General features: G+C 38.4%; 1 protein-coding gene across 3 annotated transcripts; it reads right to left on the bottom strand.

The window, feature by feature from the left end:
* Positions 1–78,972: 78,972 nt before the first annotated feature.
* LOC105222720 (fatty acyl-CoA reductase wat) lies at positions 78,973–208,699 on the bottom strand. 3 transcript variants are annotated; one of them, XM_011200156.4, is made up of 12 exons: positions 208,549–208,699; positions 207,734–207,816; positions 141,715–141,740; positions 99,168–99,301; positions 88,193–88,267; positions 86,418–86,530; positions 85,900–86,148; positions 85,203–85,458; positions 82,504–82,696; positions 82,198–82,437; positions 81,866–82,123; positions 78,973–79,177 (listed from the first exon to the last, which is right to left on the bottom strand). In XM_011200156.4, the coding sequence occupies exons 4-12, from the start codon at positions 99,226–99,228 to the stop codon at positions 79,087–79,089; spliced, it is 1,536 nt and encodes a 511-aa protein (XP_011198458.1). In that variant the 5' UTR covers positions 99,229–99,301; positions 141,715–141,740; positions 207,734–207,816; positions 208,549–208,699; the 3' UTR covers positions 78,973–79,086. The 3 variants fall into 3 exon arrangements, with proteins under 3 accessions (XP_011198458.1, XP_029404715.1, XP_029404716.1); XM_029548855.2 differs by having other exon boundaries at positions 208,603–208,629; XM_029548856.2 differs by lacking the exon at positions 141,715–141,740.
* Positions 208,700–225,203: the final 16,504 nt, after the last annotated feature.

Genomic DNA, 225,203 nt, shown 5'->3' with positions numbered 1-225,203 from the left:
CAACGGCAGCTTCACTTGAAGCGGAACTTCTTACTATTATTATGTGTCGTGATAATACTTGCACAGCACAGTGGTTCATTTTTGAAAAATATTCTGCAAATATTTCTGTGGTATCAAGAAGTAGTCTAAAAAATTTAATAAAATATGGCGAATCTGCCGCAGAAACTTCGAACACAGGGTGCAATTTTGGAGCATTAGCACTGGCTAATCAAAAATATGTGAACTATAAGACTCACTACATAAACGTACTACATAAACGGAAATACTCAAACTTCACATTTCGAATTCATTCCAAAACACTTGGATTACCAGGCCTGCTCACATAAGTACCTTCGAGAAATGAATGGGAGAAAACTACTCGCAGAAGGAAGGAGGATCTGACTTTTTTTGCGGATGGATCATAGCTTACGGAGGATTGGTGGAGGAGTACACTGTCGTGTACTATCCGCCATCTCCAGTTTTAGGCTTACTGACCACTACAGCGTCTTCTAAACGGCGGTGAGTGCCATAAAGATAGCAATAGGTCTACGTATCCTAAGCGCAGACTCTTTCCGAATGGGGTCTATGCACTGCGATAGTAGGGCAGCGATATTCTAGTTCGTTGACTGTGCACTAAAAATTAGTGAAAGGATAGTTAGACTCTTTTTTCTAGCATCACGTTATTTTATGATTAGACTGGTTTGCGTGCCTTGTCCCATCGTTATTGTAGTAAACTATAAGGTAGTTGAGCTTTCTAGTGTAGGTATCAATAACTTCGAAATGACAACGGGTAGGAGCTCGCATGGATCCTTTTGGTTCATTATTGGAGGTTGAGTCTCATACTAAACCAACAAGCGCTAGTCGACTACCAAAAGCAAAGGTCGTTCTGACCCTGGGATGAATCGTACAAAGGCTAGTGTACTCTTCGCTCTCAGCAAGGTCCACCTTGCAGTGGTTGTAGGTGTTCTGACTGGAAGTTGTCCGGAATTTATGCAGTAAGATTTAATATCCAACCAGATGCCAGCTGTATCGGCTCCGATATAATCGTTTTTGCCAATATCAAACCAGAGGTTTTTTTCGTTTATTGTCACATAGGATATATAACAGTCTAAGTGTGCTTCGCCACGCAATGCTCTGCCATCTAACCTAACTAGATTTATATATCAGGTCTGTAAAGTATTTTATTGATTCCGTTCCGGTAAGATGTTTACAAGACACCACGCTCTGAAAAAACCAATTGTCGAAGGTATCGATAAAATAATCGAAATCGTCGAGTCCCACCGGCTATCTGTTGCACAAAACACCGACTGTAACCATTTAAAAAGGCTGGATACAGAAGGAAGGTCGATATATGTTTGTCGCCTGAGATATCTCAAAAAACGTATTGGACCGAATTTCTGCGAATCGCTACTGAATCGTTACTGAATCGCAACAAACTTGATCCATTTCTAAAGCGGTTGGATCCTGATGATGAAAAGAGGTCACTTACGTTAAGCACGGTGGTTGTCTAATTGCTATGAGCCGGGCAAACGGTGGTCAGAAAGGTTGTGCAATGTGTTTGATGGAATTAGAAGGGAACTGTAAGCCTCTCTGTCAACAGTTGGGCCATCTAAAGGAAGCAATACCCCAGAAGCGGCCAGCAACCGGTCTCATAAGAAATGCAACATATTATTTAATGGGAAGGCGGAAACCCGAGGTACAAATTGATTGTTGATTTGTTGAAATCACGATTTTCTGATTTCTTCATTCAAAATTGTGAACTAATCTCCACTTTATCGAAAGTGTGCGAGGAGGATAAAATAGTAAAGGCTGGAAAGCTGGTGGTTCACCGTAATTGAAACGCTTCAACGAGGCATTTCTTTTTACAAAAGAGCGGTTCAGTCCACAGTGCATAACTGTAGTTGCGGGTTGTTGTAGAGCAACGAGTAAGCAATTGTTGCGTTATGGTCACATGCAGCTCGTTCGCTATGTGATTCTGCTCGCATGACACACAACAGCATATAATACATTTAAAGTTTTTATAACGGCAACGTGTCGCAGGACACAAGCAGCGGCAACACACCCACACACACATGCAATTGTAGACACTAGCGTCCGTGTTGCTGCATCACAACGGTCAAAAATTGCTGAAAATTCATTTCAACTTCGGATTGTTGGAAATTTGTCACGTCGCCTTTTATTCTTGGCCGTCTTCCCGAAGGAGGTACACACAGGCGGAAGTAGTAAATTGCCAATCGTCTTCGCGCATAGCCAAGAATGATGTTTTTTTGTTCTTGTTTTATTTTTGCATTTATCTTCCGTATCAAAATTTGCACGCTCGCGCTGAGAAGGGTGAGTGTGTAGGTATAATATATATTTTTATTTGTATATATTTATATATATAGATATACCTATTTATATATATATACATATTTATATATATGTGTCGTGTCTTTTGCTGATGTTCAAGTGTCGCCATTGTCGCGGCGGAAATTGTCTTTACTCTGCAACACCATTAATCAGCACCTCTCTTTGTTTGGCTATGCGTATATGTGTTTGTGCGTGGGTGTGCGGGCAAAACACGCGGTCGCCCGGCTCGTTGCTTTAACAATAATTTATTATACAAAGCAGTTTAAGTGTAAGAATTTATGACATAATTTTATACTGAATTAGCTGCATGAATTATAAATATGATGAGAGTGAAATCAACAGCGGCTAACGGTATTCGACCGCATTGTTGATGCTAACATGCAAATTCAATTGTCCATGCTATCGCTCTTGAGATTTGTTTCCTGAAATGAACATGTATGTATGTAATGAAGAAACTTGCAAGTTTTTCGTGGAAGTTAAGGGGTTACCAATAGGAACGGAAAGTCCCTTAAGTTATTACGACTGATATTCATTCGCATTCACGTCATGAAGTGTCCAGACGCTGAACGCAATTTTCGACGGTTTTCAAGCATAAATGGGCCGATACTGCTGCAACTTCAAGTTCATAGACCATAGACCTGACATAGTCCCACAGGAAATAGTATAACGGCGTTAAATCACACGACCGAGGTGGCCAATGGACTGGGGCATTTCGTGAGATAACACGTTCACCAATCTTGGTTTTCAATAAATCGATTGTGACACTCGCTGTGTAGCTTGAGTCGCCATCCTGTTGGAACCACATGTTGTCCAAGTCCATATCATCCAATTCGAGCCAAAAATATTCGGCTATCATTGAGCGGAAGCGATTCCCATTCACAGTAACGTGCGTGTCTTGTTTATCGCGGCAGCGTACGGCCCAATGACGTCGCCAGCCCCTAAATCGCACTAAACCGTAATTTTTTCGAGACACAATGGTAACTGATGTCATCATATGGTTTGATGCCTGATCAATAAAGTATATTTTGCTTATTGACGAAGCCATACAGCCAGATGAGCCTCATCGGTGAAGATGATTTTTCGAAATCCGGATCACTTTTAAGTTGTGGGGGATTCTGGCGGCCAAGCGGCTTCAGTTCTTGCGTCAATTTGATCTTGTAAGGATGTAGGTCAAGATGTTTTCGCAAAATTCGCTATGGCGACGTCACAGAGATCCCCAAAGCTTGAAACGACGTGTGAGAGACTGATTTGGGCCTTCTTTGATGCGTTAACGGCAGCAATTTCTCGACACTACGGGCATTTCTTTGTCTCAGTAACATGGGAACATTTTGTACTATGCCTGTGATTAAAATTTTTCCACTAGAGGCTGAATTGCTCTTAAAGTTGAGGCCACTAACTCCGAATTTCTGTAGTAAAGTTAAATAATTTCGACTCGTTGTTGGATCGTATATCTTTCCATGATTAAATGGCAAACCTTACTGAAGACAAATGTCAAAAGAGCTGTAAATATAGTGTCGTTCGCTGTCCTTATCGGTCTACTTTTGCAGCATTCATGTTGAAAAGCCCGTTATCAAAACGAACAAATACCAGTCGTGGTCTCTTCTGATGCTTCAAATCTCAGTAGTCCAACTTTAAGTGACCGGATAGCACAGATCCAGTAGAATTCGATGGAGAAATATGTATTTGTTCGATGAGTTGTTTCCCTTATCTTTAGCAACTTTTCAATTTAGAAACTTCCCAAACTCCGAATCTCGGAATTCTCTTTCCACCGGTGAAAGAAAAAGAAAGAAGAAAATTTACCGACCATCAAATTCAACCGTTCTGAATTCAGATTGTGATACACTCACAGACTCCCAGAGCGACAGCTATTCTGATCACATTTTCTGGGACACATCCGAGTCCGGGAGGTACATTTAAAGAAGATTTGAATCTTTTAAACCGCATCCCTGCTGTTGACGAAATGCGGATTTATGAGTATTAAGTCGAAACTGTCCAACAATATAACGGCTGTCATGCCAAAAAACTAGCTGAAACCGAAAAAACCAAAATTCGTTGCAGTCACTGAAAGCCAGCGCAGCCTAGACTTACTTGTATAAGAAGTGTATGGATATGGGATTAAGCGTTGATATGCATTGGCTCAAGAGCGCATTTTGAAGGCGATAAGAAGAATTTATATTAAAATATAATAATTTTTATTTTTATGTTCCGTTTATAAAGGCCCAATTAACACCCAATCTCATATGAGCTGTAACATTTTACTTAACGACAAACTGCGATGAGGTGACTCTTGAGTCACTCCTGATACGGAGCTCCCACAGCGCTACATCAACCTTCATATAATCGACATCACCTAAATGAGCTCTGTATTCAAAATAGATCAAAGCAAATTTTCCCTGGATTTGTTCCTACCGCGCGCAAAGTGAGTGTCTATACAATTGTGATAGTATATACTTGTATGTATGTATATATCAAATAACAATAGCTCCCAATAAGTATATAACTAATCAATATTTATGCGCTGAAATTGCGCCGCATGCCTCCCATTTCATTAACGAATTTCCTAAGGCATCGCTGAAAGAGTATACCGCCAATAGAGAACTTCATTACTTACATTTAGGCAAATTAGTTTTGAATATACATAAGTATATGCGCGTTTACTTTTTATCGATTTACGAAGAAACCCCGCAAGAAACTCTTTGCCAACCACTCGGAGATATTTTGGCGACACTTTCTATGAAGTTATTCGATAATGAAAAAAGTAGAAAATATGAGTTTAAGTACAGCTTTGGGAAGAATATCAAGGAAAATAATAAGGTCTTCATTAAAAAAACATACAAATCATTTATACTATTGGACAGTGGATCAAATGCTTGGTAAATATGCTTTAATGTTGTCTCTGGGTTAGTGCGCAGTTTGTTATGCAAATTTGGGTATTGAGACTTTGCGCGTGCTCGGGTCTCGGTTTCGGGCCTTCTCATTTATGAATATAACTTTTTGTTCTTCTAATGAAGTTTATTAATTTAAAAAGCTTTATCTGTGCAACCTGCCCACGTTCGATAGTTTGGATTATTTTCTTATACAAAGCCCTGCATTCGCAAAGAAGATGCGCTATAGCCTCCTCTTGTTGTATCACTTGACAGCTTCCACAATTCATTCCTCATTGTACGGTATTCCCAGTCTGCTGGGATGTCTGTCAATTAGACAGGGGCCTGTTAGCACTCTTACTAGAGTTCTTATGCCAGTCCTTTTTAATTTTAATAGTCGACACGTTCGATCCATATTCCATTCTTACCACGTTTTTCTGCTTTTTGAGCAAATCAGGGACTGACTCCACCGAGACTCAGCTAAATGTATAGCATATTCGTCAATTAAATATCAGCAAGTGGATAGAGGCATGTTAATTCGCTCTTTGTGGTTCGGTAGGCGGAAGGCAATTCTGGTAACTAATTTTGCTCCTCCTACTCGATTATCTCGTTTGGACCCTTCTATATAGAAGTTTATCTCTGTGTTCCTGACCACCGCATCACGTTACCACACTTCTTTCAAAGTAAAGTCAATATTGCGGACCGAACTTTAATTCTAGACGATTCATGGTATTAGCTAAAAATGGAAACTTACTAAGCAATATATAATGTCCCTTATTACAAAAAATTAATGTGGAGGATTCCGCAGTCTAAGAGATGACCACGCTGCCAGCTGTTTACAGAACAAGTCCTAAGTATTAAATTCTTGTAAAAACAGAACTATGGAAAGTTTGAAGTGACTCGGTGAGATTTGAAATTTGTAAGAACTTACTGTCACTAATCCTCTTCCACTGCAAGATTTCTCAAAAATATTTCAACTTGAAAAAAATCTGTTTTTTTCTTTACTCGAACCAGTTCGTGAACTACTTGTAATAACGATTACCAGAGGTCAATTCTTCACAGGATAGAACGAATGTCTGAGTTCTTACAAGAGTTTGGTTCCAAATTTTAAGTGTTATACATACTTACATATCGTAATCTAAGGTTGAGCTTAAATATTGGATTAAAATTTTTGCTGTCAAAAATGTATAAAAATGTCAGTTTCGCTTATTATGTTTTGATTGGCAAAGAATATCTATCTATAACCGTGTCTAGATGCTTTCCGATGTCAATATTCATTGTACCGCTGGTATGCATCTCGGCTTAGTCGGAATGTAAAGCTATTTCAAACAATAATCAGTTTTGATTGGTCGATTATATTTCTAACAAGAAATGTTAAAATCTATAACTAAATCACATAACCAAAGGTGACTCGAAATTCTTACTAATAGTAGCTAATTGCTGGCTAAAGAGAGTAGTCTCACCACAAATAGTCAGGGTAGTGACAAGCAATAATTTTTGTATTTGAAGACTCAGAATATCAGATGTTAGTTTTTAAGAGTGTCTGATAATGCTAATTTCTGACCAAACATCTAGAAGGAGGACCTGGCTATACTTGGAATCTCCAATTGGCGCCAAACAGCGAAAAGAAAGAACGACTGGTTTGTCTTTTATACTCGGCTATAAGACCTTAAGCCGTGTCTAAGCCGATAAAGAAGATGAAGAAGATAATGCTAATATAGGGTGATTTTTTAAGAGCTTGATAACTTTTTTAAAAAAAAAAACGCATAAAATTTGCAAAATCTCATCGGTTCTTTATTTGAAACGTTAGATTGGTTCATGACATTTACTTTTTGAAGATAATTTCATTTAAATGTTGACCGCGGCTGCGTCTTAGGTGGTCCATTCGGAAAGTCCAATTTTGGGCAACTTTTTCGAGCATTTCGGCCGGAATAGCCCGAATTTCTTCGGAAATGTTGTCTTCCAAAGCTGGAATAGTTGCTGGCTTATTTCTGTAGACTTTAGACTTGACGTAGCCCCACAAAAAATAGTCTAAAGGCGTTAAATCGCATGATCTTGGTGGCCAACTTACGGGTCCATTTCTTGAGATGAATTGTTGTCCGAAGTTTTCCCTCAAAATGGCCATAGAATCGCGAGCTGTGTGGCATGTAGCGCCATCTTGTTGAAACCACATGTCAACCAAGTTCAGTTCTTCCATTTTTGGCAACAAAAAGTTTGTTAGCATCGAACGATAGCGATCGCCATTCACCGTAACGTTGCGTCCAACAGCATCTTTGAAAAAATACGGTCCAATGATTCCACCAGCGTACAAACCACACCAAACAGTGCATTTTTCGGGATGCATGGGCAGTTCTTGAACGGCTTCTGGTTGCTCTTCACCCCAAATGCGGCAATTTTGCTTATTTACGTAGCCATTCAACCAGAAATGAGCCTCATCGCTGAACAAAATTTGTCGATAAACACATTTCGAACCGAACACTGATTTTGGTAATAAAATTCAATGATTTGCAAGCGTTGCTCGTTAGTAAGTCTATTCATGATGAAATGTCAAAGCATACTGAGCATCTTTCTCTTTGACACCATGTCTGAAATCCCACGTGATCTGTCAAATACTAATGCATGAAAATCCTAACCTCAAAAAAATCACCCGTTATAATAAATTTTAAAATCGTATGATAGGGTCTGAATACATTTTAAATCATCTTCAATAAATTTGGGAGTTGAAAATATTTAAATATTGTATATGTCTTATTTCGGATCTCTAGTAACAATATTTTCATAATTTTTAGCCATTAACTCGAATCCTCCTGGTACTTTTATTGTCTGGGATTTCTGAAATATTTAAAGGGATGACTTTTATAGGTCCAATGATCACTTACGTACCATCCTTATTTTAAGGCATCATTCCTAAACCGACTTTTGAGGTGTGACCATATGGTCACACTGGGCATGATATAGGGTAATTTTTCTCATGTTTTTATTTGAAGTAAAGCAAAGATTTATCCCACATATTTCAACTAAACAAGTGTAAATTAAAAGAAAATGATTTAAACAGTTATTTAAGTATATATTGAAAACTATTTTTTATAAAAATAATATACATAAATTTTTTATAAAAACATTTTATACCGTATCGTATTTAATAATTAAAATGGCATATGATATTTCTCAAAACATTTTACGCAAATCCCAACGTTACATTTCGAGCACTCGGTTCTACCAACAGAAACGCACAAATCGGCAGCACAACGTCTTCTTTTTTCGCATGGACGAACGAAATGATTGAGCCCATCATGTCTCAATGTCTCCTCTGCTGTTCCTTCCAAAGACCTTTTTCGAGGACCCTTTGATTTGGGGCGGTCACCAAAGTGTTTACAATAGTAAATGGCTATTTGTCGCCGAAACTCGAGCTGAGGTATTTCTGGGTAGACTGATCTGTGTAGCAGCCAGCTATTTTGTACCGAAACGTCAACTAGCCACGTAAAGATACTATTCCACCATTTCTTTCCTCTTATACCTATTCGATACAAGCCCACATTCTGATCCATACGATCTACGCCGCTCATATATTTATTGTACTCCCTGATAACTAATGGCCGTGGAACATCAATAAATTTTTTTTGCTTCTGTGAGTATCGAACTGCATTTGTTACCGGGTTTGCGCCATACGTAGTCGAAGCGATGCTAACAACTGCGTTATCATTCCATTTTGTGAGAAAAATATTAGCTTCTTTCAATTTTGTAGACTCAATATGACCACGCTCCTTATTTTTTAATATTTTTTTATGTTCAATCGGGCAACTTTTTGGCAGCCGATTTTCCCGGATCGTACCTGTTGCGGTATATCCTCGAGCTTTCAAGTAAACTAACAGAGGAACACTGGTGAAAAGATTGTCAAAATAGAAGGAAAATGGTAGATTCTGAACCGCTGGTGTAAAATCGTCTATCATATTCAGCAGTGGAGCTGCGCATTTTCCAAATGTTTGCTCGTAGGTACTATTGGCACGAGGATTATTTCCTTGATAAATTTCAAAATTAACTAAATATCCCGATATCGTACACAAGGACCAAACTTTATAACCGAACCGTAATGGTTTTCCTTTGATGAACTGCTTGCATCCGTGACGCCCAAAATATGATATCATGCTCTCGTCAAATGAAAGCTGTTGTTCCGGATGGAAATGCTTCAGCATATTTGATTTTAAGTGGTCGGTTAAGGACCGCAGTTTCCACATCTTATCTCCGTCAGTTATTTTTTTACAACTATCCTCAAAGTGTAAGAATCTCAAAATTTCCTCGAATCGATTTCTACGCATAGCTAAGTATACCATTTCATTGCGCATGTCATTGTCAACGCTCCAAAATGACTTGAACGTACTTCGACCATTGTATCCACTGACCAACAAGATGGCTATGAAAACTTTAAGCTCCGCACTGGTAATTTGAGGATTTGGTTTACCAAGAAAAATTTCATATCTTCGCGATTCGTTTATAATGTGCTCTATGAGTTCATCGTCAAAAAACTTTTCAAGTTGCTCATGAGGCTTCACCTTACAGTCTTCAAAATTTCGTGAAGGGAAAATGGGGATCAATCCGTCCGAGTTATCTTCTACCCACGTAAAATGTGATTCCTTACGTAACAGTGGCGGTGGCACTGACGACGGTGTAGGTTTCACTTTTCGTAAGCCGCTAACATACGTTTCAGGTTGTGATGAGGACGGTTCTATTGACATTTCGCCCTGTTCCTCTAACAAATTAGTTTGCAAGTTCTGAGTAGAGTTTTCTAATATGTCGATCAACACAGAATCAGCAACTTCCAAGTCATCCTCCTCATCATCATTATCAATCGTTAAAACCCTTTTACCACTGCTCATCACGAAGGTGCCTTCAATTGACCAACACATATATCCTCTGGCTTACCTACGTCGTCTTCATCACCATCATCTTCTCCACTGATTGCATTTCCATTTTCCATTTCCGGAGGTAAAATATATAGAGCAGCGGGCGAATCTTCTTCATCGCTATCACAAAAGTCATTTAGATAGTCAATAACCTCTTGTGTGTTTAAACGTCTGAAAATTTAGAAAGAATTCACCACGAATTATAAAGTTTTCAATTCATTTGAACAAAAATTACGTTACATAAAATGAGCTTTTAATCTAGCCCAGCGTGACCATATGGTCACACCAGGAAAAGATACCGTTAATGGTCAACAAGAACATTTTATTTTTTTACAAAATATAGTTGTCATATATTTTCACTTTATTATTATTCAAATTGAAACTTAACTTTTTTTAAAAACTACACACTTCAAAAAATATTACGGTACTTACCTATTGTTTCTATCAAAATTCGCATTTTTTGTCATCTTTTTTTCTTTCAACTTTTTACGACTGCTCACTTCGAAACAAAGACACTTTATGAAAAATTTTAAACGCAGTTCGCTTCGCGCATGTGTATTTACATGGAAAAAGCTAGTTCAAAGGAAATTATTCGGGTGAGCTCTGATTTTTTTTTTAATTCAACTACTACTTCTAGCGTGACCATATGGTCACGCTGGGGTTAACTGAGTTAAGCGATCATATAAGTAATTAGTGCAACTCGTCTTCCAAGAGCTAGCCACAATTCCTGCAGGGGTGAAATACATACGTGTATTAGGGTGTTCGTTATTTTCTAAGTTAATTGGCCACTGAACAGGTTCTATTAAGTTTACCATAAAGTTTGTTACACCCAAAAGGAAACAACAGAGGATACACTTGTATATGGTATATATAGAAATTGTCATTCTTGCACCCGTCATTTTCGCAAAAAGAAGCTGTTAATACAGGCTGAACGATCGGAATCGAATGCTTGTACGGAAATCTTTTTCCACTGATGCCATATCTTCACGAAATTTGGCATGTATTATTATCTTAGACAATAATACAAGCTCCGAAGAAATTGTTCAGATCGGATAAATACGGCATATAGCTGACCTACAGACTGAACGATCGGAATCGAATGCTTGTATGAAAAACGTTTTCATTTAATGAGATATCTTCACGAAATTTGACTGGAGTTGTTGCCTAAGGCAGCTATGCAATCTCCTAAAAAACTTTTCAGATCGAGTCACTATAGCATATAGCTGCCATATAAACTGAAAGATAACAATCAAATGCGTGTATGAAAATTTTTGTATTTGTGAAGTCTGCGGTGCCACCGAAGTTAGAGTTGTTTTTTGTTTTTTTTTTTTATAAAAACATTCATTTAAATATTATTATCCGCAGTTAAACTTATACATCAAATGTACTGAGCATTCGTACAAGTGATTTCTGCGCTTTGTGTTACTCATACGACATGGTGTACTATATGCATACAGTACATTTGAGGCATAACTTAAACTGCGTATAACTTTTAAAGCAATGTTTTTATGAAAAAACTGTCTGAATATTTTTTGTAGAGGAAAATATTTTGAATTAGAATATAAGCCCTTGAAAAATGTAGGTGTATTTGTTTTGGAGATAAAAAACTTATTGTAAAAGATATAAAAATTCCGAGTAAAATATATCTAAGAAAAAATAAAATGAATTAAGCAAGGTTTAAACTGAAAATGAAGCGTTTGCTTACGTTGAATCCTTTTGTTTGGCTAAAAATTTAAAGAATCTGCCACTGTTCGCAAAAAAAAATTTACTTTTCGAATAACGAACACCCTAATGTATGTATATGCAACGCGCGTCATACTACTAACTATTATATTATCAATTTATTTTCGAAGTCAGTTCCGGTCCGAGCTATAAAATTTCAATACTCAATTTAGTTGTAAACGCATGTATGTATATATGTGTGTATGCAAGTACGCCGGCATGCCCATGAAGTGACGAGGCTGAACTGTGTTACTCCTGTTGTTGTTTCTGCCGTTCTTACTTTTGTTGTTGTTACTCTTATTGTTCTTGTTGTTGTTGTAGCAACTATTGAATTTGCATTATGCAGTAAAATATTTACATATCTCCGCAGCATTTGCGGGCGGCAGCAGCGCTTGCACTGGCAGTGAGCAAATACTGCAAGCGCTATGCCCCAGGGGGCGTGGCAAGGGTGCAAATTTGTTAGTTTGCATGAGTTAGTGTGGCGAGCACGTATGTATGTGTGTGTGTGTTGGTTACATAAGTACACATGTAGCCATGTTTTACTATTTTCTGATTTCAATTTCCATTTCTATGCTGCTTCCGTTTCGCACACACGCACGCACACACACACACGAACTGACTGAACGTGTTCTTCACGGCGTACGTCCTTACTTGCCACACGTTTTTTCGGTTTTGCCCCAAATGCACTCATAACACTTTATGCCATTTGTCTCACAATGCTCCAATGCCACACATGCACTCACACACACACACATGCAGCCACATACATATACATGTTTGTAGTCGTCTCGCGGGCTATTTTTTATGCCCCTACTGCCGTTATGTGTGGCAGGCGGCGAGCGTACGTCTGTTGAGGCCATAATTCACTGCTTGCTGCCCGCAACTTCGTTTGTGGTGTGAAAGACGACGACATATAAATGGGTGTATACAGTTATTTATGCGCCTAACTGTGCATTTGTGAGCATATATGTGAGTGTGTGTATATGTGTACATCTAACACCGTTTGTATTGCGCTGTATTGCTCACTGGGCAGCTAGAAAAAGTATTAGTACTCTTTTGTTGTTGTTGTGGTTGTTGTTATTGTAGGCACATCGGCAATAAGTAGTAGTCCAAGGTACGTTTGCAGGAATTGGAAAAAAGTAGCAGCAATAGCAGTAGTAGTAGTGGTAGTAGCAACCATCAAAGCAATATATAGTAGAAGTGCAGAAAGTTTTCTGAAGAGTTGTTCACGGTTGTTGCCGTTGGTTGCCACAAGCTTGTTACACCCAACAGTACAGCTACTACTACGCACTGCGCTCACTGTAGTGGTACTACTACTTGTACAGGGTGGTTCATTTATTGGGTCTCTCCAAAACAAAAAATCTGAAAAAGGCTTGCTCATCGCTTAGCTTTGTAGAGTTCGAAGTTCTTCAAAACCTGGTACATCTTAAAGATCAGAATATCAAATTTTACTTTCTTGGGGTATTTCGTAATAATAATATAATCTACTTCAACAATCATGCGATACTAAAAAAGGACCTGAAGGCATTCTAAAGGTTCCTCAAAAGATTTGGATGCAGAAAATTTCAAAATATCAGGTGAAGACACCATGACAGCTACTGCTGCACACAGCGCTCACTGCAGTGGCGCCACTAGCTGTACAGGGTAACCCGATTACTAAACTCCACTTGGATGGATTCTGTGGAACCTGTGGCCATTTATTTCCCATATATTTCCTTCAATTTCGTTCTTCAAAAAGTCATCCTTATGGCCACAGGCCTTATGGCTGCCTCTCACTTTTCTTTTTTTATTTACTTGCTTATCGAAGCCCACATCATCTTTTATGGAGTTCTATCCATTTTTACATAACAGAAAAACATGTTATGTTAATATTTCTCCTGCATAACTATTGTCCTTCTTTAACTGCTTCAAGCTTCGATGATACTTGAAGCCTTAATAGCTGAGATTCTTGGATACATGGAAAAACCATTTTTAATTATGGATTCTGAACAGTCCACTGTCATGAACTGTGCGGCTTAGGTAACTGACTTGATTTTTTTGTATGGCCACTAACAGTGCCACCTGGACAACAAGGGACACTTATAGCCTTGACAGACGGCAGCCTTAATCCGAATTAACTGCGCACTTAATCAGATCCAAACTTATAGGTGACAGTCGGCAGCTATGCGAGTTTTAAACTCTTGTAAGCAGGTGATTGTCATTTTTATAATATTTTCAATGAAAATGGATAGAAGATAGATATTTATGCGGTTGTTAGCAGACTAATCTTTATAAAACCATTTTTTATTATAATACAAAAACATATCAAAACTTTATTTCTAAAACTGCATCATAACATAAAACTTCCTGTTTTATTATTGAAAATTTTAAAAACAGCTATCGATGTAGCTTTTTTTCACTCACAATAGACTAAAATTGGCCATTTTCAATAATGTTGCCAACGAAAATGTAGCTAACTTTCTAAAATCTTGAGGATTAAGTTAGCAACGGAGTTATCTTCACTAATTCCTGAATTAATCCGGATTAACAGCATGGCTGCCGTCTGTCAATACTATCAGATATGTATCTAAAAAATCGTCATATTTCTACAAAGCACCTAGAGTCATCCACAAATTTAGTGACCATGATATTTCAACCTTAGTCTGGCGAAAGCTGGACGGTGCAAGAGAAGATGTCGAAGTGTTTCAAAATCTGCGTGCTTCAGAATCTATAGCCTCAACTTGTGAGTGCCATTGAGACAGTATAAAGTTAGGCCTTGTAAGCTTTGTTATGAGCTAGTATTTCATTAACTTTTTATATTTTACTATAAGCCAAAAGAATATCAGCATCTAATACAAGCTGGTTGTCGATCAACGCTTACTGAGTTCGCTCGGGCCCCATATATCCAGCATCCATGCACCCGAAAACATCGGTTATTTTTCATCTTAATAGGATTTCAGTAAGGCAGGCATCAGCTTTACAGTTTCCGACGATTCCGCTGTAGCCAGGTACCCAGACAAGTTTGATATCAGAGCAGCTTGATGATGCAGCTATTGAGGTCAAACACTCCTTGGCTAGCTTTGAGCTCACTGTCAGCGACACATTTAAGATTTAAATAATAGTTAAAGCAGATGTCTTGGTGAGAATCAATACTTGTTTTCACAAATCTCAAAAGAACTTTCGTAATAGCGACCGCATTTCAGGTGGTAGCAGCACACCGCTTCTTATAAAGTCTAAAACCTCGTCGATAAGAAGAAAAGAAGCTTATTCCGGTACAATGCATGTTTGTTTCTTTCTGTTTCCAGCTTCATTGAATGTTTGTGGGTGAATACTGGAAGTCGGAGATTATGGTCTTTACCAGCGAACTCTGCGAGTTAATTTTGTTGAAACACCGAGTTCATGAAATCGTTTACGAATCAATACCGCAGTACTAAGTCGAAAAGTATTGGCTTCGTCAGGCATTTGTTCTCTGATTGCCGGTTATAGGAAGGCTTTGCATAAATTTGTGCTAAAAACCAAATATTACTCGTAAAGGTAATTAGGATCTGAATCCGATAATGCAGTAAGCACGGTAGTCACACCCTAATATCACTTGGTTAAGGCTTACCACCATTCAAGAAGATGACTGGAATAAGAAAAATCAGACGAACCACCCTTTATACCAGATCTCCTGCCATGACAGCTACTACTATTATTATATTTATTGTTATTGTTGCCACAGTTGTTACTTGTGATTTGTTTTTGCGACTGACGAATGCTGCGCTGCTGCTGCTGTTGCCGCAGTGATACTGTCGTTGGTGGTGGCATTGGTGTTGGTGGTTTTGGCGGATTTAGTTGCCAAAGGATAAATAAGGATTGAGATTGCAGCTGCTACCATTACCGACTACAGGTCGTAGTTTGCAAGTTTCTAGTTAGGCGTCTGCCACATGCAACATCTACACGCCACACACACGCACATACCGCTCTACACACACTTTTACAGTGGTGGCTAGGGAACTTTGGTATTACAACTGCCATTCGTTTCAATTCGTACGACATCATTTCACTTTAAGCACTTGAAATATTCTTTTCTCGGTTTGCGACAGCCAGTGCGTCTTTGTCGCCAATGTTTTCACTCTTACGCCGTAAACTTCGGAATGTACGCTGTGTAGCGGTGCTTTGTCTCCATTCCAATGTATGGAACTGAGTACATCCGGCCACCTTCAGCTGGCGCTGCCGCTGTTTATCAACATCTTCGACTTCACGGCCACGCTGCTTGCACCTTTCCTACTTCATGAGCTCTCACACATACATACTAACATCCCTACATACACTCCCACATATATACATATTTATAAATCCCATTTTTTATAACGCTATTACATTTCTTCCTCACACCACCAACTGTATTAACTTCACCTTCGAACGCCGCCCTCGCCGTTGGCGTTGCGACAGTCTCAACTTCTTCTGTTTACAGCAGCAGCTCAATGTGTTGTCGCCGTTCTTTTGTGCTGTGCATGGGTCTGGGTGTACTATATACATACACCGCACCTCCAGTGGACGCTCCCATATATTTTCCATTTTTTGCTTCGCTGCTTTGCTTTTCGTTCCGTTTGTTTGTCTCGCCAGCTCAGCTTCTGTCTTGCACGCACCCTCTTTTGCTGCTGCTTCTTGGTCACCTTAACTTTTTTTCTCGCACAGCTATTCGCTCAATCGAACTCCTTGCCTTACTTGACCTCTGCATTAATGGTGTGTGTATATGTATGTCTGGAATTGTTTATTTGTTATTTGCTTGCGGATTGTACAGTGGCGGACTGGGAAGTAGGAACAAAGGCGTAGGTTTTCTGAAGGCGAGTGAGTAAGAGTGAGATTGGCTGGAACTTATTCCCTTTATTTATAATGTGATCCAACGAATGAAAGCTTATTAAAGTTTAGACTTAAGAATATCGTAAGTGTAGAGGAATCCGAGTTATTAGGATTATAGAGGAACTGCCCGAAAGATTGGTTATGGAGTTTTGTGCTTATTGGAGTAATTGATGAGATGAACTGAAGCTGGATCTTAATCACGTGTTTAGAGATTCATTTATTTCTGGTTATTTCTCCAACGGCTATAAATATTTACCGCCATGAAAAATACTCTCATAAAATCCATTAACCCTTCCAAAACGTCTTTAAATCTTTTGATCCGTCTATTCGTGGGACTAGAGTAAGCCACACATCTCAGATTGGGTGCCAAAAGGAGGGATCTAAGAGTCAATTGCTAATAACTTTAGCAGAGTGAACAAGAGTTATCTTACTACGTCCAAAGCTATCGGACTTTACATTTTATTTTCCTCGAGTGGTACATGCCAAATCACGAATATAGGAAGTAACGGGTTTTTCAATAAAAGCGCTACGATTTGGCGATTTGGGATGCCATTGAAGTTCTTTGTTCCTGTGGAAGTACATTCGATACCAGTATGTATGAAACGCATATTTTGCTTATTGACCAAGCCATTCAGCCAGAAATAGGCCTTATCGCTGAAGATGATTTTTCGATGAAAATCCGGATCATTTTCAAGTTGTTTCTCAGCACAATTTACGAATGTAAGAAAATTCTTGTCAAGCTCAAGCGGCTTCAGTTCTTGCGTCAGTTTGATCTTGTAAGGATGTAGGCCAAGATATTTTCACAAAAGTCCACAAAATGGCATCACAGAGATGCCCAACGCTTGAGAATAATGTGTAAGAGCCTGATGTGGATCTTCCACATTTGATGCGCTATCGGCAGTAATATTCTCGAAACTATGGGCACTTCTTTGTCTCACTGGCACGAGAATATTTTGTACTGTGCCTGTCATTCAAATTTTTCCACTAGACGCTCAATTGTTGATCTAACAAGACGACTATGGCGACCATAAATTGGACGTGGCGCTCTTAAAGTTGAGGCCCTGACTCCGAATTTCGGTAGCAAATTTTAATAATTTCGATTCGTTGTTGGATCGTACATCTTTCCGTGATAAAATGGCAAACCTTACTGAAGAGAAATATGGCTTCATTTGCTAACCCTATCGGTCTATTTTTGTGGCGTTGAAAACCCCTTTAGGATATATTGAACACATCTTATAGTCTTCAAAACCTTTGGATCTCCACTCCAGACTCTCAAAAAACTAATGAGTTTCCAAAAACAATTGATATTTCAAAAGGTTCTTAAAGTATACTTATTTCGTTGGCCACCACCTCTTATTTGAATTCAAGTACATTTGTGTCTGTAAGTCTCTTAGTGTAAGTGGGCGAGAGTGTGTGTGATGGACTTGATTCCTTTGCATTCCTCTTTGTTCGATACTTGTGTATTTCTCGTGTTTTTTACGGATTTCTAAGATTTTGGGCTGATTTTGTTATTTTTTCTCCCCCCTGGCTGTTGATACAACAGCCTGCCAATTCACTGGCAGCATGTTGTTGTTGTTGTTTTGGGATTTTTTGTAGTCGAACGCTTTTCGCAGTTGCTTGAGAAAACGGAATTTTTTACGTTTATGGGCTATCGCAATGGCGTATCGAATAATAACAATAGAGAAAAAACAACAACAACACCGACAATACTACATCGGGAAAGGCGTATTAGAAGTAAGCTAAAGCAAACGCCTAAGCCAAAAGCAATAATAATAACAACAACAACTGCAAAACCAATGACTTCAATAACAGTGAAGAGCGCAACCGAAAGTAAGCAATAGCAAACATGTAAGCCAATAGTAGCAATAGGAACAACAACGGTAACAACAAGAACAATAATAACGACAACAACAGCAATTGCCACAGTTACAACTACAAAGACAACAACTTAACAATTACAACAACAACAAACACAAGAACAACAACAACTGTTGCAGATTACAAGAACAAATACAACAAGAGCTTAACAATAACAACAGCAAATATAACAAAAACAACACCAGCAACAACAACAACATCGCACTAGACATTTGCCTCTGTGGACGAACAACGAAAAATCCACATTTGAATTTGTAACAAACAAGCCAAGGGGACCAGTGCCAGCGGACAGGCAAACCCGAAACATGCTTCTCGCGAAAGGGATGAGGGTGGTGGCATGATGGGCCGACTTGAAGTCCATACGGTTGAAGAAGCACACTGGTGCGTTTTTCGGTTAACAATTATATGAGAGTTCGCTTGTATGTGTGTGTATACGAAAAAATTTGTGTGTATATGTGTGTGTGCGTGTATGTAGATACTCTCAATGCGTTCGCACTCAACTGAGCTAAGAGATAAGTATTATATAAATCTTGTGGAAGCGAGTCTGTGTGGCCTCCGCGCGATCTTCTGTGTGTCTGCGCGTGTGTGAGCGACTGTGTACGTGTGTCTTTGAATGTGGCTACAGCAGCGCGCCTGGCCGAGCGAATATGGATGACTGGCTCAGGATTTGCGTATTTATATTTCGTAGATATGTCAGCTCCATTATATTTGGACTCGCCTTCAGCTGTCTTCCGCCACACGCACACACACATATATATATGGGTACGCTTATATGCGAGTTGGCGAGTGCGTATGTGCGAAGGAGTCCACTTGGCATTCGTTGAATGATATAATAAAGCGAAATGAAGACAAGCAAGGGCTTGAGCCAAGTGGGCGGTGGCCGGCAATCGAATATACGAATGACTAAAGGCCATGCGTGTGTGTGTGTCGCTGTGTCTAAGTGAATTGAAAATATCCGCTTGCTGGGGGGTCGGTAATCCCCAGAGTAAAGCAGCATATCCGCTGTGTCCGCTCGCTGCACTGGCGGGCACGTCTCACAAGTCGTGCCCATTTGCATCCACTGCCCCCCGCTCTTCTGCCGCTGCTTCTTTGCGCTATTTTTACGAGCTCCCTCAAGCTGCCACCGTTTCATTGTTGTTGCATATAAATTTGAGGTATTAAAGAAATTCGGGTTTAATTGAAAATAAAAATAAAAACAAATAAATATAAAAAATACAAACACACTCGTACACACATGCATGCACGCATATTAATAAAGGCGTAAGGTACTTTGGTAGTGTGTGTGTGTGTGGTGAGAATTTATGATCTTTAACACAGTAAGGCTTTCAATTCAATTCTTCTCGGGCACTTAACTTCTTCTATACACACATACACACACTTATAAAAACCACACAACATATATAAAAACATACTTCAGCACGCCCCCTTTTGTAATGCAAATCCTTGGCCAAACAAAGCATAAAGATTTATATGCCTGCATCACACATATGAAGGTGTGTGTGTGTGTATTTACCACTAGAGCGTAATCTTCAAAGCGAAAAAATATTTATTTCAATTCACACACACATACACAACAATACATGCAAATGCCATAATCTCTATGCCATAATGAGAATGTATACGTGAATTGATATATTGTTACTGACGTGGCTTCGTTTAAGCAAAGAAAGCTGTTGAGCAGCACTGAGACCGTTATTCGCGGAGGAATATTTGAATTCGAGCAGAGTGTTACTTTCGTAAATCTAACTGGTTTACTGTTCGCAATACAGTAGTGAAGCAGCTGAGGACCAATAGTTCAAGCTTTGGCATATTTATGCGCCATTAAGCTTCCACTTTTTTGACATCGAGGTCTTCCAAATATTAGCAAATGTCTCCAGGTCCTTCTCCAGCTGGTCTTTCTAACCGAGTGAAGGCCTTCCTCTACTTCCCCTTACAGAGCTGGAGGGTTTCATTAATTCTGACGACATTCTACCCAACGTTGCCGCTGTCTCTTAATTCGCTGAACTATGTCAATATCGTCTTATATCTAATACAACTCATCCTTACATCGACTGCGATATTCATCGTTGCCAAAGCGCAAAGAACCATAAATCTTCCGCAGAACCTTTTTCTCGAAAACTCGTAACGTCGTCTCATCAGATGTTGTCATCGTCCATGCTTCCGAGTGTGACCGAATGAGTGACTTATAGAGTTTGCTTCGCTTCCTTATCCATTTTGAAGAAAGCAGACCTAACGGCGCAGATGTCAGCGTAACAATTGATTTCCATAATACAGAAGAATATATCTATCTCTAATCGGCAATCAAACTTTCAGGGATGGGGTTATTTGCATGTCAATTTTGTTGAATATCGTTGACCAGAATGCAAAGCCACGAATCGACACTCAACATCCGTCAATTTAACTCTCGAATACTTCAACAACTGTTTCACGTAGTATTGTCATTCTCCTTTATCCCCTTGTCTTGTCGAAAGGCGCAATAAAGTCCAGCGCTGTTAAATTACACAATCTTGGAGGCCACGCCATTGGCTCACTACGCGGGATAAGGCGCTTACTAAAAGATTCCTTTAATGAATTGATTGTGTCATTTTCTTTATGGCATTCAACGTCATCTTATTTGAACCATGGGAGTATTTTTTAAAGAAAAATGGACCAATGATTCCCTATGCACGAAAAGTACACCTCTTTGAGGATATAACGACGTTTCAACAATGGTTTACTGACTATCGTTACACCAAATGCACCAGTTTGGTTTACTAACGTGAGTTTTATCGCTGATACAATTTCTTGTAAAAATTAGGTTCCACTACTATCTCATTTTCTGCTCATTCACCGAATATGCGACGCTTTATGTTCATTCGGCTTCAATTCTTTCACGAGTTGTGGTTTGGAAGCCCGCAAAACAATATCCATCCGCAAAGTTTTCACCGCTCCAATTGTTGCGTTTGACGGCGGCTGAAACCATTGTGGTCGTCTCTGATACTCTGCTCCACAGTAGCAACAGCATCATTAATCGCGAATTTTCAACTATAGAAAACTTGGTGCGAAATCGATCTAAGGTTTCTAGAATTACCGACTCAGCTGGGCGATGGACCGGGCCGAATATTGGACATAGCGCATAATGCGTCGCACGAACTGGACTCTTAATTTGGTAATAAATTTTAATTCGTTATAGTCGAGCTTACAACAGCGCGTCAGTCGTCTCTTCTTTTCGCAATTTGGCACCAATTCGAGATACCAAGTGTAGCCAAGTCCTTCTCCACCTGATCTCTCCAACGGAGTGGAGGTCTTCCTCTTCCTCTGCAAACTCATCATCATGACTCATCGATCGATTGACCATGCCTCTGCACCATATTGCAGAACGGGAATAGTAAGTGACTTTGTGAGTTTGGTTTTTGTTCGTCGCGAAAGAATTTACTTCTCAATTGCCTACTTAGTCCAAAGTAGCACCTATTGGCAAAAGTCATTCTGCGTTGGATTTCGAGGCTGACATTATGATTGGTGTTAATAGTGGTTCCAAGGCAAACAAAATTATATACGACTTCGAGGTTATGAGTACCAAAAGTGACTTGGGAGCCAAGAAAACAGAAGTAACGTAGCGGGTGTTGACTAATAAACTTTATCAATATCATCGGCATATGCTAGCAGCTGTACACTCTTATAAAAGATTGTAACTGCTCGATTAAATTCTAGAACTCGAATTATTTTCTCCAGCAGCAGATTGAAGAAGTCGCAAGATCGCACCTCGTTTGGTAGTGAACTAGTCGGAGAGGTCCGTCCCGATCCTTACGGAGCTTTTCGTATTACTCAACGTCAGTTTAATTAACCGTATTAGTTTTGCGGGCATACCAAATTCAAACATTGCGGCATAAAGGCAGTTCTTAGATTTCCAGGTCTAAAGCCAACTATTTGTTGTTCTTCAGCTGCGTAGTTGCTATTCCAACTCCTTCATGGTCGGGCAATGGAACGTCTACTCCATCATCATCAATTAGGGAATTGGGTTCGCCTTCTCCTAGCGTTATGCTTTCACTGTGTTCCTTCCATAATTTTAGCATGCTGTGGACATCAGACACTTAATGACTTCTGAGGTGATGTTCCGGTCTTGAAATCATTCGTTAGATCCTGTCGGCGAGCTTTTCAAGCTCTCCATATTCACGCATTTCGACATCCCTCTTTATACCCTAAATAGAGTATATTAAGTTTGTCATGAAGTTTATAACACTCATATAACATATAACTGCCATACAAACTGAACGATCGGAATCAAGTTCTTATATGAAAAACTTTCACATTTGACAATGTATCTTCACAAAAGTTAGCACAGGTAATTTTGTAAGATAACAATGTAGTCTCCGAAGAAATTGTTCAGATCAGTAAACTATAGTATAACCTTGAATATAGCTGCCATACAAACTGAACGATCGGAATCAAGGGCTTGTATGGAAAACTTTCGCATTTGACGTGGTATCTTCACGAGATTTGACATGGATTACTCCAAAAAAATTGTTCAGATCGGATTACTATAGCATATAGCTTTCATATAAACTGAACAGATAGTTACTAAAAGAAATCTGTTTATAGCAACGTTTCAACATTTAGATATCATTTTTGCAGTACGATTTGTGCTTTGCTTTCAAAATAGGCCTCAGTTTCGGCGATCATCTTTTCATTCGACGAGAATTTCTTCCCAATGAGCATTTTTTGTGATCTGAGACAGAACCATCGCTAGGGGTCAAAAGATCAAAAGAACACGGTGTATGTGAAAACAATTCGAAGTGGAATTTGTGGAGTTTTGCCATCGTTTTCACCAGCTTGTGAATGAACGCATTGTCTTTGTGAAACAGCACAGCGGGTTCATTGTATGCTGTCCACTCGACTGACTGTCGATTGGACTTCAAAGTGAAATGATGGAGCCATGTTTCATCCACTGTCACACAAAACCTCGGCCTTATTACGCTTTAACACTTGCAAACACTGCTCCGAATTATCAAATCCTCATTATTCTTGGCCAAAATAAGCTCGCGCGGCACCCACTGTGCACAGTGCTTACTCATACTCAAATATTCGCGAAGGATATGATGTATACGTTCAGGTTTGTATTTACAGTTCCTGTTATCCGGAAAGAATTCATTTTACCGTCATCTAAAATTAGTTTGTGGACTTTTTTGATGTTTTCGTCGATTAGAACCTCTTCAGAGCGTCCACTGCGTTCACTGTCATTAGATATAGACTTAGCACAGCAATCCTTGATGTATGATTTTTCAGGGGCAGTGTCCGGGGACTCGTCATCTAGCCAGGTTTTTGCTGTATTTTTTCACTTCAAAAAGCAATATTTTACTTCTACCGGAAACTTATTTTTATCATTTTTTTCTCATTAACAAAAATTGCTTTACTCAAAATGATGTAATTCACAACCTAATGATCCGACAACTGTCAAATTTATATACGCGCGGTTTGAAGGTAAGGGTTAAGTAAAAATCAGATCGACGTAATTATAGTGGTGCCATCTATGTGTCAGACTGGAGACGTTTCAATTGACCTGTTGAAGTGTAAAAAACAATTTCGAAGAAAAATACACAACGTTGCCGTTAAGGATTAAAAAGGATAATCGTTTTGTGTTCGCGACATCTACTCATTATTATTATAATCGTATCAATGAGGTAACGGTTATTCCCCGAACGCTCCATTTGCTGCAAATATTGTATACAAAATCATGCGAGAGCCTCACACATACACACACAACCACAAGAAACGCAAACAAAGTCTTTTCGAGGCGAAAGTCCCAAAAATATATTGACTCTATAGCACACACTTTTTCATTGACTGACTTCACTTGCAGCACAGCACACTCGAACCAGGAAAATATTAAATTAAATGCAAAGCAAAACCCAAAAAAAGAAAATCAAATAAAGCAAAGCCAAAAGCCTTTGCAGCCGCGAACAAAGTATCCTTTCGGCCGAATGTGTTGTAGCGGCAAATAGCGGTCGAAATTGCCAACGGCTGGGCTTGTTGCCTTATTGCAAACAACAAAACCCACTCAGTAACACACGCACACACACACACAGAGGCACTGGCACACGCGCGTGTCTTTGTATTTGGGCAGCCCAGCCGCCGGCTTCAGCTGTTTGTTAGTGAGCCGCAGGCAATTTCACGCTGCAACTGTGCGGCAATTGCGATTTTATCAGCATCAACAGCAGGCCAGCAGCACGCTGCCACCTCCTGCCCCGCACCGGGCGCACAGCTTCTTCGCTGCAGAAAGCGCTCCACGCCGTCACAAAGCGTTTGTGCTGCTGCCTGCGACACGCTGTGCGCTTCAATTATTTGCTATTTCGGCTGCTTGTGCGTCTTTCTTGTTGTTGTTTTTACTATTGCTGTTGTTGATGTTGTCGCTTTTGTTGTTGGTGTAATTGCTTAAGTGCTTTTGCAGTAAATTGTGTCGCTTATGGTGTCTTTCTTCCAGCCAACTACACAAACGTCGGCTCAACCCGCCACTCTTCAGTGCCGCTCTCTCACTCTCACTCTATCTCTTTCTTGCCTGCCTGTCTGCCTGCTCAGCCACTAATCTTTTCAGCCGCTTAGCCGCTTAATAGCACAAAAGTTTTTGGCACAAGCGACTGACTTTCCAGATTGCACGAATATTGCTGGCGTCCCTGCTGCCACTCGCTGAGCATTGCCGATGTCAGAGGTTGAACCCATGAAGGGTTGCCTGCGGGAATACCGCTTGCACATACACACACATCCACAACAAACTCTATTTGCAAGTTGTAATGAAGGCGACTCAGCAAGTGACTCATATTTGCCAACTTACACCGGCTTCGGCAAACCCAATTGCAGTCGTCGTGTTGCGTTCTTCGCCTCAGCGCCCTTTTTGCCCACTGCAGTGCTTTAAAAGCTCATTTAACCTTTTGCCTTACCCAACGTCGCCCCATTCTCACCCTTCCTTTTGCGGCAAACTTTGCTCAGCTCCCCGCCGGAATCGCTTAATGACGTCGTCGTTGACCCTTTTTCATTTGGCTCCATGTTCTTCGCCCCAAATGTTTTCCGTTAAGTGAATAAAATGTTATAAGTTTTTAACTAATTTTATGTTGATCCTCTCGAGATAAATACCTCCTCGGCTCGTGCTCATCCCAGCTTGTCGTGCTGTGGTAGCTGCTCTCGGAGAGGCGGCAAGCCGTGGCATGTGGCAAGTGGCAAGTGGCGGCGTGTTGCCAAGTGCCGGCGTACTTAGTTAATAAGAGTGGCGACATTTTGAGTCATGGCGGTTTACATGATTTCATTTACCTTTTATGCCGTGATTTTGTACACGTTGTTGTTGTTACCGTTGGCCGATTCGACCTTTTTCGTGTCGCGTTGGGCTTTTAAATGCTTGTTTCGCATTTCGCCTTCATTTGACTTTCATTTTCTTGGCGCTTTGGCTTTTCTAATTTTTTCGATTTGTTGTTGTAATTTAAGTTTGTTGTATTTGTTTTTAATTTCTTGATTTCGTTTATTCGAATTTTTTGTAATTTATTTATTTCTTTATACCTTGGCTTTTATTTGCATGTTTGTTGTTGTAATTCACGTTTTTGTTGTAATTTTTATTATTTTCAGTTTTCGCCGCTTTTGCTGTTGCTGGTCGCTTAGTTTTTTATATTTTTTATGTGTTTTATTATAAATTTTTGTTGTTATAATTTTTATTTCTATTTTTAATTTTGCTTTATATTTCATTTTTACTTTTTCCCCATTTTCATTTTCTTTCGCATTTTATTTCCTTTAATTCAACACTTTTGTCGCAGTCATAATTCTTGCGCCTGTTCGAAGTCAATTTTATTATTTACCGTTCTCGCTGGCCCGACACCGGCCGAGTACTTAAGTTTTTGGCATCCTTCCGTTTCCTGTTTGTAGGTTAAAGCTCTGGTTGCTGTTTTCGTAAGTTGTTTTGAATTTTTAATTTTACGACTGGAGCACGTGGCACACCGCTCACGATGGCACTAAATGAAGTGGGAAATTTAATGAATGTTTGCTGTTGGAATTTGTGACCTCTAAAGTCAAATGCTAAAATTAATTTATTTTACCGTTAGGTAGGGGTTCGAGTATGTGCTGGTATTTGAGTGGTATTTTAAATAACCAAGGAAGAGTGGTCGTAAATGATTCTGTAATGAAGAAATAGGCAACTTAGATGCGGACTGCTTGAGTATGACTCTTGAACGATATATGTGCATATTATAGATCTCTCCATTAGTCAATAGTTCTGATAGAAACTTGAGCGTTTAAATCCTTATAAATCTCACACTTATTCAAGCCACTCAAACAACTTAGTACAGATCTCTCAATTCTTCCCGGAAGTTTAAGGTGTGAATGTATTACATGTATATTATATTTTTTCAGAGTTTGAACATTTATTAAAGATATGGAATATTGATATTCCAAGTAGCGCATTTCTGAAGGTACAACATTTTCCCATTTTGCTGGTAATTTAGGAACTCCATTCTAAAACAATTGATCTGGCTTCTTCTTCTTTATGGGTATAGACACCGCTTACGAAGTTCACAACAGCACACCAGTCGTCTTTCTTTTCACTGTTTGGTGCCAATTGGAGATTCGGATTGCAGCCAGATGTTTCTCCACCTGGTCTTCCTAACGGAGTGGAGGTCTTCCTCTTCCTCTGCTTCCCACTGCGGGTATTGCCTCGAATACTCTCAGAGCTGGAGTGTTTTCATACATTCGGGCGACATACCTAGTCAGTTCCCCGTTCAAAGTGCGCACAGAACCATAAATTTTCCGCAGAACCCTACTCTCGAAAACTCATAACGTCGGCTCATCAGATATTGTAATCGTCCAGGCCTATGCACCATATAACGAACGACTCGAGAGAGGGCTCTATTAATCAATTCTCTACTCAGTTCGAAGTAGCACGAATTAGCGTACCCGAAACTCTATCTCACTCTTTCTTCTGCAAACCATTGAGCTAAGAATAATTAATAATATCTATAATTTCAAAATATGGACCTACTTATAAAAAAATCTGAGTTTTTCTATTTCCAAGTTTAACTACTTGATCTACATTACTACTTGTAAATCTCACACAATCAGTCCACGAAGCATTTTTGATAAGCACTTTTAGGGATTGCCTTCTGCTTCTTCAGCGAATTTTGTTTTATCTCTTCGATCGACTGAAAATGGGTTCCACGGAGCGGCAATTTCAGTTTGGGAACAATAAAAAATCACACGGAACCAAATGTGGTAAATACGGTGGTTGATCAATGGTATTCATTAGGTTTTTGATTTCAAATTCGGTCACAATCGTGACTCGATGAGATGATGCATTGTCGTCGTGTAAAATCCATGAATTGTGCTTCCACAAACCCGGCCATTTTCGACAGATGTTTTCAAGCAATCGCGTCAATAGGGCTAAATAGAACTCTTTATTGACCGTTTGTCCATCCAAAGCAAATGCATGATACACCAAACCACGAATATCGGAAAAACAACGAGCATCAATTTGATTATTGAGTGGCTTTGGCGTGGTTTTTAGTTTCAGTTGGTTTTTTCTATTTATTTTGATGTTGACTCATTTGGATGTCAAACTAATATACCCATGTCTCATCGGAGTTATAATGTTCCCTATGAATATGGAATCGGAATACGCACAATCAAGCATTTACAAAGAGACTCTTTTTGACAAAAATTCAGCTTTATTGCGGCGAGCCGATCAAGAACGTGTTTCATACCCTAAATATCGACCAAAATCATTCGAAAGGACTAGCGAGGGATTTCTCTTGCCAACTCTCCAACACCTGCCTGACGATTTCCAAGCATTATATCCCTCATTTTCTTACTATTTTCATTAGTTGAAGAGGTCGTCTAGAACGAGGCATGTCTTCAACGACGACTTTACTGTCTTTGAAGGCTTTGTAACACTCGTAGGCTTGTTCATTCATTCACAACGATTCCGCAAACGGAATTCGGTTAGAAATACAAAATTTGAGACAAATTCTCTCTTCGCTATTTTTATCCGTTGTAAAAATTGCAACACACTACTGAGATGTACCGACCTAAGCAGCTGCTGTAAAGAAACTGATTGACAGATCGCGCTCATATCTGGTATAGCAATTAAGGACAGTCCTACAAATTCAGCAAAATACAATTTTTGGAATATCACTTACCCGGGGAATTTAATTATGACATCCGGGTGCCTTTTTTACAATCTATGTAAGTAAACAGGACCATAAGATGGACTGAAATCATTATGTCTCGCATGTACAAGGTGTGCCTTCTTTAAGTCTGCAACTCTTTGCAACAAAAAATGCACTCGTTAGCAAAAATAATTATTCCAAATGTATATTTGGATATGAGTATATTGTAGATTAAAAATGTCCTATTCATTATTGCAATTAATTCAATATCCTCAGTACTTTAATTGCTAAAGAATTGAAATCAATTAATTTAAACTACTTAGTAATTGATATTTTTGACTCCAAAGATGCTAAACAAGCATGTGAGCAATTCTGTGCATTTCCTGCATCTTTGCGAAAGACATAAACCTAGATATATCCTCTATATGATGAATACAATCGGTAAAATACCCAGTAAGGAAAACCACAATCTAGACGGAAGACCTAACACAATTTATTCTCAGCAAAGTTGTGTGATGCAGTTTTAGTGGTTTGTGGAATACGCTCTTAGAACTGATGAGCAGGCTTAGCCACGCCCATTTTAACAAGGTCTTAAGCTACTGATACTCCTCCGTATTTCATTGCATTGTACCAAATAATAATATGGCAATTATAATTTTTCGGTTGACAGATTTTTGAGAAGTCATCTGAAGTGTTGGTATTGAACCTTAGTCTGCCAATGAATGCGCATACCAAGTTTTGTCGTGAAATCTCAATTTATGCTCAAGTCATCGCTTGCACAAATGGGCGGAAGTATGAACAGACAGTCACTTGGAATTCAACTCGCGTTCTTGAGCATATATATATATGTACATATGATTCTAATTTATCTCGATTGGTGAACAACATAAAGGATGATCCATTTCGATGTTCCCTGCTTTTTTCTAAAAAAAAACACAGAAATTTCAAGTTTAAGGGGCATGTATATTATCATTCGAAAAAACATTTTTCGTGATCTATCTATCTTTTTATCGATAACTATTTCTTTCAAATGTTGGCCGCGGCTACGTCTCAGATGGTCCATCCATTTTACGTGATTTATTTCCAATTTTCGGGGACTCGTTCGAACATTTCGACTGGTAACTGGCGAATCAAACGCGTGTGTTTTGCTCCAAGGTCTGAATCTAAGCGAGATTGTACGCATAAAGACTTTACTTATTTAGACTTTACTTATTTCCGCAGAAAAGAGTCTAACGATCTTGGTGGCCAAAATTGATAGATGCGATGTGTGAGAATTGGCGCCGTCTTCTTGATGTCAAATATCGCCGAGATCACGAGCTTCTATTGAAGCATCAAATAACCGGTTATCGTGCCTCGTGCCGGTCGCCATTGACGGTTACGTTCTTATCGGCATCATTTTAAAAGAAATATGAACCGATAATTCCACCGCACACCCCACATTCCGCAAACCGCACCAAACGTTGCTTTTTTAGGGTGAAATGGCAACTCTCAAATTTTTTTAGATTGCTTTTCAATGCGAATGCGGCAATTTGGCTTGTTTACATACCCATTGAGCTAGAATTAGGCCTCATCGCTGAAAAAAATTCGGTTCGAAAACATTGAATCTTCTTCGAACTTTTTAAGATCCTATAGGACGAAGCGATATCTCTTGGGAAGGTCGAGTGGCTTCAGTTCTTGTTCGACTTAAAATGTCCCAAGTCGTTCCATACATCAGTCCGAGTTGTTGCGAACGGCGTCGAACCGACTCTAAACGGTCTTCGTGTACACTCTCAACTACGGCTACTATATTTTCTTTACTGTATACTGGACGTGGTCTATTCGCTCGAATATTATCTAATAATGAATGCTAGGGCTCAAGATGGCTGTTGGTGTTGCGCATAGTACGCTGAGGAGACCTATTATGTTGACCATAAGTTGACCAAAACGCGGGAAACACATTCTTTACTGAACATGAATTTCCGGAATAAAGTTGAACGATATGTAAACGTTATTCAGGCGTAAGTCTTTCCATAAAAAAAATTCCAAGCAATACTGACAAGAATCACGTGTGATCTGTCAAAAAAGGCTATCTAAAAAAGTACATCTATTTGGATCACCCGTTATATACTGTGGCATTGATTCGACAATATAAAAACCATGTGACGCCCAGCGAACGGATCTGACGTTAATCAAATGTTTGTGTTTCATAAATACGATGCATAAGTATTATGGTTCTACCAGCGTTTCAAGATCTCACTCAAAATCGATAGATCCTTTCTTAGAAATCACTTAGAAAAAACATGCTATCTCTCTCCCTTTAAGATTCAACATTTGGATAATGCTGTCAGAAAGTAGAAATAAGCTTCAGTCGAATCTGTTGTCTTGCTCCTCAATGTTCTTTGTTCTACGAAGAGAGTAGGTTGTTCCAAAAGTAGAATATGGATTGGATTTTTTTACTAATATCTTTATGAAAGCGCTTTCAAGAAATAAACGATTTTCATATTGATTATAATCGGGGACTAGTTATGTTAGGAAGTTGTTTTACGAATATCGTTGATGTCGAGTCAGCAAGACCTTGTTCCATCTCATTTCCATATCGGTACAGTGGAGGCAGGTACAGGTACCTGCTAGCCCACTATCGAGCATTTTGTTCCAAGTCACCGACATTCTAGGTCCTATGATATCAGCTAGCGTAGAGTCTCAAACCCAAAACGGTTGTAGTTCTAGGGCCTCTCTGGTCATCTTCAAAACTAAAGTGGGTTTGATTTCCTTAAAAGCTTACTTAGAAGTGAAAAGTGAAATGCGAATTTATCATTCCTTTACAACTTTCTTAGAGGTATTTCGTAGCATTGTACACGAATCCATAGAATCATTCGTGAATACGTACAGCTAAGCACGAACTCTTCCTGCTTGCCAAAAACTTGAAACTGTTATTAGGTTCTAATGGAGCAATTGCCAAATGGAGCCTAATTTAAATATCAACTATTTGCCGCTAATGAAATCATCGCTGCCAAAATATGTCCAACAACAGATAGAAAAGCAGTCAAGCACATACATATGTGTGCGTGTGTGTCTGTGAATGTAGATGGGGGTATTAAAAGTGGAAACTCATAATACTTAAATGCATGTATGTACATATGTACGCACTAATAAGCTTATTTCCAATAAGTGTAAATACGACTGCGAGTAAGTGGAGATTTTGGAAAATATATGCATGCGTGTGTATGTGCGGGTTTAAATTTATACCAGCAGGAAAATGTTGTGGTTTCGAAAACTTTAGCAATAGACGATTTTGGCTTCACTTACTTTCTATTGCTGAGACATTAATCTCACATCACATTACGCCAGGCGATGTCAGTAGAAGCAGAGAAACAGTAGCTGTAGTACACTGTGTTCCAGGTCACAAAGGCACTTCCTGAAACGAAAAAGCCGAATCAGAACGGCAATCAAATCGTACGATATACAATGAAACTTATGAAAGGGCTGACAAACGGATCAGGGCGAAATGGAATGCTTGCAGGATTACTAAGATCAGGTATAGGAACCCCGAAGGAAAATATGTATGTTACGAAAGGGCGTAAACTGCAGCACGGTTTTTGGCCTGATGTTGGGCAGCATAGGCGAACAGGATGGACATAAGCAACGACGATACTTCCAGAAAGTGCAGCGAAGTAGGCATGAAAGCGACGCTGGAACACCTGATATACAGCATTATTTAGAAGTCGTCTAAGATATTTAGGAGCTTCGTAGTTCAAGAGATTGAAACAAGTATGAAAATTAGGTATCAATCTCCATTTAAAGTTCACAAAACGCGTTGGCGTCCTGTATGACGAATACTTGTACTCATATTAAACTACACCTCCATCTGTCATTACCTACTTAAGACCAGTAGGTCAATGTATGGCGTGCCAGCCGGCCATTATAACCTAACCTAAACTACTGATACAATAAGGTTCGTCTTCCAAAATTATGAACTCTTAAATTTCTGACCTCGAAGTGGTGAAATTAAGCTTCTCTCTGAGTATGGTTACGTACTCTCCAGGTTTCCTTGTTACTTTACTAGCACATAGCGCTTCATAACTGACCTTCGCGGTGAGTGAGATATGAATTCTTCAAACAAAATTCATTATAGATTATTATAGTTATTCTTCAAAATTAAGTTTCGGATGTCAGTTGAAAGTAAAACCTATAATTTAACTACCAGAATATAATATTGGGTGATCCAAGAAGTTTTTGAAAACCCTTATTATTTTTACTGTGAAAAATCTTTCCACCTGAAGACCTTAACAAATTTTTCGTGTAGCGAACCGAAGAAACAACTGGTATAAATGCAATAAACTGACATAGAAATATATATCATTGAATGGGTACACCATTTTAGAGCGCAGAGTACATAGCAAATAAAAAGTGGCGAGGCGAAGAGAGCTTGTAAGTCTTTAATTCAAGATTATTGTGAAAAATTCTGGTTCTTTCTTTTAGATTCAATTAAAGATTTAAAGACAAAATCCAAGAAGGATCTGCAATAACTAGTAATAATTAGTTTTAACTTTCTTTAGTATCTTTATTATTTCATGTTATGACATATTGGCCACAGCGAAGGTCTTTAAAGTTTATTTATAACCTCTCAACTAATTTAGTTCCTTTTTCTAGAGTCGCATAACAATTTTTGACAAAAACAAATTATTGCTTTTCTTCTTAAAACAGGTTAAAAACCAATAAAGGTTATCTCTATTTTAGGATATGCTTCAGAGTCAGCGTATTTGATAAATAACATCACTAATATTTCAATACAAATGTGTTCCTATGATGGGAGATACAAATTACTCTGAAGTAACTGAATTTTTAGAGGTCTGCTCTGGGTAGTTCTTCGAACCAGATATACTACATAATTATGCGATGAAGAACAAGTATGTAAGGGTACTTTTTCAAATATCAAAATGAGTTTATAAGCTAAACAAGAAACCAAAAAACCTCGCAAGTTACTGAGAATTTTGTAAAATAGATTTAATAAACATTTTCACTAAGATAAGTGATAAGAATAGTGTTTCTTTTCTAACGAAAATACATACATTTTTTGCTCCAAATATCGTCTCAGGTTCGGCGCGATTCCACAAAGACTGCTTCCTTCGAATACAAATATGTGATCACTTGATCACTTTGAAAGAGTACGAGAGGGCAAGAAAGAAAAAAAAGAACTGAGGGAGATTCTAAGGGGAAAGTACTCGAAGATATCGAAAAACACTTTTTAATAAAGTATTTTTGAGCAATTGCTTGGTATTTTGTCATGGAAAGACTTATCCCTGAACAGTGTTTACAAATTATTCAACATTATTAAGAAAATTCACGTTCTTAACAGAATGTGTTTCGCGCGCTTCGCTCACCTTATGATCAACACGATCGGCCTACTGAGCGTACTAATCGCAGTAATGCTCTCGTACTGAATTCAAGCAAGCAATTTCCTCCAAGTCAGTTACAGCGTTTTCCAACTGGGCATACAATTATTGACAACTATTTTATATAGATGTGTTTGTGTGTGTATTCGCCCGATGTTAACATACAAAAACGGACGGCAGTTAGAATTTAAATTTGTCAAGATTTCCATAAGCGCATTAATAGCATAATTACAAATTGCGGGCAATTTTATCTACGAAACACATTTGGGCTGACGTTATTTGGTGATAGTAAACAGCACGCAGCCGGCACGTTCATACGCGTATGTGTGTATATGTGGGGTTTTGTGTAGGTGTGCGTGCCCGTTATTTGGTAAATTTATGTATTTACATACAAACATTTGTATCTGCCGATGGCTAATAGCCAAACGGCATACACACAAACAATGATATTGGCGTAAGAAAATTAGAAACACACCCATGCACACACACATATACGCACATACATGTACATATAGGTTTAGTTGCGGTTATTTGAAATTTTCGAAAATTTTGGGGATTACTAAATTGTAATGCCCGAAAAAGCAGTATTTTGATACTAATATTAAAATTAGAAATAATTAGTAAGTACGCACACACACACACACGCACACACAAGCGCTTCTATAGCTTTGCACATTTACATGTATATATATGTGTATGAATTTGTGTAATGCGTGGAATGTGCAATGACAAAGTGCTGGCAAACAATGCTATTCGGCATTCATGCATGTGTTGTGGATTGTGGAGTATTTGGCGCCGCACACAGCAATTGCAACGCCCCCAAATGCAACAACAATACATTGTTGGGTGTGTATGTGTGTGTGCGTTCGTCGCATAATTGAAACCGAAACTCGATTGTTGGTTAACGCTTGCATATCACTATCGGACTGATGCGATTACGCTGAAAACCCACTAGAGCGGCGGCTCAAATGATAACTCATGCTTGTGTTTGTTTGTATGTATGAGTGACTGTATATACGCATAGGTGCATAAATTAAAGCTTAACGCGCTATTAAGGCTCTTTTAGCCTTCGAGTGCTGCATTTATTTTTGTTTTTACGTTGAAATGCTTCGAGCAGGTTGACTTCTGTTCGCGGAATAGAACAAATTCTTAGAAATTGTGTGGGCAGAACTATCGGAAACACTGTCGAAACTTTCATGCGCAATTGCAAGCAATTAAAAGAGGCAAATATATACATATGATAAATTAGTGCAGTTTCAGAGAAATCAATACTGACTCGTTTAAAATTTTACATAAAAAAATATTTATTGGAAATTTATGTATAATGACTGAAGTAAAGTATAGTTTTGGTAAATAAAGCTATTCCAAGGTAAAAAAAGTATTTCTCAAATACTTCTCAATTATTATTATTTTTCTGTTTTTTTTTTAATACTTTAAATTATTTGTTTTTAAATAGGTGGCAACACTTTTTACCACTTTTCAAATATAAAATAGTTTTTATGTTTTTTGTATTAATACTTTAAATAAATTTTTTTAATAGGTGGCAACACCTTTTATTACTTTTCAAAAATAAAACTAGTTTACAGCTGTCTAGTATGATCATCACAGTGCCATATTTAAGTAATTTATTTAAAATTTTCACTACAAATTAATAACAAATTTTCGATAAAGAAATAATATTTGGCAACGCTTTTAAATTTATTTTAAGCTGTGTATTTTTATAAAATTTCGGCTTGGATGATATGTTGTAATAGTAAGTTAATTTGATCAATTTTATTGAATGAAGATGTTCATACAAGTGGCAACCACTTTGAAAGTATTTAATCAAAAGCTTAAGCCTTTCTAAACAATATTTTTGCTAACTTTCAATCTAATTATTATAATTTCATATTCATAAAAATTCTTATAGTTAGCTAGCAACTCTCAAGCAATATATTTTCAGTTTAATACTTTTCTAAATACAAATTCTAAAGATTACGCAAAACCCATTTTCCATTTAATTTTTCGTCTTAGCAAACTTTTTAAATTTAATTTTTAAACAAGTGGCAAGCCCTGACAAAAAAGTCTCTCAAGCTATAAACGTTCTGGAATATTTTCAATTTAATGCTTTTTTAATTACAATTATATAATTTTTTTTTTTAATTTTAAAACTATTTGATTGATTTAAAAAGTATATTAGCTGGCAACTCCTCATTAATATGTATACTATACATTTACAAAATTTAAATATTTCTCAAATAAATTATTTCTCACTTAATACCATAACTACGTTTTAGGAATGGATTATTGGTTAAACATTTTTGAAATAAGTGGCAACACTTTTCAAAAAATCTTGAAAATAAATCTGGCTTGTAGTTGCTTAATTTGCATATCATTCTATATACTATATATATTTTTTTTTTAATTTTCAGCAGTAATTGATAATATTTTCGGCATTTCTTATTGAAAAAAAAATAAAATTAACAGCTGGCAACACTTTAACACTTCTGAAATATATTTTCCGCTGAATGGCTTCCTAAATATCCACTAATAGTGTGAAACACTCATTTCCAAAAAAAAATATTTATTTTTAAATACAATTTTGAGACAAGTGGCAACCCAAAGCCGACAAGTTTCTACAATTTCAATACGTCTTGATTATTTTCCATTTAATAGTGATATATTTTTAAACGAAGTAAATTAAAATTATTACGTGGCAACTCTTCTGAAATATATTTGCCACTGAAAAATACCCCCACAAAAGAAAATTTATGCCGTCCATTTTTAACACAATTTTGAGACAAATGGCAACCCTAAACAGAAAAGTTGCTCAAGCCATGAGATTATTTATTTCATGTAATTAAAAATTGTAAATAAGTGGCAACACTCTTCTGAAAATGTCTTGCATTATCCTTGTTAACCTTCTTAATAAAATAAGTTCAATTATTCTGTAATTTTCATTCGTTTTTTAAATCATAAAATTTTCTGTCACTCATACGCAACGCTGAACTTTTGCTGGGTTGTACTTTAAAATGTATGCATAAATTATATTGCAATTACAATTACAGTGGATTTTAGAACTCTTATATACACTATTCATACATTATCATAATATATTATATATCTAATATAAAGAATAACAACTAGTGATTAAACACATTTGGATGATGCGCAGCAGCAGATTTTACCACGTTACTCATACGCAGCGGAGTTTTTGCAGCCAACTAAATGTAATTAAAAGCTTTATTTTCTATTATTCAATCTAAGCAAAATCGGCGATTTATGACTTCTAAATTATAATACTTCTATTCTTCATATGCTTATATAATATATAAATCTCATAATTGACTAATTCTTTTTAATTACTGACAGCCAAAAAATATCTTGAATGACTTTAAGTTGCTTAATTATTCCTAATGGCAGTTCTTCACATTAATTCAAATTCATAAAATAGCTACTATAACAAAGCAAATAATAGGTGAAGATTTTCACAGCGGGATAAAAGGCTTACCTGCACTTAATTGCGGGTTACTTATACGCACCGTGGTTCCCAAAAAAAAAGGAAAACGAAGCTACTAGATATCTAAACCGAGTTCTATATAAAACCGACCATTAGAGCGGGTCGTTTTAAAAGAAAAAAAACGGAAAAATTGCGTTTGTGGTGAATGTTCTACGAATGATACTAAAAAACTTTGCCTTAGAGCCAGCGAATTTTAAGGCAAAGTTGTTTAAGGATTATAAAAATTTAATCCTCGGTTCTTGAAATATTCGAGTGAACTTTAATACATAGTTGCAAGCGTCGATCGATGACATGTCGCATTATCTTGCAAAAAACGCCAACTTTCATCTTCGCGACAATACCCTTGGAATCATAAAAACATATCTGCATTGTCTTCACTTTTGACTTCTCCATGCATGATTATTTGGGTTTCGGCTCGTCCGGTGACTTCCATTTAGCACTCTGGCATTTCGTTTCGGAATCATATTGGAACCACCACGTTTCATCACCAGTCACAATATTGTAAAGGAAATTTTTGTCCTTTTTGACCTCTTTAATGATGTCCTTCGAATGTTGGATTCTGAGCAATTTTTGGTTGTCATTCAATTTGAACAAACCGTGCACAATGCGATGCGATGTTTTGGAGATGTTCAATTCCATATCAATGAATACGTATATAAGTGATGATTTCGGCTGATTTTTGATGAATTCACGCACAGTTTCGATGGGATTTCATTTATGTCCTCACGACCACTTTGAAAACGTTGAAACCACTCGTGCACTCTGCTTCGGGATAGGCAACAATCGCCGTAAACTTGTTTCATGAATTGAAACGTTTCGGTAAAATTTTTACTAATTTTGAAACAAAATTTAATGTTGGCTCTTTGTTCAAAGGTCATTTTCGCACCGATAACATAAACATACTGACACTTAAACCGCAATTACTTCACTTCCAATCAATGAAATGCCTCGAAATTACCATATAAATCATCAGCATGACGTGCCAAGTCGATTTGGTCAAGACCATCTGTCTGTCCGTCTAACCATCTGTACAAGTTACAATGGTGCAGAATGTTCTGGAGATGCAGTAAGCTGAATCATTTTTCTGGAAGGAACTAGCAAGTATCCAAATTGGTTAGATATTTGGCCGTTAGAAAAAGTACACGCCTGAACTACTTTTACCTGTATAGAAGTAGTAATGTACTGAAGGTAAGTCCTGCCAGGCAGTTAAAGAGCTAATAGAAGAACCGACATATTCAATATTAATCTGCTGTGCAATAAAGTCATATTTATGTAAGGTGGAACCTCACCAAATTAACTGAATTTCAATATACTGCGCACCAACACCCGCAAATGCTTCGCAAATATTTGCACATAACGCACGTGTAGACACGCACACGCGCACACATACATACAAACAAACAGCCTGAAGTGCGATATGTGATATGCCGCACGCAAATCCGCTCATATTTGCCCACCAGATACAGAAGCGGCAAGGCAAAACACAACCGCATGACGGTGACGCATTTTGGCGAGCGACGTCGAGGTGTTAGCGCCAATGCTGTCTGTACACACATACAAATAAGTGTAGGTGTGTGTGTGCGGATGAGAAGGCCTGCATTCGCGGGGTGTTTGCTCAATTAATAAGAAGATTAAAATTTGCATACCGACCAAATTACGCGGCATCACATGCGGAAGCGGTACGGCACGCGCGGCAGCCAGCCACCGACGCAGCAGCTGAATGCCGCTGACTTGCCACAGCGCTTAGCGCTGGACAGCCGGTAGGTGGCTGGTAGGCAGCGCTTGAAGCTTTCTGCCCGCTTGTTGGTATTTGATTGCGGTCGCACGTTGATGTGGATAGTGTTGCTTTTGTTGTTGTTAGGCACTTTTGTTGTTGCTGCAAGCGGGCAGCGCCGTTTTAAGACAATCATGTGCGGCTTACAAATTATATACATACATATACGAGTATACACACATATATGAGTGTCTACTTGCATTTGCGTTGCTTTTGCTCCGCACTGCGCTCTCCATTAATGCCATAATCCGCAATTGCAATGCTCCGCCACACAACCGCCGCCTCTCAGCCCCGGGCCAAAGCAGTACATTATCTTCGAGAAAAAAAACGAAAATCCTTTACTCTCTTATCACCGGTGGCTTTATACATTAGCATAAAGCTGCAAAAAGTCTATACTTTGGCTTACACTTTACTCGATCTCTTTTTCATTTCATTTTCATTCATTTTACTTGAGTCCTTGTCGGCGCTGCACAGCGTTCCAAAGAGTTGCGGCTGAAGTGAGCTGCGCTGAGCCGTTACCATGCCACTAAAGTGTCGGGATTGCTGCGAGTCTCGCAAATTATTTTCATTTCAAGCGAAGGTGGCGCAAAGGACGACTGCCGGCTGCATAGCCAATAACGAACGTTGAAAGTGAATACTTGCCACATATCTATGCACGCCGCTGAGGTGGATGCGTGCTAAAGGGTTTGCCGTTGGGCACAATTACGTGTTTACAAGGAATACAACGAAAAGCTTGCAAATTATTGGTTAAATGCTTCGAGAGATCCTCATTCATCGTTGTGGCAAAGAGCTTAATGGATTGCGTGGTTTTATCACAAACTCCTTGAGGTGGCAGGCTTTGAATGAGTCTTAAAGATTGAGACTATATTATATATATCAAATACTCATTGCTTTCGATAATTCAGTATTTTCAGAACAAGAAGTGATTGGCCGAGGCTTCCTAGTTCCTTGGCAGTGCTGCTACAGTGGCTTACGAATCTGCTATTAAATTATACACGCTTAACACGTGAGCCGCTTGCTTCAAAACAGACACCCGCTTCAGACATTACTATGAGGTGACGATATACCATGTTCTCCTCGCAGGAGAATTTAGTGTCGTGGTATATTTTAGCTTCGACCTTACCCTTCGACCTTACCAATTTGGGAAAATCTGCTAATAGCTAAGCTTCTGCCGTCGACGCTGTCAGATTCAATGTACTTACTGAGCTTCCTCATCCTGGTGGAGGCTGCGTGATATGAAACTTGAACATGAAGGTGAAATTAGTTTTAACGACTGTGATCTGCGGCTAACGGAAAAAGCTTAAGAAGATATGGAATCTAGCAATCAGAAACACTTTTATACCAATACGAAGGGATTAGAAAAGACTTCGATCTTTGTATTTGTAGTGTATTTAAAGCAAATTACAAAAGGTGCTGAAGGTCCCAGCTTATTTCAAAACTAACAGCTGCTACCGAACGAATACGAGAGTTATAAACTAATTACAGAAAAGGTCTTCCAAAGATCTTTTCGATCATGTCAATACAGATACCCTAAAAGATAGAGCTGAATTTCAGAGAGTTACATCCATCCTTGAAATAAGTCCAACTTTTAGAGAAAACGGTCAGGAAGGAAGAAAGGAAACGATGTAGGATTCCTCACCTTGTTTACAGCGTTAGTGCTGCTGTTTAAGTTCTTTGACACCCGCCGAGAGTTTCTCAATTGAACTCAAAAGGAATGGAGTTTACTCTACGTCCTGCAAAAAACCAGACAAATAGATTTATTTTTCCGACAGTTGCAGGCTTAATATGGTATTAACTCTTACGTTTTAGCCTTTTTAGTAGCAATTAGTCGATTTAAGAGAGCGGTTACTTCACTTACCGGAACGAAATTTTTATGCGTCCTAGGATTTTCAAATCGGTAACATTCTTCCAAACTACTTCAGGGATGACTTCAGCCGCTACAACAAGAACACAACAAGAATAAATGACAAAATTCACATACAATAGTTCGGAAGTAATTTTCAAGAACCCGGACTTGGACCCACACCGACCAAGGGATGTCGGCAACTTTTACGAAGATTATTTGATGCAAAACAACAAGACAAAACTTAGGTTCCCCAAATCTGTTGACATATACTAATTCCTCAAAATAAATCGATCCAATTGAAGCACCCTTTATAAGTGCCATTAACACTCTTCTCTTCGCTGAGATCCAGTTACAAATATGGCTGGGTGGCTGTGTGTTTGCATTTGAAATGAATGCACGCCGCTGAATGAGTCCGTGTGCGAGTATTTGCGGTTTAATGATGAGGCGAAATGGCGTGCAATCGTGTGCATAGAGTCCCAAAACGAAAAGAATAACAAAGACAACCAACGCCACATATCAAATGTATAGAACGTAAGCTTCACAGCGCTGGCCAGTCATCAGTGTGTGGCAGGCGTAGCGCCGGTTGCCATTCGTGGTGAAAACGCATGGAAACGCCGCTTACAATGGCTTAACACATTTTCGCTATTAACGACGCAGCGACGACAATGAGCGAGCGACTTTATACAACAAATGTGTGTTAAGCAACTGAAAAGTTTATGAAAAGTATCTGAATGCAACGCTGGTTGAGCGAATATTCTTTATGGTCTTCGATATAAGACAAATTGATGTTTGAATGCGGTTCAAAGAGGCTGCAAACAGAGGGGAATGAAGTTACATTATGCTTCGGTTAACAGTAAATTTGTGTGGTTTTCAGAAGATTCTTTAAATTGTAGACAGTGGGGATTTTTCTTGACATCAATCAGTGCTTACGAGTGTGTCTTGATAAGTCGGAAGAAGGAATGAGGCATTTGTACCTTTTTGAGCTCATTTGGATGTCACCAGTTGGCTGCATGTCTTTATCTCTCTCTTGGAGCTTGTTTTATTTAAAGTCATGCTTTAATACTTCAGCTTTCGAAATAATGTATAACTTTCCATATGGACTTTTAGACAACGAACTAACGATGGTTTTTATGGAAATTATATCCACAAACTGCTAATTAAAAGTTTTACTTTTTGGTCACCAAATTATAGAGCATTTCTGAATTGAACTTTGTCATTATTGTTTAAAGCTCAAAAAGACTTTTTATAACTTTTGTAGTAAATATTTCTTAACTAGAGTCTGTAATGTAGATCTTCAAAGAGTTTATAGCTATGTTCGAGAGTTCTTCTACTATTCACCAAAATATTTCGCTAGACTATTTGTATCACTACCAATAATCCGTCTAAGCTTTAAGCTTTAAAATCTCTTTTAACCATTTTTCAACTAGAGACCAAAACTGCTCTTGGATTGATTGCTGAAGGGGTCTGCCAAATCACTGGTATCATCATCGGAAAAAATTATACATGCAAGAGTAGAATAATTTTACAATTCTCCTACACAAAGGATAATTTACTTATATAAAAATCACTGAAAAATCAGGCCTTGATTGGAAAACGTTAAAAGTGGAAAAATATTATTTACATTAATGAGTTAATTTCATTGGATACTCGAAGTAAATCAACCCACCATAGGCCAAGTAGTAAACTAAAATCGGTATGTACCTTTCAAGCTGAGCTATACAAGAGAAAGGGTAATGAGACCTTGAGCGGTCATGACTGTTCGATATTGTAACGTTAGACAGATCTAGAACTTTGTTAATACAGAAGAACAAAAAATTCTTTAATCTTCAAAACGCCCGAGCAAATTGTCTAGCTACGGGTAAACTAAATATTTCAACAATTTTTGATATTTTGGCAAACCAAAATAATATTTTTCAACACACTGACTTAGCAAGCCATCCCTCTGATACTAGCAATAAAGTAGTCCAAGTAAAACGCTATGCAAATAAAACTAATTACAAATCATTTAAATTAAAAAATTTTTTAAAGTGAAAAGCGGCATTTGAATGAAGCGAGTTCAGGTCATTAGACTTGCTTATATAATACTTTATTTGTTAACGATCAACCTCGGATGTTAACGGGTACAATGTGTCACATAGAAAACACCATTTCAGTACAAAAAAAAATCTATTTAATATTGATATAAAGCTGAGATTTTGCCTTCTAATACTTAAATCATGAAGCCTGTTTTTTGGTACATATTTTGAAATCCCAACAGGTTGCTGGTAGTTCTCAGACCTTTAACGAGCCCAATGCAAACGTTCGTACTGAAATGTTCGCTGTAACCTTTTAAGGGGTTATATACACTTGTGTTGGTTGGAAAAATCGATATTTTTTTTATTGCATTTTCTTAAAGTATATCCCTTTAAGATTATTTCTTGTAAATTTCATAGAGATCTGAGCACTAGAACCAAAGTTACAGCTGTCAACAGCGCGCTCCTCCCATATGCCCCCAAGTACGTGCCAAAACTTTAAACGCGATTATCTCGAAATGATGTTTTTTAAAAAGTACCGTTGCGGTGAGCAAGGTTTCTAAAGAACCATGCGACCTATCGGTCTAATTTTTTGCTAGCTACTTGAAAACTACAATATCTCGTACTTGAACGAAGGATTTTTTATTTGAAACAAGAGTTTTTTTTTGGGAATGAAAAAAATGAATTTTTAGACACACAAAAATCGATCTTTTCAGTAAAATCATCACCACTTGCGTAAAAATGTTTATTTCGCCAAATCCTTCGTTCAAGTACGGCGTTATAATATAAGCTAAAGAAAACTCTTCTTTTATTTGATTGCAGATGAACCATTACCTACTTATCATGCTCACCGCAAAGCGTCACAGAAAAAAAGTGTATCGACACAACAGCTGTAGTGCCAACAAATGGGCACATTTTTAACTGAAAAATTAAATTAAACAACTTTAAACATATATAAACATATCAACAGTGTTCAATTATTATTAAAAAATCCCGCCTTTGCAAAAAAAAATCTTAGAAAAACCGATTTTTTTTAGAAAATAGGTGTATATAACCCCTTAATTGAAGATGACATGAAGATAAAGATGTAGATGACGATGACAATGGAAATGGAAATTAAAATGAAAATAAAGATCAAGATGGATGATATACGAGAATGCGGATGGGGATGAGGACGAGGATGACAATGACAATGAGGATGAGGATGAAGATGAAGATGAAGATGAAGATGAAGATGAAGATGAAGATGAAGATGAAGATGAAGATGAAGATGAAGATGAGAATGAGAATGAGGATGAGGATTAAGACGATAATGAAAATGAAGATGAAAATGAATATGAAAATTAAGATTAAGATAAAAATAAAGATAAAGATGAATATGGAGTTAAGATAAAGATGAAGATGAAAAAGGAGATAAAGATGAAGATGAAGATGAAGATGAAAATGAAGATGAAGATGTTTAAGTTAAAGTTAAAAATGAAGATGGAGAAGAAAATTAAAACAAAAATACAATAATAAAGATAAAGTTAGAGCGAAACAAATTTTTGTTCGGATCTTTTTTCGTATATCGTATATTTCGTAGAATATTATAACTCCAGTGCTCCAAAGGGAACGTTTTTTCATAATTTTCTTATCTTTTTTTTTGTTTTTATTTTTTAATTTTGCTTTCCTTTCTTTCGTTTGTTTAGCCTTCTCTGTTGGTTTCATTTGCTGTTATTATACGCAGAGTCGGCTTTGTTGGTGTGGTTATTGCATGTTTTTGTTATTGTAACGCCGCTTCCAGCTGTCATATTATGGCATTAACGCCGACTCTACTCATCATAGCCTGCTTTTAGGCGTACGCCGCGACCGGGCCATTTAATAAGCGCACAAAGCGCACTTGCGGCCTTCAGCACATGCAGCCTTATAAACGAGCACACACAAACACGTACACCAACAACGACGATTTCAAATTTCCATGGAACCGCCGCTTCAGTGTCACACACTATATACACTGCCGCTCAACTGAATAGGTTCATGATCCCAGAGGTGGGAATTTATCTATAATTCCTAAACCAGTTTTCGAATTTACATAATTTTTTTTTCTTTAATTCTTAAATCATATTAAAATAAAACGCTGAAGAAGGTTTTTCAAAAATATATCATTTATTCCTTATTTATTTTTTTTTTCTAAAAGCTTATCAAAATCAATGATTTTTTTCGTTCATCTGAATAGGTTCAACCTAAAAAAATTAAAATTATATAAGTAACTTAAGATAATTTTCATATTTTTGGAATTTAGCTTATAATTAAGTACATTTAAAGTAATTTTTAATAAGTTTAATAATGAGTGGAACCACCGATTTTCTATATATCTTCATATAAACGATCGGGAAGTGAGCTATACAAATTTGCAGCGAAATTGTTGTCCAGGCCATTTTAATTGCCGCAACTAAAGTTGTTTTGTACTAAAATTGCCTGCCTCCTTCGTATACCTTGCGCGATAGCAAACCCCATTCGTTTTCCATTACATTAAGGTTAGGTGAATTTTTTTTTTAAGTTTCATTCGTTTTAGGTGATCAGCCGACGAAATCACACGTTTAACTGCAGACACACTGGCTGCAACACCGCAAATTTCTTTAATTTTGGATGCTGAGAGATGCGAATTGCACGCAGCTCGCACAATATGCCTCCTGACTGCCGCAGAGGTGGCGTGTTTGACTCCGCCTTTCATGTTTTTGCTGTATTCTGCTTTGTTCCTCAAAAAATTACTCACAACATTTTGGCTTTTTCCAATTTTTTGAGCGATTTTGCGATGGCTGAGACCACTTTCACGATAGGCTTCGGTTTGGCCTCTTTCATAGCTCCATATCGGTCGGAGTATTTGTTTATAGATAAGTAACTTATTTTCGATGGATAACACTGATTTGTTACCGATTAACCAATTGTAATTTTTGAGTCGCATGTCCAGCTCCTTACGTTTGTTTTTTACGTGAACTTTCCACCGTAGCTTAGTGTCAAGCGTCATTCCTAAGTATTTTGCGGAATTAAAGTACGGTATTCGAGCACCGTCTATGAAAATTAGTAAGTACTGTATCTTGTTGTATGTGAAAACAATGTGTACAGACTTAGCTTCATTTAGCTTTATCTGCCATTTCTTTGCCCATTGTACGACTTTATTTACAGCTTTTTGGAGATTTTTAGTGGACTCGTGTTCACTAATACCAACAGCAAGCAACGCGGTATCATCTGCAAATGTGGCTGTTGTATAATTGCAGTCTATTGGCAGGTCGTGCGTGAATATAATATAAAGAAGAGGACCCAACACACTACCTTGTGGAACTCCAGCTTTTATGTCCCTAAGATCAGAATATTTGTCTCCTTGTTTAACGCGAAAGTAGCGATCAGATAAATACGATTTTATGATGTCATAATACTGTTTCGGTAAAATTAGTTTCAGTTTCGAAAGCAGTCCTTTGTGACAAACTTTATCGAACGCTTTTGCAATATCCAAAAATACGGCAGAACAGAATTTTTTTTCCTCAAAGACTCTCTCAATAATGTGTGTTATCCTGTGGATTTGATCAATCGTAGAATGGTTGGCTCGAAACCCAAATTGGTGCGCTGGAATGATGCTTTTCCGTTCAATGATTTTATTGATACGTTTTATGAGAATTTTCTCAAATAGCTTCGATATTATCGGTAGAAGTGATATGGGCCTGTAAGAAGATACATCATATCCTGGTTTTCCTGGCTTTGGAATCATGATAATTTCAGCAACTTTCCAATAAGTTGGCACGTATTTAAGATGAAAAGCTGCGTTAATAATGTTGGTAATTTTTACTATACTTATTTGAGGAAGCTGTTTTAGGACCTCGGCAGTAATCAGGTCGTAACCTGGGGATTTTTGTTTTTAAGATTTTTGATTTCCTCACTTAGCTCACTACTTGTGCAACATGGGATTTTTTCGTTTTCTTGACTGGAAGCAGTAGGATAATCAACGTGTGTTTCATATGGGGAGAATATTTTGGCTAAATAATCCGAAAATACTTCTGCTTTTTTTGAATCGTCTCTGGCCCAGCTATCAGCACTTATTTTAATGGGACATACTTGAGTTTCTGGTGCTTGTAGTCTTTTACAGCTTTTCCAAAGAGAGTAGTCAGAATTTTTTCTATTGCTTAGGGAACGAAGATATTTTGTGAAACTTTCATTTTTAAACCTCTTCAGTTGAGCCAAAAATTGCACAGCAATTAGCGAAAGAAATAGCAAAACAGAATATGCAAAGTAACGGTTCTTAGCTAATGGTTCTTTACTAGCGCACACTGATTGACACAAATATAAAGTTGAAACGTTTTTAAAAAAAACATGCGTGCGATCAATACGTAATGAAAAAATCATGGAAATGCAAGCGAATTTATGGGAACCTATTCAGTTGATCGGCAGTGTGTATATATAAATGTATATGAATTTATATGTGTGTAGATGAGTGAGCAAACCCGTTGCAACATTGACAAGAGTTTCTGCATACAATAACAAAAACAGTTTTAGAAACACACAAACTCACATAGTCACACACACAAACACATGCGCCAGCTAACGGTACAAACGAAGCTTGTATCTTTGTGCCGCATACCTATTCATATGCTGTGTTGTTGTAATTAATTTAAAATATTATTACGGCGCGACAAAAAATGTGACAACTCGACACACACACTCACGCATACATATGTACATGCAATATGGCATAGAAGTGTAGAAACTGTTATAAGGCACAGGCCGCACAAACACAAATTTCTTGTAATAAAAGTAAAGTGGAAAATGAAAAGGTAAGAACAGACTTATGTTAAAGAGACCAGCTTACGTCGACAGATAGCGCTGGTGAATGGAAGGTAACGGGTGATTTTTTTGAGGTTAGGATTTTCATGCATTAGTATTTGACAGATCACGTGGGATTTCAGACATGGTGTCAAAGAGAAAGATGCTCAGTATGCTTTGACATTTCATCATGAATAGACTTACTAACGAGCAACGCTTGCAAATCATTGAATTTTATTACCAAAATCAGTGTTCGGTTCGAAATGTGTTTCGCGCGCGTGTTTTGTTCAGCGATGAGGCTCATTTCTGGTTGAATGGCTACGTAAATAAGCAAAATTGCCGCATTTGGGGTGAAGAGCAACCAGAAGCCGTTCAAGAACTGCCCATGCATCCCGAAAAATGCACTGTTTGGTGTGGTTTGTACGCTGGTGGAATCATTGGACCGTATTTTTTCAAAGATGCTGTTGGACGCAACGTTACGGTGAATGGCGATCGCTATCGTTCGATGCTAACAAACTTTTTGTTGCCAAAAATGGAAGAACTGAACTTGGTTGACATGTGGTTTCAACAAGATGGCGCTACATGCCACACAGCTCGCGATTCTATGGCCATTTTGAGGGAAAACTTCGGACAACAATTCATCTCAAGAAATGGACCCGTAAGTTGGCCACCAAGATCATGCGATTTAACGCCTTTAGACTATTTTTTGTGGGGCTACGTCAAGTCTAAAGTCTACAGAAATAAGCCAGCAACTATTCCAGCTTTGGAAGACAACATTTCCGAAGAAATTCGGGCTATTCCGGCCGAAATGCTCGAAAAAGTTGCCCAAAATTGGACTTTCCGAATGGACCACCTAAGACGCAGCCGCGGTCAACATTTAAATGAAATTATCTTCAAAAAGTAAATGTCATGAACCAATCTAACGTTTCAAATAAAGAACCGATGAGATTTTGCAAATTTTATGCATTTTTTTTTAAAAAAAAGTTATCAAGCTCTTAAAAAATCACCCTATACAGTGCTGCCAGGTGGATGAAAGTATGTGTGAAAAAATAAGGCCAAAACCAGCGGAGGTAAGGTGAATAGGTCCACTGGTTATGTTATTGATCCACTTATGCCATGGGCGCCCTTGATTCATTAGCCGATCTCCAGGAGCATCTGCGAAAAAAGGTCTCTGGTGGTGAGCAAGAATTTTATTCTTTGTAACCCTAGTATTAAATCACAATTCTCACAATCTTCACAACCTCACGTGATTATTTCTGACAACTATTGGCTTGGATTACCTCAGGATGAACTTAATTGATTCTTTGGCGATGCAGCTAAATCAAGGATCAATTTTTACCCAGTTGCCTTTCAAGAAATCAGAAGAACCAAACGCTGAAGACGGATCACTCTACACCAGGACAATGCGAGCTCTCACAGATAGACTGAAATACATAAATGCATGTACAGAATCGATTTGGTGAGTTATACACAGCGTAGTCCTGACTTGGCATCGAAAGACATATTTTTATTCCCGTGCGAAAAAAAAACTAAAAGTTCAACGTTTTTCGAAAACTTAAGAGACGGTTGATGCGTTCAGAAGCATGTTTTGAAGATACCTTAATCAGAGTGGCAAAAGTGCTTCGACAATTGTTTCAAACGCATGCAAAAGTATACACAGATCTTAATGGAAAATATTTTGAAAAACAGTAAAGCGAATTTCGATGATTTTTATACTCTAATAAACAAATATAAAAAACAACCCTCGTATGGGTAGATGATAGCAGGTAGGGATCGAAAGACTAGTCAAAATATTTATTTGTGACAAAATGGCGGCTTCTTAAAAAAAATCACACCAAAACAAAAATTTAATTGAAAAATAAAACTTTGAAGGCCGTATGAAAATTTCGCGTCGAACGGTTCAGTCCTTTCAAAGAAATTTTCCCTCACCGTCTTTCAACATATCGTAACGAGAAAAAGTTGTCTCAATGCGTAAGAGTTTTTGGCATTAAGTTATTATAAAAAATTCTGAGAATTCAACATATCTTGCGAATCAACTTTAAATTTTTGGAGAATATTCTGAAGTATACAAGTATGTTTATTCAAACTACTCATATTAAGCATTGCGATCTTAACCTACCAGACGTTGAGAGCGCAGATTTGTAAATCATACATTCTTAGGTTAGTATGCTTCAGTTCTCTTATTTTCCGTCTGATCTTATGGTATTCGGCAGTATGCCACAGTGAACACCTTTGAAGAAGACAAAGAACGAAATATAAAATTCTTGCAATTTCAAACCGCCGGAAGCTAAAATTATCAGCTGAGTCGAAAGAGATAAGAGTAATAAAACGTTTTCCAATAATAATTCCTAATATAGCATCATTCAAACGATTTCTTTTGGCGGAACAAATTCGATAAACCCATTTTTCGAGTACTTTTTCCGCTAAATCAAGTCGTTTGTCTTGAATGGCATGTTCAATATTGGCTTCTAAAGCTTGAATACTGTGTAGTTTGTTGTTAAAGACCAATGACTTCAAATAACTCAAAAGCAGTCTACCTTCGTTAAATCACAACTTCTTGGAGGCCATTCAATGTAACAAGTTCTTGAAATAATCGATCTTTCAAATTTTTTAGCAGTAATTCGGTTGTTGCACGTGCTGTATGGCTCGTAGCCTCGTCTTGTCGGAACTATTTAGATATTGTCAAGATCAACTTCTTCCAATTGCAGCCAAAAGAAGTTGGTTATAATCGATCTGTACCGCTCTCCATTGACAGCTTCATTTTTAAAGAAGTACCAATCGATGATTCCACCAGACCAAAAATCACAACAAACTGTCAGTTTAGGTGAATGTAATGGTTGTTGAGGAATAATTTGTGGATTCTCTTCGCACCACTCAGATGAAAGTGAGCCTCATCGAAAAAGATGATTTTTATGAATAATATTTATTGCTGCCCAGTTGTTCCAAGACAAAATCAGCAAATTCACGACGTTTACGGCGGTCCAATGGCTTCAGTTCTTGAGTGAAAACAATTTTCGTAAATGGATATAAGCCCAAATCCTTTCTCAAAATCAGCCAGGTTGTGGTTTGAGACAGTCCCAATTCTTGAGAACGTTTTGGAATCGACAAATTGCGATCTTCAGCAACACTAACCTAGGGATGGCAAACTCGATTCCGATTCTACTCGAGAATCGAGTTTTCTCGTAAAATAATCGAGTTTTCGGAATCGATCTTCAGTAGTCGAAGTCGATTAAGAATCGATTCTTGACATTCGACTTTACTATTAATTAAGTGACCAGTTTCAAGTTATAAGCTTAGTATCCAGCTCTCAAGAAATGTAAAAACTTCATATAAAGAAACGCTTAAGAAACGGTCAAGAAACTTTCCTGCGATAAATTTACTTGTGCTAGTATGCAGCTCTAAAGAAATCTAGTACTAATTTTTAATACTTTTTTTCGATAAAATGCGAATATGGCAAACCTAGTTTTGCGAAGAAACATGAAATCAACAATTGTTTCTTGAAGGAAATTCAAAGTAATCGTGTAAGAAGAAGAAGAGTGTACATACATACATATTACGAACAAAGTTTATTTTCTTTGTTTATTCTCCCTTGCTCTTTTAATGTGATTTAATAAATAAATTTTTGTCCTTTTAATTTAAAATCGATTAGAATCAAAAAAATCGGTTTTTGCCCCCGGATAATCGATTCTTAGAATCGAAAATTATAGAAAAATAGTCAGAATCGAGAATCGATTCTGTAACCAATCTTGCCATCCCTACACTAACCTGAATGGCAGCAATACTGTTATAAGAAGACATAGTAAGACTTTGTTGATAATTGTAAAGTTTTTAATTTATTCTTTAAAATCTATGTCTACCCCTCCAAAATAATTTCCCTGGACAGTTATTACAATAAATTTCCCGATTCAGCTTAGAGATTCCTTTTTTATGTTTTCAATTGATTCAAAACGGTTTTCCCTGAGCGGTCACTCCGAGTTAAATGAGGCGAATACGGTAGTTGCTGTACGATATTAGTTGAAAATTTGTAATCAAGTGTTGTTGCCCCATAATTCCGGCTTCTTTTTACGCACAGCTTCGCGGAAACGACGTATAACACTCAAAGAGTATTCTTTGTTCACAGTTTGGAATTTGGAATGCTCCACACCTCAATAATCAAAGAAATCTGTCACATAACCTCGATTTTTAACCTGCTTTTGATCGGGCATGATCTTTCAAAATGGTTTTCACTGATATTTCCGATTGTATTTTTCATTATTCGTTCTATTACGCTCTTATTTTTTATTTTGGGATGTTTTCTGTAGCACCTTCTGGGCCTCATAGGGCGTTGATAGTCATCGACTCTAGGAGCTTTCTCTTTTCCTGCCTGAGCCTCCTATGTTGGTCTGTGGTCCAGTATTACGACTAGGTAGTTTACTGCTTATTATCCTAAGAATATCCGTAGTCGTTTGTTTACTTATTTCCACGGTTATGTGTTTATTTGTTAGCAGTAGTAGCTCTGTTTTTTCCGCAGCAAGCTGGAGGTTATGTGAGTCGAGCTTGCTATTTGCCTGCGTCCGTATGTCAGCTTTCTTCGCGCTTCCTCTGATGTTCCACAAGTTTGAGCCTAAAATATATCATTGTGCTGCTCCTGACGTGACCATTATCTGTAGCTCCGCAAAACAGCTCTGAAGTAGTCGGAGATTTTAAAGTTTTTTTCGAGGGCATCGGTCATATTCATCCATTTAGCGACGTTGAAGGCGTTACCCTGTGCCGCTTCTACACTTTCAATTACGCTCCTGCGTTGTCTAAAGGAGAGTTCTAATAAAGATAGCTAAGCGATGGTAAAGATGGAATTACAAGATGGCTAAACATATGGAGAGAATAATTGAAAACAAAACTAATAATACCGAGACAAAGGTGAAGGTGAATATAAATATAAGGTTGTCAAATAGTTCCCTTCCGCTTTTTTGCTCTTTATTCAATGGTGTATATATGCGCCGTTTCGTTCGATAATCGGTTTCCATCTAGACGGCAACTTCATAATACCCCTCCTCATAGAAGCCTCCCTCCTCATTTGCGAAGAACTCGGGCAGCCACTTTTCACAAGCCTCTTTTGAGTTCAGCTCTACACCAACAAGGTCGTTCGCCATGGACAGGAACAGATGGTAATGACTTGGTGCTATTCCGGGCTATATGGTGGATGCGATAAAACCTCCCATCCGAGCTCCCGTAGCTTCTGACGAGTCATCAACGAAGTGTGTGGTCTGGCGTTGTCCTGGTGGAACACTACACCCTTCCTGTTGGCCAATTCTGGACGCTTCTGGCCGATTGCCTACTTCAAGCGGTCCAGTCGTTCGCAGTAGATGGTAGAATTAAGTGTCTGGCCATATGGGGGCAGCTCATAGTGGATGATTCCCTTCCAATTCCACCAAACACACAGCCAAACATTCCCACTGTTTGGGACGATTCACCGGCCTTCGATCACTACCGTTTTCACTTAATATTATCGTATGTGATCTATTTTTCGTCGCCAGTCACCATCCGCTTCAAAAATGGGTCGAGTTCGTTCCGTTTCAGCAGCATATCGCAGGCGTTGATTCGGCCCAGAAGGTTTTTTTCGTTAAATCATGCCGCACCCAAACAAGCTTTTTTGTGTATCCAGCCTTCTGCAGATGGTTTAAAATGGTTTGGTAACTAACTCCTATCTTCTGGTCGATGTCACGAGATGCCACATGTCGGTCTAACTCGATATTTTCCATGATTTGATCGGTATTCGTCGTCACAAGTCTTCTGCCGGCTGGCTAATCCATGGTGTTGTTTTCATCCGCTCTAAATCGTCGAAACCATTCCTTCGCTGTTCGAAGTGATAGAGTACCATCCCTCAAAACACCATTAATCTAACGGAACGTTTCTCTAGGGGTTTTGCCTTTAACGACGGAAAACTTTAAAATAGCGCGCATTTCAGCGTTAGTGAACTCCATGTTAACACGTCTATAACTGTAGAACGCAATATCCAAACTAATTGTGCATAGCGTCATTTTGTAGGTTATGTCAAGACCTTTCAAAGATGTATAGTATTGCCAGATACGAGCTCTGTAGCGCTTTTGACAATCTAATATACAGTAAAGACCAACGCTGAAGGAAAAATAGCAAAAACGTGGAAATACTCGTAGATACTAAGTAAGATACTAAATAAAATACAGATATAGAGAAGAACAAATGCTGAACTGAAAATTAATACAGTTAAGGAGATGTGGATGAAGTTATCTAGGAGTACATATTTAATATAGATATGCACAGCGGCCAATAGGATTTGAGTACTAGATGGATAAGTTATAGGTACGGAATCTGATATGAAAATGAATATGTGTACCGAAGTGATTGTGATGAAGCTGATGCAGACTTATAAAGATGTATGCGAATATGGTTTATCATTGACGGACAAAATGGGAAACAATTTTGGCGAAATGCTTAGTAAAATACCAAAACTTATGTCTACTCTCAGAACTAGGTTTGAATGCCTTCTCACCTGGCCATTAATGCCAGCAGCCAAAATTAAAGTCATCAATATTTGCTTAATAGGCTTTAGTCCCTTCAACAAGCGCAGCTAAACTCCAATCCAAACACTGCTGTGACTAATCTTGAGTGCAAATCTGCCACCAAACAACTTCCGTTGGTCTTTAATTTAATTTATTGGAATATTAGGATGAATAATGTTGACTAATACTAAAGACAGCGTACACTGTCGCCCCCCAAACCCAGTGCTCCCTTCGACTGCTTAATCCCAAACAGTTCTATTCGAGGACAATTTTTCATCGACCATTGCGAGCAACACTGTGCGTACACCGTCGGCAACAAATGTACACAAATTGACAACGACACCGACATCGGCCCAAGAGACAACCGGCAATCGACCCGCCAGACGGCTCAGTCACTAGAAATAGCGCACGCATACAAACAACAGCAACAGCGAAATTACACCGTCATCGACACCGAGACACTGTGACAGCGAGATACCGAGATGCCGAGACACCGGTGGCATCTTCATCAGCGGCCACAAGGCAACCTTATCGCTGGCATCTCTATCGTCAGACTGCCAGCTGTTCGGAGGCGAAGGAGCAAGCACATCAAAAACAACAACAACATCAATAACATACAAACGGCGATAATAATAATGGCAACAACAACAATACCAACAGTAAGTTAAAACAAGTCTATCGGCAGTAAGAAGATACCCATACGAGTGTGTGTGTATGAGTATGCATGCGTGTGTTTGGGTCTTTGTGTTTGTAGTGGTGTGGGTATATGTCTGAGGTGGGAGCATAGCAACAGGAAACGGTGCAAACCGCAACAGCATCGTCATCATTAGCAGAAATGTAAATAATTATCTCGTGAAATCCCAACAACAGCAGCAACAGCAACAGGGCGCTCAGTATGTGTGTGCGGCGGGCGTGTGTATGTGAGTGTAATGAAAAAATGAAAAATCAACTATCAAACACACACAGGGGAGGCTCCAGCCCAACAGATCGCATAACCAACAAAGACACCGCTCAACAACAACAACAAAACAACTAAAAACCAACAAGCAGAGCAGGGGTAACAACTGTCGAGTCGCGGCGTAGGCAGCAAGTGGCTTTGAAAAGAACGAAAGAAAGGCGGACAACGTAACGGTAAATAACAAAAACATCTATATATAAATATACATGTATGTTCGAGCATATCTGAAAAGCGATTGTGAAGAAGGAAATTTTTAATTGACGCTACACGGACGGATGCACACGCGACCAAGGAAGAAAATCGTAAGCGAGTGAGGGTCGGCGACGAAAACAAACAGACATACAAGCGTGGAGCAGGCCAGTAAGATGAATGAAAAGTTAAAGGAGGCGGCACGCAGCCGTCGAGCGAACGAGCGCGTGGCCAAGAAAGTAAGTGCGTGCTGCTGGGGGCGTCAAAATACACACAAATGAGCAGATAGTCAAGTGAACTTATCGAAATGGTATACGGCGGTTGGCTAGGCGACTTGGGCGGAGGGTCCGCGACCCTGTTCTTCTGACAGTTAGTCAGTATGACGGTAGGTCGGTCAAACGGTCATCTGGTTCGGTATGTCCGCCTGGCTAACATTTGTTTGGTCGTTTAATCGGCGTCACCGGAGGGTGTGACAGTAGGCCAAATGGGCTTAAAGTAAGGTTGTTTGGTATGGGCTTAAAGTCGGGTCACTCAGCATGACATAAGAACGGTGACGGAGCCACACATTTAGTTACTTCGTCGTTGTTTGCGCGTAAAGTAAGGCTTTGATTGTGTGTAGGCTACAACAGGGTCATTAGCAAAGAGGAGTTTCGCCGGGTGAGTGGCCGGTGTGAGCCGCAACAATGCCACATCTAAGCTCCAACTACAAACTGCCAACTCCACCTTTATTCCTTCTATTTATTATTCACCATCTCCTGTTTTGTTGTGCGTCTGCTGACTTGTTGTTGCTAATATTTGCGTAGCCGATAGCCACAGCTGTGGTTGTTGGCAATACTTAGTCTATTGTTTGCGTTATTTATTGTTATTTTTGTTGCAGTTGCTATCTCTATCAAGGCAGGGAGGAAAGCGTGAAACAAAAGGGAAATCAAAATGAAAAATGAACGGAATGTAGGCGGGGAGTAAGCGAACATTAGAACTCACGCTCGTGTGGCAAGCCATCCGGACAAGCAGTCAGTTCGTCAGTCAGCCAGTGCGTCAGGTGTGTGCAAGAACTGAAGAAAATTGAAAGAATCAAACGAAATGCCAACTAAGACGGCAACAACAACAGTAAATAATAATAAGAAGAAAAGCTACGACTGGACGTCAACAATAAATGATGGAGCGCACGAATAAACCTATGAGTCATTGCGAGTACGTGGAGGGGAAAAGTGTTTGTGACAACGTGACAGAAACTCAGTCGAAATGGTCACAGAGACCACAAGAAAACACAGAAAGACTATAGTTTTAAGAAAACAGTATATTTGAAAAACAGCTGAGTTCCAAATAAACGCTTCAATTAGCTTTCTAACAGAGAGACGTGATAAAAAGCTTTAAAAATTCTTCATTTGAAATAAAATTTAAAATTCCTGGCTACTGAATGAGCTTAAATGTAATTGATGAGGATCCGTTAACTTCGATCCTTTAGGAACACATACTAAATCTACAGCATAGCCTAGCGCATACGAGAGCTTCCAAACAGTTACAAGAGTTACCGATAAATGCCTAAATTCGCCCGCCTTGACTCTTTGGCTAGAGATAAATTCTAAAGCTGTAAGTTTAACTCCTAAATGAAATTTAGACTTTTTGGGTTTTCTAAAAACTGAATTAACAATAGGTTCAAGTCTCAAATCTTACTGCAGAGAAGCCAAATATTTAAGAATTATTATCCCTTGTGATGAGTCCCCTTGTTTTCCCTCAACTTTATTTTCTTTCTCAGAAATGGGAGCTATAACATACCTTAATCGCGGAAAGAAAGTTTTTACCTCAAATGGCACTATCTTCTGCTAAAAGTTAAAACGAGGGACCACACTTCAATTCAGTGCTTTGTGAAGACAGACGAAAAACTGAAATAGTATGATAATAGCTATCGGCAATGCGCCATGAACTTTTCAAAAATACTTAAATTTTACTTCTATTTTCGCTATTTCACGTGGATATCTGAAAGTAAGAGATCCGAAGTGTTTTTGTCTTGTTCTGACAAAAGCGGGTTGTATTGTCATGATTCTCTCATCTTCTTCCAAACAGCTAATACAGCTGGCATCCAGTAATATGTTCAATCATACTGCATAAATTTCGATCGGATAGTGTTCAGTCTGAACTCCTCTCTGGACCTCCTCCGATTTTCCCTTTGTCGGAAGGACCTTGCGACTGCAAAGCTGCTGGTAATTGAGCAACGCTTGCTGCGCTGCTTTGAGGCCCAACAGTCCAGTGGTAAACCAGAAGAAGCTCCTACCCGTTCCCATTCTGCATTTATGGAGACTGAAGTACCTGTTCGAGCAAGCTCAGCAGTCTTATAGTTTCCTGCAATACCACTGTGACCAGGCTGCCAAACCAGTCGAATCATAAAATAGCTCGACTCTGGAGATAAAGATTATAGACATTCCTTCACTAGTCCTTAGCGGACATTCTGCGAACTCAAGGCTGATATCACTGCTCTACTATTGGAGTCTATAGACACCACTCTGAAGGATACTGCGCTCCAGAGCATTACATCTGTTGCGGTACAGTGGCCAACCAATCCTCTCCGTAAACTTTGATCCAACCGTAAAAAAAACTCACCGCCCTTCTTCCTCCTGAAAGTTATGAGCGCAGAAAAACGACAGCTAGAACTAGGCTCGGTGTACTGATAATCCAACTATTTTGGAAATAAGACTGTGTGCGAATATTTCAGAACGCCCAGACTCGCAGTCACCTTAGTTCCCAGATTCAATAAGTTCATCGGAATAGAGAATACTTTTTGTATATATATAAACTTCTAATCTGAGGCCTTTCATTAAACTCGAGCCCACAAAAACTGCGGCAGTCTTCCATTACAGATTGGAAATTGATAGCCGTATCGAACCCGAGTTTAAAACCGGACGACGACCGACCATCGGATATAACCGCTTCCTTCCGGTAACAAGTTTATTAGATATGTGGATATAACCCTTATAATAATAAACGAAAACGTAAGATCAGTTAAGTTCTGCTTCCAATAGGGTTTTAAGAAAATATATTATATTAGTCGCCTTGCAATATAAGGCTATGCTATTTTCTTCATTATTTATTGTTATTGTGAAAGCAGTCGCATTTTCGTGTCACCGTTCCGCAAGTCTTGTCGTCATCTGTTGACATTAATTTCATTACTAATATAATAACGGGTGATTTTTTTGAGGTTAGGATTTTCATGCATTAGTATTTGACAGATCACGTGGGATTTCAGACATGGTGTCAAAGAGAAAGATGCTCAGTATGCTTTGACATTTCATCATGAATAGACTTACTAACGAGCAACGCTTGCAAATCATTGAATTTTATTACCAAAATCAGTGTTCGGTTCGAAATGTGTTTATCGACAAATTTTGTTCAGCGATGAGGCTCATTTCTGGTTGAATGGCTACGTAAATAAGCAAAATTGCCGCATTTGGGGTGAAGAGCAACCAGAAGCCGTTCAAGAACTGCCCATGCATCCCGAAAAATGCACTGTTTGGTGTGGTTTGTACGCTGGTGGAATCATTGGACCGTATTTTTTCAAAGATGCTGTTGGACGCAACGTTACGGTGAATGGCGATCGCTATCGTTCGATGCTAACAAACTTTTTGTTGCCAAAAATGGAAGAACTGAACTTGGTTGACATGTGGTTTCAACAAGATGGCGCTACATGCCACACAGCTCGCGATTCTATGGCCATTTTGAGGGAAAACTTCGGACAACAATTCATCTCAAGAAATGGACCCGTAAGTTGGCCACCAAGATCATGCGATTTAACGCCTTTAGACTATTTTTTGTGGGGCTACGTCAAGTCTAAAGTCTACAGAAATAAGCCAGCAACTATTCCAGCTTTGGAAGACAACATTTCCGAAGAAATTCGGGCTATTCCGGCCGAAATGCTCGAAAAAGTTGCCCAAAATTGGACTTTCCGAATGGACCACCTAAGACGCAGCCGCGGTCAACATTTAAATGAAATTATCTTCAAAAAGTAAATGTCATGAACCAATCTAACGTTTCAAATAAAGAACCGATGAGATTTTGCAAATTTTATGCGTTTTTTTTTTTAAAAAAGTTATCAAGCTCTTAAAAAATCACCCTTTATTTGAAATTCAATATGCTAAAGAGCTAATCTGGGATTGGTATGAGACTTGGTGTAGAACCAAAAGCAAAACTGTTTTAGTCCCCTACGCTTTCCGAGCTTCTAAATTCAAAATATTCCAAGTAAATCCAGTTAGCCTCAACAGTATGTCATAAATAGGCTGAATAAACCGTGGTTTGGCCCGGGGTTCATCAGAAGCTCAGTCCACAAATGCTTCACGAACTAAGCATCGATGATGTGAAGGCTTCAGTGTTCAAGCAGTACAAATACTGCTATGTAACCACGTCCCTTAAGTAATTTAGTCAGCCGTGTCTACAGCTGCCTCCGCAGTTACTCACTTAGCACTCAGTATCTGTTGGTGAATAGTTAGGTGGCTGATTGGCTTGACAGGCCGTGCGGTTTTCAAAATCCACTCCTCCTGCTGTTGCCGTTAGATGTGTGGCAATAAACGTAAAGTTTTATACCAGCTGATAATGTTAGAAGGTGCACGAAGATTCGCAACAAATATGTATGTATGTGCCATTATAAATGTGCTTCATTTGTCTGTGAACTTCGATAAGACGCACTACTGTCCGCTCAAAGGCTTCAACCGCATTAACATTTACGTCGCTTACAGCATTTACTTACGTTGACTGAAGACCTGACTAGCCAGAAGGCACTGCGAGATACGGTGACCAACGAAGCAAACTGTTTGCTGCAAACTACATTGGCTGGCACTGCCATGAAGCGGACCCAGGAGTGTGAAAAACCACAATGCAGTAACTTTGTAGCAAAGAAAGAGAGTGAGAGAGGGAGTTGTTTACGAAATCGGCTTCAATGAGAGAGTGTTGTTCGTGTATGTTACCGCACCACGTGAGTTTAACGCTTTGCCTCCTGATGAAGTGACAGTTAATTGAGCGCTCAAAGTAGCAAAGTCACGGAAAATGAGATAGTGAGAGCGTGAGCGTAAGGCTAGTATGTTTACATTGTATTTGTAATAGCTGCTTAAAACTGTTGGCCTTCACATTGTCGTATGCTGCATTTGCAGTCAAGTGAATTAAAATGAAATTAATTAATTAATTTAACAACATAAAACACCTGCAGCGTAGGTGGCTCGGTTGGAAACTTTTCCTAGGGCGGTTCATTGTAATTTTGAATCACAAAATGGAGGCATGTCTTATAACAATAGGTTATGATAATATTATTTTATGCAATAAATTCAATTAGAAATAAAATATAATTACTTAATAACGGCACTTAAATTGGGTTATGTTAATGAAAATTACCAAGTAAACGCTCTCACTTGGGCATTCCTTTATCCGAAAGCGCTAAGATATTGTATTGTAGAATAGAATATCAAAGAAGACCCAAGCAAATTCATAACGACTTTTGTATGCCTGAGTTGTAGGATATTGATGTTGATGACTCTTGATTCCAACAAGACAACGGTACATGTCATACAGCCAACGAAACAATCAATTTATTGATGTAAACTTTTGACTTCTTTTTGTGAGGTTATGTGAAGTCGCTTGTCTACGCAAAAAAACCCGAGATGATTGACGCCCTGAAGAGAATTTTTGGCGCGTTATTTCTAACATATGGAGCCAATTTCGTTAATTGTGGAAATCAAAGCTTGGAATGAATATGAAGGTTTGCTTTGAGTCTAAAAAAGTTTTCTGCATAATGAGTTCTTGCAAAAGAGTCGCACGACCAATAAAAAATTATGCACGGATATTTGACCAAAAACTATACACCAATGGTAGCGTAGCCATCGCATTTCCCGGATCTGGCCCACTGTGACTTTTTTGTTTCCAAAACTGAAAAGACACATGAAACAACAACGTCACGCCAGGAGGAGATAAAAACTGCACAGAAGGAGAAGATGAACTAGATCACAACGACGACTCATAAAGAGGGGTCTCATTTTTATGGATTGGTTAGAGCACACTTAGATCCTAATCGTATTCTACAAAGAAGCTGCTGCATGCTCCTTATGAGTTCTTCGCCGCCGTATTTGAATACCTCGGCCGGTAATCTATCGGGTTCTCGACCAATCAGACGGGTAATTGCTATTCGAACTTCTTCATAGTCGGGCAATAGAACGTCTGCTCCATCGTCATCGATTGGAGAATCTGGTTCCCCAACTCCCAGTGTTTTGCTTTCACTGTCATTCAGCAGGCTGAAGAAGTTTTCCTTCCACAATTTCAGTCGCCTGAGGCTTTTGTGACCTATTCATTGTTGCCCATATTTTTCGGGAATTTAGCAAATTTATTGAAAATGCAAGAAAACCATTATTCTTTGTGAAGGAACTGAAACATGTACGTGCGCTCCAAACACATTCCAATAATAAAACTGTGTTTCAGGTTTCGCTAAAAATTGTTTTTCTTAAGGAAAATTGAAAGCCGGAAATAATACCTAGGTACACGCAAACACACACACACACACAAATCAAATTCGAAGGCGCCATCTTTGCTTTCTCCGCCTCCAATTACATGCTTTTCACATCTTCTAGATGCGCCGCCCCTCAACCACTCCGCCGCAGCTGCGCCACTCAATTAGTCGACGGCGCCGGCACTTGCTACTGTGACAGTTCGCTGCTTCGCATTTGCTTTTGCACTCAATTCCATGGCATTTGTTGTTGGTATTCCCGCAGGAGCTGCACGAGTATATGTACACATGTTCCTGTAGCTGTGTGTGTGTGTATTTTTTGCGTTTCGCAGCACTTTTTCCTACACATCACACCATAATAAATTTACAAGTATTTATTTATAACATAAAAACCTTTTCATGTTGCCAATTGTTGCAAATTATGCAGCTGGTGCTGTTGGCAACACAATGCTTACGCCTGTGTATACATATACATATGTATATGTGTGTGTAAATGTTTTTCCACAATAATTTCCTTTCCTTTTCGTTGTCAATGTCGATGACTATTGTTGTATTGTAAATAATGTTGTTGTTGTTGTTACTATTGTTGCCGCTATTCTTGTTGTTAATGCCATCGCTATTGTTGCTGTTGTTGTTGCTGCATTGCATTGCTATTCCACCTTGTATTGTTTTTATGGCATTTTTTGTTGTTGCACACAGTTGTTACACTGCTGCTGGTATTTTTTAATTACCGTTGTTGCCGACATGGTGCAACAAAAACAACAAACTCCGTGTTTTGCTCCAGCGATTTTTGGCTTTGACTCGCTGAGCCATTGCTAGGCGTTGTGGTTGTTTTTGTTGCGTCGCCGTTTTGTTGCTGATTTTCGCAAATGCACTTTTGTTGCCATTAGTTGTTGGTGGGATTTTTTGCTGCTATGTTAATGTTGTTATTGTTGTTGTTAGAAGTATTATAATTACTGTGACAGGATTGGAGTGCGAAATTCATTTTAACTCGCTTTCTTCTGGCTTCGTCGCATGCGGAGGCTTGTGCTTTCTACACAGTTGTTGTTTTTCTTTTTGTTTCTCATTGTTGTTGTTGGTGTTTTGCTTGCCATACCGTGGTTGTCGTTGCTTAATTTTATGAATATTACTGTGGTTTCTCAAATAGGTTTCTTTCCAGCATGTTGTTGTTGGTGTTTTAATAGTTGTTGTAGAACTTCTGACTTTCACTAGCGCTAAACTCATTGCCTTGACAACTGCTAATAGCAGAAATATGTTTCAGGTATGTGTTGTTGTTGCAACTAATGTTGTAATTGTTGTTGTTTTTGGTGGGATTATTTTGTTGTAGTCGTTTCGCTACTTGCTTTGTTTTTACTTTTAAGTGTGTTGTAATAAATATATTTATTATAATAACCAAGCGGGCTGCAAAGCTCAAGGGTTGTAGAACGGTTCTAACCGGTACCAGTCTGCACGGTACATCGATTCGCGACACATCTAGATACAACTATTTATATGAATTAGGATGATCAGAAAGTCAATAGAAAATCTTAACTGTATTATCCTGCTTACCCAATTCTTCCATTCAAATTAGAATTCTTCGAAGAAAGAAACACAATGAACACGACAATCTCTCTCTTAACTCCAAGGAAATTGGTATTTCACCGATTTTAGATTATCGGCAGCATTCTTCCTCTTAAGCTCTATATTTTCATAGATACTTTGAGGGAAGATTATTTCCACTGCATACTTAGTATACCGACTATGTCTACAAGCTTGTCAACAATTAATCAAATTTTCCTTACAATTGTAATAAGTATCAGCTGAAATGGCATTCAGTGCCGTCAGCGAATGGCTTTCAATGGCTTCGCGTTCCCGGAAGCGAATTGTTCACTGTTAGAAACAGAAACAAGTCACAGAAAGCCAAGTCTGGCGCCTACGGTGGCTGAGTATTAAGTTACGTTTCGTATTTGATAAAAAAAAGTCAGTCACTATTATCTTGGAATGTGACGTCTCACTAGAATGATGAAAAATCTATAAACTCCCACAAAAGCGGTCGTTTATGACAAATTGCTTCATGTAGACACTTCAAACGAGCCAAATAAAAAGTATTCCGTATTGAACGTTTGACTTTGTGAACTGAGTTCGTGGTGAAGCGCACAATCGTAACCAAAGAACACGATGAGCATCACAATGACTTTTGACCGATTCTTACGTCATTTTATTCGTTTCGACTAATATTTGGAGCGCCATTCATTGGATTTTCAGACAGTTTCGACGACATATTCATAAGCCCGTTAGTAATTAAGCGTTCGATGAATACAGTCTTCAGCCCCATTGTCAAGTATCACTTTTGTGATCTCTACACGATGTCATTTTCTGCAAATAATGGAGGATTATTGATACGAGCATTTACAGGCTTCACATCCAAAACATTAACCGCTATATGTTGAGTCATTCCGTAAGTGCTGTTGAGATCTTCTGCTATCTCGCTGATGCCCACAGGATGATGTTTAAACACTGTTATGGTTATTAACAGAGGTGGATCCATAGCTTGCATGAGACAAGTTTCGATGACTTCGCGACTCTCATTTAATGATCCATATCACTGAAATAATTATACGCCTGAGAAATTCGAAGCCACAAAACTTTTATGTAACATTTTTTAAGGCTCCGTAAACGTGAAACAAAAAATAACAATCAAACTCTTTGTAAAATGTTTTCGAGGTAAAAATTGCCAGACAAACTGTTCGCTTCGTAAATAAAGAGCTGTGAAGCATACTAATTGACATATTGAGATCAAACTTAGTGGGATTTAGTTAGAACGGCGCTTTTTTAAGCTAGTCCGTGACGAATTTGATCATTTGTATTAGTTATTCAGAATTTGGACTATGAAATCAGACCACTCATTTCGTCTAAAGCTCTGCAAGGTGATAAGTTATTGGAACGGTGTCTTTTCTACTCAACACATACTCGTATACGTACCCAGAAGGAGAATTCATGCTATTTACATTCATTACAGGGCGATGTAAAAATGTATTTTTTAATAGCTTGTGTATTCTTCCACAAATAATCCGAACTGCTATAATACATTCCAGGAGCTACCCGCGCCTGCTCGGAGCTTTTTAACTACAAAATACTTAAACTACGACTTCGAAGTTGTGCCGCAAGCAAGTAAAAATATTAAATACGCCAAAACCGCTTGCTGCTTATGACCCGAGCATCCTGCCACATTTTACTATGCAGCGCACCAGGGTAGGAGTGCATGGAGGTGTGGACGAAGTGAAGCGAAAGCGAATATAAAGTAATAATGTTAACGACAGCAAAAAATTTACAATATGAAAATAACAACAAAAACTAACAACAACAACAACAAGACCACATGTATGCGGCATGAGCTATGAACAATAAAGGCGATAACTGTAAACACTGTTGCAACGGCTGGCGTCGAACGCGTTGAAGGACACAATGCGCTGTGGGGCGACGGGGACGGGCAAGGGTGCGAATGAAGTAGAGGATCAGGAAAAACAGCCTGAAATTACACGGACGAAAGCTGCACACCACAAACAACAAAAACAACATGTTGCAAGCATAAAAGCAGCCATAGGAGTATATGAAATAGTTAGAGCGGCTAAAGTAGCCGGCAACTAGCAAGAAAATGGTGGCTACTAAAATTACAACAACAATGAAGCACATCAAAATCGAAGGCAACAACAACAAATAAAACCCATGACAGCAAATTACTGGAATAGTAACAGCGGCCAGCGTAATAAGTTTGCGGCATAACGACAACAACAATAACGATAGAGGCATCAGGGAGCATGAGTAACACAACAAAAACAGGGGGCAGAACGGGAATAAAAAATTTAGCAAAATTCCGAAAGCAAAAGCAATCAAGTATAATAAGCCAAAATAGAAGCAAAACGCAGGGTGAGAGCGGCTATGGACGCAAGGGCGCTGATGAGGGGGGTAACGAGCCGAGGAGCATGCACACGGCGAGGCGAAGAGGAAGCGCTGTGAGTTGATTGTGCTGGCGTTGGCGCAACGGTCAACAATAGCAACAATAACAACAAAAGCGGCTTAAATCGAAATAGCTAGGAAATAAATTTTATAGCAACAACAATAATAACAATTCAATAACAACAAAAAAATTGCAGAACAACAACAATGAGACAGTAACGGCGCAGCAGCTGCAATACTAATAATAATAACGCCGCTGGCGTATAACAACAGCATAATAAGCAACAACAAAAAGTCTGCCAACAACAACAACAACACCAACAAACCCAAAATAATACAAACCGAAATAAGAGCGGGGAAAACAACAGCAACAACAGCAACATGCTGTAAAGCTAATGCTATGTGAAAGCAATGATTGCGCACACTACACGGCAACAAAAACAATAATAACAACATAACAACAAGGCAGGAAATACAATAGAATGAGCGCACACTCCAACGCCAAAGGCATACAGCCTGTCAATATGTGTCTGTCAAATTTTGGCCGTCTGTACGGTCAGTCATTCATATTTGTTGAAGTAACAATGCTTTGAGGTATACATTTAGGCGCTTACACTTTATGCTCATCAAAATGCCGTCGAAATATTAATTTCACGAGTGAACAAACAGAGAGAACGATTTAAGCATAAGCACAGAAACAACAACTACAAAAACAACAACAACAAAATCGCCAACTGCACAGTTGTATTGTAACAATGGGCAAAGTTTGTTAGAGCGAGAGTCGCGAGTGGCAACATTTAAGAGGTGCTTCAATATGAACGTACAGCTCCAAACACACACACATAAAAACTCATACACACACACACACAAATGCTTATAGCACGTAAATCGCAATAGTGAATGGAGTTAGTGGTAATAAGAAAGTCAGGAGCAATGTAGGTGCTTGGCGGCTGAGAAAGAAAGTGAGAGAGCGCCAGCGAGGAAAGAGAGTAGGGAGAAATGGGCATTTTGAAGTTTTGGAGTTGTCCAAACTGTGCCAAGATACAGTGGCTAAATGCCACTGCGCAACTCTTGTATACAAGCGAGAGCCCAAAGCGTCTTATGTTGCGAGAGCGCGACTAAATTACCTGAGAGCGCAATTCATGCATATCAATTGCGATAAGTGAATAAATTTTGACGAAAACTTTATAAGAAACTTGACTTAAATTGCACAAACGAGAGAGACGCTCTCTCTCCCAGAGAGATAGATTTGAGAGCGCGTCGTTAATACCGTTAATAAACGAAGTACAAAAATCGAATGTTCGTCACTTTTCGTAACAAAAAAGAAAGAGCATGACAGGTGTCAACTTCGGCGCTCTCCCTCGCCGCAAAAAGAAACTCACTGTGGCAAGTAAGTGTCGAGAATTTGTAGCTGACTTCCGGCAGTAACAGCGCGCCAACTGACGACTGATTGGAGAGCTCAACTTGCGCTCCTATCGTGTATTCAATTACTCAGTCACTAACACACACAAATATACACATAGATTTATATACATATACTTACCACCAACAACAACACAACTGCAGCAGTTAACATTATTGTGCAGCATCAGCAACACCGCAATAGCAACCATAACAACAACAACAACAATAACAATATTATGTGTTAAGTTCGTCAACAATTTCGTACACTCGCCGCTGGCATTGTGTGGCAAGCAAGCAACCGGCTACTGTGTGGCATGTTGCATTGCCAGCAAAGTCACACACATACACAGATACACATGAATTTTTTCACATACATTCGCACGTGTCTTTATATTAAATGCCGTTGTTGTTGGTGTTGTTGTTGTTGGAAATACTTTGATGTTTTTCATTAAGCGCTGTCATCTGTCTGTGCGTATGTGTGGGTGTGTTTGTATTTGTGTCATTCATAATATGATTTCTGTGGTATTTTTGCTCTGCATTTCCCAGAGGTATTTTTACACTATTTTAGTGAAAATCTAATTTGAATTATTTTTTCGTCTACATTCTACATATCTATTCACACACACATACATACATATGTATATACATACATGGATATGAATGCAAACAGATTAAAGCAAGAAAGGAAGGTTTAAGTATGATTTGTTACCGAGTATTGTACTTTTGGTTAAATGTGGTCCAAAAGGCCCTGAAATAGTGAATTTCACTTAGTGATAGACGGTACCACGCTCATTGTCCATTATCGTAATCGGTTCCTGTGAATTAATCTTTGTCATTTTTGAAGTAAATTTTACTGCTTCTAACCTATCTTCTGTCGAGAGCTATCCATCAACGCTAGTTTCAGGCTTTCAGAACTCTATAGCATCCTTTAAGGTGAGATGGTTGCCAACAAAGCAGCTCCAAAAGCGCAGCCTACTTCAGAGAGGAGTGCATTCACTCCGATAGCCGTTCAGACGGCTGGCTTTGTGCTCGCTGCATGTGTGCTTAAAACTAGTTTTGCCAGACTGCGTTTATAATGTAGCGAGACATACGCCTTCAAAGAACATAGAGAAGTGGGCGAATGTGGATCTTAAGAGCTTTTGTGTAACACAAGGCATTAATATCTGTCCAAATGAGATTATGTAAATTATTTGGTTAGTGAGTTATTGTACTTACAGTAATTCGTACTCTTCGAAGATATCATCCGTTTTCACACTGCCTCAGGAGGTGTCAAAAAGATGTGTCCTGACTAGGTTTAGATAATATAATATAATTTTCGAACAAATACCAAGATCGACAAATCACTCATCATCCCCGCCCTGCTATATATTGCAGAGGCATGGACGATGACAACCTAGACACCTCTAAGAAAGCCTCTCCAAAATCCTATGAGTTTCATCATTCATAATGATTTTTTTCATTGAGTTATAAAATTCATAAGAAATAAAAAATGTTCCCAAAAATAATCAAACTTTAACTGTTAATATTTTTTAAACAGTTGGGCTTACGAAAAAATCATAGGAGACCTTTTTGTAGAGCATTCAATCTCCTATAAAATCTAAGGAACAAGATATTTTTTCAAGTAGTTAGAAGCGAGATATAAATTTGTCTATCTGATAATAAGAAAAAAAAGAAAACTGTATGTAGGAGGACCTTCCCGTTACAATTAAGAACTCATATTTGGAGAGGCTTTCTGAGAGGTGTATAGGAACCTTTTTTTTCCGAGTAACAAACGAAAAAAATAAATTTTTTTTTTAATCACCCTAATATATATACTCGACATAAGATTTGTTAGAAAAACGAAAGTCATTATACAAAATCAGCCGGATGTTCGAAAACCCTGGTATTGCTTGTATGGGTGCTAGGTCAAGTTTTCGCCCAATTGTATTCATTTTAGGCACAATAATATACTGTTACCAGTAAAATACGTTCTGAAATTTTCATTGACATAACTCAAATACACTAACGGCAATATTCGTGCAAAGTTTAAACCCGTTATATTAATTGCTTCTTGATTTGCTTATTGGAAACTAAAAACTATGGGATTTCGCCATCGTCAAATTTTTAAACCAGCCCCTATAAAGCCTTGTCATACCAACCCGACAGAACATTTTTCCGTTTCTGGCGCATTTAATTATTGATTTATCGCGATTTTAGTAGTTTTAATTAGTACCGTTATATGGGGAGTGGTCGGAGTTTCATCGGTAGGAGTTCTTGTAATATTTGCGCCAGGCGAATTTGGTTGTTGTGTGAGATATGCACATTAAACATATTAGAGGGCGGGGCCACACACACTTTTTCAAAAAATTTTCCCACAGGCCCCTGACTACTGCAATCTCCTGTGCCAAATATATTATGAACTTTGTATCTGAATTTAGTACTTTGTTATTGCAATTTAGAGGTTTTCGGTTAATGGCGACTTGTGGGCGTGGCAGTGGTCCTAGATTCAAAAAGTCCAGTAAATTTTGGAAAGCACTAGGAGGAGCAGCATTATTAAAATGTATTTTGCTAAGTTAATTGCTATACCAAATATGAGCGCGATCTCCCAACCAGAATTTTGTCACAAATTTTGTATTTCTTACCACTTTTCTTTTACGTTTACGGCGACTCAGTTTTATCAAAAACACAAGCCCTCGAGTTGTATAAAGCCTTCAAAGACAGTCAATAGATCGTTAAAGACATGCCTCGTTCTAAGCGACCTTTGGCCTCTTTAACTGATGAAAATATTAAAAAAGTGAAGGATATGGTGCTTGAAAAAAAGAAGTGTTAGAGAGAGGCCAAGAAAACTCGACATCTCTGACGAGTCCGTGCAAACGATTTTGGTAAATATCTTGGGTATAAATTCCGTTCTTGCTCGACTCGTCCCGATAAAGCTGAATTTTTTTCAAACAGACTACCGTAAACAGGTCTCTTTGGACATGCTTAATCGTGCTAATTCCGATCCCACATTCATGGAGAGATTATAACTGCGGATGAGACATAGGTTTATGAGTTTGGCATGTAAAGAAGTGAACAACCATCGGAATGGTGGGTAAAAAACGAGTCGAAACCATAAAAAACACGCCAAAGCCGCATAAATATCAAAATAGTGCCAATTGTGTTTTTCGATATTCGTGGTTTGGTACCATGAATTTGATACGGAGGAACAGACGGTCAATAAAGAGTTCTACTTGGCCGTATTGAGGCGTTTGAATGGGAACATCCCTCGAAAACGGTCGGTATTGAGGAAGAACAATTCTTTTATTATACACAATGATAATGCAATACCGCATCGATTCACCATTGTGATCGAATTCATAGCCAACAACGCAATGAATACCATCGAGCAACAACCTTATTTACCAGATTTGGATCCGTTTAAATTTTTCTTGTTCCCAAACTGAAATTGCCGCTCCATGGAACCCGTTTTCAGTCGATCGCAGAGATTCGCTGAAGCAGCTGAAGGCCAACATAAAAAGAACTTATTTTGGGATTACTTTGAAGACAACGAAATAAGTATTGGTGAATAATTAAATACTTTGCATTTTATATACAATTTTCGGATACTTATTTGCCGCAATATATTTCAGAAATTTTGACAATTACAAAAAACCTCTTACATCCTGCCCTGCTAGGCAACTCTTTTATGCTTAAAATCTGCATTTCGCTGACTGTTTACTTGGACAAAGTTTTTTAACTGTGGCACGAATGTTAATCACACATTTCGCCGATACTCTGCTATTGAGTTGATCGCATCATTTTATAATATTGAAGGTGCAAAATACATATGCACATTTATTTGGTTACCTTGATGGCAATATTTATCTTTAACTACCATATATGTATATATATGTATGTATGTGTTAAGTGTAAATGTACGAACATATCTGGTGCTCGAGCAGCTCATTTTAGTTGCTCTTCAGTGCACCAAATCCTTAATCCCAGCAAAAAATCATAAGCTGCTAGGTGCATGCAATTACATTTACACTAATACATGTGCATACACGCCCTTGCATATTGGCCTGCTTCTAGACCAACAAACACACACATAAAACGCATACACACCTAAACGCACACATCCAAAAGCTAATCTCATATCAAAGTTTAGTTGCCTACCACACTCTCAGCACGGCGCAAGTACTTTAATTGAGAACATTTTGATGTCATAATTTTGAAGTATACTTTTAGGATGCTTAAATTACTTCAATCAACAATGGTCCGGCCACATGACCAGGACTCAGGACTGGCTGGGGCTAAAGCTGATGACGTGGGTGATTGTGATGGTGAGCGTGCGGGTGCGGGTGAGGGTGGCGCTGTTAAGCTTGTATGCCACAACACTGCAACTTTGCCAGCCAAAACATAACTCAGTCGTCTGTGATGCAACGTCGGGCACAGCAAACAAAGTTTTATGCAGAATTCCCTGCAATTTGGTGCAAGTTTTCTAGGTTAGCGGCAGTGATGCCCAACGAGAGTCGTTTGTTGGGGAGGCAAGAGGCTGCTCCCTCAAACGAAGGGTTGACAAAACAGGCATTAGGGGACGTTTAAGTATTTAAATGCTGAAATATGTTGCAAATATTAAGTGTACAACACACACTAACACATAAGCGCTTACACTACACACTCACATACACCCACACACACATCCACAAGTGCGGCTGAAGTTACTTTGCTGTATTTACACTGTAACCGAGTGGATAATTGCATTCTCGATGTCTCGGTCGCATGCGTGAACTTCATTGTGTGCGCGTGTGTGTGTGTGGGTGCGTGGGTGTAGATTTAATAACCGTTATGTGATAGCATTCTCACACACAAAGCGCTCGAATGCATGCCTACGGGGTACGCACAGGCAAACTAGTGCAGCGATTTTCAATTCGAATTTGCAGTGGCTCCGTTATGTGGAATCCAATTTCGAAGTTGTTTGATTGGAACCAAATTTATTCAAAGCAAAATAAACTGGCAGCCAAACAAATTTTGAAGGTAAACTGTTTCGATTTACTGCTGAATGTGGTTAGAAGTCGATGATATGTATGTCGAAGAGATAAAGCAGTTTTAGACGAACTTTTTGTGGATTTTCAATGATATTCGTATTCGTGTATTTTAAGAGTTTTTTATGTTAGCTTTGGTTTCCATGTTCTAACTACAATATGAGGACCGCACTTCGACTGCTGTACACAATGCTTTGTGCAGCTAAAAAAACAAATCTGTTTGCTTATAAGCCCTTCAGGTAACTAAGATGTTAGACGCTTTCAGAACCGCGGTGTTTTATCCTTATTTTAGTTCGAAAAAAGAGACAATCAAGAGGGCAGGGTTCAGATGTTTCCTTCGTCTCCTCGTACGAACAGCTTCTAGAATTCGCTTCCGGCAAGATTCTTAGGAGGATGGAGTCATGTGTAGAAGTTCACGTAAGTGAGAAAAGTTCTCTGATCGCCAATCACTTGGGAGTGACCAGAAATGATTATTTTACATATGGTTCAAGCAGCCCAAGACTTCTGGTATTTGACCCAGTATCCTCTGTGTAGGCTAAGAACGTCCGTTTGAAGGCGAGCTAAAGTGAGAAGACGACCTCCGCAGGGTTATGCGCTGGGTTTGGGACCCGCCACGTAAAAAGACGCACCAAATGAAAAATAACAACCAACCTCGAATGACAGGCCCCCGTTTTGATGACGACCATGGCAAACGAATTAAGGATTACGATTTGAGGGCATGCACCTGGAAAGTCCGGTCCCTTTATTGGGAAGATGCCGCTGCCCAGCTGGTTGATGTCCTCGTGAAAATAAAGATTGACAACACCACCGTCCAAGAAATGCGATGGACGGTACAAGGACTGAGGAAAGTAGGTCTTTGTGATATTTACTACACTGACCATATAAAGGAGCGCAAATTTGGTGTGGGATTCGTGATGGGAAAGAGACTCCGTCGGCGAGTACTATCATTTACCCCGGTGGATAAACATCTAGCCACAATCCGCATCAACGACGAAAGAGAAGGACGATGTGACCAAAGATGCCTTGATACCTATGAGAACGATGTCAAAATCGGGCTTGGCGACTTTAACACCAGGGTAAACAAGAAAAGTATCTTTGGTCCAACAGTTGGTAAATTCAACCTCCATGAGGAAACATCTCCAAATGGGTTGAGCCTGATCGTCTTCGCCGGATTCCGAAATATGTTTATCTGTAGTACTACAGTCCCTGGCCAAATTATTAGACGCACTATTGATTTTTATGCAAATATCAGCTATCAGTTATCTCTTTTCGGACTCAAATCTTCACATGATTCAACTTTTTTCTTAATACGTCACACACTAGCTTCAGACAGCTTCAATCTTCGTGAAATTTCACGGTTTGAAAACAGTTTTGTATTAATGAGAGCCTTGACTTCGGCTTTTTTGCGTGGTGAAATGTCCCCCACTTTACCCATCTTAAAAGATAAGAAAACGAAAAAAATCACGTTAATAACTTTTCTAAACAAAATAAACACCCGAGAAGTCAAAAGTCATGTTGCAAATACAAAAACGATACTGAAATACATCCACACTGTTAGTAATCACGCACGCAACCGGATCATGTTCAAACATGAATGCGACTTCTCGCTGTCATAACCCTACCTACCTACTATTGTTTATTATTGTTACGTCTTTTTTTGAAAATAAGTAAAGAATACTATTAGTCAAAAAGGTTTGGCTATAAAAATTAAGGTTTGTCTCATTATTTTACACTAAAAAGGCTATTAAAATAGGTAACTACGAAAAATCAGTGATGCGTCTAATAATTTGGCCAGGGACTGTATGTAGATTCCAGCATAGTAAAATCATGATAATGATAATGATAATGATAATGATAATGATAATGATAATGATAATGATAATGATAATGATAATGATAATGATAATGATAATGATAATGATAATGATAATGATAATGATAATGATAATGATAATGATAATGATAATGATAATGATAATGATAATGATAATGATAATGATAATGATAATGATAATGATAATGATAATGATAATGATAATGATAATGATAATGATAATGATAATGATAATGATAATGATAATGATAATGATAATGATAATGATAATGATAATGATAATGATAATGATAATGATAATGATAATGATAATGATAATGATAATGATAATGATAATGATAATGATAATGATAATGATAATGATAATAATAATGATAATGATAATGATAATGATAATGATAATGATAATGATAATGATAATGATATTGATAATGATAATGTACATAAATAAATTAAACAACATTGTTGTTGCTCGAAAGGATCCTTGGAATTATTTTCCAATTAAAAACAAATATTTCAACTTTGCTTTAACCGAAAACATATGTAGGTACACTTTACTGCAACAACAAATATATATATATATATGTATATGTGTACGCATATTATTTTACTTATGTATGTATGTATATGTACACGTCTACTTAAAGTTTATTTATTCATTGGCGTATTGTATTGCATAAACAAGTAAAAGTTTTCAAAGTCTATGTTATTCGTGTCAACTCTTAAATCTCACCTGCCACTTGGCAGCCCCGAAGGGATTTATTGTGCTCGCACCGACGCTTACCATTTACTTGCGCCCGCCGACAAAAGGTCGCCTTTAAAACTTTCTATGTCTTTTTATGTGGCATTTACAAGCATATTTATGCTGGTGTGCCTTTGTATGTGTGTGGTGGGTCACACATGTGTGTTGTTGCGTGTGGCATCTTGCGCGCAGCCCACAGCGCCTTTAGGCATTTTCAACTTGCGTGCTTTCGCACTCAAATGAACCTGCTCGGCCGCCGCCACATACACACACACACAAACGCACTTGTCATAAGATTCCGTTTGTCTTTTAGGAAAAGTGAGCTTTAGGCTATATTCTGTCATAAGTAAGTTTATTCGAGTTCAGGTGACGAAGGATTTGCACATTCCCGATGTGTGTGTGAAAGCTTGTGCATTATGGAATGTGTAAAGAATATTTCTCCGGTAATTCGTTGCGAGTGATGCTTGCCACTTGCGCAATATGCTGATGAAGTGTACAGTGTTGAAATAAGCAAGTATCAGATCGCTGGTGATGAAACTCGGAGGCATTTTTATTTTATGATTTTGAGAATATCGAGAGAGTTCTTTACTTCGCCATCAAGTATTTTTTTTTTATTTTCAACAGCCGCCAAAATTCCAACTCCTCCAAAAGATTATATGGAAAACAAAAAGCATAGCTTAACTAATAGGGAAATTGAAATACTAAGTAGTATTACAAAAACGATGCCTACGAAGGGAGTGCCAGGTTCATAGATCACCAGCCTCAATACAACTGTTGAAAGCGGCCACACATGCACTGACGAGAGCCCTCAGAAGGAACAGCGTGCGCTGTACCAGTATATTTAAAAGCATGGAACGATCGAGCAAGTATATAGGATCACATCCGAAATTCGAACAGCTTTTGAAAAACCGAATATTGCTCTGCAATATTTCTTGATGTCGCGCAGGCTTTTGATCGAGTATGGTTAGATGGCCTTATGTACAAAATTAAAACGCTACTCCCGCAAAACACCCACGAAGTGTTTAAGTCCTACCTTTGTGATCGAAATTTTGTAGTTCGATGTAACACCACTACAACTGAAGCCAAAACGATTGAAGCTAGTTTACCACAAGACAGTGTTCTTGGCCCAATGTTATATGTTTTATACACTACAGATATCCCAGTAAGCGACTGCTTGACTATGTCTACTCTTGCCGATGACACTGCAATAATCAGCCGCTCCAAGTGCTCAATTCATTCAAATGCGCTCCTAGGAAATCATATTGAAGGTGTGGCCAACTGGCTCGCAAACTAGAGGATAAAGATTAACAAGCAAAAATGTAAGCACATTACATTAAAGCAATCATGTTACTTACCTAGGGGTCCATCTGGATAGGCGACTTACTTGGCGAAACCACATAGAGGCTAAAAGGACTTACCTTTTTTTATTTTGCTCTGGCTTATTAAATCTCGCTCAGCCCCGAATCTGGAGTATAAAGTCATTATATACAACACTGTTTTAAAACCCATCTGGACCCATGGGTCTGAGCTGTGGGGCAACGCGAGTAGCAGCAACATTGAAATTCTTTGTCGTGCGCAATGAAAAATTCTTCGTACAATTACCGGAGCACCGTGGTATATCCGAAATGAGAACATCCAACGCGACTTAAGAATGCCAGACGTACGAACTGAAGTTGAGCAATGAAGCGCGAAATATGCATTGACTTTCGGTTCACCCAAACCAACCAGCAAGATCGCTATTGCGTGTGAACAGGAGCTCAAGATTACATAGAAACGACATACCAGCCCAGGCGTAATATATTTTAGGCCCAGTTTAAAAAATAATCACCCATGTAGGGTGTAAATTAAGTGAGTAGTATAAGATTCGCAAACTTATTGTTAGGCTCTTAAATAGGGTACATTCTATAAATAATAGTATAGTTAATAAAAAAAAAATTTCAACATATTTTTATTTCTATCAAATTTTATTATATATATCCAACTACCACTATAAAAGAAAAAGTTTGTAAGTGTTTATGTTTGTTACTTCTTCATGTCTAAATGGCTATGGTGGTTTTAATAATTCCACCCTCACTGCAGTGGTAGAAGTGTCAAGGTATTACAAGTGGAATGCGTCACGAAAATATTGGAAATATCGCCAGCAGGGTAGAATTTATACCATACAAATAACATACTCTGAGTGTACACAACAGTTGCTTCTTACTAGAATCCAAAATTCTACGAGTTTTCAAGCTGTAGATGTACAGGAAAAGGCCACTTTACGACAAGCATGTGGAGCCTCTTGGATGAAACGACGTACCACGTCAATTTGTGCCGCTCAATGACTACGCGGGACAACTCCTTGTGATTATGATAAACACCTGTGTTCCTCAAAGACAAAGTTCTCCGGAATAACCGCAACTATGTCAAGTGGTGGCAGAGCCGCACCAATTCCAAGATCAGTATTAGTCGGTCACGTTGCTCTATTGTAATGGTGGAAATTGATCGCGTGGGACGAATACATAATGTCGTACAAGTGTGCGCTTAAAGCACTGGCTTTTTAACTTGCAAGACATTCGGAACAATCGAATTTTGACGCATGCCTCAAAGCATTTCCTTTGAGGGCTAAGGTAATTCCCCCGACAGCCGGTTCTATGCACCGGAATTGAATCAGATCTTATCCGACCAAGGGTTATTTTTCGGCGATCTAACCCCGTTTGTGTTTGTCGTCATTGAAGCAATGCCTTGAAGCAGGGTTGCTCCGTATCCTCCTGACTCGCAAAACGGCCCCATCCAAACTCCACCTCGGTCAGATGCAACACATGAAATGGATGGAGCCATCTTAAGACCTGTTCTGTCCTTAAGACACATAGGGAGTGGATGCCTGCGCAATACTGCAACACAAGCCTCTACGGCTGTGCAATCTGCATATAATTCGCGTGCCGCGCCGCCACTCAACCCGAATGGCCAACAGAGTACCTCCACGGTCCCCAGGAGCTCAATCAGGCAACAACCTGAATAGAAAGAAAAGCTGGCTAACGTGGTTGTGCGAAAGACCTATCATGGCGCCCAAAAACGAATTGGTTGAAAAAATAAATAAAATGCTTCGATGAACTAAAATCTTTGTATGGCTATGAAGCACCATCCTATAGCACTGTGAAAAACTGGTACAACGAATTCAATCGTGGCCGACGCTCGCTCAAAGACGAATTCCGTGAAGGTCGTCCAAAAACAGCCGTGGTGCCAGAAAACATCGATGCCGTACGTGAACTGATAATGCAAGACCGTCATGTAACATACCTTCAGATAGAGGCATGCCTATGCATTTCTCCCACCAGCATACATTCGATATTGCATGAACACCTGGCCTTAAAAAAGGTTTGTTCTCGTTGGATCCCGCACAATTTGACAATCGCTCAAAAAAAGGCTCGTGCGGATTGGTGTAAAGAAATGCTGAAAAATACAATCGTGGTGCTTCAAAAGACGTTTATAAGATGGTCACAGGTGACGAATCATGGATCCATGCGTATGAGCCAGAAACAAAACAGCAATCGACCGTGTGCGTCTTCCAAGACGAGCCAAATCCAACGAAAAAAAAAATAGAAAAAAAAACATTTTCGTTGATAAATATGCCTATTTACATTATTAGGCCAGAAATATATATAGCAACCCTCGTATTTTCCCATAAGTTGACTCACAGTAAGTATGCCTGTCATACTGATGCGTAACCTGGACGCGCCCAGACTGTGCAACGGCACTAAGTTTCGGATTACAGAGCTAAGTCGGCACATCGATCAGGCCACCTTTCTTACCAGAGGGGCCAAAGGAGATTTATGATCATGGCCAAATAGTTATAAGATCTATCTCGTATATTATATCCGGATCGTTGAATATCTCAGGACTTGTTAGATAAGTATTCTATGTTCTACGAAATTGTTCAGCCGATAAAGTTTTGTATATCATAATCATATCTCTTGTGTTCCGCATTCATTCAAAATATCTTCATCATTTAAAGTGTGATTTATCAATTTATATTTATTTTTCTCATTTTGTACATATGTATTTAGAAAACAAATTTTAGAAAACACTCGTTATTAAAAAGGAAATAAGCTAAATGAACTGCTAGAAAAAAAAGAAATTAGTAATCTTATATAATAACGCTAACACCAGTGAGTAAACAATAAAGAGCGTCGTGTAGTGCAGCACTTTTAGTCTGAAAGAGACAAGAACAAAAAAAAAATAATAAAAATTTAATATTTAAAATATCATGTATCTAAAGCTCAAATTAATTACTAGAAAAGCTTCAAGTAATCTTCAAGAGAAAACAATTGTTGTCAAAATCGATTATTTCAAAAACGATAGCAAACAAAAATTTTTTTTTTATTTATTTCGGTATTTATTTAGCCGTCTATAATTAACACAATTCTTCCCAATTTCTCAAAACAATAAATATTAAGATTCAAACGAGGACCGAGACCTAGGTCGACATATAATAATTTCCAAGAAACTATTTGAAGAATATTTCATTACTTGTAAAATCGTATAAAAATCAGTTATTGCGATAAACATATGGGAAAATATATCTTTATCGAGGGAATTTATCGATAAACTATTGTCTAAAACTATATATCCCAAGACGGCCTATTATTTCGTACACAGTAAATATGAGATGAATGATAGATAATACCATTGAAAGAACCTTTTCAGTAACCTCTTAGAAATAAGTAGATTGCCCTTTATATTTCGATATTTGGCAAACCTGGTGCAATCTGGCAAATAACTACTCTATAGTAAAGTTTATACATACTCAGAAAATGTTGTGTTATTTGCAGTAACTAAAAAAAAACAACACGGTCAGAAATCCTCACTCATTTTCACAGGATCACTTAGATCATGGAGTCACCAAACCTAACTCTCAAACATATACCGGCGAAGGAGTTGTGGGTGGGAAGAAGTCGTTGGAGGAGAGGGGCGGTGCACTTCTTCACGGATCCGTCAAAGCTTGGCGGGAAAGTAGGTGGAGGGGTCTACTGTGAAGAGCTCTCTGTCAACTGCTGTCTCAGACTTCCTGACTATTGCAGTGTTGCAGCCATTAAAACAGCAGTAAATTTATTGCTCCAGCGTGCAGCCTCCTTCAAACAAGTGACCATCCACTCAGATAGCAGAGCAGCGATAATAAGCTTGAACTTATTAACATTGGGATCAGGATTGATCAAAGAGTGCATAACCAACCTCGCTATCAATAGCACCGAGTGTCTTTATAATAAGAATGTTATGGGTGCCAGACCACAGCGGAATCGCAGGAAATTGTAAAGCTGAAGAGCTAATAAGAAAGGCACTCTAAAACCGCTATCGGAAGTTTGGAAGCGGATCGGTGTTCCTTTGTCCTCTTACATATGTTCTACTACTAAATAGCTGAGCTTCGCGAGAGCTTAGTCAGCGCTGGGCCACCATCGATACATGCGCTGTTCCAAAAGCCTTTTGACCCGAGATCAATCGCAAGAGATCTAGTGATTTACTTTCCCTCAATAAGGCGAACCATTGACCTATTGATGCCCACCCAGTAAGGCTGGGAATTCTACCAGACGTCATCTGTAGAAGCTGTATGACAGAATATGAGGTAGAAAAAACTTAACACTTTCTTCTTGACTATCCCGCGTTTGGAAGGTCAAAAATGGTTAGGCACTTGGGGGCATATAACGTCAGACATCTCTCCGAGATGGCGGGAATGAAAATGAAACGACTATGCAAATATGTATTGGCTACTAAGCGTTTTGCTAATTTATAGTTCGAACACAGGAGTTCTTTTCTATATGACTTCTCATAGCACTACATATAGTAGTCCACGTGCGATCTTTGATCAGCCATCTAACCTAACAGTAACTAAAAATGTTCATCACGGCAAAAAAAAACGGAAATAAATCGCGAACATTTTAGCGCTATTATTTTCTACACATTTCGACGTGGATTATTACAGTAACAGTGTATCGTTGAACTCAATTCAATTTTCGGCGATAAAGCTCGATCAAGCACCAGTATTTGTCGATAGTACCTATGGTGAATCCAATCGAGGACCTATGTAGATCACTCCAAGACGATTTTCGTGGAGTTCGTAAGGAATCGGCTGTTATTCCGGAATCTGTTGGTGCTGTGTGCAAACTGATATTGCAAGATCGTCATGTGGTCAATCGTGAGATTGAGATTACTATTGCATTAACATTTGATTGTAGAAAAATATGTTTCCCGTCTGATCCCACACAATTTGTCGTTCGCACAAAAAGGCTCGTGGCGATTGGCCGAAAGAAATGTTAATGAAATACGACGTCTATCGCAACGTAATAGATGATGAATCTTGGATTTATGCTAATGAACCCGAAAATAAACAGCAACCGACTGTATGGTTGTTTCAAATTGAGCCGAATCCATCGAAAGTGCTTCGACAATTCATTCAAACGCATGTTAAAGTATATAGATCTTAATGGAGAATATTTTGAAAAACACTAAAGTGATTTTCGACGATTAATATTTGTTGTTGTTCCCTAATACCGAAGTATAAAAGGCAACCTACGTATTGAGGCATTCTCAATGAACTGATATACAAATTTTTTGACTCAGTTCATGGATGGAGCCAAAGCTAAATACCATATAAGTAACAACAGATATATTTAATTTCATAATGAAAGCAATTTAAATTAAGGATATCATGAAAAATTATCGATTTGCTAATAATAATATATCGATTGCGAAATTTTCCGATGAAATCGACCAAATTTTCGCTGTTATATTCTCTTTCACTCCCATTCTTCAAATCTTACGGGACAACTTTCCCAAACCGTGTTATATTTATTACGCCCTTCCCCCCTTTTCCAGTATTGTTTTCTACAGCGCACTCAAAACTTACCGCGCATGACGTTTTATCGATTCCGGCACACTTCTAGGATCATCCTTAACCACATATAAACGTAACCCCACCAAACTAACTCGAAATAGTTCCTTCCAATCGAGATGACGCATATCGAAACCGAACATTTGCTTATCGGCACCTTCCAGTTTCGCTGATAAGGCACGCACATTATCGTTATCGAATTTGAAATCATTAGAACTGAAGTATTCCATCACAGAGCAGAATTTGTGTATTTTACGGTAGATTTTTAACATACTGAAATGATATCGAAAGTTATCGAATAATCGATTGTTGTTATTTTTAGCTTTAATCAAATATATATAACAAACCGTGGCTTCTTTCCAACGACAACCATTGATAAATCCATAAACATCGCTGGCACTGTGTGATACAAGAAGGATAAGATCACAAATTGCCAGCGCCAGGGTACGATTGTGAAGCGTGGATACCAAATCGATTTACGCATCGGTATATTGCAGCCATATTCGAAACCGTATTCCATATACTCCTTCCAGGTCACCATATTGTCGGCATCTGGCACATAGTTGTAGATGGGTGGTGTGTCGTAACTGTGCGAAAAGGTAAACAATATTTCTCGATAAATTTTGAGAATTTTTCTCCTCACTGTCACTTACGTATTGCGCGCAATATCCCAGGCGCTAGCTAATAGCGCATTCACCGATAAGTCCACTGGCACTATGTTCGCTTTGTTGTCCACCTTCCCGCTGAAGACACGCAACACACCGGAACCGATGCCGACGATTATGCCACACGGTCCATACATGTTATCGATCCAACCGGAAATGGGTTCCTTGTAGGTGGTGATAACTGTAGCGAAGAGAAAATTTAAATAGAAGAGAAGTTATTAATGATAGTGGGAAAACATAACGAGGACCACACGTCTATTTATTATAGTATTTACTTCGAAGACTATAGCTTCAAGAATACTACAGAACCGAGCGTTCAGATACACTTTTCAACTCCAAAATTTGTCCATGATCTCAGCCGTTTTTGTAATTTATTTTACTTAACGTGCCACTTTGTTCAGGTTTTTTAGGAGGCCGAAGCAATAATAGAGGTTTCATATCCTTCCACATCTTTTAACCGACTAAATCTTCATTCACTTCAAAATAGCAGGTCAGTTTTAATTAAGAGATATTAGATCCTCTTAATGAACTAAAACTACAGCACCTTCTTATTGAGTGAGCGTTCTCGGAGCCACTCAGGGAAAACAATGTAGACGGAAACATCTAGATCATCCTCCTTAATTCTTTGATCGTTCTACGCAACCTATTCATTTCTTTGGCTTATTAGTGGTCTCCAGAAAAAAGAAATGAATTCACTTGAACAATAACGAAAGGACAACAAATATCATTCGGACTTTGGTTGGATATTGTCAGGAACATTCACATTTCTTTTTTATGAGCTTAAAACCTCTTTCTAATGACTCGAATACTCAGTTTCAGCAAGAACTTTTAAACCACAAGAGACTTCAGTAAAAGCCAATATACAATATGTATTGAAAATGGAGTCCATAATCAAAGTCTCAAGCTAAGTCAAGTTAAGTTAAGTTTAAGAACTACCCGACTCTTTTTTATTTGCTTCAGCAAGCACATACTTCTTTCAGAGTTATGATCGAAAGACAGCCAAGCAGCAATCAAGGCAGTAACCTCGATTCGAATCATGGCCAGAAGTGGCTTGAGAACAGGACACTGGTGGAAAATGTCGCCAGAAACAAGCGACTTCACTTATAGTGAGTATCAAGTCGCGTCGATGGCATTGAGAGTACCGAAGAAGTTGACTACAATGGTGACAGCAGTTAGAAGCTCTATCTCGAATGTAAAATATTGCTATCGTTTAGAAGATTCTGGAAAGAGGTTTTCGAACTTGTTCAGTTGATTAGTGTCTGATCATCTGTCGGCTGATTTACGTACCATTTTCGGCTGATACTAAAGGAAAGAAGGAAAGCGTAAATAATTTCTATCTTCCATTACTATATACATGACATGCTTTTCGAATCAGTTTGGACCAGCTGTCTAATTCATCGGATTAGTAAACCTCTTTGTACTTTTTAAGCTCAGAACCCTTTGGTGCTGACTCTGAGGAAAGAAGATGTACTTCCATTTATACGATTTGAGGTTTTTCAATAAATGCTAGGTATATGGATTGGTCCACCTGATTCACGGCTGGAGTTACAAACCCCTCTGAGTTGTTTGCTGTTGCTTAGGGCAATAGTAAAGGATTTGCGGAATTCGGCACGAAGATTTTGAATCAACTTTTGATTTAACGATCCAACCAATCAACACTTGGTCTTAGACATTCAGTTTATAGATATTTGTAGCTCCTTTAAGCTAAGAAACATGATTGCTGATACTAATAGAAAGAGTAAAGGTTTTCCTCAATCCCAATCCTCTTTTATGATGATTCTGTGCTCAATCTGCGGTCTTATGTTTGACTGTCTGTGAATTTGATTTATACATCATTTTCATCTCTTAAGGCGAGAAAAAGGGGATGGAATCGATGGACTTCTCGTTAGCCAAACCAATTGAGTGCAGGTCGATGGCTTGCAGTAACCAACAAATACCAAATTTGTTAAAAAAATGGATTCATGTCTGACGATCTTCAGCGTACAACTTGATATCACCAAGTATGTCTTAAACATGCCAAAGCTTCTAACAATAATCCATCTGTAATTAACATTCCAGGTCAAAAAATTAAAACTGCTTAGGCAAATTTGTTATTTCATTGACGGCACAAATTCCCACTCTCTTCTCCAAAGCCAACCGCACTGGAGCCAGCAAATATCGCTTGTGAAATAGATTACTTTGGCAGGACTTGCTGCCGACTCGTGTCATTCACAAATCCTTTGGTAAAATCGTCCGGCGTTATTACAATGAATTGGCCGCTTTGACATGGTACAAGGATTACCACTTGTTGTATTACTGTTTGTCAACTAAGACGCCGCAATTGCCTGAAATTGGAGTGTGTGGCACCTGAGCAATCGGCTTTTTGTAATTTGTACCTGATATCAAACGCTTATGACAGTGCTGGCTGCTAGATTTGGTTTTAAGCAACAACAACAATGAAAGCAACAAAATACAGCAACAACAAGAAATAGAAAAATAACAACCAGAAATGGAACAACAACAACAAAAACAGGTTAGACTACAGCAACCACAACAGCAAGCATACCCGCATTCCTAAGCACAGCACACAAAAGCAATTTCCTAGCTTTGCTGCCGTCCCCACTTTATTGCTGTTGTTGTTCTCTATACCAATCGTTGTTGTTGTTGTTGTTGTCGGAGAAATCACAATTTCATTAAATAAATCTTACCAATGCCTGGCCGAAATATCGTCACTGGCAATTTCTCCGCATAGTTTTGCACAATATCCTCCGCCAGGACCTTGGTGTATGTGTACGTGTTCGGATATCCTTTGATTATGGTCGCTGTCAGCTCGTTGAGTGTATGCTCATCGAGACACTCGCCCAGCTTGCAGGCATTCTCACCGGTAATGGCGCTGTGATAGAAACGCTCTTGTATATAACGATGATTGCAATGGGCGAAGGCGGTCGAGACGTGTACGAAGGCCTGTATGCAAGAGGGAGGGAGGGAAGAAAAAGCAAAAAAAAAGTAAATGAAATGAAAGTGAGATACTTGCGACAAAAAGCGATAAATAGAAACATAAATTGCTTGACGCACACAAACACACACACATGCGTGTATATTCACATAAACAATTGTAAGCTGGCAGGTGTATTTTTATAGGTATGTATGTGTGTTTACAGCGGGCAAATTGAAATCGCTTCCTAATAACAAATCCACACGCACATACATACAAACACAAGCACAGTGGACGCTTTCGAGTTTGCGGACAAAATTACCGAACCACCAACATTTTACACAAACTTTCAGCTGGATACCTCTGCATCGCTAAGCATGCCTGTATGTATGTGCGAGTGTGTGTTTATGTGTGTGCGTTCACGTGTCCTTTTAGCCGAGTATCGTTCGGCGATTACGCTGCGAGCTTACCTTCAAGTGGACAATCTCCTTGGCCAGCTGCAATATCTCCTTGGTGCCGTTCACATTTATGGCAATGGCCATTTTCAATTTCTCATCGAAACGCACCGTCGCCGCCCCATGAATGACAATGTTTACATTCTCCTTGATTAGCTCACGTTCGGTTTGCGTGATGCCCAGCGCGGGCAGCGAGCAATCACCGCTGATGATGGTGATTTTCTGCCGATACTTGGGATTGCATTTTTTCAATTTCTCAAACACCTGCACGGCAAGCACGTCATGAAAAGTGTGGCAAAAGAAAGGAAACCGTTGAAAAACAATAACAAGTAAAACAACAACAAATACTAATAATAATCAAAGCTGGGAGATATTGAAAGAAACAAAAAAACGGAAAAGGTAAAAATATTGACTAATAAAAGGAAAAAAGGTTGCCTTAAAGGCAAGCAAATGAAGTGTTTAGGTTGCATTTAGGGCTATAACGCGATATAACTATATAGATACATATACAGGTATGTGTGGGTAACACTTACAGGATCATTGAACAGATCGTCGATGCGTGAGTAGACGTCTTTGCCCTTCTTGGTGCGTATGAGCAGATAGATTTGAGCCACTTCGGTGATGCGCAACAATTTTTCGATTATGACTGCAAAAAAATGAACAACAACAACAGAAAAGGTGTTAAATAACGGAATGGAGCAAAATAAAGCTGACAGAAATGTGCGTAGCTAATATTTATTAGTGGTTTCTCTACCAAAATCATAAAAAACAAACGGTGCATAAAAATTCCACAGTCACTGCGGCTTGGGTTTAATAATTTTATGCTAAACTGATTTTCCATAAAGCAAAATATTCGCTTTTAGTACTGGATACATTTTTAATAAAAATTCACTAAACAAAAGAGTGAGCGGAACACACTCACGTGCTGAAAGTGTGTGCATTTGCTGCAAGAGACAGCGAATATGGTGTGTGTCTTAGCTAAAGTTTCGCTAAAGTGAACATGTGAAACACTTATTACACTCTTTCAACAATGACTGACTCTCACTATATTGTGAGAATAAATATATACAACTGTGAAGTAAGTTGGATTTGTTTATAAAGTGTAAATTCTTCATTAATTTCTCCAAATCAATTTTATACACTTCAAAATAATTTTCTTTCGATAAAACACAATTTTACCAACAATTTTTTAGTCCTCTAAGTAGTCGGAATAGTCTCTTTCTAAAGGCCGTCTACCATTCTGTTTTTACCATCTCAGTCGTGTCAAAAAGTTTTTCAACGTGTCCGCACAAGAGTATTTGTTCCGCACACGAAATTTTATACAAGTAGTTTCCACAACAAAAGCAATTGTTGTAAATTTCGAAAAATCGGGTTGTGTTGTAAATTTCGAAAAATCGGGTTGTTTACAAAAACACGTATAACTCGAAGATAATTATACCATTTGACAGACAGAAACTTGGCAATTGAACGATATCAGCCGACGCGGCTGAAGTTCTAGCTTGTATACCGCCCATTGATATCCAAGGAGACGAATTCGCGCGATAGGACCAGCTAGTAGAGCCGTCTGTAGGCGTAAAAAAAGAGGAGAGAACCAAAATCACCACAATGTGGCAGCAACGGTGTCAAACCTCAATCAAAGGACGGTGGACCTACGGACTAATCACAGATGTGTGTGATGGATAGACAGCATGGGGGAATCATTTACCATAAATGATAGATATACAGTTTTAGAACATTTCATACGTCATTTAGCCAATGCACTGAAGTTGTTCAATGTTGGAAAGGAGAAACTCGGTCAACCTACAAAGAAAAATCTTAAAGAAATGTTAGTTTAACTCAAAATATAAGTACTTCAAAAATAGCTCTTTCGCCAGTGCGGCAGTTGAGGCTAAACCGAGCCGCACTCTTTACTAACCCGGCATACTATGTTATTTTCGCAAAGTCATATGACTGTTCGTCGGAATATTTCTTTTCTCGGTTGGTATGACTATCAATTGGATCTGTACCAAATGTTAATTAAAAACATTTGAAGTATATAAAGTCTGATTGAGTTGAGCTGAATAAGTGCTGAAGGTCTAAAAACCTGATAAGAGTTTATCTCTGATTAGCAGCCGAGTTAGGTTAGTTAAAAAATATGGTTATTCACTCCAAGAAGGAGTCCTGGTTAAGGTTATCAGAACTTATTTGATGGATGACTGCTAATCAGACATTGAGAACACGGTCCTTAGACTTTCAAAATTCCGTTTGTCTTTTTAAGACTTTAAAATTTCGTCTGCTTAGAGACGAATCACAAACGTAAAATACTTACTTTTGCCAAAGAAACCGGTGCCGCCGGTGAGAAATACGCCCTTATCTTTGTAAAATTTCTGTATTGGCGACTCATCTGCAAGAGAGAAAAACAAAATCCAGAGTATAAATATGTATAATAAACGAGGTATTTTGTACAGTCAGCATTTAATATTAAAGAATAAATTGGTTGGCAAGCGAAAATAAATTCATGCTTCTGTCGGTGCTCACACATACACACATGCACACACCGTTATATTTGATAGTCATATGTTACATTCTCATATAGATGACTGCGACAAAAAATGCGCAGCAACTTAATGACACTTTCGAGGTACTCGTAAAATTATGCAAGTGCCTAGCTATCGCCACGTCAGCCGTCAAGCGTCACCCGCCTTCCACCATCCACCCTCCGTCGCTGATTCATTATGAATGCGCATTTTGGACGACGCAAATAAGTAATCAAATGGCAAAAGCGCTGAGCTGTGCTTGAATTTTACTCGAATGCGTCCATTGCGTCTGCGCGTAATTACATGACACGATGATACATAAGCACGCACACAAACATACGTGGTTAGGAATCGACTGCAATCTAGTCAGTTAGAACAGTCTTCGACTAGTCGCAAGTGATCCAGTTTCTAATTGTCCTGAAACTATATAAAAATGGGTGACAACGAGATGCGCAGAACTCAGGCTTGGGTTACCGAAAGTTCACAAAGAGCACTACGAAAACTAGAACAGATTCAGGGCTCTGGAATGTGGTTATTGTTCTTAGCCAAGCCATCAATCAGCTCTAAAGCGAACCTCTTGCTTTTATCACCTAGAGAAGTTCCAAAGCTGTTCCATACTCATTCCCTGTATGAACTCCTGACCTCGTTTTATTCTTGTTGTTGTGACTTTATTACTAAGCAAAGTCCGTTAAATATAAATTTATATTATTTCATTTATCAGCTCTATGAAACTAAAGATCTTTCCGTCTTTTACTGCATAGCTAACGAAACGGATAAAAAATCTCTTTCATTTCGGTTCAGCTCAAATCGGAACAGGGCTCAATATACATATGAGTCTAAATAATGTAGCTTCCTTCAGGGAGGTGTGCATTCACTTCGATAGCCGAGCAGCTATACTGGCTTGGAACTCGCTGACTGTGCGTTCAAAACTAGTCACAGAGAAGGACCTCACTGACAATAGCTTCAAGCCTTCTCCATATTAGAATAGTATATATGTCCGGGCACAACGGTATCGCCCGATTGGAGTCGCCATCTAAATTTTGGACATTCAAGGAGCTCAGCAAGCGCTGGTAAACGAACGGAATTGCATCCGCCTCGCCCAAGATGAACCGTAAGAGGTTCTTCGGACTTCTGACTCTTAACATAGTCAATATAAGTATAGAGGAAGGCGAGATGGAAACATATTGGTACTTCCTCCTCTATTTCCGGGCTTTTGTCAGACTGAGGTTGAAGTATCTCCTAGACGCGTCTTTGCTGAACCTCACGTAGTTGCTGGAATTGATTTAAAATGCAAAACAAAACGCTGAGCCGATCTATGTATGAGGATCTGGATCCACTTTTTAGAGTTTACGGGTAACCAAGTGAAATCCATTGATCTTGAATCAACTCTACAACCAAACCTAACCTATCCTGTTCCACATGAACCCTTTGAAATGCGCCTTATCTGGAATGGACCGCAGTAGTCTACACTCCTCGAAGCCAATAACTGTACGCTCCAGCCACTTTCCAAGCAAGGATAAATTCCAATTCACTGCTGGGTTCATGAACGCATAATAGATGCGGCATTAAATCTATCCGCTGATTGACTGCTTGAATGAGCAAAACTGACAAACTTGACATCGAAAGTGCGACTTTTTTTGTAGACGCTTACACTGCTCACATGCTCACACAAGTTCACACACGTGCGCACCGTCACCCGCGCGTCAACTGCTCATGTGTGCTATAATTTCGTCTGGTCTGGTCGCTTGCTTTGTTCATTATTGTCATCGTGATGACACCATAAATTATAAGTGGCCAAAGCGTTTGTTGACAAATATTTACAACAAATATTGACGCGTTTGTTGCTGTCGTTACTGTTGATATTGCTTTAACTGTACGCAAATACAAGCAACGCCCAGGCATTGTTGCTGTGCATATAACGACCCTTGGATCGCGAGTTCATACTCAGGCTTTGGGTGTCTCTGCAACTCCCCGCGTGGCAATTATCTGTGGCAGCTTGCGGTTTTTGAGCGTTGCACGAAGCTGCAATTTGGCAAGGGTTTGGTTGCGATTCTACAGAGTTTTGGGGTTAATATGTGTTCCCCTATGAGAGCATAGAGGGTACTTTTATGAATGTCTTTTTTTTATTAAAGTTTTCATAATCCGTTCCTAATAGAGATATCTGTTACAAAAGCCGACCTCTTTATTCGTAGCTGAGAGCTTTGGATTCTCAAGTACATTTTAAAAAATTAAATTTTGTTCCGATTTAGACTTTGAATTACCCCTTAAGCGGTAGATATTAACGGACGAATCATTTTTTTAGTAGGTGGTAGTACCGGTAACCACCTTTAGAGGATATCAAACTTCGGTGACCTTTTCAAACATAACAAAAATCTCTTATTGGTACAGTGATTTCAGTTATCCTCAGGTGGATCCATATCCAAACCCGCTATAGAACGATAGATTCAAAGTTTCCAGTATATTCCAAGAAAATTTTAGTCATATCTAAATCTCAAGACCTGTTGAGCTTTTACTCCAATTCTAATTCCGCTCGGTATATATGGTTATCATAATTAAATACATACGTGATATGGCTTTGGAGAATTTGTCAGACAAATAAAGATCTTATGTGTAAGAAACCCATAATTTGACTAGGTTCTACTGGGTAAGCGGAAAACTTAGTTTCCAACAGGAATATAAGAAAAATCTATAGCTAAAGCCGGGACCTTATAAGTGAACCACAACCCAATTAATTAATTATAAATTTTATAAGCAATGCAGAGCTTCTACCGCCGACCGTAGATCGATAGGAATTGAGTTAGAAACTCTAAGATGATTTTCAATCTAATCGAAGCAGCATCCACTTGGGTTCCAGTTTTGAAGAAACATGTGGTTTTAAGCAAATTGTATAATGATGCTCAGCAGCTTAGGAATCCATACTAAACATTTGATTAGAAACCCTGAACAACTTTAAACTCGGAGCCAATCATAGTCCAGTCATTATAGTAAGTTCAGACATATAAATGGGTATATCGAATTCCGAGATTCTTACCTAATTTAAGCTTAAATGACTGGACTATCAAGAATATATAGCTCAGATGGATCGCAAAGAAAGCAGAGCCCATAATCAGAATTTACAGAAACACTTTTTCAACCGTGACCAAATGGGTTTCGAGTTAATTTTATAATTATGTCGTTTTAGGTGATTTCGTGGCGTACGAGTACCCACCGTAAACCGATGCTTATAGATAGATATACATACATATATGCTTATGAAGAATCTCATAAACTGGTCGAGGAATTTGAATGGGAATGCGTTGTACATAATGCCATTTGGGTCTCGCTATCCAAGGTCAAAAGTGTGCTGGAAGCCGCTAGCGGCACTGCCAAGTTCTTCAAAGATATAAAATACTAAGAAGTTGCTTTCTGATATTCGTAGACGTAGAACTCGTCCATTTCCTAAGGTTCTCTCCTTTCACTGTCAAGAGTTTACAAAAATTAGTCAAAATTTTTCAATTTTTACTTTTCCTCTCGAAAATTAGGCCAAGCTTGTGCCTTACTACCAAACGTATGTTATCTGTACAATGGACTTTATCGACTGAGTGTCTGATGGACACCGAACTTTCCCAAATCCATTCATCAACACCAGAATTTGTGTGAAGAATGTGGACGGTGATGGTCTCTGAGCCGTGAAGTGGAAAACCCAATTTTGTCAATCAACAACTGTCGGGGACGGTCTGTGTTGGCGTCCGCGCCGCGTATACCCCGATTACTGCTGTTCTTTGCAGTGTTATTGTCACCGCTAAGCTCCGCCTAATGCAGGTTACTGCGCACCATCGATACCGTTAATCACAAACACATGCGCGCCAGCTCGAGCACAAACGCGTTTGGCTATATGTCTGTCCAACAACAATAATAACAACAACAACGAAGCATTTGGCAGTTTCGCGTTGCCATCAACACTTGCCACCAGGCCGTGGCACATGTGCTGCATGCAGACTCTTGAAATTAGCATTATAACGCGGCACAGCTGCTTAGCTGGCAAATTACACTAACAACAAGAACAACAACAACAACAATATCAGCAATGACAATGTAACAAACGTTTGGCGCGTCGAGTGCCTCATACACACGAATTTCCGCATTTGTTTGCAAACATCAGCGAAATTACAAGTAGCTACAACAACAACAACAACAACAGCGACAACGGCAACAAGGAAAAACCCCACACCAGCAATAACCAGGCAAAGCTGCAGTCAATCAGCAATCACATTGAGCGCATCAGCGATGACAATGGCGTACACATGTTAACGGTGCAATTGCAGCCGGCAACCAAGAGTGGCCTTGTCTAACCGACAACAAAGCGCATGCAGACAGTCTGCAGTTGGCGGGCAGCCGCTATCGGCCAGATAAGCAGCGTTAGCTACGTTAAATGCGGGCGCCATGCACAGCAGGCCACGCCGACAATAACAACAACAAGCGCGCTGCCACATACAGGCACCGTATAACCACATACATATGTGTATGTATGAAGGAGTATAAGCTGGCAATTGTTGGTGTTGCATTTTGGTTATCATAAATGTTGCGGTTCTCGCTGGTAACATTGTTGCTATCGTTATTGTCGGTTGTTATTGTTGTTGTCCGACGCTTGCTTGAAGTGCTTTTGTGTTTGCCTATGCTAATTGGCTTAATGCATTTCGAGCACTCTCCAAGTCGTCCACTCGACGTTGCCAGCTGAGAGGTTAGCTTGGAGTGGGTAAAGCTTCTCAGTCGCTGCGGCGACACACTCGAGCGCCGAGGATGTGCCCAACAATGCTGCAGCAATTCAGCTGAGTGCGACTTTTTTTCTGTTTTTTACTGCTGTTTGTTGTGCATACATTATGTCCTCAGGGTTGCACCCGCTAACGCTTCTGTGGTTTTATTAGTTTTGCGACGCGTTGAAGCGTCGATTTTTATTAATGGAAAATTTAGCGCATTCAAAATGAATTTTATTTCCTTTTTATTGCAGCGTTGGCTTAACTCTGCTAATTAAATTTAAGAGTTTGATACTAGAATACTTCCCACAATTAAAAAAGTTTCCCCACAAGTATTTCATTATCATCGGTAAATTTGTATGGCCGTTGTATGCTATAGTCGTCCGAACTAAAAAATTATTCAGATATACTTGCAATACTAATCCATCCGAAATTTCATTAGAATATCTCGTCAAAAGAAAAAAAATTCTTACAAGCACTTGATCCTAATCGCTCAGTTTGTATGGCAGATACATATATGCTGTAGTGAACCGATATCAGCGGTTTCAACAAATGAGCAGCTACTTGCAGAGAAAAGGTAGTGTGCAATATTTCAAATCGATATCTCAAAAACTTCGGGTTCGGTTCGCGTATATACAGACAAACAGTCGGGCTAAATCGACTCTGATGGTCACGCTTACCACTTACATATGTATATATATATATACTATTTGATAAGGTTTTCGTCATATCCTTCTGTTTGTAAAAAAATCGTCTAAAGCTGAGGCATATTGTTCAAAGTATAAACAACTCATAAATGCACTCAAACTTATGTCAATTGAAATTTATAGTAATTAAGTTCAATTTGTAAACACCTTTATCAAAGTTCGACACATTTTTAAATTTGCACTCAATGCCAACTCAAAATAAAATACTCACTCAAACCTAACAACATCCTTACTTCCAAGCTTCGAAAATACAATTAAGGTTTATACATATCTTCAAACTCGAGGTCAAACTGAGACTTAATAAAATTTCAAATCAAAACATCAAAGTTTAAACAAACTCAAAGCAAACATAAACTCAAATTTTGATTTCCACTAAAGCCGGAATTAACACTAAAATACTTAGACCAACCAAAAATAAAATAACAATTTAATTTAATCTCATTTTTAACTCTTATTCAAACATTCACTCAAGCTTACCAGCAACTGAACTTTGAAACTTCAAAAAATGCTCAAAACTACCCTTTCCATTTATTTTCACACGCACACTGGAGCTCTTTTTGGGATAAAATAAAATCTTAATAACAAGCTTTATATTCAAGCAAAACGCACACTTTAATTGGGACTCCCCTCAAACCGGAATTCATACTTAAATGCTTAGGCAAACTAAGCTCAGTTTACCACTTGTAATTTTAAACAAATATTAAGCATGACATAACTGAAAATACAAATACTCACCTTTATTAAACTCTATCTATTTTTATGCTCAAATATTTACTTAAATTCGAATCATATTAACACTCAGAAGCGAACTCAATGATATACATATAGTACTTCACTATGAAATTTAAAATCCATAAATTTACTCTAACAAAAAGTAAAGTCAATATCGTACTCACTCTATTGTGGACTACGACAGCTGAAATTACTCAGTCTCTATGCTAAATAAAACCGAAATAAAATTTATTTATACTCTAATATGGCACCATAATTCTAATTGGAATTTATACTTAAAATAAAATTTATATTCTCTTCATAATCGAAAGCAGTTTATCTTTAGCATCATGCCTGTTTTAATTGAACATGCACTCAAATCCAAATTTACTCCAACTATCATTCAAAATGAAAACTCATATTGAAATTTCTACTCAAAACAAAATTACTTGTATCAAAATTTAAAATCCAAATGAAATAATTAGTGCTCGATAATTGTTTAACTCATTGCACTCAAAAAGTTAAAAATATAAAATAAATCCGGGTGACTGTTTGTCTATTCGTCCGTCCGTGCAAGATGTAACTTGAGTAAAAACTCAGATATGCTATGAAAATGGGCGAAACCGGACCCTTATAACGCAATTTAAATTCGTCTTATACTTTCCATTCAAGAAACAGTTAATATATCAGGATAAAACAGAAAAAGCTTTAAAATTCCCTACCACCTCAGAGGTGTGGTGCGGAACTGCCTTAGTAACAGGAAACTCCTGTACCAAACAAAAGAGGGATCACGTCAGAAACAACACAAGGATACATTTTAGGCCCAGACATGTGGAACATCAGTTACGACGCTATACTGAATCTCGAAATGCCAGACGAATCGTACTTAATTGACTATGCGGATGGCATTGCAGTAGCTTAATCAGCTCATTATATGGACGCAAGCATGATTCGACCCAGCTCGCTACAGAAAAAACAGAGCCACTACTACTAACAAATAAGCACATACCCCTCGAAATAAATTCGAAAATGACTCCGGATATTCTTAGGAAAAAAAAGCAGTAAACTACCCCAATCAAACCTAGACTAACCGTCTGGGTACAAATCCAGCACGCCGCAGGAAAGGCGGCGAAAATCGCCTCCCAACTTAGCAGACTAATTGCCAACATTGGAGGCCCTAGCCGAGGAAATGCCCAATTATACGGAGCTGATGTTCTCTAGAAGAAAAACCAGCGTAAGGCAGTGGGAAGAGTGCACCGCACCGCAACCCTCAGAGTTGCATCTGCCCCAATTCTGGCATACGAAAAGAAAAAGCTGTGGGAGCTAAAGACCGGAGCTTTTGCCGAAAAAAAGACACGATACTCGAATGGCAATGAAGATAAGAAAATGAGAGTCGCGGTAGATGGACGGCCAGACTAAGAAAGAGTTAAACTTACGGATAAGTCGAAGAGGCGTCATGCCTTTATAACGACTGATAATGCGGAAGACAAAAAAAAAACAAAAAGGCTAAAAATTTTCAAAATCCAACTAAAGCTGTTTGTGCCCTTAGCCACCAAATATTTGGACCGCAGCAATTATAGTTGACTTCTTACCAAAATATTGGTCAATGTGTCATATTTTTAATTAAAAAGCAGAAAAAAGTCATCTTTATGGTAATATGTCTATGTCCTACAAATAGCTTGATTCGGATTAATAGTTCCTTTATCCTTTAGTTTAAAGATTTTCGAACTTATAGGTTACTTTATACTGCTTAAATCGGGCAAAATGTGAGTTATCTTAATTATGTTTTTCTTATAACGGTGCATCTTCGTGCTTAGCATGAATAAAATCGGGTGCAAACTGACCCTAGGCTCCATTTAAACAACAAGTCTTATGTACGAAGGTATGAATGGTATTACCTCTGTAATCCTTGCAAGTTGCAAGAGTATGGTATGTTCGGTTATACCCGAACCTGGCTCTTCCTTATCTATTATATTGAGCCTTGGCTCAAATGAAGCTTTAGACACAGCTAAATTTAAATATATCCTTAATCTTCTTCGAATATTAATAAGCTCAAATACATAATTTGCCTAAAAGAAATTTTTTTGATCTTTTCAATGCAATGGAGGTCTTCCTCTTCCTCTGCTTAAACATTTTTTTGGAGGATGGAGAAATGTGTAGAACTTCACGCAAGTTAGGAAAGTTCTCTGATTTCCATTCACTTAGGAGTGGACAGAAACGCTTCTTTTACATATGACCCAAGCATTTCACCACTACCAGTCTTAGACCAAGTATCATGTGGGAAGCAAAAGAAGATCCGTTTGAAGGAAATGAGAAGACGAACCATCTAAGCTTAAACTACCATTCAAACTAATAGTAATATGTTTGCAGATAAAATTCATATAATATTTAGTAAAAATATTTTCGCTCAAACTCAGAATTACTTGTACTCAAATCAAATATTGGGTAGTCGAAAAAGACTTTCCGTACTTTGTCAATAAATGTCGTTCCAGTCGGATACATATCTCCAATGAAACCAATCAGATTGTGTCATATCATACAGTGTTGGAAAGGTGCGATTTTAAGCTTCATTAAAAAAAAATTAAATTCGGGGAAGTTGAAAAAAAGTTATAGCTGTTCAAAAATGAATGAAGATAATGATGAAATTCGCTAAATTTTCAAATTTTTTTATAAAAGAGGGAAGGTTGCCACCCAAACCACCATGAAATGTGTGAAGTTTACTGATACGATGTCGTATCAGTTTGTGTAGCACAACAATGGTTCGTTCGCTTCCGTTCTGGAAATTTCGATGTGAAAAATACACCTCGCTCTGATCGACCTATCGTTGAAAAAGTCGATGAAATTATTTAAAACACTGACCAGGACCGTCACATAAGCAGCCATAACATCGCTAAGAAATTTAACATTCATCATCAAATGGTTTTGAACCATTTAAAAAGCTCGATGTTTGAGTACCACATGAATTGTCTGTGAAAAATTTAATGGACCGAATTAACATCTGCGATTCTTTGCTGAAACGAAATGAAATCGAACCATTTCTGAAGCGAATGGTAACAGGAGACGAAAATTGGATCAACTGCGATCATAATGTTCGAAAAAGATCATGGTCCAAGCGTGGTGAAACTCAACAAATGGTCGCAAAGCCAATATTGACGTCTAAAAAGGCTATGCTGAGTGTTTGGTGGGATTGGAAATTAATCATATATGAGCTGATCCAGCCTGGTCGAACGATTGATTCTACATTTTACTGTCAACAACTGTTAAGATTGAAGCAGGCAATCGAAAAAGACGACCAGAATTGATCAACAGAAAGGGCTTCGTCTTCCATCAGGACAACGCTAGACCACATAAACCTTTGATGACTCGGCAAAAAGTGGGAGAGCTTGGCTGGGAAGTTTTGATGCAACCGCCGTATAGCCCTGACCTTGCATCATCGGTCAATGCAGAATTCCCTTAATGGAGTAAAGTCAAAAGAAGCCTGTGAAAATTACTTGTCGCAGTTTTACGCCGAGAAACCAGAAAAGTTTTGCACTGATTATATAATATTATATTGTCTCTAGCGGAAAAATGGCAAAATGTTCATTAAAAAATACGCTGAAGTTTAATTAGAAACACGAAAAGACTTTTTCGACTACGCTATATTTAAAGTAATAAGCTTCTTCTTCTTTACTGACGTAGAAACCGAAAGCAATAAGCCTTAACTTAAATTTGTGCATACTCATACCAACGAACACTACAACTTAAAAAAAATTTAAATCAAAACTCCATCTCTCACTTTCCACAACTCACTCATTGATCAGCTCAACTACCATCAGCACCGATTCATCACATTCATCGTACATTTCATGCAATAAACTTATAAACAAACTCCGTTGGCTTTCAGCAGCCTGTCAAGCGTCAGCGAAAATATGAGCGCAACGTCAGTCGGAAAATCTGAATATTTAGTAAATTTTTTGAGCACATTTAGTCAGACATTTCACTTCATATTTTTCGACAGCTTGAAAGTTCAGACAGATTTTACGCCAACTACAACATGTTTATTATTTTGCCGAACTTTTTATGTGCGCTTTTGTTGTTTTCTCACCCATTGTCGCTGTGCTGTCTCATCATTTATCACTCAAACGCGCGCGCGCTATACAAAAACACTCAGCGTTGAGGTTGAGTGGTTTGGGAGGAGGAGGGAGAACGCCGACGAAACGCGGAGCAAAAGCTAAGCGCACTTTTTCGCTGAAAACAGCCATCAGCGTCGTTGAAGTTATTGTCACCAGCCATTAGCACTGTTGTTATTATTGTTATTACTAGTGTGCTTGTTGTTGTTGTGACAGTTTTATACTATATACTAAAATTTTTACACAATAGACAACATATCTTCACTTGTTATGCCACAAACAGTGGTACTTTGTTGGCGTTGTTGCTGTTATTGTTGCATGCAGTTGTTTTTTACAAGAAATTGTCAACAATGTCACAGTGTTGTTGTTGTAGGTTTAGTGGCGCTCATATTAACCCGCACCCAATTCGCCGGAGTCTATTAAATTTACATTTCGCTTGCGCACACTTTGTTTGTTGTTGTTGGTGTTTTTTTTTTCGAATAAATATTTTGGTGTTGTTGTACTTACCTAAGACGGGCGTAATAAACTGATTCTCTATACTGGAGAATTCCTTTATGTTGTTGTTCATTTCTACTTGAGTTGATTACGGCTCCTTATCTGGAAGTTCGGACTGATTTTCGGAATCAAATATTTGCAAAGATCTGGAAAATATATAAAAATGCAACATATTGTATAGTTATAAACCTTTATTCAAAACACTATCTGTCTGATCTATATTTCTTTTTAATTATTCTAAAAAACAAGATACAAAAGTAAACCTTCATTTCAAAAGAAGGTCTCTGGAAAATGAGTATTGAAAAACGAATCAAAAATGCTTGCATGACGTTTCATACGAGCCAGATAATACTCGGCAGGAACTGAGCCTAAAACCGGATATATCATCATAAAACCAATTCTTCTGATAGACGTTTTCATAAGGAAAACAATAAGAATTAAGTAGGTTGGGGGTTGAAACCGGTGGTAACAGGATATTCTAAATCAGCTCAAAACCAGGCTATGTAAATGAAAGTACACACCCCCAAAGGTCGGATTTCAGTAGTTAATTCCAAGTGGGAACATCCTGTAGACATGAATGGAGGAATGTTTAGTAGTGCAGAAGGATACTAGATCAACCTATATATCGACGGGTCCCAAATAAACTGCGGAGCTAGGACGGCGTATATTCCGTTGACATTAATATAAATCTCCCTCTATCTGTCTATCAAACTTAGCTAGCATCTTTCAAGCGGAAGTACTAGGCATAGAGAAGGCCTGTGGAGTTCTGCTGACTAATTACGAAATGATATAGAAACATGGAGTCATGTGTAGAAGTTCGCGCAAGTGAGGAAAGTTCTCTGATCGCCATTCACTTGGGATTGGCGAGTGGTCAGAACCGATTATTTTACATATGGCTCAAGCAGCTCACGACTTCTGGTCTTTGACCAAATATTTTCTGGGTAGCCTAAGAACATCCGTTTGAAGGCGAGCTAAAGTGAGAAGGAGAAGCATCCCCTGCACAGCATTGTGCGCTGGGTTTGGGAGCCGCCACGTAAAAAAACACCCCCAATGAAAAATTACACACAGCCTCGAAAGAGAAACCCCCCTTTTGATGACGACCGTGGCAAACGAAATAAGGACTACGAAATGAGGGCATGCTCCTGGAATGTCCGGTCCCTTAATTGGGAAAGTGCCACTGCCCAGCTGGTTGATGTCCTCACGAAAATAAAGGCTGACATCACCGCCATCCAAGAGATGCTATGGACGGGACAAGGACTGAGACACGGCAAGACAAAAAGGTCCATGTGGCATTTACTACAGTGGCCACATAAAGGAGCGCAAGTTTGATGTGGGATTCGTGATGGGAGAGAGACAGAATGAACGTCTAGCCACAATTCGCATCAAAACGAGGTTCTTCAACATATCGCTAACTTGCGCTCACGCCCCGACGGAAGAGAAGGACGATGAGACCAAAGATGCCTTCTATGAGCGCTTGGAGAGCGCCTACGAAAGCTGCCCCCGCCACGATGTCAAAATCGTCCTTGGCGACTTTAACGCCAGGGTGGGTAAAAAAGGTATCTTTGGCACAACAGTCGGTAAATGCAGCCTCCACGATGAAACATCCCCAAATGGATTGAGGCTGATCGACTTCGCCGGGGCCCGAAATATGGTTATCTGTGGTACTAGATTCCAGCACAAGAAAATACATCAAGCTACCTGGCCGTCTCCGGATCGAAAATCCACCAACCAGATCGATCATGTTGTGATAGACGGAAGACACGTCTCCAGTGTTTTAGATGTGCGTGCGCTCCGAGGTCCTAACATCGACTCGAACCACTATATTGTTGCAGCCAAGATTCGCACCCGCCTCTGTGCAGCAAAAACCGCACGCCAACAAACACAACGAAGGTTCGACGTCGAGAAGCTTCAATCGCAATTGACAGCCGAACGATTTTCTACTCGGCTTGCATTCCTGCACTCTGAGAGCACTCGTCAACAACTCGGTATAAGAGAACTGGGGGACGGCATTTCAAACTCCTTACGTACAGCTGCAACCGATTGGTTTTCGGAAAGTGTAAAAGAACAGCAGGTACGACGAAGAGTGCAGTGTCGCAGAGGAGAGAAAAGAGACTGCCTACCTCGCAACGTTACGATCGACCACAACACGTGCGAGATGGGATAGATACCAAGAGTTGAAAAGGGAAGCGAGACGCATTTGCAGACAGAAAAAGAAAGAGGCCGAAATGCGTGAGTATGAAGAGCTTGATAAGAGCATACTCTTGTAGAACCCCCAAAGGTGATCTAGTCACCGATGCCCAGAGCATACTTAAATTATGGAGGGAACACTTCTCCAGTCTGCTGAATGGCAGTGAACGCACAACGCCAGGAGAAGGCGAACCCGATTCCCCAATCGATGATGATGGAGCAGATGTTCCATTGTCCGACCATAAAGAAGTTCGAATAGCAATTGCCGCCTGAAAAACAACAAAGCGGCGGGTGCCGATGGATTGCCGGACGAGCTATTCAAACACGGCGGAGAAGCATACATCAGCTTCTTTGTAAAATTTGGTCGGACGGAAGAACGATTGGAATTTAAGTGTGCTATGCCCAATCCATAAAAAGGGAGACCCCACAATCTGCGCCAACTACCGTGGGATAAGCCTCCTCAACGTCGCGTATAAGGTTCTATCGAGCGTATTGTGTTGTGATTAAAGCTCACCGTCAACAAACTCATTGGACCTTATCAGTGTGGCTTTAGACCTGCCAAATCAACAACCGACCAGATATTCACCATGCGCCAAATGTTGGAAAAGACTGGTGAAAGAAGAGTCGACACACACCACCTCTTCGTCAATTTCAAAGCTGCATTCAATAGCACGAAAAGGAGCTGCCTTCATGCCGCGATGTCTGAATTTGGTATCCCCGCAAAACTAATACGGCTGTGTAAACTGACGTTGAGCAGCACCAAAAGCCCCGTCAGGATATCATCAGCCTCAACACTCGCGCCGTTAGTTCTGCTTTCTCCAGACTGGACAAGGAGCAATGGGTCTGGCAGTGGACGAGGGCAAGACGAAATATCTCCTGCCATCAAGCAAAACAGTCGTCGCACTCGCGACTTGGCTCTCACGTCACTGTTGACAGTCATAACTTTGAAGTCGTAAATAATTTCCTCTATAGTGAAACCAGCGTAAACGCCACCAGCAATGTCAGCCTGGAAATCCAACGCAGGATAACTCTTGCCAACAGGTGCTACTTTGGACTGAGTAGGCAATTGGGAAATAAAGTCCTCTCTCGACGAACAAAAACCCAATACTATAAGTCACTCATAATTCCCGTCCTACTATATGGCGCAGAGGCCTGGAGGATGATAACAACTGATGAGTCGACGTTGCGAGTTTTCGAGAGAAAAGTTCTGCGAAAGATTTATGGTCCTTTGCGTCCACTCCAGCTCGGAAAGTATTCGACGCAGTACCCGCCGGGGAAAGTAGAGGAAGAGGAAGATCTCCACTCCGTTGGAAGGACCAAGTGGAGAAGGACCTGGCTTCGTTTGGAATATCCAATTGGCGCCATGTAGCGAAAAGAAGAAACGACTGACGCGCTGTTGTTAACTCGCGTAAACGGCGTCTACGCCAGTAAAGAAGAAGAAGAAGATTATAGCGTCGTTGCAACCGAAGTTAACGTTTCTCGTGGTTGAAATTTATTTTGTTTTTTTATGCAAAAACAACAAATACAATAACACTGAACATTTCTAAAGCTACAAAATCTAATATAAATAAATTACAAATGTTCTTAACTCCTTGATTGCCTATTTATTAGCCTTTAATTTTGACTGCAAAGCGTGATAGGAACATTAGGCACACACACAAATGCTCACATGAACTTTTTCACAGCATTAACTAGCAGTATTAATATTTGATACCAATAATTCATAAATAATTAATAACCCCGATTTGCATAGAATATCGCATATCTTTATTGAACCTGTTTTTATGTGTCTCGTGTATGTGTGTGTGCTACACCTGCGCTTGTACTTACATGATTAGCAATTATGTTCGAATTTCGATAAGCTACTTATTACTTATTATGCGGACATACATTCGATTTAATAATAACACAAACAACAAATAACACAAACACATATAAGTAAACACATACATACATATATGCCAGACATACACACATGCATATAAAAACTTAATTGTGTGCATCTATGTAATTAGAGATTTATTGCACTTCACCACACTCACACATGCACACATACACAGTCACGTGACACCATGACTGCATTTGCTGACATCGCCCGGCTCATCACAGCGCCTCCCTACGCTGAGCAATTAGACAAGGCAATTCTTGAATAAGTACCATAAGTGATTGCAGATCTAGTACACTTGCTCGTCTGGCTTGCTTTCGAGGCGCTGAGCGATTGTTTGTTTGGCACTTTGGCCATTTGTTGTGTAAACCAGTTGGCATCTAAATAATATAATATGCAGGTGCTTGTGTGTGTGTATGTGTGTGTTTGCATGTGTGTGAGTTTAAAGCATGAAATGACCGCATGACAAATAAAACTAATTAATTAGCTACCATAAAAGGCTCCTGCAGGCAAAGCTGCCAGAGCACTCACACACACATACATACATGCATATAAGCTGAAATTTCACACATAGATGTGTGTGTGTGTGTGTGTGTGTGGTTGTGCGGCTAAGGCAAATACAAAATGCTCTAATGAATTCAAGTGCACTTTAACTTTGCCTTGAGGCGTGGCCATTAAGCAGCTGAACTCTACCGAAAACAACAACAATAGCAACCAAATAATTAGTAATGGACGCATTTGACAATGATCTCGCCGACTGCTCTGTAATACTCGTATTTGCAAATGTGCTGCGGCAAATGTAGTATATGCATATTAGGGTGGTCTCTAAATATGTAAAAAAAAATTTCAAGGCAAATTCCGTAGTCCATAGATTCATATCATTATATATACATCATTTCTAAATTTTGCTGACAAAAAAATTATTTCGTATTTCTAATCAAACTTCAGCTTATTTTTTTTTATATTTATGCTAATAAATAAATAAAGAAATATGTACCATTTTGGTCGACCACTTTTTGCCTTTTTCCGCTAAAGACATTATTCCATCAGTGTAAGAATTTCATCAGAGTAAATAAAATTTGCGAAATTTTCAGAATGGAATCCAGCGAACCGTTGTTGTGCTATACGAGCTGATGCAGCATCGTCTCCGTAAACTTCACAAATTTCATTGGTGGCTTGCGTGGCATTCTTCCCTTTTTTATACAAAAATTTCAAAATATAGCGAATTTCTTCATTATTTTCACTCATTTTTGAACAGCTGTAACTTTTTTTCAACTTCCACGAATTTAATTTTTTGGTTGAATGAAGTTTAAAATCTCACCTTGCTCATATCATCTCATATAGTATGTCACAATGTGATTGGTAGTACTGGAGATATACGACTGCAACGACATGTATTGGCAAAATACGAAAAGACTTTTTCGACTATTCAATATTTTGTAGCTTATACTCAATATTTGTAACTACTATCATCAAAGAAATTTTGTCGAAATTTGTATATCGTTCAATCTTCCATATAGAAAATTGTCTTATTTATTTACGGACTACCTTAACGTAATTGCATGAGGCTGAAATAAGCCGTTGTGGTGCCACCCGAATGCAAAGTTCAATTTGTATACCTCATACATACTTATACATCACATATTTGAGAAATAAGTTCTATTTGGGTTATAAGTAGTATCGTCTTAAGGTATATTATAATTCAATTTTAGGTTAAATTCAAGAATTGTTTGAACTAAGTTGAGTGATTACTAAATAGTGTCGAAAGTCAAGTGCAACCCTGAAGGTTATGTTGAGAGTTTTCTTCGATTATCAAGGTTTGATGCACTCCGAATTTCTTCCGACCGGCCAAACTGTCAACAAGGAAGACTACTTGAGTGCTATGTGTCTTTTGGGCGAAGCTAGTCGTAACAAGAGTCATGAATTATGGGTCGATAGCTCTTCACCACGATAATGCACCGTCACACACTGCATTGATTCTTCGAGAGTTTTTCGACAAATTTTCAATTGATTTAGCTCCGCAAAACGCAAATGATCTCTCCAAGGAAACAGAAAACATATTAGTGCCTATAAATGTCACTCGCACGACCGAAATAGTCAAATTTATTTTAACATTCAATCGGCCCATTTTTTTGGTATAATGGTGTAAGCGAAAGAGGCCGGTATTATGGTGAACGAGGGACAAGGCAAAGTACGGGGAGGTCATTTAAAAATATTCCTCGCGCCTTGATAACTACGTCAACGAAGGCAACTATAAACTTAAGTAAAGGACTTTGTATAATTCAGAACCTGCATAAATCCACCAATAATTAAAGCCTGGAGATGAAGCGCAGAACAACTCTTGCCAACAGGTGCTATTTTGGCATCAATTTGCAAGTGAGAAGCCAATTCCACTCCAGACGAACAAAAATTACGCTTTTCACTTATTCCCGTTTTATTATACGGTGCAGAACAGGAACGCTGACGAACCGTGATGGGAAAGCACATGGAGCATTCGAGAGAACTATTCTCCTCAATATCTTTGGAACCATCCACGTGAGCAATGAATATCGAATAAGATGGAACCACGAACTCTTTATTAGATCCACAATGACATAACTGCATAAAAATGCAACGAAAGCGCTCACTGGGTGCTTTTCATTTGTATGATTGTGTTCCAGTGAAAACCTCCGTCGACTCGAGACCCATGGGTGGACAACGGAAACTAGACCAAACACGCATTGATTGGAAGGACCAAGTGCATAGCGAACTCTCTGCACTTAGGATGTACAACTGACGTGAATTCGCAAAGGATAGAGGCAACTGACGAAGTTTTGTGTTCCTGGCACAGGGTGACACACGGTTGTAGTGCCAAAAAGAATGGATTGTTTATGTCGAGTTGTATCTATTTAAACCTATTTGGAATCAGTCGTAGACATACCGTGCTACCTAGATTAAAATATGATATTTTCCTTTTACTTTTCACTTACTTACTCTCTGAACAGAATACTTGTATATTTCAATTGACACGAACGCCTGGAACGAAACATCGCAGATACTATAAGGTATATAGTACAAGATCAAACTAAGCAGAAGAAAAATGTTTATTTAAGAGTCATAAATGGACCACTTGAAGACGTCAACACAAAACTCAGTGAAATGGTTTCTACTGTCCTTCGTTGAATTGGACCACCCTTAGTCACTTCGGCACTTAAATTCTGCTGAGATCTCTTAAATCCTGCAGAGGCTGAACGCTTTTGTAGCGGCTGTTTGTTAATGTGAAGCTTTTCGCTGACGAATCATTAAATGACAGCACAATTTAAGTATCAGTCTGTACATACACAAGTATATATGTGTGTAGATGTATCGCTCATGTACTTATTTACTCGGCAATTAAATCCTACAAAACCAATGGCAACACGAATTACCGAGCCGTGAAACATGGTTTGTGTTCGATGCCCGACGAAATGAGTTAAGTTTTCTCAACTGTATTTATTTGCACAGTGTAGTAAATTGAGACAAATTTGCTTAAAAACCTATACTGAGATATTAATGAAAGTATAACTAATTCCACTACATGATATGGAATTAATATATATTACACAGAAGCTGTTTAGTTAAGCTTTAAAGCTCGTATCCAAAAAGAAACTTTTCAAAATGTGTCTCCAATAAAAGACGTTTGTTCAGTATTACAGAAATATAAGTTGCTTTTCATTCTTATTGTTTTAATAATCCAACAAGATTGTTAGAAAAGAGGACCGACTTTTCTCTACTTCATTGTATCCTGAAAAGAAGTTTCTTTGTCCATCCATTTGTCCGTATTTACACGAATAGTTCCACAGTTTTTCAGTTATCGATCTAAAATTCTACACAAATTCTTATCTCACTAAGAAACTTCTTATGTGTAGGATCCGCAGATTTCGTTTCAGTATAGCATATAGCTGTCATACAAGCTGAACTATCAAGCTCAAGTTCTTGTCAGAAATATTTTGTATATGTGAAAGGAATTAGGACGATGGAGCCATATGTAGTCATACAAGTGAGGAAAGTTCTTTGAGCGCTATTCACTTGGAAATAGCCAGAAACGATTATTTTACATATGGCTCAAGCAGCTCACAACTTCCGGCCATAGACTAAATATACTCTGCGTAGCCAAAGAACATCCGTTTGATGGCGAGCTAAAGTAAGAAGGCGAACCATCCTTCCCTGAGGTTGTGCGCTGGGTTTGGGACCCGCCACTAAAACAAAAAGCCTCCAATGAAAAGAAAACAACAGCCTCGGATGAGAGACCACCCTCGGATAACAACAACATAACAATCGACCACAATGCATGCCGGATGGGAAAGATACCGAGAGTTGAAGAGAAAAGCGAGACGCATTTGCAGATTTAAAAGGAAGAGAGGCCGTGAGTACGAAGTGCTTGAAAAGCTGGCTGACACGAGTAATGCTCGAAAATTGTACGAAAAGAAGGGGCGTGTAACAGAAAGGGCCAAGACCGGAACATACTCTTGTAGAACTCCCAGAGGTGATCTACTGATTGATGCCCAGAGCACACTGAAAGTATTGAGGGCACACTCCCCCAGCCTGCTTAATGATGCGATGGAATAGACGTTCCATTGACCGACCTTGGAGAAGTTCAAATAGAAGTTTTCCCTCTAAAGAATAACAAAGCGGCAGTGCCCAATGGATTGCCGATCGAGCTAGTCAAATACGGCTTCTTTGTGTAATATGATCGGACGAAAAAATGACCGACGATTGTAGTTTAAGCGTGTTCTATCCAACTCACAAAAAGATAAACTCTACAATCTGCGCAAATTACTGTGTTATAAGCCTGCTCAATATCGCATATAAGGTATTATCAAGCATACTATTTGGAAGATTAAAGCCCATCATCAACAAACTGATTCGAGCTTATCACTGTGCCTTTGGGCCACATCGAGGAGTCAAAATGACATATCTCCTTTTATCACAGAGTCGTGGCAGTCGCGACTAGGCTCCCACGTCACTGTTGACAGTCATAACTTCGAAATTGTAGATCATTTCGTCTATTTTGGAACCAACATTAACAGCAACAAAAAGGTCAGCCTCGAAATCGTACGCAGAATATATCTTGCTAACAGGTACTACGTCGAACTGAATAGGCAATTGAGAAGTAAAGTCCTCTCTCGACGAACAAAAACCAAACTCTATAAGTCACTCATTATTCCTGTTCAGCTATTGGTGCAGAGGGATGGACGATGACAATGTCTAATGAGACGACGTTACGAGTTTTCGAAAGAAAGGTTCTGCGAAAGATTTTTGGCCATTTGCGCGTTGACCACAACAAATGCCGCATTCGAAGGAACGATGAGCTTTACGAGGAAATTGACATAGTTCCGCGAATTAAAAGACAGCGGATGCGTTGGCTAAATCATGTCGTACGTACAACGAAAATACTTCAGCTCTGAAAGTATTTGACGCAGTACCCGCCGTGGGAAGCAGAGGAAGAGGAAGACTTTTAGAAATACCAGGTGGAGAAAGACCTAGCCACACTTGGAATCTCCAATTTGCACTAAACATCAAAAAGGAAGAACTATGATGCGCTGTTGTAAACTCGGTTATAACCGCGTAAGCGGTGCGCCAAGAAGGAAGAAGATATTTAAGAAACCGGTGCCCTGACTTTAAGAACTCTAGTTCTTGATGAGAAGACACAGAAATCATTGACATTACTTATTTCAATGAGAGAAATATGGATTAGTCTGATAAGTACCAACAGAATGCATGTATTTTGTAAAAACTTCTTCAAACAACTGTCAAATTTGAGTCGAATCTCTTTACTCTTAAAACACTGTGTGCTCATTCACAAAAGATAAACCGTTAAAACACAAATGAACGCGAGAATACTATTGACAGGCAAATGAGCAATGCTCCGACTCTATGTAATTGCTGTCAACTAATTAAGTAAATAAACAATGCGATAATTATTAAAGCACAAAAAGTGTCATCAAATTTAATGGCAAATCAAGAAGCAAATGCTCACTCGTTTGCCTAATTAAACTTATGCTCAAGCGCAGCTATTACCGATGAAACCAAAATGTCAATGCATCCATATAAAACTGCCTGTGTGTTAAAGGGAGCAAATCTAGTGTAAATAACAAAGACGATATCAACAACAACAAACAAATAAATGCGGAAAATGTTAATTGAGATTTTTACCAAAATCTGTTGCCAAAAGCGTTGCGGATTTAAATGAGCGCGAAGAGAGAAGAGATAAACACCGATTAAGGGAAGTTAAGCGAAGTCAAAGGAAGAATGTAAAGGAGAAAAGCAGGAAGTGTACTCATAACTCTATGCGGAACTCGACTGGTAATGCCTTGAGCTTTCGAAATGATCGTAATTAAATACCGAGACACTGGATACAATGTGCGCTAACAGAAGAATCAGTCGAATGTTGGATGTAGGATTTATTTATATAATTAGCATTTTAGTCAATTAAACATACAGCTGGTGCTCTATTCGACATAAGATTTGTTAGAAAAACGAAAATCATATTTAAATGGGGTAGTATTGACGCGATTTTATCTATTTTTGCCAATACTACGTACTAGGAGTATCACATACTAAAAACCATGCTCCGTAAGATTTAAGACCCCTCACATACATTCGCCAATTATATAGAGTAAAGATAGCCGGCTGTTATATGTATATTTGTTATATTGGGTGTCCAGTTTTCGCCCAATTGAATATCTTTGAGACACAAAGTTACAATATTATTAGTAAAACACTCTCTTTCATTTTCATTGGGATAACTCACATATTAGCCGATATACGCGGTATAAAGTCACCCGGAAGTCCGAAAATCATTGTATTAGGTATAAGAGAGCTAAAATAAGTATAAAGTCACCCGGAAGTCCGAAAATATTTGTATTAGGTATAAGGGAGCTAAAATAAGGATTGACCCGATTCAACCCAATTTTGCTACCTAGAGATGCTATTATCAGGAAAAGATTCTCCATGAATTTCAATTGTATATACCACACATTGACCGATATTTTCGGTTCAAAGCCAACCTTAGATACTAGGGTCCACATATTCGGTACCTAGGTGCTTAAAAACATTTTTTTGAACTTGAAAAATTTTTTGCAAGCTCTGAAGGCATTATTCGTGCAAAGTTTTATCCCGTTATATTAATTTCTTTTTGATTTGTGTACTGGAAAGTAAAAGAATCAAGTAGAAATTAAAATGACTTCTGGCTATTCAACAAACTCAATTTGAAGGCTATTCCGGAAATCGAGAAAAGGATTGAAAACAATGTTTGTTCAAGTAGAGAGGAGACGACATAGATTTTGAAGAACAAAGAGTTTTAAAATTATGAACAGAGTCTTACTATTTTGTTTTTTTTTGGTCACAGTAGTACTATATACATATATATACTTAAGTACATAATCAAATAGCCACACATGCTTACACATATGTATGTACATATATAATTAACTATTTGAAGGATTTACATGTAATTAAAATGTACAATCATTTTGCGATTTATTATGCGGAAAATGTGGCGGCGAATGCGGTTGCGAACGTTTGGTGGTGTGCGGTTTTTGTTTGCGGTTGCGTTTAACCAACAAAAGCGGTTACTTCATTATTTGCGCACAATTGGCTGTCGCTTGCCACATGTTTTCATAGCAGATACTTATTGCTATAACTTTGTATATACCTTTACATATACATACATATATACATATGTATATGAAATATGTATATACATACATACATATGATTTTTAATTACGAAATTCCAGCAAAAACACCGAAAAAATTGGTTCACCTGATATATGTATATATGCACATACACATATGTGTAGTTATATAAACACATATCATACTTATGTGTCTGTATGTCGGTCCGTTTGAAAACGTAGAAGAAGAAGTGCAATTGCCAATTAACATAATTGTTGGCAATTGTTATTGCTCAAATATTATCATAATGCAACCGTCAATTAAAAACGCAAATATGCTCTTTGAATGAATACATGCAGACATCCACACATATACATACATACATATATGCCTCCTTCTGTAGCATTCATAACTATTTTAGTGAATCTGGACAAAAAATTATTAATTAATTGTGACATAACTCAATTTATATAACAAATCAATTGAAAAGTCCTGACGCATAGATGGCGCTGCTCAAAATAAACTTATATGATTTTTAAAGAATTATCCATTTCGAGGTTTCCTACTCTTTTAAAGAAAAAAACAAGAACTTCATTTTAAGGGAGAATGTTTATTATCATTCGAAAGAACATTCTTCTACATTTATTTTTTGAAGATTTTCTCTTTCAAATGTCGTCCATTTGTTGAGTCCAATTTTCGATGACTCGTTCCAGCATTTCGACTAATAGCTGGCGAATGACGCGCGTAATGTTTTGCTTTACATTTCCCCACAGGAAAAAGGTTTAACGGTGGGATATAACACGCTCCGAGGTGTTCTTTCACCGATGTTTGAAATATATAAATTATCAGTCGCCATTACGGTTACATTCTAACCGGCATCATTTTTAAAGAAATAGGGACCGATGATTCCTCCGGCTATCAAACCACACCAAACCGTTGTTTTTTACTAGATAAAAAGGAACATCTTGAATCTCTTCAGGTTGCTTGTCGTCCCAAGTGCGACAACTTTTCTTATATAAATACATATTGAGCCAGAAATGGATCTCATCGGTGAACAAAATTTGCCTTGAAAACGTCGGATCTTCTTGGAACTTTCTAAGAGTCCATAGAGCTAAGCGATGTTGCTTGGGAAGGTCGAGCGGCTTCAGTTCTTGACAAACTATATCTTGTACGCTTTCATTTTAAGATCTCGACGTAAATTACCTATTGTAGTTCCATACGTCAGTCCGAGTTGCTGCAAACGGCGCCGAATCGAATCTTCAAGGAGTTCGTGTACACTCTCCGCTACAGCTGCTATTTTTTCTTCACTGCGTGCTGGACGTGGTCTATTCGTTCGAATATTATACAATAATGAATGCAGGGCCTCAAGTTGGGTGATGTTATTGCGAATACTACGCTCAGGAGGGCGATTATTTTGACCATAAGTTGAGCGAAACACGCGAACACATTCTTTACTGAACGTGCATTATCGTAATAAAGTTGAACGATTTGTAAACGTTGTTCAGACGTAAGTCTTTCCATGATGAAATGCGAAACAACATGACAGTTAATTAGCCTTAACCTTCAAATGGGGGAACAACACAGTCGTTGCAAAAATTTTACTTAAGGACAAGTTCCCGTACATTGCCCCTCGGAAAATCAGACATCAAGTATTGATATACTACATTTAGACGTGATGGAAAGAGCACTGAAGACGGTAAACGCTATGGAAAAGTCCACAAAATAATTTCGGATTACAATAAATTGAAATTAAATGAAGTAGCAGGCACTTTAAAGATATGAAATGAACATGTACATCATATCATTCATGAATTTTTGAGTATGAAAAGGCTCTGTGCGAAATGGGTGCTCCTCGAGCTCACATTTGACCAAAAACAATGACAAGTTGATGATTCGGAGCATTTGTTTAGAGATGTTAAAGCATAATAAACCCGAGTTTTTGTCTCATATCGAACAATGGATGAAACATGGCTCCATCATTTTACTCCAAAGTCCAATCGACAGTCATTGAAGTGAACGGCACACGATGAACTCACTCCAAATTCAAAAGTGCAACAGCCGGCAGGCAAAGTTATAATATCTGTGTTGCATGGAATATTTGTTTTTTACTAACTTAAAAAGGAAAGACCATCAACCAGGAGAGAGAGAGAAGTGCTTCACTATTAGTTTCGATCGTTGGTTCTAATCTTGAAGTGGCATCAAAATTTAAGAACTAAGAATTTTCAGTCAGTACATATCCGTGGTTCCATATGCCTCCATTAGTCCATAAAATTCTAGATTGACTACAATGGAAGATCTTTTATACTCATTGTTGGTTTCTTCAGGCCCACTAATCACAGCGCAATCCACAACATCATCAAAATGTGCAAACAGGAATAATAAGTGGGACAAAGAGGTGAAACTGTTATTTTCAGCTGAAAATGATCTATCTTGAACGCATAGTGTCAAAAAGCAATGACAATTATGGCCTAATTACTATGATCTGGATCTAAATCAAAGTGGCTGCTTTCTGATCTCAAGCCTCAAGTAAAGGATCGCTGGAAAGAAATCAGCCAAACTGAGGTTTATATTGAATCAAAAACCCTATCTATTAAACAAAAATATAGTAGCGGAAAGATAGAAGTTTATTTTAGTTGGCGTAACGGCCTAGAAAAAAGTGTAACAGAATCTTCTCAGTCAGTTGTAACTTAATATATAATACAAAGTTGTAGGCAAATTATACTAAAAGTATGGTGTCTTCTCCAATTCTATCACAATATATATTGAATTGAGTAAGAGTTAATTTAAGAATGATAACCGTTATTTTTAATGTTCCTAGATATCAATGTCAATATAAATATGGAAGGATATATATCCATCAAAGTGAATATTAGCAATAAATGTCGAACGATGGCGAGCAAAGTCCGCAAATGGTGATAAACGAAAGAATAATGTTGAAAATAAACGCGTAATGAAGCAGGGAGATCAAGCAAAAGTCCTTTAATTAACGCAGCGGCAGGCGAAAAAATAAAAAAAAACAACAACAACTAGCAAAATTGTGGAGGCAAAAGCAGAGTGAAGCAAGAAAGCGAAGCGATTATTTTGCGTTAATTGAGGCAGCTGAGCGTGTATGGGTGTGAATGGGTGTGAGTGTGTGTGTGCGAGGGTAAGAAAGGAACGGGTGTCGGTGCTGGAAATGACTGGCCGGTAAAGCTGTATGTTGGCAGAAGAGCAGACAGACGGATAGCCTCGTTGGTGATGGCATTGCCTTGGTCTGCTTCTACGAGGCGTTAGACGTCATAATGCCGCTATTGATAGTTCCGTTGTTAACGGCGAACTAGCAGATTGTTATTGTTATTATATCAATTTTGTTGTTGCTGTTGGTGGTGTTGTTATTGCTCGCACTGTTGCTTCCAGCTGACGTTGAATAACTAAGTTGCCAAAAAGCAAACGATGACGATGACAGCAGTTATAGCTACAACAATATGAATAGCAACAACAACAATAAATGATAGTAGCATTAACGGCAACAAAGATGATGATGATGATGACGATGGCGAATAAAGTAAGGCCTACACTAAAACACTAAAAACCCATTAACAGACTGACACAGTGGCATAGTTGATGATGGCAACGGCAACAGGAACACCAGCAACAGGAGCAAACAACAACAACAGCAACAGCAGCAGCAAAGTGCGCAACAGTGAAAGCGCTAGCTGAAGGTTGGAAAGGATTACAGAGTGAGGATTAGTGGGTGTAGGCAATAAGAGCAGCAAAGAACGCTGTTGCAGACACACACATACATACATAGTATATATGTATATATACATATGCAGACAAGCACACACACATATATACGTGCATTTAAATGTAATGGAGCTAACATTGAGCACAGGCAGTCGACACAGACAGACAGACAGACGCCAATTCATTCCAGACAATTTGGGACACCAGCGCTTGGAAGCCACTCCACACAGACAGCCAAAGCTGGCACGCCAGTGGAGGAGTGTGGCTGTTGCTGCTATGAATGACGGCTGTGTGGCATGAAACAAAGCTTGCACATGGTAGGATGAATGAAGAGAAATATGAATGGATATACTTTACACATATCTTTATATACAAAAGATTTTTATATACTATATAATATTCACAAACATACTCATATCGTATGGGTGTATATGTGCGTGTGTGTTTGCAATATTGGTCTGTAAATAACCGGTGTGTGTGTGTTTGAAGACGTGTAAAGGTGTCAGTAGGTCTTTAGGCAGACATGTGTACGCCTTACAGACTGAAGCTATACACATATTAGGGTGTTCCTAAGAAACTTAAAATTGTTTAAGATTTTTCCGATGCAACTGTAAAATTATAACAAATATTTATACATATGTATGTGTTGGAAAATTTGAAAATTTGTGAAATTTTATAAAATTTTAAGGAAAAACAAGTAAGGAAGGCTTAACTTCGATTGTAACCGAACATTTTATACTCTCGCAACTTGTATGGAGCAAATACCAATAAGTTTCTTCACGTGCTGGTCAAACTTTATACTAAGTTCCTTGTTTTTCATAAGGGATCTCACACACAATCACCAATCATATGGAGTAAAGTCACCTGCAAGCTCGAAAATCTTTATTTAGGTATATGGGGTCTCACGAAAGTATTACCCGATTCAACACATTTTTAATACACAGAAATACTACTTTCAGGGAAATTCTATCTGAATTTGAATTGTATATCCCATACTTTGATCGATATTTTTGGGCAAAGGTTATCTGTAGATAATAGGGTCCCATAACCGGTTCCTAGGGCTTCAAAAGTTGTTGATTAATGCTGACTTGAGGGCGTGCCAGTGTCCGATTACGACCATCTACGAAGTCGCATCTCGTTTTGTACGAAAGAATCCACATACCAAGTTTCATCAAGATATCTCAATTTTTACTCAAGTCATAACTTGCACGGACGGGTGGACGGATAGACGGAGAAAGAGACAGTCACTCGAATTTCATTAGGTATTATATTGGTTAATTTTAGATGATACATACAACCGTTATGTGAAAAAAAATATTATACTCTGTGGCAGCATGTTGCAATTGTTCAACAATTAAGGAACACCCTAATATTTTTAAATTTTTTTTAATTTTATATATCCTTCTCCTTTATTTGACTAAATAATATACTAAAAATAATAAAAATTAAGGATCACCCTAATAATTTATTAAAAAAATTTAGGAAAGATTCATGAATGCCTGCCTCCTAACCGGGGGAATCTAAAACAGTTCAAAATTTTCGATGAAAAATATTTTATTAAAAACGCCAGCTTCCCAAGTTTAAGGACCACCTTAACAAATACTATTTTTTTCTTACTTGACATTAATTATATAAATTTTGGATGAAAATTTTTAAACGAAAAAAAATTAAGAAATTAAGAAATTTGGTTTTTAGCAGTCTATTATAAATTTGAGCCCCAGCACAGTACTACGTCTTGAAATGCTGATAACAAAATTTGCTTATTAGAATGTTCAATTAATTTTTTAAATTTTGTGTTTGAATGGATATAGCCTCGTTATGTAGAGGCTTAGCTGCTGGAGGCGTAATGTTAAACTGTTTTCGGGGTTTTTTAAGGACCACCCTAATATTCACAAATATGGTAAAATATTTCATGGCTGAAAGTTTATGCATAAATGAGTGCATATGGTGTCTAATGGACCTGTTATTTACCGTTGTTAACCGCCAAAATGCATATACAAATATACATATATACATATATACATATGTATGTATATAACACACAGATACATACATACATACAAATGTGTGCCCTCAAGCGTTTGCATTTCCCCACTTTTCGACGTGGTGTTGTTATTGCCGGCTAATTGAATCAGACTTCAAGCGCTAGCAACTAGCAATACATGTCACTGACGTGCAACAACAAATGCGTTGCAACAAAAAGAAAAACTCCAGCGTTAACTCAAAGTACACACACATATGTACACCCATAAACAATTGTAAAAATTCACCAAAATCTAAATTGGCAGTTTGTATGCGTGTGCGCTGGCTTTTCAATGTGCCACGCCAGATTTTAGTCCATGCAACAAAAAGCATCAATAATAGAAGCACTCAGCAACAACACTTACAAGCTTTTAGTAATGGCAGATGTGCGATGTGGCCGAAAAATCGCACTAAAGCGTGAACGTGTGTGTTTTCGCTACAAAAAAAAATTTAAAAATTTAAAAAAAGAGTTTCATAGTTGCAGGCAACTAACTGCAACAGATTGCATTCGATGCCAAAAATATTGTGAGAAATTCAATTTTCATTTTGACAGTAACCTTGGAAAATGTGGTTTTGCGGAGTTATCAAAATTTCATTAACAGAAAAGCTTTTTATAAAAGAGTTGCGGGATTCAAAATAGCTTTTCAGGTAGCTAGCAGGTTCAAAGGGAGAAAAATATCGAAAGCCGGGAAAATCGGCGGAAAAGCAATGTTGGAGGTGTAAAAACGACAGGCCTAAACAAATGAAAAATGCAAAAAAATACTCTGGAGTAATTCTTAAAGCAAAAGACATCATTGCAATAAAAAAATATCAAAAGAGATAATTCGGATGGGAGTTGTGGCAACTAACAGAAAGTTTCAAGACCGGATCATACTCTTGTAGAACCCCTAGAGGTGATCAAGTGACTGATGCCCAGAGCATACTGCAGTTACGGATGGAACACATCTCCAGCCTGCTAAAAGTATAACACCAGGAAATAAGGAACCCGATGTCGATGAAGCGAACATTCCATTGCCCGACCGTGAAGAAGTTCGAATAGCAATACCTCTTCGTTTTAAAACCGCCTTCCACAGCACGAAAAGGAACAGCCTGTCTGAAGTTGGTATCCCCGTAGTGCTAATACAGTTGTGTAAGCTGACGTTGATCAACTCATCTCCGAGTCGTTCGACCCAAATGGTGTTTCAGATAAAGAGACTCTTCTTTTTATTGCTGGGGAAAATATTACGAGCTACAGACCAGTATAGAGAAGATACCATCTTCTATCAAGGAATCTAGGCTCCCACGTCTCTATTGACAGTCATAACTTCGAAGTTGTAGATAATTTCGCATGTCTTGGAACCAGCATCAACACCAACAACAACGAAATCCAACGCAGGATATCTTTTGCCAACAATCGCTACTTCGGACTAAGTAGGCAATTGAGAAGTAAAGTGCTCTATCGACGAACAAAAACGAAGCTTTGTAAAGTCACTCGTCAACACCGTCCTGATATATGGTGCAAAAGCTTGGACAGATCGCCGCTTGGTAACCAAAATCGTGGAGAGCTACTGAGACAAGCATGCTGAACAGGAATCTGAATAGACGAGGTCATTTCAGCATTCTTCTTGAAGGTGGTCAGAGGTAATCATGAGCTTTAACCCTTTCAGCACCGCACCTAAACCATTTTTTTTTTTGATTTTATGACTTAAAATGACTCGGTTACACATCCGATATGCCGATGAATTACAGAAGGGCCTCTATAAGAAGACAGTCTCTCGGTTGAGGGAGGTTTGGAAAATGGTCTGATTGGAGACTATGAATAAAGTGACTTTCCGCTGCGTCATGTAGTCCGAATGGATGAAAACACTCCAGCTCTGAAAGTATTTGACGCAGTACCCGCCGGGGGAAGCAGGGGAAGAGGAATACCTCCATATGGAGAAGGACCTGGCTTCGCTTAGAATCTCCAATTGGCGGCAAACAGCGAAAAGGAAGAACGACTGGCACGCTGTTGTAAACTCGGCTATAACCGCATAAGCGGTATCTACGCCAAGAAATAAGAAGAAGAAGAAAAGAAAGTCTCTCCAAGTATGAGCTCTTAATTGCAATGGAAATGTCCTCCGTCTTAAAGTTTTCAGTTTTTTTTATCAGATAGAAAAACTCCCATCTTGCTTTCTGGCTAAATGAGTTATGCTTCCCGCCCTGACGCGCCACTACACCACACAGCACATCACTCACAAGCAACACTGGCACATACACCACACCTGAAGACAGCAGATTTCCCACACACCACACATCCATTGGAAGCAGCAGAAAACACCACACACACACACCAATACACGCAGCTGCTAATCCACCACCGCCCAACGAGCAAAAACCCTTGTCAAGGAAGAAGCCGCCCCTTTCGATCGCGATTTTCGAGCAACACACATCGGCGCACGTTTCTAAATTGGTGATACTTTTCGGCACGCAGCTCCACAGATTTATATATACATTTTTTTTTCGTCATCTTCGGCGCGCAACTCAACCACCGTTCCAGCATCTGGAGATCCTCAGTGCGCAGCAGCGGAACCCACTAATTAATTGCGAGTGTTCTTCTGTGGAATTCTATAATACATCCGTAAAACTTCCATTGGTATCCGACCAGGGAGTCCACAAATTTTAATACATTTTGTCACATTCATTTTCTATTATTGTCACGCTTCCACTGGTATCCGACCAGGGAGATTTTTATTATAACGTTTCTATCCTCCAATAAAACTGCGATTCATCTTGAAGTGAAAAAAAGAATATATATTTAGTTCTCAAAGGCGTGGGTAGCAGAAGTAAGTACTAAATTATATATGGTCCTTCGAGCCATACTGAATGGCACTATTGTGAAAAAAAAAAAAAAAATAATAAATAATAATTTTTTATAAGAATAAAATAAGGAAATTGTGAAACAAGATTGCAAAGCGAAAAAGGAAAAAAAAAAAAAAGCTTAAAATATTAAGTGGTGACAAACACAGTGAATAAGTGCGCAGGTGCAAAGGCAAGTGCATGTGCAGTGAAATTGAAATTACATACATATATACATACAAACATAGTGACAAAGAAAAAGAAAAAGAGAGAAAATAAAAATTAAAAAGAGCGCTAGTGCAAATAATATGTGCAGTGAAATTATAAGTATATGAAAAATACAGTGCCCGAAACTGAAAAAATAGAATATAAAAAGGAAAAAAAGTATAAGAGTTAAAAGTGCATACATACATACTTACCTATTCCATGTGCCCGCAAAAAGCCCAACAACAGAGTTTGGGCAGTGAGAAAAAACAGGAAAACAAAAGAATTAAAATCAAACAAGAATACATATACATATACACATACATCACAGTACGGTGAAAAAATAAGCAGTTACCAAAAAAAAAAAAAACAAAAAAAAAGAAAAAAACGGGCGCGGACAAAAGAAAACAAAACCACCTAACTAATAAATAAAAAACAGCGGGCGCGAATGTATAATCATATATGTATATAAAAAATACATATTAATAATAAAACGGGCGCGGAATAAAACAACAAAATAATAACATCAAGCCATCAATCAAGGAACCCACCGAATCATCCCAGGGCAGGATTATAAGGACAGAAACCGTCCGACCCACAATTTGGCCATTATCCCCAAAATCCCATGAGGGATATCAAAGTGAGTCGTATCGATTCCTTTCAGTATTTCATTTTTCAATTTTTTGCATATATGTACTATGTATTATTGCGGTAAAAATTTTGACAAATTCATTTAACTTACATGGAATAACTCATTTTATTTATTGGTTTTGCAAAAAAAAAAAAAAAAAAAAAAAAACACACCGGTTATCAAACAGTTATAAGTAACTTTTGGTAAAAACGGAAATACTGCAAAAAACAGTTGGGCATAACCGACAACATATACATATATATATATATAGATATATATATATTTATATACCGTGTATATATATATCGAGATATAAATACTTTAACTGTCATTTACTGCTTACCTTCGTGTATCAAAACACAAAATATCTCAAAAAAAAAAAATAATAATAATTTCAAGTATTTTACTTGCACAAGTGTCTGGCGATACCCCTTATGCTTGATCAAGCAATAAGCAGGATTGCCTTAAATAAGTAAGCTAAAGTAAATGCGGAAACAAAAAAAATAGTTATATATATATGTATATATACATAGAGAAAAAAAAAAAAAAAGAGGCGAGAAAAGGTCAAGAAAACCTAAACGAATATTACATATTTACATATATGCACTATTTCAATATATAAACGCTTTATTATAGTTAAAATTTTATCATACGTATATATATGTATATACTCAGCCGTTGAGAGCAAGTGCACTACCGGAATATTTCTTCATCTACATACATACATACAATATATAAATTTTAACTCAGCCGTTGAGAGCAAGTGCACTACCGGAATATTTCTTCATCTACATACATACAAATATATAAATTTTAACTCAGCCGTTGAAAGCAAGTGCACTACCGGAATATTTCCTCATCTACATACATACAAATATATACATTTTAACTCAGCCATTGAGAGCAAGTGCACTCCCGGAATATTTGCTCATCTACATACATACAATATATACATTTTAACCTTTTATTATACGTACATATACATATACTCATTCGTTGGAGAGCATCTAATTGCACTACCGGAATTTGTGCTCACCATAAAACTTACATACATACATATGTATTTACGGGTAATTAAGAGAGTGCACATTTGCTAATCAAAGTGCACAAACGATTTTATTTTACCTTTATTTTGCTTTGTTTTTCTATTCCATCTATGCGCGCACGCTCAAAGGAGAAACAAAATACTCCTGCTTACAGGTACTCATAGGTGTATGAGTAATTATATACGGAACGTTGATTATACCCTACGAGGGTACCTCAAAATATTATATACTTATTAAACGGTTCGGTAGGAAAAGTATAAATTATTACAATATATTTACATATATAAATAAAATAATAATTAAATATTACGAACAATTTAAATTACATGTTCAAAGTCCAAATTGGCACATTTTCGGCAATACCCCTTGTTCTTTGATAAGCAAAAACAAGCAGGATTGCGTATATACATATGTACAAAAAGCGCTGATCTCTTATACGAGCACTCAGTTGCAAGTACATACAAACGTTTTCGTCTATAGGTATACCCTATAAGACATACAAACAAAAAACAAATAAATTAAATAAATATTGCATATATTAAAAATAAAATAAAAATAAATAAATTCCGTAATACTTTTATACTTTTTTCGAGATTAATTAATACGAAACGCGTTATTTAATTTAATCCGATCGACAAAATAAAACAAAACAAAACATTTACAATTTAACCAATTTTCAAAAAACTTTCGCATTTTCAAAAAAAAAAATTGCGATCAGCAATTCCGTTCAAGTCAATCAGTTTACACTGATAGAAATTTTTCTTGATAAAATTTAATTTGTTCTAAATGGAAACAGATTCCAAAGAATCTAAATCCTCTCAACTATTGAAAGTTCCAAAAATGGTTTCGGACGAAAAAAGTCCATGTACACCTGCAGAAGCTACACGCTCAAAGCAAGGTGTTACGAAACAAAAAAGGGGGAAAGACATTACATACAGTAAATTTATAGCTGAGAGTGACTGTTTTATTAAATACTGCACTCGATTTTCATCTTCGCCCATTCAAGATAATTCTGAATCGGCATTAGAAATCAAAAAAGAAAATCTGGACAATTTTTGGATACGTCTCCAAGCTTCTTATGACGCAATAGTAGAATCTGATGATTCAGATCTACCAGAAAATTTCAAATCCTCGGCTTACGCCAAATATGAAAATTGCTTAGACCAATTTGAAGAAACGAAAGCAATGATTACAGATCAATTGAAACTAATTAAAGCAATTGCACCTACTCCACTTCCGCGAGTAGAGATGCCACAAGTACAAAGTCAAGAGGCAAGTTCAGGCATCCACCTCAAGGTGCCCGCATGTGACACAGAAATTTTTCATGGGGGTTATGAACAATGGCCGTCCTTCCGGGACATGTTCACAGCCGTTTACATAAACCACCCAAAATTATCTAATGCACAAAAATTGTATCACCTCCGATACAAAACGAAAGGTCAAGCTGGCGTCATAGTAAAACAGTTCGCATTAAATGACGACAATTTTAATATGGCTTGGGAAGCTTTAAAATCAAGATACGAGAATGAACGAATATTGGTCGATAAGCAGATAACAATTCTGATGAACTTGCCAAAAATTCAAAAGGAAACCAGTGAAGAATTTATCAAACTTCAATCCACTGTTTCCAATTGTTTGTCGATTTTATCGACCCAAAATATTCCCACAGACAACTGGGACCCTATACTGGTAAATATATGCACAGCAGCATTACCAGAAAAATCTTTATTATTGTGGGAGCAATCGCTCTCATCACGTAAAAAATGCCCAACGTGGCAACAAATGAAAGATTTTCTCACTACCCAGTACGAAATCGCAGAAAGGGTAGACAAAAAAATAAATACAAGTAAACCAAAAGGTGTTCAGCAAGATTTCAATAGAAGCTTCCACAAGCCCCAAGCCAATAGCAACAACAATTTAAATAGAAGCTTCTTCAAAACGCAATCGTTCTCATCCGAACAGAATAAATATCGATCATGCGAACTATGTACAGGAGGGCATAAGCTCAAATCTTGCGAGAGATTTAAAAAATTGAATATTATCGACCGCAACAATTTCGTAAAAACTAAAAGACTTTGTACAAACTGTCTGTCACATGCGCATACACTCAAAGAGTGCGAAAGCAAATTTAATTGCGTCTATTGTCATAAACGACACCATTCGATGCTTCATATAAATAATTTTTCCAGCTTACCCCCAAACAGCGCAAATATCAAAAGAGCCGCGGGTTTAGTTGCAACAACAAATCCCGAAGTGCCAAATTCACAAAATTGCCAAGAAGCACCATGCTGCTCAAAGGCATTAACAACTCAAACGCTTCACAGCGAAAATCAAAGTAGGGTACTATTACCCACAGCAGTCGTCTCCATCGAGCATCGAGGAGAACTGTTTAAGCTCAGAGCCCTAATAGACCAAGGATCACAACGATCTTTCATAGCGTCTAGGGCACAAAATAGGCTAAATCTGCCAACAAGACAAGCCAACTTTGAAATTACGGGAATGGGCGGAAGAGTAGTTCAAAACTCCAATAAAATCTGCCCCATTACCCTATTTTCCCCCCAAGCGGATATAAGAATACAAGCAGAAGCTATAGTCTTACCGCAATTAACCAATATGTTACCAAGCTATCATATAAATAGCAAGCACTGGGAAAAGGTTTCACACCTTAAGTTAGCAGATCCCAACTGCAACACCCCCGCTCAAATAGACCTTCTATTAGGCAGCGATCTCATACCTCAAATAATACTCGAAGGTATTGAGAAAATTTCAAACACACTGTTGGCACAAAAGACTATTTTCGGTTGGATCCTAAGTGGACTAGTTACGGAACCAGTCACAACAATGACAACTCAAGTTGAGGAAATCTCGAATGAGTACCTCAATTCACAATTGAGAAAATTTTGGGAGATAGAAGAACTCCCCCCAATTTCAATCAAAACCCCAGAAGATCAGTATTGTGAAGACTTTTACAAAGCCACAACTACTAGATCAGATAATGGTCGGTATGTCGTACGACTACCACTAAAACAACAATTTCCCAACACAATCGCCTTAGGTCACTCTCGCACCTCTGCAATACAGCAGTTTCAAAGTATGGAAAGAAACCTACTTAAAAAAGGGGAACTAAAACCAGAATATGATGGTGTGTTGGAAGAATACCTCCATTTAGATCACATGGAGGAAATAAGTCCATGCGAAAAAATCATCAATGGCAAATACTACTCATTTTACTTGCCACATCATGCAGTAGTAAAGCCAGATAAAAAAACAACTAAAGTAAGAGTTGTCTTCAACGCCTCAAGATCCACTAGCTCGGGGAATTCCCTAAACGATATCCTGTTTACGGGACCCACGCTCCAACCTGATTTAATGCTGCTTATTCTAAACTGGCGTATATTCAAATACGTATTCAACGGGGACGTCGAAAAAATGTATAGACAAATAGTCGTACATAAAGACGATCAAGATTTTCAGCGAATTATTTTCCGAAAATCTCCCAATAGTCCACTACGCGACTTCAAGCTAAAAACAGTGACCTTCGGCGTTAACTGTGCCCCATACTTAGCCATTCGAACACTTCATGAATTGGCTGAAAACACCAAGTCAGAATTTCCTCTGGCGACCCAGGTGTTAAAAACACAAACGTATGTAGACGACATTCTGTCTGGAAGTCACAGTCTTCCACAAGCATACGAAACTTTATCACAAGTAATCCAAGCCCTCAAATCTGCAGGGTTTCCACTAAAAAAGATTACGGCAAATCACCCAACTATATTAAAAAATATACCAAAAGAAAATTTGTTGGACACTAATTTCCTTATTTTCGAAAAGGAAAGTACAACAAAAACTCTGGGCATCCAATGGAATGCGATATCGGACCAGTTTTCATACACAACTGAGTCCATATCCGCACTATCCGCCAGTACAAAACGCCAAATTCTCTCCTCTGTGGCAAAACTTTTTGACCCCGCAGGATGGCTATCGCCAATTATGATACAAGCCAAAATCCTGATACAAGAATTATGGCTAGATGGTACCGACTGGGACGAGCAAGTAAAACCACTTCGTTTAGAAAAGTGGTCCCAGTTCGCGAGCAATCTAAAAGATATCACACAAATACAAATCCCAAGATGGGTTAATTATATCCCAGAGCACAAAGTCGAACTACACGGCTTTTGTGACGCCTCTGAAAAGGCGTACTGCGCCACTATATATGTTCGCACACAAAGCGACAAGGCGACCACAAGCCACTTACTAGTTGCAAAAGCAAAGGTGGCTCCTCTAAAAACCATAAGTCTACCACGACTAGAACTATGTGGTGCACTACTACTTGCCAAACTAGCATCCATAGTGCAAACGCAACTGAATATGGCGAAAAATAAATTATATCTCTGGTCCGATTCCGAGATTGTATTAGCTTGGTTGGAAAAACCACCACATGCATGGAAGACATATATCTCCAATCGAACGTCTCAAATTCTTGACCTGGTGGGATCAGCCACTTGGCGACACGTAGCCAGTGCTGACAATCCTGCTGATCTAGGTACAAGAGGGTGCAAACCTCTGCACCTTGCCACCACCACCCTCTGGTGGAATGGCCCCCGATGGTTAACAGAATCTCCCGATTCTTGGCCACAATCGCCCATGCGCAACATTATTGCCCCAGAGAGTCGAAAGATCGACTCCTTTCACACAACATTGGATGATACTGACATCCTTGAGAGATTTTCATCTTACCCCCGAGCCCTCAGGGTAATCGCTTACATGTTCAAATTCATCGAGCGACTCAAACTTCGAATTAAGGGAATACGCACCATATATCCCCAAGGCGATACAGTGACGCACCTAGACTTACAAAAAGCAAAGGTCGCTCTTATCGCATCTACTCAAGCGCGCTACTTCAGCCAAGAGATATCGTTACTAAGAGAATCGAAGCCAATTGACAAAAAGAGCTCACTCTTAGTACTAAACCCATTCATAGATACGAAGAGTCTACTTCGTGCAAATGGTCGGCTTGCCAATTCAAGCCTAACGTATAACGAACGTCATCCCATTGTTATACCAGAGAGATCGCAACTTGCCACATTATATCTCAATTATGTCCACGTACTATTATTACATGCAGAACACCGCCTCATGCAGCAAATAGTCCGCCAAGAGTTTTATATCCCAAGACTCAAGCCAAAGATAAAGAAATGCATTTTTTCGTGCAAGATTTGCACTATGCATAAACAAAAGATGCGAACACAGATTATGGCAGCACTTCCACCGGAACGCTGCAACTTTGCTCTGCCCTTCACTATCACAGGTGTTGATTTTGCTGGGCCTTTTCAAATAAAGGCGTCCATGCTAAGGTCTCCCACAATGATGAAAGGCTACGTGGCTGTCTTTGTCTGTTTTACGACAAAAGCAGTACACCTCGAGCTATGTAGTAATCTGACAAAAGAGGCTTTCCTCGCGGCATTTGCTCGCTTCGTCGGACGACGTGGTTTTCCGTCAAAGCTCATGAGCGACAACGGCAAGACATTTATAGGTGCTCAAAGAGCCACCGAAAAACAGTTTGTGGACTTCATCAAACAAGTTTCCCCTGAGATTGTACAAAGGTACGCTCCCCAGGGCATTAACTGGCAGTTCATCCCTCCAAGCGCTCCTCATATGGGTGGTTTATGGGAATCAGCGGTAAAAAGCTTTAAATCCCACTTTAAAAAAGTAGCTGGAAACTACAAATTTAACTTCGAAGAATTCACAACATTATTAATTCGTATTGAAGCCGTTCTCAATTCACGGCCATTGACGACACTCTCGCAAGATCCCTCAGATCTAACAGCTCTTACACCAGGGCACTTTCTCAAAGGAGCACCCATTCTGGCCATACCTGAGCCAGGCGTGGAGTCGCTATCCTTACTAAACAGATGGGAAAGAATTAAAATTCTCCATCATAATTTCAGCCGCCGATGGAAAGAGGAGTATATAAAGGACCTTCACAAAAGGTACCGCTGGAAAACTCCCGAAAAGGCGCCAAAGCTTGGAGACTTTGTCCTAATACACGATGATTGTCTCCCCCCTACAGAATGGCGGCTTGGTCGCATAGAGAAGCTTCATCACGGCTCCGACGGTCATATCCGAGTAGTTGACCTCCGTACGCAAAACGGAACGCTGACCAGACCGCTCGTTAAACTGTGCTTCCTACCAACCGCAGATAATAGCGAAAATGCGCGTAATGAACAATCCGTACAATCCGTACAATAATACCGACACGCAGAAAACGAAACATCCGTTAATAACTAAAACCGAAATCAATCGCGCATATGATAAATCAAAAAGATATTGAAAAATAATGGGTAGATTAGTAAACTCTGACAAACCAAATAAAGTTGGTTACAAATCGCACAATTTCATAATATAAAGAAATGAGTTGCAATTAACACGACTTTCTCTCCATACAGGCAAACATGGATGCAGAAAACACGGCCACTCCAACGCCAACACTGCGATCGGCCATCAGTGTGCCCCGTCCTGGGGTTGTTCCAACAGCGGCGCCCCGTACAGTCACCGCAACCGCACCGTCAACTGCAGCTCGTAATGGCACACGAGCACCAGTACCCACACCGTCACCACCAGCGGAGCCGCATCGCATACGATGCCCCCTTTGTCGCCGCCCCCATCGACTGCAACACTGTGGGCTCTTCAAGGGCATGTCACCCATCCAGCGGCAGCAGGTAGCACAGGCGCATGGGCATTGCAACAATTGTTTGGCACACACGCACGCGACTGAGGACTGTGACTCTGGGGCATTGTGCCAAATGTGTGGCCGGCAGCATCACACGCTGCTCCACCGCACCCCAAGACGTGAAGTTGGTCGGCCACCTGCCACTCGCAGACCGCAGCAACACAGCCGTGTGGCACGACGTCGAAGACCGCCACCACCTCCTGCGTCCAGTCAATGGCGTCCGCGAAACGCAGTACCCATCAGGCGCCATCGTCAAAGACCACACTACCGGCGCACATCCGGGCTCAGCAACGTTGTGGCAACGTTGCAGCAGCTTCAGCGACTGCTAGGCTGAACATTCGCCTAGGGGGGCCGGGATGGCTAAATGAGTTATGCTTCCCGCCCTGACGCGCCACTACACCACACAGCACATCACTCACAAGCAACACTGGCACATACACCACACCTGAAGACAGCAGATTTCCCACACACCACACATCCATTGGAAGCAGCAGAAAACACCACACACACACACCAATACACGCAGCTGCTAATCCACCACCGCCCAACGAGCAAAAACCCTTGTCAAGGAAGAAGCCGCCCCTTTCGATCGCGATTTTCGAGCAACACACATCGGCGCACGTTTCTAAATTGGTGATACTTTTCGGCACGCAGCTCCACAGATTTATATATACATTTTTTTTTTCGTCATCTTCGGCGCGCAACTCAACCACCGTTCCAGCATCTGGAGATCCTCAGTGCGCAGCAGCGGAACCCACTAATTAATTGCGAGTGTTCTTCTGTGGAATTCTATAATACATCCGTAAAACTTCCATTGGTATCCGACCAGGGAGTCCACAAATTTTAATACATTTTGTCACATTCATTTTCTATTATTGTCACGCTTCCACTGGTATCCGACCAGGGAGATTTTTATTATAACCATTCTATCCTCCAATAAAACTGCGATTCATCTTGAAGTGAAAAAAAGAATATATATTTAGTTCTCAAAGGCGTGGGTAGCAGAAGTAAGTACTAAATTATATACTTTCGATTACTTGAAAAAATGTCTTGTTTAATGGATTTTGTAGGAAATTGAACTTTGCATTGAAAAGTCTTGCTATCTTTTGCTCAGACATACATACATATATACTTCAGATGGTCTCCGATGTTTCCTTCTGGGTATCACAAGCTTCATAGCAAACTTAATACACCATGTTCAAAGTTTAGAAATAGCTTGCTTATTTAATTCCATTCATTCCTGTTCATAATTCCAATGTCCTTTCTTCACAGCCAACTTATTATTATTATTAACCAGCTTATCGCCATCCACTTTATTTATTTACTTCAACGTCGCACAGCAAAGTATTTCGCAAATGAGCACTCCTTTGAGTGTCGCCTTCATAAACCAGAGCACAAGAAGGAGAAGGAAGAGAAACGTAAAAAATAAAGAAGAATGAAAAATAATAATAAAATAAACTCCATTTACAGGGCCACAACTCACTCAATAATGCATTATTGAAACTTTCATAGATAATAGCCTACTTTTATGAGCTCATCTATTTGGCGACACAAAGCAGCTTGACAGCTATGAACTCGGCGGCGCACACACACGCAGCCACAGCCACACTTAAGCAGTTAGCTGCCAGCCAAAATAGTCTGAATGCATATGTGTGTGTGTTGCGCCCTACTTTATGCCGCTTGATTGTTTGTGTGAACATTTGCTTTGCACATAATGGGTGCTTAAATGGCGCAACACACACACACACACATAGACGACAACTATTACACAAAGTCATGCAACGGCACTGCGAATGTAGACAGTGGAAGAGAGGGGGCTGATCGGCGCCGCAAATGGCGTTCGCGTGCACATTACAACAAAATATCAACAACAACAACATCAGCTGGCGAAAAATAGCGAAAAACAGCAAATGCAGCAGCAAAAAGAACAACAACAACAACTGCGTTAACAAGGGCCGCTACATTGCATGCTTGCATCGTCATCATCGTCGCTTTAATGTGCTTGTTTGCAAGCGTGTTACAGTGTGGGCCACCAACACATTAACACACATACGTATAGGCTTACATACATACATAAATGCAAGGGCGTGCGACGCGCATGAAAACGAAAATGAAAAAGCGCGCATACAAACACACATTTGTTAACAGATGGCAACTACATAAAAGTTCGCCTGCTCTGCACACACATATATGTAAATATATGTATGTATATAAATAAAGTTGCTTGTGTGGGTATGTTGGAGCGTGCACACGCTCCCCACATGCGCTGTGACTGCTGGCAAAAATGTATTATATGTGGCGTAAAATTTATTTTTTACTTTATAATTTCGTAATATGTTTTAAGTGTAAAATGTTGAAGGAAAATGACAAACAAAAGCAGCAACAACAACAGCGACAAAGACAAACAATATCGTGCAACATAAAAATTGAAATGAAATAGTTAACAGGCGGTAACAATGCGATCGCAAACAGGAACAGTGAAACATTTAAAGGAATCCGCAATAGTAACACGAGCGACAACGACTGGAAAACTTGTTAATTAAATTTTTTTGTTTTAAATTAAAAGAAAATTAAAACATAAACAATTTATTGAAATAAAAACAAAAATTTTGTGTACCGAATTTCGGTACATGTACTATATTTCGGTACACCAACTTTAAGTGATAAGCGGAAAGGATATATATTATATATGTATATATATTATAAAATGTAGCCAAATATACTAAAAACGAATAAAAAGTGATTTGTACCGAATTTCGGTAAATTTCCATTTTATTGCAGATCGGTTAAATTACAAAATTGTACTGAAGTTTAGTAAATTTACATTTGGTTGCTGACCGATTAGATTGCAGCATTGTACCGAAATCCGATAAATTTCCATTTTGTTGCAAATCGATAAAAAATGTTTGATTACAAAATATATTTGATCAAAAAATAATGAATTATAATAAATACTGGACTTTGGTACAAACAACATACATAGCTTATTAATGCACATATGAATGTACATATGTACATAAAATGTACATATGTACATAAAATGTACATTAGAGTGTTTAAAAAAAAAAATTTTTAATTTTTTTTTTCAACTCTTACCCCCTCAAATGTTTGTGATTGAAAAAAAAAAAAACCTTCCCTCAAGCCAGGCGTTGTATGTAGCTTAAAAAAATTAGTTGGTGAAATTTCAGATTGAATGAAAAAACGAAAATTCCTATGTAAAATGTATGGGAACCTAAGAAAAAAAACATAGCGACCCCTTAGAATTAAGCTACAGCGCCTGGTTTGAGAGAGGATTTTTTGTTTGTCAATCACTAACATTTGAGGGGGTAAGAGTTGAAAAAAAAAATTAAAAAAAATTTTTTTGAAGCACTCTAATGTACATACATATACTAGTTGACCATATCTTTATTGTTAATTAATATTCGAAATGAATAATATCGAATTTCGGTACATATTCTACACACTTTGTATCCTGTTAGCATGTTGAACATAGACAATTAAACTAGTAAGGAAGGGCTAATTTCGACAACATCTGTAAAGAAAATAAAATTAATTATTTTTTGTTTTTATTTTATGAAGACATGTTTACTCCAAGGTATATATTAAATACATTTATTTTTATAAAATAAAAACCAAAATGTTTGTACCGTATCTCGGTACTTGTACTAAATTTCGGTAAGAGACTTTGAACCGATATGTGGCTGCCCATATTGTAAAAAAAATCCAAAAACAATAACAATTTAGAGAAATAAAAATAAAAACATTGCGTACCGAATTTCGGTACATGTACTATAAATCGGTACATCCACATTAAGCGATATACAATAAGCTTGGAAATTTATATTGTAAAATATGTCCAAAAATACTAAACATGAATAAAAACCGATTCGTACCGAATTTCGGTAACTTTTCATTTTGTTGCAAATCGATTAAATGTTAAAATTGTTCCGCATTTCAGTAAATTTTCTTTTTGTTACAGATCGATTGAGTGCAGCATTGTACCGAAATTCGATAAATTTCCATTTTGTTGCAAATCGAAAACACCTTTTTTATCATCGTTGTTACTATTATTATAAACCAAAAAATATTCGATCAAAAAATACTAAATTAAACTAAATTTCGGTACAAATGGCATAGCTTAGCATAAAACTGCGCCAAATGTTGAGGAGCTTTTTGAGATTCAAGCTTTCAGGACCACCAGGAAAGTTTGGTATAATAATTTTGAGGGTCGCATGGAAATCGATCTCTTGATGATAGCTTAAACCATTTATCCAATCATAAATACCATTTGTTATAGGCTGTGGTGAATGAATATATGTACATATGTACATACATACATATATAAAATAACCGTATAATATCAAAAACTGTAGAATGACCTTGAATAAAGTTCGTGCAAATTATTTCAAGTTTAATTGCATTTGTAGGATTTACCGTAAAGCGCACATGCTCGCATTAGAGGCAATAAAAACTGCAACATGCCGCAACAGAGTAAAAAACGAAACAAAATTCTCGACAAAAAAGGACAAAATCAACAGCGACAACAAAAGCATAGCTGGCAACGTCACAGCTTGACGGCGTTAAGCGCAACAAAATAACATTTGCACCCGACCCATTCAACCGACGAATTGCGACCGACCAAGTTACACAGCCGGCGGCGAGCCGCAGCCGCGCAACACACGCCCAAACACATACACACACTCAAAGCTGGCCGTCCATCCTTTGAGGCTGCATATTTGCACGCCAGCGCTGTGGCAACAGTCCTTCGTCGCACCGTGCGTTCAATTGTCGGTCGGCTTGCCGCATTGTATTACTGTTGTTGTTGTTATACTTGTTGTTATTGCATTTTTGGCGCATTTTATGCATATCTATAGTACATTGTTGTGCCGCCTCGACCGTTGCACGCCACTCGCCAATTTTGCGCGATTTTTGATGCTGTCGCTCGTTGTTGTTGCTTGCAATTTAATTTTATTTTCTCTTTTTGTTGTTTGTGTTTGTGTACTGAGTGTTTTTTGTGCTGTTTGCTGCTGCCGTGGGCATTTCGCTTTTCATATGAAATACAAAATACTCGCGCTATCGCAAACACCAAGTGTTTATTGTTGTTGCTCGTGTTGTTGTTGTTACTATTTGTTACCGCATTGTGTGCATTGTAGTTATTGTGGCGTGGCAGCCACTTTACACAGCGCCGACAGCGTATAAATGCCGACGCCGCCGCCACTTACAAGCGCACATACACATACATACGCATACATATACGCATACATGCTTTTACAGGCACTGCAGCACAAAAAGCAGCTAATAGCAATGCAATTCATGCACGCGCGTATTGTCGTTGTTGTTGCTGTTGTGCCACTAAATGGCTTCCTCAACGCCTCTTTTATTATATTTTTATTTCCATTGTTGACTTTAACAGCTGATTTTGTGCCTGTGTATGTGCGTGTGTGTGCGCTCGCTTTGATATACATTTCTTCTTTATTTAATTTATTTTTCCCCCCTTTCCCCCAACAATTGCTTTTGCAAAGCTTCGCTACTTGTTGGTTTTGTTGTTGTTTTCATGCCATTCACATGAGTAACGGTACATTGCCGCACTTACAACTTATTAAATAATTAGCGCGCTTTTACCACATTGGCTGCTGCCACTCGTTACTCGCGCTAACGGTAAATATTCGCCGTTTTGCGTTGCCGCAGATGCCATAAAGGCGTGTAAAAACATAAAACACAACAACAAAATCGGCCAACAAATAAAATGCCAAAATTTATTTGTAAGCGTGCAAAGTAAACCAGTTTGTTAGCGTTTCGCAGTTAGCTTGCCGACAACAACAACAACAACAATAATATGCGCGTTGAACACGTTTTCAATGCGTACGTGTGCGCATGCGCAATTGGTTTGGCAAACAGCTCATTGAGAGATTATTGTGTCAACGACTTTCGGGAGCTTCCACACAGCAACTTGATGAGCCGCGGCCATGCACAGTGGATCAAAATTGGGAAAAATTTGTTTTTTGGTTTTTTTTTTTAATGTTGACAGTCATAAGAAGCTGTTCATGTAGGAAATTAAAAAGGTAATTTCAGTTTCTTCAAATGTATATTTTTCGTTCCTTTTTCGGCTTTAGTTCAAAGCTTTTTTAAACAAGCTTGCCATATTGACAGTTATATTAATACACTCATATAAGTGTACATATAAAAAATAATAATTTTTGCTGCTTTGAATTCCTATTTTTTGTTTTTCGGCTTTGATCCAAAAATTTTGCAAACAAGGTTGCCACCCATTTTAGTTAACAATTTATAAACAGTATAAAAATAAAAAAAAATCAATTTACCTATTTACAGTAAATCATTATAGGCAAAATACTCGTAAAAATCATTTCACAGCGTTGCCATATGACAGTAAAAATGAAGTAAAATGTCCAAATTATACATGCATATGTACTATAAGTAGTTAGGACAGCCTTACTACTATATTTTTATGGTTGTTTCAAACGATTAAATATTTTTAAATTCAATATTTTTAAATTTACATGGTGTTGCCACCTTGCGCAATTAAGACTTGAAAATAAAACAATTTCTTCAACCAATAATTGCACATAATAAACAATAAGTTGTATTGTCACGTATAGTAGAATTTCAATAGCGTTGCCACACTTATGCATTTTGTAAAAACTGCTTCAAAAGAAAAAAATTAAAAATAAAAGATTGCATAAAAAATGCATAACTATCATATATTATACACATATTTAAATTAAATTTATTAAAAATGTTTTGATTTCAATGTTGCCACCTAAAAAAGTAATGCGGTAGTAGTTAATTTTAAGTGAATACAAGCGAAGTGCGAGCAAAAGCTAATAAATATGGTAATTAAATCGTTAGCAAGTTTTGTTAGAAAATTTCATTTCATGGTGTTACCAGATGTTTGGAATTTTAGATAATAAAAATTTCTTTATGTTACTTATCAGAGTGGCCACAAAACTTTAATCAGTTTAATTTTTTACCTATGAATTTGAATGAAGTTGCCACCTGTATGGAGTAGGTAAAAATTGGACGAGTCCATGTGGGTATATAACTGTTATAAGAGATAATAGTGAATATAAAATTGATATAATATGAAATATTTAGATTGTGGTGTTGGCGGCTAGCTAAATACTGGGCAGTAGATAATTAATATGTACATTGAAAAGTTTGCACTTCTCATATTTATGTTTGAATAATGTAAGAGACACAATTTTAGAACAGAATTATCCAGAAGTTTTACTATACCAGAGATGTGAACAGTGTCTGTCTTTGAAAATCTTTAGTAAGAAACCTTCATTGTCTTTAAATTTCACTCTCTGGAACTTCTTGTTTTGAGAACTATCTCTGTCTTCATTTCTCTTTCGCTCTCTTTCTACCACTCACTCTCTCCATTTTCACTGATACCACAACAAATTTTAACCAGAATTTTATTGAATTTACACCACCAATAGTCTTCGTCTCGTCTCTTTCGCTAATTTTCGTTCATTCACAAAATCTTATGATTTGCATTTTTTCGTCTTTCATTCGCACTCCAGCTCACTCAAAATCAGTTGGTTTGACAAAGAATCGTAACATATCTGTACGTACAACAATTATCATTCAGTTTTCGCATGCTTTGATCATAACCAGGAACGTGAGGTATGAGGATCATGAAAAATAAGAGCAATCTACCGAAATATTTTTTAATAGCCACAATAGGTTCGTTGTCTTTTCCTCGGCCGATTTTTACAGTTTCCATCTCCATTGATCCACAGCAGCACGTACAGATTCGTTCGTTACTCGAACCAAAGATCTCGTGAGACTCTTCAAATTTGTGTGTGCTATTCGACAGGTCATGTTCTCCAACTCTAACCGCAAACTGTAGTCAGATGTATTCAAATCTGGACTGCTGACGGATAATCATCTGAAGCTATGAAACCAGAAGCTTGGTTTTTAAGCCATTGTTGGGTGCTTTTTGCAATATGCTGGAGTAGAATCTTGCTGGAATATCAAATGTTCTTCATCAAAGAGAGTTAGTTAGAGAGCTTAAGTCATGGTAATCTTTCGAAACATCCTGCTAGTAAACTTTTGTCCGAGAAGTGAAGAGTGAAGAGAATCTTTATAGCAGACTCCCCACCAAATTGGTTGGTGACCGTGTTGGACACTTGGAATAATAACTTTTGCATCTTTAAAAGTTTTTGCGTAGAGTTTGTCGTTTTCATTATTATAACCAATTTGAACAGTGCAAATATTTTAATGTGCAAAAAGTTGTACTTTCATGGCCGTCGACCATGTGCCATTGAAGAGACTGCCTGCAACTAATAGGTCTAATCTGATTCAAGTCTGTTGTCAGATGACCAATCGACCCCTGCGGACTTCCAAGTGAAGATCGTCTCGAATAAGTCTTGAAACTGATCTGGTCAATATATCCATATATCTGGACATAATTGTCTGTTTTCTAAGAAGATTTCTGTTGATACGATCGCGAGCAGGTTTTATGGATGAATTATTTCGAACATTCTTTAACTGTATTGCACTACCCGATATAGTTTGGTAATATTTTCATTGATTCTTAACAATCCGTTGGAAAAATAAGTAATACATCTTCTTCTTTACTGGCGTAGACACCAGTTACACGGTTATTGCCGAGTTGACGTCCATTTGGACGACATGATCTAGTTAGCGTGGCCGCTGTCTTTCAAACCGCTTAATTATGTCAATATTGTCGTATATCTCAGAGAGCTCATCGGCTCATGGCCAAGCGCAAAGCACCATAAATCTTCCGCAGAACGTTGCTACTGAAAACTCGTAACGCCGACTCATGAAATGTTGTCATCGCCTCTGCACCATATAGCAGGACGGGTATGATAAGTGACTTGTATAATTTGGTCTTTGTTCGTCAAGAGAGGACTTTACTTCTCAATTACTCAACTGGGGGATGAAGTAATATGTAGAAGTTCACGCAAATGAGGAAAGTTCTCTGAGCTCTATTCAGTTGGGAGTGGCCAGAAACGATTCTCTTCCAAATGACTCCAGCAACTCACAACTTCCGGTCTTAGACCAAGTATCCTCTGGGTAGCCTAAGAACATTCGTTTGAAGGCGAGCTAAAGTGAGAAAGCGAAGCACAAGGTTGTGCGCTGAGTTTGGGATCGCCACGTTTAAAACACAACCAATGAAAAGAAGAAAACAGTATCGGATGAGAGATCCCCTTTTGATAAGTAATGCATACAAATATTAAAATTCCGAGGCTTCTGAAGATATTTTCAAACAAAAAAGTTTTACAGAGTTTATTATGAACATCTTCTTCAAAGCTTTGCAGCATATTATAAACTATCCGAATATGCTGAAGTAGGTCGAAAGTTGATATAATATCAATACTTCAATAATTTCTTCTTTGTAAAAATACAAACTTACGAGCTGACCTTTACGTCAAACTTAATTCAACTTATTTGTATTAATATCAACAACCGTTAGTTGTTTTTGGTATTGTTACAGCATTGATGAGCGAACCATATGACAGCTGTCAAATTGCTCGTGTATTTGTCAATGTTGAATTGACATGCCACGAAAACGGCGCTCTACATGACACGGTTGACCTTTGTGGCTACATTCATATGAACATACTGATATATAATATATACAAGTATATACTGTTAATTGGCTTACGCCCACTTTTAATTAGTGCGCCTCGAAACAATATCAATAGTCTGCGCTTGTTTTTTTATTTGACGCCACTTTGTCATACAACCGACCGCAGCGCTGTGGCAAGCGCATAAAAACGATCTGCAAACCGCTGAAGCCACCGCCTCCGCCTCTAACAGAGTAAACAAGCAAAAAACTGCAACACTCGACACAATTGCAAATAAATATGTAAAGTGGCTGTGTGTGTGTGTGTGTGCGAGTGTGAAAGTGCATACATAGTAACGCGCGCTCACAATAGCTTTGCAATAACAAATATTGTAGAAATAATTACATAAAGTACGACTAATTACACCTGATTGTTCACACGTCATTAACATGGCAAACAGTGGCTTACACGACCCTTACGCGCAAGCCGCTCCGCAGAGTGTAATAAATATGTCTAACATGGAAACATAGCCAGACATATACGTACATACGAGGGCGGCCCGATATTTCAGCAGAAACGAAGTATTGAACCTACACAAAATTCCTACTGGCACTCGATAGAAGAGACTGTAGAAACATGATTCCCACTAACAAGAACAAGAAGATTGCAGGAAATGTCTAGAGCAGGACAAGAGGAAAACAATGGAGCATCTCTTGTGCACTTGTCCCGCATCAGCAAGACTACGCTGTAAGCATCTGGGGTACCCACGATATGATATACTGGAGGAGGCATCAATAGTGAGACCGCTGAATCTGTTAAAATTCGCATCAAGCGCAGACATCCTAAAGGATGACTATTACTCTTGAACTGCAACTGAACGCCATCTGGTATCGCAAAGGACCAAAACTGGTCTGTGTGTCGCTTATTGTCCTACGAGATTAAACTAACCTTTGTATTGACTGCTGGTGCTTATGGACGTTCTTTTAGAGTAAGAAAAAATAGAAAAAGAACATTAGTGGTCGGTGATTTGAATATTTATTTTACGAGCAAAATCGTTCAATGAATTCAGAGATCGCTTGCATGCTGATTACCGCTACTATCCTTCGATGTCGACCGTCAAAAACTGATTTAACGAATTTCCAAGTAATCACACAATAGTTTTTAATTAGTTTCCTTAATAGATGAGACAAGCCCAAACAGACTCTGCCTCTGTGGACAACTTGACAAAAATCCACGATCTAGTATTAGCAAACCGCCGAGGAAAGGTACGCCACAAAATGTTTGAAAAGCATCCCAAAATACGACTTGCATTGAAGCCGGCATAAATTATTGGGTTTAAGAAAGTTACTGGTGCAATCGATGGCAATTTTGTTGACTATAGATAAAAATCCGAAAGATTGTTTTTGTGTTATTTCTCGAGCGTCGACGAGACTAAGAAATAGTACTAAACTTCATCCGAAGAAGGCAAATACTGTCATGGACTGGAAAGATCAGAGACACCAATCTGATCACACAAGGTGTGATCTACAGCGACCACCTGAAGCAGGTCAAAACGTTAACATAACTCTTTTAGCCCGAATTGTTATAAACCTGAGACCGAATTATATTATGATTTTCGGCTGTAACAACAACCGATTTGGTCCCGTGCGATTCTGTACTGTTGTAAAAGCTTACTCGTCGTAAGACGGATTAAAAGAATTAAAGCATCACTGGGTCGAGTATGTCGAGCTAAAAGAATTCGAAGCTTGAAAATAAATCCCCATTTTTCAAAACTTACACATTTCACTTTTGTAGTGTAAGTACTTAACAGACCGTCATCGTATATTTATATGCTATATGTATGTCGAGTGCAGCTCATTGATGAGCAGGTGTTCGGGTGCGCGCGCTTGTGTGTGTTTATTGGCTTAGCGGGCAAACTCCAAACATTCGTTCATGAACTCGCAACGTCAGCGCCACTGCCAACAACCGTGAAATGCAGAAAATATTCTGCGATAAATGAAAAACGCCAATTCACAGCTGATGATACGAGTATTGAAAATGAAGAATTGAAAACTCAAAAATATAATAACAATAACAGAATAAACAATAGGAATGCGCAAACACGCAGTTGTTGTCTGTTGTCTGTTGTCTGTTGTCGCGCAAATAAATCGGCCTTCAATGACTAACTTTAACCTCTTTGAGGAGTGAAATAAAAGTCTTTGATTGGCCATCAATGTCATGGTCATTTGGACCAGCATACGAAAATTGATTTGATTGCTTATATTTATTTAGTAAACTAGGGCTTAAAATAAATCAAACTCATGTTTCCGGTTGGCTTCCTTGTAGCTTTATACCACCAATGAGATTGGAAATATAAATCATAAAACTATTGAAAGTTGTTGTGAATTGTGAGACTATTATTGTTGTTTTGACAGTTGACAGTTCTTGGCCGTTTAAAAATAAGGCTTCGTTCGGGTTACATAGTGATCGACAATTTTTTGTGAAACTTTCTACTTCAAATGATAGAGTTAATTCTCCGTACTATCCAAACTAATCAGAGTTGTTATTCCTTTGGTCCAAAGAAAAAAAAAACAGTTTATTCATTTGGACAATTGTGGAACAATCCTTACTTTAACTAAATAAAAACATTTTTTTTATTTTCAGCCGATGACACGGGCCATAATATATACATACTTACGAACTTCAAAAGCATCATATCTATAATTCGATGCTCAAAGATACTCGTACTTTGTAAAACAATTGAAACCGGTATCGAACTCTATCTCTACTTTTCTATCTTTCTATTCTTTTCGATGTTCACCTATATAACTTTTTAGGCACATCGCATTGTTTACACAACCAAAATTGGTTTGCAAATTTCGTTTCGGATATTGTGGTCTTAAAGAAGTGGTTTCTTGGAAGATCTCATCGATGAAACAAAGTCGTTGACCAATGCAAGTCGTCGAATAACAACACGAGATATTGCTGAAAGATTAAATTTGTCCAACACGACCGTTCACGAGTACGTAAAACTTATTGGATTAATTTCCCAGTTTGACTTATGAGTTCCTCAAGTTCTTATACAACAAATCAAACCTCAAAGAAGTGATAAATTTTTGAAGCATATTGTTACTTGCAATGAAACAGGAAGACAAGAATGGGAAGTGCAAGTGATTTTTTCTGCTGCGTCTGCGCCAAAAGGCTCAATCCAAACTCCACCTCGGTTAGGTGTAATACATGCAATGGATAGAGCCATCTTAAAAATTGCTCAGACCTTAAGACACACAAGGAGTGGATCACGAGATACGAGGACAACGCAACGTGTACTGCGCCGCCACCCCACACGATTGGATCAGGTCTGACAATTCAATTACAACGGACTCCAGAGCAAGATCGAGAAGATAGTTGCGTTTATGAGCCGGAAACACGTATCGATAGCTACGGTCCAAGAAACCAAGTTGAACAGCCGCTCAGATCATCTGATTGTAGCGAACCGCCTTCCAACAGTATCAATAGGTCCCCAACTACATCGACGACATAAAACTATACGCCGACCAGACTTCGGATGCAACCAACTTCAGACATGCACTAACCGCCAGTTACAGTGGAGCCTTAAACACCTTTACCGACTCCCTCTCAGAGAATGGCGTACTTGGGGGTCAAACCACCACCCATTGCAGATAAAGAGCTCGAGTTAGCGCGAGAAATGAAAGTGATTCTTGCGCAGCTTCATTCTGGATACTGTAACTCCTACTTATCCAGAATCGACCCTAACATGTCGAACGTAGGTAAGTCCAGCGTGCTCTGCTAACCCTACACATCTGACACCCCTCTCCCTATAGTCCAACCCCGTCGAAACAGTGCGTTTCCTGCGCCTATCGTTGGATGACCTCGATGACAACTTATTTAATCCTTGCCATGCTAACAGGCACTGGGTAGACGTTACAAGAACAACATCAGATTGACTGACTGATAAAGAAAAATTATTTATGTGGGTTTCAAGGATCACCGTAATATACTCGTATTTTGTATCGAAGGTCGAAGGTATTGCACATTTTTGTGATTAACTGTAGTTTATATATTGCAGTTATGCAATATAACAGATAAATCTTAACCAAGCTTAACTATCTTACAAACTTACATATAGTATAATGGCTCCTTTCAACACTGAAATTAAAAAAGAAATAGAGAAAATGTCAATAAAGTTTCAAAAATATTATAAAAATTATTAGGTATGTACTTTTTTTAATTGTTTCAAAAAAAAATATTCAACATTTTCCCATGACCAACACGTACGACCAAATTTGATAATTTATATAATAATAAACTAACACTTAAATATTACGAAATGACTAATTGTTGCAATGAATTGTACGAACTTCAGCTCCTGCCCAAGTGCTGACTGGCTTAGTTCGCAGCTGGTCTTGTTGACCATCAAACTGGTTTCGAATGGTTTCATTTGTGTAGTGGCCCATGTGGCCTGACATTGATACCGTAGCAAAGAGCTTTGCAAAAGTCTTCGAATCGAGTTCAAAGTCTTAACCTAACATTTGATGCGATTGCCACAGATTCAAGGCATACGTTCGCATTGATTTCGGTTAAGCGAAGTGATATTATTGACACTGCTCTTCAAGGTAAATGACAAGGTCGGCTAATTGCAAGGCAATTAAAGTACTATACACAAAGAGTCGCAGAAGAAGTGAGAAATTTATGTAGAGCACATTGTTATTGTCGAAGCCGCAGGTCAACGTTTATCACTTGTGACAATAAAATATTTTTATCGGTTTGCTGAGAGTGCCAATTGAAATTATTTTTGGTTTATTTTGATGTTTAGCACATGTTAAGCATCAAAGTTTTATTGAAAATTAGACAAATAAACAATATGAATTGAGTGAGGAAGGATTGACAACAGGCGGAAGTAAGTTTTAAGCAACGGTACTTTAAGCGGTTAGTAAATTTTTTACTTCTTTAGGCAATGCAAGGCTATTCTCTGACATCATCACACCCGGAAGCAGACAATAGTAGCCACGGAAGTAAATCAAATATAAGAAGATTATCAGTCCTCATTTTCTCTTTTATAGGCGTCGTGAGTCACTTAAGTGCTTCCTATCTTAACCCAGTCCGTCTGTCAGCCTTTTCGAAAATTTCATTGTGTATCGTTTTTAGCGACTTACATAATTCCTTTACAGGCAAAGTTGCCAAGCGGATGGCACTTTTGGCAATCATATCGACTGTTTCGTTCTTTCCCAGGAACGCCCTTGGCTGTTGATGAACGTCGTTTCCTGCGTTATTAGCTAACTTAGTAGCTTTCCTGATCACAAAGACTTTTTCCTGGAAAGTACTGCAGTATTTCGGTAGCTTTAAGGGTCGCCTGAGATTTAGCTCCTATAAATGCAGGCGCCCAATCCAGTAGCCTTTTCTAATCTGTTTGTGTAGAGCTTGAGAGTTCCGCTGGTGGGTGGCGTGTGTCCTGCGCCATCTACCCGTTTTAGCGCGACTTGAAACCTTTTCTCCCAGCTAAACCATGAGCAGATGTTGTCTATTTTATCCACCGACTCCTCCATATCGAGCTATGACAGCAGGTTCTAATGGAAAAACCACCTATCGCCGCCAGCAAGACTGGCATGACCACCGCTGTACAAAGTTACCTATGCGTAAGGACAAGTAATAGGCCTAATGTTGGTTTTAGCAACTTCTTACATGCTTAGCACCACTGGCGTTTTCGGTCTTTTACCATCTCTTCAACATTGAGTTACTATATCTGTTAGCTGTCCTGAATTTCTCCCAGTTACTAAGTATGAACCTTAATAGTTACCTCTACCCTGTTCAGTCTTGAGAGTTTCAATCACGGGGTCTTGTAATAGTTTAAAGTTCTTTTTAGGCGAACTATCGGCGAGGAAGTTCCGAGAATAGCCAAGTATAGATATCGAAGTATGGACTGAGGGTAAAAGCTCTTTGCTTAACTCGGTTCTCAGCTGCTGATATGAAGACTAATCGAATGCCTCCTTTTTAAAACCTCATTTCTGGAAAATATCCAGTAGGAAGTACATATACAGCACGGCGAACTTTGTATGAGGGAGTTCTGCTTTTGAAATAATACCGCTATATTCACCAATGGCAAAAGTATAAAAACACGCATGAATTCTCTCGACAGACCAGAAGCAAAACATCACTAGTCTTGATGGGGTGATAAGGAGCTAGGAAGTCCGTAGTCCTCAAGACAAATTAGAAGTAAAACGAGTTCGTCCACAGTTTCAGCGCCATACTTCAACACAATGCCGTTGGAAATCTGGCCAATCTGCTTCATTAAAGAAAGCTAGTAGCTAAGCAATTGATGCCCGCATAAAAGTATGTGAGCCATTTTCATGTGCGAGTCAAAGAGGCTGTCAACCCATTCATGAATCAACGCGCCATAATATAAAAAGAAAGGGTAAAAGCATACAAAGTGAAATGAAAGTATCAAATTTTTATCGACACTAAACGGAAATGACTTCATTCATTGCATACTTTTCGGGTTTGGAAAAACCTCAGCCTGAAAACGGACATGAAAATTGATTTTCGGTCAAAATGAGGTTGCGTAAATACGCACAAAATTTATGCAATGTTATTGATATGTGTATAGGTACATATATACACACAAACACACACAAAAAGTATACATATATAATATATATAATACATACACATACTCCTTAAGGCAACCACGTACATGTTTTATGTCCAAGTAAACGTTTTTCGCCGCATTTATTGTTAACCTCACTTGCACCATATACCAACACATACATAACACTGCTATCGCATAAACACACACACACACACTCATACATATGCATACTCACACATGGCAAGCGCCTTACTTTCTGATTCATTCCAGTTGATCGCCTGCCATTCATGCATTACCGTTATCGCAATTGCTCTTACAATTGACATTGCGATTGCTTTTGCCATTTGAGTTGAGTTGGCTGTGCGTTGGTGGTTGTTGTTATGCTCTGCACAACAACGACAATGGCGATAAACTGCCTAAAGCAGAACATCAAAATAATAACCACGTCTGCGTGCCGCATAAAAATAGTGTCATTTAACGCTGCCGCGAAAGTCAACTGCCGATATTGACAAACTACAATGCCGTATGTACGTGTATTTGCACGACAGCATAGCCACTTCAACGCCAAACGAGCGACCAATCGGGTCTATGGCAACTGCGGCGCTGCCGGCGTCGCTGCTGCGTTGCGCCGCCACTAATATTGTATTACAACTAAAGCTATTATAATTTTATTTTTACTGCTATGCAATCAAGCGGCAGCAACAGCAACAGCAACAGCAACGACTACAACTACAACTACTACAACAAAGTAAGTGGCAATAAAAGCCATAACCATAGCAGCAGCAACAACAAAAGCCACACTTATTAATCCCTATGCACAATTTGCCCGGCTCGTCAAAGCGTCAACCGTTGTGGACGACAACAAAAATAGTGTGTATGCATATGTGACTGTGCGCTGGTGTGCCCAGCAAGCACGAAGAGCGGTTTTATATGAATTTTGATTTATTTTATTTGCCGAAGATAAATGGTTATGCAATTTATTTGAGTTATCAAAAGGATACATTTGTCGGTTGGTTGCGTAAAAGTGTAATTGTTTTCGGCTAACGGTTGTTTGTGTTGGCATTAGAGCATCAAAATGCCTATAGACTTTATTTGAAATATAGAAAAATCCTATTGATTCTGAAAATGTATTGAAATATTTTAACGAAAACCAGCAGGATTGGGTTTGAATATGTTGAAAATCGGTACACAAAGGTAATGATTCTATTATACTCGTATAACGTTATTTTTTCTTATATAAAAATATGATATGTAGCTTAAAACTGAAAAAAATGTTAACCTCGGCTATACCAAATCTTGCATACTCTTTACAAATAAAAAAATTTCCATATAAGAATTTGAATGAGATCGTTCTATCGATCGTCTATCTCATACAGCTCATCTTTCCATCGAATGCGATATTCGCCGTGGCCAACTCGCAAAGGACCATACTTTTTTCGCAGAATCTTTCTCTCGAAAACTCGTAACGTCGACTCATCAGATGTTGTCATCGTCCACGAGTGATTTATAGAGTTTGGGCCTACAGATAGACTTGTATAATTCTCAAAGCGCTTCGTCGATACATGAATAACTTTTGAGTACTACCTTGAGGATCTTGGTATAACAAAAGACTAATCAAAACTAATCAAATATTATCCGTGCAATGGAGATCAGGTTTGGATTAGAGTCATAACTGAATCTAGCCTGAAAGATGTACTTATGGTGAGAAATGTCATAAGTGTAAGCCGGACTAAACTAAATTTAAGTAGGCGAATAATTTGAGGGATATACTAAAGTAAGGAAATAGTAGAATTTAGTTTGACCTACAAGCAAAATTTTGTAATTGTTTATAATTCAATATATTTGGTAATGCATAATATTTCGAGAAAAGAAAATACGAAGAACTTGTAAAGCTGGCCGACAAGGTTAGTGCTCGAAAATTCTACGAAAAGATGCGGCGTCTACCAAAGTTTTCCAAAGCGGAGCATACTTTTGTAGAACCCCCAGAGGTGATATAATGACTGATGCCCAGAGCATATTGAAATTATGGATGAAACACTTCTCCAGCCTGCTGAATGGCAGTGAAGACATAACATCAGGAGATAGCGAAACTCATTACTCAGTCGATGACAATGGAGCAGACGTTCCATTTTCTATAGAAGAAAATATTCTAAGAACTACCTTAATTCAAAAACCACAAAGATTGTGCGCATCGAGCTTTGGATTTTGGAGTTTCTGAAAGCTAAAAGTCGAGTTAAGCAACCCTCAGCTCTGTAGTACCCAGAAAGTCCATCGAGTAAACGTTAGTAATGGAGAAGCCAATAAGGCTTTGAAAAGGTATTGAATTTGTTGACTAAACAATATACATATTTCAATGACAGCTATCATCTGCATTTACTTATATTAAAAAAAATACCTAAAATTACTATTTTATTGCATTTAAGTTGTAGTTCAATGGACTAATTACTAGATGCCTGCTAGGCACAGCGCTGGTCAATCAATGGTTTTGGTATATTTGATATGCGGTACAGTCGTGGGTCACTTCTGGTAATTTCCATGATGGAATATATAATGCAAATTCACACACTCACACACATACACACATATACACATAACAAATGTGCTTTCGACAGTGAGAATGCAAACAAAACATACACACACACACATACAACCAACGGTATGTCTGCAGGTGTGCTTTGCAAGTGTTGATAAGCTATTTGCTCGGCTGCGGGCCTTTACAAATCCGAAATAATAAAATCAATGCAACAACAACAAATACCATAAGCAGGCCATTTCAAGCAAATACATACCCGCGCCGAGGCAGCTGGCAGCCCATTTGCATTACAACAACAACAAATCTAATAAATACAAACACATGACGGATACATATAAACAGCTGTCGCATCTACATGCACACAAACAGACATATGCGTATTGTCGCTTGCATACTTCTAGGCGCAGACGCTGGTACCGCTTGATCGGCTGTCATAAGCAAACAAATGAACTTATCAGCGCTGCCAGCTAATATAATCGCATGCTAAATATACAATTTTGGTGAAATGATACGTCTATGTATGTGTGTAAGTGAGTATGTAGGTAAACATATAATTTTGAGTAAGTATGTAGGTGTGCGCATACCTGGCTGTGAAAACTGCAAGAGAGACTTAAAAATTTACAAAATGTATCATTTAGAGACTGCGAAAATATAGCTAAAACACATAGCGGCACACTAAGTTCGGGATAATGGAAGTGGGCGTGGTTGCTAGCCGATTTTACCCAATTATACACTGCACAAAAAATGTTAGAAACTAACTTTCCAGCAATTTTTATATAGTTTAAGTATTTTATGTATTATGTATACTTAATCTGTAAGGGGGCTTGGTCACGCCCACTTTTTAAAATACTTTTAAATAACAGCTGTGCTTTACTACCGTGACTCTCTGCGTAAAATTGGAATTTGTGCCTTAGACATATCACTTTTTAATTTTTCGTATAACGGTTATTTGTAGGCGTGACAATGGTATATGTTATCCCAGGCTAACGTAAGCGATAAATACGTGACCAGCTTCTTGGAGATATCTGTATCTCTATACTCTTGCAACATGTTGCTACAGGGTAAAATAGTTTAGCTCACCTAACGGTTCTATCAGGCGAAACTGAGCGAGATAGAAATAGGGTTAAGTATATGTATATAAATGTTCATGATGACGGTCAAGACAAGATGACAAGATGCTATGAGGATGAGCGTAGCACGGCCCACTTATAAATGAAAGCACATATCTCGAAACCCGCTCGACCGATTTCAACCAAATTTTAAATGTGGAATTCCTATGATATTTTTATTTATTTGCACGAACAATGCTTTTAGTGTATGCCGCTTTAAGGCTAAAAATTGTCCAAAACTGTTCAAGCCCCTAGTTACCGAATATATGGATCCCAGTACCTACAGTTGACTTTTTACCAAAAATAGTGGTCAACATGTCAGATTTATAATTTAAACTCAATGACAAAATTTTCCTGATAATATTATGTCTGTCTGTCAAAAATGGGTTGAATCAGTTTAATACTTCCCTGAGCCCCAATATACCTAATATTGAGATTTTCGAACTTCCGGCTGACTTTATACCGCGTTCCTCGGCCAATATGTGAGTTATCTTAATAAAATTGAGAAAGCGTTTTTTCACGTTCGAAGCAAGATTTTTTTTGTTTCCGGTAAAAAGCAGTTTGGCACTTGGTAACATAGTGCATATAATACCGTTAGCTCGACAATTCTTGCAGGGCATGCTTAAAATCGGCTACATGCAAGTATGTGTGCGTGCGTGTGCGTGCGTGCATGTCATGCCAGCATGTAATAATAATGTTAGTCAACGCCTATAGTGTTGATGTCTAAATGCCTGACGCACAACGCTCCGCATGCGAGTAATTTGCGTCACCTCAATATACCACAACAACAACAACACATACGCGCTCACACACGCGCAGCTAACCTCACTTTTGTGCACTAAACGCCTACATATACATCACGCCTTATCGATGGCTTAGGTTTCCCGCACAGACGCTTAATTCGCCTGCTTGACGACCCGCATGACCCGCACGACCTGCTCGACTACCCGCCAAGCCAGCAAACCTATCAACCCACCGACCCACCGACCCACAACACACTTCACACTCAAGCATATCCGCCCATCAATCGCTGCGTCAAGTCGTCTTACATTTATGATGGCAAATTGTTTATACGTGTCAGTCAAACAGTCCGTCCGTCCGTCCGTCCATCCATCTGTCTGTCTGTCATTCAGTCAGTTAGTCACTTAGTCAATGAGTGTGGCGTGTTCAGTGTTAATCGGTGGGTGTGACGTGCACTCGCACATGTGTCGCTGTGTGCGTGTTGAGCGAGTTCGTGCCTGCCGCCCTACACGGCGTATGAGTGTTATATTAGTGCACGCTTAGTTTGATGGCTGCTTGTTCATTTTGTTGGTTTGTTTATTTGTTGTTTTTGATTTGATTGCTTTGCATTGCTTGACTTTGCTCTTTGCTTTGCTTTGCTTTACACTCACACACATGATTGTTGCTGCTATTGTTGTTGTGGTTTTTATAGCGCTGGTTTGCGCTTTTGATGCCTGCCACCGCTTGCCGCAACAGCCGCAATTTTATTTTAACACATGCTATAACGGTTGCAAAAGGCTGCTGGCGGTGAAAAGGTATAAAAGCGCACGCACACACTCGAAATTATCAGCGTATGCATTTAACGGTATTTTTATTTTATTTAACGAATTTGAAAGCGATTTTCAATTTCAAAATCTCAGTGCGTATAATTGTTTATATGTGTGCGTATTTATATTTGATTGGAATTCGGCAAACGTTTTATTGGTTAACACACGTTCAGCTTGGCGCCGAAAAGTATGCTACATTTTTTCTAAAAGTTGTAAATGTTTACGAAAACATATGGTTTATATCAAGTTGGAATTTAACTCTGAAATTGAAGCGGTCAAATTGTAATCGAAGCATAATTGATAATGATAATAGATATTTAAAGGCCTCAGTTTCGGCCGATTTTTGGTAATTAATAAAAGAAACATTTGAAATTTTCACTAATATTGCCAGATGGTGACTGTGTTTTCCTCAGCTATCAGGAAACCAGTATATATGCAGGTGTTTTCGGCAGCCGCTATTTATGTGCTATCCTAGCAGTAAACTCCTCCAATAGTCTTCGTCAGAAGCTCCAAACCATCCGTTAGAATGTTTACTGCCTATCTCTTGAGGCGGTTTCATTTCACCCACGCCGTCCGCGACAAATTTCGAAAATTCGATACTATACTTTCTTTTTCTTATGTTTCTTCTTTTTCATTAATTTTGTACAGATCCATCATTCATTATTGGATAACACCCAACCGAATAGGCCACGTCCTTCACACAGGAAAGAAAATATAGCCGGCGTAGCTGGAAGCGTACACGAGAACCGTGGAGTGTCAATTCGGACCCGTTCGCAACAACTCGGACGGACGTATAGAACTAACAGGCGTATTTAAGTCGAGATCTTAAATTGAAAGCATACAAAGTACAGCTTTTGCAAGAACTGAGGCTGCTCGACCTTTCCAAGCGGCATTATGCGCTCTTGAAAAGTCCCAAGAAGATCCGACGTTTTTGAGCCAAATTTTGTTCAGCGATGAGGTCCCTTTCTGGCTCAAAGAGTATGTATACGAGTATAAGTCAAATTGCCGCATTTGGGGCGAAGAGCAACCTGAAAAGATTCAAGTGCAGCTTTTTTATCCAGAAAAAACAACGGTTTGATGTGGTTTGTAGGCCGGTGGAATTATCGGTCCATATTTCTTCAAAAATGATACGTGAAAACGTAACCGTAAATGAAGACTGTTATCGCATCATGATAACGAACTATTTGATTTCTGAAATTGTAGCTCGTGATATGGGTCACATTTGGCTTCAAAGAGATAGAGCCATAAATAAAAGGATTTATTGAAAGAAAACTTCGGTGAGCAGACAATTTCACGTTTTGGACCGGTCGATTGGCCACCAAAATCGTGTGATATCACACCGTTAGACTTTATCCTGTGGGGATATGTAAAGTCTAAAATTTATGCGAACAATCTCTCTTTGATTCAGGCCTTAGAGCAAAACAACTCGCGGGTCATTCGCCAGTTACGAGTCGAAATGCTCGAAGGAGTCATCGAAAATTTAACTCAACAGATAGGACCATCTGAGGCGTATCTGCGGTCAACATTTGAAAGAGATAAAGAAGAAATCTTCAAAAAATAAACGCCAAAGAATATTCTTTCGAATAACTCCCCATTAAATTTCCACATCGAACTATTATAGCATATAATTGCCATACAAACTGAACGATCGATCAAAGTGCTTGTATGGAAAGCCTTTTTATCTTGTCAAATGAATGATCTTATAAAAATTTGGCATGAATTCATTTACCTAACGCAATGGGGCAATTTTTGAAGAATTTCTGCAGATCGGATCACTATTGCATATAGCTTTCATACACACCGACCGATCGAAATCACATTCTTGTATATATAAAATATTTTGTATTTAGCTTCGATGCAGCTTTTTTCGATTTTAGGATTTCTAGAGCTCAATGAAGACAAGCACCGTATAAAGGGTTTATGATTCTATATTAAGTCAAGAAATTAGGAATTTAATTCAACGCAATATCTCATAGACTTTGAAATTTACTAATGTATAGTATGTATGTCTCCCTTGTGGATTTTAGTTCCTTTAGCTTCTATTATGCTCATACGTCCTTACATATAAAAACACTCTACAAATCCTCTTTTATAATATTCTTTGATCAGTTCTTAGCAACATTTACACAATTACAATTAAATAAATCACATTTCGATTGTCCCAATCGCCGCCCCGCCCCGTCCATCTATCAACGCTTCAATTAGCGCGCATTTTCGTGATATAATGTTAGACTTATTGCCTGTCGGCACATGGCATTTGTGGGCTTAAAAGCAACAATAATGCAAATCAAATTACCGACGTATGTGCTTGTGTATATATATACATACATATATACCATATATTATGTGTGTGTAATTAACGCGTTAAAATAATTACCAACGCTCTTGTTCGCTGTCCAGTTCCAGTCTGTGCGTTCGCAGTTTTACTGAAATCATAAATAAATACTCGCGCGCTTATTAGGTAAGCATTAGTAAGCATACATATATTTTATACATGTCTATGTATGTATGTATGTACATATTGAAGTATTTTGAGTGTTACGCACGATTTAGTCGATAATACTGCAACATAGTCGTATTACCTAAGTTCACATACTTTTAATGCTTCGTTGGCACATAAATTGCTGCACTGAAAAAAAATATTGTTATTTTAAAGCTGTGATTCTCTCGCGGCAAAATTGTTTATATTAGAAAGGATTATACTTGTTAAAACTTAATTAGATTTGGAAGTTGAGGTCCAGGAAGCATATTGTCGATGCACGGACTAGCACGCTCTATTATCAAATCAAGATGTAATGGGGCTCTATCTGCTGCGAAGTTAAAAAAGACTTAATACACAGTGAGCCAAGCACTTTAGCAATACTTCCATATTCAATACCAGGTACCAAGGTCTCTAGCATTCAATTCAGTTGTGTTGAAACCACACTACTTAAGAAACTAGAGAAAGCCTTCAGCATTATCAAAAGCATTAGGCAAAAGTAGATATCGCAACCAGTGTAAACTTCAATATATTGTTTTATACCCAAATTAACTTAACATAAGCCAACTTGTACTAAAATAAATGAAGCAAACTAAGAACTTCAATTATATTTCGAAAATCTCTCAGTAGACTTAAGAAACCATTTTCGACGCACCAAATAATTTTGACGAATGTATAGTCATTTACTCTCACAGACTTTGTAGCCATATAGAGTTCGCTGAGAAGCTAGTATAAGCTTCCCTAAAACATTTTCTTTTTTGGAAATAAAGGGTGATAAATTTCGAGATTCACTACTTTTTTTTTAAAGCAATAACACATAAACTTCAAACTAAATGAGGAATGTTTATTATCATACGAAAGAACGTTATTTGGCATTTATTTTTGGAAGATTATCTTTTTCAATTGTTGGCCGCGGCTACGTCTCAGATGGTCCAACCGTTGACTCCAATTTTCGATAACTCGTTCGAGCATTTCAACTGATAACTGACGCAAGGCACGGGTGATGCTTTGATCCAAGGCCGGAAACGCAGCGAGATTATCCGCATAGCCTTTGGACTTTCCAAGTACCCACCGGAAAGAGTATAATGGTAAGATATAACACGATCTTGGTCGGCGATCGACCGGTCCAAAACGTAAAATTATCTGCTCACAGAAGTGTTCTCTCAATGAAAGCATTGATTGGTGTGATGTGTTGGAAGCGGCGCTGTTTTGTTAAAACTAAATATTGCCGAGATCACGAACTTCGGTTGCAGACATCAAATAATCATAGCGCGATAATGGTCGCCATTCACGATTAAATTCTCACCGGCATAGTTTTTGAAGAAACCACAACAAACCGGATTCCCATTGAGACAGAAACGAGCCAAACCGCTGAACAAAATTTAGTTCGAAAGCGAAGCGTCATCGCTTGATATCGGCTTCAGTTATTCTAAAAGCTGTATTTTGTACACTTTCAATATAATATCTTGACATAAAAGGCGACAAGTCGAGTTGCGAGTTGTTGGGAACGGCGCCGAATCTACAGTCCCAAGACTTCGTGTATACTCTCATATTTTCTTCATTTTTGCATATTTTCCTTTTTCAAAATTTCACTTTCAAAATTAATAGGAATATCTAACGTTTGGAAAAGTGGATACCCAGACAAAAGTTTTGTATAGCATTGTTGCCAAATTTCATCATCTGTGGCGAGAGGTGCAGCGTTGCAATTTTTACAATGAATAAAAATATCGAACAAAGAATTTGTCTCAAGTTTTGTATTTCTTACCAAATTGCATGTGCAGAATCGTTGTGAATGTCGGAAAAAATGTACGATGATTTAGTTTTCTCAAATTCGTATTCCGATCACATATTCATGTTGAGTATTATAACTGCCCATGAGACATGAATTTTTGAATTTGGCATGCAAGCAAGTCAAAAATCATCGGAATTTAGGTGGAAAAAACGAGCCGAAACCAAAAAAAAATACGACAGAGCCGCTCAAAAATCAGATGATGCTCATTGTTTTTTTTTTTCAAGAAGCTCATGACAGTAAACCCCTACACGAAGCTTCTCACCAAGATATTTGTGGCTTCGTGCATAATGAATTTGCTCTGAAGGGACAGACAGTCAATAAAGAGTTCTATTTGGCAATATTGGGGGGTTTGCGTGAGAATATTCGTCGAAAACGGTCGAAATTGTGAGAAAACAATTCATGGATTTTACTCGACGACAATCCACCTGACCGACTTTAAAGCCAAAAATGCAATAAATACCTTCGATCAACCACTGCGTTCACCAGATTTAGCTCAGCGATTACAAATCAAGTTAATAAGCCAAGCCAAAGTGAGTTTTTACCAATTAAAATGTTTATATTTTACAAAAATTATACTCAGTGTACAAGAAAAAATAAAATAGAAGGCTACAGACACATATACATACATATATATACATAAATACGCATGAGCATGCCAAGTATCCATGCATCACATACTTAGGAATTTAGCCATTCGTTTAACCAATCACATTCAGCCATTTGCTAAGTAATTTTGCAGAAAATCCACAATTAACAGTAACAATTACAACAACAACAACAACAACAAATAGCAAATGAATAAAGGCCATAAGCGCAAACTATAAAAGCCAATTGACAGCGAGCAGCTTAGAAATTGTGGAAGTGATGGAAGTGGGGCACACACAGAAACACACACACACATATGTATATACATAAGTCTAATAGCCAGCTAATCGCATGTCGCAAGTGACAAATTTCTCAGCTTGTTTACCGATTACGAAGCACAAATGAAGCCGGACGAGCGAAATATTGCTATTGTGGCAAGTGTTAAGTAAACAATGAAAAGAAAATACTCGAACGAAGATTACCAAACACACACGCACACACATGTACACACATGCAGAGCAGTTTGAAAGTGTGCATATACAATAAAAGCAGTCGAAACAACAGTTAGGAAAACAAAATGCAAATGGTAATAAATACTGTTACAATAACGGCGAACTAACGAGCATAACAAAAGCCGAAAAGTAAAACAATTCAGTGAAAACACACACATACTTACTTGCATACGAGTTCAGCTTGTGGCTGAAGAAAGCTCTGCAACGTATTTGTTTTTTTTTTCTCCTCTTAAATGTAAGTTTGTGTGTGTATTGCATAAACAAAAACAAAAATTGTATTGAAAGTGAAAAAAGTTGGCGCAAATCCGTTCCAGTGTCGTGTCATTGAATCAAAGCGTAACTATGCGACGCGCCATAAAAATAACGGTAAACTGTGTAGGCGTGCGGCCCACAAATAGACGCGTAAACAATAACAGTTAAAGCTGTGCGTGAACAAACAACCAGCGCCAAAATAATAATAACAAGCAAGTTTATGAACTCAAAACACTTGGCTTTCGTTGCCGCAGTTCTAAGAAGCTAATTTTGTGCTTCATTTGGCGGCGGACTCGGCAATATGTGCACACTCAAACGTATATACATACAATACAAGTTGTTGTTAGAAGAATACTCAAAGTGAGTTAGGAGAATGTAGCATTGTAGGAGGGAGCAAAGTGTAAGCAAAACAAGATAAACTTTAATTCGTTAAAAGGAAGTAATAATACCCTTCTTCTTCTTCTTTCAATTGGAGACTCCAATCGAAGCCAGGTCCTCGTCCAGGTCCTGGTCCTTCCAACGGAGTGGAGGTCTTCCTCTTCCTCTGCTTATACCGGCGGCTACTAATTCGAAAATCTTCAAAACTGGAGTATTCTCTCTCATCCGGGTAATACGGTCTGGTCAGAATTCAATTTCACTTACAATTCACCTGCGTTAAAGACCGAAAATCGCGACTGCTGCGAAGCCCAGCTATCTACTAATATAACACAAGAGAAAACGGGAGCACTGACTTGCACCCATTCTACTGATAGCGGTTCTACGGTGCCTTTCCTTGCTAGCTCATCAGCTTTACAATTTCCTACCAATTCCAGCCTTATCACAAACCCACTCTGGACACACTGTTAATAATAAAGGAAGCTGCACTTCAGATCAACAGACCTACTGCTACTTTAATGGCTGCAACCTCGACTTGGAAGGCACTGCAATTGTCCAGAAGTCTGAAGCTGAAGCTGATAGAGAGCTCATGACAATAAACCCCTACACGAACCTTCTCACCAAGATTTTTCCCATCCGTAAAGAGGCTCACTGCTCCTATTCTCCAACAGCTTTTCCCCACCCATAGCTAGCTCGTTGGTATATGGGCAAAGAGGAACCGCCAGAGTTCGGTTTGGCGACTCCATGATCTAAATGATCCGGTATGTCAATGTGTGGTCGGATTTCCTAGTGTTCAGATACGTGTTCTTTTAGGAACCCAGATTCCCTCAGTCTGATAGCAACTTTCGCAGCCATACACCTCGCGACGATGTCTACGGACACTATTTTCAAAATGACGTTAAGTGCCAGGGTTGGAGTGGACCTAGGTGCACCACTCATGCTGATGACCGCAGTCCTTTGAACGCTCTCAAGTTTTTTTTTCCAAGTGTGGTGTTTTCTAGAGCCCACCACCACATAAAAATTCCATAGAACATAATTAACCTGACTATGGTGTCATAGAGCCAGAGGACCAATTTCGGTGAGAGACCCCACCTTTTGCCAATGGGTCCTCTACAGGACCTATAATATATATAATATAATAACATAATATATTCTTTATTCGGCTTCCATGAAGGCTTCTTATCCAGGATTAGCCCTAGATATTTCACGGGTTGATGGCGAGATCACTTCCGACCGCCCAATTTGACCACTTATAGGCCTTACCAAGCAACAGATGTGGAACGAGCTCGTACATACATACTTCTTATGGTAGGCCTTGTCGATACATATGTATGTACATAATCACCCCAATACGATCTTCTTCGCGATGATCAGCCTTAATTGCGACACCAACCTTCCGCAGCTTATTTGCATTCCTTTCGAAGAGAAGAAAGCTCGGGAATTTTGGCAGAAATTACAAAGAAAAAAATGCCTTTCATTTATCCCTTAACTAGAAACTTCTTTAACAGAACTACTTGTATTACAAATTTTTCTGGGCATATATTGCTAAGCGTGCATAAAAAGGAAAACCAAGGTAAGAGGAGACAAAAATTATGCAGACTTGACAACAAGAGACCTTATGAAAATCATAACTGACCCCCAACATATCAGACGTTTCCACATTTCTCGAAGAGAACGAATACCAAAAGTTTCTTCAATGCTATGCAATGCTTCAGATTACATAGAATTTACCTTTTCTTGCCACTCCGAACTTTCAATTAGCAAAACACACTCAGAGCTATCAATCACTTAACCATACGTTCACTGCTTCCACACAGTGTCGCTCAAAAATGATGTTCCCAAGCAAATCTCTATAATTTGCTAAACATCAATAGTAATTAAGCCAGATTTATCTTGACCAAAAATACAACATTATCGACAACAACAACAACTCTTTAAATGAATTTGCATGTTTCCATTTATCTTTGCAGCGTCCACCTTGACTGCGGATACGTCAAAGAATGCGTCGAAATCGTAAAGTGAGCGAATAAGAGCAGAGATAAGCTGAGATCAATACATTAAAGCAAACACACATACATACATATATTAAACTTACTTTCGAAAAGTCCGAATCCGTACAAGGATGAACGGTCAACTACCAAATACATACATACATGCATGGCAGCACAGAAAGTCGTCAAGGGCAAACCAAAAAATCAGACAGACGAAACACATAAAAAAAGAATCAATAAAAAGGAGCAAACTCAACTTTTGTCTGTTTGTATATTTGTTGTTGTTGTGGTTGTCCAGTCTGACGACAGACAACATGAACACATTACAAGGCAAAACGAGTGCCGAAAATTTGTAAGAACCTGACATTACATTAATTAGTCTATTCACTTAAATGCGGTACCTACAGACATACATACGTACATGAGCGTCGCCGTCGAGCGGCATCAAAGCGTAGGGCAAAGAGAAAGGAAGGCAACTCAAAAGGTCGGCTGGTGACGGGAGAGGTCAACACTTTGGGTATCCTTGAATTGATATGCCGACCGTTTAATGAGACAGCAGCAGCGTTGGTGGAAACGACGAGTTAACAGTTAAAGCGGTTTTTTTGTTCTTGCCTTTCGGGAAGTGTATCAAAGTGGGCAGTAATTACAAGGTAGTGAAAGGATTTTTGGTTCTGGCGTTCATTGAACCTGCTACAAGTTGACCATGCCAATAGTGAGTTTGTATGTCTGGATTGTTATATCAGCTAAACAGTAAGCGTTGAGTAACGGGCATTTAATGAGTTCATACAAATGTAATGAGGCAAATTAAATGTGGAACATGACGTGAACAAATGCTTTTCGAAAAGGATTTGTGAAAAATACTCAAAACTAAAAAACGTATGGATTTGACGTCAAGACCTTTTCTGACTTCGTCGATTAAGTTTACGTCTGATATGATTCGAGGTTTAGGCTAAATTTCAGAGCAATTGGATTCCTATATGCGATGATCATCATTCCATCAAATGTGATATTCGCGTTACCAACGCGTAAAAGACCATAAATCTTCCGCAGAACCTTTCTCTCGAGAACTCATTTTCCATGCTTTTGCACCATGTATGTAGCAGGACGCGAACAGTGAGTGATTTATAGAGTTTCGTCTTTGTTCGTCGAGAAAGCATTTTACTTCGCAATTGACTACTCAGTTCGAAGTAGCAAGTGTTGGCAAGAGTTATTCTGCGTTGGATTTTGAGGTTGCAGGATGGAGGCACATGTCAAAGTTCACGCATATGAGAAAAGTTCTCTGAGTACCATTCACTTGGAAGTGGCCAGTAACGATTCTTTTAAATATGGCTCAAGCAGCTCACGACTTCCGGTCTTAAACGAAGTATCCTCTCTGTGGTCATAGAACATCCATTTGAAGGCTAGCTAAAATGAGAAGGTGAACCATCTTTCCCCTGGGTTGTGCGCTGTGTTTGGAATCCGTCAAGTAAAAAACGGCCCCAATGAAAAGGAACCAACAGCCTCGGATGAAAGACCCGCCTTTGGTGACGACCATGGCAAACGCATCAAGAAAATAAAATCCTTTTTTGAATTGCTAATTAATCATTGTTTTTCAGTGTCAAACCTCATACTGCATTTTTGCAATGAAGAAAGTCTTACAAAATCAATATGTCCGTAGAAAGTAGCTTACTTTACTTTAAAACTTATTTTCTATAACACCTGCAAATGAAGAACTACCTAAGCAAATCGCTTACCAATATTGTTTCACGCTAACAAGCACCTAGGAATACCCTTTTTGTCAGCTCCAAGATCGCAAGTTTTGGTGACAACACCGTTCGCATGCAATTAAATGCAGGTTGCCGTGGAAATTAGTACAGCAATGACATTTATTATGACTTCTTTGCTAATATTTTCATAATTTTTAACGCAAAAAAAGCGCAACCAACGCGCATAGTTCTTAGCAAATCGAGAAGAAGCGCACAAGAACTTAAACTAGCAAAAAAAAACTAAAGAAAACCATTTTTACCTGAATAAATATGTGTATGTGTATGTGAGAGAGTAAAAGTGCAGAGGTGAAAAACTCAAATTGAAAGCAATTTGCCATGCGGTGCCGGTAGTTTGAAAGGAAAATGAAATTACGCGAAATGAAATGCGAAAAAAGAATTATAAGAGAAAGTAAGCTGGAGTAGAGTTCGAAAGAGACCGAAGGAAAGATATTTTCAACACTTGCCAATATTTTATATATCATACTTTCGATTCCAAATTGGAAAAAACTGTACTTTCGCTTCTACTCGACAGGGAGAACTTTAAGGTCGTTATCCCGAAAAAAAAGAAAAAGAAAGAGCTGAATTCTTGCACTCTCGAACAAAATCAAATAAATAATTATCCCAGATAAAAAATATTCCCAGAGCGGGGTTTTCGACCCCGAATGGTCTATTGGCCGAACACAAGTTTCGTTCGTCCCATACTAATATAAGGTGAATGGCATTATAGAAAAAGTGCCGTATTGAACCCCTGGAAGAGGTGCAACGGTTCTGCTTGCAGAGAAATACGGGTGCTATGAAAACCACGACTACTAAAGCTCTAGAAGTTATCGTCGACATCCGGCCAATACATGTGCAAGTGACGTATAAGACAATGCCAACGTCCAGCTCATTATAAGAGGTCATTGGATTCAAGCTCAGCGTCATAGGGTCGACCGTGTTAATGAGCTCGCGCTAAATCAGCAATGCTACCGAAAAAAAGAGACCCACGAGGAATTCCATTCCCCAATAGGGCAGAATGGACCAATGCTGCTCTGATCGACGGTTCCAACGGCGAGATATACATATTCACATAGGGTGCATTGTGTGATAGGAACGGGAGCGTGCTTTTTCTGTAGTAATCCATACACAAAAGATAACTTCAAACTAAGTGTCTACTTTTAAGTATTTAGGCCGAAATTGTAAGTATAACAGAAGGTTCCAAGTGGGGCATCCGCTCTAGCCAGCAAGTTCATAAACATTCCAGTGAATTGCCAACCAGCAATACGCCTATCTAAGTCTCACGGTATTGGATTATGCAAGGAGCAATAACTAGACTGTCGGTAAGTAACTTGGTTAATAAGATCTGGGTGCGCAGTCATTTCTGAATAGAAGGAAAAGAAAAGGCATTCAGGCTAGAGGCACAGCTCCTTTAAATTACTCAAGACAGTCCTTGAAGGGTTACTTGAAGCTGAGCTGCTTAATAGGGCCTAATTTGGTAACCAACCAGAAACACAGTGGGCCTCTACCCCGACAGAATGGAAACTGTATAAGTAATGTTGAATATCTGGTTGATTATCTGGCGTTTAATAGAGTTGAAGAGTTTCTTAAATTCGTTCGTACAAATTCTACGAATGATTTCAAAATGACAGATCTTAAATCTGTAAAGAACCAAGATCCATCGATGGCACAAATCCATAATACCCAAGTGCAGCAAACCTGCACTAGTAGAAACACGAAAACAAAATAATGGTAAAGCTCCACAAAGAGCACGATGCGGCAAGTTGAGTCGAGCTAAAGAAAAAGAATCAAGCTACAATGATGAAGGTGAGCGTGGAAGCGCACGAGTGCGGCCGAAATGGGAAGACGATGCTTTCGAGCGCTAAGTTGCAGTTGCCAAAGAAACCGAGCTACAACGTTGGCGGCATGCTGATTGCGGTCGCGGCATGCAGACGCAAGAAAGCAATTGAGCAGTGAGAGCAAGCAGGACGAGCGGCAACACAGTAACGTGTTATTGTTATTGCCACATGCAAGCAGATGAAATTGGCCACCAGCAAACGGGTATAAATTACAGTGAACCGTGTTTGGTTCAACAACAACAACAGCAATAATGACTATAATAGTAGCGGTTGAACTCAGCGCCCGCTCAGCGTAAGAATAGCTGTAAAAAGATGCCGCATGCAGTAAAACAGCAATCAGAAAACCAATAACAATGGCTGTCGGTGCGCACAACAATAATAAAAACGTGACCACCGCCTTTTAATCGCAACGTCGATCGTAAAAACAAAGCGAATGCAAAAACAAAAGAAAGCCAAATATAAACAACAATGCCGCAGCGTAAGGTGCAAGTGGCAAGAAGTCTTCGCTTTCAGTTGAATGACTGAATCGCTACAAAGTCAACATCGATTATTCGTTGAAATTCCAGAAAAACTTATTGGCTTTTCTCTGTAGCGACGATGACGACGACAACACGTTCCGCCAAACGCTACGCCATTGCAGCGCATCACTTGCCACGCACGACGAAGCAAAGAAAAGAACAACATAAATAAACTTTTCTTCAGGCAATCATAATTTTCCATGCTCATGTGGAGCGGACAACCAATTTTCCTCCCGCAGCGTACCTCTACATATGTACATATTCTTTACCGTCGGTGTAACGCAGTGGATGATAATCACCGTTTACCGCTTAATATTTTTCGAAGTTTCTACGGTTCAGAAAATAACGTATAAGTTGGTCCTAACGGGTGATTTTTTTGAGGTTAGGATTTTCATGCATTAGTATTTGACAGATCACGTGGGATTTCAGACATGGTGTCAAAGAGAAAGATGCTCAGTATGCTTTGACATTTCATCATGAATAGACTTACTAACGAGCAACGCTTGCAAATCATTGAATTTTATTACCAAAATCAGTGTTCGGTTCGAAATGTGAAAATCCGCTTTTTTATCGACAAATTTTGTTCAGCGATGAGGCTCATTTCTGGTTGAATGGCTACGTAAATAAGCAAAATTGCCGCATTTGGGGTGAAGAGCAACCAGAAGCCGTTCAAGAACTGCCCATGCATCCCGAAAAATGCACTGTTTGGTGTGGTTTGTACGCTGGTGGAATCATTGGACCGTATTTTTTCAAAGATGCTGTTGGACGCAACGTTACGGTGAATGGCGATCGCTATCGTTCGATGCTAACAAACTTTTTGTTGCCAAAAATGGAAGAACTGAACTTGGTTGACATGTGGTTTCAACAAGATGGCGCTACATGCCACACAGCTCGCGATTCTATGGCCATTTTGAGGGAAAACTTCGGACAACAATTCATCTCAAGAAATGGACCCGTAAGTTGGCCACCAAGATCATGCGATTTAACGCCTTTAGACTATTTTTTGTGGGGCTACGTCAAGTCTAAAGTCTACAGAAATAAGCCAGCAACTATTCCAGCTTTGGAAGACAACATTTCCGAAGAAATTCGGGCTATTCCGGCCGAAATGCTCGAAAAAGTTGCCCAAAATTGGACTTTCCGAATGGACCACCTAAGACGCAGCCGCGGTCAACATTTAAATGAAATTATCTTCAAAAAGTAAATGTCATGAACCAATCTAACGTTTCAAATAAAGAACCGATGAGATTTTGCAAATTTTATGCGTTTTTTTTTAAAAAAAAGTTATCAAGCTCTTAAAAAATCACCCTTTATATGTAAATGGATTGGCTCTAGTAAAATGTGGTCCATCGAGCTTTCTGCGAATGACCTGAGCTGAACGAGATTGGATGAGGTGAAAAATGAAGTATTTTGAAAAACATTGATAGAGATCTGTGGACTCTCGAGTTTTTTTTACCCATAGGAAGTAGCAATGCTTATTTCCGTTCAATCAACGGAATATCTCGTTGATCTCATTTTATTCAATAGTCCTAGTCGTCTGCAGTAAGGGCATTCTAAGATATTTAGTAAGTTCCCAGCCTCTCAGGTCTTGGAACACAAGCAACTCAAGGCATACTAGAAAATTACTTTGGAGTAGTGTTGATGGTGGATAGACCAAAAAGCTCCTACTTCTAGGTGAAAAGGAGCTTAGTAACACTGCAGGAATCATCACAGGGGACTTAACCTTAATATCCCACCTTTACAAAATTTGAAAAGTAGATTCGGCGGTCTTCCGAGCGGAAAATAATGCGACGTTGGAACATAACATTTGCGAATGGCCACCCTTCAAGTGGATGAGACGAGACATATTCCACGTCTGCCAATGCTCCATCTTAAGAGACATTAGGCAGTTGAGGTGGAAAAGAATCAGGCCTTTCTTCATATCCTCGGGGTTGCTGGATACAGCAAAATTTGGTTACTACCAGGCAACACGATGGGCCTAAGAGTGACCTACCCTTTTCATCTAATCAAGTTTCCCTTTCGGAGAAGAGTGTGAAAGTGGTGAGATGGACAGAGGCACGGGTACAAGTATATAGACGGATAGGTAAAAATTACATAATCGAATAGGAAATTGTCTTTTTAGCAAAATTAGTTACGAGAATCGCCTGCCGACTACAAGACGAATTTAGTGAATTTCCAGAGATTGCTGAAATTAAAAACAGGAAGACTGTTCTGAGGAAGAGTGTGCTTACATAAAAGAATATATTTAGATATACAGAGAGCCAAACGGCTTTGAAATCACAAAAGTCTTCTACGGTTTCGTCAAACCTCGTGAAAGAATGCCTTAAACTCTTAGTAGACCTGACGTCCTTTTTCAAGATAAACAGGTATGAATTCCTGAGCATGTGATGTTCCTAACTGCAAAGCAGATGAACTATCCAGAGCAGGAACCCCCTATAATTAAACTTCAGACAAATGTGAATTTATATGCATCTGTCTACATGTAGATATTTAATGTGTTTAATGACAAATTTGTTATAAATAAAACACAAGTCTCGCTGAAATTAATCCCTTGCTTGCATAATAAACGAAAGTATCATGAATGAAACAAGGACCACAGAGGCCGACTATCAAAATTCAAAATGAATGGCATAAGAACCCTAGTAGGAGTGCTAGCAGGTCACTGTCTAAATGGAAGACATGAAAGCAGACTAAGTGGACCATATTAAGACCATTGTATTTACAAACTGCGAATGCCAAGCTTTGCATAGGAAAAGAATCACAACTATCGGCCGATGGTTCCTTGATCATGTTTCGAAACACAGAGAGAACATAATAGAGTGGGGTGATTTTAGTCACGATGGGTTCACTATAGTTTCGCAATTGCCTAGGTGCGTCGTCACGCATTCATTCCACTTTCCTATCTACCTACATAAGAGCATTTAATGGAATTTCTTAGAGTACATACATTGACTGAACTCTCTCCAGGTTCTTCCAGCAATGGTTCTTTAAATTATTTTTACATAAAAATCGGGCTGAGACATATTCCTTCCATCCTTCAAAAATGCTGAAAACTGTGAAGAATTTATATTTCTTGAGAGTGCAGTTGGCCTGGCTGTTTCGGCAATTTTTTTCTACAAGCATCTCATCTTTGAAACTCCACCATAAAAAGCACGGACGCCGCTACCACAATTTAGTATATGTACGTAAACGGCACGGTCAAGAACTCATATCAGAACGTACATATACTGTTAAGTAGTAGCCTTCAGTAGCCTTCAGACTTATTTCAGAAATGTTTTTTGCCGTAGCAGGTTCGGGCCTTAAGGTTTGCGGCTTAGTATTTTCTTGTGGTAGTTGAAAGATCAGTGAGAAAAGTGGACGAGAAATGTTGTAATAAGCTGATTTCTAACGAAAACTAAGGTAGTTGCTTAGAAAAATAAAAAAGCCTTAGTTGATCAAGTTAGGAATGATATTTTCGGTTGCGAAGAAGTGATAAGGAGCACGCAACAGCTTCTTTGTAGAATATAGTCGGACAAAAGAATTTCCGACCATTGGATCTTAAGTGTCCTCGACCTAATTCACAAAAACAGAGACCCAATAATCTGTGCCAACTACCGTAAGATAAGCCCCCCCAACTTCGCAAATAAGGTTCTATCACACACCACCTCTTCGCCGATTTCGAAGCTGCTTTTGACCGCACGAAAAGTATAACTATTGTCCACAGGTGCTACTTCGGACCGAATAGGCAATTGAGAAGTCCCTCGACGAACCAATACCAAACTCTGTAAAGTCACTCATCATCCCCGTTCTGCTATATGCTGGAAAGGCATGGACGATGACAACATCGGATGAGTCGACATTACGAGTTTTCGAGTGAAAGGTTCTGCGCAAGATTTATGGTTCTTTGCGTATTGGCAACAGCGAATACATCAATCGATGGAACGATGAGCTGTACGAGTTATACGACGACATTGACATAATTCAGCGAATTAAGAGACAGTGGCTACGCTGTCTTGGTCATGTCGTCCGTACACTCCAAAACACTCCAGCACTGAAAGTATTCGATGCAGTACCCGCCGGGAGAAGCAGAGGAAGAGGAAGACCTCCGAGCTGTATATAAGCGGACTAGTACCTCAGTTTGAGAGTTATGGAAAATTGGCGCACATTCTTTTCTCTCCAAGAAGCTGCACATTTGCCGGAACTGCCGATATCGGACCACTATAGCATATAGCTGGCATACAAATCTTTCGCATTTGCATTTAGTCTCGGTGCAAGCTTTTTGTTTTTTGAAACCGTTGTTATTCCTATTGCATTTGATTGCAACTGTAGCCGTCATCGATTGCAGTTACTTTTCTCGCCATTTCAACGCTTGCGATTTGGTTGCATATAACTCGACTAGTGTCAACTTTTGATTTGATTACGTTTCAATTGTATTTACACACACACACTCATACACACTTTATATACATGTATTCAACTTCTATTTGACGCGGCTGTCAGTTGACTATGCACACATTTGAACACATTTGAGCACAGCGAACATTATGCACTTTCAAAAACTATCACAATCACTCACATGCTACTAAAATTCGATGCAAACGCTCGCACACACCATTTGGTTAAGTGAGTTAATGGGTGGCAGGCATTGCCACAAGGCAGGAAGCGACAGGCGGAGTCTGAGTCTGGAGCTCGTACTAAACAACTCATGGATATACATATATACATATGTATGTATACACTCCAAACAACTCCACATTTGCGGCAAGTAGCATGTGGCGCTGTATGGCTGTGGCATGGCTGAGTGTTCGCCCGCTATGAGGCATCGTCCAAATGACAGCTGCTAGTGCACAATTGACTGACATTGACAATGATGTCTACTCGATTATGGAAGGTTTAGAAGATATACATGTGTGTGTGGGTATCTGTATTTGTATGTGTACGTGTGTAGTTGCCACTAGCTGGCAGACAGAGCGAATAGCTAACTGTGCACTACTGTTTGCTGGCAACTGCTAACTGGTAGCTGATGATGGATCAGCTTCTAATGTACTTACACATTCACTATTCCGCACAACCCCACACATACACATACACCAGATACACACACATACATACATACATATGTGCATGTATACTGAGTTGTGCAAAAACCAGTTGATTTACAAGCATTAAAAAGTCATTTGGAAATCAATTGGTAAAAATCGCTGGTGCAGCGTTGATTAAATTCCTGTTTAAGCGAAGGTCAATTGTGTGAAGCATCTACAAATAGCGCAGAATGGTAGAAGTTGTAATGCAGGTTAGTTTTTTTAGATTTTGATAGCTTTTTTAAGCTCTTAAATTTACATTTCTTCCTTAAATTTTGCTCATATTCACTACTGAGAAAGCTAACGTCGTTCATTGCAAGTGATTTGCCTCGATTTTTGCGAATTCCCGAGACATATAGGCGGTTATTAAACGGTATTCCAAGTGATCATTGCAATTTTTGACGCTCTGATTTAGTGTGTGTGGCATCCTCAGGAGTTTTAAATTTATTTCTCATAGTTTACGTGGTCCGTTCACCACAGACAATATTATACATATTTTTCCTGAAATCAAAATATATAAGATTTTCAAATTCAACATACTTAACATACTTAATATCAACCGGCGCTGCTGAAGTATAAGCCAGTATGCCACCCATTCACATCCAGGGAGGTGAACTCCAGCGATTATAACGGGTGATTTTTTTGAGGTTAGGATTTTCATGCATTAGTATTTGACAGATCACATGGGATTTCAGACATGGTGTCAAAGAGAAAGATGCTCAGTATGCTTTGACATTTCATCATGAATAGACTTACTAACGAGCAACGCTTGCAAATCATTGAATTTTATTACCAAAATCAGTGTTCGGTTCTTTTCTTTTTTATCGACAAATTTTGTTCAGCGATGAGGCTCATTTCTGGTTGAATGGCTACGTAAATAAGCAAAATTGCCGCATTTGGGGTGAAGAGCAACCAGAAGCCGTTCAAGAACTGCCCATGCATCCCGAAAAATGCACTGTTTGGTGTGGTTTGTACGCTGGTGGAATCATTGGACCGTATTTTTTCAAAGATGCTGTTGGACGCAACGTTACGGTGAATGGCGATCGCTATCGTTCGATGCTAACAAACTTTTTGTTGCCAAAAATGGAAGAACTGAACTTGGTTGACATGTGGTTTCAACAAGATGGCGCTACATGCCACACAGCTCGCGATTCTATGGCCATTTTGAGGGAAAACTTCGGACAACAATTCATCTCAAGAAATGGACCCGTAAGTTGGCCACCAAGATCATGCGATTTAACGCCTTTAGACTATTTAAGCCAGCAACTATTCCAGCTTTGGAAGACAACATTTCCGAAGAAATTCGGGCTATTCCGGCCGAAATGCTCGAAAAAGTTGCCCAAAATTGGACTTTCCGAATGGACCACCTAAGACGCAGCCGCGGTCAACATTTAAATGAAATTATCTTCAAAAAGTAAATGTCATGAACCAATCTAACGTTTCAAATAAAGAACCGATGAGATTTTGCAAATTTTATGCGTTTTTTTTTTTTTTAAAGTTATCAAGCTCTTAAAAAATCACCCTTTATCAGCTATCGCCGCCTAAAGAAGTATCGGCAAGGACAGAGGAGAGGAACAAGAGCGTAGACTCACAGATTTATTCCAAACATCCACCCGTGGATAGACAGACACGTTCAAAGTCTTTTACATACTCTGTATAAGTCGGAAAGTTCGGACTAATGTCATTGTGGAATCTATAGATCTATAGATCATCACATATGTAGATCTGGATTTCTCTCTGACCGAAATACTTAGTGGATATGGGTGCGTTAGAAGCCACCATTATAGATTCCACAATGGCATTAGTCCGAACTGTCCGACTTATACAGAGTATGTAAAAGACTTTGAACATGCACTATTTTATTGCCCTAGATCCTCAAATACTACAAGGGTAAATCTGAATACTTCACTCGTTGATAGTTTTACGGTCCTTAATTTAACGAGACTCATGTGTCAGTCGACTGAGAAATGCTGTTTGCGAAGCGTCTGCTTTCATAATGACAAAGCTGCGATTTTTTCAACAGATTCGGCGTCCGTCAGTCCTCACAATAGAAGACGAAGTAATACTAAATCGGTGGTTCCATGGAAGAGTCTTGAGTTTGGGAGTAGGTTAGGTTTAGCGGATTACAGTTTCGCACTCCAGCTTTCGATGCTTCCCCCTACTATAAAAAAAAACGCAGTGATGGTTGCTTTCAGGCTTGGAGGTCGAAATTGCTCGAACAAAATAAACGGCGAGCAAAAAGACTTAATTCTCGATTCTAAATTCTGCTCTATAGAAGAGAGAGAAATGCGGCATATTAAGCATTATCCAACAGTTCAGCGGATTTGGTAGTAAACCTGGTTCTAATCCATCCCAAATGCACAGACGGGTGCCCTTTGGCAATCTCTATAGTATTACTAAGTACTCTTTTACCCAGAAGTCGGAGCTTTTTGGTCTGTCCTCTTTGCCCTGTGTTGCTTGTGTTCCAGGATCTGAGGTGTTCCTGCTCATATATCTTTTTGATCACAGGACTGCACAGGATCCATTCTTCTCTCTTGGGGATTGAAATTCTCCATGGGTCGTTTTTTATTAGTCGCATTGCCAATTTAGACCGTGTTCATTAACAAGGTCGAATATATTCCATGTCCGTGGTGACACTGACTCTGTTTCCGATGGCTTAAAGTCATGATCCGGATAACCGTAGGCATTGCCTCATACTTCACTTCTGTATGTATTGGCCGTGTGTCAATAATACCATCCACCATATGATACTAATGCCGTTATTAATTGTAGAGTCTCTGTTGGCTCAGTGAATTTCGAATTATATTATCAGAAATAGAGAGAGAACGTCAGCATTGAATTGATTTATTAAATTTCTCTAGATCCCGATGTTTGATCTGGAAAAATTACTCATTGATTGCTTATCGTTTAGCTGGTTCAAACTTCCATTTTCTATTTTTGACCTGAGCATTCTGTGTATTTATCGCTAATCTCCAATACGAACATAGTACATATTTACGCTCAGAGAGGCTTCAAGTGCTATCACTGGCCAAAATGTTGTCCGAAAGCGGATAAACTAAAGCGTTCTGATAAGGGAACAAATTGACAATTTGCAAAGAACTGGTATAAAGCACTGGTATAATGAGACTGGTATAATAAAATTGGTATAATAAACTGGTATATAGAAACTGGTATAACAAAAGTATACAATAAAACTACCCAATTTAAAAAACATATGTCTATACACATATGTATATCGGGTCAAATGTAAACCTTGCTTTACTCGTTTTCTTTACAACTTTCGCGCACTTTCTTCGTGCGAGATCGTTTTTTTTTAGCTTTTCCACACAAAATGCCAACAAACGGTTGTGTCAACTAAGATATGTTTTGTTTGCTGCTTTGAACGAGTTTTCAGCCAGTGCATGCAAACATGCGATAACGGTTCATGACTTTATTGACGCTTAGAGAAATGAGTGAATTAAAGAAATCGAGCACAAACGATGACGAATGTGCAACAAACATTAAACGTGGTCGTAATTCGACTCGGGTGGGATATGAGACGAGTGCATGAGCACAGCTTTAGCTGCATGCCGCATTTTGTGGCAACAGCTTGCCGTTAGAAAACTAGGCTGCCGCCAAATAGCCACAACAAACCGGTTACACGACTGGCGAATTGCGGTAACGGGAACAGCTGCAGCAATCGCAAACCGTTCATATTACTTGTATCCGAATGAATTGCCGACGCTCTAACCCCGAACGCCTCCCTGAGTTCACACAACGTTAGTGCCGTTACCTCAAGCAGTGCAAATGCGTTGCAGACGGCATCCTTAATCCGGCCATTTGTGACCAAAGGCGATTTAGTTGTTTGCACTTGTGGTCATAATAACAGTTAAATTGGCAGTGTGCATAACAGCCGCTACCATTGCAGCAGAGCAGCAAAGCAACAACAACAACAACAACAATAGCAATAACAATAATTCTACAAACAGCAGGCAGTAAAGCGTCAACAAAGCAATAGCATTAATGCGGGCACAACAACAATAACAACAACAACACTGCCTATCAAAAATAACAACAACAACACGCATAACAAGGAACAGCCACAACAACAAGCAGTAGTAACAGCATTTAGCAGACAAGAGACTCACTAAGCGTAAAGGCGGCCAATTTAAAGGCGTGACCTGCCGCAAAGGCAGTGGAGGGTGGTGTTTGCTGCTGAAGGTGTAGTGTGGCCTGAGTGCTATGCGCATAGGCTCAGCTACTAAACGGTTGTAATGAAATTCTTGTTTATTTGTTTGTGCTTACCAAGCAAATACCACTAACAACAACAACATTTACACAAAGCCACGCTCACACACACACACACACAAACCCAGTTGCGGTGCTTAACTGTTTACAATAATAGTAACAACTTTGGTTATTGTTGTCAACACTAACAAAACCAACAAATTTACTTACCTACATACATACCTATTGTATATGTGCACAATGACAACAAAAACACCGGAAATACAAACAACAATAACAATTCGTTGAAATGCGTTACCATGATAAACACTTATAAATAATTTACATTTCAAGCAAACAATACGGTAATATCGTTATGGTTGTAAGTGTGTATATATATACAAAATGTATGTATATGCGTGTGTCTGCATAGACGAGCACCCCAGCAGGAAAATCCTGAAACTCCACTTGGTTATAACGGGTGATCCGAGCAGAGATACCTTTTTTAATAGGCTTATTTTGACACATCACGCGTGAGTCGTGGCAAGCTGTCATGTTATTTTTTTTTTTGTTGTATTGTTGGAACGTGAAAAGTCGGTTCGTTCGCAGCAACTCGAAATGACTTATGAAACGACTTGGCACATTTTAAGTCCAGATCTAAAATTGAAAGCATAAAAATTACAGCTTGCGCAAGAACTGAAGCCGCTCGAGCTTCCCAAGCAACATCGCTTCACTCTATGGGCTCTTGAAAAGTTCCAGGATAATCCGACGTTTTCGAGCCAAATTTTATTCAGCGGTGAGATCCATTTCTGGCTCAATTGGTATGTAAACAAACAAAATTGCCGCATTTGGAACGAGGAGCAACCTGAAGAGATTTAAGAGCTACTATTTCAGCCAAAACAAAAAACACGTTCTGCGGTGGTTTGTGTGCCGGCGGAATCGTCCGCTCCATATTTCTTCAAAAATAATGCCAGTGGTGATAACCGACTATTTGGTGACTGAAATTGGAGCTCCTGATCTCGGCGACATTTGCTTTCCACACATCACATTAATCAACGGATTTATTGAGAAACCACTTTGGTGAGTAGATAGTTTTACGTTTTGGCCTGGTCGATTGGCCTTCAAGATCATGGATATGACACCAAATGACACCAAATCAAATGAATTATTCGAAGTGTTACCCATCGCTAGACACAACTTTTTTCCATCTTTTGAACAATGTTTTAATGTCATTACGATAAAACTGTTCATCTTGCGATACTAACCAATAGTTATTGATGTCGTCTTTTGAGTGGAACTGCTTCTGAGCCAGACCTTGCGCCATCGAACGGAACAAATAATAATCGAACAGTACAATATTTGGGGAATATGGCAGGTGAAGTAGGACTTGCCACTTCAACGTTTCTAGGTAGGTTTTAACAACTTTGGGAACATGAGGCTGAGAGTGTCATGTAGCCGAATCACTTTTACGTGCCTCTCCTGGTATTGAGGCCGCTTTCGCGCAGTGCTCGGCCCAATTGCAATAATGGAAATCGTCCCCTATTAATGATTTCGTTTGGTTTCAGTAACTCATAATAAATAACGCCGGTCGTTTTCCACAGCATAACTTTCGCGGTGTGAATATTCGGCCAAGGCGACGACGTTAAAACATGATCGGAAATTCCCCATAACAATAAAACCCTGGTTTTTTCCGAAGGAACTATATTTATAATGAACCCAAGTTCCTTGTTTCCAAATCATTCCCAGCGCATGTAGTCGCTTTGATATGGCTTGGCGAGTGACTCCCAATCCTGAAGCAAGACCTTCTTGCATTTGACATAGATCCTCATAGAGCAAAGTCTCCAACTCACCGTCTCTGAAGGTTTGTGGCCTTCCTTCACACGGACGGTTCTTAATATAACGGTTGTTTCATTCGGGATAGCACCTTCGTGAACTTTTTGGATTTGCCGATTTTGCCAAAAAATCGTTAATATTCGCACATATACATACATATGACACATAAACAAAGTCACTAATGTGGAAACCCAGTTTCTTCTTTAAATATCTAGGTAGGTTAATCACGTTTTGAATTTATCAAAGTCGCTCATCACTAACTACTGAAGCCATCTATTGACAAACAACAGAAACTTAAGTAGTTGCGCACCTGATCGACAAAAAGGTTTTGAAAAATCAGTCTTAGAACGTGTTTTTATTATTATAAAGCATTCATAGTGACAAAGAATTTCGTGCAGAGCACGGCATGACCACATGTGAATTTAGTGATTGTGATTTACAATTGTGCTAAATTCCGACCACTGTAACAGATTAATCTGCGGTTTCCTCGAAAAACGAAGCGTTATCGAATAATATAGCACAGAATGCCATACACATATCCGTCAAACAAAGTGAGCTTCACGAAATTTAGCATGGAACATCGAACAAATTGTTGATATTCAAACAAACTCAAGTCCTTGTATAGAAAGCTTTTTTATTTGTGAAGGTGTAACATTGATCATTTAAAATATTGATCATTTAAAATCCTAGAACTAGAGAAAGTAGAGATAGACAGATCTTGCTAAATATCTCACTAGCCTCTTTCGTTTTATGTCGAGCCAGAATGATTTTACGACTCTTCAATTGCTAGAAATTGCAAACTGTACTCTCAGAAAGACTCTTAGCACTTTTAGAAAGTCAATCTTGTGTGTTGAATGTTATGAGCTTTTAGGAAAGCATGTACTCGTACAACCCAAATCTTTGATTTTTTCGCCTACTAATTAACTACTTTAAGGCGTGACTTTGATTTTAGGTTGGAAAATGCGGAAGGGAGATGCATTTTTGCTCTTTAGTCAATGCTTTATAAAAAGGATTACAGAGATCGAATTTTGTTCAAATATGCGCCGTTTCATTCGATAATCTATTTTCATCTAAACAGCAACTTCAGAATACCTCCCTCCAGCGGATTTGCTTTTAACGAGGGAAAACTTTAAAATAGCGCGAATTTCGGCGTTAGTGAACTCCATGTTTACACGTCTATAACTATTGAACGCACTTAACTGAGTTCAAACGCAGGTCTTCAGAAAAAAGCTTACAAAAATCATTCGCCGCTCGAAGTGGGCTCAAAATTTCAAGGTCTTACCATTTCGTCGGACAACAGCAAGGCGCAGACTACAAACTTGAATGAAAGATCTAACAAATTTATATGAAAGCTCTATGAAGCTTGGAGGAAAGCTCTACTAAATTCGAATGAAAGCTCTTACAAAATTGAATAAAAGCTCAATCAAACTTGCCTGAAAACTCTAAGATAAGATAAATAAATGAGAATAATGAAAGCTTTAACAAATTTGAATGAAAGATCTAACAAATTTTAATGAAAGTTCTATCAACCTTGACTGAAAGCTCTAAAAAACTTGCATGAAAGTTCTAACAAATTTGTATGAAAGCTCATCCAGACTTGCATGAAAGCTCTAACAAATTTGGATGAAAGCTCTTTCAAATACAAATGAAATCTCTAGCAAAATTGAATAAAAGCCCTAAAGAACTTGCATGAAAGCTCTAACAAATTTGAATGAAAGCTTTTGAACATAAGCTCGTCTAAATTTTAAAAACAGCCAAACCAAGCACCTTGCAGCGGTGCTAGAACCCTCCACCTCGTGTTGTGAGCTCACGATCCGCTCAAAGCTAATTAAGCTTTCAAATAGGTCAATGTGAAGCACAGAAAAACACTTTAATTTTATACTAACTTGCTGTGTGGCGAAGAGCGCTTTCGTTCACGAAATCTGCTGCTAGTATAATTATTGTTGTTGTGTTTCATTCTTAAATACAGCAAATAAGTGCTTATCACTTTTCTTTTCCCACTGGAACTTTTCATGCTAATAAATGTGTCATTAAAATTTATAGCGAAACGCTCAAACAATTTCACGGAAATCACAAAACAATCCTTTGCGAGCGCACTGCGCGCCGCAGCGGCCTTTCTGCAGACATATTTGGGTATGCGATTGTGTATGTGCGTATGTAAGCATGTAAACTTGACTGCTGCCCCAAATGTTGCTCGGATTTTTCCCAAATGGTTTGCTGCCCTAAATCATTTTGGTTTTGTTGGCCTTATTGGCATCTGCCATGTCGTACAAGTGTTTGTGCATGTAAGCGAATGTATGTATGTATGTGTGCGTGTATGAATGCGTGCTTGCATTGCGCCTTCGCTGCGGCACGTTGCGACTTGAGGCGATTTTACATGCCAAGTTTGCGTGTGTGTGTGTATGCAGCTGTATGTATGAGAGTCGATATCTGTATATTATATATATATATACATATGTATGTATGTATATTTGTATGTATATGTGTATTTTATATGTCTTTCTGTATGATTGGGACGCATAGCTTTGCGCCTCAAGTGCGTAAGCGCGCATTTAAATACAAATGCATGTTCATACATATGTGTGTCGGTGTTATATCTACGATTGCTCTCACACAAACACTTACATATGCCAAATTCCTAAGTGTGCAATTATTCAACCACACCTCAACATTAATATTAAAACACTTCGCAGCAGTCGTCACAGTCCCTACAGTTCTCAAGTAAGCATACATATATTTTGGCACCTCACCTCTTCAACAACCCTCTCAGTCTCTCCCGCTCTTTCGCTCTACCTTCTACTTCTTCTTAACACTGGCTTAAGTGCTTTCCCGCGCCCTTTAGTTAACTTCAATGGCCGATTGCTGGCATTTCAAGGCATTCAATTATAGCTGATATGCAACATTCATATACATATACACATACCTATACATATACACATATATACAAACAAGTGTTCACACATGCTTACCGAGAGTTATAACAACAAAAAAGTCACATCTGTAAATACACTGCTAAGCATTTGTTGTTAATATTTAATCACATCTGAGAATATTATTATGTAATTTACATATGTTTATTGACATACGCATACATATATGCATACATATTTATAAACGTGCAGCTATGTATGTGCTGTTATGTGATATCAACATAATTCATGGCAAATCGTATATCACGTCTTGACTGACTTGATTTGTTGATCCTTTTCATTAGCACCAAAATTCCAAAATTGCTCAAATGCTCAACCTTCAAACGCACAACAACAAACACACGATATACATACCAACACAAATCCACTTGCGTTCGAGTGTGTTTACATATTCATATGCAAATAACTGCTCATTTGATCGCTCATTTTGCGCGTCGAATTCTTGGCGTTATTCACATTTTCAGCTTTTTTGCATATTTCCGCTATTTTTACGCACCTACATCAGTATTTGTGCATGCGCGAACACAAACACACACACACACATACATATGTACATACTTACATATATTTACATATGTGCACATTATTAAATCAAACGTTGGCCACGAAGCCATTTCAAGCTTCACCGCATTCCTTTTAATTTACAGCATTTTTATTTAGTCAAGGAGCATCCAATTTTCCCGTCATTTTCTCACTCTCTTTTTGATGTGTTACCGCTGTTGTTTGATGTCATCATTTAACTCATCAGCACAGCTTTTCGTGAAATTAATTTGAGTAAATAAAGTCAGGCAGCTGGAGTCCTTGGCTTTTCCATTTTGCTTGGCTCAATTTATATATTTGTTAAAAATTGTTTACACAGAGGGAGAGGTAGAGAGAGAGAGAAAACGAGAAAGGTACAATTACAATTTGGACTGAAATTTTTGTTTTTCCAAGCGGCCATTCTTCGAAAAATTATGCACTCCAAAGATCTCTTACTTCAGCTGAGGAATTACAGCCACTCTTAAATATTTTTAAAGACTCTCACAGGTCTACATAGCATAGCATGAAGGTATCTTGTAAAATAAATTAATTTTCAATACGACAACTTGATTTTAATCGGTAAATTCTCCAAAATAAACAGTCGCTGTGAATTTCTCAGAGCAGCTTTAGGTCTCTATTACTATCTACCTCTCATCTGACTATATCTCACAAAGAAGCTGATACATGCACCTTGGCAGTTCTTCGCCTCTTGGGAGGTAATCCATCAACCCCAGTCGCTTTGAGTTTCTTTAAGCGAGTAATTGCTATTCGAAGGCTGGAAAAGTATTCTCTCCATATTTTGGTCTTGTTGCCGCATTCGAGGACAATTCGAGCATTACCTCCGTCGGTCAGCTTCTTTCGCTGTTCATACTCACTCATTTCGGCTTCTTTATTTTTTGTCAGGATATGCATCTCGCTTCCCTCTGTCGGTAGCTTTCCGCTTTCTCTCCACTATGACACGACAGTCCTCATCGTATGAGCAGTTCTTTCGACCTTTACGAAAACCAGTGGTTTCGCTTGCAGTTGTACGGTAGAAGCTTGAAACGCTGTCCCACAGTTCCCTTATATTATTAGCGAACCGAACCGACAATGTAAATACATAACTTTGGAAGACTTAAACGAAGTTAGATAATCTATAAACTATCAGCAGTTTAACTTTCAAATCCTAAAATCTCCAAATGTCTCAAGTTATACTGAGAGTGAATACGTTATCCCTTGGAAAATTTTCGGTAATAAAAGCAGAAACTCCGCTCCACTCCGCCCTTCCATAGTTACCGCCCGTAGTGTACAAAATTTGTCAAAAGTTGAGCCCGTAGTGGCAACGTGGAAATCAGCCGTTCTCTTTTGTTCTCATTTGATGAATGTTGCCATTACTAAATACGTATACCGTATATAGTTTTGTACACATCTAACTTTTCAATTATAATTTTTCATAATATAAAATATAAAAACAGAAATCAAACTATTAAAAATAGTTTACATATTTATAAATAATAGAATTCGACTCTGATTTTGAGTTAGTTTAAGAAAAATTTAAACATATTGAAGACAATTTTTATAATTACTACAGTATATCGTGACTGGCAACCCTGCGTTGTGAGAGAGCAATCAGCTGACTCGTTTCGACGGGGAAAATCCACATTGTGGGAAATTCTACGATAACGTACGGTAAAGCAGGAGCTCAAAGCGATGTTGGCTAATCAATTACATTGCGCTCTCATAAGATAGGTCGTATCAGCTGATTCGGCCTGCGGTTTTGCGTTGTTCGCTAAGTGAGCTATAACAGTATCGTGAAGGAGAAAAAGCTCCATTGAAAGATTACAGTAGAGTGCTCGAAAATACGAATTTTTAAGAGGCACTTTATCTCTATTGACGTGCAAGTTTACGAATATTTCTTTTAGGCTCCTAACTTACGTAAGTTGCTACTAAAATATTGGTAAATTCAATCCACTTTTAATAAACACAGGGCTCTTTGCAGGTAAAACACCCACCAATAGTAGGAAAAAATTTAAAAATTGTAGATATTTGCTCGACTGAGAAGCGCACCCACAACTTATAGCGCGATAGTCACGTGCCCAAAGCATTTGACTAGCTGAATCTGTACTACTATTATATAAAACTAATAGAAATGCTGACTTGGCATTAAGACACATACATCCTTTTTGCTATAAAATTGAAACGTTTTCTAAATACGCAATAAACAATAGGCAAGCAAACAGTTAGCAGTTAATTAAATAAACACTTTAAGGGGCATTTATACTATTGACCTTTAATCAATGCCTTCCGCCCGGAATCTAAATAGATCGGCGTTGACAGCTTTCCATTAGAAGTTTAGACAGTTTTGCATAGCGGATGTCAAGCAATTAGTCGGGCAATTTGGGAAGGTAGAAATAAATATATGCAAACAATAAGATGACTAGAGTATTTACACAAACACACCTCATGAGCATTAAATTATATTTGCTTAGTCGACGATTTGCGAACGCCCGCATTTTATTACCGACTGGAATAAATTTACATTGCATATGCAAAGATACGAGGTGTGGCTTTTAGATAACGCGATTCAAAGTGCTTACATAGAACGTACACAAGTGCCTTAGAGCTGTTTACCTTTTACCTTAAGGCATCCTCTAATTGTATGTGCTATATGGGAATTGATGTTGTAATTTATCAACAGATTTCAGAAATTTTCAGCTCCAAACCAGCGGACCAGAAATTTGGAAACTCTTATAGCGAGTGATCCAAGTAGAGGTACTTTTTTCAATAGCCTTTGTTTGACAGGTCAAGCGTGATTTCATCATGGAAAGACTTAGGCCTGATCAATTTTATTACGAAAGTTCACGTTCTGTAAAGAATGTGTTTTGCGCGCTTCAGTCAACTTATGGTCAACATAATCGGCCGACTAAGCGTGCTATTCGCAGAACCATCACCCATTTTGAAACCCACCATTCATTACTAGATAATATTCGACCGAAAAGACCAAGTCGACTAGCATGCAGTGAAGAAAATATAGCAGCCTTAGCTGAGAGTGTACGCGAACTATAGATTCGGACTAAGAGATCTTCAAGTATCAAGAACTGAAGCCGCTTGAACTTCCCAAACGACATCGCATCGCTCTATGGGCTCTTGAAAAGTTCGAAGATGATCCAACGTTTTCGAGCCTAATTTTGTTCAGTGATGAGGCCATTTCTAACTCAAGGGTTATGCAAACAAGCAAAATTGCCACATTTGGGACGAAGAGCAACCCTAAGAAATTCAAGAGTTGTCAAAAAGTTTGGTGTAATTTGTGGGCCAGTGGAATCATCGGTCGATATTTCTTTAAAAATGATACCGGTGAGAACGTAACCGTGAATGGCGACGTTATCGCGCCATGATAACCCATTATATGACGACTGAAGCTCGTGATCTCGGCGACATTTGGTTTCAACAAGTCGGCCCCACTTCCCACACATCGCATCAATCCATGGATTTATTGAGAGAACACTTCGGTAAGCAGATAATTTCAGATTTTAGGCCGACCGATTGGTCACCAAGATCGTATCACACGATAGACTTTTCCTGTAGGGATAAGTAAAGTCTAAAGTCTATGCGAACAAATTCCGCCTGCAGTCTTTTGAGTAAATAAACACCAGGGTCATTCGCCAGTTACCAGTCGAAAGCTCGAACTAGTCATCGAAAATTGTACTCAATGGATGGACCATCAGTGATGTATCAAAGATACGTATGAAAGAGATAATATTAAAAAAGATAAGTGCTAAAGAATGTTCTTTTGAATGATAATAAACATTCCCCCAATAAGTTTGAAGTTTCTGTTTTTTTTTTTTAAGTATGAAACCGCATCAAAATTTTTTTTACATATGTAAGTAGAATCAAGGTTTTTTTTACAACATTGCAAATGATTCAGATGGCTTTACAATATTTAAACCCAACAATTGCACATAATTAGAAAGTAATAAGTTACTTCCGTCAGTCTCGGTTAATGACTTTACATGTATGTAGACATTCAAGGAACACTCCCGCCCAGTATTCAGAAGTACGAGTAGTTGCGTAAAAATATTCTTAAGGAAAAGCTTTGAAGATTCGGCAAAAGTGGGATGCCAAAGTCGAACAGTTCAAGGATTTCTACCACTATATGTTCCATCGATAATGAGATTGTAGAGGAAGTCTAACAAATAGACTCCATGATATAAGTAAAATATTAAAATGTGGAATTTTCGTACATAACGAGCTTTCGCAGTAAAGTCACATTTGAAAGCTCAATTGAAAAGTCAAACAAAAAATGTAAAGTAAGTAGTCTCTGATGGCATGAACTATAATATATCATTGCATTTCATAAACAAATAACCAATACAAGTATAAGTCATCCAATGTAAGGAAGCAGCGGTCTTTGCTATTGGGAAAACCGCGGAGTTAAGCTCTAATGCATCGACAGACGACAACGTCGTCAACGTCAAAAACGTTTTGGAAAGCAGCACAATAGTGGATAGCGTCAACAGAATGAAGATACTTCAACTCAATTGAGTGTCAGGTCACAAAGGCATCGAGGGTAATGAGATAATTCACAAGATTGTCAATATTGGTTTACGGATCGACGACATTCTCGACGGAAGCATGGCAACGAAAATCAAAAGCGATGGAACGATCTACTTGGGTGCAAAGATGTATAAGTCAGGTAGCCAACGGTAGATCGGTAATATAACAAGTTCTCTGCTGTTCACAGTCTGGTGGTGGCAAACGCATTCTGTAGACGTTTGGCTGACAGATTAAAAAGACTGCTCAAAATGTCAAGAGCCAATCACAATGGAACATCTTTTGAGAACTTGTTGTTGAAAAAACGATGCTTTAAACATTTGGTTGCACCTCGGTATAAGATACTGGAAGGGGTATTGATAATGAGGCCGCGTCAAGCGCTGGCGCCCCACGGTTGATTACTTCTCACGGACTGTTCAAGCTATAATAACCCTATCGACGATTAATCAATCATCCTATAGCAATAAAAGCTGAATGAGTTCCGGATAGACCGCAGACCATTTGGCATCGCTAAAGACCAAAACTGGTCTATGCTTGCCTCTGTAGCCTACCAGACGAACCTATCATCTCAGTTATCGCAGTCCTATATAGTATCAAAAATCGCTCACAGGTCAAATATTGTAGGCTTCATTTTATGGTACAAGTGTAGAAGACGCCATCTTCATTTCTAAAAGAGCGTCTATGATGTTTTTGAGAGATTAAACTTTAAAAATAGGTGAAAAATTACAAATATTGTGGATCAGAAGACAAATAGTACGAAATACTATCCTATCCAAAAAGAAGAAAACATATAGTATTTAGAAAAAAGGCTAAAGTAATAAAGTAGCGGTGAATTAAGCATAGTTACTTCACTTAGAAATTAGTCGAAAATTTCTTACAACAACTCGGTTTCCTTAGGTAACGATAGTTTTGCACAGGTATGAAGTGTCTTAAAGTCTCACCACCTAAGAACGGCAGTCTTGCGTTCCTGAAGTTGTCCCAAATTTCATAAACATACAGTATAGACAAGGAACCGCGGAAAAGGTGAATAAAAGCACGACCGCAAGAATTGCGTCCGTTGATAGCCACATAAAATCGAAAAGCTTCCCAATAGACTTGCGCCACAAACTGAAGTGCAAACTTGACCACAACTACTTGCCGAGCATGGGAGAGTTCGCCACTACGGTTATTATTATTTTATTATTATTATTATTAATTTTCCGCTTTATCTCTCTTTCGGGCGTAAATGCGCGACCGTCGTCAGCGTTTACTCAAACTTCCAGCGAACAGCGTGAGCTGAGGAACTCTTGCATGCCGGCCACGCTTGGGCGCTCCGCGAATTCGTGTAAATATTATTATCTGCAGTTGCAGTTACACACACATGCACACATACATAAATACTTCTGGCCATATAGACATACATACATACATACATATATACAGTAATATAGGCAGACACAGTATGTGTGTCTTATACAGAGTTTTTGAAAACGCACATATTTACTTAAAGCTTGTCTTATCTATCTGTATCTGTGTGTGCTATCTGGAATTCCACATCACGTCCGCGACCACGCAGACGGACACAGATGGATGGCTGGCAATCTCTATTGGCTAGCTGGACGTTTGATGGCAGACGGAGCATCACCAGCAGCAGTCCATTGCTATGGACTGGTGTTACAACAGCTGCAGTTGTTGTTGTTATCATTATTGGTTTTGTTGTTGCAACCGCTGCTACTGACGAAGTTGTGCGGCCAACAGTTCGCATACACACATACACGCAAAGACAAGTTCTAGCAATTGAGTGCCCGCATATGCATGGCACGGCTACAACAACACGACTACTGCATGAATGTCCAGCAGCTCAGTCATGTGTGCAACTTTTCAGCATCAGCGCACTTTTAACAACATGAAAAAGTGTAAAAAGTCAATTTTCGAGTTCGTAAATTTATTTATTAAACGTTTTCCCGCCGCGCAGCTCGGCTCCGCATTGCAGCGCGCCCGCTGGAGAATGCAGAACTGCTGCTGTGAGTGTGGCTCCCATAATTGTTGTTGTATTCGTACTTTTCTATTTGTTGTTGTTGTACATATTGTTGCTACTGCTAGTAGTGTTTTTGTTGTTGTTGTTACTGCAGGCAGTATTGCCGATTTTGTTGTTGTTACTACTGGCAACAGAATTGTTCTTGTTGTTATTCAAGCTTTCGTAACTTTTTGTTGTTATAGTTGCTGTAACTACTGGTGACAGACTTGTTGTTGTTGTTATTGGTTGCAGAGTTGTTGTTGTTGTTGCTACTGTTGTTATTCGCATTTTACTTGTTGTTTGTTGTTGTTATTATTGTCACTCCAACTGCCGCCGCGCTGTGTGCGCTCATTCGTGTATATTGTGCACATGGATGTTGTATATGTGTGCGTGCGGCAGTTGTGGTTGCTGTTGCCGTTGTTGCCAACATTGTTGCTACCTTGTTTATTGCTGCCGCAGCTGCAGCGGTTGTTATTGCCCAGGTTCTTGTTGGTTGTCTCGATTTTTTCTCTGGCTACTGCACTGGCTTATTGTGACAGTGCTGTCTATTTGTGTGTGCGTGTGTGTGTATGGGATGGTTGTTGTAGCAGCTTGCCGCCACTCGTTTGCGGTTGCCGCCTGCCGCCGCAACCAGCGCAGCCGTAACCAGCATTACCACCAGAAGCAGCAGTAGCACGAACAACAAAACTAACATGTACAACAACAACAACAATAACAGCAATAATTAAAAAATACAACAACAACAAAGTGAAATTCATGGCAGCAGCATTAAAAGTGAACAACAAACAAAATTTACAATAACAACACTAAAGCCAGCGACAATAACAACAACAACAACACTCAAATCGGCAAAAATAACAACAACAATATGAAAAATGTGCAACAATAATAACAACAACATTAAAATTTGCAACAACAACAGTCGCAAATGTCTCGTCAGTAAAGCCAACAACAACAACATACACACCGCAACTACGAGCAGCCGGGCAGTTGTTGCTTTTTCCTGTTGCTTTGTTGTTGTTGTGGTTTTAAAGCTGCTGTTATTAGCTCCATGTTGGCCATTTTCGCCGCTTGCTGCGGCAATTAAATTGCGTCTATCGCGCAGAAATTCCAACATAATAGCTGTTGTTGTTGTTGCTGCATTCGTAAAATGTTTTATTTTTATTGCAACTTTTGTTGTTTTTTTATTAACACTATTTTCCGCTGCGCTTTTTGCTAAAGTGATTTTTAGTCACTTTATCTCAGTTAAAACACTCCGCAGTGCCAGCGGCACACACACAAGTTAACATAGACATGCATAGATATACGCATACATACATCTACAGGCACATAAATACTTATTTGAACAGGTTTCAGCGGCGAACATCGCCGGCGTTCGTGTGTGTGTGGAACGCTTGCTGCAGATGCAGAAATAAATGCATGTGTGTGTGTATGTGTGCTCACCTGTGTGGTAAGTGTTATTATCTAGTGTGTCTAGTGTCGTGCAGTTATTGCTGTGGCTGCCACTTTTTGCCGTTGTGCTTGCGTTTTATTTGCCAGTTTTTACTCGTGTGCGACGTATGTAGTTGTTGAAAATAAATACAAGGAAAACCACTGCAGAAGTGCAAAAGACAAGGTCACCCTTGTGGCCACAATGGCAGTGGCAGTGGCAACGATCTGACTAACGCCAATGAATAGAGGCGCGATGACTTGCAGCTGCTGCTTGGTGTTGCTGGAGTATTGCAAGTCGATGGAAAACAAACAAAAAATAAACAAGAACAAGTGAATAATAAACATAAAGCAACAAAAATAATAACAACGACAACAATAAAAGCAAGAAAACAAGAATTCAACAACAAATAGCGCTACAACAAGCACCATACAACAACAACCGAAAAATTCTTGCGCACACATTTTCTCGCCAATTAATATTGACCACTTTATACGCAAAAGCAAAACAACAATAACAAATGAAAATTGAAATTCAACCGCGCAAAAAGCTTAAAAGGTCCATAATCCTCTTACCTGTACACAAATCATAGAGATACCAAAGCGGCTTTAAACACGCACACGCGTATGTATGTATACATATATGTATGTAAAAACATATTCAAGCACACACACACATATTACTACATAAAGAGATTTGTACCTTTCAAGAGTCGTAGTGCTAATGGTACTTAAAGCATGTTTTACTCAGTTATATAATATTTATATTTAACAGACTGGGGATTCCAATACTTACATAAATAATATTAAATTGACTATTTTTTAAATAAAAATATACTTTTTTATTATTTTCATATTTTTCCATGCTTTTTGAATCAACATCGAGTTGACGAGTTCCTGAACACCTTTTCTTCATTGGTGCCGACACCACTTACGCGATTATACCACAATAGCGTGCCAATCGTTCTTCCCTTCCGTTGTTTGTCGCCAGTTGGAGACTCCAAGTTTAGCCAGGTCTCTTCCGCTGCTTCACCCGGTAAGTACTGCGTCGAATACTCTCAGAGCTGAAGTGTTTTCATCCATTTGGACGACAGGACAGCGTAGCCGCTGTCTCTTAATTCACTGATCTATGTCAATGCCGTCATATATCTCGGACAGCCAATCGTTCCATCGACTGCGGTATTTGCCGTTGCCAATGTGAAAGGATCATAAATCTTACGCAGAACCTTTCTTTCGAAACTCCTTCGATGATAAGTGACTTGTAGAATTTGGTCTTTATTCGTCGAGAGAGGACTTTGTTTCTCAATTGTCTACACAATCCGAAGTAGCACCTGTTGGCAAGAGTTATTCCGCATTGAATTTCGAGGCTGACGTTATTGTTGATGTTAATGCTGGTTCCAAGATAGACGAAATCATCTGAAACTTCGAAGTTATGACTGTCAACAGTGACATGTGAGCCAAGTTTGTTTAATGACAGGAGATATTTCGTCTTGCCCTCGTTCACTGCCAGACCCATTTGCGTTACTTCCTTGTTCAGTCTGGAGAAAGCAGAACTAAAGGCGCGGGTGTTGAGACCGATGATATCAATATCATCGGCATACGCCAGCAGTGGTATACTCTTATAAAAGATTGAACCTGCTGGATTAAGTTCTGCAGCTCGAATTATTTTCTCCAGCAGCAGATATAAGAAGTCGCATGATAGGGAGTCGCCTTGTCTGAAACCTCGTTTGGTATCGAACGGGTCGGAACGGTCCTTTCCAATCATTACGGAGCTTTTGGTATTGCTCAACGTCAGTTTACACAGGCGTATTAGTTTTGGGGGGATACCAAATTCAAACATTGCGGCATAAAGACCGCACCTTTTCGTGCTTCGAAAGCAGCTTTGAAATCGGCGAAGGGGTGTGTCTGTTCCAAGATTCGGCGCATGGTGAATATCTGGTCGGTCTAAGGCTACACTGATAAGGTCCAATCAATTTGTTGACGATGGACTTTAATCCTTTACATAGCACGTAATATTGAATCGTATATGCGATGTTTCCTTCGACCATATCCTACAAAGAAGCTGATGCCACTCCTTATAAGTTTTGCGCCGCCGTTATTGAATAGCACGGCCAGCAATCCATCGACCCCAGCGATTTGTTTTTCTTCATACGGGTAACTGTTATTCGAACTTCTTCATGGTCGGGCAATGAAACGTCTGCTCTATCGTCATCGATTAGGCAAACGGGTTGACCATCTATTGGTGTTAGGTTTTTACTGCCATTCAGCAAGCTGGAGAAGTGTTCCCTCCATAATATCAGTAAGGTCTGGGCATCAGTCACGAGATCACCTCTTAGGGTCGCCGCATCTTTTCACATCTTTCCGCATTTCCGGGATCTGTGTAAAGTGGGTGACTCGCGAGCTCATTTTCAATCAGAAACAACGACAGTTCATGATACCTGGTAGTGTTTGCAGATCTCCATAAACTCGAGTTTTTACGTCGATATATCACAATTGAGGAAATATGGCTCCATTGTTTCACTCACAAGTCCAATCGATAATCAGATCAGAGCAGACTGTACCGTGTCACAAGTCGGTGAAAACGATGGCAAAAATCCATTAGTTCGGCTTCGGGTTGCTTCCGCATCTACCGTATTATACAAATACAACCCCCAGCCACTATTTCCTTCTCTCAGATATCAAAATAATACTCGGTGGAAAGAAATTTTCGTCGAACGAAAAGATGATCGCCGGATATAAGACCTATTTTGAAGCAATGGCCAAATCGTTCTACAAAATTCGTATCGAAAAGTCAAGTGTCGCTATAATCAGTATAACACCCTTGAAGGGCACTATGTTGAATAAAAAGAAGAATTTTGCCAAAAAATCTGTTTTGCTATAGAAGGCAAGGGACTTTTGGAAACTTTTCAATTGACATGTTATTTTTAAACTTATGATGTTACCATAAGCAGGGAGAAAGTCAAATTCCATAACCCGAAAGAACTCTTTTTCCTCTTGAAAATGTTCGGAATAATAATTTGGCCTTAGAAGCCTAATTTGACCCGCACTGGTCCAATTAAACTGCTCCAGCAAACCGAAGCGTTAAATATTATTTTCCTGGATTGATATAATCCTTTTTATGTTCGTGTGAAGCTTGGTCTCCCTATATTAATTAGGGAGTGTTCGACAGCAGTTTATCGGGCAAATTTTAGCGTAAAAGTAACAGTTTTTTTTTGAAATTTTGTCTTTCCATTGGAATCACGGCTACGGGATTCTTTCTTTGAAAATATTATTGAAGTGTTTGGTGAGTCTACTTTATCACGAACACAAGTATTCGAGTATCTAGTAAAGATCGCAAAACGAAACCTGGCAACATAGCTTTAACCCTGCATTAATCAAACGTATCGTTGCTGCTGACGATAAGTGGTTTCTTGAATATGGCGTCGAAACTAACCAACAATGGAGCGAATGGCGCACCAAAGCTGAGCCGACAATGAAAAATTGGATGGACCATTTTTATAATAAAAATAGTCTTAATTGCCCACGTACAATTATCAATGAATTTTATTTACATTAAAGCTTCAATTAAGATATTAAAAATCAGATTTGATTTAAAGTAAGTGGCAACCCTGTGAAAATGTATATGAAACTTACGGCCTTAATTAAAGAGATTTATATTATTTACACCAATTTCATTACAGATTTTCAACTTATCCAAATTCTCGACGATTTATTATTATCAAAACCAGGTGGCAAGGGCAATAAAGCATATTAATAATATTAATAATAAAATAAATAACCTAACTAGATATTTATAGTTCATTTATCTTTTTTTAAACAAATATTTTTAATTGACATATTTAAATATTTTAGAAAAGGTGGCAACGCTGTCAAAATTTGTATGCTACTGCAGGTTTTAATTGAAGAAAGTTAAATATTTAAATCCAGTTTTAAACGCAAATTGGAAACTTGAATTTTAGACTCAATAAATGTGTAATGCAAATAAGGTGGCAACTCTACCAACATTTTTCCTTTTAGAATTTGTTTCTATTAATGCAGAAATACAATATTTGGATGGCTTACAATATTTTAATTCATTATACGTGGCAACCCTCTCCAAATTACATTTGTACTTTCATCAGTTTTCATTTCTAGAATCTTAAAAACTCATAAAATTGTTTGTTGCAAATAAGTGACATACAAAATTAGTTGACAAATTAATCTGGAGGCCACATTTATGTAAACATGGGTTCAGGGCACTCGGCCAAATGTGGAAGAGTTATTTTGTGCGATTTTCAATTCGCACACGTATGTGTGTGTATATAGCACAACTGCACGCGTGTGTGTCCTCGATGGCTACTAAGCACGATTGCTTTTGCGGATGCTGCTGACCGTTTGCTCACATACATAAATACGTATATATATATATATGTATGTATATGTGCTTATGAAGTGTATATATGTATGTCGTGACAGTGTTTGCTTTTGGAAGCATTAAAAATTCACTGCATTCAATCCAATTACGAGTGTAATCTAGCAGATGCCGTCCGCTGAGTATACAAAACGCCCACAAGCACGCCAGCACACACACACACAGACACACACGTACATATAAAAGCAAGCAGTATTAGCTCAAGCGCATACAAATATACACGTATGGGCCATATACATATTTGTTTGGCTGTCTGTATGTCTGCATTGGCGGAGACATTAAATGCATGTCGGTGTGGGCGTGTGTATGTGTGCTTGCAACATACTGCAGCTGCAATGTCGCCACGGCAACGTAAGCACATTTCTACAAACGTGCAAGCAAATAAAAACAAAGTTGCAGCTTCGCAGGTGCAACACTCGCACTCGCATACACACAGGCACACATAAGCGCATGTCAGCTCAGCTGAACTAAGCGCACGCTCATGAGTACGGCGCTTGCAACATATTCTCTTTGCCCATCTGATCCACCTGTAAGCGCTTTGTCTTCAGGGATACACACACACACATATATGTGTGATGCATGTATATGTATGTGCGTCTGTTTAGCCTTCGCTTCATCGTCGGCCGTGTGGCCATTGTCCAAGCAGTCATTCGTGCTATTATAGTCGTACCGACCGCTGCCACCCAAATGCCGTGGTTAATTTATACCTCAGCAATCTTCGATTAAACGCATCTCTGCATCTCGCATGGGCAACAATAACAGCAACAACTACAAAAAAAATTCGAGAACAGTCACAGCCCAGCAAGCTAGTAAGTACGATGACAAACCGTTTTCGATGAACGTGCATATCCAGCGAGTGTCACAAGCGTCGTGCCGTTCTTGTTATTGTTGTTGCAGAAGCAACAGTCTGCAACTAATAGCAGCCACTTCACCGACATTTCATGCACGACAAATTCACTTTTGCGGCCGCCTGGCTGCGCTGCTCAAAAACCTCACAAACGTGAGCGTAGTCACGGCCATACATGCCCTGTAGGAAATAATTGCATTGAGTGAAACTAATAATTTTAATATGATGGAAAAAAGCAAGTGGCCGATTGGTAAGCAAATCTCTTGTTAGCGGCGAACATTAAAGTTAGCAGGATTCAGAACCTATTTGACTTACCGGAGCCTCTTTATAACATAGAAGATCGACTCATACTACACAAATTTGTCAAACATAGAATTACTATCGAGAGTCCGAGATCCAGTCTTGAAATACAATAAGAATTACTATGACTCTGGTCCATCAAGCTGTGAGTCGCATCAAAACCAAAAGTTCAACATATTTTTGAAATCGATCCGACCTTATTGAGAATTAAGTAGATACCAAAGATTCCCATGTTAATCCTAGATATAAAGATATTGTACTTAGTTATGAGATCGTCATGTTACTACACCAGAGTTCGCACTTTCACAAACTTAAAATAATTACTTCAGGATTTGGGTCTTATTAGGCAGAAACCGCAAAATTAATAATAATAGATTGACTACTTTGGGCGGCTGTGAGAATTTCTGTTAGCTTCGGCTTTAGTTGAACTTCGAATTAATAAACAAAAGTTCTCTTTATAGCTGTGTACAGTCATTAGGACGAGAATACTTTTGCAGAACCCGATTGGAAATGCTACCAAGAAAAATAGAAGGGCACATTAATTTGACTTCATTTCAAGTATACAACAAGTTATAACTTCAGTTAGGATTTAATAAGGCTAAGATTATGGACAAGTCAAATTTCACAAAGCATGTCCCAATAAAATATTTAACCGTCTGATTTAAGTAACTCAGTATCCAAATTCACTGCGTTTACATGTTATCTCTAATGGGTAAGTTGTCTGCTTTCTTGATTTTAGTAAATCGAAAGCTCGAAACCATGAAACATATAAATGCAGGTATGTTTTCAAGCAGCTTATATTTCATATATGCTATGAACGAGCCTGTATATACCTATATTTAACGGGTGATCCAAGTAGATGTACTTTTTTCAATAACCTTTTCATGAGTCGTAACAAGCTGTTATGTTATTTTTGTTCAGTATTGTTTGGCATCGGTTCGTACTATTGGCTATTGAAAAGTTCCAAGAAGATCCGACGTTTTCGGGCCAAATTCAGATGGCGTAATGGGTGTGTAAACCAACAAAATTGCCACATCTGGAACGAAGAGCAACCTGCAGAGATTGAAGAGCTAACATTTTATCCAGAAAAATCAAAGGTTTGTGGCCGGTGGAATTATCGGTTCATATTTTTTCAAAAATGTTGCCGGTAAGAACGTAACCGCATTATGATAAGCGACTATTTGATACTTAAAGTTGAAGTTCGTGATCTCGGCGACATTTGATTTCCACAAAACGGTGGCATTAAACAAATTATTAACACATTAAATAAATTATTGGATTTATTGAGTGGACACTTCGGTGAGCAGATAATTTCACGTTTTGGACCTGTCAATTGGCTACCAAGATCGTGTGATATCACATATAGTCTTTTTCCTGTGGGAATATGTAAAGTCTAAAATCTATACGGACAATCCCGTCTCGATTGAGGCCTTGAACAAAAACATCACTCGTGTCATTGGAGTTAACAGATGGACCATTTGAGACGTAGCCGCAGCCAACATTAGAAATAGATAATCTTCAAAAAATAAAAGTCAAAGAATGTTCTTTCGAATGATAATAAACATTTCTCAATGAATTTGAAGTATCAGTGTGTTTTCTTAATAAAAGTGGGGAAACTCAAAATGGATCACCCTTTATATGGTACGTCTGTATATATATATATATATATAAATCGGCAGACATTCAGCAAAATATAAAAAGAACCAGTTGCAGCTTAAAATAAAAGAATTCTGATTTGGCATTCTGAGTGACATAGTATTTATTTCATTATCAATTTGGCATTGAATCGATCGAATAGCTCTTTATGTGATTGGCAAGTTTAATTAAGTTAAAGACTTTTATTTAAAGATTTAATGTTACAAATGAAAATACACTGCAAGCCAGAAATTGATATTTTAAAGAAACAACGTCAAATAGCAACCGAACGTTCGAGCTCTTTGGCTTGCTGTTGCTTCTTTGGAGGCTATTATTATATTAATGGAATAATAATCCAACATATGTATTTGGAATAAACCTAGGATAGGTATATGTAAGCAGCATCACTTAATATATCCCAGAAAAAATACCCACTAATTATTCAGCTATTATACCGACATAGACTGAAGAATATAATAAACGCTGCAATTGACAATAAATAATAATGATGTCATAATGTATGATAATGTAATAATGATGTCATATGTTTTCCAAAATATTTCAGGCAACGCTCACCAAAACTTTCCCTCTTTAATTGATTGTTTCGAGAGTGAACAGTTTCCTTCATTAAATTGATTTTTTCGGTGGCTGCATGGCATGTAGCGCCGTCTTGTTGGAACCAAACATCGTCCACATCAACACCTTCCAATTCCGGCAAGAAAAATTCATTAATCATGGTTCTATAGGGTTCCTCATTGACTTTAACATTGTGGCCGTCTTCATTTGTTTTACCTTAATATATTACTTTGGAATGGAAAATTCCTAATTACGATATAACAGAATTAACAAATATTTTGACGTTTAGTTTTAAAAGAGAAATATTTACCTTATGTAATTTAAGATGATTTACATTTTTTAACATATAACATAGTCGCTGACCTTCTATCATATGGCTGTAAATAGACCTACTAGTACTTAGTAATGCCTGATGAAGGTTCAGTATAGTTTGAGATGAAGTAATAGCCATACAGTACATCAACGTCTTTTGAGCACTTTCAAAGCGACTTGTTATCTAAGTTTGATACTTTGTCTAGTCCCTTGAAATGAAATAGATACTTAAGACGAGTTTTAGGTAGTGCTGGACACAGGTTTTGAAGGTGTTCAATTAAGCCCATCTGACTCGCATTTGATGCCAGTAGTTTGTGATCTGTCAAGAGGCCAACAGTCGTTCGTTTCTCCGTCCTTTCGAGACCGTATGACTGAGAAACAAACGAGTTTTCCAAAGGTGCTCTTGCACACGATCTTGGTGGACTTGTATGTACTTCAGGCATTTCTTCTGGAGCTACTCTGCTCTTTCGGGAATTTCGTTGTATATCGTTCTTAGTCACTTCCGTATTTCCTTTATGATAAATTAATTGTTCAATTCACAACCTGTCGTAAAGCATAGTAAAATCGTAAAATTATAAATTTTTACAGTTGTTTTTTTTTTATAATTTTACGATTTTACGATGCTTGCCTCTCGTGGTTGTGAATTGAACAATTATAATTAAGTTGCGAAGAAGCCAAGGGGCCCTATTCTGTAAAAAAAAATTACTCGAATTCAGAATTTGCGCATTTGGTAACTTGATTTTCGTATTTTCAATGCTATTATCGAATAATTTATTCGATAGCTTTTGAGTTGTAGAGAGCAAAAACGAAAAAATTTTGGTATTTTTTCTGGCACAGGGTGGCATAATTATAAGGTAGATCCGAATTTTGAATAAAATACATTTTCCAATCGAGATACAGATCATACCAGGTGAAGGAATTAACGAGTGTTGCACCGAATATCAAATCTTTAATTGGAAACTGTCGAATACGAGTTGTGCTAGTCTAATTGAATGTGTATGAACTGAAAGTGCGCTGCCTCAATTTAAAACTTAATTGGCTTAGTTAATCGGGTATATTATTAGCATTTATTGAATAAATATCTATATGTTATGATCTGAGGTTCAAACAAAAAAGAAACGAAGCACAGAGACTATATCCTTCACAAATACAAAAAATTGGTTACAAGAACATGATTGCGATCGTTAAATTTGTAAGCATATACAATATATATATTCGACCTGAAAACATTTTTGGATCTTGAATTATTGACTTAGATAATAATATATGCCTAATTTGGTCAAGATATCTTCTTGGTTAGAAAAGAACGTGTACAAAATTTCAATTCAATATCTCAAAAAATGAGGGACTAGTTCGCGTATATGCTGAGAGACGGAACCTTGTTCAAAAAAGTCTATAACTAATCTCTTGAATTCTTACGCAGACCAGCTATAAAAACACTAGATTGCGCACACACACTTGCCACAATGCAGTGCTAGCTGTTAATTTGCATTTGGCGACAAATCATTCAACTGGTCAATCAACACGCCCACCAAAGGCCGTAAGTCAACTGTAACCGAAGTGTATGTAAGTGATGTAACTGGGCGTGGCATGAGTGCTCCTAAATGGCAATTTACACGCTCCGTCTGTATGTGTGTAAGCGTGAATATGTAGTAGCGAGACATGACCTACACTTACACAGCGTGTTCGGGTGATCTCTTTTATTTGTTTATTCTTTTTGTTTCTTTTGCAAATTTTCTGCTTAGTGCTTCGCTGATTTTTTGTTTTACAATTTGCATTTTATATTTTTCAATTTAATTTTTATCTGCTTTTTCGAATTTTTCTTTTTTTTCACTTTTTTGTTGTATTTACTGTCAAATGCAAATGTGCAGTGATTTTATTTGCAGCTTCAACATTTTCTTGCTGCTCGATTTTTATTGAGAAATTTCGTTGCGCTTTCCTGACAGCTTGTCAAAGAAGCGTCAACATCAGCAACATCAGTGGCAGTAGCAGGAACGAAATCACAGCGTTGAAAAGCGTTGCGAACACAAAAAATATGAAAGTAAATAAAATTTGTAAAGGGTGGTCCATAAGGTGATTTTTTAACGATGTCCAATGACAACGATTTTAAGTTGGGATTCTTGAGAGAAAGTCGTTAACGGATCTTATCAGATAGTGAGGTTTCTATTAGATAGTAACGAATTTTACCAGATAGCAACGAATATGGTCGAATGGATTATTTACTATCAAGGATTCTACATTATTTTTGAAAATTATTTTATGACGCTAGAACCACAAATACAATTACATATGGCTTAGCATGGAAAATTAACTGATCCAGGGCTGCAACAACAGTGATAAATATTCTTGTGAAATTTTATGGGAAAAGTATTTTTTTCAGACATACGTTGTACGAGAAATGATTACTCTGATAATTCGATGCTGATTCTAAAGTGGTATTATCATTTTTATCGGTTGGCCTCCTCGTAACTGCAATTTGGACTTGCTTTATGTAAAACATATTTAAATGCTTTACACTCTAAAGATCGATATCCAAAGAACATCCGTTTGAAGGCGAGCTAAAGTGAGAAGGCGAAACATCTCCTACATAGGATTGTGCGCTGGGTTTGAGAGCCGCCACGTAAAAAAATACCCCCAATGAAAAATAAAAACCAGCTTCGGATGAGAGACCAGCTTTTTGATGACGACCATGGCAAACGAAATAAGGACTACGAATTGAGGGCATACACCTGGAATGTCCGGTCCCTTAATTGGAAAGGTGCCGCTGCCTAGCTGGTTGATGTCCTCGTGAAAATAAATGCTGACAACACCACCGTCCAAGAAATGCGATAGACGGGACCTTGTGGTATTTAGTACAGTGGCCATATAAAGAAGCTCAAGTTTGGTGTGGGATTAGTGGTGGTAGTACTACTATCATTCACTCCTGTGTTCGAGGCTAATCGACTTCGCCGGGCCCGAAATATGGTTATATGTAGTACTAGATTCCAGCACAAGAAAATACATCTGTATCGAAAAGTCACCAACCAGATCGATCATGTTGTGATAGACGGAAGACACGTCTCCAGTGTTCTAGACGTGCGCACACTCCGAGGTCCTCACATCGACTCGGACCACTATATTGTTGCAGCTAAGATTCGCACCCGTCTCTGTGCAGCAAAAAACGCACGTCAACAAACACAAGGAATGCTCGACGTCGAGAAGCTGCAATCACAACAGACAGCCGAACGATTTCCTACTCGACTTGTACTCCTGCTCTCAGAGAGCACTCGTCAACAACTCGCTATAAGGGAACTGTGGGACGGCATTTCAAACTCCTTACGTACAGCTACAACCGAAACCATTGGTTTTCGGAAAATGCAAAAGAACAGCTAATACGACGAGGAGTGCCATATCGCAGCAGAGAGAAAACATACTTTCTACCTCCCAACGTTACGATCGACCACAACACGTGCGGGATGGGATAGATACCGAGAGTTTAAGAGGGAAGCGAAACGCATTTGCACAGAAAAAGAGAGAGGCCGAACGGAAAGTAAGTATGAAGAGCTGGACAAGCTTGACGAGCTAGGTAATGCTCGAAAATTCTACGAAAAAATGCGGCGACTAACAGAAGGTTTCAAGACCGGAGCATACTCTTATAGAAACCAAGGAGGTGACCTAGTAACCGATGCCCAGAACATACTAAAATTGTGGAGGGAACACTTCTCCAGCCTGCTGAATGGCAGTGAATGCATAACGCCAGGAGAAGGCGAACCCGGTTCCCCAATCGATGACGATGGAGCAAACGTTCCATTGCCCAACCATGAAGAAGTTCGAATAGCAATTACCCGTCTAAAGAACAACCGAGACCGATGGATTGCCGGCCGAGCTATTCAAACACGGCGGCGAAGAACTGCATGCATCAGCTTCTTTGTAAAATATGGTCGGAAATTCGAGCTGCAGAACTAAACCGGAAAGGTACAATCTTCTATAAGAGTGTACAGCTGGTGGCGTATGCTGATGACATTGACATCATTGGCCCTCAACACCCGCGTCGGTAGTTCTGCTTTCTCCAGGGTAAGACAAAATATCTCCTGTCATCAAACAAACAATCGTCGCACTCGCGACTTGGCCCCCACGTCACTGTTCACAGTCATAACTTCGAAGTCGTAGATAATTTCATCTATTTAGAAACCAGCATCAACACCAACAACAACGCCAGCCTTGCGAAAGATTTATCCTTTGCGCATTGCCCACAGCAAATATCGCATTCGATGGAACGATGAGCTGTATGAGATATACGACGACATTGACATAGTTCAGCGAATTAAAAGACAGCTGCTACGCTGGCTAAGTCATGTCGTCCGAATGGACGAAAACACCCCAGCTCTGAAAGTATTCGACACAGTACCCGCCGGAGGAAGCAGAGGAAGAGGAATACCTCTATTCTGTTGGAAAGACCAGGTGGAGAAGGACCTGGCTTCGCTTGGAATCTCCAATTGGCGCCACCTTGCAAAAAGAAGAAACGACTGGCGCGCTGTTGTTAACTCGGCTATAACCGCGTAAGCGGTTTCTACGCCAGTAAAGAAGAAGAAGAAGCTAGGACATATGCAGCTTTGATGAAGCAAAGACTTTTTCGTTTTTCGAATATTAATTTATGCACTTCTAGGGATCAGGATCCCTCTAATATGGATTAACAAACTGAATGAACTTTATAACGATTTTAAAATAGAACGACTGTACTGATTATGGCTTGCCGACCGAATAATGCTCGGCATTCCGTGGGTACCATCCTGTAGAAAATTGTAGAAATAGGAGAACCTGTTCCGCTTTGGATTAGCCAAGTGGAAATTAACTGATCCTTATCCACCTTGGAATAACCAAATGGAAATGAACTTGTCGTCACTTGATATTTTAAAATTCAGTCATCAACTCAAAGTGATTGTGAGTCTCGAAAAGTGGTTTCCACAATCAGGTGATACCATTGTTCGACTAGTTAATATCAGCAGAAAGTCTTTAAAGGTATCAAGAACACCCAAACAATTAGTTGACTAGAGCAAAACCAAAGAAACCTTAATGTTGTGCCTTGATTCGGATCGAGTTTACTAATATTTGTACAATACTTTTACTGATCATCTGAATTTAGTGATGGCTGAAACAACAATAAATTCGAAAGTTAGTGCCAGAACTCGCCGAAGCAAACGAGATTTGATATTTTTTCCTTCATTGTGAATAGCAATAGTCCAAGCAGAACTGCTTTCCTAAGCAAGAAGAAGAAGACTGAGTGTGAATATTTCAGAATAAAAATATTCAGATTTTTGGACTACCCTGTAGCTGTGCATGTAAATACAAATTGTATTTAAGCTTTGGCGAAACCAAATCGGCTATGCTTTGGCAAACGTGTTGAATTTGTGAAACATATTTATGTATTTTTACAACAGATGATACATACACACAAAATTTTTCAAAATCTATATATACAAATTTATACACCAACACACACACCGACACACCCCTGCATTGCAAAAGTTCGCAAAACATGCTAGCACTTTGCGCACACTTTGAGCACAACACTCGTGTATATATAGTATGTATGTAGGTGTTGTTATGTAGTACCAGCGGAGCTCAGCGACCGCCCATAGGGGGCGGGGAGTGAGGTGGGAAAAAACTTTACAATTCGAAATTTGCATGCAATATCTAAGCGTATGCAATTGTTGTTGTTGTTTCACATTTCCGTCACTTGTTGTTGTTGTTAGTATTTTACACCATTTTATTGTAATCAATTTTCGCAATTCGATTTTGATGTCAATGCGCGCGAAACCGAAGTTGGCAGCTTTGCTTTGCCAAGAGCGTGCGCGCGCGTGTGTGTGTTTGTTGCATGGGCAGGCGTGGCAAGAGGGTGGCGGGAGACGCTGTTTTATCTATCAGTTTTTTCCATCTAAGCGAATAACAAATGTAAGCGCGCAAAATATGATGGCACGCAAACAATAAAAAAAAAAAAACAAAAAGAAAAAAATGAAAAGTAGAAAATCCAAACCAACGAAAGTTGAGCAAAGGAAAACAAAGAAAGAATGCACAAAAAGCGCAATACGAAGTAAACTGAATAAAATATTGTTTGCATACAAAGCGCGCATAGCGAAAGCAACTTTTCCGCTGTACATCGTATTCGCATTTGTGTTAGTCCCCGCGAAGACTAGAACGGGACAAAAGCAACGGAGGAAATTGTGGCGATAAATATCCTTTGATTGAAGTGTAAATTACTTTGTTAATGGAATTATTTGCAGGTATTGCTTTGTAGTCGCTTTCTGCAGGCGTCTAAGTGACTTGAGCTGACTCGGCACTAGTCGTTGCCGCGTCAGTCGTTTCCGCGTAACCGAAACGATTTCCTATTTTTAATCCGGCTAAAGACTCTCAACTCAGCTGGGTTCTTCACAACGATTTGACGTATTTGGCAATAATAACGTCAAGTCAACATTAGTTTCTCTCTACATGGAGTTTTCATGGTACCTCCTTCGTTTAACATTACTAACAGCAGATACCACATACAAAATCTTCAACGTGCTCACTATCTTTTAATTCGCTTAATCCAACGTAAACTCAAAAATTCACTTCGCTTTCACCGTAGACTTATAGCGATTCCTCGAACGATGCATTGGGCTTTGCTGGGAAGAATTTGATCAAATGTGATTCAGTATTTGGTTTCTGAAGCGTTTTTATTGAAATCCATTTTTATGCCCATGACATGAAACTATCGAGAACTTGAAGGGAAAGGTGCAAGTTTCCGCTTTTTTCAGTGTTGTCTCGCACCTAACTTTTGGAAAGTTATAACTTCGAAGCTATAGGCGATTTTCTAATCAGTACAATGTCAAACTTCAAAACCTGAGTTCGAACAAGAATTACTTTGCACTCAATATATTTATTAAGCGTAGTAACAAGGAATCCACTATATTTCCAATAGTTGGCTACGCTATTAAATGTTATAAAGATACGATTTCTTAAAAGAAATCCCAACCCAGCTAATCATCCGTCTTTCATCGATTCCGTTCGTGTAATTTTGATGTCACGCACTGGAAGACCAGTTGTGCAAAATTGCGATAAAGTACTGGGTGCCATATAAGCGCTATGTTCATTGCTCAGGAGCTAAACTCTGAAGGCGGTGAATAAACAGAAGCTCATACGAGGAAACGCGAAAAGCTTCATGGAATCACCATCCGCAGGTGGAATTACTGGTGATAAAAAGTTTGTTACTTACCGCTTATTAAGTCAAAACGGTGGCTATCGAGTTGCGGGTGCCACGCAAAAGGGGTCCCATTCAGGATTGAGGATTGAGGAGGGTTTTCTTAAGTTTTTGGTTAGATTGCGAGGGAATCATCTACTATGAGCTTCTCCCCTAAGGCCAAACTATTAATTCTGACCCGTAACGGGTTTTTTAATAGTGACGCTACAAAAGTAGACCGACGGGGACAGCAAACGACCTCAGACATTTTGACATTTCTCTTCAGTAAGGTTTTCTATTTTATAACGGAAATATAAACGATCCAACAACGTGTCGAGCCTCAACAATTGAGCCTCTGATGGAAAAATTTTAATCCACAGACACAGTACGACATGTTACCGTGCCAATCAGACAAATAAATGTCCTCAGTGTCAACAATATTGCTGCCGCTATATCTCACACGTCGCTATCAGTCTCTCACACGTCGTTCTCAAGCGTTTGGCGTCTCTGTGACGTCGTTGTGGCGAATTTTGCGAAAAGATGTTGGCGTGCCTACATCCTTACAAAATCAAATTATCGCAAGAACTGAAACCCCTTGACCACCAGAATCGTCATAAGTTGGTGAATTGGATTGAGCAACAACTTGGAAATGATCCGTATTTTCATAAAAAAAATCATCTTCAGCGATGAGGCTCTTTAATATTGCATCCCAAAAAAATTACGGTTTGGTGTGGTTTATGGGCCGGCGGCGTTATTGAGCCGTACTTCTTCCGTGATGTCAGGGCCGTCTCGTTACTGTGAATAGGAACTACTACTGCTCAATGATAACCGAATATTTTTACTCCAAATTGAATGAAATGGACTTGTACAATATGTGGCTCCACTAGGACAGCGCGACAAGTCACAAAGCGAATGTTATCTCACGAAATGGCCCAGTCAATTGGCCACCTCGGTCGTGCGATTTGACACCGTTAGACTATGCCCTGTGGAGTTTTTTGTTTGAGAGGTAAATCTTATAGTCCAAGCCTGGCACCAAGTGATTACTACCTTTCCCAGTCTATGGCGAATGATTTGGTTGGTGAAAAGTCGCATCAAGAGTACCTTGTGTAAATCAATTGTGTTTTTCGCCAATAGTGCAGACGCTGACAATATGCGCTGAGACAGTTTTGTGGCATTCGAGGAAAAAAATCCGCAAAATTTATGGTAATCAGAGAAATCAGGTATACTTTACTTATAATGCTATTTGGTATTCCATTCACCTACATAGTTATTTGCCATTTAAAGGATATTTTGAACAACCATTTCATTGTTACACCACAAAGAGCAGTTTTTAATGTTGTTTACTCTAAAATACATTATCCAATAACCCAGAGGGACCTAAGCCTTTTCCTATGGGGTAAAATTTGCAATAAAATATCTAAATTACACACACACTCATACCAGTACAATACACGAACTAGCAAAGTGTCAATAATGTTGCTAACCACTGTGAGCCAAAGACGATTCGTCAACGCCGTTGTCACAATACGCACATATATACACATACATATATATTATATACATATACATACATATATATATTACATATACATATATAAGTCTATTGCACATAGTTGAGCCATAGCGACTGTCTTCCCATTGACATTTGGGATTTGTGGCAATTCGTATGCAATAAGCGCTACCAGCTGCCAAACTGAGCCGCCATGCTAGCGATCAAGCCAATGACAGGGGTCTGCATACATACAACTATGGTATAAGTATTTATGTACTTACGTACTTACAAACATAGCGTATTTGCCTCAAAGTTTAGCGTTCACCGCAAATGCATAGCTCCTTTTGTAGGTAAACGCACTTACGGATACATATTAGGGTGGGTCAAAGAAAAATAATTTTTGTTTTTGTAGCTAAACGCACTTACGGATAAGCATTAGGGTGATGCAGGGCGGGTCAAAGAAAAATTTTTTATGCCAAAACGCGCTTACGGATAGACATTAGGGTGGATAAAAAAAAAATTTTGTATCTAAACGCACTTACGGATATATATGTATTAGGGTGGTTAAAGAAGAATGATTTTTGTTGTTGTAGTTAAACGCACTCACTGAAACACATTAGGGTGGGTAAAAGAAAAATGTATATTGGTTTTTGTAGCTAAACGCACTTACGGATACGCATTTGGGTGGGTAAAAGAAAAATGTATTTTTTGTAGCTAAACACACTTGGGGATACACATTAGGGTGGGTCAAAGAATTTTTTTTTTTTTTGGAAAAACGCACTTACGGATAGACATTAGGGTCAAAGAAAAATATAATTTTTTTAGTACTCTGAAAATTAGGTTCTTGCAAACACAATTAAGAGTTCATGATTGAAAAGACATTTTTTGAGATGTTTAAATCTTATTTTTTGGCGCACCAAGCGAAAAAAATATGCCTATTTTGAACCACTCTAATACACAGACACACATACGTATGTATACAAACACATAAACACACATAATCTACATATATCTCTTATATATAATTACATCAATATCTATAAATATGTGAACATTTATGCAAACAATTGCTAAGACAATGCGCACTAAAACGCGCTGCTTCGCTATTACACATCACACACACACACACAAGCGCGCAATCATCATTCTGGATACGCGACGCGTTCGCGCGCTTAGAATGCGAATTAGGCGCAGCCAGCAAATATTTGCAGCAAAATGCACTTGAAATTTCGCAATCTTGGCAACAAAAACAACGCAATTACACCAACAACATCAGACTAGGCAAACAGGCATACTTAGAAACAACAAGATATCGGGCTATAATACTAGCGGCAGGAGAGAAAAAGGTGTACACACACACAGACGAACACTCGAACACAGTGTTTTACAATACGAACGCAACAACAACAATGTGCCAACAGTTGCAGAAAATGATGAATGGCTCTCGAGGAGCGTAAACAAAGTGCGAGTGCAGAGTGGAGTGCGGCCAAGTTTTGAGAAATGGTTTGTCGCTGTTGGCGCTTTGGCATGTTGCAGCTGCTGCACTACATCCGCACACCCGCCGTCACAAGCACGAACACATATACCTTCAAACGCACTTTCATAAATAAGCCCCACACATACACGTACGTGAGAGCTTGGTTGTAGTTTTTTGCCGCGAGAAGTCTCAATTCTGACAATTCCGGTTGGTAATGGATTTGTGAAATTGAACTTTGTCGCCGGCGCAGTTTGCAGGAGTCCCGCGGGCGTGATATTCCAAAAGTGTTTCAAAACTGTTGTTGGATTAGAACGGTTTTTTACACATTTTTGTAAATATGAAAATTAAATTCGAAGAAACGAATACCTCTCAATCAACGCCGGTGTCAGAATATTGAGTAGGATTTTCATATAAAAACTGGATTCCTATAGTTCAGCTATATGCTAAAGTTATCCGATCTGAACAATTTGTTGGGAGATTGTAGCGTGGTCTTGGACTACAGTCTATGCAATATAAGAAAGTTTTCCATGCAAAACTTGATTCCGATCGTTCAGTTTATATGGCAGTAATATCATATATAGGTCCGATATCGGCGGTTCCGACAAATAAACATAGAAAAGACGTCGCGGACTAGTTCGCGTATGTACAGGCCGACAGACAGATGTACATTAGAGCGGATTTGTCTCAGGATCAGGAAAGACCTCTTCGATACTAAGCGAGACTTTAGACAATCTATTGCGGAGAAAATAATACGAGCTGCAGAACTAAGAAGAGACGGTGCAATCTTCTATAAGAGTGTCCAACTGCTGGCGTAGGCCGATGATATTGATATCGTTAGCCTCAACAACCGTGCTGTTAGTTCTGGTTTCTCCCCACTTAATAAGGAAGCGAAGCAAAAGGGTCTGGATGTGAACGAGAACTTGACGAAATATATCCAGACATCAAATAAGCAGTCATTTGGCTGCCACGTTACCGCTTACAGGCATAACTTAGAAGTCGTAGATGAGTTCGTCTATCTTGAAACCAGCATTTACGCTGACAACAATGCAGCCTAGAAATCCAACGCAGAATAACTCTACTTCGGAAAAAGTAAGTCTACGAAGAAATACCAAATTCCACAAAGCACCTCGTCCAGCTTTATGGGGAAGAGGCATGGACAATGACAACATGTGATGAGTCGGCGTTACGGATTTTGGAGAGAAAGATTCTGCGGAAGTTTTATGGTCCTTTGTGCAATCGTAACGGCGTATTTTGCAGTTAATGGAACGATGAGCTGTAAGAGATATACGAGGACATTGCCATAGTTCAGCGAATTAAGAGACAGCGGCTACGCTGGCTAGGTCATGCCCTCCGAAAGTCGCTCTGAGAGTACTCGATGCAGTACCCGCCAGGGGGAGCAGAGGAAGAGGAAGGCCAAGTAAGAGCGACGGGCGCGCTCTTATAAACTCGACTATAACCGCGTAAGTGGCGTTTACGCCGTTAAAGGAGAAGAAGAAGAATCAATGCGCTCGGGTAATTTGATCAGTAGATTATAGCCCGCAGATCAGGTTTAAGGATATAATAAAAGCTGACAGCTAAAAGACCGTTTTTCAACTCTCACCACCATCTGAGGTAGTCATGGCACTACGACTGAGCTGATCGTGTTGAAATGTGGTGGCAACGAGCGGAAAAGAAATTGTTTGGTGTTTAGTGTGTTTATTATAATATCAAAGGAAGCGGCAACAAAATTATGTTTTTCTCAGGCGTATTAGTTAACTCTAGGAAATATTTACTAAAATTGAAACGTTCGTGACGCCGAACCGAGGGAACGACAAACTTTAAGATCTTCATGGAGACGTCAGGATTATAGATTGGCAAATTATAAAGCAAGATATTTCCTGACTAATTTAAATGATGTGGTGGGATTCGAACCTTCAAATAGCTTTGTTTTACGATAGTTTTGACATTTTTATAGAGAGAGAGGTATATAGTAAGGTCTGCAGGTTTGTTCTGATAATTTTAGTACATAATTATTGCTCTTTGTACTTTTTTACTCTCGTCTTATAGACAAAAAATCGAATCTTATTTTATGCCTGAAAGTATTCCATATTCCTAAAATAAAATGACTGTGGTCTCTTGGTCCGATAATAGGGTTCTGCATAGGGGTCAATGGCCCTAAAATCAGTTATTTTTTGTTTTGTAGACCAAAGGCTTTCTTTTTTAATGTGATCAAATGCATACGGCAGTCATCTAGGGGTTAAGTCCCAACAAAAATTGAAACAAATTAGAAGTTTTCTTCGCAGAACTGTTAAGTTAAAAAGTGAAATTTCTCTACTAATTTTCACATCAATAAACCAAAGCTTACATGATTAAATCTATGCGGAAGAAAAGACGTTTTTCACATTTGTTTTATTTTTATTTTCTTTGGACTTTGCATTGTTGATATTATTCGTTAGCACGTGATCGAACATAACCGAAAATAAATAAAACGAGGGAAAAAATTCCCTCAGTGTAGTCACCTCATGACTTGCGAATTGGCCTCAAATATTTCAAGTTTAAGTGCGCACACATACAGGTATGTTTGGTACAAACACAAATTCACGTACACGCATTGACATGTGATAATGGCTATTTTTAAAATATACATACAAACACTTAGACCTCGAAACACTCTCAGACATCCAGACATCTCAGAAGAGTAACTAGCAACTACGCAGGTGCTAATAGCTGATTACACAAATAACGACTCAACTAATCGGCCATTATAGGTGAGTTGATTTTTACTGAAATAACAACAAAACGAAAATTCCCAACGGAAAGATGAAAATCAATTTTAGTAATAGTTAAATGCTAAAATCAGAAAATCTATGTGAAAAGAAACCTAAAGTGCAGTCAATATCATCATTTAACACGAGAGATGGTAGCAAAACAAAAAAAATAGGTTTTAGTAAAAAATGTGTAAGATAAATAGCTGTCAAACTCATGAGAAACAGTTTGTTTAAGTTTAGATGAGAATGAAATGTGATTTTAGGTTTATTTTAAGCAACTTTACACTGTGATAAACCGTATGAGAACTAGTAGCCAACTTCGCAACGTATCGCATAGGTGAGTGAAAAATTGATGAATTACAGGCTTTGAGATATTAAATCAATTTTTTTTTTTTTGTAGTTTTTGTTTGACAGAAAAGTTGGTTATTTTTTAATTACTGTTGGCTGTCGCAGAGCATCGCTATTCTGACGTCATGAAAAAATTGGGCACAAAATTGTCATATACGAAACTTACGCATCAGAGAAACAAAAAAAAATATAGCAAGTTAGACACATGGCATGCCTGAAAAAAGTTTTCAAATTGTTCAACTTAATTACGAAAATTCCAGTTCTGTAAAGAATGTGTTTCGCGCGCTTCGCTCAACTTATGGTCAACATAATCGGCTTATCGGTCCATTTTTCTTGAAAAATGATGACGGTGCGAACCTAATTGTCAATGGCGACCGTTATCGTGCCAAGATAACCATTTATAGTACTTGATGCTTAAAATTGAAGATCGTGATCTCGGCGACACTTCGGTGAGCAGATCATTTTACGTTTTAAGCCGGTCGATGGGCCACCAAGATCGTGTGATATTACACTTTTTCCTGTGTGGATATGTAAAGTCGAATGCCTATGCGGACAATCCCGTTTCGATTCAGGCCTTGGAGCAAAACATCACGGATGTCATTCGCCAGATACTAGTCGAATAGATCGAATGAGCCATCGTAAATTGGACTCAACGGATGGACCATCTGAGACGTATACGTGGTCATCATTTGAAAAAGATAATTTTCAAAAAATAAATGCCAAAGAATGTGCTTTCGAATTAAATTGAAGTTTCTGTGTTTTATCTTTAAATTTGATAACACTGTTCGAAGAACATATAGTTGTAATAGCTTTCAATAATTATACGAATACGTAGTAAGAGTAAGAGTTCGATGCAAAAAGAGAATAATTCAAAAAGAATGGAGAAGTGGAAGACTCGATCGCTTAAGCTTTTAAATAATTATTAGTTACTTAGCTTATTGTAGAAGAAAAATCTCACAGGACAAAAAATCTGACAAAATTTTAGTAAAGTGAAGTTAGGGTTGAATTGAACTGCTAATGTTAATCCCAAATTATGATACATTGGATATTGTAAACTGTCTGCGAGTGTTCAAGATTTTTCTACCTAAAAATATGTCGAATTCAAAAGACAAAACAAAACCATATTACAATTAATGATTGTCGAAAGGCTAGACCAAATTTTGATATTTGACCAAATGGCAACAAAAATTCAGTTTTGTGTAAAAATATGTACCTAATTCAAAGCAACTTAAAAAGCGAAATTATTATCATAAATCATATTCTTTTAGTATTACTTAACGAAATCGATACTCGTAAGCCCAGTCGGTGCACAGAAATTTTTCGCATCGACTTTGAAAACGACGTTTTGAGCAAAGCGTGCTTAAAGTTTTGGAAGCCAATTACATTAAGTTAAATTAAATATGCTAATAAGTCCGAAACTATTCGCTGGATCAATTTCTAATTTTTGAATAATATTTGCAAAACTTTTTACATTCAATTTTGAAATTCACAAGTTGATTTTTATTTAAAAATATGTGTTCGAAAAATGTTCATGAAAAAATAAAATAAAATATACATATGCAACACACATATTTTTTTTTAATAATGTAGCGCCTAATTTTTATTTAATTATTCATTTTATTTTTAATTTTCGAAAACCGTACTTTTCATTTCCTAATACATATGTAGATTGTTATTCATTATTTATTTTGTTTTATTTTTATTGAAGAATATTTATTATTTTACTTTTATTTTTTATTTTATTTCATTTGACTGCATTCACTTACATTTAATTTTATTTTAATTTATTAATATTTATTTTTTACTTTTATTTTCTTATATTACTGAATATATTTTTTTTATTTGAGTATATTATTAATAATTTATATTTTTTATTTTACTTTGCTTTATTTGATAATAATAATAATTATTATTTAATTTTGATATTTATTTTATTTCATTTTATTCAACTTTATTTTGTTTTAACATATAATATTATTTTTATTTTATTTTATTCTCAATATATTTTATTTTACTAATTTTACTTTTTTAATTTTTTTTACTGCAAATAATTTAATTAATTTTTTTAAATAATTTTATTTTGATTTTTTTATATATTTTAGTTTTCTTTTATTTAAATTTAATTTATTTTACTTTATAATACTGCTTTTTTATTTTAACTCATTTTGTTTTATTTTACTGCATTTAATTTAATTTTTTTTAAATTATTTTATTTTTGTTTTATTTTATGCTAATATATTAATAATTATTATTATTTTGTTATATTATTTTATTTAACTGCATTTAATTAATTTTTACTTTAATTACTTTTAAAATTATTTTTTCTAATTTTTATTTTAATTTAACTAGATTTCATTTTTTTATTTTTTATAATATTTTATTTATATCCACGCATTAGTTTTATTTCGTCTTTAGGCTTTCTAGCTGTATCAATGAATGTTACTCACCTGGAAAACAATTTTGCTTGAATTTCTGTAAAACCGACTGAGTTTCGTTGCAAAAATTTCTATTCCACTTTGAGTAGTTGTAGCTGCGTGAAGTAGTAAAAAATACCAATAATAATAATAAACTCGTAATTGAAAAGCACAAAAAATTCATAAAATATTACACGTACGTATACATATGCGTGTATAAAGTAAGCACTAGACAAAAACAACAACTAATGGAATGAAAATGTTACAAATTGCTAGAGTCAATAACAAAGTAGAAAAACGTAAAATTTAGACTTTAAATTATTGCTGAAAGAAAAAACCACAACATAGTATACCCGCGTACATAACAACCGAACGAAAACTAGTGCGCGCGCACACACACAGACACGCGCGCACACACGCGTAGGCTTTAGAAACGCTAAACCGAAAGCGAAAACGTTGAGAAAATCGCGAACTGCAACGGATTCGAAAACTCTATTGCAACGCACGAAAAATCACTTATACATACACACGCGCACACACACACACATTGACAATACAAATTTGTCTGTATCAAATGCAGCGCATATGGAGAAAAACAATTTAAGACCTTCGCGAACACATTTGGAATAAAAATTACATAAATTATGGACAATGCATTTGCGAAAAATAAAGAAAAATAATTTGCGAAAACTTCAAACGCCTGTGCGCAGGCGTAGCACTTCGTGGCTGTGCTGTTTACGCGCACACAAACGAATTTCAGCAAATTTTCCTTATTACGCAAGTCAAATGTTGCACTTTATGTTCGGCCCACACTTCATGCGATCACTTTGTATTTCACTAGTATTTACTTTGTCGTTGGCAATTTGCTTAGTTGAAACGCCAGGAGATTTTCAGAACCTTACCGCAGCGCAGCCAAAAACAGACTCAACTTGGCTAAAGTCGGCAACGACCACAACACCTGCAGCAGCGGCCGGGCCGACAGCCAGCAACACCTGAGCGCGTAATAAAAAGCCAACGTCCCATATGCGCGCGCAGCAGCAAGCAACGCGCTGCGCAAATTGGCAGCAACAGCGCCGACGCAGCGCGTTGCTATTTGTGAGCCGAACGGCGACGCCGGCGTCGGTGCGGATGAGCAACCTCGCCCGAACGGATTAGGATCGTACGCAGCTCGTTTCCTCTGATGTTGTTGTTGTTTTTGTTGCTGTTGCTATTGGCAGCATGTCTGCGCTGCCGTTTACAGCATTATCCTCTGCTGCTGCTAACGTAAACTGCTAATTAACAGCGGCTAACAGCGTCGCACGATTCTACCATACCGCTGTGCTGTTGTTGTTTTTTCGCTTTCTTAACTCGTTTTTCTTTCGTAGTGATTTCGTGCGGCTGGCAGTCGTATTGTTTATCTATTTATTTCGCGTGTTTGTATGTGTGTGTGTGTGTGCCTGTGTATTTACAAACATTTCAACAACTTAAGGTTATTGTTGCTGTTGCGGTTTATGTTGTTATTAGCGTTGTTGCTCTTGTTATTCATGTCATTGCATTGTAATTATTATTATTTATTGTTGTTGTCACATCATCTCACGTCCCACAGATGTTATCGGCAAGCATTTAAGATTTCTCAAAATCTCCGTGCCGCCTGCGCAATAATCACACTTTTTTGGGGTTAAACACGTTCATATTGTGGACATCGTGCCGTTTTTAATGGCAAGCAATGAAAAATAAAAAAATAGAAAACAAAAAACCGTCGAGACATAATAAACCACATCATTGAAAATGCAAGTGCCGAAATAAAATTTTATAACTTTTATCGTTTTTTGAATAAAATTTGTAACGTTTTTATGTTCTTCGAGACCTTGAAAGGATAACTTAGCTATGACCTTAGCCGAGGTGTCTGCATTTTAAATCCAAATATTACATGCTTAGTATTCTTCTACAATATAGGGTGATCCAATTTGAGGTTCACAATTTTTTTTTTAAGAAAAAAACACAGAAACTTCAAATTTAATGGGGAATGTTTGTTATCATTCGAAAGAACGTTCTTTGGCATTTAATTTTTGAAGATTACATATATCTTTAAAATGTTAGCCGCGACTGCGTTTCAGATGGTCCATCCGTTGAGTGTAGTTTTCAATGACTCTTTCGGGAATTTCGACTGTTAACTGACGAATGACACGCGTGATGTTTTACTCCAATGCCTGAATTGATATGACTTTAGACTTTACATATGTACATATCTCTACAAGAAAAAGTCTAACGGAATGATATCACTCGATCTCGGTGACTAATTGACCAGCCCAAAATATGAAACTATCTGCTCACCGCAGTGTTCTATCAATTAATTCATTGATTGATACGATATGACAAATGACACCAAGCTTTAGTTTCATGCATCAAATAGTCAGTTATCATGGCACGATAACGGTCGCCATTGGCGATTACGATCTCACCGGCATCATTTTTGAAGAAATATGGACATGTATGGATAAGTTTTTTCTTGATGAAATGGCAGCCTTTGAATCTCTTCAGCTTGCTCTTCATCCCAAAAGCGGCAATTTTGCTTGCTCACATACCCATTGAGCCAGAAATGGGTCTCATCACTGAACAAAACTTGGCTCGAAAACGTCGGATCTTCTTTCCAAGAGCCCATAGATCGAATCCATGTCGCTTAAGAAGGTCAAACATCTTCAATTCTTGCACAAACTATATTTTGTTCGCTTTCAATTTAATATCTCGCTATTCCATACGTCAGTCCGAGATGCTGAGATACTACGAGATGTAAAGGTCAACACAAATCATTTACATCGAAGTTCTCACATTCGAAAACTTGTTAAAGTAGCATCGGAAGAAAATGGAAAGTTCCCTCTCCGAATATTTTGCTTTCGTCGATTCTAACAAGGTGTCTTTCTTGATCTCCTATGTTCAGTGCAAAACAAATCGTACATCCAGGGCGAAGTTCTGGAAAATTGCCTAGTTGAGCCTCACTGTGCTCCCCATATTGAGAATAATAATGGCTTAAAAGTGGTTGTTTGAAGTCGAACTTCGTGTTGACCTTCCTTTCCAACCTACCAAACAAATAATTAATTGGATCTATAATTATAATTATAACTATAACTATAACTATAACTATAACTATAACTATAACTATAACTATAACTATAACTATAACTATAACTATAACTATAACTATAACTATAACTATAACTATAACTATAACTATAACTATAACTATAACTATAACTATAACTATAACTATAACTATAACTATAACTATAACTATAACTATAACTATAACTATAACTATAACTATAACTATAACTATAACTATAACTATAACTATAACTATAACTATAACTATAACTATAACTATAACTATAACTATAACTATAACTATAACTATAACTATAACTATAACTATAACTATAACTATAACTATAACTATAACTATAACTATAACTATAACTATAACTATAACTATAACTATAACTATAACTATAACTATAACTATAACTATAACTATAACTATAACTATAACTATAACTATAACTATAACTATAACTATAACTATAACTATAACTATAACTATAACTATAACTATAACTATAACTATAACTATAACTATAACTATAACTATAACTATAACTATAACTATAACTATAACTATAACTATAACTATAACTATAACTATAACTATAACTATAACTATAACTATAACTATAACCATAACTGTAACTATAATTATACTACTTGGATTTTCGATCAAACCTCGCAACATATTTTTCCAAGAAACTGATCTTGTCTCGCCAATAATTATCAGCAGAGACACTAGACTTGAGCCACCGTTAGACATTCAGCACTTAGGCGACCGATAATAATGTGGGAATCCAAAAAGTTAAAAACACTTTGCCGTAACAAAGACCTGGACGCATAAACTGTCTCTCAGGTGTCGAAATCCGTTGGCCTCTTAGTTCATTTTTTACGTACGGAAGTAAAAAGAAGAAAGGAAGGTGTCAAGTTAAGACTATAAATGATGACTCATCAAGCCGATGTTTAAAATGCTCAAAATTGCTGTTGTTTCGTTTGATGTGTGAGAGCTTTCAATTTCATAGTGAAGAGTTATCGGTCTACGTCGCAAGTGGAAATCTTTAGGACATCAATGATCTTGTAAATTTGCGAGATTGTGTAAAGTTCGGCTTCTTATGTCGGCACTTAACTCTTCCTTTCTAATTTCGTCACTTAACCTTTTCAACATTAATTTCCCAAACCTTCGAATACTGCACAATAATTGGGAATATTAAAAAAACGTCCAATTATCAAAATATGGAGAATTCTTAAATTAGCCGGTGAACTTGTTCCACATTCCTTTACAAAAAAGACATATCTACATATATATGTAAGCACATATGTTCTTATATTTTTAACACGAAAAACTCCGTGCCCTTCCGCCAGCATGCATAATTCATAAAATCTTGACATGCGATCACTTTTACGCCGATGCAAAATGAAGGACAATGGCTTATTCGCTCACAGTGGGTTATTATTTTTTTCCTCGCTTGCGTGCTGAAATTTCCGTATTCTTAAAATTAATGAGATTTACTGTTGCTGACGGCTAATAATGAGACATTCTCTTACAACTTGATGAGCCGGACTGTCAGCCTACATTTCGCAGCCTCTTCTTTATGTTCTGCTTCGCCTCTTTCTTATCTCTTTCTCACTTTCACTCATAACGGCATATCCGCTGTTACTTGCACATTATTCATCCACTTTATGCTGACTAATGCAGTTTGCAATCTTCTGCTTATCATTTTATAAGTCGGTAAGTGGTGCGAGGCTAAGACACTGACAACGAAGTAGTAATATTTTTTTGCGGCTGGTAATTAGCAATCAATTAACAATGAGCTGTCAAATAGCAGTTGACAAATTAGGTGGCGTAATCTTTAGAAGTGTCGGTTATTCTCAATATATTCTTACCGGTTTAACGACTCTCTGACGTCGAAACTCGAATGGAATTTTGGAGACCAATTATTACATTTTTTTATAATATCCGAAATAGGTTTAGCTCAGGCTTTATTCTCAACTGTGCTTCGTATTCTAATTCTCCTTTAAAAGATTCTGAAAAAAGTAAATGTGGAACATTGCTATGCTCCAATACTGTTTTTTTTACCTACAAAGATCATAACCTGGGTTTCATAAAGTCAATTAACGACTTAGGCTTGTCGGGTCCACCACACATTGTTTACATTGCAGTTCAATTAACCATTAATAAACAATAAGGTGATTCAACGGGAAGCGACTTGAAAAACATAATTTTGCTGTATAAAACTTCTGACTGAATACATCACTTATAGGTCACGTCAGGAACTGCTCCGAAATAATAAGCCCCGATATATCCGACGAAACATACCCAGTTCACTCCGCAGACGACGTCGCTGCGAAAAACACTGTGCGAGACACAAAAACAAAACTGAATAAAAAATCAATCTAACATTGGCAATTAAGGCACATCTTCTTCTTTACTGGCGTAGACACCGCTTCCGCGATTTTAGCCGTGGCGGGTATTAATCCGAGCGCACCAGTCTCTGGAGTTGATGCTTCGCCTTCTCACTTTAGCTCGCCGGATGTTCTTTGGCTACCCAGAGGATACATTATCTAAGATCTGTAGTCGTGCGCTGCTTGAGTCATATGTAAAGAATCGTTTCTGGCTACTCCCAACTTGAATTGCAATCAGAGAACTTTCCTCACTTGCGCGAACTTCTACACATGACTCCATCATCCTATAATTATAATTAAGGCACATATTCCGATCATAATCATATCAGGCTATTGGCCAACATCGGAGAACCGATAAATGTCTTGTGTTACTGAGCAGAGCCTGGCATACTCAATGGGGAAGGATAACCGAAGTAAGGCTCTGCAAAAAGTTTATCGTACAACTACTCTGAAGCTTTATCGGTAATAAGCGGAAAGACCTCCACCGACTTATTAGTATTTGAAATAACGAAAGTAAGGACGTGGACGAAAAAAGGAACAAATGTCACCACCACAAAAGAAGAAATAAACTCGTTGAGAGCAAAACATGTGATGGTAAACAAACGGATGACACCGAAAACATTCTATCTCTTCAATTTCTCCTCTAGAAGCTGTTAATTTTTCGGAATCGCCGATATCTTACTAATAAAGCGATATACGAGAGTATGCTTTTACATTTTGGAATTCGAAAATCGCTTTATTGTTTTGTAAAATATTTTCCATTAAGATGTATAAACATTTGCGCGGCTTTAAACCGTCAAAGCGCTATTTCCACTCTGCTTGACATATGCATCTCCAAAACATGCGTTCTGATAGCACCAACCGCCTATCAGGTGTCGAAAAACGTTGACCTCTTAGTTTATTTTTCACGTTTGAAAGTATTTTGGTTTTAAGTCAGGATTATACGGTGGATGACTCACCAAAATGATGTTTTGAGTTTTAAGAAATGTAGTTGTTTCTATCGAAGGGTTAGAACTCGCATTGCCGTGGTGAAGAGTAATCGTCTTCGATTATTGATTTGCCTGAATTCTTGAAAGAAAACTAGCAAACAAACTTACTATTCTGCGTTGTTCAAGTGGTATGGGTGCGGCATGTAAAATTTTTCCATAGAAACAACTTTTGTTGCATTCGGCTCACTTTGCAATACCCATACTGTGTACTGCTCTTTACTTTCGGGTTTATAATCCACGTTTCGTAATCTTTCATCAAGCCATAGACATGAATCGACACGAGTCTTTTTTGGCGATTGACAAGTTGTCTAGGATCCAATGGGAGTAATTTTTTACAGTCAAATCTTCATACAATATTTAATGTATGCAAGTGCCACTGAAGTCTATAGTTGCCTCTCTCTCCCGATAGGTCTGGCAATATTAGTTTGTGCAGAGCATCAATATTTTCCGGAACAACAACTGATTTTGGACGATCTTCTCGAAATTTGTCTTGGAGTCATCTAAGATCTCGATTGTATTCGCCTTACCATCGATAAACACTGGTCCCTGATGTAGCTTCATCACGGACTACTATAGCATATAAGTACATAAGTATGTATGTAGCTGACATCTAAGCTGATTGATCAAAATAAAGATTAAGATATTTTTATACTCTTTTATGCTATACGAAATACCCCTGTGAAAGGTAATTTTACAACAAATTTATAAATACAAACTACCCATCGAGTTCTGTAGTTTCCAGAAAATACTACATAACGGCATATAACCATATGTGTATGTATGTAAGCACAATAATTGAGACTCACATCGCCTTACAAGTGTTCGCATAAATAAATTGGACATTAATGCAAGCATATAGTACATACATTTCATACATATGTACATTCGTACATACATACATACATCCATACATACATACATATGTGTGAATAGATTCACTTGGCGCAAGCAACACTTTTGCATTGCTTCTCAGCATTCAACACAGTCAAAATTAATTGGCTCGTTTTGTGACTCAATGAGAATTTTAATTCTGCCAGCAATTCGGCCACAGTAAAGAATCATCGCTGATGTGGTGCGACAACGGACAATGACGCGACGTTGTGTCGGAGTTTGTTGCTTGTTCTTCCCCGAAATGAGTCAAAGCGGCAGCAAGCATTTGCTACTTTCAGGTATGATTTTACATGTGTATAGGTGTCAAGGTAGGTGTGATTGTGTGGGATGTATGTATATGTAATTACATTAAATTATGTGCGGCCGATTATGTATATAAATGTATAGTATATATAATTAAATTCATATAACGGATTTTCCAAGTAGAGATACTTTTTTCAATAGTTTTTTTGACAGATCTCGTGTGTTTGGCATTTCATCATGGAAATACTTACGCCTGACCAACGTTTACAAATCGTTCAACTTTATTACGAAAACTCGCGTCCATCAACTTATGGTCAAAATGTGTAATAGGCCTACTGAGCGTGCTATTCGCAACACCATCACCCATCTTTAGACCCAACATTTATTAATGGATAATATCTGAAGCGCGCAGTAAATAGCAGCCGTAGTTGAGAGTGTACACGAAGACCGCAAAGAGTCGATTCGGCGCCGTTCGCAGCAACTCGGACTGACGTATGGAACGACTTGGCCCATTTTTCGTACAGATCTTAAATTGAAAGTGTATAAAATATAGCTTGTGCAAGAACTGAAGGCGGTCGACTTTCTTAAGTGACATCGCTTCGCTCTATAGACTTTTGAAAAGTTCCAAGAACATCCGACGTTTTCGAGTCAAATTTTGCTCATTGGTGAGGCGCATTTCTGACTCAATTGGTATGTAAACAAGCAAAATTGCGGCATATGGGACGAAGAGCAACTTGAAGATATTCAAGGGCTGCCATTTCATCCAGAAAAAGCAACTGTTTGGTGTAGTTTGTGGGCCGGTTGAATCATCCTTCCATATTCCTTCAAAAATGATGTCGGTATGAACGTAACCGCCAACGGCGACCGTTATCGTGTCTTGATAACCGGCTATTTGATATCTGAAAGCTTGCGATCTCGGCGACATTTGGCTTCAACAATATGGCGCCACTTCCCACACATCGGTTCAATCAAGGGATTTATTCAGAGAATACTGCGGTGATCAAATAATTTCATGTTTTGGGTCGGTTGATTGGCCACCAAGATCGTGTGATATCATAACGTTTGACTTTTTCCTATGGGGATATGTAAAGTCTAAAGTCTATGCGGACCATCCGGACTGAATCGAAGTCCTTGGAGCAAAATATTACGCGTGTCTTTCCCCAGTTACCAGTCGAAATGCTCGAACGAAATGCACTCAACGGGTGTACCATCTGAGATGTAAATAATAGTAAACATTCCCCACTAAATATAAAGTTACTGAGTTTTTTCTTTAAAAAAGTAGGGAACCTCGAAGAATCACCCTTTATCTTTACACGTATGTGTGCATTTACATAATTGCCAGCAGACGCTACTGTAATTCACACGAGCAAACAATATCAAAACCATATGCCACCAACCACACATACATACATACATACACAAACAGTTGTGTGTGCAAATATGTTAATTACAAATGTTTGTATGTATGTCGAACAATTCTTTTAGGGAACTGCTGTTTGATGGAATTATTTCGTTGGCAAAACATAAATCAATGCGCGACTGACGGCCAGGGAAACGATTGACGGACTGACTACTGAGCTGATGAACTGCCGACGGGCTGTTGGACTTGTGAACTTATAAACTTTTATGCAAATGTTCTCATACACATATGTACATACATAAACGCATACAAATCGTCTGGTTGAAAGGAGTGTCGCACATTAATTTGCAGCGACAACAAAAACAAACAGACAAGCGTCACGTCCGCAAGTGAACTGCATTCAAATGCGCAAACGTCGCGATGCCCGTGCAAAATATACCGACAGGCTCACATACATACGCACAAACACACTTATTTCAATATAAGAGGATAACTTTCAATCAAATTTTTTATGCTCGTCGGTTAAACGTACATACATACATACATATATCTGCAAAATCTGTGAGTAAGTATGTCTGCAAGCACATGTTATTGTCAATATGCAGTTAAGTAATTCATTACTCGTATGTAATTAGTCAAGCAATCGTAATTCATTATTCGGTAATTATACTCGATAATTGCAAGCGATTTTATTCTATAGAATTGATGGAGCGCACATACATACATTCGTAAGAATGCATTGTTAATTTCTTTTTTGTATTTTGGACAAGGAAATTGGAAAAATTCCAACCTTATGCAAAGCTTTTAAATAACCAAATAAAAACACGAGTTCTTTTGGTTAACTTTAAGGTAATTGATTTGTTTGCTTCCTCCCAATTCTACTGTCATACCAAATTATCTGTTATTACAATATCTGGCCTGACAAAATGTATTATCTGTGACTTAGCTACTTTGGAATTCATCACATTTCTTATATCGATACAATGAAACCATTATCTCCCCACTTTTTATGCAGGCAACTTTATAAGTGCACGATCATTTCTTCCTTGGTTCGAATGCTTTTACCACCAAGTCCCTTCATCACATCTAGAAACCTAGAAACAGTAAGTGCTCGCTTGATCGATAACTCTTGAAAACACTACTAAAATATTCGGTTGTAGGAACCGTTTTTCGTCAATTGCGATCATTATTTGCATTTCAAATCGTGTACGAACCTGCACCTACTCGTTTTCACCAATAGCAGTTTTATCCTCTATGGATTAATAAGTTTCGGAAATTATCTATAAGGCTTTGTTGACCGGCATTCCCGCACGTCGCCAAACCGTGGCCAAATCTGTGCTGTGTTTAATAAAATATCCCCAAAAGGTTTGCTGTAAATAATACATACGTCCAATAGCCTTTTTCTGACAGATCACGTGTGAGTCGTGTCAACCTGCCATGTCATCTTGTTCATTATTGTTCGGGACCGAATCCGCTTGACCTTCCTTAGTGTCATCGCTTCGCTCTATGGGCTCTTAAAAAGTTCCAAGAAGATCCGACGTTTTCGAGAAACGAGTTTCTGGCTCAATGGGTATGTAAACAAGCAAATTGCCGCATTTGGGTCGAAGAGAAAACTGAAGAGATTCCGGAGCTATCAGAATCGAACCAGTATTAACACCAACAGTTGCTACTTCGGACTGAGCAAACAATTGAGAAGTAACATACTTTCTCGACGAACAAAGACCAAATTCTACAAGTCACTCATCCTCTCTGTCCTGCTATATGGTGCAGAGGCATGGACGATGACAACATCTGATGGGTCGACGTTACGCCTTTCGAGAGAAAGATTCTGCGGAAGATGTATGGTCCGTTGCGCATTGGCAACGACGAGTATCGCATTCGATGAAACGATGAGCAGTACGTGATATACGACGACATTGACATAGTTCAGCAAATAAAAAGACAGCGGCTACGCTGGCTAGGTCATGTCGTTCGAATGGATGAAAACACTTCAGCACTGGAGTATTCGATGCAGAACCTGTCGGGGGAAGCAGGGGAAAAGAAAAACAACTTCGTTGAAAGACTAGGTCGAGAAGGACCTGCCTACTCTTGGAATCTCCAATTGGCGCCAAACAATGTCAAGGAAGAACGACTGACGTGCTGTTATAAACTCAGCTACAACCACGTAAGCGCTATATACGCCAATAAAAAAGACGGGGAAACTACAAGAATATGAATATGATTTTTTTTTTTTTAATTTCTAGACTATACATTTAAGTTAATAGTTGCCACCAAACAATAAAGACACGCTCATTTGAATTGTCAAGTTGAACTCCAAATTATTTTATTCAATACATTTCTTTTTATACAAAATTTTTGCTTATTACTATAAACTTACATATGTACGAATTCTTACTTACTAGTACTTAATTCTATATACTTTATAATGCTAACGTAAGCAATAATATAGCGAAACAGTAAACCTCAGTTTGTTCAAGAAACGGCTTACATTGCGGTGGCACGACTTCCGCTCTGGTTTAGTGCCGACGAAATGTGCTGTTGTTGTAATTTTTGGAATTTAACTTTATTGAGCAACATTCTCGTCAGTATACTCGTATTTTGCTAGCTACGACAACTTTGTTGTTGTATATTTCGTTAGCTATGCTACCTGTGATAACTGCTATGCTAGCTGTGATAACTTTTATATTCTCTTAATGTCTAATCCAGATACACTAAAGAGAGGCTAACTAAATGCTAACAGCGCAATCGCTCAGTAGATCCGCAGAATTGGGTCACATTATCATTACGAAAAGCGATAGATGACGTCTTTAATAACAACAAATTCACCAAAATTCAATAAAACCATTTAAAAGCGTTTTTCTTGTTTTTGTACAAGTTTATGTATTATTTGTTTTGTTTTTTTTTTTCTGCTTGCCAAAAGATTCTTTTCAACACTCGAGACAAACACTCGAATATCAAGCTCGGCGTTTGGTCAGCAATTGTTACCGTTTTATTTGCTGTTGTTGTTACTTTTGTTTCTTTATTACTTTGTATTCAATCACTTCGGAACGCTTGTCAGCCAATATGCAATGATTTAAAGTGCTCGAGCGTGACATTTTTATTCACTTTTGCGGCCGGCATTTCTGCAGAAGCCGAAAAATCACGAAAGCAACCTTTTTTGCGCCTTTGGAAGTTCTACCGCATACACGCACACACACCAACTTTTGGCTGCAAATAGCGCAAAATGTTGGGGAATATGTAAAAGGTAAACGTAAAGAAATTCAAACAAACCACGTAAATTCCCTGTGGGAGTTGCGCTCACTGCCGGCTAACAGGCGCTGCGGCTGGAGCATGGAGGGTGGCACTGTGGGTCTGCGGCTGGCTGTTACACGTAGATGCGTATGTATGTAAATATTTTATATGGGCAAGGTCATTAATATGCAGTGCAGCGTGTGGCGCATCTTAACCTGCGGGCCTGGCGTTCGCTTCGTCACCACCGGCCCCCTTGCGCGCACGCCCACGGTTTGTTGATTTTTAGAATCATAAATTTCCAACGTTTCCATGCTTGTTTGCATTGTTTGGTGTAAAAATTCATAATTTTCATCGCTATAGATGTTATTGTTGTTGTAGTTGGGTTTGTTGCTGTTGTTATAATTTCGAAAAAAATTATAATTTTTTATCGCCTTATTTTTGATATTATAGAGAGTGTTTTGTTGTTGTTCTTCTTGTATTAATTGTTGTAGTTGTTGTTGTCTTAATTATTGTTGTTATTTGGTAAACAACTTACTTTAGCGCTGTTGTGCTTTAGCAATTGTTGCTGTACTTGCTGTTACTGCTTCTAATATTGTTTTGTTGTTGTTCTTGCTGTTGTTTTTCGCACATTTGTACATTAAAATTTCATTATATTTGGCACATTTTTAATCTTGCAACACCGATCGGACACGTACTACGTGCCGCCGCAGCCGCTGGCACTGCCTCGCCGCTGCAATTCACCGAAGCGCTTACAAGCCGCTTGTAGAGCACGTGTATGCCGCATACACACCCGCAATGTGTGCGATTTGGTGGCTTGCAGCGAGAAATTCATGCTTTATTTGTTTTGCAAAATTTACATTAAATAAGTGAATTAAATTTAACTTTGTATCGTGTAACGAGCTGTGTGTTTATGTGTGTGTGCACTGAATTTTGTGTGCATATCGCTTCTATGCACATACACTAGGCCTCAAATGAACGTATAAACTTCACAGATGAAATAGTTTATTCAAAATTTTCATTGTTACTCACATACACTAACTATTAAAAAAGAAATTCTGAAATTTTTGGAAAAAAAAAATTTAAGTTCGGCCATTTCCGGTGACCCTTCGTAAAAAAGAGGCGTCCGTGTTGTCTGGATAACTCCTCACAGGATCATCTGAAGTGAAAAAATACGTGTCTTTGTTAAAACCTTAACTTAGAACTTGGACGAAAGAAATAAATCTGAAAATTGGATTTTTGCCAAACATTTTTACAAAAAATTTAAAATTTCAGTGAAAGTTTCGCGACATTTTTTTTCAAATAGTTGTAATCGAAAAAAAATCCTTCGTACATGTCTTTAAGACAGTTTTTCGTTCAAGCTTTCTTCAAAAAAGCGAGTCGTTATGCTGTTGGAAGATAAACGATCCCAAATTAATTTTTTTTTTCCTCACTTATTGTTGAATTTCCCTAAGAATGTCAACATATGAAGCAACCCTCATCCGTCCATCGATTTTGACTAAACTATCTTCACTAAATTTTGAGAAACAGCTCAAAATCATAAGAGAACCTCCTCACTGATGATTGTAAGCACTGTGGTTTTAAGCGATCAGAGGGTTTACACCACACTCGTTTCCGCTTTTTTGAGCTCCTTAGCGTGAATTGCGATTCATCGGACCAAATTACTTTATCCCAAAATGTACTTAACATATTTAGATATTAGTTTGCAAACCGTAGTATTTTTTTCCTATTCCCAATGGAAATCAAAGGTCGACAAGGTTTTACGACATAATTTATAAAACCAGATGTTCGTACTTTCCTTTGCATTGTATAATATTAATGGAGACAAACCAAAACTTTCGTTAAACTCCATCGATGAAATTTCAGCAACTTTTGTTGTGTGTATGGAAATTTTGGGTTTTAGATCTCCAACGTAGTATTAAGTCTTCCATGTATTCCTTTTGTTGAAGTTTTCCAAAAACCTTTCTTGCCACTCCGAGCGAAATGGAATATTTTTCAGATATTTTTTTTTTTTGATACGTTTCATCCATCTTCTACAATTAAGTTCCGAATTTCTTCAGTTTTCCGTATTTTTTGCTAAAAACAGAACAAAAAATATTCATAATAACAGAAATTCATTCAATATTTGGTAGTCTTGTCGTATTTCTAACCAAACTTCAACTTATTTTTTTATATTTATTATGAACTTTAAATGAACCTAATGTACAAGTTTGTGGACCTCTTTTTGCCATTTTTCCACTAGAGACATTATTCCATCAGTGTAAAACTTGTCTGGTTTCTCGGCTAAAAACTGCGACAAGTAATTTTCACAGGCTTCTCTTGAAACCAACTTTACTCCATTAAGGGAGTTCTGCATTGACCTAAACAAATGGTGGTTCGATGGTACAAGGTCGGAGCTATATGGTGAATACACCAAAACTTCCCAGCCAAGCTCTCCCAGGTTTTTGCCGAGTCAAGATGTGTGTGGTCTAGCGTTTTCCTCATGGAAGACGTTCCGTTGTTCTGCCTGTTTTTTTTCGATTGCTCGTTTCTATCTCATTATCTGTTGACAGTAAAATGTAGAATCAATCGTTCGAGCAGGCTGGAGCAGCTCATAGTGGATGATTTCTTTCCAATTCCACCAAAGACTCAGCATAATCTTTCGAGGCGACAATCAATTTGATCCACTTTTCGTATTCGGTTCATTAAATTTTTCACAGACAATTCATGTGGTACCCAAACATGGAGTTTCTTTTTGTAGCCAGCCTTTTATAATGGTGCAACACCTTTTGATAATGAATGTTAAGATCCTTAGCGATGTCATGGCCGCTTATGTGACGGTCCTGGTCAATATTTTTCATTATTTCATCGACTTTTTTAACGATAGATCAATCAGAGCGAGGTGCATCTTTCACATCGAAATTTCTAGAACGGAAGCGAGTGACCATTGTTGTGCTACACGAACTAATACAACATCGTGTCTGTAAACTTCACAAATCTCACTGATGTCTTGCGTGGCATTTTTCCCTTTTGTATAGAAAAATTTCAAAATATAGCGAATTTCTTCCTTATTTTCACTCATTTTTGAACATCTGTGACTTTTTTTCAAATTCCCCGAATTTAATTTTTTTTGGTTATTATATGATAAGACACAATATGATTGGTAGCACTGGAAATATAGGACTGCAATGACATTTATTGACAAAATACGAAAAGACTTTTTAGACTACACAATATTTATACTTCCATTTGACCCCTAGTGTATGTATGTATATATTTGCTTAATAACATAATTATTTATATTTTAATTTACCGCATTTATTGACATATACGCAAGCACATATACACATATATATGCGTACACACACATAGATAAAATCACTGCAAATATATTACCACAAAATGCAAATATTTGGCATGTAAACAGCGGACTTGAAATAAAAACCTGTAAACTAGTATGAAAAACTAATTTTCACACCAAAATGGTTAGAGAAAGCTCAATTAAAATGCTAATAATTTAATATTGAAATCTTTAACGAGAATGTTGCGATTAAAGTTCAGTTAGGCTATATGAAGTGAGGTTAAGTTAGATGAGGTGAGGTTATGTTAAAATAGCTTCAGTTCGATAGAAATAAGTTAGATTGAGTTAGGTTAGGCTGGGTTAATATATTATACAAGATATATTAAAAAAATTATTTTTGCATTAAAATAAAAGAGTTTCTTTTTAAACATAGTCAGAATAATACGATTTTGGTCATATATGCACCGTTATGTTCGTTAGCAAAGAAACATTCGTCCCTATTGACAGGGCAAATTTTTCGCTAAAAAAAATCATTCGTCATTGACCGAAGCAGGCAGTGCTCACTTGACGCCAAGTCCGGGCTATGGGGGTGAACTCATAAGAACTCTGAACCAAGCTCGAAGTTTCTGAAACGGCACTAGCGATATGTGGCCTGGTATTGTCCTGTTGGAAAACAATTCCGCTCCTACAGGCCGGTTCTAGGCGATAACTTTCTTTAGACGGTGCACCTTTCGACAGTATTGCCTTGATCGATTTTTGCAGCGATTCAACATCCCCCCGGAATTTTTTGCTTTACCAAATTCGAGGATGTTCCAAACGGTTTTGTTTTTTTGCAATGCTTAACTTCAGGACAATTGAAACAGTGCTTAAATGATAGTCGAACTTGACGATTATCACTATTTTATCGATATTTTGGACAATTGACCATCCAGAGCGTGGTGTTTCTTTGCTATCAAAATTACCAAAACGGAATCAGAAGTGCGCAGGATCGACTGTTTCAGCATCAGGGCTATAAACACTATTTATATTTTAAGCCGCCTGGTTTGGTTGTTGATTTTTATCGAAGAAAAACTTTTAAATATGGCTTATTAAGTTAACTTAAAAACCCCGATTATGTAACCAGTTTTGGACTCTGTCTGTGTGACGAAATAGCAACAGCGGAGGAATTTGTTATACGATTGAAAAAAATCTACGGATTTACCAACATTTTTATAATATCTTTGAATAGGTTAAATTATAATTTAAACTAATATATACAGCCAACAAGTCACTCCATGGCCTTTGGCAAAGCCAAATAGAGGTCCAGTTTACGTTTTATATCTAAATTAATACTCTATCCAGTCCTTTGAAACGCGAAACTCCTAGATATCTAAGCCGAGCTATAGATAAGGCCGGATGAAAGTAGATGGGAACAGAGGATTATAGCGTCTCTCTCATGCATATTCCTCTGAAAATTTTACATGTTAATAACGATCCCATACAGCTTGCAAATGATGGCAGTAATCTGTAACCTTTGACTATGCCAACTACCGTTCTGTAGTCTTTCCAAAATCTTGTTAATAGTTAGAAAGCTTACGTTTTCCTTCCGCTCCATTGCACCTGATCTTCGCGATCCGGCCCCTAAGGCATTTCATCTTACTTTGTCAGCACCTTCGGAAATTTCATTACGTATCGTTTTTAGCGACATGCTTATTTCATGAACTGGTTCGGTAGCCAAACATATGGAATTTTTGGCAATCTCGAAAACAAAACCAAAAAAAAATTGGGAAAAGTAGTTCGCCTTTTGATGACGACCATGGCAATTGCATTAAGGATAACAATTTAAGGACATACACCTGGAATATCCCTTAATTGGGAAAGTGCGGTTGTCCAGCTGGTTAATGTCCTCGTAAAAATAAAGGCTGACAACAAAGACTAAGATGAGGACCTTGTGGCATTTACTACAGTGGCCATATAAAGAAGCGCAAATGCGGTGTGCAAATGGTGGTGGGAGAGAAACTCCGTCGCCGAGCCCTGATATTCACTCCTGTG

This window comes from Bactrocera dorsalis, chromosome 2, assembly GCF_023373825.1.
Source record: "Bactrocera dorsalis isolate Fly_Bdor chromosome 2, ASM2337382v1, whole genome shotgun sequence".
Lineage (NCBI taxonomy): Eukaryota > Metazoa > Arthropoda > Insecta > Diptera > Tephritidae > Bactrocera > Bactrocera dorsalis.
Note: the sequence above shows the minus strand (reverse complement) of the source record. Positions and strands in the feature narration are given on the sequence as shown.

Coding starts and splice junctions, on each gene's coding strand:
- LOC105222720 (XM_011200156.4), bottom strand. CDS start 99,228: ATGAACAACAACATAAAGGAATTCTCCAGTATAGAGAATCAGTTTATT. Junction 85,459..85,899: donor AGGAGATTGTCCACTTGAAG/GTAAGCTCGCAG, acceptor TCTTGCATACAG/GCCTTCGTACACGTCTCGAC. Junction 82,697..85,202: donor GATATTTCGGCCAGGCATTG/GTAAGATTTATT, acceptor TCTTCGCTACAG/TTATCACCACCTACAAGGAA.